Here is a 288,358-nt window from a genome sequence, read left to right on the forward strand (position 1 = left end):
TGGTAGTCATGTTGGAAGATAGTTTGGTATTTTAAATAAAATATGAATATTTGTATATTCTATGACCCAGAATTTCCACTTCTAGGTATAAGTTCCAAGAAAATGATGACTGCATACACTAAGAGACATGCATGAGAATATCAATAGCAGTATTATGGTTTCAACCCCAAATATCCACCAACAGTACAGCAGAGGAAGAACCGTATGTCCGTAAAGTAGAACAGCACTCAGCCGTGGAAGCGAGTGGACCACAGCTGTGGGCAACAGTCTGGATTAACTGCACAAAGAATGCTGGAGAAATTCATCACAAAAGAGTAGCAGTTAGATTATTTCATTAATCCAGAGTTTAAAATAGTCCCAATTGATCCCCAGTGTTGGCAATCAGGAGAGTGATTGCCTTTGGGGTGTTGTCACTTGGAGGTGTCTGGAGGGGCCCATAGGATGCTGGCAGTGTTTCATTTCGTGACCTAGGGGACGATTACGCAGGTGTGTTCATCTAGTGATCACTTTCTCTGAAAGTGCTTCCTGTCCACTTCTCTGCCCGTTTCAGTTATCTGCTGCTACGGAACAAACCTCCCCAAACTCAGTGACTGGAAACAAGTAACCATTTACTGTTTCCACAGACCCGTTACTGGGACAAGGCTCAGCATGCACAAGTTGTCCCTGTCCCCTGCTGTGCCCTGGCTTGGAGAGTTGGAGTGACTGGACTTACCCGAGGACTCCTTCACTCCAGGTGTGGCAGGTAATGCTGGCTGTTGCCTGGATGGACAGGGTGCATTTCCACATGGCTTGTGGACTCTGTTAGGGCCAGTGGCTGGGTTCCAAGGCTCTGCACACCCACAGGGCAGGGCAGGTGGGCATGACATTTTATGACCCGCTCACTTACGATGCTTCCACCGTATTGCAATGGTCAAGGCAATTACAGAAGTTCCTCCGGTTTCAAGAGGAGGGGCACAGACCCCGCCACTCAGCGGGAAGAATGTCAGTGTCACCATAGGAAGAGCATGTGAGATGGAAGGTACCACTGTGGCTTTCTGGGGAAAATACAATATGCAGCTCTGTGTTATCGTTTTAAAAAGCATCACAGCAGCCCTGGCCAGTGTGACTCTGTTGATTGGGTGTCATCTTTGCGTGGAAAGGTTGCCGGTTTGATTCCCGGTCAGGGCACATGCCCAGGTTGCAGGCTCAATCCCCAGTAGGGGTCGTGCAGGCGGCAGCTGATCGATGTTTCTCTCTCACATTGATGTTTCTCTCTCACCCTCTCCCTTCTTCTCTCTCTCTAAAAGTCAATAAAAATATATATTTTAAAAAGGATCACAGCAAAGAAATGGCAAGCTAAAAAGTATAAAATAGCAACCTCTTCTGGTTACTTGAAGTCGAGGGAGTCCATAGGACAAACAATCATCGCAGGTACAACATGGTGACCTGTGTAAGCCACGTTTTCCGAGCCCTGGGTGTAGATGAGTGGGCAGGGTCCTTGCTCTCAAGGAATGCACGGAGAAGACATGTCATGTCACCAAAACTTCACTGCTGTTGTTTAATTCTGGGGACTGCAGGGTCCTGGCACAGAAGCTCTTGGGAGAGTCAGTCCAATGGAGGCCACCTGACAACGGTCCCCGTCACACTGCTTCCAGTGGGTGTTGCCTACTTTCTTGTGGCCTAAATAGTTCCCGTGTGTTCCCTGTGTCTCTGAACCTGGTGTGTGAGTCGGCTCACCGCTTGCCCCTGGTGAGCCCCTTCTTGCTGTTCATTATCATTTAAATAACCATGTGTGGCCTCCCAAGGATGCTGCTCTGCAGGTGTGCAGATGGAGCAGGAGGAGAGCAATCGGGGGCAGTGTCCCTGGTTACAGATACAGCGTGTGTCCACTAAGGCCCGTCTCCATCAGGGGAAGGCGATATTTAACACGCTTGTTTTTAATTGCTCTGATGTAGTTCTGTGAGCATTGAAATTTAATCTCATAGAAACCCGATCCCAGGCCTTTCCCAGGTTTTAAAAAAATGCACTTACCTCATTTCAGCACAGAACAAATACTCCATCATGCAGAAGAAAATGAACAGGAAATAGATGATTTTAAAATCTATTCTGGCAACGTCTAAGGCTTGGGCTAGATAAGTGAATAAATACGGGCACAGTTAGTGTGTTGACAAGTTTACTCCGTCGGTTGTGAACACATGTGGAGGGGGGCAGAGGGCATGTGTGTGTGAACTTGGAGCAGTGACTACTTGCAGACTCTGAGCATGTGCTCCTTTCAGTGGTCATGTCCAGGACATGGACAGTGTGGTTGTGTCCACGACATGGACAGTGTGAGTGTGGTGGCCACGTGCAGGGGCACCTCCTGTTGGAAAATTGCGCAACAGGTGGTCACACCTCACAGCCAGCTTCCCACCCTCAGCTTTTTCCATTCTTGGGACATTTTGGTCTGAATTCAAATCTTCTTGCCAGTTATTTCTCTTTGGATAGATAAGTAAAAAAATTCACGTTCTGATGGATCCAGGAACAGCCAGCCTTTCAGGTTCTGGAAGACGGTTGGCTCTCTCCTCACCCAGAGGGGACGTTTCTGTTTTCTCTTCCCACTGCCCATCTGCATAGCGTCCTGAGGCCCTCCCCTGGCTTTGTCACCATTCAGTCATCAGTGCCAGGCGTTGTCATTCCCTGTGGTGCCACAGGGAGCTGCTGTGGGTGCTGGGCTGGGCACTCACCTGCTTTCACTCAGTCCGCTGAGGTAGATCCTGTGAACCAGGAATCTTTATGGCAAGGTCAGGACGACGGCAGGGCTGGTCTTCCCCATCAGTACCCTCATGTCACCTTGGGTGTCCCCCCGTCTCCCCACTTCTGGGAATGGGTGACCCTCATTGATACTGATGAAAGGGTTGGAATTGTCCACACCAGCTGTGCTCACATGTTCGTGCCACCATGATCCCCTGGCGGAGATATGAAAACACAAGTTTGTGAATCCTCCTGTTCCAGTGTAGCAAGCTTGGGGGAGGCCTGAGCTGCTTCCTTTCGGGCAGGTCCCCGCCCTGCAATGCTGCTGGTCTGAGGCCCTCAAGGAGAAGCACTGATTGGGGAGGTGTCCCTGGCGCTGGTCACGGGAATCCATCACCAGAGCAGCACCACAGTGATTAACAGGGAACCAGTAGAAAACCGCTTCCTCCAGGAAGCCTGTCCTGATGCATCAAGGCCCTGTGGCCCCTGCACCACCCCCAGGTCCTGCACAGGGACCAATTCTGATCGCATGACCCACTGTGCGACCTTATATTGGGGACCTGGGGAGGTGAGAGGCCACTTCACTTCTGCCTGTAGCCCCCACAGGGAGCCAAGTGCCTGACGTCCCCAGACACTCAGTCACTTCAGAGGGAGTGACAATAAATACAGTGTGGCAATTACTTCTGTGGGTACCAGAAAGCTATGGAAATAGCTAGTATGCCTCACAACATAGAATCCACAAAAGGCTAGAAAGGCGTGGGCTGAAATGAAAGAGATAATGCAGCGTTTCCAATTCAGGCTCAAAGGAAAAGGCGTTTGGAAGAGTCTGTGTTGAAGCTGATGTGGACATCTCGGGGTTTTAGTTAAATCTCAGGTGAGTACGAGCCAACAGTCTGAAGTAGCAGATGGAGCATCTGATAAACCAGGAGGGGAGAGTATTTATCCTTAGTAGAGTCATATTATTTGCTACTTTTTAGTTTAAGGACAATAGCAATGTCTGAAGGAGAAGAGCCCAGTAGGAGCAGGTGCCAGAGCCAGGTTACCTGGAAAGGGGGAGTCTTCTGTGTGCTCCTGTTGAAACTTACTTCTGGAAGGTATACTGATTTTTTTTTTTTTAATTGAAGGGCTGAAAACATTTAAATGCAGGTTCCCTTTCTTTTTCTAGCTGGGAGGAAGCTGTAGGCAGGTTCTCATTATCACGGCCACCATTGAACAGGGACCTCCGCTGTCCAGGCCTCCTTTCGCCGGCTCCTATTTTCAGACGGATCTCTCTTGCACTGAAGGTTCTTAAGCTGAGCCTCAGTCCAGGGGAGGGCGTTGTCCAGGGGAAGGGGGTTTAAATGAAAACCATTTACTTTTCCAGCCATTGGTATAGAGGTAACCGATGTCCTGTTAGAGAGAAGAAAACCCTGACAAATATTTCAGGAAATATTGGCGTTTAAATAACTAACATTTAAAATTGGAAAAAGGTGTTAGTTTCAGAAAAGAAATGAAGACTGGAATAAAGAGATGGGAAAATGCTGGCTGGTGGAGCCTCCCCTCTCTGAAGATGGGTTGGGGAGATGCCAGCAAAGCCCAGAGAGAAGCTGGTGCTCTTTTCTCTGTTATGATGTAATCTATTCCTATTTTTCTTGTTTCCCAACCACTCATCTTCTGTTTTCCTTGCTGGGCATTTATTTAGGGGCCACCGACCCTCCAATCCCAGGCTCCGTTCTTCTTGCCCGTGGTCCCCTTGGAAGGAATCTTTTCTCCCATCATTAACCGTCACCCTGATGCAGCTCATTGTAGTGCAGGGTCAGGCCCACGTTTCCCTCATCCCACACCTTCCGCGATGCTGTTCCGTCCACTCCACCCCGCGGGTCTTATCAGGCACAGACACCCGCCTGACTGCGCCCCCTCATTGCTCAAGGCTCAGCTTGTGCATTACCGGGTTCAGAAAGCTGACCCACGGTTTTGCAACAGTCCCCTCTTATTTACATCATTGCCCCAATATTGTATCAATATCCATATCTAAGCATCATTTTAGATATTTCCAGAGTTTGTCACACTGTAGATACATTTTCAGTCTATTCCAAACATTTCTGCTTTCCTTGTAACTTACTCTTGGACTGAGTGATTTAGCTTAGTTTCCAAATACTTCAAAAATTTTCAGATAGCTTTCTTGTTAATTTTCAATTTATTTCTAATATGGTCAGAAAACTTGCTTTGCATGATCTCAGTTCTTCTCAGTCTGCTGAGGTTTTCACAGCGCAGGATAAGGTCTCTCCTGGTCTGTGCTCTGTGTTCTTGTACATGCGTGTTCTGTGCATGTCGGGCGGCGGGTTCTAGAAAAGCTAAACCGGTAAATGGCTGTTCGGGTCCTCTGTGTCTTGGTGACTGTTTTGTCTCCTTGTTCTGTAAGTTGTTGAAGGAAGAATGTCAAAATACTCAACAGCAATCGTTTACTTCTGTTATTTCTCCTTTCAGTCTATCAGCTTTTGCTTCGGGTATTTTGAAGCTGTCTTGTAAATATATACAGATTTGAGATTTTTACTCATTTTGGGTGAATTGGCCCTTTTGTTCACTGAATTATCTCACTTCTTGGACAGGATCACAAAAATGAATTTGCAGTTTGTTTGGATTTTTCTTATTGTTACTGTGGGAGCAGCAGTCTCTCCAACTACATTCGATACAAAAGCCAACTTTATTTTTATTTCTTGTATAGTCAATTTTAGGCAAACATATCTTTAAAAAATCTGGTAACGAAAATTCTGTTTTTAAAATTTTCACTATCTGGCGTAGATGTTAGAAGCAAGACTGGAGATTATTGGCATTGTGTTTCCCTCAGTGACAGTGGCCAAACTCTGGGTAGGTTTCCTTTTCCTCCAGTGTAGCCCTGATTCCAAGTCCATTTCCCCCAACCAGTTATTGCAACACACAGGGCTCCTTTACCTAGAAATGTCACGACATGATTAACTTAGAAACCCAACTGCCCAGCACATAAAAACTATAATCTAGTGTACTAAAATTCAAACTATAAGAAATCAGTCAGGGTCAGTGCTATCAGGTGACGTCCGAGACAGAACTGGTCACTTCACAGACTTTCTGCCGCTGGGGATCCAGCAGCCAGACCCCACCCACAGTGCGATAGAGAGCACAGGACGCAGAAGGGCAGGAGCTGGCACTTCTCCGTTAAACGCACGGTTCCAACAACGACACAAGGAAGCGGATTGTCTCAGAGGAGCCTGGCTGAATTTTTTTATCACATAAAACAGGAACAATTAATTGGAAATAGGCTCCCTTTGGCTCCCCATTTCGAAACCTTGCGGGAGTTTTTAGATGCACTCCTGATAGAAGCCGGCTCGCCAGCACTCGGTTGCTACAGAGACGGTGTCCCTGCCAGGGCCCTCCATGGCGATGCCTGACGCCCTCTCCTTTAGGAAAGCCAGCCCTTTACAGTTACAAATGTGCAGTGTGGGAGAGAGACTATGAAGACAGTCCAACATTTCCCTACGTCTCATAGCAATGCTAACAATCTCAGTTGAATGAGGTTGGGTTACTCTCTCCCGAATGGGTGGTGTTTACCTGAAAATTTCTGTCAAATTGAGCTCCAACTGCACGCGGTAACTATGCTGGGGTGTTGATGGCGACTTCTAAAGTACCTCTGACCCCCTGGCCGGTGTGGCTCAGTGGTTGAGTGTCCACCCATGAACCAGGGCACATGCAGGAGATGCTGGGCTTGATCCCCAGTCGGGGGCATGCAGGAGACAGCCGATCCATGTTTCTGTCTCTCCCTGTCCCTGCCCAGGAAGCTTGGTGAGACCAACCTTCTATTTGTTTTGGTTTCCCATCAATGTGCTACTTTCCCCACATTTCCTGGGATTGGAAATAAAGGACATCGATGGTAACAGACCTGCCCTCCTTGCTTCAAGTCCCATCCACAGTGAACAGTTTCTGTTCAAATCAGAATTCTTGGGACAGAGCATGTCGGTTGCTTTCTAATTTAATTTTGTTTTATAAATGGGGCTCCCTCTCCTTGGTTTCCCCCTTTTGCCCTTCTGTTCCCTGGAATCTGTGGGAGGGAATCTCTCTCCCTCCCTTGTCTCATCTATACAGATGTTGCCCTAAAGTTTTAGACCTAGGCTGTAGAATAACTTAAAGCCCCACTGTTTCCTCTAAAAAAGTATTAACTACACACAAATAGTAGGATTTCAAGATGAAAGAAGGCTGGATGGACGTGGGGACAGAGAGTGACAAATCTTTCGCTTTTACTGCAAACACCTACATTTTCCTCGAGCATTGTCGTTTTCAATGTGGCTCTTAGCAAAGGTGTATTAGAGCTGGAAATCCCCACACATGGTGGGGAAAATTCAATTTTGCTGCTAAATCACAGCAACATTTTCCTCTACCTTTGAGCACAGATGGAGACCTCACCATACAATGGTCCATTTCATGACTTTCAAAAAGAAAATGTCAATTTTGTCACCATGAAATAAAATGGAACACCAAAGACACAGGTCCTGCATCTGCCAGGGAAGGTCAGCAAGGACAATAAAATTCACATTTTTATTAGCGAATGTTTAAAAAGCATCATGGACAAAATAGACACAGAAATGACAGTGATAGCCAGGGTCTAGAACAAAGGCTGCATAGTACATTTGAAAGAAAATGCATCACTCATTTTAAACCTGGAATTTTTAAAAATGGGCGAAAGCTTTGAACAGGCTCTTTACAGAAGAAGATTGATAGGTGACAAAAGACAAAAAACAAAAAAAAAACCTCTAAACAAAAACAAAAAACATGTGAGGCAGTTCCGTGTCCTTAGTCCTCAGGGAAATGCCAATTGTAACAACAGTGAGACATCACAGTCTGTCTGAGTGAAGTAGGTCTTCCTGACCACCAGAGGGAAATGCTGGGCGGTGTGAGTCCCCAACATCCTCCAGATCTTAGTAGGTCTGGACACTCACGTCCTGAAGGCAGGTGCAGGCAGGTGGGAAACAGAGTCTCTGAATTTCTTGGTTGGCCCTGACCCTGGAGAACCCAGGGCCCACCTGAGTCACTGTGACCCCAGCAGTGTCCCTGGTCCTGACCGGGCAGTGGGGTGGAGATCTCCACTCCTGTTTAAGATTTTGATTCTTCCAGGAGGTGCCTGGGGTAAGGCTAGGCCAAGCCATCTGAGCATTTGCTCAGTACCTGAGGGCCCTGGCCAGTTTTCACAGGAGGGTGACTGCCCAGCAGCCACTCACCTGGAGGCGTCCAGGGCCCCAACCTCACCAAGTACCCAGGTCACGTTCCCAGCCACGAGCTCATCCTGATTTGGAGGAGTTCCCCTTGCTGCACTGAAGGAAGATCTCAGGCTGTGGGAAGGTTTTCCAGACCCCGAGGTGGGGAAGTAACTCTGGCCTGATTCAGGGTGCAGCCAGTGGGTTGGCAGCGGTGCATGGGTCTTGGGACCCCCAGCCAGTGCACCTGCTTCAGAACCTGCCAGGGCAACTCTGCAGGGGCTCCAGCCTCTGAGGGGGATGGAGCCTTACTCTGCTGTAGCTCAGGCCTGCTTTTGCATTTCCAACTCTGCCCAGGTGAAGCAGGCTGGAGGAAATGCGTCTCCTGGCTGGTGACAGAGATGGCAGCTTGCAGCCAGTTCCTGGCCGGTGACCTCAGGGTATCAGGGAGCCTTTCCAGCAAATGAAGCACATTTGGAATCCAGGTGTACAACACTGTTAACTGAATGAAAATAAAATATGGAGAATAGATTAAAATTGCTGTGTTCATTTAAATCAATGCTTTGAAAATATATTCATATACAATAGAATTTTTAAAAACACACTTCTAATTTTGTATCATGTCTTAAACAGACAGGTGGTATCATTTTATTCTTGGGTTTGAAAGTTTGCTTCTGTATGTTTAAAATATTTATTCTAGAATCAGTGATGATTTAAACACTACTAAGCAATATAAGCTTATTTGTACTTAGTATATTTTGGCTTATAAAACGCATTTTGTATAACTTGCTTTAGTTTTTTTTCTCAACTCACACATTTAAATATTTTTCTTAAGCTCCTCTTCACACACAGAATTAAACAGAAAGTGTCTCACTGACCAGAGGCTGTCTCATCCCTGGAAATAAGAGCTTCTTGGTGCTTCACACAGATGAAGATTAACTGCTCCCTGACTGTGACCTTTCTCATAGCTCTAACTGGATTTATTGTAATAACTCTGCACATTCCTAGAGTTCTGCAGCATAGTCCTGAGAAAGGCTCAGTGTATGGTTTATGTTCACACAGTTATTTCCACCGTGTTCCTTGGAACATGCGCCAGGAGGAACTTACCTCTTCCGCCCACTTTACTGATGGAAAAACAGTTCCTGACAAGATCAGATAAGATGCCCAGCATTGGTTGGTGGGCCAGGGTTGCCCTGGTTAACACAACCGAGCAGGGACGGGCCCTCCTATGGGTGTCCTGTGCTGTCCTGTCCCCATGGCTCAGGACACCCTCATGCCCCCCAGCCGTGCCCCCCATAGAAGCACCTCTTCTCCCCGGCCCCACACTTTTTACCCATTACAGGGATTTTATTTTCAGCTCTACTCTCTGGAAATTGGAGAAATGTAAGTCAGTAAACACTTTAGATAGAAGTTCATGCCCAGTTGTGTCGCGATAGTTGGGGCCTATTGCTATACCTCCCAACTCTCCCGAGAGTGGCTGTGTCTCCCGATACTGCTCAACTCTCACAACAGTCCCGGCCTCTCCCCATAACACCCAACTCTGGGGATAGGGGCTGCCTCTCGTGATACTTCCTAACTCTCCTGAAAGCGGCTGCCTTTCTCCACACTGTTCAACTCTCGAGACAGTGGCTGCCACTCGCACTGCTGCTCAGTTCTGGCAATATCGGGAGGCTCTTGATACTTCCCAACTCTGGCGGTGGTGGTTGCCTCTTGCAAACTTCCCAATTCTGGCGAAAGCTGCTGCCTCTCGCGATATCGGTCATCTCTGGCGAACGCAGCTGCCTCTCGCGACACCGCCCAATTACGCGATAGCGGCTGTGGTCGCCATGCTGCACAACAATCTCAGCAGCGGCCTCCTCTCAGGATACCGCGCAGCTCTCGCAGTAGCAGCTGCCTTTCGCGATATGGCCCAACTCTCGGGAGAGCGGATGCATCTTGCAACACTTACAAATTCTCGGGAAAGGAGCTTTGTCTCATGACGTGACAAACTCTTAAGATAGCCGCTGCCTCTGTGAAGCCCACGAGCCTCACTGTAGCAGCTGCCTCCGCGGTGCCTCCCAGCCGGCGGCGTGGACGCTGTCCAGACGCTCCGCAGCTCTCGCCACCGCGGCCGTCTTTCGCGATGCTGCTCATTTCCGGCGGCAGCGGCTGCCTCTCGCCACACCGCCCATGTCTTGAGATAGCGGCTCCCTCACAAGATAATTTCAAATTTCCACAAAAGGGGCTTCCTCTCAGGACACTGACAAACTCATGACAGCGGCTGCCTTCGCAGACCTGCCCAGCTCCGGCAGTGCCGGCTGCCCCCACGATGCAGCCCGGTCAGCCACGGCTGCCTCCTGCGACGCGCCCAATCTAGCGGCAGCGGCTGCCCCTCGCAATACGCGCAGCTCTCGCGACAGGACTGAACTCTGGCAATAACCGCTGCCTCTCGCCGTCTTGCCCACTCTCTTGATAGTCTGGCGATAGCGGCTGCCTCTCGCAATGCTTCCAAATTATCGCGACGAGGGCTTCCTCTCCGGACACCGTCCCACTCTCTCGATATCGGCTGGCTCGCACGACACTGCGGAACTCTTGTTTTAGTGGCTGCCTCTCTCAGTACTGCCCAACTCGCGCCACAGAGGCTGCTCCTTGCGATACGACCTAACTCCCGCGCTAGTGGCGGCCTCTCCCGATCCTTCCTGACCCTCATGGTACCACCTGCCTCTCGTGATATTTTCCAACTCTCACAATAATACCTGCGTCTCGCGATGCTTCTCAAACCTCACGATACTGTCAGGGTATCGTGATACTCCCCAGCTCTCCTGACGGTCGGGGACTCTCGCGATACTCCCCAGCTCTCCTGACGGTCGGGGACTCTCGCGATACTCCCCAGCTCTCCTGACGGTCGGGGACTCTCGCGATACTCCCCAGCTCTCCTGACGGTCGGGGACTCTCGCGATACTCCCCAGCTCTCCTGACGGTCGGGGACTCTCGCGATACTGCCCGACTCTCGCGATCGTCGCTGCCTCTTGCGATGCTCCCCGGCACTCGCGATAGCCACGGCCTCTCGCGATGCACGACTCTCGTGAATGTGGCTGCCTTTCTCCACACTTGAAACTCTCAAGATACTGGCTGCCTCTCGCCATACTGGCAGCCTTTCCCAATGGTGCCTCCTTCTCCCAACATTTTCTTCTTTTCAGGATCCTGCCCAACCCTCACGATCATGGCTGCCTCTCCCAGCCGTGCCTGCCTTTTCTGGCACGTTCTGCTCTCATGATACGGCCAACTCTCCCAATACTGGGCACCTCGTTGAATAGTGCCCACCTCTCAAAATAGCTCCTGCCACTTGTGATGCTGGCGACTCCAGGGACCCTGGCAGAATCTCAGGGTAAGGAATGCCTCGCACAACAGTACCTGCCTTTCGAGATACTGGTTCCCTCTCGAGCTGATGGCTGCTTCTTGATGTCGCGCCTGATTCGGAAGCACTCTCTGGAATAGTAGCTGATGCTTTCCATAGTAGCTGCCTCTTGTGACATTGCACAGCCCTATGACCTTTGTCCTTGGACCCTTGAACTCTGACCTCTGACCTATGCATTTACATCTCTCCCCTATGACCCTGGAATCGTAGTGAGAGAGAAACGCACTTCACACTTAACACACACACAGCTGGGGAAGCACAAATATTTGGAGCTTGTGAAAGTTTGCCCTGGTACTTGTTGCCTCTCCAAGTACCTCCTGGGGAGGCCTGTACTGGATTAAGAATCAGAGTTTGCTGAGCACATTCATGTACACTGGGTATCACTCATTTAAACAAGAATTTCTAGCGTACTTGAGCATCTTTAATTTGAATACAATGATCTCTCTGCTAATTACAAAAGCATGACTTATTCATTAATATTAGGACTCTGCTTGGTCTGTGTGGTCTGAGAATGATTGTGCTGCAAAGGAGTAAAGCTGCTTCCGTGCACAGAAAAAATTCAAAATTTTTACCCATTCTGACTGGATTCTTCCGTCAGGGTAAACAAGCCAATCTCACCAAGTCTTTTTCGGGCTTTCCTTTGTGTCCTAGTGTCATTCTGTCTTCCTTTGGATACAGCTTTGAAAACCATGTGGTCCTGGGTACAAGAAAAACAAAAACATTTGGATGAGGAATGTAAGGGCAATTCGTTAATGTCATGTTCAATCCATCCTTCTTCTGGCCACAAGGTTCAGGTTCCAAGCTTCTGAGAGGCAGTGGCCCTCACTGGCCTGGGTGTCCTTTCACCATCCCTGCAGGGTATGCCTAGAGGTAGCAAAGTCCCAGAATAGGCCTCTGGGTACCATCGTATCAGTTACTTATCTCCTGTAAAATGCTTTGGGCAGGAAGATGGACCAAGAGAGGTCCATACAGGCCAGTTTCCCTGTGTGAATTGCAAGGAGCATCCAGCTGGTCAGGAGGAATCAACACCCACAACTGATAGTGTGTTCGCTTCAGATATCACCTAGGAACTGCATGTGGGTTAACTCTTTAGTAATCTCTGCATTATGCATTTCCTAGTGTGAGCACATGCATTCACTACAGTGGATTGTCTAGATTTCACATCCTCAGTTAGAGCACTATTTCTGGACTCCAGAGATCCCAGGGGTGAATCTTCAGGTTACCCATTCATCCTCAGTTATGTAGAAGCATTCCTCTTTACAAAATTGAACCTGAATCACACAGCTTTTAAAGCTCCAGTCACACGAATGTGATCTATCCTGTCAATCCAGGTGGACTGATGATGCCCTCTCTACCCAACCCGAGTCCCAGCAGGTGTGCTCTTATAACTCACCTGGAGTCTGTACTGGACCCCCACACCATGATTGCCTGTGATCTTTGTTCTATCTGCCTCACTTCTGTCTGCTCTGACACTCACAGATAGGGCTGCAACCCCTGAACCTCCACCTGATCTCTCTGTTTGGGAAACAGCCCTGCTGGGCTGGGCTTTGAGGACAGGAGCCCAGTGGCTCAGCATGATGTCATTATGAGGAGGCCTTTCCTTCATCCATTCATGTGAATTCATCCAGTAACTGGAGTGAGACCCTGGCAAGGTCCATTGTCCTACTCAACTGTGTGGATGAAATTCAGTATGTCCGAAAACACAGAGAATGTTTCCCATTCACAGGCTCAGCTCTGAAATGGGATACGTTCCTAGCAGCATGGGGCCTAAAAACAAGCCAGTGGTGAACAGATTCAAGTTCAACCTCAGAGAACCATTAAACACCCTGCCTTTCATTCAACTGGCACCCTTCACATCTGCTCTTCACCCTTGTGTACTCCACTCTATTGTAAAATAATCTCCCCAGACTCCACTGGCCTCTAGAGTCCAGCTAAGTTTGTCCAACCAGAAGTACTGGTAGGAGTCTGGGACAACATAGAATGTTTCTTTCCCGCTCTGCTTTAGAGGATTCTCTGGAAGCTTCTGGGCCCTCTTTGGTGTGCTTTGGTGGATTCTCTGGAGGGGGACCTGAAGCTTCCAGAGAATCCACCACACCTGCAGTGGCTCCTGCTTAGAGGAGAGGCTTCAGCTTCACCAGGTAGAACACATCCTGTGCCTCCTTCATCCCTCAGTCCCTCCAGTCCCAGGGTCACTAGCAATCCCTTCATTATGCAGATATCTGCCTTCAATGACACCCTTTGTCTACTTTTCAGCTTTTTCCTCTCATGTACCATTACCTGTGCTGAATTTACTGTTGAAACCCACATAAAACAGCTGATATTGAACTGAATCTGTTTGACAAAAATTACAATCATGGCTGGTTTGGGCAGACATCCAGGGAGGTGGGGAGGGCTCTCTGTAAAAGAGAAAACAGGAGGCACATCAAGTTCACTGTCATTTTGAGGTAGTTATTTTTTGAGAGATAGGAATGAAAGGTACACACTAGGTTTTGATAGCTGAAGTTTGGAAGCCCATGCAGAGCACGTCCCTGGAGATCTCCAGGAGACCCTGAGAACATGGGGTTTTGGCTTCAAGGCTACATTTCCTGGGATCAACTCCCATCTCATCTTCCACTGTGACTTAAGGTAAAGTACTTGGCTTTCTCAGCGGCAGGTTTCTGATCTGTAAGATGTGGCGGTTGGAAAGTTTCCATGGCTTGTTGGGGGATGAAAGATAGAAGCCATGTAAAACAGCTTCATTCCTGGTGCTAAAATTCTTTACTATCTGGTGTTTGTCATCATGGTTACTACAGCTGTCCTGAGCAAGTCACGTAAAACGTGAGGTGGGATTCTCCACTTTGCCCCCTAAATGTTCTCCTTATTCAGGTGTGCAGCAAAGAAATCCTCAGAAAAATGAGGGCAGGAAAACAATTCTCAGCAAAAGGATTTAAAAGGTATATAAAATTTAACTTCAAAATAAAAATCTAAGGCCCTGGGTGGGTGTTCGGTTGCTTAGAGCATCATCCCTCCACAGCAACGGTGCAAGTTGGATCCATGGTCAGGGCACATACAAGAATCAACCAGTGAGTGCGTAAATAAGTGGAACAACAAATGGATGTTTCGCTCTCTCTCCTTCTCTCCCTCTGTCTCTCTCCCTAGATCTGCCTTCCTCCCTAAAAATTATTGAAAACATATCCTCAGATGAGGATTAAAATAATAAATAAAAGTCTAAGAATAAAAGGGATTTTTGAGTAAAGAACTCGATGAAGAGTAAATGACAACTACTTTACGTTATTAACTTGTTGCTATACATTCAACTGATACATGAGCTAGAATGGTTTCTACTCCATCACAGTGGTCCAGTCCTGAGAGAGTGCTCTTAGACAGTTGTAAGTGATCATTGAGTTCAACAGTGTGCTCTTTGGGCCATCATGTTGAATTTTGAATAAATATTTTGAATACTGCAAGAAAGTCAAAAAATTTCTGTAATTTTTTGTATGGCTTTATTTATTTATGAATTTATTATGCATTCTTTCATGAAAGTATTATTGAGAAAGTCTAGCTACTATGTTCATTTGTATCATAACCTTTTTTCACTCATCGATGCTATTTTAATCCTCAGACCTTGGAGCATTTGTTCTTGTGCAAATACACACTTATTCTTAATAATTAATGTGCTCTTGCCTCAAAATGTATCTCCGTGTAATATGATAAATATTTGGCACCATGAAGTCCAAACCTCACAATTCTGTGCTTCCTCTCTACAAAAAAATGAATAGTGTGCTCTGACCTGCCATCTCCACTGAAAACAAATTATCTAATGGCGGTATAGGGAAAATAGCTATCTCAACAAGGGCCAAAATAGTACCCAGAGAGGCCTAGCCCACAGATGTGCACTCTCTCCATCATCAACAGCATCTTGCTACCCAACAGAGATTTGGTGATGTGTGCTCCCTTGTCCTGCCTTGAGCGTGTATATCAGTCAGCATATGGTCAACCCAACAGCTATGTCTGTCTTCTGTGGGGAGAGTGTGGGACACTGTCCATTGTGTCCCAAGAGGGGTTCATATAGGCCACTGGCCCTGTGTGAGCCAACAGATGCCTCCAGTTGGTCAGGAGAACCCTCTCCCCACAACTAATAGTGTGTTTGCTTCAGATAACACCTAGGAACTGCATGTGTGTTAACTCTTTAGTAATCTTTGTATTATACATTTCATAGTGTGAGCACATATAGTCACTACCGTGGATTGTCTAGATCTCACGTCCTTAGTTAAAGCACTATTTCTGGTTTCCTGAGATCCCAGTGGTGAATCCTCAGGTTACCCATTCATCCTCAGTTATGTAGAGGCATTTCTCTCTACAAAATTGAACCTGAATCACACAGCTTTTAAAGCACCAGTCACACAAATATGATCCATCTTGTTAATCCAGGTGGACTGATGATGCCTCTCTCTACCCAACCCGAGTCCCTGCAGGTGTGCTCTTGTACCTCATCTGGAGTCTGTCCTGGAATCCCACACCATGATTTCCTGCAGTCTTTGTTCAATCTGCCTGGCTTTTGTCTTCTCTGGTATCTACTGGTAGGTGTGCAACCCCCCCTTCCACCTGCCAGCTACGTTGAGTCAGTGTGGAGACTGAGTGAGATGGCTCATGGCATAGCTGAGCTGCACATCTGGCCTAGCCACTGCACAGATGTAGATGGTATTTTGCTTATGTCCAGGGCCCCAAGACCATGTCTTAGTCAATCTGGGCTGCCATAACAAAAATGCCACTGAATGAGTGGCTTGAAGAAGAGAAATTTATTTCTCACAGTCTGGAGGCTGGCAGTTCAAGATCCAAATGCCAGCCAATTTGATTCCTTGTGACAGCTGTCTTTCTGGTCTGCAGGGGCTACCTACTAGCTGTGCCCTCACAGGACAGAGGGGAGAGGTCGTTTCTCTCCTCTCTCTCCTTAGAAGGGCACTCAGCCCATTCCTGAGGGCTCCACCTTCATGACCCCTCCAGATAGATGCCAGCACCTGGGGGCTGGGCACTGACATGATGTGGAGGGCACAAGCATTCAGCTGTGACAGACTGTGCGGATGGCTGATAGAGGCTGTGTGCCACTCCTTAGAGACACACACCATGATGATGGAATACACTATACACTCCTAAACAGACACTACCTCAACAGACAGCCATTATCTTGAGAGGAAGCCAGTATCTGGAGAGGCAGCCAGTATCATGAGAGGTATTCATTATCCTGACATTCAGCCGCTATCACGAAAGTAGGCCAGTATCACAAGGGGCAGGCACTATTTTGAGAGGCAGGCACTATTGGGAGAGGTACCCAGTATTGGGAGAGTAGGCCAGTATCGCAAGAGCCGGGAACTATCTCGAGAGACAGGCACTATTATGTGAGGCAGCCAATATCTTGAGAGTCGGTAAGTATCAGGAGAGGCAGCCAGTATCACAACAGGCAGGCACTATTGTGAGAGGCACCCAGTATCCTGAGAGTAAGCCAGTATAGAGAAAGGCTGGCACTATGGGGAGAGGCCAGCATTATCGCAAGAGGCAGGCACTATCCCGAGAGTCACTCAGTACCATGAGAGTCAGCCAGTATCGAAAGGCTGGCACTATCATTAGAGATGGCCAGGATCAGGAAAGGCAGCCAGGATCTCGAGAGGTGCACACTATCGCTAGGGTTGGCTAGTGTTTGGAGAGGTAGCAAGTATCATGAAAGGCAGCCAGTATTGTGAGAAGCTGGCACTCTTGGGAGAGGCAGCCAGTATCCTGAGTGGCAGGCACTTTGGGGAGAGGCATGCATTATCACAAGAGGCATCAGTTTCACAAGAGGCAGCCAATATCTCAAGAAGCAGCCAGCGTCACAAGAGGCAGGCACAAAATATGGGCCTCCTTGAAATCTGGAGGAGTTGGAAACAGAGTCAGAGGCATCCAATCCAACTCGTAGAGGCCAAGGAGTCCCCTGCCTAGCCCACACCTAACACATGGGCACCAAGCCTGTATGGGAGCTGCCTCAGGGATGGGAGCCTCCTACCCACCAGTGACTCTCATGCGCCCAGCACACTCCGGGTATAGATAGCCCTGTTATTAGAAGGATCTTAATTCCATTGAGACTGAACATAAAAAAACATTCAAACCTGTGAAAAATTTTTGTGAGATTATTTGAGCCAAATTGTCCACAAATACCAGGAAACAGAATCTCAATAAATTGAATTTATGACCAAGAGGGAAATCGATGAATAAAACGGACCCAGTGATAACCTGAAAAGCTCAGGCAAGGACTGGTTGGCAGCCTCGTTACCACCAGAGATTCTGGCCCCGTCAATCCTAGCGCTGAAGCCACTCTGCCTTGCACTCAGCAGGAAGGGAGTGCAGAAATGGGTGAGGACCGCCCCCAAAAAACCAAACAAGCAGAGCCGATGGACTCCAAGCTTGCTGTAGCGAGGAGCCTGTGTTGAGGGGCTTCCTGTGTGCCCTGATGGGGGGCTGTGGGCCGGGGAAGCTCGAGGCAGGCTAACTGGAAGCAGGACACCCTGTGTGCTTGGTGTGTGGGCACATTTGACCTCCTGTGGTTGGTCCTGAGTTGAAAGCAGAGACATAAAAATAGGAGCACTGGCATCACTGACCAAGCCCTGCCCGTTCTGGGGCAGCTGCTGCGGAGGTTTCTGCTCAGAGCTCTGCTGTCGTGTTCGGCCTCGCTGCTGTCCACTCAAACTCTCCGTCTCTGGAGAGCAAGTGGGGCTGGGGCAGCACCGGCCTCCCCCTTGGGCTTGTATCTCCGTACGGTGAATGGTGCCTCCTAGGTTTATGCCAGTGGGGGGTTACCCTTGCTCACATTGCCCTTGAGTAGAACTCAGTTACTTGGCTGCATTCATTGCAAGGGAAGCCGGGATGCACGATGGTGTTAGTCTTGGTTCCTGCTCCTGGAACAATCAGGATGAGTGCCACACCTGCAGATTCTTACCCTACAAGGTAACAAACTGAAGTCATGTGATACGGGCACAGGGAGGAGAGCAGGGACTTTCCTGGTCTCAGAGGGTGAGGAGATCCCCTTTTGGAGAAGGGTGGTAGATGGCAGTCTGACATGCCCCTAGGGCACAATATTTATAGGTGGGGTCAACTGGAACCAAGGATTAGGGCACTGGGCTAAATTCTGGTCACTGGATTGGACCCTGGACCCATCTACACCACACTCAGTTTTTCACCAACTTCAGAGTGTACCTCACACCTGCCTACCTGGTCCGAAGGACAGAAATGCAGACTCACTCTTTTTCCAGGAAAAGATGAGCCACCAGCCCACTTAGACTCCTGGGACGGATGTAATTTCCTCACCCTCCCACACCCCTCGCAGCACCCAGCTCCCAGCACCCAGCTCTGAATACCTGAGTAAGGAACCTATTCAGTGGGCTCCTCACACCGTGACAATAAGGAGAACATGTTGCTTTTATCATTTAAAAAAAGAAAGCATATACAACTCAACCCCCAAAACAAACTTAGGAAAAATTTATTCCATTTTTCTAGTGAGAAGTGAAATATGAATGTACTACTTAGGAACTGTATTTCTAACTGCTTTTTACTAACAGTTGTGTCTTAAATGAATTAGGGATTTATTGTCTTGAATGGAAGAAGTCAGTTAAAAAGGCCTTGAGCTGAACAGCCCAGGCCCGGTACAGTGGCAGCTCCATTCTATAGCGCCAGCAGGGACTCAGGCTCCCTTTGTCTTCCTGGCACATCAACCTTAGTCCCTGGCTTTCATCCTCATGGTTCAAGACAGATGCTGGTGCTCCAGCCACCGCACCTAGGCTTCAGTCAGAAACAGGAGGGAAAGAAAGAAGTCAGGAAAATACTCCTCTTTAGCAAGTCAACCCACCTGAGGATACTTTCCAGAAATTCTGCCCAGTAATTTGTACCTCTATCTCACTTACCACTTCTGCCTGAAAGGGAGGCCAGAAAAATCCAGTCTCTTAGCTGAACACATAGTCTCCCTGACAACCCAGGATTCTGATGCTCAGGAAGGACAGAGTGGGTATTGAGAAGGCAATTACCCTTCTCTGTTACAACGAAGCTCCAGCAATTTGAAAAAGCTGTCTCAGATTATCAATATTTCCCAATCAATCTTCAAAATGCCTCCATTACTTCCCACGCGTGAGACCTCCAGCTCGTCTCCCTACACTTTCCACCAGACTTCTGAAGACAGATGCCCCAGGAGGAAGTTCTTCCTGCATATCTGAATGCGGGCCATGTCAAGCTACCCCAATGCTACTTCACTGAGTGCAGGCAGGACACCTGCAGAGCCCTGAATGCTCTCCCCTGCAGCTGCACCTCCAGCTCTCAGGAGTCAGCTGGAGCTGCTAGGCACACCCTGGGCCATCTCCCACCTCCCTACCCCCGAGCCCACACACATCCCAGAGCCTGCACACCTCCAAGGGCGTGAGTCAGAGGCCTGGGGCTTGGGATGCACTTGCGCCTGGTGCTGGGATTGAACCTATGATCTGGGCTCGGGACCAAGGGCTTTGCACACCTCTACGGTGAATCAGACTGTGAAGGGGTCCTGTCGCTGCATTTAATTCACCTAAACTCAATTATGTTGTTAGAGAGAAGAGAGAGGTGATGTAAATCATAGGAGTAGTTTTATCTGACATCTTGCCCTTGAATGTATACCCCAGGGACCAAGACAAGGCCCCACAAACCTTTTCTCCCCTCCACCCCTGCTGCTTGTCACAGGGTGAGCATTTTGCTTCAGTTGTGATTCTAATGTTGATTATCACTTATTTTAAAAACTCCATGGCCCCTAAGCAAAACCCAACTCCTTCCGCAGATGCCCAACTGGGTAAATAAATGAATCCTTAGCCATGGCCAGTGGAAGGGCAGTGCTGGATCCAGGGGATTTCTCAAGACCCTTCTGCCCTTGTCATGGAGCCTGCGGACTTTACAGCCCAGTGTCTAAGTGAGAGGCAAGTCCGCTTTATTTGCCCCATCCTGTGGTCTCTGCATCCTGTGTACACAAATACTCAGTATGCAGCAGAAAGGACCAGACACGATGGAAAGTGAAAGAGTAAAGCAGGAGTGGATAGAAGGGCTTCCAGTGGCTTCTTAGTTCCTGCCTCGCCCTTGCTCCTGTCTGCTCCTGTGGGCATGCAGCTGACGCATCCACACTCAGCCGTGCTTCCTGGAAACGCACGGGTGTCACGATGTTTACATACTTATCTGTGCACCCTGGGACTGGAGAGGGGGCTGTGTGACTGACATGTGTCCTCCTGGTCCACATCAGGCCAGAGATGATTGACTACGTGACTAGTTGGATTGCGGCTGCCTGATGCCTGCCTTGTGGGAATGGCAGACCCAGCACCTCGGCCTGGAGCTCCTCTGAGGAGCATCAGTCTGAGTGACACATGCCCAGTCTTGCAGTGGAGCTGGCATCTTGCCCCAGCCACAGGTGTGCAATCCTGCCCTCAAGCTTCTGGGAAGGGGCTCTTATCCTTTCTAGGCCTGGAGCAAAGGGTGGGTGCATTTGCAGTGTGGCTGCAGCTGCTCACCATCCCTGGGCCTTCCTTCCCTGCCGGGCATTTGACTGTCCTGGAGCCCAGAACAGGCCCTGCAGTTCTGCCTACCCAGGTGAGCATAGTTTCATGGATTCAGTTCTCAGTTCCTCAGAGGCTTTAAAGGCATCTCACGCCACCTTCAGAGCCCAGAACCCTCTCTCCAGAGGCTGCAACTCTGCAGAGCCCCTGGCAGAGGCCAAGCGACGGTACTCTTGGTGACACAGAGACACAGTGATAAACTGGCAGAGACTAGCTGTTCAGGAGACAAGGGTATTTATACAAGATTCTTGTCTCCCTTCTGATTTCATGGCTTTTAAACTGGCTTAAGGGGATAGTGGCTTTTCACACACAATTTTCTCTTGGTAATAACTAGGATTTTCATTCCCATTTTGCAGAGGAAAGAAATTGAAACCCAGAGGTTTTTTCTTAAATCCACTTGTGAAAATTAGCAATGCCAGTAATCAAATCTATAACTTCTATCCCCAAATTCTGTGTATTCATGAGGAAGAGACTAAAATTCAAACTGCCTTTTGGGAAGAATTTGACATCAACGAAGGTTGTTAGGCCTGGGAATGAAGAGCAGATGTGTGTTGTCTTTGAGGCCCACATGTTAATATCTGAGAAATGACAGAATAAGAGAAAGCTCGGCATAAATCCTGGTGTTTTGTTTGTGGCAAAAAAGGAGGCAGAGGGCAGTGGGGATATGACCCAACCAAGTCTCAGAAACTAAACTGACATTTGGAGAGCAGAGTGTACGCACAGTTCAACATAACTACGGTCTGACTGCACCATGGGGCTGAGATGGGGGGCGCTGGGAAGGGGACTGATGGGCTCTCGGATCTTTGTCTGCTCCTCCTCTGGGTCCACTGAGGGCTGGATTTGGGGTTAAGACACTCAGAATCTTAAGAGGCATCTCAGCCAGTGGTTCAGAGCTAAGACTATTGTGGAGATTGTAGAAATAGCCTTTAATTCTTCCCCTCCTGCAGTCCATGCCCTTGGGGGTCTCCTCCCATCCTGATTCTGGGCGGCTTTGACACTGGCAAACGTAACACAATCGGACACCCAAAAGTCCATTTCTCGTTGAGTCGTCCAGTCTCGTTCCTCTTGGTCCCTGTGACCACCTTCGTGAGACATCTGGGGGAGCTTCCAGCTGACTGTGGATACCAGCGGAGCAGCCCATACTGGGAGAGCCAGCCGCCAGCCCATGAAATCACGAGGAACATCAGTGTGTGCTGTTCAAAGCCGTTCTATTTCTGGATGGTTTGTTAGGTAGCAGGAGCTAATTGATGCCATTATGGTGCACATTTGTTTAAGGGTGAAATGTCAGCCTCACTATTTGACTGTTTAACCTAAGAGAAGTTGCTTAACCTCCTTGTACCTTAGTTTCCTCACCTGTAAAATGAAGATAAAAATAGATGATGTAATTGAAAGGGTTAAAGCACTCAATTATTTAATATTTTAATATTCTCAGAATGGGGCCTGGTAGGCAATAAGCCCTACACACAAGCATAGCAAGTATAAAAGATTATATTTTCACCACTTATCCCATATGTAATGAAAACAAAAAATTAATTATGTAAGGATGCCTACAAAGTGTGTTCTGGAGCTACTCAATGCTAGGTGCCATCAGCACTCCCCCTGCTCTCATTTTGTCTACACCCCCATGCTTTTGTCCTGTGGTTCAAGCCTGGGGGAGTCCCCGCTGAGACTCTCTGGGTGGAAAGCTTCTCCCTTGTCTCCTAGCTAACCTGACAAAGGCTTGAGCAGCCCTCCCGGCAGCACCACTGAGGCTCAGAGGCCTCATCTTTATTCAGGCAGGAGAGGAACAGGCCAGAGCAAGAAATGCCAAGGCTGATCTGAGACCCATCTTTCAGTATAGTGGCTGCGACTGGCGATACTGCTCACCTCTCGTGATACCGGCTGCTTCTCAACATACTGCTCAACCGTGGGGACAGTGGTTCCCTCCTGCGACACTGCCCAGCTGTCGCGATAGCGGCTGCCTCTCGGGATCCTGCCCACCTCTGGCGATGGCGGATGACTCTCGCAATACTGCCCAACTCTCGCTATAGTGGCGGCCTCTCAAGATACTGCCCAACTCTCACGGTAACGGCTGCCTCTCGCGGTACTTTCCTACTCTCACCGTAGCGGCTGCTTCTTGAAATGCTGCTCAACTCTCACGATAGTGGCTGCCATATGCAATACTTCTCAATTCTGGCGACAGCAGTTGTCTCTTGCCATACTGTCCAACTCGCGCAAAATCGGCTGCCTCCCATGATTCTGCTCTACTCTGGCGATAGCGGTTGGCTCTCATGATACCGCTGAACTCTCGTTTTAGTGGCTTCCTCTCTCAATACTGCCTAACTCTCGCGATAGCGGCTCCCTCTCGTGATACTGCTCATCTCTGGCGAAGGCCGCTGCCTCTCGTAATACTGCCCAACTCTGGCGATAGAGGCTGGCTGGTGCTATGCTGCACAACTCTCTCGATAGCGGCCTCCTCTCGTGATACCACACAACTCTCGCAACAGCAGCTCCCTTTCGCGATATGGCCCAACTCTCTCAATAGCGGATGCATCTCGCTATACTTACAAATTCTCGTGAAAGGAGCTTCATCTCATGAACTGACATACTCTCGAGATAGCAGGTGACTCTTCGGATACCTCACAACTCTCGCAATAACCGCTGCCTCTCGTGATGCCTCACAACTCTCATGATAACGGCTACCTCTCGCAATACTACCCAACTCGCGAGAGAGTGGCTGCCGCTCGAGATATTTCCCAACTCTGGCCATAGTTGCTTCCTCTCGCGATACTGCTCATCTCTGGAGATAGCAGCTGCCTTCCAGGATATTTTATAGCTCTTGGGATAGCGGTTGCCTCATGAGATACTTTCAAATTCTTGAGAAAGGGTCTTCCTCTTGCGATACTGACAAACTCGCGATAGCGGCTGCCTCTCGCAAATCTGCCCAACTTTCGCAACAGCGGCTGCCTCTCGTGACACTGCCAACTCTCACAATAATGGCTGCCTCCTGCGACACTGGCCAAACCTACCGATGGCGGCAGCTTCTCGCAATACTGCCCAACTCTGGCGATGTCAGGTGTCTCTCGCGATACTGTTGAAATCTCGTTTAGCAGCCGCCTCTCTCAATACTGCACAACACTTGCGACAGTGGCTCCCTCTGGCAATACTTATCTCTGGCGAAAGCGGCTGCCTCTCCAGACACTGCCCACCTATGTCGACAGTGGCTGGCTGTCGCTGTTCCGCCCAACTCCCGCGATACCGGCTTCCTCTCCCAATACCGCACAACTCTCCCGATGGCAGCTGCCTGTCGCGAAGCTGCCCAGCTCTCTCGATAGCGGCTGCCTCTCGCGATACTTCCCAACGCTCGCGATAGCAGGTGGCTCTCCCAATACTGCCCAATGCTCGCGATACGGGCTGTCTCTCGCGATACTGCTAAACTCTCGTTTCAGTAACTGCCTCTCTCGGTGCTGCCCAAGTCTCGAGAGGCAGCCGCAATGCTTCCCCACTCTGGCAGGGGCGGCTGCCTCTCCCAATGCTGTGCATCTCTGGGACAGCGGCTGGCTCCCGGGTACTGCCCCCCTATGGCGACAGCGGCCGGCTCCCGGGTACTGCCCCCCTATGGCGACGGCGGCCGGCTCCCGGGTACTGCCCCCCTATGGCGACGGCCGCCGGCTCCCGGGTACTGCCCCCCTATGGCGACGGCCGCCGGCTCCCGGGTACTGCCCCCCTATGGCGACGGCGGCCGGCTCCCGGGTACTGCCCCCCTATGGCGACGGCGGCCGGCTCCCGGGTACTGCCCCCCTATGGCGACGGCGGCTGGCTGTCGCTATGCCACACGACTCTCGCAATAGCAGCTGCCTGTTGAGATACTACCCAACTCTCTCGATAGCAAATGCCTCGTGATACTTTCAAATTTTCGTGAGAGGGGCTTCCTCTCAGGATATTGACCAACTCTTGTGATAACGGGTTCCTCTCGTGATACTGCCAAAATCTCGCGAGAGCGGTTGTCTCTCACGAAACTTACCACCTCTGGTGACAGCCGCTGCCTCTCGCAATGCTGCTCGTCTCTGGCTATAGCGGCTGCCATTCACGGTTCTTCCAAATTCTCAAGAAAGGGGCTTCTCTCTCGATGCTGCCCAACTCTCGCAGTAGCGGCTGCCTCTCACAATATCGCCCAACCACCCAGATAGCGGCTGCCTCTCACAATATCGCCCAACCACCCAGATAGCGGCTGCCTCTCGTGACACTTCCCACTTCTCGCGATAGTGGCTGCGTCTCGTGAAGCTGCTCAGCTATTGCGATACGGGCTGCCTCACGAGACACTGCTCAGCTGTGCAGATAGTTGTGGCCTGTACGACACAGCCCAGATGTCGCGATGGAGGCTGCCTCTTGCGACAGTGCCCTACTCTTGCGTGAATGGCTGCCTCTCAGGATACTGATGAACTTCGGCGATAGCGGCTCCTCTTGGTGTACCGACCAAGTCTGATGACAGCGGCTGCCTCTTGGTGTACCGACCAAGTCTGGCGATAGCGGCTGCCTCTTGGTGTACCGACCAAGTCTGGCGACAGCGGCTGCCTCTTGGTGTACCGACCAAGTCTGGCGATAGCGGCTGCCTCTTGGTGTACTGACCAAGTCTGATGACAGCGGCTGCCTCTTGGTGTACCGACCAAGTCTGATGACAGCGGCTGCCTCTTGGTGTACCGACCAAGTCTGATGACAGCGGCTGCCTCTTGGTGTACTGACCAAGTCTGATGATAGCGGCTGCCTCTTGGTGTACCGACCAAGTCTGATGATAGCGGCTGCCTCTTGGTGTACCGACCAAGTCTGATGACAGCGGCTGCCTCTTGGTGTACCGACCAAGTCTGATGATAGCGGCTGCCTCTTGGTGTACCGACCAAGTCTGATGACAGCGGCTGCCTCTTGGTGTACCGACCAAGTCTGATGACAGCGGCTGCCTCTTGGTGTACCGACCAAGTCTGATGATAGCGGCTGCCTCTTGGTGTACCGACCAAGTCTGATGATAGCGGCTGCCTCTTGGTGTACCGACCAAGTCTGGCGACAGCGGCTGCCTCTTGGTGTACCGACCAAGTCTGGCGATAGCGGCTGCCTCTTGGTGTACCGACCAAGTCTGGCGATAGCGGCTGCCTCTTGGTGTACCGACCAAGTCTGATGATAGCGGCTGCCTCTTGGTGTACCGACCAAGTCTGATGACAGCGGCTGCCTCTTGGTGTACCGACCAAGTCTGGCGACAGCGGCTGCCTCTTGGTGTACCGACCAAGTCTGGCGATAGCGGCTGCCTCTTGGTGTACCGACCAAGTCTGGCGATAGCGGCTGCCTCTTGGTGTACCGACCAAGTCTGATGACAGCGGCTGCCTCTTGGTGTACCGACCAAGTCTGATGACAGCGGCTGCCTCTTGGTGTACCGACCAAGTCTGATGATAGCGGCTGCCTCTTGGTGTACCGACCAAGTCTGATGACAGCGGCTGCCTCTTGGTGTACCGACCAAGTCTGATGACAGCGGCTGCCTCTTGGTGTACCGACCAAGTCTGATGATAGCGGCTGCCTCTTGGTGTACCGACCAAGTCTGATGATAGCGGCTGCCTCTTGGTGTACCGACCAAGTCTGGCGACAGCGGCTGCCTCTTGGTGTACCGACCAAGTCTGGCGATAGCGGCTGCCTCTTGGTGTACCGACCAAGTCTGGCGATAGCGGCTGCCTCTTGGTGTACCGACCAAGTCTGATGATAGCGGCTGCCTCTTGGTGTACCGACCAAGTCTGATGACAGCGGCTGCCTCTTGGTGTACCGACCAAGTCTGGCGACAGCGGCTGCCTCTTGGTGTACCGACCAAGTCTGGCGATAGCGGCTGCCTCTTGGTGTACCGACCAAGTCTGGCGATAGCGGCTGCCTCTTGGTGTACCGACCAAGTCTGATGATAGCGGCTGCCTCTTGGTGTACCGACCAAGTCTGATGACAGCGGCTGCCTCTTGGTGTACCGACCAAGTCTGGCGACAGCGGCTGCCTCTTGGTGTACCGACCAAGTCTGGCGATAGCGGCTGCCTCTTGGTGTACCGACCAAGTCTGGCGATAGCGGCTGCCTCTTGGTGTACCGACCAAGTCTGATGATAGCGGCTGCCTCTTGGTGTACCGACCAAGTCTGATGACAGCGGCTGCCTCTTGGTGTACCGACCAAGTCTGGCGACAGCGGCTGCCTCTTGGTGTACCGACCAAGTCTGGCGATAGCGGCTGCCTCTTGGTGTACCGACCAAGTCTGGCGATAGCGGCTGCCTCTTGGTGTACCGACCAAGTCTGGCGACAGCGGCTGCCTCTTGGTGTACTGACCAAGTCTGGCGATAGCGGCTGCCTCTTGGTGTACTGACCAAGTCTGGCGATAGCGGCTGCCTCTTGGTGTACCGACCAAGTCTGGCGATAGCGGCTGCCTCTTGGTGTACCGACCAAGTCTGATGACAGCGGCTGCCTCTTGGTGTACCGACCAAGTCTGGCGACAGCGGCTGCCTCTTGGTGTACCGACCAAGTCTGATGATAGCGGCTCCTCTTGGTGTACCGACCAAGTCTGGCGACAGCGGCTGCCTCTTGGTGTACCGACCAAGTCTGATGATAGCGGCTCCTCTTGGTGTACCGACCAAGTCTGGCGACAGCGGCTGCCTCTTGGTGTACCGACCAAGTCTGGCGATAGCGGCTCCTCTTGGTGTACCGACCAAGTCTGGCGATAGCGGCTGCCTCTTGGTGTACCGACCAAGTCTGGCGATAGCGGCTGCCTCTTGGTGTACTGACCAAGTCTGGCGACAGCGGCTGCCTCTTGGTGTACCGACCAAGTCTGGCGATAGCGGCTGCCTCTTGGTGTACTGACCAAGTCTGGCGACAGCGGCTGCCTCTTGGTGTACCGACCAAGTCTGGCGACAGCGGCTGCCTCTTGGTGTACTGACCAAGTCTGGCGACAGCGGCTGCCTCTTGGTGTACCGACCAAGTCTGGCGACAGCGGCTGCCTCTTGGTGTACCGACCAAGTCTGGCGACAGCGGCTGCCTCTTGGTGTACCGACCAAGTCTGGCGATAGCGGCTGCCTCTTGGTGTACTGACCAAGTCTGGCGATAGCGGCTGCCTCTTGGTGTACTGACCAAGTCTGGCGATAGCGGCTGCCTCTTGGTGTACCGACCAAGTCTGATGATAGCGGCTCCTCTTGGTGTACCGACCAAGTCTGGCGATAGCGGCTCCTCTTGGTGTACCGACCAAGTCTGGCGATAGCGGCTGCCTCTTGGTGTACTGACCAAGTCTGGCGATAGCGGCTGCCTCTTGGTGTACCGACCAAGTCTGGCGATAGCGGCTGCCTCTTGGTGTACCGACCAAGTCTGGCGACAGCGGCTGCCTCTTGGTGTACTGACCAAGTATGGCAACAGCAGCTGCCTCTTGGTGTACTGACCAAGTCTGGCGACAGCGGCTGCCTCTTGGTGTACCGACCAAGTCTGGCGACAGCGGCTGCCTCTTGGTGTACCGACCAAGTCTGATGACAGCGGCTGCCTCTCCTGATACTGCCCAACTCTCATGATAGCAGCTGCTTCTCAAGACACTGCTCAACTCTCTGGCTAGCGGCTGCCACTCGCGAAACTTCCCAACTCTCGCGAGCCCGCCCAACTCTGAGGATAATGGCTGACTATCTTGATACTGCCCAACTCTTGGGATAGAGGCTGCCTCTCATGATAGTGCCCAACTTTCACAATAGCCGCTGCCTCTCAAGATACTAATGAGCGCTGGGGAGCGGCTGCCTCTCGCTATTTTGCCCACATCCCACGATATCGGCGGCCTCTCGGGATACTGCTCAATCCTGGCGATAGCGCTTTGCTCTCACGACACTGCCCAGCTCTCGCAAAATCGCCTGCCTGTCACGATACTGCTCTACTAGGATGATAGCGGTTGGCTCTTGCAACACGGCTCATCCCTGGCGAAAGCGGCTGCCTCTCACGATATTGCACAATTCTCGCGAAAGTTGCTGCCTCTTGTGATACTTCCAAATTCTTGCGAAAGGGGCTTCTGCTCACTATACTGCCCAAGTCTCGGGATATTGGCTGCCTCTCACAATACAGCACAACTCTCACGATAGCGGCGGCCTCTCGTGATACTGCTCAACTCTGGCTATAGAGTCTGCTTCACACAATACTTCCAACTTCTCGTGAACGGGGCTTCATCTCACGATACTGACAAACTCTCGAGAAAGGGGCTGCCTCTCACGAATCTGCCCAACTCTCACAACATCGTGTCCCTCTTACTATACCGCCCAACTCTCACAATAGCGGCTGCCTCTTGGGATACTGCCCAAATCTAGCGATAGCGGCTGCCTCTCGCGAATCTGCCCAACTCTCGCTATATTGGCTCCCTCTTCCGATACTGCCCAAACTTGGCGATATTTATGCCTCTCCTGATACTGCCCAGTTCTCGCGATAGTGGCTGCCTCTCGTGATGCTGATGAACTCTGGTGATAGCGGCGGCCTCACGCGATAAAGCACAACTCTCACAGTAGCAGCTGCCTCCAGCGATACTGCGCGTCTCTCATAACAGCAGTGGCCTCTCTGGAAACTTCCCAGCTCTCGCGACGGGGGCTGCCTCTCTCATACTGCCCAGCTCTCGTGACGGCGGCTGCCTCTCTCATACTGCCCATCTCTCCCGACGGGGGCTGTCTCTCTCATACTGCCCATCTCTCGCGACGGGGGCTGTCTCTCTCATACTGCCCATCTCTCCCGACGGGGGCTGTCTCTCTCATACTGCCCATCTCTCGCGACGGGGGCTGTCTCTCTCATACTGCCCAGCTCTCCCGACGGCGGCTGCCTCTCTCATACTGCCCAGCTCTCCCGACGGGGGCTGCCTCTCTCATACTGCCCAGCTCTCCCGACGGGGGCTGCCTCTCTCATACTGCCCAGCTCTCCCGACGGCGGCTGTCTCTCTCATACTGCCCAGCTCTCCCGACGGGGGCTGTCTCTCTCATACTGCCCAGCTCTCCCGACGGGGGCTGTCTCTCTCATACTGCCCAGCTCTCCCGACGGCGGCTGTCTCTCTCATACTGCCCAGCTCTCCTGACGGGGGCTGCCTCTCTCATACTGCCCAGCTCTCCCGACGGGGGCTGCCTCTCTCATACTGCCCAGCTCTCCTGACGGGGGCTGCCTCTCTCATACTGCCCAGCTCTCCCGACGGGGGCTGTCTCTCTCATACTGCCCAGCTCTCGTGACGGGGGCTGCCTCTCTCATACTGCCCAGCTCTCCTGACGGGGGCTGCCTCTCTCATACTGCCCAGCTCTCCCGACGGGGGCTGTCTCTCTCATACTGCCCAGCTCTCCCGACGGCGGCTGCCTCTCTCATACTGCCCAGCTCTCCCGACGGCGGCTGCCTCTCTCATACTGCCCAGCTCTCCCGACGGCGGCTGCCTCTCTCATACTGCCCAGCTCTCCCGACGGCGGCTGCCTCTCTCATACTGCCCAGCTCTCGATAAGGCTGCCTATCTTGACACTCCACAACTCTTGGGTGCAGGTTGCTTCTCATGATACTCCCCAGCTCTCACGATAGCAGCTCCCTCTGCTGATACTGCCCAGCTCTCACGGTATCGGCTGCTTCTCGCAATGCTTCCAAACTCTGGCACTAGCTGCTGCCTCTCGTGACGCTGCTCTACTCTGGCGATAGCGGTTGGCTCTCGCCATACTGCTCAACCATGGCGAAAGCGGCATCCTCGTGCGATATTTCCCAACTTTGGCGAGAATCCCTGCCTCTTGCGATATGACCAATTATGGCGACAGTGGCTGCCTCTCGCTAACACTCCCAACTCTCCCAATAGCGGCTGCCTCTTGGGATAAAGCACAACTCTCGAGATAGCCGCTGCCTCTCCCAATGCTGCCCAACTCTCACGACAGGAGCTGCCTCTCGCGATCCTGCCCAATACTCACAATAGAGGCGACCTACCATGCCACCTTCCAGCCATGTCATCTGACAAGTTCCGAACAGGGAGAGGAAGCTTCACAGAAGGCGTCTTCTGGGGAGAGGACCTGGCATGTGGGTGGGAGGAATTGGCTTAATGGGAATCGCTCTTCTCCTCCTTAGAGAGGGATATTGGGTCGTAAAATCAATATCTAACCTGGGAATGGCAAATAATGATTTGCTCCTAAAAATCACATCTCAAGAAATCCCGATTTCCCCAAGTCCAGTCTTTACCACATTTGCTGGATACTTTCACAAATTGTTATTAGAAGCAGCTAAGAAAACTCCCCCTGGCACCCCCATAAGGAATCTATGGAGGAACTAGAGAAAGCTGAGCTCACACAGCCGCCGATCCTCCAGTGCCCCGCCTATGACTGCAGGATTAGTCGAGGACAAGAAAAGGCCATCGCCACTTGCCTGCTGTACAAGGACCACCCTGGGTAGCACACAGATTGTGGCATCCCCCTGAAGGGGCTAACAGTGTGGAAAGGCTACCAGACCCTCCTCTGCCTTACACAGGTGCTTACAATGAGAATGGAATCAGAATAGTTAATGTAAATGGAAGGCATGGTCAGTATGAGAACTTGCCCTTCATGAAACGCTTGGCAAGGAGGTGGCCACTCTCGTGCTTGCTCCCAAAGAAATGAAAGAAAAGCATTCTTAGCAGTCAATCAGTACCTATGGCAAAAGGCACTCTTTTCTTAGAAGAAAATGGCAAGAAGAATATAATAGCTTATGAATAGGTCCATAGTTAAAATATAACCACAAGAAAAGTCAGTAGTAACCCCAGGTAAATATTATATAAAATTTCTGTCTCACAAGCCAATATATTCCTGCTGCAAACAAAGCCACATCTATCACTTTATAGGTCACTGATTTTTCCTTTCTCCTCTATTCTAAAATATAAAAGTCAAAATTGTTCCATTCTGATGAAATTGAAACTTGTATTGTTTAACCTATGAGTAGTATTCTCTGCTTTACTAATCACAGAAAAGTAATGGTAGCCAAAAAGAAAGTATAAAAGATTATGTTGATTCTCAATAAAGTGGAACAGTGTCACACCACCTCCCAGTCGAGTAGTCTGATGTCTCCCAGCGCCGACGACTTGCCCACCTTCGGGAACCCTGACTCCTGCTGCAGCTGGACTGCGGCAAGTGGCGCCCAAACAGGGACCTGAAGGTAAGTCATTGAGTTACGGTAGGGATAGGCTCTCGCCCATTGGGTGCTGCAGACCCCTTAGCAGAGGAGGCTAAGTAGAAAGGGCAAGTAATCATGGGGCATATGGAGTCTAAAGAAAGAGGACTCTTTATTGATATAACTAAGCATATGTTAAGTAAAAGAGGAATTCATGTATTTCATAGGCAACTTAAAGAATTTCTTCATTTTGTACAAGAATGTTCCCCTTGGTTCCCAGAGGAAGGTACTTTGAATTTAGGGACTTGGAAGAAATTGGGGAAGGAAATGAAAGTATACTATACTATGCACAGGCCTGAAAGAGTCCCAGTAGATGCTTTCTTACTTTGGAATTTGCTGAAGGATAGTTTTGATCCTACTCATGAGGCTGTATGTTTTGCAAGACAAGTTACTGAGGAAGTGGTTAGACAAGTTACTGAGGAAGGTGAAATTAAAAAGGCTAAAAGTTACACGAGTATTAATAGTCATGACTCAGCCAGACCTCCTTGTAAGCCCGTAGTAAAATTAGACCAAGAGGGCCACCCCAGGCCCCTACTCAAAGCTGGGGAACTCAGACAGGAAGAAGCGATCCATCCATGACCTAGAAAGGGCCTCCCCTGGGAGTGCAGGGTTATATCTATCTGCCTCTAATTTTTCTATAAGTACGCCTGAAACACAAATGACTCTTATCTCCACAGGAATATTTGGCCCCTTACCTAAGGGATATGGGACTAATTATAGGAAGAAGTTCAAGTTCTAAGGCAGGGATACAGGTCCTCCCAGGAGTAACAGATTCAGACTATACAGGGGAATTAAAAATTATGATTCCACCTCCAAAAAAGACTACACAAATACACCCGGGACAAAGAATAGCACAATTATTATTGCTCCCTTACTTGGCCCTTCCAAATGTTACATTAAAAGAAGAGAGAGGAGATGAAGGATTTGGCTCTAGTGATTTAGTAGCTTGGATACAAAAAGTAGGAAGGCATAGACCCATGAAAAAAGTATTGATAGAAGGAAAGGAAATAGAGGGCTTAATTGACACAGGGGCAGATGTCTCCTGCATAGCTGGTAAGGACTGGCCTAATACTTGGCCCACAACACAGAGCTCCTCTACCTCAATAGGATTAGGATTGGCATCTAATATGGGAAAAAGTTCCAGTATTCGACACTGGGAAGATAGTAATGCATCAGGGACGTTCCAGCCTTATATAATTCCTTCCCTACCTTTTTCCCTATGGGGAAGAGATATATTATCTCAAATGGGTATGACTCTAGAAGTCGCAGAAAAACAGGAACCAAATCTTTTATGACTATGACCACTGTTCCCTCTTATGCAGACCCTATACAATGGAAAACAGATGAACCGCTTTGGGTGAAACAGTGGCCTTTAACAAAGGAAAAATTAGATGCTGCATCAAAGTTAGTAAAAGAGCAACTAAAACTAGGGCATATAGAACCCTCTAATAGCGCGTGGAATACACCTATTTTTGTTATTAAGAAAAAATCTGGAAAATTAAAATTGTTACAAGACGTAAGGGCAATAAATAAAACCATGGTTACTATGGGAGATTTACAACCCTTCTCCTGTTGCTATACCCAAAGATCATCAAGTCATAGTTATTGACTTGCAGGACTGTTTCTTTACCATACTTCTATCACCTAATGATTGCAAGAGATTCGCCTTTGGTCTGCTGTCAGTCAATTGACAGAGGCCTTATCAAAGATATCAGTGGAAAGTATTACCTTAAGGAATAAAAAAATAGACCTACACTATGTCAAAAGTTTGTTGATATAGCATTACAAAAGCTCAGAATACAATTTCCTGCTGCATACATTATTCACTATATAGATGATATCTTAATAGCACACAAAGACAAGGCAATTTTGCAGGAACTGTTACAGAATATGGTCCTAGAATTAAGTAAGTATGGATTGGTTGTAGCGCCAGATAAAATTCAAACAAGCTCTCCATTTAATTATCTAGGACAAATCATTAATTCTCCTCTAGTACATACTCAACAAGTGGCTATTAGACATGATCAGTTAAAGACTTTAAATGATTTCCAAAAATTATTAGGGGACATCAATTGGCTAAGGCTGTACTTAAAACTAACAACTCAGGACTTGAAACCCCTTTTTGATATACTAAAGGGGGATCCATCTCCGACCTCAGTTAGAGTACTGACAACGGAAGGAAAAAAGGTCTTACAACAAGTAGACAAGGCATTAACTGAGAATAAGTTACCCAGGTAGACTACACTGAGCCCTGGCTGTTAATTATTTAAAAAACCCAATACACTCCTACTGCCTGCTTGTGGCAGGGGCTACCCTTAGAATGGTTGCATCTACCTTCGACCCCTAGGAAAGTAATCTCATCATATCCTCAGCTAGTTGCACTACTAATTACTAAGGGAAGAATCCCTAGTAAGGAGCTCTTTGGGTTGGATGTGCAGGAAATTATTATTCCCTATACTAGAGAGCAATGTGATCAATATTTGTGGTAGAGGACCAATGGGCGATAGCATTTGCCGGATTTATGGGGAATATAGTATTTCACCTACCTCCACACCCATTATTACATTTCATGAAAAACACCTCTGTTATTTTTCCTACTCGATACTCTGCAAAGCCTTTGCCTCCCCCACTCAGTGTTAATATTTACAGATGAATCCTCAAATGGGATGGTGGTGACAATCATTGAAGACAAATCTATTAGTCAACAGACAGGGGAAACCTGTCTGTTGACTAATAGATTCAACCCAGAGAGCTGAATTAGCTGCTGTAATTGCTGCCTTTCAGCAGGTACAGGCTCCATTTAATCTAGATTCAGATTCAGCATATATTGCTCAATTATTTCCAGCAATCGAGACAGCATTAATTTCCTCCAATTCCACAGTAAGTAACCAGTTTCGGGAGTTACAAAATTTAATCCATCGAAGAGTTCATTCATTTTTATTCGACACATTCATGGGCACTCTAATTTAGAAGGCCCTTGAATGAAGGGGAATGAATTAGCTGATAAATTAACTAAATCTGTAATAATGACAGCAATAGAGGAGGCTTCGGCCTCTCATGCTTATCATCACCAAAATGCTTCAACCCTCAGGCAGCAATTCCACATTACAAGGGAACCAGCTCATCAAATATTTAAGCAGTGTCCGGTTTGTGTAACTTTTCTCCCCTCGCCTCAGATGGGAGTCAATCCTTGGGGGTTGAAGCCTAATGTATTATGGCAAATGAATGTGACTCATATACCCGAATTTGGAAAATTGTCATTTCTTCATGTTACTACAGACACATTCTCACATGTAATATTTGCTTCTGCCAGAAGCGTTCAAGGCGTTGGCACAACATATGATTCAAACCTTTGCATATATAGGGACACCAAAGAACTTAAAGACTGATAATGCTCTGGTATATACATCAAAGGCTTTCAAAGAGTTTTGCAATACATTTCAGATTAAGCATAATACAGGAATTCCTTATAATCCACAAGGACAAGCAATTGTAGAAAGGGCTCATCAGACATTAAAAAATCAGATCTCCAAATTACAGCAAGGGATAACGAAATATTTATCCCCTCATCATATTTTACAGCATGCTCTGTTTGTAATTAATCACCTGAATGTTAATGGTCAAGGCCTTACTCCTATGATGAGACATTGGGAACAAAGACAAAATCCTACTATTATGGTAAAATGGAAAGACTTACTAACAGGACAATGGAAAGGGCCCGATGTTCTTAACATCGGGGCGAGGATATGCTTGTGTGTTCCCACAGGATGCAGACTCCCCCATATGGATCCCGGGTCGGCTCATCCAGCCTGCACAGCAAGAGAAGGATGCCACGGCTGCCCTATCCTAAGACAAGATCTGATCTACAGGAAGATAATCCCGATTTATTAAGATTATTAGCAGCCACTAATATGGTTATAATCAAAAGACCTTATAAAAATAAGTCAGCGACTTTCTCAGTACTTGCAAGTGTCAACACCCCACGTGCTATTTTAATTGGAAACTCAGATATATGGCAAATATCATTAAAAGAGTCATCTTATCATATAAAATGTAATGTGTTCTTGTCAACAAATTGTATCCACTCAGCCCTTCCAACGAATTAGACTATATTTGTAATTGTACATCAACCCTCTTCTCTTCTTATACCTGCCACATTAACAGGAATGGTTTGATGATCCAGGATTACAAATTTTAAATAGATTGAATGAACTATGGAGACCAAAGTGCTTTGTTGCAGCCTTAATCTTAGGAATCACAGCTTTAATTAGTATAATTGCCTCCTTAGCTATATCTACCACTGCATTAGTCCAGGAGATTCATACTGTTAATCATGTCAATGATTTATCACAGAATGTATCTGTAGCTCTCTCTCTACAGGAAAGATTAGATAAAAAATTAGAAACAAGAATGAATGCATTAGAAGATAAAGTACTTTATACAGGAAATCAAATTCAGAACATTCAAACTCAAATGACTGCTCGTTGTCACTCGCAGTATAAGTGGATCTGTATAACTCCCCATCCTTATGATAATACTACTGAGCCTTGGCACAAGGTAAAATTACATCTACAAGGTATTTGGCATAACACTGAATTAATTCCGGATTTACATTCCCTGTAGGAAAAAATTAAGGATTTAAGTCAAGCAAAATTAGACCTACCCATGGGCAAGTCAGTGGCACAACGTTTATGGCAATCCTTAAGAAATACAGTTGACCTTACTATGTGGTGGTCTAATCTAGTTCACATAGGAATAACGGTGCTAATTATAATAATCTTAATTGTTATCTTCCCAGTCATCTTCAGAGTGATATTATCTTCAATCAAAAATCTCCATACCCAGCTTGAATTATTTAAATTAAAAAATAAAAAAGGGGGAGATGACAAGTCCTCTTCCAACCATGTCGTCTGACAAGGTCCAGACGTCAAGAGGAAGCTTCACAAAAGGCGTCTTCCGGGGAGAGGACGTGGCATGTGCGTGGGAGTAATTGGCTTAATGGGAATCGCTCTTCTCCTTGGAGGGAGATTTTGGGTCATAAAATCAATAACTAACCTGGGAATGGCAAATAATGATGCGTCCCTAAAAGTCACTTCTGATAAAATCCCGATTTCCCCAAGTCCAGTCTTTACCACATTTGCCGGATGCTTTAACAAATTGTTATTAGAAGAAGCTAGGGAAACTCCCCCTGGCGCCCCCATAAGGAATCTATGGAGGAACCAGAGAAAGCTGAGCTCACACAGCCGCCGATCCTCCAGTGCCCTGCCTATGACTGCAGGATTAGTCGAGGACAGGAAAAGGCCATCGCCCCTCACCTACTGCACAAGGACCACCCTGGGTAGCACACAGAATAAATGGCAGATTGTGGCATCTCCCTAAAAGGGGCTAACAGTGTGGAAAGGCCACCAGACCCTCCTCAGCCTTATAGAGGGGCTTACAATGAGAATGGAATCAGAATAGTTAATGTAAATGGAAGGCATGGTCAGTATGAGAACTTGCCCTTCATGAAACTCTTGGCAAGGAGGTGGCCACGCCGGTGCTTGCTCCCAAAGAAACCAAAAAAAAGCATTCTCAAGCAGTTAATCCATAGCTATGGCAAAAGGCACTCTGTTCTTAGAAGAAAATGGCAAGAAGAATATAATAGCTTAAGAATAGGTCCATAGTTAAAATATAACCACAAGAAAAGTCAGTAGTAACCCCAGGTAAATATTATATAAAATTCCTGTCTCACAAGCCGATATATTCCTGCTGCAAACAAAGCCACATCTATCACTCTATAGGTCTCTGATTTTTCCTTTCTCCTCTATTCTAAAAAATAAAAGTCAAAATTGTTCCATTCTGATGAAATCGAAACTTGTATTGTTTAACCTATGAGTAGTATTCCCTGCTTTGCTAATCAAAGAAATGTAATCTTAGCCAGAAAAGAAAGTATAAAAGATTATGTTGATTCTCAATAAAGTGGAACAGTGTCACACCACCTCCGAGTCGTGTAGGCTGCCGTTTGTGATACTACTCAGTTCTGGCGACACCTCACAACCCTCACGATAGCGTCTGCCTCTCGCAATACTTCCCAACTCTGGCGAAAGCTGGTGCCTCTCGCGATACAGCCCAACTCTGGTGATAGCAGCTAGCTTTTGCTGCACCATGCAACTCTCGCAATAGCGGCTGCCTCACGTAATATTTCCAAATTCTTGCAAAAGCGACTTCCTCTTGCAATACTGCCCAAATCTCGTGATAGTGGCTGCGACTCATAATAATTCCAAATTCTCAAGAACGGGGCTTCCACTCTCGATACTGACCTACTCTCGCAATAGCGGCTGCATCTCGCAATTCCTCACAACTCTGGCAATAACTGCTGCCTCTCGTGATACTGGTCATCTTGGTGATAGCTGCTGCCTCTCGCGATATTTACCAACTCTGGCAATAGAAGCTGTCTCTGGCTATACTGCCCAATTCTCGCGATAGTGGCTGCCACGCCCAATGCTACCCAACACTCTCGATATCGCATGCCTCTCGCGATACTAATGAATTCTGGCGATAGCGGCTGCCTCTCTCTATCTTGCCCAACTCTTGCGATAGCGGCGATGTCTTGTGATTCTGCTTAACACTGGCGATAGCAGCTGCCTCACACAATATTTCCAAATTCTAGCGAAAGGGGTTTCCTCTCGTAATACTTACAAACTCTCTCGATAGCGGATGCCTCTCGCAATACTGCCAAATTCTCACGAAAGGGGCTTCATCTCACGAACTGACAAACTTTCAAGATAGCGGCTGCCTCTCCCGATACTGCCCAACTCTCAAGATACCGTCTGCCTCTCTCGATACTAATGAACTCTGGTGATAGCAGATGCCTTTCGCTATCTTGCCCAACTGTTGAGATACCGGCAGCCTCTCATGATAAACCTCAACTCTGGCTATAGCAGCTGACGTACGTGAACTTCCAAATTATCCGGACTGGGACTTCCTATGGTGATACTGCCCAACTCTCACAATATCTCCTGTCTTTCGCAATATTGCTGAACTCTAACCCTAACCCTAACCCTACCCTAACTGTAACCGCAACCCCAGGTCTAAACATAACTCTAGGTCTAATCATAACCCTAAGCCTAATACTAACACTAACCTTAAACCTAATGCTAAAAGAAATATTAGGTCTAATCCTAACCCTAACCCTAAACCTAACCCTAGTTCAAATTCTAACAATAACCAGATCCCTAACCCTAAACCTATCCCTAACCCTAACCTTAAACCTAGGTTGAATCCTAACCATAACCCTAATCCTAACCCTAACACTAACCATATCCCTAACTCTAACCCCAACTCTAACCCTAATCCTAACACCAACCCTAGGTTTAATCCTAACCCTAAATATATCCCTAACCCTAACCCTAACCCTAATCCAAACCCTAACCCTAACCTTAACCCTAACCCTACATCTATTCCAAACCATAAACATATCCCTAACCCTAACCCTAACCATAGGCTAAATCCTAACTCTAACCCTAACGCTAACCCTAACCCTAACCCCAGGTCTAAAACGAACCCTAATGCTAAACCTAAACTTAACCATAAACAAAAACCTAACTGTAGGTCTAAAACTAACACTAACCCCTACCATAAACCTAACCCTAACCCTGGCTCTAATCCTAACCCAAACCATATCCCTAAGCCTACCCCTAAACCTGACCCTAACCCTAACCGTAACCATATCTCCAACCCTAACCCTAACCGTAACCTTAACCCTAACCCTAGGTCCAAACCTAACTCTAAACCTAACCCTAACCCTAAACCTAGGTCTAATCCTGACCCTAAGCATAAACCTAACCCTAACCATATCCCTAACACTAACCCTAACCCTAGGTCTAATCCTAACTCTAACCCTAACCCTAACCCTAACCCTAACCCTAACCCTAACCCTAACCCTACGTCTAACCCTAAATCTAACCCTAATGCTAAGCGTAACCCTAACCCTGAACCTAACGCTAACCCTAACCCAAGGTCTAATCCTAACTCTAAATATAACACTAACCCTAAGTCTAACCCTAACACAAGGTCTAATCCTAACTCGAACCCTAACCCTAACCCTATCCCAAGATCTAATCCTAACCCTAATGATATTTCTAACCTGAACCCTAAGGTGTAACCCTAGGTGTAATCCTAATCCTAACTCTAATCCTAAACCTAAACCTAACCCTAACCCTAGGTCAAATACCAAATCTTACTCTGACCCTAAGCCAAACCCTAACAGAACCCTAGGTATAATCCTAACTCTAAACCTAATCATAACCCTAAGCATAACGCTAGCCCTAACCCTAACCCTAACCCTAGGTCTAATTCTAACTCTAACCCTAAACCTAAAACCCTAGGTCTAATCCTAACCCTAAGCATTACCCTAACTCTAACCCTGACCCTAGGTCTAATCCTATGTCTAACCCTAACCCTGACTCTAACCCCAACTGTAGGTATAATCCTAAACCTAAGCATAACCCTAACCCTAACCATAACTCCACACCTAACCCAAGGTCTAATTCTAACACTAACCCTAACACTGACCCTTACCTTAGGTCTAATTCTAACCCTTTCTCTATCCCTAACCCTAACCCTAAATCTAACCATATCCCTAACGCTTACCCTGACCCAAACCTTAGGTCTAATTCTAACTCTAAACCTAAACCAAACCCAAACCCTAGGTCCAATCCTAACCATAACGCTAACCCTAACGCTAGATCTAATCCTGAATCTAAACCTAACCCTAATCCTAACACGAACCCTAGGTCTAATCCTAACACGAACCCTTATCATAACCCTAACCCTAACCCTAACCCTAACCCTAACCCTAACCCTAACCCTAACCCTAACCCTAGCCCTAGGTATAATCCTAAACCGCATCATATCCCTAACCCTAATCCTAACCCTAACCCTAAGTCTAATCCTAAATCTAACCTTAATCCTAGCCCTAACCCCAACCCTAACCCTAGGTCTAATCCTAACCCTCACCATATCCCTAACACAAACCCTAACCCTAGGTCAAATCCCAACAGTAAGCAAAACCCTAACACTAACACTAACCCTAAACCTAACCTTAACCCTAGGTGTAAACCTAACCCTAAGCATTACCCTAACCCTAATCCTAACCCTAACCCTAGGTCTATTCCTAACTCTAACCCTAACCCGAACCCGAACCCTAGGTATAATCCTAACTCTAACCCGAATCCTACGCCTAGGCATATCCCTAACCCTAACCCTACCCTTAAGCCTACCCTAAACCTAACCCTAACCCTACCTCTAACAATAACCCTAGGTCAAATCATAAATTTAACTCTTACCCTAAGCCGAAACCTAACAGAACCCTAGGTCTAATCCTAACTGTAAATCTAACCCTAAACCTAACATTAACCATAACCCTAACCCTAACAGTAACACAATGTCTAATCCTAATCCTCACCATATCCCTAAACCTGACACTACCTTAACCGTAACCATAGGTCTAATCCTAACCCTAAGCCTAACCCTAATCCTAGTTCTAACCTTACCCTAACCCTAACCCTAGATCTAATCCTAATACTTACCTTAACCCTAACCCTAAACCTAATGCTAACCCTAGGTATAATCCTAACTCTAACACTAACCCTAACACTAACCCCAATTCTAACCCTAACCCTAACCCTAACCCTAGGTATAATCCTAAATCTAACCCTAACACTGACCCAAACACTAACCCTAACCCTGTGTCTAATCCTAGCTCTAAGACTAAACCTAACCTAACCCTAAACCTAAACCTAGGTATAATACTACCCCTAAACATAAGCCTAACCCTAAACGTAACCCTAACCTTAGGTTGAATCCTAACACTAACCCTAAACCTAACCCTAAACCTAATCCTAGGTCTAATCCTAACAGTAACCCTAACCCTACACCAAAGCCTAACCGTAACTAAAACCTAGGTCTAATCCTAATTCTAAACCTAACCCTAATCCTAACTTAAACCCTAACCATATCACTAACAGTAACCCTAACCCTAACCCTAGGTCTTATGCTAACTCTAACCCAAACCCTAACACTAATCCTAACCCTAAACCTAACTCTAACCCTAACACTAAGCCTAAACCTACCGCTAACCCTAACCCTAGGTCTAATCGTAACTCTAACCCAAACCCTAACCCTAACCCTGACATTATCCCTAACCCTAACCCTAAACCGAACATTCGTGCTAAACCTAACTGTAACTCTAACCCTAACCCTATCCCATTCCCTAACCCTAATCCTAACCTTAACCCTCAACCTAAACCTAAACCTAACCCTAACGCTAACATTATACCTAACCCTAACCCTAGGCCTACTCCTAACCCTAAACTAACCCTAGGTCTAATCTTAACTCTAACCCTAACCCTCACCCTAACTCTAACGCTAACCCTAACCCTAAACATATCCCAAACCTCAACTCTAACCCTAGGTCTAATCCTAATCCTAACACTAAACCTAACCCTAACTCTAACCCTAACCATATCCCTAACCCTAACCCAAGCCTTAACCCTTACCCTAGGTCTAACACTAACAGTAACCATATCCCTAACTGTAAACCTAACCCTAGGTATAACACTACTATGTAACCCTAACCCTAACCGTAACCATAACCCCAGGTCTAATCCTAACTCTAACCATATCCCTAACCCCAACCCTAAAGCTAGGTCTAATCCTAACCCAAACAACATCCCAAACCCTAACCCTAACCCTAGGTCTAATTCTAACGCTAAGGATAACCCTAATCCTAACCCTAACACGAACCCTAACCCTAAGGCTAACCATATCCATAACTCTAACAGTAACCCTAACCCTAACCGTAACCCTAACCTTAGGTCTAATCCTAACACTAAGCATAACCCTAACCCGAACCCTAACCATAGGTCTAATCCTAACCCTAAGAATAACCCTAACCCTAGGTTTAACCATATCCCTAACCCTAACCCTAGGTCTATTCCTAACCCTAAGCATAACCCTGATCCTAACCCTAACCCTAACCCTTGGTCTAAACCTAACCCTATCCAAATCCCTAACCCTAACCTTAAAGCTAGTTCTAATCCTAACCCAAAGCATACCCCTACCCCTACCCCTAGGTCTAACCCTAACCCTAACCCTTACACTAACCCTAACCCTATGTCTAATCCTAACCCTAAGAATAACTCTAACCCTACGTCTAACCCTAAACTTAACCCTAACCAAATCCCTAACCCTAACCCTACGACTAATCCTATTTCTAAATCAGTCCTAATCCTAACCCTATCCCTAACTCTAACCCTAATTCTAGGTTGAATTCTAACACTAGGTCTAACCCTAACCCTACCCCTACCCCTACCCCTAGGTCTAATCCGAACCCTAACCATATCCCTAATCCTAACCCAAACCATATCACTAACCCTAACCCTAACCCAAGTCTAATCCTAATTCTAGCCCTAACGCTAAAGCTATCCCTAACCGTTAACACTAAGCCTAACCCTAAACCTAACCCTTAACACTAACCCTAACCCTATCCCTAACCCTACATCTAATCCTAATACTAACCCTAACCCTGAGCCATAACCCTAAATCTAATCCTAACCCTAACCATATCCCTAACCCTAACCCTAAGTCTAATCCTAACCCTAACCATATCCCTAACCCTAACCCTAGGTCTAATCCTAACTCAAACCGTAACCCTAACCCTATCCCTAACCCTAGGTCTAATCCTAACTCAAACCCTAACCCTAACCCTAGCAATAACCATAGGTCTAATCCTAACCCTAAGCATAACCCTAACCCTAACCTTAACCCTAAACTTAGGTCTAATCCTAACCCTAAACATATCCCTAACCCTTGCCCTAACCCTAACCGTAACCCTAGGTCTAATCCTAACTCAAACCATATCCCTAACCCTAAACCTAACTGTAACCCTAACCATATCCCTAACCATAACCCTAACCCGAACGCTAGGTCTAACCCTAACCCTAACCATATCCCTAACCATAACCCTAACCCGAACACTAGGTCTAACCCTAACCCTAACCATATCCCTAACCCTAACCCTAGGTCTAATCCTAACACTAACCCTAACTCTTATGCAGGTTATGCAAGTCCTAAGTAAGGGTTATGTAGGTTTTTTGCGATTTTTAGCTATGGTGATTGACCGCCTGTCTGACACCTAGCCTTAGTTTCTCCTTTTATATTCCCTGCAGCAGTCCATCCTCATTGTAATATTTTGTGTATGATAAGGGTTCAGGTGTAGATTGAAATAATCTTTTTCCTAGACTGCTCTTTCCTTGTGGGGATTCCCAGAGTTTTCCATTAATATAAACATCCCCCAGTAATACATTCCTTAGTGGGAACTCACTGGTGGACTCCCTGTGGATTACCCTGCCTCGTCGAATCAGGAGGGGACCCAACCCAGGCCTCTTCCCTCGTGGGAAGGCCCCCGGGGTAAGTGGGCCTAACAAGTCCTAACTCCTGCTGACAGTCTGAGTCTAAGTTCGTTATAGGCGCCACATGATTATTTTTGTAATACTTGGAGCTTTTACTGAATCATTCTTTTCCAATTCTATCCGACTGCCCTGCTAGGGAAAAGTTTCCAACTAGGGCAAAACGCTTTTCTGGTGAAGAGACTCAGGTAAGGACACAGCTTCAGGAAGGGGAACAAGCATAGAAAGAGGGATATGCCATACACCAAGTCCCATGGAGAATTTGCTGTGCAGATGTCTCCTCCTTGAAGGACTAAGCAGCAAGGATGGAATGGCTTCCAGCAGGATGATTTTTGTCCTTTGACCCTAGAGTGGGTTTTAACCAAGTGAATTTAATGTCAGTAAACACTAAACCTACACAGGCACTATTTCTGGTTGCCTGAGTAATAGGACTCTCACTTTAGGATAATTACATTATAACGGGAAAATGCTAATGAAATAAACAGTAATGAGAAGAAGAGCTGTGTGTCTCAGTTAGCACTGCCTTTGGGGCAAGGAAGACAGCATGTGAGGGCAGGAGTGTACAGGTTACCTTGAGTGAACTTGGCATGGCACGAACATATCTTGGGTTTCTCCCATGAACTTTGGTAAATGATATAATGGTGAATAAATCGTGCAGTTGCTTATCCACATTGACTTCCTTTTCTACCTTTGCAAGAGCTGCCTGGAGGAACGTTTTCCTGGGAAATGGTGGAAGAGCAGCTTCTTGATGACTCATGGCTTTGTACTTGGCTTTGAACCCTGGGGTGTCCCAGGTCATGGGTAATGTGGGATCTGGGATGGACAAAACAGTCAGCCCTTGCCTCTGTAGGGCCGGTATGCTCAGGGCCAACACCAGTGATTTCAACAATCTGCTGCTTAGATTTTTCTTCTTGTACTTACTACCAGAGGATTGGGCATGTCCCAACAGAGTCATGGGATCAGATCAAGGCATCAGAGGTCCTTACTATTGACATCACTGTATAGATGAGGGCCTTGAGGTCCACAGAGGCTAAGTCATACTGGAGCCGAATGTTTCTGACTCCAGTTCAAGCATATCATTCCTTCTAGCTTCTTAAGATACCTTCTCAAAACCAAGAGACTGAAGGACAGAGAAGGAATAATGAATTGATTACAGAAAATGTTCACAATCCTTCTCTTCTCTGAATCCTTTTCTCTCGCAAGGTGACTCTGAAATTCTTCCTCTAAAGTGGCCCTTCACCCTGGAACCTGAGCTGGCCTTGTCACTCTCTCACTGTGTCAAGTCTGAGCCCACACCTCACAGGCTCTTGTCAGCTTCCATTCATCCCTTGGGACCCTGTAACTGCCACGGGAAGCAGCCCAGGTTGGCCGGTTGGAGGATGAAAACCCCGCAGAGCAGAGGTGATGACCCCCGCTGACTACAAACGCAGATCAGCCAGCAATGGCCTAGATCAGAACAGCTCAGCCAATACAGGACCCATGAGCAACAGTCACTGTTTGTTGTTGTACACCCCTGAAGTTCTGAGACTGTTTGTTACAGTTCTATTGTGGCAATAGATATAGAATACAGAAACAGAATATAGAATCTTGGGCAGCAGGCTGGTGACAAGGACTCTAAGAATCTGAAACCCTCTGAGGATTCTGCACTCAGAGATGGATTAAAAAAAAAAAAAAGCTATCTAATACCATCCTCAGAGATGTTGCCCTTAGAGAAAGAAAAAGGAAACCGGTGTTCTCTGCCAGCAATTGGGTAGTTCCGTTTTCTCCTTGCAGCACCTGTGGACACCATTCCATAGCTAAGGGAAAGGAAGGGATGTGCTCAAGATCACACAGCTAAGAAGTGGCAGAGCAGCAATTCTCATCCCGGGCTGATGAACTCCTATGACCACCTTCTTAACCGACTGCATTTTCATCTAGTCATGGAGTGAGCATTTATTATGCTGGGCCCTGTGCCAACCTCGGGATCTCCTAGTTGAATGGAAGATAGTCTCTTTCCCCAGAGGATGGGAAGTCCACGTAAAATAAGGTGTTTGGGGTGCTGTGAGACACGTCTTTCATAGTTGTTTCCTTCCAGTAACAAATACTGGGCCAGAGGTTCTGGATTTAGATAATGAATAATTTTGGATAATGGTTCCCAATAGCTTGATGCCTTTGACTCCCCCCCAAATGCCTTATCCTCTCATGGGCTTGGGATTTGAGCCCTGGCTATGGACTTTAGGCAAGGCTGAATTCAGGGCTACTGTTCCACTGAGTTCTGGATTTGGCCATGTTCTAGAATGGGTTATGGAGAGGGCTCTAGGGTTATACTTAGATTAGACTTTGGCTTGTGTCTGAATTTCCTGGGAATTGCTGGGTCCATGCCTAGGTAAGTTTTAGGCTCCTTTAAATTCCATACTTGGCTTTGGACACTAGGATCTTGGCTGAGCTGGGATTTGAGATGGATAAGACAGGTGGGCTCAGGGCCACCACCTTTTCTTGTGCTCAGCCAGCCCCTAACATCTCATCTCCTAGGTCTCCCTCACTTTCATTAGAAGACCATGCTTTCTCTTTCACCCAGGAGTGGACATATAAAGCATGTTTAGTATGCTGCCTCAATCTATTTGCCACTTTCCCAAACAACTATACCACTCCTCTGACACTTGCTATTGGTGAATCCTGTATTAATTTGTCCTAGAATCTAGAGCAGAACTCTAAGGACAGATTCTGAGTGCAAAGTGCTAAGGTAGACCTTCCTAAGACCCTGTAGTCACTGTACTTCCTGTGGTCACCACCTCAATGGACTGTGTTTGTCAGGCCAAATGCCATGGGGTTCAGTTTGTGCAAAGTGAGCTGAGCAAACCTAGGGACCTGGGATGCTTTCTTGGCTGGGTTTTGGGGAGGGATTCCCAATCATTAAAATTGGCAGCTGCTCTATTTCTGCAGGGTCCAGGCCAGTGGGTGGTTAGACCCATGCTCAGTAAAAAGCTATAGGACCAGAAACAGGTTTACAGATGCTAATGCCTAGATTCTGGGCTGGAGAAGAACAGTACTGACAGAGATGGGGCCACAGCTGGAAGCCACACTGAGAGAAGATAGGGGAGCAAGGAGATGGGAAATTTAATAATCACATTAAAAAATTGAACACCAGGCCCCAGTGGTTGTTGCTTTCCACCTGCTGAGATGTACTCCACCAGACATGCAATTATGATTGTGGGTCTCTATAAAACAGCCCATTAACTGCAACTCTAAATGATCATTGCTCGTGTGGAGTAGCCTGCTGGTTTAGTAGCTGATCTGAGGATTACAGAAATTATAATCAAGCAGCAGTGTCCCTCTGAGTCCTCTTTGCTCTGAGGAAGATGTATGGACCTAGAAAAATGGGGCAGCTGCCAGAGAGTCTGGGACTACATGTTCCACCCACATACAGATGCCTTTGTATTTGATGGAGGGAGGGCTTCTTTCCCCAGTGTTTCTCAAGTGTCCATCTGGTCACCCTCCATAGACAGGAGCTACATGCTGTGCCTGAGGACACAGAACACAAACACACACACACACACACACACAATGTGTAACACCTACCAAGTGCTCCTACCCTCTTATGGAAAAACCAACACATACCACTGGACCCAAGGAAACATTTAAAAAATTCTTGAAGAGCTTACTCCATCCTTTATCAGTAGTCCCAGAGTCAGCTTCCTCTCTCTCTATTCTTCCTCTCAGCCCTCAGCCAGCACTTCTTCCTGGGAGGGAAGGCCAGTTGCTAAGGATTAGCCCCCCTCCCTAACCCCCCAACCCCTGCCTCCACAAAGCAAAGTGCTTAGCTTTTGGAGTTTTCTGTCTGTCTGCATCCATTTCATGTCTCCAAGGAAGTTCCCAGAGTTTTGCATCTATCAGTCATAGCGTCTCTCTCTTTCAGTCGCAAAGATTTTTGCTTTTTATCATTTCTGTGGTAATTGGAGAGAGAACAGAGGTAAACATGCAGAGAAGCTGTGCATTGCATTTTAAAATTTGTGGTTTTTTCCCCCTTTTAAACAATCCAAAAGTATAAGATCAGTGACTGCTTTGCCAGCCATTTGATATATATTATCATTGTCATCTTCTTGAGAATGTGTGACACAGGGCCAATCATTATCAGCCCTCTTTACAGTGGAAGAAACCAAGGGACAGAGACCTCAGCTCACACAGCTCACAAAAGGCAGAGTCAGGTTTGAACTGGGTTTTCTAAATCCGAAGCCGGTCCCTTTAACGCACCCCAGCCTTCTTTTGGCTAAAGACAGTAGTTCTTAATTCCTGTCTTTTTATAAAATGTAATGTGTTTTTACATCTCAAGAAAGCATGAAATAGGATTTACTATCAAATGCGTTCTCACTTTTCTTGGCTTAAGTCTAAGAAGAGGCCCCTTGCACACTCTTTAAGTTTCTGAATCAGTGCTTAGTTCTCACCCTCTCCTCCGGTCATTTCTCTCCTTGGGCATCTTTACAGAAGGGCATCTTCCTATCCATTCCTGGGTTTAACAAAATAGATCAGATATCCTGTGGGTCCTGGTTCAAGCGTTTTGCCTCCAACAAGGTAACGTGGAAAAATTGTATTGTTGTAGTTTTCTTTTGCTGGATCTGGGTGTTGGTTAGGAATGATGAGTAGGAAGTGTTTCCAGGGAGTCAGAACTGCAGGAGAGGAGCTCCTGCTGGGCAAAGCAGTTTTCTTCAGCAGTGTATTTTGGGAGCCAGAGCTCACAGGGCACTACCCTCTCCTCTAAGTGCCTGTTGTTGCGCAATAGCTCAGAAGCTCCTCTGCCTGACTTGGATGCTTCCTAGGGGACGTGCCAGGGCCAGCAGCTCCCTGTGTCCTGCCCTGTCCCCATTACAGAGAGCTTGGGATTCTTTGTGGAAATCCTGCATTTGGCTCATTGCTTGGCAAACTTCCTTGTTTCTCAATGCTGAGGAAGGTCTACCCCCACCTACCCATTTTCATTTATTTTCCTGTGAGAATTTCAATTGGAATTTATGACAGAGATAAATTAAAAGTATGTACTTTAATAATTTTAATACAAATTCAAAATATAAATTTCCTTCAAAACAAGAGAAGAGTGAAAGGATAAATACCCAAAGGTCTATCTACTGGGTAGGGAAATTATGGATCATTTGTATCCTTTTCTTTACAATTTTTCTCATCTCAATTGGGCAACTATTATTTTTACTTAATAAAATTTTTGTCTTTTAATTTTAAAATTTGCAACTTATAGGAAGCAATATGACAGACATCCACATACCCACCATGGAGGTTTAACTAGTGTTAAACTTTAAGGCATCTAATCCTTTTAAGATCAAAGGCTGCAATACTCATAGAAAGTTAACTCGGAGACTCTCTACAGTTCTCTGGGAAGAACTCATTTCCTGACGGTGGAGCAAGAAGTTGCCGCTGACAATGGGAGGCCAGACTTTGGGGCCCTGATGCTATTGCCACCACCCTCGAGGGAGGGTGCATGCCCAGCGTCGATGCCTGAAGCTGTATCTCAGTCCCAGATTCTAGTGATATCCATGCCTTTGCTACTCAAAGTGGGGTCTGTAGTATCTACTGGTAGGCTTTTTTGGGGGGTATCTTTGAGTACTGTCTTGTTTACAGCTTTATTGAGGTATAACTGTATACAAAAGCCCTGCGCATGTTCACTGTATAACCTCGATGTGTTTAGAATATGCATACAGCCACGACACCATCACCACAACCAGGGTAATAAATACACCCGCCAACCCAAAAGTTCCTGTCCTTCTGTGGTTTTAAAGAAAATCATTATTGTGGGGTATTTCAAAGATGGTAGAGCAGGTGGAAGGTGCACTCACCTCCTCCCATGACCACATCAAAATGACAACTAAATTATAGATCAACTTGGAGAACCATCTGAAGACTCGCTGGACAGAAGTCTTATAACCTATAAGGATATACAGAGGAAGCTACATGGAGACTGGAGCGGGGCAGAGATTTGAAAAGGGCTGGGCCTGAACTCCTGTGTGGTGGTGGGGAACCTGGAGGGATATCTCAGCACAAAGGTGCCTCCTGAGGAGCAAGGGGTCTCAACCCCACACTGGGCTCTCCAGAGCAGAGCACCAGTGCAGGGAAGAGAAGCCCACATAATGTCTAGCTGTGAAAATCAGCAGGGATTCTGCCCGCCAAGGTAAGATGAAAGGCTGCTGGAAACTCAGGTGTCCTCTTAAAGGGACAATACACAAAATCTTACTCAGGGGCACTCAGCCTGGGATCCAGCTGAGGGACAGTGGCTGAGTGGACTACAGTCACACAAGCAGCAGTCTCTTTGTGGCTTTGGGGAGAAGGCTAGAGGGAGAGTTGCTAATGTCCCTGTGCTTGGTGTCCCTCCCCCCCCCACACACACATTAACTTAGGAAGCTATACTAGCCCCACTAATCCTGATGACTCCCAGACCCTGCCCTACCCAACTCACATACTCAGCTGTAAGCTCTGTCTGGGGTAACCAGCCTGGGCTTATGTTGCAGTCTTTCTTAAAAAGCTGTTGAGGAATTCTGGGCAAGCTTGCGGGTGCCAGATACATACAGGGAGAGACTCAGTTGTGTGGCTTTAGAGCAAGGGCCATCTTCTTGTATGCCTGGCCTGTGCCACTGTTCCTGTGTTGGACCCTTCCCCACCACAGCATTAAACTAGGAAGCGGCACTGTCTCTACCCTGGCAACTCCTTGAGGCCCCGCCCTACCCAACTTGCATACAGCTCTGGGATGGGTTTGTGCAGCCAGCCTGGGTCCGCATTACAATCTTTCTGAAAAATCTTGAGGAATTCTGGGAAAGTGCGAGGAGGGTGGGTCCCAAAGCTACAGCTAGAGTTGTGCTATTTTACAGTGAGGGCCATCTTACCACATGCCGAAACAGCACCGTCATTCCTGCACTGGGCCCTCCTGCCACACAGAAAAGTCTTAATTGACTTTAATCTAATGACCTCTACTGGCTCCACCTTGAATCCCTGAGACTCTGCCCCAACACAAAGGTCCATGGGCCCCCAAAAGGTAGCGGCTGGCCCTGGTGTACCCTGGGACTTTCCCTGAGTGGCCTCAAACCCACTGGCACCAAGTTTTAATCTGTATCGACCTGGTGAACACTACTCACCCTTACTTGGTGACTCCCTGTGAACCTGCCTTATCCAACTTGTGTACCGCCTGAGGCTCTTTCAGTGTGGTTGAATCAAATGGGCAGCTGGCAGATGCAGACAGCAATGCTTCTCGGGGTGCCTTGGACCTTGTGCTGACCTGTTCCAGGCCCAGTCAGTACTGGTGGCAGCTGGGATTGCTATGCAGCTTGGCCCCTTCCATGTGTAACCAAGCCCAGCATAGGCAGCTACCAAGTAGACTGCTTTGGAGCTCCTAACATGTAGCCCAGGGCCAGTCACAGGCAGTGTCTGACATAAACCAGCACCAGAGTCCCTTCCAAGAGGCCCTAGACCCAACATACCCAGTGGCTGGCTTCAAACCACAAACAACCATGACTTAATTAGCTCCATAAGTGGCACACCCAGATAGAAGTCTCAGCAGGCACCCAAACCTACTGGGGAGAGTTCCACTTCATGGGGTCAGCTCACAAACAGCAGCTCAAACACTCTGGTCATGGCCAGTCCTACAGTGAGCCTGCCTTAGATTCAACCCCACCCACAGACAGGCCAATATCAATCAAGGCTCAAATCCAACAGGAAGGCACACAACCCACACAAGGGACACTCCTGGAGTACCCAGTGCAGGTGATCAGGAAGACTATGCCACTGGGCCCCACAGGACACCTGCTACAAAAGGCCACCCTACCAAGGCAGGAACTTAAAGCAGATCTACCTAATACACAGAAGGAAACACAGAGAGGCAGCCCAAATGGGAGACAAGGAAACATGCCTCAAATGCAAGAACCAGAGAAATCCCCAAAACTGAACTCAATGAAATGGAGGAATGCAATCTATTTGATAGAGTTCAAAACAATTTTGATTTTGATGCTCGAGAACTTCAACAGCATAAAAAAAGACACACAGACCATAAAACAGATCCAGTCAGAAATGAAGAAAACAATAACTGAAATGAAGACCACTCTGGAAGGAATCACCAGCAGAGTAGATGAAGCAGAGGGTCACATCAGCATGTGAAAGACAAGGTAGCAGAAATTGTCCAATTGGATCAGAAAAAAGAACTTTAAAAAATGAGAAAAGTTTAAGAGGCCTCTGGGACAACATCAAGCATAATAGTATCTGCCTCATAGGTGAACCAGAAGGAGAAGATAGAGAGCAAGGGACTGAGAGTCTATTTGAAGAAATAATGACTGAAAATCTCTCTACCCTGATGAAGGAAAAAGACATACAAGTCCAGGAAACGCAGAGAGTCCCAAACAAGATGAACCCAAAGAGGCCCACGCAAATACATATCATAATTCAAATGCAAAGGTTAAAGACAAAGAGAGAATCTTAGTAGCAGCAAGAGAAAAGCAGTTAGTTTCCTACAAGGAGCTCCCATAAGACTGTCAGCCAATTTCTCAACAGGCACTTTTCCGGCCAGAAGGGAGTGGCAAGAAATATTCAAAGTGATGAAAAGCAAGGACCTACACCCAAGACTACTACTCAACAAGGCTGTCATTTAAAATTGAAGGAGAAATAGAGCTTCCCACACAAGGAAGAGCTAAAGGAGTTCATCACCACCAAACCAGTATTATAAGAAATGGGTCTTCTCTAAGAAGAAAAAAAAAAGAGGGATATAAATATGAATAAAGTGACAGTAATGACATGCCTATCAATAATCACTTTACATGTAAGTGGATTAAATGTGCCACTTAATCAGATGAAAAAAACAATAAATCAAAAGACACAGGGCAGCTGAGTGGATAAGAAAACAAGACCCATATAGGATGTCGACAAGAGACTCTCTGCAGATGGAAAGTCACACACAGAATAAAGGTAACGGGATGGAAAATATATTACATGCAAATGGAAATTTAAAAAGCTGAGGTAGCAATACTTATATCAGACAAAAAAGACGTTAAAACAAAAGCTATAATAAGAAACAAAGATGGATATTACATAATGATTAAGGGATCAATCCAACAAGATGTAACCCTTGTAAACATTTACGCATCCAACACAGTTTTGCTCAGTGGTTAGAGCGTCAGCCCCCAGACTGAAGAGTCCCAGGTTCGATTCCAGCCAAGGGCACATACCTCAGTTGTAAGTTAGTCCCTGGCTCCAGTTGGGCTGTGTGCAGGAGGCAGCCAATCAATGTGTCTCTCTCATATAGATGTTTCTCTCCCTCCTCTCTCTCTCTCTTCCTCTCTCTATCTCTTCCCCCTTCCACTCTTTCTGAAAAGCAACGGAAAAAATATCCCCAGGTGAGGATTAAAAATAATAAATAAAATAATAAAATAAAATAAAAAAGATCATATGCCATGACCAAGTGGAATTTATTCCTGAAATGCAAGGTTGGTACAATACCTGCAAATCAATTAACATTATATACCACATAAGCAAAATGAAAGATAAAAATCATATGATCACATGAATACAGAAAAAATATTTGATAAAATCCAGCACCCGTTTATGATAAAAACTCTGAGCAAAGTGGGAATAGAGGGATCCTACCTCAACATAGTAAAGGCCACATATGACAAACCCACAGATCAACATCATACTCAATTGGGAATAAATAAAATTGTTTCCCTTAAGATCAGGAAGAAGACAGGGATGTCCACTTCCACCACTCTTATTCAACATAGTACTGGAAGTCTTAGCCACAGCCATCAGACAAGAAGAAGAGATAAAATGTATCCAAATTGGAAAGGAGGAAGTAAAACTGTCATTATTTGCAGATGACATGATACTGTATATAGAGAAACCTAAAGATTCCAACAAAAACTATTAAAACTGATAAAAGAATTCAGTCAAGTAGCAGGACACAAAATAAATCAGTTGTTTTATATACCAATAACGATCTATAAGAAAGAGAAACTAAGAAAACAATCCCATTTACAGTTGCATTAAAAAATCCTAAAAATAAATTTAACCAAGGAGGTTAAAAAACTTGACTTGGAAAATTATAAGACACTGAAGGAAGAAACGGAAGATACAAATAAATGGAAGCATGTACGTGTTCACAGACAGTACAAATTAACATTATTAGAAATCCATACTGCCCAATGCAATCTACGAAGACAGTGCAATTCCTTATCAAAATACCAATGCTGTGTTTCACAGAACTAGAAAAAATAATCTAAAAATTCACATGGAACCAAAAAAAAACCCCGATTAGCAACAGCAACCTTTAGAAAGAAGAATAAAGTTGGAGAATTACACTACCTGATATCAAACTATTCTACAAGGCCGTAGTAATCAAAACAGCATGGTACTGGCATAAAAAGACATATAGGTCAATGGGACAGACTAGACAGCCCAGAAACAAATCTACACATATATGGTCAATTAATATGACAAAAAGAGGCAAGAACTTACAGTGGGGTAATGACAGTCTATTCAATAAATTGTGCTGGGAAAATTGGACAAGTACATGCAAAAAAATGAAACTAGATCACCCTCATACACCATATACAATAATAAACTAAATAGATTAAAGACCTAAATGTAAAAGCAAAATCCACAAAACTCCTAGAAGAAAACAGGCGGTAAAATCTCAGATATTTGTCTAGCAATATTTTTTTCTGATATCTCCTTGGGCAAGGGAAACAAAAGAAATAAACAAATTGGACCACGAGCCTGCTGTATGGCAGCAAACGTGAGGCTGTCAAGTGGCAGTGATTGTAATGTTGCTCCGCAGCAACAACCCTGAGACTGCTGCACAGTAGTGACTGGGAGGATTCCGAGTGACAGCAGGATTCAGCGTGACAGCAAAAGTGAGGCGACAGCACAGCAGTGTCAGTGAGGATGCCACATGGTAGCGACCCTGATGCTGCTACACAGTGGCAACTGTGGGGATGCAGCAGGCACAATAGTGAGGACTGCTCAGCAATGACCGAGAGGATGCAACATGGTCACGACTTCGAGTCTCCCACAATGCAGTGACTTTCAGGCTTCTGTACGGCAGTGACTGTGAGCTGCCAGCATGACAGCGACTGAGAGGCTGCTGGAGAGCAGTGACTGTGAAGTGGCTGTTTGTCCAGGAATGTGAGACTGACAAGGGGCAGTGATTATGAGGCTGCTGCATGGCAGCTACTTTGAGTCTGCCACACTGCAGTGACTGAGTTTTCTACATGGCAGTGACTGTGAGGCTGCAGCCCAAGTGACTGTGAGGCCGCCGAACTGCAGCGACTGTGAGGACGCCACTCGGCAAGGACTGAGAGGATGCAGCACAGCTACTACTGTGAGGCTGTGGCACTGCAGTGACTATGAGGCTGCTGCACAGCAACAGTGAGGATGCAGCATGGCTGCTACAGTGAGACCACCACACAACAGCAACAGTGAGGATGCCACATGGCAGCCACTCTGAGACTGCAACAGGGCCACTACAGTGAGGCCGCTGCATGGCACTGACTGAAGCCCAGGCCCTGCACCAATGGTGAGGCCGCCACATGGAAGCAACGGTGAGGCTGCTGCACAGCAGTGACTGTGAGGCTGCAGATTTGCAGTGACCGTGAGGTTGCTGGGCAGCAACAAGAGTGAGGTTGCTGGGCAGAAGCAAATATGAGTCTGATGAACTGCAGTGAATGTGAGGATTCTGCACTGCAGCAACTGTAAGGCTGCCACACAGCAGCGAATACGTGGCTCCCGCACTGCAGCGATTATGAGGCTGCTGTCTGGCAGCAAGTCTGAGGTCACTGTGGGGCAGAGACAGTGAGGCTGCTGTATGGCCACAACTGTGAAGTTCTTGTGTGGTGGTGACAGTGAGGTTGCTGTGCAGCAGCCACAGTGATGTTGGGGGCAGCGGCGAATCTAAGTCTGATAAACTGCAGCTGCCGTGAGGCAACTGCATGACAGCAACCGTGAGGCCGCTGCACAGCAGCAAAAGTGAGGCTGCTACACAGCAGCAGCTGAGAAAATGCAGGACACAGGTGACTGAAGGGCTGCAGAATGGGAGCAACCGTGAGTCTACCACATGGCAGTGACTGTGAGGCTGATGCACGGGAATGACTGTGAGTCTGTTGCACAGCAGCGAATGTCAGAGGCCACCACACAGTTAGACAACCTGAGAGGAGAATTCCCCCAAGAACGGATCAAAAACAATCTAGGCCCAATCACAACAGAACCCACAAAGAGACACACCTAGAACATACAGCACAGAAGTTTAAGGAAAACACACCTCTGGGTCCCACTGGACTCATACTACTAAATCCCATCCCATAAGACTGGGAGACAGCAAATATACCTAATATACAAACACTAAGAGTCACTAAAATGGGGAGACAAAGAAACAACCCCCAAATTAAAGAAAATGAAAAATGGCCAGAAAAAGACCTTGATGAGATGGAGTTAAGCAAGTTATCAGAAATAGAGTTCAGGCCCGGCCGGGCGTGGCTCAGCGGTTGAACGTCAACCTGGGATCCACGTGATCGGGGTTCGATTCCCGGTCACGGCACATGCCCAGGTTGCAGGCTTGATCAATGACTCTCTCATCATTGATGTTTCTGTCTCTCTCTCTCCCTTCTCCTTTCCTTTCTCTGAAATCAATATAGATATATTTAAAAAAAAAAAAAAAAGAGTGGATAAACTCTACTTCTAAAGAAATAGAGTTCAGAGTAATGGTTATAAAGATGCTCAAAGAAATTAGTGAGAACGACAATACACTTAATGGGAAGGTCCAGGAACTTAGTGAAAGCTTCATCAGCATGAAAAAATATATAGATATGATAAATAAGAACCAGGTAGAAATGAAGAATACTATAACTGATATCAAGATTACACTGAAAGGAATTAAAAGCAGGCTCAATGAAGCAGAGGATAGAATAAGTGATTTAGAAAATAAGGTAGAAAAAAACCACTCAATCAGAGCATCAAAGAGAAAAAACACTTAAAAAGCATGAGGACAGTCTAAGGGAGCTTTGGGACAACATGAACTGAAACAACATTCACATCACTGAGGTACCAGAGGGGAGGAAAGTGACCAAAGGAGAGAGAATGTGGTGGAGGAAATGACGACACAAAACTTTCCTATGCTGGTGAGGGAGAAAGCCACACAAGTTCAGGAAGCACAGAGGGTTCCAAACAAGAGGAACCCAAAGAGACCCACTCCAAGATACATCATAATTAAAATGGCAAATGTCAAGGACTAAGAGTATTAAGGGTTGCAAGAGAGAAACAAGCAGCGACCTACAAGGGAACCCCCATAAGGCCGACAGCAGATTTCTCCACAGAAACTACTCAGGCCAGGAGGGAGTGGCATGAAGTTCTCAAAAGAATGAAAAACAAGAACCTGCAACCAAGACTGCTTCATGCAACAAGGCTATCATTTAAAATTGAAGGGGAAATAGTTTCCCAGACAAAAGAAGGCTAAAGAAGTTCAGTACCACGAAACCAGCATTGCAAAAAATGCTAAAATGACTGCTTTTAAAAAAGAAACAGTGACAGAAAAATACATCAGTATAAAGGGGGGAAATGGCATTAAATAAGTATATATCAATAGTAACCTTAAATGTAAATGAAATAAATGACCCAATCAAAAGACATAGGGTAGCTGGATAAGAAAACAGGACCCAAATATATACTGTCTACAAGAGACCACCTGAGAGCAAAACATTCACACAGGCTGAAAGTGAAGGGATGGAAAAAATACTTCATTAAATGGAAACAAAAAAAAAAAGCTGGATTAGCTATACTTATTTCTGACAAAACAGACTTCAAAATAAAGATCATAACAAGAGACAAAGATGGGCACTACATCAATGCAACAGGAGGAAATAACCCTTATAAACATTTACGCACCCAATATAGGAGCATCAAAATATATAAAAAATTTCTAGGTGGACTTTAAGGGGAAGATTGAGAGCAACACAATCATAGTGGGGGACTTTAACACCCCCCACTGTCATCATTGGACAGATCACCAAAACAAGAAATCAAAGGGGAAACACTGAGCTTAAATGACTAGATCTAATGGATTTAATTGACATTTACAAAGCATTTCATCCCAAAGCAGCAGAATACACATTCTTCTCAAGTGCACATGGAACATTCTCAAAAATAGACCACATATTAGGGCACAAGGCAAGTCTCTACAAATTCAAGAAGACTGCAATCACATCAAGTATCATCCCACATCACAATGCCATGAAACTAGAACTCAACCACTATAAAAAAACTCAAAAATATTCAAACACATGGAGGTTAAAAAATATGTTATTAAATAATGAATGGATTACCAATGAGATCAAGGAAGAAATCAAACACTTCCTGGAAATAAATGAAAATGAACAGACAAGAAGCAAAAATCTATGGGATGCAGCAAAAGCAGTCCTGAGAGGAAAGTGTATAGCAGTACAGGCCTATCTCAAGAAACAAGAAAAAGCTCCAATAAACCATCTAACACAACAACTAAATGAACTAGAATGAGAACAGCAAGAAAAGCCCCGAGGAAGTAGAAGGAAGAAAATAATAAAGATCAGAGCAGAAATTAATGACATAGAGACTAATACAAAAATCAATGAAACCAAGGGCTGGTTCTTTGAAAAGATAAATAAGATTGATGCACCTTTAGCCAGACTCACCAAGAAACAAAGAGAGGAGACCCAAATAAATAAGATCAGAAATGGAAGAGGTGCTATAACCACCAACCCAATATAAATACAAAGGATCGTAAGAAAATACTATGAGCAGCTATATGCCAACAACCTGGACAACATGGGTGAAAGGGACAAATTCCTAGAAGCATACAATCTTCCAAAGCTGAATCAGGAAGAGGCAGAAAACCTGAATAGGCCAATAACAACTAATGAAATTCAAGGAGTAATAAAAAAACTCCCAGCAAACAAAGTCCTGGACAAGATGGATTTAGATGCGAGGTTTACCAAACTTTCAAAGAAGAATTAACACCTATTCTACTCAAACTATTTTAGAAAATTCAAGAGAAGAGAAAACTCCCAAACTGTTTTTATGAGGCCAGCATCATCCTAATCCCAAAACCAGATAAGACACTACAAAGAAAGAAAATTACAGGCCAATATCCCTGATGAACAGAGATGCCAAAATCCTCACTAAAATACTAGCAAACCGGATCCAGCAATACATTAAAAAGATCATACACCATGACTATGTGGGATTTATTCCGGGGATGCAAGGCTGGTATAACATGTGCAAATCAATAAATATGATACATCACATAAACAAAACGAAGGACAAAAATCATATGATCGTATCAATAGATGCAGAAAAAGCATTCAACAAAATCCAGCACCCATTTCTGATAAAAACTCTCAGGAAAGTGGGAATAGAGGGAACGTACATCAACATTAAATAAAGGCCATATATGACAAACCTACAGCCAACATCATACTCTGGTAAAAAACTAAAACCATATCCCTTAAGAACAGGAACAAGACAGGGATGTCCACTTTCACCACTCTTATTCAACATAGTACTGGAAGTCTAGCCACAGCCATCAGACAGGAAGAAAACATAAAAGGCATCCAAATTGAAAGGAAGAAGTAAAACTGTCATTATTTGCAGATGACATTACACTGTACATAGAAAACACTAAAGATTCCACCAAAGTACTACTAGATTTGATAAATGAATTTTGCAAGGTAGCTGGATACAAAATTAACATCCGGAAATCGATGGCATTTTTATACACCAACAAAGAACTCTCAGAAAGAGAAACTAAAAAAAAAAAATCCTATTTACTATTGCAACTAAAAAACTAAGATACCTAGGAATAAACTTAACCAAGGATGTAAAAGGCCTATACTTGGAAAACTATAGGAAACTGAAAAAAGAAATAGAGGAAGATATAAACAAGTGGAAGAATATACCATGCTCATGGGTTGGAAAAATAAATATCATTAAAATGTCCATACTACCCAAAGCAATTTATATATTCAGTGCAGTTGCTATTAAAATACCAACAGCATATTTCACAGAGCTAGAACAAATTTCCAAAAATGTATATGGAACCAACAATGTCCCCGAATTGCCACGGCAACCTTGAGCAAGAACAGAGATTGAGGGATCACTTTACCAGATATCAAACTATACTACAAAGCCATTGTAATCAAAACAGCCTGGTATTGGTACAACAGACATACAGATCAATGGAACAGAACAGAGACCTCAGAAATAGACCCACACCATTATGGTCAGTTAATCTTTGACAAAGAAGGCAAGAGCATACAATGGAGTAAAGACAGTCTCTTCAATAAATGGTGCTGGGAAAATTGGGCAGGTATATGCAAACAAATAAGACTAGATCATCAACTCACTCCATACACAAGAATAAACTCAAAATGAATAAAAGACTTAAATGTAAGTTGCGAAACCATAAAAATCGTGGAAGAAAACATAGGCAGTAAAGTCACAGACATCGCACGTAGTGCAATTTTCACTGATACATCTCCTAGGGCAAGAGAAACAAAAGAAAAAATAAACATCAAACTAAAAAGCTTCTGCTCAGCAAAAGAAAACAGCCTCAAAATACAAAGGAACCCCATGGTCCTGGAAAACATATTTGCCAAGGATGTATCTGATAAGGGGCTAATTTCTAAAGTATACAAAGAACTCATATTACTCAGCAAGAGGAAGACAACCTAATTAAGAAATGGGCAAAGTACCTGAATAGACACTTCTTCAAAGAGGACATACAGATGGCCAAGAGACATATGACAAAATGCTCAAAGTTGTTAATCATCAGAGATGCAAATTAAAACCACAATAAGGTATCACTTCACACCTGTTAGAATGGCTCCATCAGTGAATCAACAAATAACAAGTGCTGGCGAGGATGTGGAGAAATGGGAACCTGGTGCACTGCTGGTGGGAATGCAGACTGAGTGCAGCCACTGTGGAAAACAGTATGGAGGTTCCTCAAAAAATTAAAAATGGAGCTGCCTTTTGACCCAGTGATCTCATTTCTAGGAATAAATTCTAAGAAATCCTAAACACCAATCAGAAAGAATATATGCACACCTATGTTCATAGAAGCATAATTTACAATACCTAAGAGATGGAAAAGGCCAAGTGCCCATCAGTAGGTGAGTGGATAAAAAGCTGTGGGACATTTACACCATGGAATACTATGGTGTAAAGAAGAAGGATCTCGTACCCTTAGGGACAGTATGGATGGACCTGGAGAGTATTATGGTAAGTGAAATGAGTCAGGCAGAGAAAGACAAATATCACATGATCTCACTTATATGTGGAATCTAAAGAATATAATAAACTGATGAACAAAATATTTAGTGACACAGAAGCATGGAACAGACTGACAAATCTCAGAGGGAAAGTGGAGGTGAGTGGGTGGGGAGAAATTAACCAAAGAATTTATACGCATATATTCATAACCCATGGACACAGACAATAGTGTGGTGAAGGTCTGGGGTAGGGAGTGGGTGCAGGGTGGAACAGGTCAATGGGGAAAAAAGGGGACGTCTGTAATACTTTCAACAATAAAGTTAAATTTTTTTAAAAAGTCAATGGAGGCCTGGCCGGGCATGGCTCAGCAGCTGAGTGTCGACCTGGGATCCAGGCGATCGGGGTTCGATTCCCAGTCAGGGCACATGCCTGGGTTTCAGGCTCGATCAACGACTCTCTCATCATTGATGTTTCTGTCTTTCTCTCTCCCTCTCCTTTCCTCTCTCTGAAATCAATAAAGATATATTAAAAAAAAAAGTCAATGGAAATAAGGACAAATATTTATAAAAACATTCTTGCTTGCAAAAAAAAAAAGTTAAGATGGCAAAATGTATGGTGTTTTACCACAACAACAAAAAAGGGAAAAAGCCAACTTGGTACGCAGGTCCCAATCTTCCTTCTCCACCACAGTGAAAAGAAACATCATAAATCCAAACACCCTGGGCTCCTGGGACCTTCCCAACTCCATCACCGAGGCGCCCGGACTGCATCCAGTGCCGGGCTAAGGGTACCCTCTGCGGGAGGTAGAGAAATAACTTTCCTCCACGGAGTGACAGCACTTCCCAAACTTTCAAGTGCGCATAAAATAGCGCGGGGTCTGGTGAAAGCGCGGACTCTGACTTAGCAGGTCGGGCGAGCCCAGCATCTGCACTTCCGTCCACCTCCAGCTGCCCACCGCCCTGGGGCGCACTGGCTCCCGCGCGCCCGCTTCCCCCCTCCGCCGGGCGCGGCCTCCTCCGCCCTCGGGCTCCACCTCCCACGCGGACGGCCGCGCGACTCCTGCTCGCGTCCGCGTGGGCTCGGGAAGCCCCGTTCTCCCCGCAGCCGCGGCCAGCGCGCCTCCACCGGGGGCCGAAGGCAGTTTCTGCTTCCGCGCTGCCCTCGCGCTCGACACGGGCACGCAACTGCCACGCGCCTCCGACGCGCTCTCCCGTCCATGGCCGGCGGGCGCCCGCCAGGCCCGCCGCCCACGCGCCCCGAGCCCGGGCGAGCAGCGTGACTGCCCCGCCTCGGGCCCTCCGCGCTCGGGCGGGGCTAAGCAGCACCCACCGCGGAGGGCCGCCGGGTGCGACCCCGGAGGAGGCGCGCGGAGGAGCCCGCCCTCCCGGCCGGCGCGCCGTCACCCACGGACCGCGCCTGCGGCCAGCGGCCAGACGCCAACACGCCCCCTGGGGGGGCAGCACCGCCTCCGGCCCCGCCCGCGTGCGCCGCGGCGCCCCGTCCTCGGACCGCAGCCCGGCTTCCCTCACGGCGCCGCGGGGCCGCTCGCGCTCCCGCCCACGGGTGGGGCTTCGGCGACCTCTGCGGACAGGTCCGCAACGCCCGAGAGGACGGTCGCGCGCCCGCAGGACTGAGCAGGGCACCTACTGGACTCGGGCCGCGTCGCCCCCGGGAGCCGGCAGCTCCTCGCACGCCCGCTTCAGGGCCGCGACCTCGGCTTCCAGGGCGCGCACCGCCGCCCGCTCGGCGGCCATAGCGCGGCGCCAGCAGAGGCGGCCTGACCGCCGCACGCCCGCCGGCGCTTCAAGCATCGCGCGCTCCGGGCGGGACCATCCCAGGAACTCAGCGGGGGGGGGGGGCGAGGGAGGGTGCGCGACGCCCGTGCGACGACCCGAGCCCGCAAACTGTCCCGGGCTCCCTGCCGCCCCGCAGGCGGCCACAGCCGTTCCCCCGGAGCCCCTGCGCTGAGAGAGAGTCGGCTCGCTCCGCCCGAAGCCCTAGGTCAGGGCGGCCCTCCCGGCTCTGGTGGAGTTTGGAGCAGCCCAACCGCGGGCGTGGCTGAAGAGTAGCTTCCGGGACCGTGGGACGGGGAGCGTCTCATTTTTTTCTTCCGCTCTCTCACTTCCGCCGACCCAGTCCCGGCGGATAAACAGGCGATAACCCTCTTAAGAAAGAACCATGGAGTTATATTGGAGTCTTCAGGACGTTGAGGGAAGGGTGGCGGAGGCATCGCGGCATCCCAGACGACGGGAAGCGAAATAAGCTCTAGGGAACTGAATATGGCACCGGAACCTTAGGAGGCTGAGTTGGAAATCGAGTAGGAAGGAATAGAGACTCCGCCTCGTGGGGCACGTGACCAGAAGTTAGGCGCCTGGGGGCTGCGCGTGGAAGAAGGCGTGCCAAGGGGTCGGCTTGGGCCCCGGAAAGTTCCCGGCCGCTTGGCCTCTCCTGTTCCTTCTCGCTTGGCGGTCCTCGGGGTCAAGGAGGCCGCAGTGGGTAGGTTGGGGGCAGGGGAGCCTTCTGTCTAGAACGCCAGCCGTACCTCGGCCTCTGGCGCTGTTTGGGGGTCTAGAGTGGGGGAGTCGGCCAGCTCTTCGGAAAAGGCAGGGTGTGGCCGCTGAGCGCCTGTGGGTGCTACGGCGGTTAGAGATCTCATAGGACCTCAAGTCTCCGAACCTCTCGAAGTTTTCCCGAGACCCTTCTAATCCAGCAGCCTTCCTAGTATAGTTATGCATTACAGGCTCTGAAAGCAGACCTGGTTTGTAATTCTGGCTTCACTAATTCTCTGAATGGCATTGGGAATGTGACTTAATCTCTCCTCATCTGAAAAATAAGGTGCACGCAAACTACGTCATACAGCGCTGGCACGGAGTTAAAAAAAAGTCGTATTAGCTGTGGTATTAGTTGCTCTCTCCGCCTGAAACCCCTCTTGTGATATAGTATTGTAATTGCATCCTTTGCTTCTCACTGACTGTGAGGGACACCAGGATTGAGCTCTGTCTCTTACCCTTTAGCATATTGACCTGCCACATCTCATTTCTTTCAACACTTGTTAAAGTGAATAAAGGAATTATAAATGAATATAAGAAAAATGCCTAACAACGTGGAGAAGTAAATGAGGGGTGGGGTATAATATTGAGCTCATTTGAGGGAAAGCATCTCCCTGTACCTGTGTGTCTGTGCAGAAGTGCTGTTCCAGAGTGGCTTCATGGGGAAAGTGGATGTAGGGTTTGACCAGAATCTCCAGGGATAAAATTTAGAAACAATATAATAGTGAAAGTTTAGGTAACCAATTTGGCATCAAAGGTTCAGGGTGAGTTGGGGTTTTTTCTTAATTAGGTTTGAAAGAACTAATGGAAAAAACTCTTCTCTGTAGATAGAAAATTGGTTTTCCTACCAGAACACACTGAGTGTATGCCCAGCCTTTATGAAAGCCAACAGAGAAACAAAGCGCCTTTTTGTGGGTGGCCTTGGCCAGAGCATTTCTGAGGTGGACCTACAAAATCAGTTTAGCAGATTTGGAGAAGTTTCTGATGTGGAGATCATCACTCGGAAAGATGACCAAGGTAAATTTACAGTCTTTCCTGGATAGTTAAAGGCAGACCTACCTCAAGTTAGTTATCACAAAATAAAGGAACCACCAAGATGAATGTTAGCCCTTGTGTATAATTGTAAGACACTGTCCTATATACCCCAGGCCATGCCCTGGAGGTATGATGTATGATGTGGAACTTGTCCAGAATTACATTCCTGAGATCAGAAATATTCTAAATTCTAAAGCATCAGATTTCTGAAACATGTAACTTTCAGTTTTCAGAGCTAACGTTCTAATACTCATTAAATGTCTTATTAAGTAGAATGTCACTAACATAATCATAGCATATTACATAATAACACAATCAACTGACCACTTGACATTTTTTCTTATTCATTTTTTTTAGGATATTTTGATAATCATACTTAGAAAACTGCAATTTTTGAGTCCAGTGAAAAATAAAGTTTTTCAACTTTAGAAACTTAATCATTTTTATATTGTTCTCTGGATAGGAGTTTAAATAAATTTTTCTGTTTTTTTAGGAAACCCACAGAAAGTCTTTGCATATATCAACATCAGAGTAGCAGAAACAGACCTGAAAAAATGTAAGATGTTTTCTATATGTTTATGTCACTGCGTAACATCGAATAACTTTGTTCTAAATCTGAACTTTAACAGCCACTTTTTAAGTCATCCGGAGGGACAACTATGACCAAGAAAATTCCAGTATCCTGTAACTCAGCAGGTTTAGTTTCATACCATTTGGCATCAGCAGACATGTGGTAGCACATTTTCATGGGTTTGCTAAACAATGGTATTCTAAAATATTTTGGACAAGAAACAAAACTTTCATAGAAATTGCCTGTTACACATATCCCACTGGATACCCCTCCTTCTCCAGTGTGTCCCTTTCTCAGGGAGGGTATCTTCTTGTCATTAAGGCCATATTCTTGGAATTAAAAAATGTCTATCAAGAAGTTTAGTAAAGCTGAGGGCAAACTGTGGTCTTCATTGAAGAAGAAGGGAAATAATCCATACTGCCACTGATGCAGAAATGTGTTCTAGTTATTTGGAAGCTGAAAAGTCAAGAGGTACTGCTAATAGAGAAAGAGGGCCGTCACCCTTGCATTTCATTTTATTTGAAAAAACTCTATTCTGTTGTTCAGTGAGGAAGTAGATATAACAAGTTGTGGTTAAGAACACAGCGGCTCTGATGTGTGACCTTTAGCAAGTTAATTAAACTTCTAAGCTCCAGTTTGCTTATCTGATGTATAACAAATATATGGCTTGCCTCAATATTACTGTGAAGATCAAATTGAATAGTACCTTTGTATTTAAAATAGTGCCTACCAATACAGTCTTCTCTCTGATGGTGGTTATTATTAATGAACCTGATAGAAAATATTGAGAAAAATCAACCACTGGGGCATAGCCGTTCAAGCACAGTTCAGTCACTTGCAGCTAATTTGTTTGGAAATTACACAGTAGTAACTAGTATGAGGTGATAAATAAAAGTGAGGTGCTACAGAATTCCAAAGTGTCTTCTGATTTCCCTTACGAAAATTACATTAACATTTTATAGTTTTAGTGTGGGGAAATGTTAAATAAATATCAGTCATTCACCAGAGGTTTCTGATTACTTTATAAACACATAACACTAATTTTGCTTTATAGTTTACACAGTTGACTCATTCATATCTCCCAGTCTCACTGGTAGGTATGGAATGTAAGTGCTCCACTCTTAAGTGGTCAAGGTGAGACCAGGATCTAGGCCTTTTCACTCCTTAGTCTGTTTTCTCTGCATCTCTTCATGATTGACAAGTCTGCTTTCCTTGGGATTAAATAATTAGAAAAAGCACATCCTGAAATGTATTTTTGCATTGCGATGTAATTGGGTAATAATTCTTTACTCTATAGGTATGTCTGTTTTAAATAATACAAAATGGAAAGGTGGAACACTACAAATCCAATTAGCAAAAGAAAGTTTTTTGCACAGGTAAGATTTGCTCTTTGTGAATTTAAACAGTATTTTTTATTTTGTAAATGATTTTGTATATTCACTTAATTGATTTGAAACTATCGAATAATGTATTCATTATGGTATTAGCAGATTCAGACATCTCAGCTGTGACTCCTCACAACCCCTGACTCCACCAATAAAGATAATGCAATGCATTTACATATGTATATTTTAAGCTATAAAAATATTTGCCTATGTTGTCTTTTTTAAAACAGCCTTTTGTGGTGATATAGATCGTCCCTATTTTTTGTAACGACTATTTAGTACTATTTTGGAAAATTGCTATACCACAGTGTAGTTGGCCACCCCTCACTGATGGACATTTAGATTTTCCACCTTTTCATGATAATAGATGACCCTTGAGCATGGCTCCTGCATAATTCAAGACTTCCTCTGGGGTGTGGGGCTGCCAGAAGAGTTGCTTTGTCATTTAGTTATATACGCTTGAAAATTTAATTGGCACCACTAAACTGCTTATGTCATTTTTGACTGTTAATGCTAGTGTCATACAAAGATAAAGGTAATAGGAAATCCATTTGTGAGAGGCATAAGATTAATTAGCTAAGTGATTAAGAACAAGGCATTGTAACAGCTGTTTGAGTGTTTTAAGATTCTGAAGGCATTCTTGGGGAGGAAAGATTGTGTAAGTTTGGGAACTTGCAAAAGAGGAAACGTTTTAGGAACATACAGCTGGAGCGACCAATGTTGATAAGATTGTTCTAGATCAAGAAAAAGGAGTTTAAGGCAAGTGGTAAGCAGGAGGCATGTTTTTAGGGAGTGGTCTGGTGCGACAGGTGAGAATTGGATATTATTCTTCAGCTGGGAACATCTGTGAACAGTATAGTGATGAGGCTTTTATTCAGCAGCACTTCAGTCCCTACTATGTATAGGAGCTGGTGCCCCAGTCCTGAGCAGGGTGGGAACACAGTGCCACTGCCTTGAAGTGCCTGCAGGTGTGCCTTAGGAGCATAAACCTAAGAGTTCTGGAAGGTGGAATGTTGGGAAACAGACCAGAGGCAGAGAGCGATAGTCGATCAGCTCAGTGGTTCAGGCCTAGATGAGGCGGGGAGTTTGAATCAGCATTCTCTTCATTGGTGAGGCTAGAAACAGGACGTGGCAGACGGGGCTCTGAGACACCTGTTCCCCGTGAAGAAGAGGGAAAGGTTGGGAGGGATAAAGTGCCAGGAGTGCTCAAGCTGAAGGAAAATTGAGAGTCCCTATAATGAACACTGTAAAGTTAAATAGCATTATATTGTTTTTAAAAGTTAAATAATAAAACAAGCACCGTTAACAGCATGGTTGGTTTATTTATTCTATCCTTGATTCAGATTGGCCCGAGAGAGAGAAGAAGCCAAAGCAAAGAAGGAAAGATCAACAGTAGGCAACAGCAGCTTGTCAGAGAGGATGGGGATGGTGGACTTCCCTGGGAAAGCTGTGCCAGGGACAGAAGTACCCGGGCACAAAGTGAGTCTCTCCTGGTAGCCAGACTAGCCCAGGAACCTAATCCTGGGACCACCTGACTGGGTATCATGTCTAAAGCAGTTATTTTTAACATAGGTAATACTTTTAACATAATGCTTTATGGTTTTGAAAGTGCTTTCACAACTCTTGGGTAAGCACATTTCTCCTTCATTTTACAGGAACAAAAATCAAAACAAGTGGAGGCAGGTCTCCAGTGTCCGTATTTGGCATTGTGTGCTACCACCTAACGTCTGGTCTCCCTCCATCACCATGTATCTCACCCCTGCACCCTTTAATCCTCCCCCCGACAGCCTTCGTACTGTTGTCCATGTCTGTGAGCTTGTTTGTTCTGTTTGTCGCTTCACTTTTATGTCCTGTATGTGAGTGAAGTCACACAGTTCCCCATCTGTCAGTGTGGTCCCACGTGGCAGTATTCATCCTTCCTTATGCTTGAGGAGTATTCCATTGCATGTATGTATCAGGTCTTTGTCGGTCATCCATCAAAGGACACTGTACTTAGGTTGTTTCCGTGTCTCAGCCACCTTGAATAATGCTGCAGTGAGCACAGGGGTACATACATCTTTACAGACACATTTTCAAACTTTCGGGTAGACATTCAGAAGAGGGATTGTAGGATCATAAGGTAGCTCTATTTCTAATGTTTTGAGGAACCTCCATGCTGTTTTCCATAGTGGCTGTACCAGTTTACATTCCTACCAGCAGTGTGCAAGGGTTCCCTTTTCTCTACAATACTTGTTATTACTTCTCTTGTTGATAATAGCCACTCTTACAGGTGTGGGGTTATACCTCGTTGTAGCTTTGATTTGCATTTCCCTAATAGCTAGTGAAGTTGAGCATCTTTTCATAAATCTGTTGGCCATTTGTATGTCTTGGGAAAAGTGCCTGCTCAGGTCCTCTGCCGATTTCTTAATTGTTTTGTTGTTGTTGAGTTGTATGAGTTCATTTATATTTTGGATATGAACCCCTTATCAGAGATATTGTTTTTAAATATGTTCTCTCCATCCATTGGTTGCCTTTTGTTAATTGTATTTTGCTGTGCAGAAACTTTTTAGTTTGATATAGTTCCATTCATTCATTTTTACTTTTACTTCCCTTGCCTTTCGGGTCACATTCTGAGACCAAGGTCCATAAGTTTAGTGCCTATTTTTTTTTCTATGTTATTTATTGTTTTGGATCTTACATTTAGGTCTTTGATTCTTTTGCATGTGACTTTCCCAATTTTCCCAGCGCCTTTTATTGAAGAGGCTTCCTTTTCTCCATTGTGTTTTTGGCTATTTTGTCAAAAGTTATTTGCCCATATGCATGTGGATTCATTTCTGGGTTCTCAGTTCTGTTCCGTTGGCCTGTGTGTCTGGGTTTTGCCAATGTTTGATTATTGCCGCTTTATAATGTAACTTGAAGTCAGTGAGTGTGGTACTGCCAGCTTTGTCCTGCTTTCTCAGGATTGCTTTGGCTATTCCCAGACTTTATGGTTTCATAAATATTTGATGATATTTTTTTTTGAGGGTACATTTATTAAAGCTGGGGTCAGTGAAACAAGAGAGGGCTTAGGATAGAAGAAGCAACAGGAGAGAGCCTAGCCGGGGCGACTTTGGCTCCCTAGAAATGTTATAGGAAAGAAACTGAGGCAGGGCTGCTTTAGCTGAGAAGTTCGAGAAGCAGAGGCTTTGGAAACTGGTTCCGGGGTTAGCCAGGAAACACCTGCCACTGCCCATTGTTCCCCTGGTTGCAAGTCTTCTGAGGTCCCTTAGAGTTTAGAGATGCCTGCCTGTGGGGGAAGAAGAGAGGGAAGGGAGAGTTTGCCTTGATGATTTTTTGGTTCTATTTCTTTGGAAAGTGCCACTGGGATTTTGATGGGGATTGCATTAAATCTGTATACTGCTTTAGGTAATGGGGCTGCTACAGATATTCCATATCTTCACATTCCTTTGTATCTTCTTTAATTTCTTTCACCAATGTTTTATAGTTTGCCATTCCTTCACTTCCTTTGTTGTTGTTTTTTTGTTTTTTAATTTTAAGTATGTCTTTATTGATTTCAGAGAGAGGAAGGGAAAGGGAGAGAGATAGAAACATCAATGATGAGAGTCACTGATTAGCTGCCTCCTGCACTCCCCCACTGGGGATCGAGCCAGCAACCTGGGCACGTACCCTGACTGGGAATCGAACCGCGATCTCCTGGATCCTAGATCAATGCTTAACTGCTGAGCCATGCCGGCCCGGCCTTCCTTTGTTAAGTTTATTCCTAGGTATTCTATTTTTTGTAAATTCAAGTGGATTTTTTTTTTCTTTTAATGATATTTCATTGTTAGTATACAGGAACACAGTTGAGTTTTCTACATTGATTTAATATCCTGCAACTTTACTGTACTGTTATTTTTTATTGTTTCTAATAGTCTTTTGGTGGAGTTTTTAGAGTTATCTTTATACAGAATCATGGCTTTCTCTTTCCTATTGCTCTGGCGAGGACTTCCAGTACTATGTTGAGTAAGAGTGGTGAGAGTGGACATACTCGTATTGTTCCTGATCTTAAAAAAAAAGCTTTTAGTTTCGCCATTGAGCATGATGTTAGCTGAGGGATTTGGCCTTTATTTTACCGAGGTACTTCCTTCTCTACCCATTTTATTGAGTGTATTACTCATAAGTGGATGCTGTATCTTGTCAGGTGCTTTTTTCCGCTTCTGTTGTATGATCGTGGGACTTTTTGTCCTTCATTTTATTACTGTGTATCACATTGGTCATTTGTGTATTGTGAACCATCCTTGTGGCCCTGCAGTGAATCCCACTTGATTATGATGTATTATTTTTGTAATGTATTGTATTCAATTTGCTAGTATCTTGTTTAGGATTTTTGCATCTGCAGTCATCAGAAATACTGGGTTGTAGCTTTCTTTTTTGTGGTGTCCGTGCAGGTGTTGGTATCAGGTTTTTGCCTCATAAAATGTGTTAGGAAATATTAGCTCTTTTTCAGTTTTTTGGAAGAGTTTGAGAAGGATAGGCATCAAGTCTCTGAATGTTTGGTAGAATTCACTAGTGAAGACATCTGGTCCTGGACTTTTATTTTTGAGGGGGTTTTTGATGACTTTCAATTTCCTTTCTGTTGATCTATTTAGTTTTTCCAATCCTTCTTGATCAGTCTGGGAAGGTTATATATGTTTCTAAGAACTTGTGCATTTCTTGTATGTTATTGAATTTGGTGACGTATAGCCTATAATCCATTGTACTTTGTGTCCATTGTAACTTTTCCACTTTCATTTCTGATTTTGTTTGTCTTCTCTGTTTTTATTTTAGTGTGCCTAGCCAGAGTTTTGTCAATTTTATATATTTTTTTTAACAACCAGCTCTTTCTTGCATTAATTTTTTCTGTTGTTTTTTTTATTCTCTTATTTTATTTAATTTTGCTCTAATTTTTATTATTTCCTTTCTTTTGCTGACTTTGGACTTTGTTCTTCTTTTCTACTTCTTTACAGAGAAATGTTAGGTCGTTTATTTGAGATTTTTCTTGTATATTTAGGTGGGCGTAATGTTATAAAGTTGCCTTTTATTACTGCTTTTGCTCCATCCCCAAAATTTTGATATGTCATGTTGTCATTATCATTTGTTTCTGTATATCTTTTGCTCTCTTATTTATTTACTCTTTGACTCCATGGTGGTTTCGTAGCATGCTGTTTAATCTTCACATATTTGTGGTTTTCCCAGCATTCTTTTTCCAGTTGATTTCCAGTTTCAAAGCATTATTGTTGGTGAATATGCTTGGTATGATTTCAATTTTATTAAATTTGTTTAGGCTAGTTTTGTGCCCCTACATATAGACTATCCTTGAGAATGTTCCGTGTGCACTAGAGAAGAGTGTGTAGTCTGGTATTTAATGTGAGAGCTCTGTAAGTATCAGTCATGTCCATTTGATCTAATGTGTCATTTAAGGCTGTATTTCTTTATTGATTTTCTGTTTGGATGGTCTATGCATTGCTTTTAGTGGATATTTATGTTCTATGCTATACTTGTATTTTTGTCAGTTTCTCCTTCTATTTCTGTTCATTGCTTTATATATTTTGATACTCCTAGGTTGGGTGCTTATATGTTGGTAAGTGTTCTGTCTTCTTGACGTATTGCCTCCTTTATCATTATAAAATGCCCATCATTGTCTCTTATTGCCTGTTTTATCTTGAAATTTACTCTGTCTGTTTTGACTGTGGCTACACCAGCTTTCCTTGAATACCACTTGCCTGGAGTTATCTTCCTCCACCCCTTCACTGTGATTGTCTTTGTAGCTGAGGTGTGTCTCCTGAAGGCAGCAAATAGTTGAGTTTTGTTTTTTAATCTATCTAGCAACTCTGTGTCATTTTATTGGTGAGTTCAGTCCATTTACATTTAGGATGATTACTGATGTATGAGAATGTCCTATAGCCATTTTATTTTTTGTTTTTGACAGCTCTGTGTCTTCACTGTTTCTTTTCCCTTATGTTTCTGTCTGTTATTTTAGTTAGTTGGTGTTCTATGATTTTTTTCCTCTGTTTTCTTTTTCTTATGTTATGTATCTCTGTTCTAGATTTTTGTTTGGTTACCATTAGGTTTATGCAAAAAATGTTTCATTTGTACATTTTTTTCCTTGTGATTGCACCTTATCTTCATTCACCTTGCAAGTTCAGTCCTTTTCTTCTCCCCTTTTATGTTTTTGTTGTCACAAATTATCCCGTTTTATGCTCTGTGTTCATTTCCAATTGTAGTAGCTGTTTGTCTTGTTAATTTTATTATTTTAATCCTTACCTGAGGATATGTTTTTATTGACTTTAGAGAGAGAGGAAGGGAAAGGGAGAGAGAGAGAAAAACATACATGTGAGAAACATCAGTTGGTTGCTTCCCGTACACACCCTGACCCAGGGATCAAACCCACAACTTGGGTATGTGCCCTGACTGACTGGGAATCGAACCCTGTGATTTTTCAGTGCGCAGGAATGCTCCAACCAGCTGATCCACATTAGCCAGGGCTTGTCTTGTTTATTTTTAAATGCTTTTATCTCCTTTAACCTTTATGTTATATTTAAATGTTTAATACCTTATTCTGAACAAGAGTTACAATTTCCCCGCTTCTGTTAATCTTTTTGTATCCTTTTGTCTTTGTTTCAAGTTGAAGACTACCTTTCAGCATTTCTTGTAATGCAGGTCTTGTTGTGGGTAATTCCCTCAGCTTTTGTTTGTCCAGAAAAGCCTTATTTCTCTTTTATATGTAAAGGATAACTTTGCTGGATATATTATGTCGTGATGTCTCTCTTTACATATTTTGAATATTTGATTCATTCCATTCTCTCCCAGCTCATAGAGTTGCTGCTGAAAAATCTGATGGTAATTTAATAGGATTTATTTCATAGGTTACTGTCGTCTTTACCCTGGCAGCCTTGAGGATTTTTTCTTTTCATTAATTTTTGACAGCTTTTTTTTTTTTAATTTTTAAAATTGATTTTAGAGAGAGTAAGGGAGAGAGAAAGAGAGAGAAACATTGATGTGAGAGAGAAACATCAATTGGTCGTCTCCTGTAGGCACCCTGATCGGGTATCGAACTGGCAACCTGGGTATGTGCCCTGACTGGTAATCAAACCCACGACCTTTTGGTGTATGGGACAACATTCCAACCAACTGAGCCACACCAGCCAGGGCAATTTTTGACAGCTTTAATATAATGTGCCTTCCAGAAGGCCTTTTGGGGTTGAGATAATTAGGTGTTCTGTATGCTTCTTAGGTCAAGTGTCCAGTGCTTTCCATAGGTATGAAAAGTTGTCATCAATTTTTTGTTTGAATAAGCTCTCTGTTCCTTTCTCTCTCTCTGGTATACCCATTGTTCTTTTTTGTTTTGTTCTTTTTACATATCTTTATTTATTTCAGAGAGAGGGAGGGAGAGAGAGAGAGAGAGGTAGAAACATCAATGATGAGAGTTATTGATTGGCTGCCTCCTGCACACCCCCTGCTGGGGATCAAGCCCACAACCAGGGCATGTGCCCTGACCAGGAATCGAACCCCGATCGCTTGGATCCTAGGCCTACGCTCAACTGCTGAGACACGCCCAGCTGGGCCCCAGTGTTCTTATATTGCCCTCTAATGGAGTCAGATAGTTTTTGTGGAGTTCTTTAATGTTTTTACTCTGAATTCTCTCTTCTTCCCTGAGTCATTTCTGGATTTCTGTCTACAGTGTCACTGCTACTTTCCACCGTCCAGCCTGCTCTCTCTTCTGTGTTTGCTGTTCTTGCCTCATCTCTTCCTGAGCACTGAGGATTTCTGTTTGGTTCTTGTTTAAAGTTTCAGTTTATTTGGTAAAGTACTCCTTTGTTTTTTTAATTTGCTTCTATCTTATTGAGTTTTTCTAGAACTGTGATCTTGAATTCTCTGTCATTTTAATCATTGTCTTCCATATCTTTTAACTTTATTTTCTGGATATCTTTTGTTTTCTTTCTGAACTCCTTTGCTACCTTGGTTATTTATTGTGCTTGATGCATTATTTGGGCATTTGCTGGAATTTAATCTCTCTCCTTTTTTTGGGTGTTTGACTCTTTATTGTTTAGCACAGTGATTTTCAACCTTTTTCATCTCGTGGCACATATAAATTATTAAACTTCTGTGGCACACCAAAATATATATTTTTTTGCCAATCTGACCCAAAAAAAGGTATAATTTTGATTGATTTAACAAAAAATAATAATAGTAATTACCTACACTTTTTGCTCCAAAGTGACTTTTTAAAAAATCAGGTGCCTATACTTGCGTATAAGGATTTCTCATACCAAGAATTAACCAATCAGACAGAAGATGACCGATTATGCGACATGACCAATAAGTTACAACTCTATTATATGACCTATATGTTAATGGTTTAAGACAGGGCATTCACACCAGATGGCTGTTGTTGTGTTGGCTGTTACCATTTTTTTTATTTGACAGTCTATGGGAAAAGAGGTCAGTGCCCCTGACTAAATGGTCAGGTACTGCATGTTTTAAATTCTTAGAGCTCACCAGTTGAAAATCACTGGCTTAGCATATTGATAAACTGAAGTCTTTCTTTTGTTTACCAGTAGTTGGCACTGAAGCACAAATTTTTGTTTTTTCTTACCTGCACTTCTGGGGCTTCCTTGATTTCTATGGGTTAGTGTCTCCTCATTCATGGAAATTGCCCCTTATCCTCCAAGGAGGTGGGATCCTTTTTATGACCCAGTCTCTTCAGCCTCAGGGCACCACTCCCGTGGTGGTGCATGGCAGGCTGTGGGTCTCCTGTTCCGTTCCTCCCAGCATCACTCTCCCTGTATTCAGAAGCTGCGAGCCACACTGCTGTCTCAGGTGTCTCAGCTGCCTCCACCAGGCTCCACTGTGATGGGCGGGCGAGGAGAAGGGGCTTCACAAGTCTGAGGCTCTGTTCTTTCTAGTGAGTTAAGTCGTAATGTGTACCGGCCGTTTAGATTTTGAATGTTGCTTTCGCCTGTTCATGATCTGCCCAGGGAAGGTTTTGATGCTGGGTGGGCCACAGGAGTTGGGGGGAAGGGTTTCTGTGACTGCTGCTTTCCTTTTCTGGTGTTGCAATCCTTTGTACTGCTTCTCTGACCATGACCCTGGGCTCAGCCTCAGTTTGTACCACCTGTCCAGGCCCATTGCTGCCTCTGTCCCTCAATTCTGTCCAGTAGTAGTGTCGCCCTGACTCTTCATTGCTGTCATGTCCATTTGTCTGCAGTAAGCCCCAGATTGTATCTGCTGCTCCTACCTGTCCTCCTCCCGTCTTTCCTTTTCCCCTGCTCACTCTGATATGCCTACCTTTAGATGTCTCAATGCATGGATCCCTCAGAGGTATTTGTGTGTTGAACAGGGAATCCTGTTTTGAATTACGCCTGTCTGATTTCTTATAACTTCATGGGAGGTTCCTCTCTTGCTGCCATGCTCCTGGTGTCACTAACAACTGATGTTTCTTGTGCAGCATCCCACACAGTTTATATGGGATCATTGCATCAATTTTCCTTCTTTTGTGTTTCTTTTTTTACATACTTTTTTTGAGAACTCGTGTTTTATTATTAGAAATCTAAACCCAACAGTAATCATAGCCGACTGTGAGTTTAATTATTTAAAAAGTTATATTTGTGGCCCTGGCTAGGTGGCTCAGTTGGTTAGAGTATCATCCCATACCCCAAAAGGTTGCAGGTTCGAGTCCTGGTCAGGGGAATATACTTAGGTTGCGGGTTTGGTCTCCAGTTGGGGTGGGTGTAGGAGGCAATTGATCCATGTTTCCCTTTCCCTCTCTCTTTCTTTTTCTCTCTCTCTCTGCCTCCCTCCCTCCCTCCCCTTCCCCATCTCTAAAACCAATAAACATATCCTTGGGTGAGGATTTAAGAAAGCTATATTTGTGAAATGTAGTTAATCTTTTTCATTTGTGACATAGTAAATTCATTTTTCTTTATCTTTTAGAATTGGGTTGTGAGTAAATTTGGAAGAGTCTTACCTGTTCTTCATCTGAAAAATCAACATAAACGTAAAATATCCTTTGTAATTGGGTTTGCAGAGAAATTGTTATTTAGCACAGTTTTGGTAATTGCAAAAGTTTACTTCCTACCTTTAGAATTTCACTGCCTCTGTCAGGAAGTCTTTAGATGTTTATTTAACAGTTTTATGTTCCCAAGTTCTAGGCTAGGAAAGACCTTACTGCCACATGCAAGGAACAGTTAAGAGAATAATTAGAGAACGTAGTGGGATTTTGTATAAATAAGTGATACAAATGATGACTCAAACAAGCCTTTTCACTTACTAATTTATATGCCCTTCCTATCATTCGACATGGGTTCAAAGCCATTGCTGAAAGATCTAATGTAGGGCAAAGGAACATGGGGCCATTGCTAAAGAAGGCTTTGGAGGAAGTAGAGTGGGTTTCACATTACTAGAAAAGTGAAAGGAAGGAGTCCAGGAAAGAGGAAAATAGTAGATTGGAATATGTAGAAAGCATGAGAATGATGGGTGGAAAAATAGTGTGGGACCCAGAATGAGCAAATTCAGATGCCTGTTCCTTTGAGGAAATGAGGTCAGATTGTTAAGATTGAATTCCTAGTGTCATGAACTTCTGGGCAGAGGGTGCAACTTGTGTATCTTTTGCTCTTATAGTGTGAGTCAGTTAGGGAAGCAGAAGCAGTTCCAAGTGTTTCAGATAGAGGGGATGTAGTACATCCAGTGTGTTTGAAAGGTGCTGAAGGAGCTGGAAGCTGATAGGTTGCTCAGAGATTACTAACTGCAGCAAACTGCTACCACCTTGGGGTTAGAGAAGCAGAAAGGTGTGTCCTCATTGCTTATGGCCCCTGTGCTACTGGGGCCACTGGAGCCCTCCCTGCCAGTGGCACTAAGATCAGAGAAATAGTGACTCCTTTCTTCCTCTTTCCCTTCTGGCTTCCTACCAATGGCAGCCACTAACAGCAAAGAGGAGGGTATTGAAGAGAAGTGTGGAGCTGAGAGCCCATGGACACTTTTTGGAAGACCTCACATATTTGGCATGTATTCAGTAGTTGCTAAATAAACAAAGAAACTTTCCAGGAGTGATAACTTAAAGCAACTTATTATTGCCTGTTTATTTATTAGGAAATCAACAAATGCCATGTGTCACCATAGCACATTGACATTAACTAGAATCCTTCTTGATAATGTTGGCACCAAAACATGCCCTGGTAAAGAGTTACTAGCTTTCTAATAAAGACCTACAAAATGCCCTGCAGTGTGTGAAGAGATGTAAACTGGAGGTTATTGAGCTAGGAGAGTTAGAGCTAGGATAGGCCAGTACTGAGAAAGCAGGAATGCCGAAAGAAAGACCCAAGGACATGGTGTAGCTGTGCCCCTTTGGGTATCCCTCTATGTTCTGCTTTACAGCATCAGCTCAGTGGGTGGATTTCTCAGGTTTACAGAACAGTCTTTGGGCCTCTGTGTCTAGAATATAATCTGAATTAGTTTGCTTTAATGTCTCCATACAAGTAGATATTTTGCCAATTAATAGTGATGGTGCTTCATTATAAGTCTGAATAGAATGCTCAATACCAGAGAACCTGAGGTTGCCTAGTGAAGTCCTCATTTTGTTGGATAGGAAACTGAGGGTTAGATTAAACAGTATTGTGTGGTGAAGGCCTGGGGTGAGACAGGAGCAGGGCAGAGGAGTTAAGGGGAGGATGGGGGAACATCCTTAATACCCTAAACAATAAAAATAAATTTTTTAAAAAAGGTTAAACAGTACTCTTTTTGCTTCAGTAGATTGACAAGTTTTCCTAAAACCTAGTGCCTTTGTTTTGTTCCTTGACTTTTGGAAACATAAAATATGATCCATCAAAATACTGCCACAACTTAAAAAAAATAGGGGAGGATTTCACAAATGCTATTCCTATATCCAATCTCACTTGGGAATTGGAAGGAAGGAATGATCTTATGACTAAGAAACGGCGAGGAAAGCTTTCTGACCTTTTCAGCCCTCCCAAGAAGATGATAAAAGTGCAGAGGGACGAGAGTTGCCCTGTGTCTCTGGCTATAAGATCAAGACCTAGTAGGGTAATAATGGAAAACCCACACTTAACACAGCAACAGACTGCACAAGAAATACCTAATGATCCCATTACTCTTAAATCACCCCATGTACCTGATTCGGATAGTCAGAAACTTAAAAGTATGTTTTTTCACACTTCTGATTTGCAAAATACTGGGAACAAAAATAGCACGTCTGATGATATCAATTCTGAAGATGAATTAAGACTAATGATCACAAGAGAGGGAAACTTAGAGAGAACTACATGGTCCTCAGTAAGTGAACCTGAATATGATCCCTCTGAAGTTGTAAGGGATGACTTCAAATCAGATGGCCACAAACTTTATTCTTCAACAGGTTTAGGCATCAAAAATAATGTCTCTTGTCTTGATAGTGAAGGTAATGTGGGAAGTGATTGCAGCTGTGATTCAGGAGATAGAGAGGATACCGCGATGAATAAAAACACTGGTGAGGTCAAAAAGAAGACAGAACTTTCACAAATGGAGAAGTCCATATACAGGAAAACTTTTTTGAAAAATAAAAAAACCTCTGAGCATTCTGATCATTGTATTAAAGTACAAAAGAGAAAAAACAATGTGGAGCTAGCCATCAGTCATAGAGTTAAGCATCTTAGTTGTAAGTCCCTGTCCAGCTCCAGCAGCAGTGAAGATGCTGATCCTGTGTCAGAGTCAGCGAAGCCTGAGGAAGATGAGTCTAAGGCCATGATGAAAAACTGTCTCCACATGACTCTTACTTTAGCTGACTTGGGACATTTGGCTGGCAGTGACCTGAAGGTTCCAAAAGAAGGTACTGAGAGTGATGGCTGGGAAACCACCTCCAGGTGTGACAGAGCCTCCAAGAGCCACAGGACTTCTGGTGTCCTCCACAGAGGTCGACAGTGTATTTATCCTGAAGAGATTGTGGCTTCCCTTTTAGAAGGAGAACAAAACACCCCTGGAAAACAGAAACCAAAGGAAAACAACTTGAAGTTAAAAATCCAGGCATTCAAGGGAGTAGGCTGTCTCTATGGAAAGGAATCAGTGAAAAAATCCTTGAAAGAGAATGCTGCCTCTAGCAATATTAACAAAAATCAGAATTCCTTGAAACTTGAGGATCCCACTAGCATGTCCATGGAAAAGGGCTTCCCACATGGAAATGGCTCATCAAGCAAACTGACTCCTTTTCAGTGTGCAAAGAAAGCAGATGACCCAAACCATACTCAGCCTCAGAAGAAGCACTTTACTTTTGAGACCCAGAATCACAAAGTGGGGTCCCCTAGAAGTTCAGAAAAGGGAAATAGAAATCCCATTTCTAGTCTGTTGACAATAAAAGATAAGAAATCTGTAAGTCCTGGTGCAGAGGCCCCTGTGAGAGGTCCTGGTGAAGACTGTTGCCACAGGAGCACAAAGACAAGAGAGGACTCTGAAGAGAGGCCTGATCTACCCAGCCGCGTGGCACCAGAGGTCTCCTCCAGGAGGAACCCTCAAGGGAGCAAAACTGACTTCCCACTTTCTCTTAATAGTTCCTCAGATGGTAATGCTAAGGATAAGCATGCTGAAGATAATCAGAAGCGTTTGTCAGCCTTAGAGGCAAGGCAGAAAGCAAAAGACACACAAAAGAAGCTGGTTCACAATGCCCTGGCTAATTTGGTGCGTATATTTTCAGTCTGGTTTAACAAGAACTCTAAAGTTGCACCCTTTTCTTCCCATGAAGGCAGGGTGCCTCTTTGAGTCAGTATCTCAGCACCCACCAGTTTCATAGTTTTTGTCCTTGAGTTAGAAGCTTTTATCGCCATGTATATTTAAACTATTTATGAAAACCATTTTTAATTTGTTTTTATCTAGTTCTTTTCATAGTTTCCTTTCCTTTAGAAACTAGAACTGGTATAGTTAAGTAATGTCTCCTTATATATCCAAATTTACATATAAATCACCTCCCAAGTGATTTATATCTTGCCAAGTTTTACTATAATGAGCCTTTATACATTCCTTCAACAGTTGTTAAGTACCTATGAAGTTCTGGGCCATCATTGTAAGTACTAGATTTATGGAATGAGGTTGAGAATCACAGTCCCTGCCTCAGGTGGTTGTTGGCTTACAGTGTGATGTGCAGAAGGTAGCATTTGAGTTCCATGGGTTGAGAGAGAAGTATGCCCATGTGCCCTGGCAGCACCTGGGAGGCACCAAGTTGGTCAGAAGGAAGAGGGTAGGGGGTTTTTCAGCCTGAACTGAGCCTAATGAGAAGATTAGTATAAAGTGGTTGGGCAGAGGTAGAAGGGTGGGAAGGGAGAAAAGACATTTCATGAAGAGGGAGCAATTTATACAAAAGAAAATGTGTGTGACTGAAATGCATAAAGTATGAGGTGGCAAGAAATAAGACGAGAGAGAGAAGTAGGGGTTACAAAGAGGCTATGGAGGTTGGACTTTATTAAGGCTGTGGAAAGAGTGAAGAACTTTAAGCAAAGGAATGAAGATTAGTTGTATATATATTGGAACAGGAGTTGGCACACTACAGCTCACAGGCCATGCAGCACACAGCCTCTGTTGGTAGAGCCTCCAAGCTAAGAATGGTTTTTACATTTTTAAAGCATTTAAAAGAAAAAAAGGACTGAAAGCACAAAGCCTAAAATAGTTACTCTCTAGCCCTTTACAGAAAAAGTTTGCCAAATTCAGTCTGGGAAATATTGTTCAGGCTGTGATGAACAGCAGATTGAATGAGGCAGATCTGGAACCAGGGACAGGCTCTGGGAGGTGCTGGGCCAGAATCAAGGCAGCAACAGTGGGGATGGATGTAAAAGATACCAAGAAGGTCCAATTGATGGTACTTGGTGATCAGCTGGATATGCAGAGAAAGGGATGTCGTAAGTTTCCGTCTTGGGAAAATAACTTGATGAAGGCTTCACTAGATAAGAAAAAGGGTGGGAAATAGACTTGGCAGAACATGGAGATGAGGGGTTATCTTAAGATACAACGCCTTTGATGACCACTCTAGGATGGCCCTCCAGAGGACAAGCCAACGCACATCATCTTTGGTTCTGACAGTGAAAGTGAGACAGAAGAGATGTCCACTCGGGAGCAAAGTCGTCTGGTAGAGAAACCAGTAAAAGTAAGATTCAGGGTGTGTGTGGGCACTCCTCTATTTCTGCAGACCTATTTGCATACCAAGACCTGCACGCAACTGCCAGGCTCAACATAAACTCCTCCAGCAGCCAGTGAAAGCCAGCTCCCCAGGCCACCACACACAGACAACAGGGACCTTGGAGATTCTCTCCCACAGGAGCCTCACCTCCACATTATCTGCACAGCCGCATCAGTATAAGTGAGCTCCCGTAGAGCTGTTCTCACATGTATAGCACCTGTCCTTTCCCCCGGGTGGCCTCATTCTGGCTGCATTGGGAGCCTCTGCTTGGTCTGTAATGCTAAGTAGATATCACTGAGTCAGAGTTTCCATTCTAACCACCACCCACCCTTCCCTGGGAGATGCATCTGGTTTGTTGGTTCTCAAATGTGAGGGGAGATAATGTAATGAAGAAAACACTGGTGGCCTCTGTTGTTAATGCACGTTTCTGTCTCCATCTGTGTAACAGGAGCTCTCGGGTAGAGCATCTGGGAAGCTGTTTGACAGCAGCAGTGATGAGGAATCTGATCCTGAAGATGACAGTAATAGGTTCAGAATTAAACCTCAGTTTGAGGGTAGAGCTGGAAAGAAGGTTAGTCACGGCTGAAAGGATAAATCTTACGTGTCCTTCCTTACTCTTCAACATAGTCCTCATGTCTCGGCAAAGGCAAGAGGACTTCGCCCCCACCCCAGGGCCTTTTTTGGGAGTAAGTCCTCCGCAGTCGTTCTGACTGGCTCGTGGGTAGGGGAGCTTATGCAAACATTAATGGGAATTTCAGGGTGTGGGAGGGCACTTGGAGGGTCTTCTTTTGAAGTGATTTCTTGGGAATATGGCTATCGATTGTATGTCTGTTTTGTCTTTGTAGCTCATGGATTTGCAGTCTCACTTTGGCACTGATGACAGATTTCGCATGGACTCCCGGTTTCTAGAAAGCGACAGTGAGGAGGAACAGGAAGGTAAATGCCTCGTTGTCCAAACAGTCCTAATGTCAGAGTTGGGACACCCTAGGAAGTCATCTAGTCTAGTTCTTGCTTAACACATGGAGAAACGCTACATCCTAAGACATTGAATTACAAAGCTTATAATCCAATGCTTAGCTTACTCAGTACTTCTTGAGTTCATTTGTACATACTAATTTATTTAGAAAATTTAAATTACTTGAAGCTGCCAGAAAAGAGGAATAGAAAGCATCCACGAGAGGCACCATCTTCCTCTGCTCTGACTCTGGCATGAGGGAAAGATGAGGTCCCTGTCTAGCAGTAGAATTGGAGGTCCAGGTGAGGCCATGGGAGTTAAGTCACACTTGACTTTCTGAAAGAGAATATTCATCTTCCCTGTTGTGTGTGCCGGGTGCAGGTTTTTAAAAACTAACAGACTATTGAATGCCATTCTACTTGAATTCATCCTTAGTTGGGCATATCTAGCAGTAATGATGCTATCAGAAGCATCCAAATTCTACTTGTTTTTACTTCTTTTAGCATTTTTCATAGCAGTGGTCCTAAACTTTCTCTAGAAGACCTGCTCTCGTCCTTGAGTGAGCTCTGCTTCCTCTGCAGGCTCAGAGCTTCGTTCCTTACACCTCCTCTTTTCCTTTCCTCCTTGAGTTAATCTTAATACTGCATCTTAATCCCCCATTCATGCATCCCGCTACCCCCTTTCTCAGACTTCATCCTTCCCTTTCTTGTAGCTCCTTTCCTCTTTCTTCAGAGAAAGGTTTCATAGGTCCAAGAAGCCATTCCTTCAACCCTGCCAATTTTCAAGTTACCACTCCCATCTCTTTTTAGTTCGAAACCTGAAAAAAATAAATTACATGTGATGCAGAACCAGTTGACTATTTATTGAAAATGCAGCCTGATTTGAGCATCTCAGTTCTTTGAGGTGATTGTTATGTGTGCTGTGCATTTGCAGGAACCAGAGTTCAAAGATTAAACACTCCAGGTTCCATACCACTTACGTTTCAGAGCTTCTCACTCAGAATCCTGTGTTGAACATAGGAATGGACAGAACCTTGGAAATAGCCTGCATTTAAAAGCTGCATATAAAGGTTACTTTCTTAGCTTCTGCCACTTTGGTCTGTCTCCTTACAGCTCTTCTGTTATGTGTTCCCTCAAAAGCTGTGAATTATCAATTCACCAAATGTAATGGCATGTTCTCCAGCCTTGCCCTCTTCCGCCTGCCTGTAGCATTTGTCACTGTTGACAATCCCTTTTTCAAGTGTGCTCCCCTCTTTGCTTTCTGTTATATTGTAAATTCCTGGTTTTCTTCTTTCCTTGCTTTCTGATTTTCCCTTTGCCTCCAGATGTAGGCTTTTCCCAAGATTCTGTTGCTTTAGCCTTCTCATATGGGTAATTTCCAGATGTGGATCATCTTTGATCCGGACTGTTGTGCTGAGTCCCATTCATTCTTTTCTTGGTGCCTGATGGATATTTCTCCCAGGTATTCCTGGGCTGTGTTAAAATTCAAGTCCCAACTTCAGTCTTTCTCTCAGCTCCTACAGACCCTTCTGTTTCTGTTGATGGCACTTCCATTCTTAAGGCACTCAGACACAGAACCTCTGTCCTTATTTCTCTGTTTTATTTCTTCCCTACTTTTGAGGTTTAATTTTTTGGGAATTGCAAAGACTGTCTTGCAAGGAAGCAGCACGATGAGCCTTCAGACCCTGGAGCCCTTCTGTGTTCTGCTGTTTAGCAGTCATTATTCGGTCAAAATGGAAATTGCCATTTTTGAAATCAAAAGTTGTGGAATATTAGTAATTTCATATGGTTCAATCTAATGCAGCATAAAACTTTTTTGTACTTTTTAAAATATATGTGTTCACTTTGTTTCCTGTACCTGCCATGCTCTCCTACCATCACTTTGTCTTTCCTTCTTACACTTCACCTGGTTTATAAAGCATTTCTTGGTTCATTTGAACCCTTAGAAACTTTTGAGACATCTCTGTAGAGAACTTTTTCAAATCAGTTTTTTGTTTTAGTTTCTGTTTCTTGGTTTATTATCCTGTGAAAAGTTGAAAGAGTCTTTAAGCTTAGACTTCTGTTGTGTTTCTACTTGTTATCCAAAGTAGCTGTTTAACTTTCTTCCCTAACATCTGTCTTTTTCTTGTAGTTGAGGATCACACCTTAGATCATTCCATGATGTCCTGTGCGTACAGGCCTGTGGCTCTCTTCCTGCAGTATTGCTTCCTGCGTCAAAGGCTGAAGCAGCCGTCTACTCACATATATTAGTCCATAAAATTGCCATCTTTCACTTCTAGATTTATATGTGATTTAGATTACGTTTTTAGAATGTTTTTTGGTTTTGTTTTTGGTTTTGTTTTGTTTTTAAATATATCTTTATTGATGTCAGAGAGAAGAAAGGAGAGGGAGAGATAGAAACATCAATGATGAGAGAGTCATTGATTGAGCCCACAACCTGGGCATGTGCCCTGACCGGGAATCGAACCCTGATCGCCTGGATCCTAGGTCAACGCTCAATCGCTGAGCCATGCCCGGCCGGGCACGTTTTTAGAATGTTAATAAACTCAGTCTGGAATAATTTTAGCTTTGTAATTAGTACCTTTCTCTATACATTTGTCAGTCTTTACCTTAAAAACTGTTAACACGTGCCAACGAACACCATTAGATCCAGATTCAGTTTTTATAAATACAAATAAAAGTGAGACTTTGTTTGCTGGCCGTGCAACTTCTGGATACACTTTGGTGTTGAGGCCCCTGGGGATGGGAGGTTAGCAAAACGAGGTTTCATGTTTCTTCTTCCTGCCCTGATGTGTTTAGGTGAGTGATAAGTATTCGGTGACTGAGACCCCAGTTAGGAGATTCTAATTATCCTTTTTCCCCAAAGAGGCAAGTGGAAAGAAAACCACTGAAAAAGAAGAGCTTGCTGCAGAAAAGTTGAAAGCCCTGGATATTGTTCAGAGTATTTTACATACCAACTTAAGCAATTCTACAAGCAAAGGATCAGTAGCTGCTAAGAAATTTAAGTATGGTCTATGTCCTATCCCATTCCACCTTTTTCTTTGCCATAAATGCCTTCTTGAACTCAGTTGAAAACTAGGCCATTTTAAACTTGCTGAGGCGGGCAATGGTGTATGTATCAGCCCCTTAAAAATATACCTACCTTTGCCCCAATGATTCAATTTCAAGGAACTAATCTAAAATTATGTCTATATTTATGCTGTTAGATATCATAGCATTGCTTCCATTTGTGAAACAATTGGACAGCGGTTTAATTGTTAATAAATATAACTCTCTATTATGGAAAATTTTAAATACGTAATTTAGAGAAATGAGTGTAATGAAACCCCTGTACACCAGCTTTGTGTTAACCAACATGTGACCAGTTTCTTTTCTGTACCTTTACTCACTTCCCCTGCTTTCCCCACTGAAATATTTTATGCAGATCCCAATAGTGTATCAGTTTATCTCTATATATTTTAGTATGTTTTTAATATTAACAAAAATATCCAGGAAACCTCAAAACTAGATAATTTAAAATATTTTTAATGAGACTTTTCTTTGCTATTGTGTAGCTTTTCTTACTCAAAAATTGGAATGACTCTAGTGCTGAATTATAATTTGCTATTAACTTTTTGCATTACTGTTCCGATTTATCTCTTCCAATGTATTATTCCTCTTTTTACATAGGGACATCATACACTATGATCCAACAAGGCATGAACATGCTACTTACGAAAAAAAGAGAGATGATAAACCAGAAGAAAGGTAAGTCAAGCTCCTTCTTTTAGTAGTAGGATCATATGAATTAGTCTCACTTCAGACAGTGAGAAAAGTAGATTGCAACCAATATCCCAGATATCCATTGGTCTCCATTGTGTTCAGTGTGAGAAGAGGGGGGAGAAGAGCAGAGCCTTGGATTGGTGTAGGGAGCCTCACCTCCAGCTGGAGCCCATGCTGGTAAAGGATAGTGCATTCTGCTGCTCTAGTATGGTACCTCCTACTGACATTTGCTTCTGGTAGCGGCTATAACAGGTTACCACAAACTTGGGAGCTTAAACCACAAAAATTAGTTTCTCATCGTTCTGAAGGCTAGGAGTCTAAAGTCAAGGTCATTGGAAGGGCTGCTTTCCTTCTGGAGATTCAGGTAAAAATGCCTTTCACATCTCTCTCAGCTTCAGGTGACTGCCAGCAGTCCATGGTATTCCTTGGCTTGTGGCTACAGGACTTCACCCTTTGCTTCCATCTTTGTGTGGCTTCCTCCTCTTTTCTGCATGTATGTCATCTTTATCTCTTATTATAAGGATGGTTCTGATTGCATGTAAAGCCTACCTAGATAATCCTGGGTAATCTCTTTGTTACAAGGCCCTTAACTACTCTACAAAGACGCTTTTTCCAACTAAGGTAATATTCACAGGTTCTAGGAATTAGGGCTTGGACATACCTTTTGGGGGCAACCATTCAATCCACTCCTCTAGTAGGAGCTTCTGTTTCCTATAAATATGCTGTCAGTTTGGTAAATATGGCAAATATATTAAACAGTAACTTTACCTGGCTTAATTCCTTCACTTTTCTACTGTTACAATCACTAAAGGCATGCGTTATCCTGAATTAGACCCTGGAACAAAAAAGACATTTGTAGGGAAACTAGTGAAATGAAAATAAAGTTTGAATTTCGTTAATAATAATACAACGATCTTAATCTTTTAGTTTTGGTAATTGTATAGTTATATAAGATGCTACCATGAGAGGAAACTAGGTGAGTGTTATTTTTAAAGGTTTCTTTTAAAAGAATCACATAGCTCAAAGTAGAACCAACATAAATATTCCCTACAATATAAAAATTTTGTATGTTATTTAAAGTAATCCACATTGGTACATAAGTGGGGGATATTTTGTATAATACATTTTTATTTACATCTAGGGTGTATTTGTTATCGGTGCATAACAAACTGTGCAAAACTTAGCGCCTTACAACCAGAAACATTTATTATCTCAAAGTTTCTGTGAGTCCAGAATTTAGGAGCAGCTTCGTTAGGTGGTTCTGGCCAGGGTTTCTCAAGAGGTTGCAGTCACGCCCTGGCCAGTGTGGCTCAGTTGGTTTAGCATCGTCCTCTGCACCAAAAGGTTGCCAGTCAGTTGCCCCTTCGACTCCTGGTGGGGTACATGCCCGGGTTGCGGACCTGATCCCTGGTCAGGGTGCCTGCAGGAGGCAGCTGATTGATGTTTCTCTCTCACATTGATGTTTCTCTCTCTCTTACTCCCTTCCTCTCTCTCTAGAAATCAGTAAAATAATATTTTTAAAAAGAAGTTGCAGTCAAAATATTGCCTGATTCTTTGGTCTTTGAAGGTCTGACTGAGCCTGTATGGTCTGCTTCCAAGAAGGCTCATTCACATGGCTGTTGGCCAATTCCTTACATTGTTGGCTTCTCTGTTAGACAGCTTAAGTGCCCTCGTAACATGACAGCTGGCTTCCCCCAGAGTAAGTAAACGAAAACAGAGCCAAGGAAGAAGCCATAGTGTATTTTATGACCTAGTTTTAGAAGTCACACACTGACACATCAGCTTATTTAATTTTCTTGAACCAAGTCACTAAGTCAATTTGTGAACATATTTAAAACCATGACAGTCCACCCTCTGGCAAAAAATTGTTTATATTCCTACCACATGCAGAATTTTTTCACCCCCTCTCTAGATTTCCCAGCAGTCTCAGCTTTTTATATTATTAGTTCAAAATCCAGGGTGTTGTCACCCAAATCAGGTCTGAATGCAGGTGATGCTTATCTGTTGTTCTTTGAGTACAGTCTTTTTGATTAGAAGGCCTGTGAACATGTGGTAGGACAAGCATAGACTAACCAGTCTAATGTAAGCATTACTACTCAACAGAGAAAACAGGAGGCAGGAAGGGTCCCTGGTCCATAGGAGCCCTGAAATCTAGACAGCCCAGTGTTGTGAGATCTTTTATTAGAATAATTCTCCATAGCTCTTGACTCTGCCTTTCAGGTCATTCTTCTTTAAAAATACATGTAGCCCAGCTGGGTGTGACTCAGCGGTTGAGCATCCACCTAGGATCCAGATCAAGGTTCGATTCCTAGTCAGAGCACATGCCCAGGTTGTGGGCTCTGATCCCCAGTTGGGGATGTGCAAGTGGCAGCCGATCAATGACTACTCTCTCATCATTGATGTTTCAACTCTCTCTCCCTTCCTCTCTCTGAAATCAATAATGATATATTTAAAAATAAACAAATAAATAAATAAACAAACATGTATATATTCACTTTAGAGAGAGAGAGAGACATCAATTTGTTGTTCCACTTATTTCTGGTTGATTATTGGTTGATTCTTGTATGTTCCCTGACTGGAGATTGAGCCTGCACCCTTGGCATACTGCGATGACACTCACCACTGAACTACCAGGCCAGGGCTGAGCCATCCTTTTTTCATGAATGGTGGCATGTGTTTGCAGCTGAGTAATCATCTCAGCCTGCATTGTGTGTGTAGAAACATGGGAGTCTGAGAGCCTCTCTTTGTGGACTGTCTTTGTACATACCAGTTCAAGCTAGGGGCGTTTTTGTTAATATAATTTTCTTAAAATACTTGTGAGTCTCCTGTGAATATTCTTGGGGTTCATTCCATTAGACAAAAGCCACACCAGAAGTCACTTTGAGATCTGTTGAAAGACATCAACTTCAAACTCCTTATAAGCCTTATTGTTTGAACAATTGAAGTTTCTGAGCTATGTGTAGTGTTTTAACAAAGTAATTTGTTTTATGTGTAGGATGGAGTATACAGACTTTTCTGCTAAGGTTCATGGTCTGCTGCAGTGACTCCACTCTGCCTTTGTAGCAAATGAAGGACAGTTTCAATAAAACTATGAGTAGGACATAGTCTGTGTTGCATATAATCTGTGAATACCACGAAATCATCTTTTACTATTTTTTCCAGCCATTTTAAACTATAAAAAATATTCTTAACTTGTGGTGCATACATAAATAGGCAGCAACCTGGATTTGGCCTGTGTACCATAGTTTGCCAACACCTGCTTTAGACCATGTTTTCCTGAGAGACTTAGATTTGACCTTTGCTTTGAAGCCATTTATTAAATTTTGTGTCATTTGTCTTCTGGAAATTATGAGTCTTCAAAACCATGAGATCCTGGCTCCTTATAAATTTTTTTCCCTCTGGTTTTACTGTCTCTGCTCACATTTTATGGTAAGCAACAAACAGAAACCAGCAAATGCCTTTATCACCTTCCTGGACATCTCCTTAGCTAGATCACCTATTCATTGGGTTACATTTTCTACTTCCCACATTAATAAAGGTAACAATGTTGCTAAGTTTTTTGTCACTACATAGCACTGGTCCCCTTTCCTCCGGTTTCTAATAGCATTCACCTCACTTTTCTGCACATCCTTGTTACAGCCTCTTCTGTGGCCATGTAGTTTCTACTGACAGTCTTTTTAAGGCTTTTGCTAACACCCTCACTGACCTACCATTTTCTGCCCTTTGCTTGGGCTCTGAAGTCACTCCTACATTTTAGGTGTATGTTAGAGCAGCACCCCACTTCTAGGTCCCCAAATCTGTATGTTATATATTTCTGTATAAAAAATTGCCCCAAAATTCAACAGCTTGAAATCTCAAACATTTATTAGGTTCCAATTTTTCTGGGTCAGGAATTTGGGAGTGCTTCACTAGGTAGTTCTTGCTCAGGGATTCTGAAGAGCTTGCAGTCAAGATGTCAGCTAGGGCTATAGTATCTGAAGGTTTGAGATCTGCTCACAGGATGGGTCAGGCACATGGCCATTTGCAGGAAGCCTCAGTTCCTTGCCTTGTTGGCCTCTCTACCTGACTATCTGAGTTCCCTCACAACATGGCAGCTGCTTCCCCCAAATCCAGTGATCCAGAAAAGGGAAAAGAGCAGGGAGAAAATCAAAGTGCGTTCTATGACCCTAGTGTCAGTAGTCCCACCATCATGTCTGCCTTATTCTGTTAGGTAAAGAGGTCGAGTCCAGCCACACTCAAGGAATGGGAAGTGCATCCCATCCTTTAGAGAAAGAACTATCAAAGGATCTCGGGAACACTTTAAAGCCACTGCATCATACCTCAATGGTAATCACTTGGAACTGTTAAAGGATGCCATTTTCTATGAGTTTGCTTTCATAGGAGGCATAACTGCCTTAAATCGTAGCTAGGTTGGAAGTATTAAAAATTCCTCACTGTGAGATAGTCTCCACCAATAATAGGATCATTTAGGACGTCTTGTTCACTTACTATTTTAGTAATACAGTTAGAACTTTGGCCTGATATTACTCCTGATATATGAAATTACTCTTGATAAATGAAATTAACCTCTTATTAGCCAAAAACTTGATAATGGAAACTGCCATGTAACTTTTTATCTAAGATCGAAGAGAAAAGCGTATTCCTAAATATAAAGGAGGTTTATGGTAATATACAAATTTCATCCCAAAACAAACTAGACTTAGCATATTTATAATTAATTTCTAAAACAGAATTATGACTAAATTCTTTTATGCCAGTTTTGTAGAATTAACAGAATTTTAGTAGTGGGAAAAGTCTTAGAAGTCACCTGGTTTAGCATGTTCATTTTGCAGATGAGGAAACTGAGGCGCATTGTGGTTAAGTGAATTTTCTTACTCAAAGCTAATATCTTAGGTGTGATTCCTGAATTGTAGTTCAGAGGATGAGAGAGAGAGTGTGAATCATTTCTAATATTTGGAGCTGTTAGTGATAGTTTCGTGTATAAAAAAGCTTATTGGTCAAGATTCTGCTTTTATGAGTAGAGTTATATATATGTGGTTCCTACTGGTTTTTGAAAGGATGGAATTAAAGTTGTGCATGTTATTTTACTTTCTTGATTTCTGGAAATTGTCCAAAAATTGACTGTTCCTTTGTGGTGCACACATCTGTGTCAATGCAGTAAAGCAAAGAGAAAGAAGAAAAGAGAGGAAGCTGAGCAGCTACCTGTGGTGTCTAAAGAAATGTATTATAACATTGCTGTGGATTTAAAAGAAATATTCCAAACTGCAAACGACACCAATGAAAAGAAGGACGTGCCCTACAGCATGAACTGTGATGAAGGGAGAGCCCAGGAAGCCCATGACCCTGTGGCTCCGAGGACGGGGGCCCCGCAGCCTGGCGGGTTCATCTTTTCCTTTTTTGATTCACACACTGAAGATGGAAAGGAAGGTAACGTGTGTGGTTTTGTTTTGTTTGTTTGTTTTTACTATTTCATTCTAGGCAGTTTAAACTTCACTGAGTCTACGCTAAGTGTGATGATTTAACAGTAGCTGAAGAAAGGATTCTTTCTTGCACCTAGATAACCAATATGAGGTTTAATGTCACAGCACCATAAATGCAGTGTTCCTGGAGCTTTGTTGAACACAGCAGAATATGGTTTCTGCTTTAGGGGGCTCACATCTAGCATGTGACGGAAGCTAGGGAACAATGTGCAGCATACCCTCTGCTGAAGTATAGGAAGTCATCATTTACGTAGTTCCGTACCTTAATGCATTTGGAGAAGCCATGACTTCGGAAAGCTAGTACTGTATGGCATGGAAAGGCAGAGATAGGTAACCTTGGCTTTATGCAAATAGGCTCTTTCGTCCGAATGCCAGTTTCAAACTTTATCCTTGAAGATTTGCCAGAACCTAGGGAAAAATACCGATACTAGTATTTGCATTCCATTTCGGGAGGTTTACCTCTGAAGGCCAACATGATACAAAAGTTTAAAAACACCTGTTTCTTAGGGGCTGCTTTTGACCTAGTGTTCACAATGGAAGGGCAGCTTTTCTGGAACTTCACTGTGAAAAGTAAGATACAGGAGAATACATGCACACCTAACTACAGTGGATTCTACTTTAAGATCAGCAGTTAAAATAGCATCCATGTGTTTAGCTGTTAAGTATTAAATGCCAGCTCTCTGTTACTCCAACAGGACATATAATAATCAAGTCGGTTTTCAAATGTTCTAAATAAGACACAAAATCCCTGCGTATCTCATTCTAATTTTGAGAGCCAAGTGTGAGAAATTGGTTTTGAAATGAGTACTAAGACACCTCAGCAACCTGGGAGATGTGCTTTAAGTACCTGGGAAGTTTTGGTGTCATGAGGCGACTGTCCACATCTTATAACAGGAACTTTTATGGCAGTTCTAGAAAGAGGTTTTGGAAATTGAAAGTGTAAACATGTATATTTTCTCATTTATGAATAAGCAGGAAGGAAAACTGGTTTCACTGCATTGGGTTCTATTTAAGGCTTCTCATGCTAGCACAGGTGCCACAATTATTTTGTTTTTAAAAACTATGTTGCCTATTTATAAATTTTGTTTTTATATCTTTTTATAATGTTACTGTATTCCCCTTATCAATTAACTCTAGCAATGCCAAAAAAAGAAAATGTGATAGTAGCTTCTCTCAGTATTTAAAAATCTTAAAAAATACTACCTATTTTAAATTAATGATTAAGATATTATAAATGTCTTAATTTACACTATGCTAACATGGTGAAAGTAATCAAATGAGTATGTTCAGAAATGCTTGATTATTCATTAACAGTCCTGTCATCTTTTATTGTCATGACAATATAGAGACCTATAGAGTTGAGACAGTGAAACGTGGTAAGGCTGCCTGGCAGGGAACCCCTCGTTTCCAAGATAGCAGTTCAGAAGAGGAAGATGTTAATGAAGAAACAGATGACAGAAAGCCCAGCCCTGGGTAAGCAAATTGTTTCTGTACAGGCATAATTCGTAGTTCGTAAAACCTGAGTTAGACATGCTTTAGAAATAATTCTGGAAGAATCTACGCTTATCTTTTCAAGACAACCTAATTTTCTTCTCTCAGCTTATTTAGAGAGCTCAGTAGCCTTTTTGGAATGGGGAGCATATTTCCTTTTCTTGAGATTTGGATAGCACTGCCTGTGAGGGATATGATGTGCACAGGGAAGGGAGCCTGACCTGAAGTCCCTGGTCTGGAAAGAGGATGCTGCAACTGGCTGGCTGCCACCCCGTGGGAAACATTGGAAAACAGGATGGCAGTGGTAGGGTGAAAGTATCAGCATCCAGCATGGAGAAGGTAGACAGGTCTTCATTACCAAAGCCTCCGAGAGAGGAGGAGAATGTTGAATAGAAAGAGCATGGGGGGCACTTTAACTCAGCACAATAAGCAAAACACAAAGCAGACATATTTAAGGAATAGTCCGCTTATGTTTTCAATGTAAATATTTCTTCTTAAATATAGAATTTAACCAACCAATATCCATCTTTACTCCCCCCTCCCAGAGAAGTATCATTACCTGAGAAAGAGACCACCAGATTTTTCTTTTTCTCTAAGAATGATGAAAGACTTCTTGGTAAGTCCATTTTTTTATTAAATGGCATAAAACTGGTAATAGTACAGCTCTTGCCACTGCACATTCTGATACAATAACATGCATCCAAGTAAGAACTGTTTTTGAAAAATCCTGACCCTTTGCAGTGTCGTGTGGGTTAGCCTCTCTATTAAAATGATGCATATTGACTTTAGAGCCCGGAGGACCAAGGGCTCCCATTCACCACCTCCCTCACCCATTTATTATCATCAACAAGAGCTTGTTTTGTTTCATGAACTTGCATAGATGCTAGACAAAACACTCCTACATTTTTAGTACCCTAAAAGTTCATGTGAAAACCCTGAGGCTGTTGATGACTCCTCATTTCTTAGAGCCTAGCACAAACATAAACCATAATAGTATATGTTATATAAACAATAAAATCCCTAGCAATTCAAAATATTTTTGAAAAATAGAATAAATCCTTCCAGCTGCAGTGGGGAAGTCTGTGCCCAGGGATTCCGGGCACCTCTGGGACTGTAGTCACTGCCCTGCTGGGAGCCCTGGATTACACCTATTCATTCTGGTAAAGATGGCAGCATAGGTAAATGTAGTACTCACATCCTCTTACAACCACATAAAAAAAAAAAAATATGACTGAACTCCAGAACAGCCATCATTCATAATCACCTGAAATTTAGCTGAATGGAAGTCCTACAGCTAAGGATATAAAGAAGCCACATTGGGACTGGTGGGAGGGGTGGACATGTGGAATGGGCTGGTCCCACACCCACTTGTGGTGGATAAAAGTCGAGAGGACTATCTAAGCTGCAGAGGTCCCCATGATGAACAAGAGGTCAGAGCCCCACAGAAGTCACCTCAGCCCAGGGTTCCAGTGCCAAGAAGAGAAGTCCCTGTAACTTTGGGATCTAAAAACCAGTGGCGATTGAGGCTAAGGTAGAGGGAGGCTGCTGGAGTCCCAGGTAGTGCCCACTCACACAGACTTATTCAGACTCACTCCCTCTGAGTTCTTCATTTGGGGCAGCAGCTTGAAAGGCACCACCAGGACACACAGGGAGGAACTGATCTGTCTGGCATCAGGGCAAGAGCTGGAGAGGCAGCTTTCTCCCAGACAGAAGTGCTGGCAGAGACCATTGTTTCTTTGATGAGCCCTCCCCTTCACAGAGCCTGCAGGCAGTCTCTATCAACCTGGCTTACACTGTTCACTCAGCCCTGGTGATTCCCTGAGGACCCACTCCACCCAACTTTTGGACCCACCCAAGCTATTTCCAGTGGCTTTTTAGTACCAATGGGGTGTCTTGGCTCATGCTTCTGACTTTCCTAAACTCTCAAATAAGCAGCATTTGGCCCAGCATGCCATGGACCTCTTACTTAGTGGCTCCAGGCCTGGGACTAGCAGCCCCCGGGGTTGGTTCACAGCTTGGCCTCTCCTGGGCACCTCCAAGCCCAGCACAAGTAGCAGCCATTTGCAGATCGCTTTGTAGCTCATGCCAGATGGCCCTGGGCAGAACACAGGCAGTAGTTAACCTTAGCCTGGACCTCCAGGGAGGTACCAGAGCCAGCATTCCCAGTGAGCAGCTTCAAACCTCATTGAAGCACCAGCCAACCACCTTCCACAAGGAACACACTCAAGGGGTGAATGCAGCAGGCACCAAAGCCCTGCTGAAGTTAAGCCCTGCTCCATGGGATGCGCCCTGAGCATTTTATCCTCCACAGTGGTTACTCACGGTCCTCAGACCTGATCAGCCTGATAGTAGATCCCTCCCACTGATGTGCCAACAGCAGTCACAGCTCAACTACAACAGGAGAGTGGACAAAGCCCACGTGGGGTGCACACACCTGGAGTGCCCAGCTCAGGTGAATGTGAAGGTTCTGCCACTGGACCCAATGGGACACCTAGTATGTTAGGCCATTCTACCAAACCCCGGAGACATAGAAACAAACACAGGGAGGCTGGCAAAATGAGGACACAAAAATGTCCCAAATGAAAGAACACAACAAAACACCAGAAAAAGAACTAAACAGAATAAAGACAAGCAATCGACCAGATGCAGAGTTCAAAACATTTGTTATAAGGATGCTCAGTGGACTTAGGGGAAGACTAGATGAACCCAGTAAGAACTTCAACAGCATAAAAAAGGACATACCAACGATAAAAAGGAACCAGCCAGAAATGAAGGATACACTAACTGAAATGAAGAATAATTTATAGGCAATCAACAGTAGAATAGATGAAGCCAAGAATCAAAACAGCAATTTGGAATATAAGGAAGCAAAAAACACCCAATCAGAACAGCAAAAACAAACAAAAAAACACCCAAATTTTTAAAATGAGTATAGTATAAGGAGCCTCTGGGACAACTTTAAGTGTAGCAACATTCACATCATGGAGGTGCCAGAAGGCGAAGAGACAGCAAGAAATTGAAAACCTATTTGAAAAAAGAATGACAGAAAACTTCCCTAACCTGGTGAAAGAAATACACATACAAGTCCAAGAAGTGCAGAGAGCCCCAAACAAGGTGAACCCCAAGAGACCCACTGCAAGACACATCATAATTAAAATGCAAAAGGTTAAAGACAAAGAGAGACCCTTAAAAGCAGCAAGAAAAAAAGCAGTTACCTACAAGGGAGCTCCCATAAGACTGGCAGCTGATTTCTCGAAAGAAATTGCAGGCCAGAAGAGATTCGCATGAAAACCTGGGCAAAATGGACAAATTCCTAGAAGCATACAGTCTTCTAAAAATCAAGAAGAGTCAGAAAACCTGAATAGACCAATAACAACTAATGAAACTGAAGCAGTAATGTAAAAACTATAAACAAAAGTCCGGGACTGGGTCACTTCACAGGAGAGATTTACCAAACAGTCAAAGAAGAATTAACACCTATCCTCAAACTATTCCAAAAAATCCAAGAGGAAAGGAGACTTCCAAGCTCTTTTTACAAGGCCAGCATTATCCTAATTCAAAAACCAGATAAAGACGCTTCAAAGAAGGAAAATTACATGTCAAAATCCCTGATGAACAAAGATGCTAAAATTGTCAACAAAATATTAGCAAATAGGATCCAGGAATACATTAAAATGATCATGCACCATGACCAAGTCAGATTTATTCTGTGGATGCAAGGTTGGTTCAGTATTCAAAAGTGAATAACATGATACAGCATTTAAACAAAATGAAGGACAAAAATCATATGATCATATCAATAGATACCGAAAAAGCATTCAACAAAATCCAGCACCCATTTATGATTAAAAACTCAGCAAAATGGGAATTAGAGGGACGATGCCTCAAGGTAATAAAGGCCATATATGACAGACCTACAGCCAACGTCACAGTCATTGAACAAAAACTAAAACAATTTCCCTTAAGAATAGGAACAAGACAGGGATGTCCACTTTCACCACTCGTATTCAACATAGTACTGGAAGTCCTACCCACAGCCATCAAAAAGGAAGAAAACATAAAAGGCATCCAAATTGGAAAGGAGAAAGTAACACTGTCATCATTTGCATATGACATGATATTGTACATAGAAAACCCTAAAGACTCTACCAAAAATCTGCTAGATTTAATAAATTTGTCAAAGTAGCAGGATACAAAATTAACAATCCCATTTACCATTGCCACAAAAACTAAGATACCTGGGAAAAAACTGTACTGGGAAAACTACAGGACATTGAAAACGGAAATAAGAGGAAGACACAAAATTGTAAGCATGTACCGTGGTCATGGATTAGAAGAATTATGTCATTAAAATGTCCATACTACCCAAAGCAATCTACAGATTCAATGCAATCCCTTTAAAATACCAATGGCATATTTCAGTTACATCAGATATTCCAAAAATTTATATGGAACCCAAAAAGACCCCAAATAGTGGCAGCAGCCTTGAGAAAGAAGAACAATGTTGGAGAGATCACAACACCAGATATCAAGTTACACTACAAAACCACTGTTATCAAAACAGCCTGGTACTGGCACAAGAACAGGCATATAGATCAATGGAACAGAACAGAGACCCCAGAAATAAAGCCATGTCTTTATGGTCTATTAATATTTTACAAAGAAGGCAAGAGCATACAGTGGATTAAAGACAGTATATTTAATAAACGGTGTTGGAAAATTGGACAGGTACATGCAAAAAAAAGTGAAACTACACCACCAACTTACACCGTACACAAGAAGAAACTCAAAATGGATGAAAGACTTAAATGTAAGATGCAAAACCACAAAAATCCTAAAAAAAAACATAGGCAGTAAAACCTCAGACATCTCACGTAGTGGAATTTTCGCTGATACGTCTCCTAGGGCAAGAGAAACAAAGGAAAAAATAAACAAATGGAACGATATCAAACTAAAATGCTCCTGCTGCACAGCAAAAGAAACCATCCTCAAAATGCAAGAGGAACCCACTGTATGGTAGAACATATTCGCCAATGATACATCTGATACGAGGTTAATTTCCAAAATATATAAAGAACTTGTACAACTCAATAAAAGGAAGACAGACAATCCAATTGAAAAATGGGCAAAGGGCCTGAATAGACACTTCTCCAAAGAGGACATGCAGATGGCCAAGAGATATATGAAAAAATGCTCAATGTCGCTAGTTATTAGAGATGCAAATTAAAACAACAATGCGGTATCACCTCACACCTGGAACAGGTTGCAACAGGCAGCTAGTGCTGGCAAGGGTGTGGAGAAAAGGGAACCCTGGTGCACCGCTGGTGGGCATGCAGACTGTTGCAGCCACTGTGGAAAACAGTATGGAGTCTCCTCCAAAAATTGATAGTTGAACTGCTATTTGACCCAGTGATTCCACTCCTGGGAATATATCCTAAGAAACCTGAAACACTAATAAGAAGGAATATATGCACCCCTATGTTCATAGCAGTGCAATTTACAATAGCTAAGATCTGGAAACAGCCCCAGTGCTCATCAGTAGATGAGTGGATAAAAAGTGTGGTACATTTACACAATGGAATACTAGGCAGCCATAAAAAAGATTTCTTTCCCTTTGCAACAACATGGATGAACCTGGAGATTATTATGCTAAGCAAAATAAGCCAGTCAGAGAAAGAAAAATATCACATGACCTCACTTATATGCAGAGTGTAATGAGCAAAATTAACTGACAAACAAAATAGGTCCAGAGATACGGAAGCATGGAACAGACTGACAGATGTAAAGGGGAGGGGGAGGTTTAAACCAAGAACTTATATGAATATGTGCATGGCCCATGGACACAGACAATAGTGTGGTTAGGCATGGGGTGGGGCTGGAGTTGGGTTGAGGGGGCCAAACATGGGAAAAATGGGGGACATCTATAATACTCTCAACAATAAAAATTTTAAAAAGGACCTACAACCAAGATTACTCTATCCAGCAAAACTATCATTTAGTATCAAAGGACAGATAAAGAGCATCCCTGACAAAACCAGTACTACATGAAATTTTAAAGGGTCTTCTTTAAGAAGAAGAAATAAAAAATATGAACAATAAAATGGCAATAAATACACATCTAAAAAACAAACAAGTAGAACAGAAACAGACTCATAGATAACAGAGAACATTTTGATGGTTGCCAGATGGGACAGAGGTTGGGCGATGGGTGAAAAAGGTGAAGGGATTAAGAAGTACAAATTGATTGTCACAGAATAGCCACTGGGAAGTAAAGTACAGCCTAGGGAATATAGTCAATAATATTCTAATAACTGGTATCAAATGGGTATGAGATTTATCAGGCTGATCGCTTAGTAAGTTACATAAATGTCTAATCACTGGAGTGTACACCTGAAACTAATATAATGTATGTCAACTGTAATTGAAAAATTTAAAGACTTAAAAATAATAACAAACTAAAATAAAATTAGCATAAATTGAGTGGTGTGGGTAAGTCGTAAGTAGAATTAAAGAACTTGATAATGCCAGCACTAGAATGGTATCCTTTTTGGTATTAATTTGTTGCCTCGTCTTTTTTTATTTTCCCCAAGTAGGTTCTGACTTATTCTGGAGAGGAATGGGAGATAATATTAGTAGGAATTCTTGGGAGGCCAGAACAAACAACCTGCGTATGGTAAGTAATTGTATCTTCATATTGTCCCCATCAATAAATACGATGTTATCTTTGCGTTAATATATATCTGTGTAAGAATAGGGGAATAGGTATGACACCTAAGACTAAAAGGATGACAACTGAGAACATGATTTAAACACTCAGAGTTATAATGTTAGGAGGGACCTTTGAGGTTGTTCAATCCAACACACATGGTACAGATGAAGAGACTGAAAACTGGCTGAATCTAGTAACTCGTCTGAGTTCCAGCCATGCTTCATTAAGTAACAGGAAATATGAGTCTTCTGAAAGACTGAGTTAGAGTTTCCATTATAAACACAACACCAAAAATTTAAATTGTCCTTGTTCATTCCAGGTAAGCACTTACACAATGGTTTGCACAACCCTGACACTGAATAACCCTACATTTTACTTTATAGTTACTGAACTCCTTGCAAATAATTTACATTTAGTTTTAACAAAGGCTTTTTTGCTTTTATGTTTTTCTAGGATTGTCGGAAGAAACATAAAGATGCCAAAAGGAGAGTGAAACCAAAATAAAAAGTGTGATTATTGGTTTTGATACTGATTTTGAACAAGATTCACTTATGGAAATTGGATGAACTAGAAAACAATTTTAGCTAACAAGAATTTGGAGTGAAGGAATATTCAAAATCTGGCTAATGGATGCAATGCTGGTTGCTATTGCTATGTTTTTCTGTGATTTTCCTCTATTTCTACTACCTAAGTACTTCAAAAAAATTAACCTAAACTTTTTTTTTTAATCCTCACCTGAGGATATTTTGAGAGAGAGAGAAACTATGTGAGAAACACATTGATTAGTTGCCTCCTGAATGCCCTTGGCCAGAGTCGAACCCAGGACCCTTTAGTCCACAGGCCGACACTCTAACCACTAAGCCAAACCGGCTAGGGCTGAACTTTACTTTTTTTAACGAAGCACAAGACAGTCCCTCAAAAAAAAAGAAAACTCTTTGTATATAATCCCTTTGCCCTCCATCCTCAATAACTAATGGGCATCTTCTGATGCAAGCTTTATATAAACCGTTTTAAAATATATGGGTCAGAGCACTTGTGTTTTCCAAGTTAGGTTTTGTATGAATTATAGGCTACTTGAAATATTTATTTCTGATTGTACCAAATACACTTGACCTCCATTTTGTGTTATTTATTTATTTAAGAGGCTAGACACAAGTCAAACTTGAGTTTTGTACTTGTGTCCTGGTGAACAGCTAACTAAAACGCAGGACATTTCAGACCATTGTTACAGGAGAGTTCTGGGAAGACCAGAAAAGGACACCAAATAGTTTTTCTGTCCTTCCCCTCCAGGAATTGATAGAGGCAAGTCCATCAATCCCAAAATTCTACTTAGAACAGAGGCTTATGAAAAATCCAAGTGTTTGAAAGGTAGGTAGTCACAGTTGGAGTCAGGACTCTAAGTCCCTATAGGGAAGCAGATTTAGTACCTTGTTATATCAACTGGGCTAGGATGACAGACAGACAGTCCTCCTATCAAACTGGGCTCTGTACAGAATTGTGTAGCTCTGGCAGGTCTGGCTCAGTTGGTTGTCATCCAGTACACCAAAAGGCCGTCGGCTCGATTCCCTTTCGGCACATACCCACATACAGGTTGCAGGCTCGATCCTGTCAGGGCCCATGCAGGAAGCAATGGGTCGATGTTTCTCCTTCACATCAATGTTTTCTCACTCCCTCTTCCTCTCTCTGTTTGCCCTGCATCCTCAACTAATGGGCAAAAATCAATAAAAAAAAGTAAAACATAAAAAAATTGTGTTGTATAAAAACAATCCCAAGGGATCATCATTGAACCATAACGTGTGTATTTGAAATTGACTTGCATCTTGATTGTGTATAAACTTTGTGAGGGTTGGAATGTCATCTGTGTATTCATTATGTCCCCACTGCCTAGAATCGTGTCTAAAACATAGCGGGTGCTCAGCACGTAATTTTTTAATAAACAGTGTCCAGTGAATTAAGTGGCTGAAGAGTCCTGTGTTTCCAAGACTGGACTTCATGGAGAATGCAAACAGCCACTCAGCAGGATAAATAACCCAAATGTACCACCTCCTTTTGATGTGTATTACATTTATGCCTTCTTATCTATTGCTACAGAACAAGTCATTTCATTAACAATCATTTATTTTGCTTACAAATAACCAGTTTGGTCAGGGCTCACTGGGGACTGTTTTGTCTCACTGCATGTGGTGGTATTGGCCTGGCCCCGCTGGAACTAGAACCCGTTTCTCAGATGGGCCACTCTGCCTCTCCATGTGTCCTCAGCAGGGCAGCTGGGTTTGGGGCTCAGGAAACCAGTGCCAGCGGTCTCGAGGCCTAGCTCAGAAACTGGCTGAGTCGTCTCCACTGTGTAGGTAGAAACAACACTGAACCCGCCTGTACTCAGTGGCTAGGGACGCGGACCCCACCTCGGCGGGAGGGGTTCCGTTTGGACCGTGTTTAAATCTGTCACACCTACGTCTCCAAAGCGGGTCACATCAGGTAGCCGTGCCCACCCCCAACTCCTGCTCCCCGGATACAGCCACCTTCTACGGTGTAATGTTTCCTCTGAGTTTCTCCGTGTTTCTAACAAGCTTATGCTGAGTCCTTGACTTTTCAGGTTTAGAATTACCTGTCGACTTACTCTGAAAAGGAGGATTTATCCCCGGCGGGGCTCGGTCAGCGTCGTCCGCGCGCCAAATGTCGCTGGTTGGATTCCTGGTGCGGGAACGTGCCCTCCCTCTCCTTCTCGGAAATCAAAACAACTACGGGAAAGAACAGTGAGGATTTAATTCTGACCCATGCAGTCTGTTTTGACCACGTTGAACCTTTCCCTAGACTCCTTCGCTTGCTCCGCTTCCCCTGGGCTGTCTTCCCCGCAGCACGAGGGCGGGCCTGCCGGGGGTCAGGGGGTCAGGGCGGGCCTGCCGAGGGGTCAGGAGGGGCCGAGGCGGCCGCAGCCGGAGGCTTCGGGCTCGAGACGTCGAGTTCTGGGCAACGCGCCGAAGCTCCCGCGCCCGGAACCTCCCCGCCCCCCGCACGAGCTGCGGGGCCGTCCCTGGAGGTTGAGTGAGCGCCGCTCGGGTTCTCGAGGTGCTCTTAAATGTACTGAGAGCTTTCTACATGTTCTCGGCCAGACCGACTTTTTGCCGCCGTTGATGGAGACGGCGAGCAGGTGCGGGCCGCGGATTCCCTCGTCTCGGGCCGAGGCCGGGGCTGCCGTCCGCGCGGCTCGGGGGCGCGTGTTCACCCGCAGGGGCGGGGCGCATGTAAGAAAGCAGGGAATTGATTTGTTTTCATAGCGGGAAACATTTTTAAGGCTGGTTACCAGGCCTTTCTCTCCTTGTTTCACCTGCATGTGGCCGTTTAATTGCTACAGTCAGGCCCAGAGCTCTGGAGAGGGCGCCCCAGCCCGCGGCCCCCGCCCCCGCCCCGGGGCAGCGCTGCCGCCCGGCGCGCGCGCGCGGGAGGGTCCCCGGAGCGGCAGGCCAGGAGTCTCGGTGTGCATCAGAATTCCCCAGCGCCTGCTAAAATGACTTTTTTAAAGTTTTAAAAAATTACTGACTTTAGAGAAACACCGATATGCGGTTCCACTTATTTATTCATTGGCTGATTCGTGTGTGTGCCCTGCCGGGGGCGGGAGGCCCGAGCCCGGCCTCGCAGTTCCGCCCGCGGCTGGGGCCTGGCGCAGGTGCCGCGGCCCCGACAACGCCCCCGAGCGGGCTGCCGGCCTGCGAGCGCCGCCGGGGCACCCGCCGGGGCGGGGCTCAGCCCCAGCACAGCTGCCGAGGCCGCCGCGGGCGGAGGACACCGACGGGCGCGCACGGCCGCGTGAAGCCCCGGGCCCGGAGGCACTGAAGGGTCCTCCCGGCACCGCCGCCCGAGCCGCGCGGAATCTCCCGGCGAGCACCGCGGGCGCGCCGGGATGGGCGGGGCCCGAGCCGCCTATCGGCGTTTGGTTTGTTGCCGGGTGTCCGACGGCGCGCGCTGATTAGCCGGTGCCGGCGCCGCGCTCGCCCGGGGCCCGGGCCTTGCATCAGCCTCGGTCGGCGCGTCTGAGGCCTGGGGCTGTCGGTGAGCGCGCGCTCGGCCCCCAGGAGGAGGGCGGGGGGACGGGGCACCGACCTCGCGAACCGCGCGAAGCCTGGCGCCCGGGCCGAGACTCGCGACCCTCGCCCGCGCTCTGCCGCCGGTGCCGCGGTAGCACGTGAGCCGTCGCGTGGCTGCGGGGTGCGGTGGGACCGCGCTCGCAGGGGAGCGCAGAGGCGGCGGCGCTAGAAGTGACTGGGAGTGGAGGTGTTCCTGAGAACCGGCCCCGCGCGGCGGGCGGGGGACGGCGGGGGACGGGGCACGGCGGCGGGCGGGGACGGGGGGAGACGGGGCACGGAGGCGGGCGGGAGCGGCGGGGGACGGGGCACGGCGGCGGGCGGGGGACGGCGGGGGGACGGGGCACGGCGGCGGGCGGGAGCGGCGGGGGACGGGGCACGGCGGCGGGCGGCCCGAGGGGTTGGGGTCTCCAGATGGTAAGTAGGAGCTGAGGTCTTTGTGTTTGGCTTAATGCAGTGATTCTTCACCTTTGGGGGAGTCGGAGCTCCCTAGAAAATTTTATAAAACTTAAGAGTCATCTTCACACCTTAAGTCCCTTTTTCTCAAACGTCAAGTGGGAGCTGAGGTAGATCTTCCTGAGTGCGGTCGGGACGGCCTCGAGGGCGTGGGCGTGGGCAAGGTCGCGGCTCTTCCGCGCGGTGCCTGAGGGCGAGGGCCTGGCGTGAGGTGCGAGCCGTGGGACCCCTCTTCCTGGGGAGGCGGAGGCGCCGCGGACCCGGGAGCCGTGGGCTTTCGACTGATACGTTTCGGGCGCACACGAGTGGCCCGCCTGTACTCTTCTTTTTTCCTGTATAAAGCTCAGAGGTACACTTGCATCTAAAAAATAATGGAAGGAAAACGAGGCACCGCTTGTAAGGACCTTTCCGTTTTGCTGACATGGGTCGTTACTGTGCTTCGCTTGATGCTTTCCTTTCAGAGTTTCCCAAGTCGGCGGCCCGGCCCCGGTAGCTTCCGAGCGCCCGAGGCCGCCCGTCCCCCCGCCGTCGCCTCGTCACCGGCCGTCCCGCCGCCGGCTGGGACCCCGCCCGCGCCCGCCCGGGGAGCGAGAGGGAGGCGCTGCCGCGCGGGCGCCCGCGGCGCCCCGGGCCTGGGCCGGAGCTGTAGGGCGTGTCCTTCCCGAAAGGAGTGAAAAAGCAGCCACTAGGATAAGTAGGAGATTGAGTGAGCAGGGAGTTGTTTGAATGTGAGGTTCTCACCTTACTAGCGTCACAAGTGTTTTAGGTCTTGTCATTCCTCAGTAGCAAGTGAGTGCGATTGAGATTTAACAAATGAGGTCAGAGGGCCGAAGTTATTTTAACAGAAGTGCTTTCTGTCCTGTGGGTGTAGGTACTAATTCTTAACCTATTTCGAGATTTTTTTTAGATTGTTACTGAACTTTTATTGTCATTGTTAGAGCGCACTCGCCAGCCTCGCCTCCAGATGAGGAGCCGGTGCCTGCGTTTTAGTAGGACCCTAGGGGATTAGCGTGAGAGTCGGCACTCTGCGACTGCTCTGACCAAGAATTCCCAGGATTTTCTTGTTTTCTCTTAGAAGCAATTTATCTACTAAATGTTATATTGTAGTTGAAAAATGGGTGAAGAGTGTGATTTTGAGACAAGTTTTGCAATAATTTAAAAATACCATGTATCCCTATTTTATACTATTACAAAAATAACTCAAAATTGATCAATGACCTAAATACAAGCTAAAAAATCGCAACCTTGTTTAAGGTAGTGGTTTCTTAGACATGACATTGAAAGCACAAGAAACAAAACAAAAAATAGGTACACTGGTCTTCACCAGAATTAGAAATATGTAATAACATGAAGAAAATAAAAGGACAGTCCACAAAATGGGAGAAATTTTTGCAAATTTTATAACAGGCGGAGCTTATATCTGGAATAAAGAATTCTTACAACTCAACAATAAAAAGATAACTATACATTGGGCAAAGGATAAATAGATAGCTCTCTAAGGAAATGTAAAAAATGCCCAGTACACACATGCTCAACATCACTGATCATTAGGGAAATGCAAATCAAAACCACCATGAGTTACCACTTCCTATCCACTAGGACTTCATCTAATACAGTAATGGTAATAAGGAGTGACTCCTCATTTGCTGCTGGAAGAATATAAAGTAATGTAGTAGCCATGAAAAAAAATCTTGGCAATTTTTTTAAAATATATATCTCCATTGATTTCAGAGAAAGGAAGGGAGAGAGAGAGAAACATCAGTGATGAGAGAGTTGTCATTGGCTGGCTGCCTCCTGCACGCCCCTGACTGGGGATCGAGCCTGCAACCTGGGCATATGCCCGGACTGGAATCGAACCACAGTCTCTTGGATCCTAGGTTGATTCTCAAGTACTGAGCCATGCCCAGGCGGGCTAGCAATCTTTTTAAAAGTTACACAGATACAACCTCCAATTCCTCTCCTCTGTGAGTGTGTGTGTGTGTATGCGCACGCACACACACGCAAGAGAACTAAAAACATAGTTCCAACAAAAACTTAAATACATATATATTCATAGCATTGTTCATAATAGCCAACAAGTGGAAAGAATCCTAATGTCCATGAACTAATGAATGGATAAACAAAATGTGGCATCTTTATACAATAAAATACTATTATTCAGTATAAAAAAGTGGTGGTGTATGAATACATATTACAACATGGATGAACCTTGAACACATAATTCTAAATAAAAGAAGCCAGACAAAATAGACTGTACGTACATGATTCTGTTTATATGAATGTCCAGAACAGGAAAATCATAGATGCAGAAAGCAGATGTATGGTTGTCAGGGCTGGGGAAAGGGAATGGAGAGTGACTGCTAATCTGTACAGTTTTTAGAGGACGAAAGGGAGCATTGATGAAAATATTCTGGAATTAGAGCGTGGTTATGGTTGCACAATCTTGTGAGTATACTAAAAATCACTGAATTGTACACTTTAAAAGGGTGAACTTTATAGTGCGTGAACTATGCCTAAAAAACCTGTAATTATTTTTAAAGTAACATGTAGTAATATGTATACTCATTTTAATGTATGGTAATCTGTTATTTCTAGACTTTTCTTGAGAATAATAAACTTGATTTCTCTTGCAGCAACAAAATGGTTCAACAAGTTCCAGAAAACATTGATTTTCCTGCTGAAGAAGAGAAAATCTTGCAGTTCTGGTCCAAGTTTAATTGTTTTCAAGAATGCTTAAAGCAGTCAAAACACAGGCCCAAGTATGTGAATTTCCTGGTAAAGGTAGAGTCCTTAAGCCTAGTCATTTCTTAGACTGTGTTCTGTTAAGGCACAAACTTTTTATTCACCTTTGCATTCCCAGTTTCCTGGCTCTATGTAGTGGGTACTCGTAGTTGTTGTAGGTATACATTGAATGGATGAGTTCTCAGTTATTAGGTTAAATTCAGTTTAAGAGTTCTTGTGAAAAGATTAACTTCAATGGTATCATGAAATTCAGATGTTAGAACCATTTAAGTTTAGACCTCTATTGAATAGAGTTTACGTATCACCCTCTTCCTTTCCACTTTTCTCATTATCACCACCTCACTTAAGTCCTTCAGCTAGTAGTCGCCTTCTGCTAGGATACGTCTGCCTGTGCTCTCCATTCACCTAGAGACCAGTGGTATTTTTCTAATCACGTGTCTCATGCTCAAAAACTTTATGAGACAGAGCATTTATTGCCCTATTTTACTGATGAATAACTTCATCATTCAGCATCAGGATGTATAACTTGGATTATATTGTGGACTAATCGGTGAAGAAAGAGTGGCCCAATGGAGGCCTCTCCAGCTCCCCCATAACTAGCTTTTTTGAAAGCAGGACCTCTGGTAAATACCTAATCAGTTAATCTGAATTTCCTGGTCTCACTGCTTTTCTTCTTCCTGAAGACTCCACTATAACAGTTGCTGTCTATAGAAAAGTGTTGTCCTAAATTTTTGCTGTCTATTTTAAAGTGACTTAACACATTTTTTTGTATCTGTTAGATTTACTTTCTATGATGGGCCTCCTTTTGCAACTGGGCTGCCTCACTATGGACATATACTTGCCGGGACAATTAAAGATATAGTTACAAGATATGCTCACCAAAATGGGTTTCATGTTGACAGAAGATTTGGATGGGATTGTCATGGCTTACCTGTGGTATGTTGGAGTCACCAGCCTTATGTTTTGATTTTTTTAGTAACCATTACATTTCATCATATAATATGTATAAGTATGATGAATTTTTACTATAATCAGACCTTTTCATTTCTGTAATACTATTTATAGTTGATTTTCTCTAGATTTTTTTTGAGAACTACTTTTTTAGAATATGTTTTATTTTCTAGAGTTGCTGAATTGCATTTGTTTGCATTTGTATTGTTAGATTTACTTTCTATGATGGGCTTCTTTTGCAACTGGACTGCCTCACTGTGGACATATATTTGCGGGCACTATTAAAGATAGTTACAAGATAAGCTCACCAGAGTGGCTTGACAGAAGATTTGGATGGGATTGTCATGGCTTACCTGTGGTGTGTTACATAGAGAAGGGTGGTTAACAATGTTACTGTAAATTTTCAGGAATATGAAATTGATAAGATACTGGGAATCAGAGGACCAGAAGATGTAGCCAAAATGGGGATTGTGGAATATAACAATCAGTGCCGAGCAATTGTGATGAGATATTCTGCTGAGTGGAAGGTATGTTTAGTTATTTTCAGTAAAATAAACAAAAACTTCTCACTTAAATTGGAGTTGAAATGGTTTATTGTCCTTTGTGCCTTTAATGTTGCTCCCAAAAGTATGGCTGCTCATGTGAGGTTATAAGAGGGGTCAGCCATCCTTTTTTAAAAATATATATATGTATCTTTGTTGATTTCAGAGAGAGTAAGGGAGAGGGAGAGAGAGATAGAAACATTAATGATGAGTCATTGATCAGCTGCCTCCTGCACGCCCCGACTGGGGATCAAGCCCACAACCCAGGCATGTTCCCTGACTGGAATCGAACTTCGATTTCCTGGATCCTAGGTTGATGGTCAGCTGCTGAGTCACACCCAGCCAGGCAGAGGGTCAACCATGCTTTTTAAAGGAATGTTTTGTTTCCACCTCCAACCCTAATATGTAGACTGTAGCTTAAACTGAAGCCTCTCTTATTTCTATGTGCTTCATTAGTCTTCCATATTTAATCTTTTACCTGCCCACAGCCTATGACAGGAATCAGGTTGTCCTAGCAAATAGGTTAACTTGAATATTGTAAAAAAGATAAAAAATTAAATGTTAAAATGAGTTCTAACTTGGACTCATTGTTACATGAATTTTACTCCCATCTTGCCTGCTTCTCTTAGTAATAATGCTCCCACAGCTGGTACTTCCAAGTAACTGTCAAGTGCTGTCAGAGCTCATCCCCTTGCTTGTTCTTAAGGACTTAGGAACAAAGATCCTCAACTCCCTATTTTTTCCCTGGACTTCTGATTAATTAGTTTGTGTAACTTAAAACCATGTCGAGGTTTTATTTTTTTCATCATCTCTGTCTTACCACTTTGACTTCTTAAACTTGATGTTGTTCAGAATTCCCTATTCTGCCAGTGGTCTCTAGCTTCAAACATTAATCCTTATTATGATCAAGTTGAATGTCAAATTATATCACGTCTTCTTAGTATCTCTTATATCTCTTATTTAGTCATTTATTTTCATTCCTGCAACCTTTCCCTAGGTTCTCACCTCTTCATTCCTATAACTATTTCCTAATAGGTCTCTTGTTCATGGGCTTCCCACTCAGCCTGTCAAGTTCTCTCTCCCACAAGGCTGTGCTCATCTTGCTATTCCCTGCTCAGAACATAGAGTGACTTCTCTTTGTTGGTGAATAAAATTTTGTTTCATCAATCTGAAAAATCAAAGCTTCTAAATTTTCTCCTTTCTTTACTCTAACTTTCCCTGCCTGTTCTCCAGTAGGGAAAAATCCTGATGATTATAATATTCATGTGGGTGGTTTTTTTCCCCTTATTTTTAAATTTTTCATTGTGAAATAATTCAGGCTTATTAGAAATTGCAACAGTTGTATGAAGACTTTCCTTATATCCTTTACTCACCAGCTAACACCTTCAATAACCGTAGTATAATTACCAAAAGCAGATTATTAAGAAATTAACATTGATATATTACATTAGACCTTATTCAGATTTGACCAGTTCCTCTGATATTTATTTCTGATCCAAGGACAAGTTTAGAAGCACACACTGCATTTAGTTGTCATACCTCCTTAGTCACCTTTAATCTGGAACATGACCTCAATCTTTCTTTGTCATTTATGACCTTGTCACTTGTGTTTAAACCTTTTAAAAAAAAAATTAGTTTATATTTTAGAGAGAAGGGGGAGAGAAACATCTGTGTGTGTTTATATATATGTATATATTTTGTTCCATTTATTCATGCATTCATTCATTGGTGGTGGTGTGTGCCCTCACCGAGGATTGACCCCGCAACCATCTGATGATGCTCTAACCAAACAGAGCTACCCGGCCAGGGATTGACATTGTCACTTTTAGTGACATTGTACAAACAGTACAAACCAGTTATTTTGTAGAAAGTCCTTCAGTAGCCCAGCCGGTGTGGCTCAACGGTTGAGCATCTACCCATGAACCAAGAAATCACAGGTTCTGTTCTGATCAGGGCACATGCCTAGGTTGTGGGCTTGATCCCCTGTAGGGGGCGTGCAGGAGGCAGTCAATCAATGTTTCTATCTCTCTATCCCTCTCACTTCCTCCCTATCTATAAAAAAATCAATAAAAACATTTTTTTAAAAAACAAAATTCCTGCATATCTAATATATATTTGTGATTCCGTTTATGGAAAGGATGTCTCAGAAGTGATGACATACCCTTTGTCATGTCAGGAGGTCTATGACACTGATATGTCTCATTGCTTATGTTGACTTTGGTTTCTAAGGTGATCTCTGTCAGGATTCTTCATTGTAAAGTTGGAGTTTTTCCTTTGTAATTAATAATAATTCTGTGGGGAGGTTCTTTGCAAATAGCCTCTTTCTCATACTTTAACTGCAGTAGTTTTACTATCCTTTTCTGATTCTTGCCAGCATCAGTTATACCTGTAGTGTTTCCCAAATGGTAATTCGGGTAGACTTTAAAGGCATATTTATACTTTTAAATAACATTCACATACAGGATGAATGCCACAGAAATCTGGTGCTTAATCTTACAAAGCGTGTTGATTGCAATATAGATTTACCTGAATCATTGATTGGCCTGTTTTTCCCAAAGTCATTGCATGTGGTGATAAACAAGTAAAACACATTTATGTACAATAACAAATATCATTCTCTAACAACTAACATTTACATTTTTAAGTCCACTGTTACCAGACTTGGCCGATGGATTGACTTTGACAATGACTACAAAACTCTCTATCCAGAATTCATGGAATCTGTCTGGTAGGTTTATTTGAAATTGTAAATATAATGAATATTCTGTTATACAGGGGTGGGCAGAAGTAGCCTTACAGTTTTTCATATGGAAAATACAGTAGGTATTAAGAAGTACAAATTGGTAATTACAGAATAGTCACAATATAGGGGATATAGTCAATAATATTATAATAACTGTGGTGTAGAGTAGGTACTAGACTTAGAGTAAGGGGGTCACTTCATAAGTTAAAGAAATGTCTGACCACTATGCTGTACATCTGAAACTGATAAAATAGTATTGAATGTCAACTGTAATTGAAAATAAGTGAGAAAGAAATAGAAATGGCTTTATATCAAAGATTTTTTGCCAAAATGATTGGTATAAAATTTAGGGAAACTGGTTTCCGAAGTTGGTTATTAAAGAAGTAAGTCTAGGAGATTGTGTACTTGAATTTTATACCAAGAGAAGAGTATAGTGCAGTTACTATTCAATAACCATTTCAAAATGGGTTTTATTTATTATAAGATAGTTGTTGCAATGCCAGTCTTGATAGGTGATTTAACTTGAGCCTGCTACTATAGTCTGAAAATCATTACATATTATCAATGGGTAAACAGGCATCATTATTAGGGTTGTAAAATGCCTTCTGTACATAACTCTGGTAAATTATACTTAATTTCAGGTGAGTTGCAGCACTGTTCTGTAGGATGCACTTCCATTGCACTGCATTGTAGGTGCTTGTGGCTCATATTGCCTTCCTGTCTACCTACTCACATTTCTGTTAGTTGGGATCTGTTGCACATGCTTCGCACATGTTGCCTTTGAGGAGCAAGACACCTTGGGGCAGTTCTCAGAGCCTTTGACTCTGATATACCCCTGTGGATGCATCTCCAGACCCATGTACCCAATGTAAAAGCTGATTAGATTTTCTGACATGCCAGGGACTTTGAGCAGGGGGCTTCCTATTCACTGAGCTGCTGGTGTCCTCATGATTACAGTATCTAAAAACCAGGGTTCATGTTAAACATCGGAAAAAGAAGGTACTATATGCTCTAGATTGGGGCTGTTAAGCACTTAAATGTGGAACTGAATTTCTAATTTTAATGAATTTAAATGAGCACCTATGGCTGTTACCTACATGTTGGAAAATACAGCTCTACATATTTAATTTACACAAAACATTCTTAATTCAGGAAAAACAGTTTTTGAAGCCTGTTGGTATTAAGGTGTTAGTGTTCCTGAGGAACGTCTTGGCATATAAATAAGGCACATGGACCTAGGGTGAATACAAAAAAATAGGAGATACCTTTAATGACAGCATTAATAATGGTGATAATTTAGATTAAGTTGGTTCTTTTGGCTATATAAAGTAGTTCCACATAAATTTTTCTAGGTGATTCAGAGTCCTATGGATTGGGTTAGGACCCTGTTTGAGGTAAAGGCAAGTGGTCATGACTTGCCTGCGATCACACAGCTAGTTTTATGACTCTTAGGCTTGAAAACTGTGTCTTAGGATAGCTAATCCAAGTCCTCCTGTAGTCTTCTATGAGTGCTCTACTTAAAAGTATGTAATTTAAGATTGAGTTTAACCTTGGGAAATTTATAAGACATCACTTTTTGTGCTCTGTCTAAATCAAAGAATACCATGAAAAATACACAGTTTTCATAAAAATGTATTTTAGCAAAGGGGAGAGGGTTATTTCATTTATTTGACAGGCACATAGGAGGAGTTGGACTATAAAGATGAATTTTAAAATGGCAGAATTAAATAAGAGTTCTCACCAGTGCATTCTAGCATCCAGTTGGGAGAGGTGAGTAGTCACAGGAGAACCTGGGATGACTGTTACTGACCTTTGCAGTGTCCTATTAGTTTTTTAGCTTAAATCAACATGATTAAGTATTCAATAAAAGTTTTTGGCTAGTTGTAGAGAGACACTGATTCTAATCCCAGTGGTATAAAACTGCCCATTATAGTGAAATTGAAGCAATACACCAGAAAACTATTTAGAAAAACAAAAACTGAAATGCCAGCCATAGTTAAGATATTAGTGGGAATCTATTTTTTCAGCACTCCTGAAAAATGTAAATGTGTATACTGATATGTACAGTTTTACATAATTAGCTCCTTACTGTATGGTATGATGTCAATTACTTTTCTCAGTCAACAGCAATCATGAACATGTTTCCATGTCAACAGATATTAGCACTTCTATATCTACATAATGTCTCATTATTCTGATCTCTTGTAATTTACTAGCAAATCTTCAGTTGAGAGACATTGTGTTTTCATGTCTTTGGTTGACACAAACTCTATAAACAGAACCCAGCATAAATGTTTGCTTTTGGGGAAACATACTTGGTTATATATTATTCTAAAACTTTGTCTCTTTGCTTGCTAGGTGGGTCTTCAAACAACTTTATGATAAAGGTCTTGTTTATAGAGGTATGAAAGTCATGCCCTTTTCCACTTCATGCAATACTCCACTTTCCAACTTCGAATCGCATCAGAATTATAAGGTTTGTAAGACAGAATTGAGCATTAAGTTATGTACATGGAAGTTAAATGGTTGTGGTGATAAGGGTAACTAGTCCCAATGTAGAGTGTCAACCTAGGGGGTCTTGTCAATTTGGTCATTTCTTGCTGAGTGCTGTTAATGTTTGTCAGTCACTGAACCAAGGCTCTGTTAAAAAAGAGGGATTTTTTCCCCCGCATGAGATCTGTGAATGATGTGTCTTAATGTGATAGGTTTGTCTTGTTTTGACCATGTGTATGCTTCCCTTTGGTTTACAAGTTCAGCTCTGCCCTGTTTCCCTCCAGTCACTGTTTCACAAGCATTGTTGGTTTCGGTGATTTTTATCCCTCATCTGAGATCTCATAGTTTATTTATTTGGTAATGGTATTGAGAGAGGAAATCTAATTGGGATTGGTGCACATTATTATGATCTTTTCTCTAATGAATGGAATATCCTGTTGTCGGTATGCTAGAAGAGTTTAGGCATGTCTTGTGTTTATAAAGTATACTTACGTACTTACCTTATCTAGTCAGATAGTAAAGGTAGTAAGTCTTCTGTTCTCATGTGTGTATGTTGAAGAGGCATTTTTCTGAAAATTTATCTAACCCTCTTTAAAGATATTGATTTTGAGGGGGAATTCTTACTTTATAGCTCAAATTTGGAAATATTATTAAAACTTGTATTCCAAAAGCACTTTGCATCTTTTATTTTTTTAATCCTCACCTGAGGATATTTTTTTCCATTGCATTTCAGGGAGAGTGGAAGGGGGGTGAGACAGAGAGACAGAGAGAGAGGGAGAGAGAGAGAGAGAGGGAGAGAGGGAGAGAGATGGAGAGATGGAGAGGGAGAGAGAGAGAGAGAGAGAGAGAGAGAGAGAGAGAGAGAGAGAGAGAGACAAAGAGAGAAACATCGATTGGTTGCCTCCCGACCATGACCCAACCAGGGCCAGGGATCGAGCCAGCAACCAAGATACGAGTCCTTGGCCAGAATCCAATCCGGGAGCCTTTAGTTTGAGGGTCAACACTAATTGCTAAGCCAAACCAGCCAGAGCACCACTTTGCATCTTATACAATGCTTTTCATACATTCAGTTTGGTCATTGCAAATTCTACTGAGGTGGACATCATGATTTCTGTTGTCTCCTAAATATGCTTCTATAGTAGTGCTCATTTGTGTTGTGTTTTTTTTTTAATATATCTTTATTGATTTCAGAGAGAGGAAAGGAGAGGGAGACAGAGAGAGAGAGAGAGAGAGAAACATCAATGATGAGAGAGTCATTGATTGGCTGTAGGCGGCAACCCGGGCATGTGCCCTGACTGGGAATCGAACCCCAATCTCCTGGATCCTAGGTTGATGCTCAACTGCTGAGCCACATCCGGCTAGGCATGTTGTATTTTTTTTTTAAATAAAATATTTTTAAGCACATACAAATCTAGAGAATTACATACTAAGCACATTACCATAGTACCATTATCCCTCCTAAAAAAGTCATCACCAGTCATCCTTAATCTTAAATACTTCCTAATTCTTTAATTCCTGGATATTATCAGTGTTCACATTTCTCTTTGCTTCATAAATATACATTTTTTCCCAGTTATACTTTATTTTGGGTTCTGTTTTTTAAGGTTTATACAGTTTGTATTAATCTGTAGGTCTCCTTTTCTCTTTATTTTTTTTCTTGCAAATTATTGTTTAGGAGACAGATTTTGTCTTGTAGAGTTTCCCACATTGAGTGCTTTGATTGCATACCATGGTCTCATATAACATTTGCTCTGCTTTCTATTTTATAAAAATTGGTACTCTATGCCCTGGCGGGTTTGGCTCAGTGGTTAGACTATCCACCTGTGCACCAAGGGTCTAGGGTTCAGTTCCCGGGCAATGGCAGGTACCTGGGTTGCAGGATCCCCAGCCCTAGCAGTCTTGTGCAATAGGCAGCTGCATTGATCTGTATGTTTTTAAATATTACCCACTGTACTTACTCTGCGTGTTGGCTTTTATACTAAACACTTTTTTAAAGATTTTTTATCTTGATATATGTAGCTTTAAGGTTTTGTTTTTATTTTTTTCAGGCCTCACTTCCCCGCCCCCCTTCCCCACCCACCACCCCTTTGCCCACTTGTACCACTCCTTCCCCCTTCCCTCTGGCCATCACCTCACTATTGTCTGTGTATGTGGGATATAGGTAAATGTTCTTTAGCTAATCTCTTCATCTTCTCTTATCCAGTAACCCCACCACACTCCCCTCTGCCAGCTGTCAGTCTGTTCCATGTATCCATGCCTGTTTCTATTTGGTTTGTCAGTTTATTTTTTTCATTACATTCTATCTGTAAGTGAGATCATGTGATATTTGTCTTTCTCTGCCTGGCTTATTTCGCTTAGCATAATACTCTCCAGTTCCATCAGTGCTGTCCCAAAGGGTAAGGGATCCTTCCTTTTTACAGCTGCATAGTGTTCCATGGTGTAAATGTCCCACAGCCTTTTTACCCACTTATCTACTGATGGGCACTTGGGCTGTTTCCAGATCTTGGCTATTGTAAATAATGCTGCTATGAACATAGGGGTACACACATTCTCTCTGATTGGTATTTCGGGATTCGTAGGATATATTCCCTGGAGTGGTGGGTCAAAAGGCAGTTCCATTTTTAATTTTTTTGAAGAAACTCTGTCCTGTTTTCCACAGAGGCTGCACCAGTCTGCATTCCCACCAGCAGTGCACTAGGGTTCCCCTTTCTCCACACCCTCGCCAGCACTTTTTTTTTCTTGATTTATTGATGGCAGCCATTCTGATATGTGTAAGGTGATACCTCATTTTGGTTTTAATTTTCATCTCTGGTGATTAGTAACATTGAGCATTTCTTCATTTTCTTTGGAGAAGTGTCTATTTTGGTATTTTGTCCATTTTTTAATTGGATTGTTTTCCTGGTGTTGAGATGTAGACGTTCTTTATGTATTTTGGAAATTAGCCCCTTATCAGATGTATCAACAGTGAATATGTTCTCCCATTCAGTGTGCTCCCTTTGCATTTTCTTGGTGGTTTCTTTTGCTGTCCAGAAGCTTTTTAGTTTGATGTGGTCCCATTTGTTTAATTTTTTCCTTTGTTTCCTTTGCCCTAGGAGATGTATCAGCAAAAATGTCTGATATTTTACTGCCTATGTTTTCTTCTAGGGTTTTTATGGTTTTGTGACTTACATTTAAGTCTTTTTTTTTTTTTTTTTTTTTTTAATTTAATTTTTTTATCACCATTTGCCATCTTCCACTTCCACTCATCTGGGCATTTAACTCTTTTGTCCATTTTGAGTCTGTTCTTGTGTATGGTGTTAGGGGGTGGTCTACTCTCATTTTTTGCATATACCTGTCCAATTTTCCAACATCATTTATTGGAAAGACTATCAGACTGTCTTTACTCCATTGCATGCTCTTGCCTCCTTTGTCAAATACTAATTGACCACAAAGACATGGATTTATTTCTGGGCTCTGTGTTCTGTTCCGTTAATCTATATGCCTGTTCTTATGCCATTACCAGGCTGTTTTGATTACAGTGGCTTTGTAGTATTACTTGATATCAGGTATTGTGATCCCTCCAACTTTGTTCTTTCTCTAGATTGCTGAGGCTCTTCGGGGTCTTTCTGGGCTTCTTATAAATTTTTGGAATGTTTGTTCTACATCTGTGAAATACACCATTGGTATTTTAATAGGAATTGCATTGAACCTATAGATTGCTTTGGATGGTATGTACATTTTAATGATGTTAGTTCATCCTCTCCATGAACACAGGATATCCTTCTGCTTATTTGTATCTTCCTCAGTTTCTTTCTTCAGTGTTCTATAGTTTTCCAAGTATAGGTCTTTTGACTCTTGGTTAAATTTCTTCCTAGGTATCTTATTTTTTTTGTTGCAATAGTAAATGGGATTGTTTTATTAGTTTCTCTGAATGATAGTTCGTTATTGGTGTATAAAAATGCCTTTGACTTTTGAATATTAATTTTGTATCCTGCTACTTTGACAAATCCATTTATTAGACCTAGTAGATTTTTGATGGAGTCTTTAGTGTTTTCTATGTACAACTTCATGTCATCTGCAAAAAGCAGTTTTACTTTCTCCTTTCTAATTTGGATGCCTTTTAACTTCTTTTGTCTGATCACTTTGCCTAGGACTTCCATTACTATGTTGAATAAGAGTTGTGAAAGCAAACATCCCTGTCTTGTTCCTGATCTTAAGGGAAACACTCTTAGCTTTTTGCCCATTGAGCGTGATGTTGGCTTTAGGTTTTTCATATATGGCCTTTATTATGTTGAGGTATGGTCCTTCTCTTCCCAGTTTGTTGAGATTGTTTATCATAAATGGGTGCTGGATTTTGTTGAATGTTTTTTTTGTGTCTATTGATATGATCCTGTGGTTTTTATCATTTTGTTGATGTGATGTATCACATTTATTGATTTATGAATATTGTACCAGCCTTACATCCCTGGAATAAATCCCACTTGATCACGGTGTATGACTTTGTTTTTAATGTATTGTTGAATCCAATTTGCTAATATTTTGTTGAAGAATTTTAGCGTCTGTGTTCATATATTGGCCTTTAATTTTCCTTCTCTGTAGTGTCTTTATCTGGTTTTTGATTTAGGATATTGCTGCCCTCTTAAGAAGAGCTTAAGAAGTCTTCCCTCCTTTTGAATTTTTTTGGAATAGTTTACAGAGGATAGGTGTTGGTTCTTTGAATGTTTAGTAAAATTTACCTGAGGAGCCATCTCGTCCAGGAGTTTTGTTTGCTGGGATTTTTTTTTTTTTTTTTTTTTTTTTTTTCTTCACTTTCATTAGTTGTAATTGGTCTATTCAGGTTCTCTGATTCTTCCTGATTCAGTTTTGGAAGATTGTAGGTTTCCAGTATTTGTCCATTTCACCCATGTTGTCCAATTTTTTGGTGTGTAATTGTTCATAGTATTGTTTTACACTCCTTTGTATTTCTGTGATGTTGGTTGTTATTTCATCTCTTTCATTTCCAATTTTATTTATTTGGGTCCTCTCTCTTTGTTTCTTGAGTAGGCTGGCTAAAGGTACATCAGTCTTGTTTATCTTTTCAGAGATAAACAAGTTCTTGGTTTCATTGATCTTGGTTTCATCGATCTTTTGTACTTATTTTTAGTCTCTGTCATTAATTTTGGCTCAGGTCTTTATTATTTCCTTCTACTTCTGGCTTTGTTTGTTATTCTTTTTCTAATTCTTTTAGGTGTAGGGTTAGATTGTTTATTTGAGGTTTTTCTTGTTTCCTGAGGTAGTAATGCTATGAATGTCCCTCTCAGGATTGCTTTCCCTGGGTCCCACAGATTGTGAGTTGTTGTGTGTACATTTTCTTTTTTTTCCTGGTAATTTTTTATTTCTTCCTTGGCCTCAGTGGTAACCCATTCATTGTTTAATAACATTCTGTTTAGCTTCCATATATTTCAGTGTTTTTGACTTTTTTATTATTAGTTATTTCTAGTTTTATGCCATTATGATCTGAGAAGATTTTTGGTATGATTTCACCTTAAATTTGTTAAGAGTTACTTTGTGCCCTAAATGTCTGTCTTTGAGAATGTTCCATTTGCACTTGAGAAGAAAGTATATTCTGCAGCTTTGGGATGAAATGTTCTGTTAAATCCGTCTGATCTAGTGTGTTATTTAAGGTCGCTCTTTCCTTGTTCAGTTTTTGTCTAGACTGCCTATCCAGTGATGACAGTGAGGTGTTACAGTCCCTTACTATGACTGTATTGCTGTCGATCACTTTTAAAATATGCCACGATTTTATTTGTATATTTAGGTGCTTCTGTATTGTATGCATATATGTTTACAAGGGTTATTTCTTCTTGTGGGATCAATTCCTTTAGTATTATGTAATGATTGTTTTCTCTCTTATTATGGTCTTTGTTTTGAAGTCTACTTTGTCAGATATAAGTATTGCTTCCCCTGCTTTTTTCATACTTATTTGCATGGAATATTTTTTTGCATCCCTTCTCTTTCAGCCTATGTAAATCTTTTGTTCTGAGTTTGGAATCTTGTAGATAGTATATATATATGGCTCATGTTCTTGATTTGATTCAAGCATTTAGTTGGTTTACATTTAAGGTTATTATTCAGAGGTACTTATAAGTTGCCTTTGGGTTTTTGTTCTGTTTTGTTTTTTCCTTTACATATGTTCCTCCCTCTGTTCTTTTTATTTTTTAATTTATCTTTATTGTTGAAAGTATTACAGGTGTCCCACTTTTTCCCCCCCAATTGACCCCCTCCACTTCGCTCCCACCCCCTCCCCAGGCCTTCACCCTGTTCATTGACTGTGTCCATGGGTTATGCATATAACTTCTTTGGTTAATCTCTTCCCACCCTCCCCCCCCTTTCCCTCTGAAATATGATCGTCTGTTACATGCCTCAGTGTCTCGGAATCTATTTAGTTCATCAGATTCTTTTGTTCATTAGCTTCTTAAAGAATACCCTTCAACATTTCCTGTAGTGCTGGTCTGGTGGTGATGAACTCCTTTAGCTTTTTCTTAATCTGTGGAGCTCTTTCTCTGACCTTCAATTCTAAACGATAGCTTTGCTGGGTAGAGCAATCTTGGTTGTAGTTCCATGTTTTTCATCACTTTGAATGCTTCTTGCCACTCCTTTCGGCCTGCAAAGTTTCTGTTGAGAAATCAGCTGACAGTGGTAGGTAACTAACTGCTTTTCTCTTGCTTTTTCAGTTCCCTGGTTGTAGGGCTTCTGTTCAGCTAGATTTCAGGAGGTTCTGAGTGATGATGGTTCTGTATTTTAGTTGTAATTTTGATGTGGTTGTGGGAGGCTGCTGGTACAGCTGTTACCTACGCCACCATCTTGTTTCTCCCCGCTCTGTTCTTCTTAAAGCAGTCCCTTTCACATTTCTTACAGTGCTGCTTTGGTGGTAATGAACTCTGTTAGCCCGTGTCAGAGGGAGCTGTTTATTTCCCCTTCAGTTTTAAATGATAGGTTTGGTGGGTAAAGTAGTTTGGGCTTTACAGGTGCATGCTTTTCATTACTTTGAATACTTCATGGGATTCACTTCTGGCAAGTAGTGTTTCTGTTGAGAAATCAACTGACAGACTTATGGGAACTCCCTTGTATGTAACTTTCTCTCTAACTGCCTTTATGATTCTCTCTGTCTTTATAACCTGTTCCATTTTAATTATTATGTGTCTTGGTGCCGGCCTCTTTGTGTTCATCTTGATTGGTACTCTCTGTGCTTCCTAAAGTTGTGTGAAATTTTTTTCATCACCAGGTTAAGGAAATTTTCTGTCTTTAGTTCTTCAAATAGGTTCTCTATCCCTTGCTCACTTTCTTCTTCATATGGGATCCCTATGATGCAGATGCCATTGTTTTCACATTTTCCCATAGTTGCTCTAAACTATCCTCATGCTTTTTAATTCTTTTTCCTTTTTGCTGCTCTAATTGGGTGTTCTTGTTTGCAAATTGCTGATTCAGTACCCTGCTTCATCCAACATACTGGTTTCTCTTCCATTGTATTCTTGATTTCCAGTATGGTATTCTTTGTTTCTCACTGGTTCTTTTTCATGGTTTTTAGGTCCTTTTTCATACTGTGGTCTTTCTCCCTACATTTCTTGGTCATCCTTATTACCAGTAATTTGAACTCTTATCTGATAAATTGCTTTCCTCCATTTAATGTAGGTTTTTTTCTGTAGATTTCTCCTGTTCTTTCATTTGGGGTCAGTTTCTTGGTCTCCCCATTTTAGCTGTCTCTTTGTGTTTCTTTGTATGTATTAGATAGATCTGCCATGACTCTCAGCATTGGTATGGTGATCCACCATACCAATGTAGAGGTGTCTTGTGGGACTCAGTGGTGTAATCTCCATGATCTTCAGAGCTGGGTGCCCTAGAAATGTCCCTTGTGTAGATCGTGTCCCGTTTTAATTTTGTCTTGATTGCTGTTGACCTGTTTGTGGGTTAGATCAACCCTTGGGCTGGTTGGCTGTGAGGCTTATACAAATCATGTCCCTTTTTAATTTTGTCTTGATTGCTGTTGGCCTGTTTGTGGGTTAGATCAACCCTTGGGCTGGCTGGCTGTGAAGATTATACAAGACCATGGTGTGTAAACTGCTGTGCATGCACAGCTGTGACATGTCTTGTTGGGCTCAGTGGCACAAAATTCAGATCACTTGAACTCTGTGCTCCAGGAATGTTTCTTGTGGATTATGTGCACCTCCTATTTTAGTTCAGGGTGAATGCTTTTGGCCTTTTCGTGGGTGGAATTAACCCTTCAGGCTGGGTAACTATACAGGTAAACCTCAGTCACCTTGTTTGAGATGCTGCTTCTGAGGTGGGGTTGTTCCCAGGAGGATCTGGTGCCTGCTGGGATCCCCTTTTGGGTGTGCTGCTTGTGTAGCTAGCAGCATCGAGCTCTGGTATGGTCTGAACCCTACCACTGGTGTGTTGTGTCTGGGTCACTTGGGTGGGGTTCAAGTACTGGTTGCTGTGAGACATTGTGTGTAACCAGCCTTGGGATACTTGTCTATAGTTACCACACTGATCACTTTTTGTGTCTGTGTCTGAGGGACCTCAGTGTGCACGGGAGGGTCCTATGTGTGTAAAAGGGTCAGTTTCTTCCAGCATGGGGACAGATCTGTAAAAGGACCGAGTTTTGCTGAGGCCTGCCTTCACCTGTCGGCTACTCTGCATCCCCCTGAGATTGCCTGGTCTTCCTCCATTGTTTTCCAAAGAGAGACTATAGGGTGAGCCCAGGGTAACCAAGATAGGGCTTATAGATCACCTACTTGGAGATCACCCAGTCACACAATGAGGGGAAAGTAGCCCCTGGTTCAAAGCCAAACCCCTGTCACTGCCAGAGTCCCCATTCTAGTTCCCCCTAGAGGGTCTGCTTGCAGATTCAGGTAGGGTACAACCAGCTGTGCCCACTGTAGGAGCAACCTCAGCCACCCTGGGCTCAGTGATAGAGGACAGATCAAAAGTTTCCATTGGGGATGATTCCGGCCCACCCACAGGAGGGGGCTAATCACTTCATCCAAGTCCAAGACAATAGCCTCCAAATGTCTCACACTTTGAATGTTCCTGCTCTGAGCTACTCGTCCCTTCACCCCCATGGAACTTTGCCCAGCAAGGGTTTCCTGGACTTGGCAAGCTGATCAAATCAGTCTCCTGTTGGGGTGGTGCCAGCAACCTAGAGAGGGAGTACTTCTTCCTAGACTAGCCTGGGGCTGAACTCCCAGGAAGCCTGGATTTGCCTCCCCTCACTGCAGCCATACAGCCCAGCATTCACCTGTCTGGCCCTGGGGAGATACAGTCAGGAAATCCACCGACCCACCCACCCACACTGATGCCAAGTCACTGCTAGGTATAGCCAGCAGACCCCTCTGTAGGACCTGAGTACACCAGTGTTGGCCTCTCCAGCAGTCAATGTCTGGAGCGAACTCCTGAGGCTCTTGCTGTAACTTTAGAAGTGCACTTTGCCCAGGATAGTGCTGTCCAAGTCTCCCAGGCAGACAGAATCCCCACTGACTCCCACTGCCAGACAACACGCGAGCTCCTCTTCTCAACTGTTTCTCTGGGTTGGGGATCCACATGGGGGTTGAGAACCCTCAGTCCTAGGAGGAGGGAGTTCCACAGCTACAGTATCCTTCTGGTTTATCAGCCGCTGCTCCACCTGCATGAGGGGACTCTCCCTTTCCACTTCTCCACCCTCCTTTCCAGTCTCTGGCTTCTGTACTCCTTGGTTATAATATTTCAGATTAGCTAGTCTTCAGTTAGTTTTTCAGGTTGATTGCTCTGTGATTTAGCTATAAATCCTGTTTGGGGCTAGGGATTTGTGGGCACAGCGTCCAGCTACTCTGCAGCCATCCTGGAATCTTCCAAGTTTATTTTTAACTGCTGTATAGTGTTTCATATAACAAATAGGTTACAATTTATTCATTCTTCTGATAGACATTTGAGTGGTTTTGAAAGATATAGTTCCTTTTTGATAGTAACAATGTTACTAAAACATTTTTTAATACAAATCTTTGTGTACTTATGCTGGGTTTCCTTTGGCAACTAAGTTTTTACATGTTAGATCTCCATAACAGCTTGTGAGCCCCTAGAATTTTCAAAGATTATCCTCTTCCTAAGTAAACAAATACTTTCTCTTATTGGGAAAGAGCAAACTGTGCAGAAGTAAATTGAGTTTCAGGAGAAAGTCTTTCCAGTTGTTCCAAAGGGTAATCCAGTTTTTGGTATAGTTATTGTGAAATATTTGGAAACCATTAGAAGATATATAGAAGGAGAAAAAAGTTATAATCCTAGTACTCAAAGGTAATCATTAATGTTTTATTTAGATTTTCATTTAGAGGGTTTGTGTGTTTTTTTTAAGTTTAATTTTTTATGTTCATTTCTTTACATAATAAAGTTAATGTTTTATATCTTATTGCCTATTGCCTGGTTTAATCATAAAATGTTTTTTTGTTCCTCCATTTTCTTGCTCTACTCCATGTAGTTGCACAAAGTGAATATGTCTGTGAAGCCAGCACCCGGATAAAATAAAGAAATCCTTATCAACCTATCAGTAGCCCTCCCTGCTCATGGTCCCTTCAGGTTAAACACACACACTTCACCCCTACTTTCAACCACATGGATTGGTTTACTGATTCTAAGCTATATATAAGTGGAATCGAACAGTGTCTTCTTTTTTGTGTCTGACTTCTCTTGCTCAAGATTGTTTAAAGTCATCTTTTTTGTCTGTTTGTAGGTCACTATTTTCATTACTGTGTAGTATTTAGTTTATCCTACTGTTGATGGGCATTTCAGTTTGTGGTTCTTATCAGTAGTACTACATAGTAAATATTTTAGGCTTTGTGGGACAAATGCTCTCTGTTTCAAGTACTCAACTCTATGAAAACCGTTCTTAGTTCTTAGGCTGTATGAAAACAGGGTGCAGCCAGATTTGGCTTGTGGGCTGTGGTTTGCTGCCTTCCACTCTAACAGATACTAGCATAAAGTGCTCCAAAGTGGTCATACTGATTTATACTCCCACTAGACAGTTCTTATTACTTGGCATCCTGCCAATACAGCATTTTTTTCACTTTCACCATTCAGTAAATGTGTATTTGTTGCCTCTAAGGTTTGTTTTGTTTTGTTTTGTTTTTCTTTAATGAGCTGAATTATTATTGTAACTGAGTCCAATTTCCTACCCCTTGCCACACAGGAGCAAGTGAGTTCAGTGATAAGGTGTTGGGGCAAGGAAAGTGACTTTATTCAGAACACCTGAATGCCAAGATGGCAGGCTAGCATCCTAAACAACCATCTTAAGAAAGTACAGCATTCAGCCTTTTATGTCAAGGGAAGAGGAAGACAGGAGGGTGAAGAGGTGATTCACATCTGCAGGCATTTGCATGCCAGCAGAGGTCCAGGGAAGATTGTAAAGCTTCTTTGTTCTTGGTGTGTTGACTCTCATTGATGTGAGTCCATTCTAATCTTTGATAATCATTTTTGTACATACTTTATCTCCTCCAGAGCCACAAGCAGAATTTTTCTAATGATTTGTACATCTATATGCAAAACTAAGCAGCAGCTATTAACCTTAAGGACGTGGGAACCCCAAGCTTGAACAAGGTGGAGTCAGAGACCATGCATTTCACTCTTAAAAATTTAGCATATTACAAGTTCAAGTATATGTTGTTTCAGAATGACTCACTGAACTCACTTTTAGATTTAGGAATAAAGTCACTTTCCTTGCCCCAACACCTTATCACTGAACTCACTTTTAGATTTTGGAATGAAGAATATTTTCCTGTTATTTTGTTGAGGTGCTACTTTGTGGACTTACTATAAAATAGATCATTGTAATAGTGAAACCTCCATTATATATTCACTTGATACACTTAAAATGTTTTATTTGTGACTACAGTCACGCTATGCTTAAGGATCTGTTAGATGAATTTGTCCTTGTGAAAATATCAGGAGTGCACATACAAAAACCTAGATGGTACAGCCTCTTACACACCTAGGCTATGTGGTATAGCGTATTGCTCTGTAGGGGGGAAAATAATTTCCCTCTATCCTCTGGGTTCTTGGATAACATACTCTGTAATAAAACACAGATTAAAAGGAGAAAAACAAAAATGTTTAATAGCATGTATACCTCCCATATACATGGGAGAGAGCCAGGAAAACTCAGTAACTTGCCAAAATCACAGAAGCCACCGCCTTACATACCATCTACAGCTGAAGGCAAGAGACATTGGGGGTGGGAGGAGTCAGTTATGGGAGGTTAGCAGGAAAATTATAGTAAATAAAGGAAGGTTGTTATGCAGATTTAGTCATCTTCTGCACTGATACGAGTTTCTAAAGTAAGTTCTTCCTCTTACGGACATATGGAGTAGAGACACCCTTAGAAATGGAGATTTCTCTTACAAATGTAAATGTTTTTTACAAAAGGTAACTTCTATATGGCTTTCAGAGCTTCTCCAATATCTGCTGTTTCTTAAAGTTAATTGACCTAAAATAATCCTTATTTGAAGTAGACGCATTTTGGGATGACAAATTCTGTTTCCCTACAGCTACTAGACTACAAACCTCTATTGCATGTTACTATACTGAACATTGTAGGGAATTAGAACACGGTGCTGCTACATACTTGTGTCACTTGTTAGTCTAGCCTATAGGAATTTTTCAGCTTCAGTGTAATCTTAAGGGACCACTGCATATCTTCAGTCCATTGACCAAAATGTCCTTATGCAACATGTAATTATTAAAACTTTTAAAATATATTAAAAATATATTTGGAATTTCTTGCTTGGTATTTTATTTTTATAAACATGGCAAATGGTGTTTTAAAATAGCTCAGTTTATTCTGAAAATCAATTTATTCTTCAGGATTATTATTTTTTTCTTCCATGTCTATTGTTATGGGTTTTGTAAAAAGGTACTTTGTCTCATTTTATTTCAGGATGTTCAAGACCCTTCAGTATTCGTTACCTTTCCTTTGGAGGAAGATGGAAATGTATCTTTGGTTGCCTGGACAACGACGCCCTGGACTCTCCCTAGTAACCTTGCTCTCTGTGTTAATCCAGATATGCAGTATGTAAAGATTAAAGGTAAACGTGAGGCTGAGGCTGCTTACTTATGATTAATATGGATAAAGTAATTGTTAACATTTTGGGAAAGAATAGCAGTTATATTTCTTTTTGCAGTAAAAATAGAAGTTTTTAAAAAAGTGTTAGACTTACTCAGAACAATAACCCTCTAATAAAAGAGTTTTACTGTTTTGCTTTGTTTTCATATCTAATCTGTTAACAAAGTTCAGCCAAATAAATTTGAAGGTCTAATTGGCCTTATTAAGTGGGAAGCATCCCATCTAGTAACTAGAAGGGTGCTGCTAGATGTTGTACGAAATTATTTTTATAGGAAGAATGGGTGGGGTGAGCTATTCAGGAAAGAAGAAAGGATTATTTTTAGACCAGGATATTCGTTTTGTCTATGTGGGGGGTTTTTTTGTTTTGTTTTGTTTTTTGTTTGAGGGAAAGCTATTAGCAAAGGTTTTTTTATTATGTAGATTACTTCTTTTTTCTTTGGGGTGGATATGGTGAGAGTCTGTGCCATACATTGCCTTATTATTGGTATTGAATGGAAAATTCCAGACTGCTTCTAGGAGAGGTTGAAATATCAGTTAGGTCAAGTAATTAACCTAGGTTTGATATCATGGGCTTTTAATGTGCGTGAGGCCATTTTGGCTCTGTGGTTAACAGATTGAAAATACAATACACCAAAGGGCAAAATGGTACACAGATATAAAAAGTAAAAATTCCTTTATAATTGTCTGGTTTTAGTATACTTTTGCACATCATGCTCCTATTATAGATGAAGAACTGGAGATTCAGAGAGGTGGCGTCTCATCATTACCAGGAATCTCTGATGTTTGTGGGGTTTTTGTTGTTTGTTTGTTTTTATCCTCACCAGGGGTACATTCAACCAAGATACATGCCCTTGACGGGGAACCGAACCCTCCAGCCTTTGTTCCGCAGGCCAACGCCCTAATCACTGAACCAAACTGGTTGGGACTGTTTGTTTTTCAGTCCTCACTGAGGATATGTTTAGAGAGTGGGAGGAGGGGAGTTCCTCCCATGCCAGCCCAACTGGGGATCAGACCTGTAACCTTTTGATGTACGGGGAGATGCTCCAACCAGCTGAGGCACTCAGCCAGGACTCTGGTGTATTTTTTTTAAACACCATCAAGCAATTTTCTCAATTCAGATACTAGCTGTCTAGATTTAGCATCAGATCCCAGAAGTTAAAGCCTCAGTCTTACAAGACTGTCCCACCACCAACTCCCACTTCAGACTCCCAGTTGCAAATCCAGGTTGTCACCTCTGTTTCTGACTGACCCAGGACCTTCTCCTCAGGGTAGATTAATTTGCTGAAGCAGCTCCCAGAACTCAGAGAAACACTGTACTTGAGCTACATTACCAGTTTGTTATTAAAGGATATTGTAAGGCTACACATAAACAGCCAGATAAAGAAGTTCATAGGGTGATTCTGGGAGGGTTCAATCACAGCTTCTCTCTATGGAACTGGGGTGGGCTACATAGCATTCATCAGTTAGGAAATTCTAAGATTGGGTTGTTTGTTCACTTCCATTTGTTTCCAGGAAGTTTTTGATTTCTTCTTTGATCTTGTTGGTAACCCATTCGTTGTTTAATAACATGCTGTTTAGTTTCCATGTATTTGAATAATTTTGAGGTTTTTTTATAGTGGTTGATTTCTAGTTTTATACCATTGTGATCTGAGAAGATGCTTCATATGATTTCAGTCTTCTTGAATTTGTAGGGACTTGCCTTGTGCCCCTAACATGTGGTCTGTTTTTGAGAATGTTCCATGTACACCTGAGAAGAACGTGTATTCTGCTTCTTTGGGATGAAATGTTCTGTAAATGTCAATTAAATCCATTAGATCTACTGTGTCGTTTTAGTTCTTTTTTCCATGTTGATTTTTTTGTCTTGATGATCTGTCCGGTGTTGATAGTGGAGTGTTAAAGACCTCCACTATGATTTTGTTGCTGTCTATCTCCCCTGTAAAGCCCACCAAGAAATTTTTTATGTAATATGTGGGTGTTCCCATATTGGGTGCATATATATTTATAAGGGTTATTTCCTCCTGTTTGATCAATACCTTTAGTAGTGACCTTCTTTGTCTCTTGTTATGGTCTTTATTTTGAAGTCTATTTTGTCAGAAATAAGAATTGCTACTCCAGCTTTTTTTTCCTTTCCATTTGCATGGAATATTTGTTTTCCATCCCTTCACTTTTAGCCTGTGTTACTCTTCTGCTCTCAGGACAGTCTCTTGTAGACAGCATATATTTGGGTCATGTTTTCTTGTCTATTCAGTTACCCCATGTCTTTTGATTGGCGCATTTATTCCATTTACATTTAAGGTTATTATTGATGCATACTCATTTAATGCCATTTTTTCCCTTTATGCTGATGTACCTTTCTCAACATTCTTCTTAAAGTAGTCATTTTAGCATTGGTTGCAATGCTGGTTTCGTGGTACTGAACTTCTTTAGCCTTCTTTTGTCTGGGAAACTCTATTTCACCTCTTTTTTTTTTTTCTTTTTTCAAATATATTTTTGTTGATTTCAGAGAGTGAAAGGAAGACAGAGAGATAGAAACATCAATGATGAGAGAGCCATTGACTGACTGCCTCCTACACACCCCTTGCTGTGATTGAGCCCTCAACCCGGCCGTGTGCCCCAACCAGGAATCTAACCACAATCTCCTGGAGCATGGGTCAACACTCAACCAATGAGCCATGCTGGCCGAGCTCACCTTCAATATTTTAATGATAGCCTTGCTGAATAAAGCAGTCTTGGTTGGAGAATCTTGCTTTTCATTACTTTGAGAATTTCACGCCACTCCCTTCTGGCCTTAAATGTTTCTGTTGAGAAATCTGCTGACAGCCTTTTGGAAGCTTCCTTGTAGGTCACTGCTTGTTTCTCTCTTGCAGCCCTTAATGATCTTTCATTTGTCCTTAACATTTGCCATTTTAATTATGATGTGTCTTTGTGTGGGTCTCTTTGGGTCCCTCTTGTTTGGAACCCTCTGTGCTTCTGCAGTTTTGTGGCTTTCTCCTTCACCAGCCTAGGGAAATTTTCTGTCTTTATTTCCCCTACCAGTTTCTCTATTTCTCTATCCCTTGCTGACTTTCCTCCCCCTCTGGCATCCCTATGATGTGAACGTTGATTTGCTTCATCTTGTCCCAAAGTTCCCTTAAATTGTCCTCATACTTTTTTTAAGTGGTTTTTCTTTTTTTGCTACTCTGATTGGGTGGGTTTTTTCTACCTTATTTTCTAAATCCTTTATTCTGTCCTCTGTTTCATTGAGCATGCTTTTAATTCCATCCAGTGTATTCTTGATATCAGAAAGTATTATTCATTTCTGCCTGGTTCTTCTTTAATCATACCTACATCTTTTTTTCACGCTTTCACTAAGCTCTTGGACCTTCCTATTAAGTGTTTTGTGGTTCTCAATAATTTCCTTGAGCACCTTTATAACCATTACTCTGAACTCTGTTTCTGATAACTTGCTTAACTCCATCTCATCAAGTTCTTTTTCTGGAGATTTTTCCTTTTCTTTAGTTTGGGGGTGGTTGTTTTTGTCTCCCCATTTTAGTGACTCTTAATGTTTGTATCTGCATATTAGATATATTTACTGTCTCCCAGTCTTGTGGGGTGGGAATTTGTAGTGAATGTCCAGTGATACCCAGAGGTGTGTTTTCCTTATACTTCTGAGCTGTATGCTCTAGATGTTTCCCTTTTGTGGCTTTTTTAGGCTGTCATATTGTGATTGGGTCTAGTCTGTTTTTGACCCAGGCCTGGGAGGGCCTTCCTCTCAGGTTGGCTAGCTGTGAGGCTCAGCCATAACCATGTCGTGTGAGCTGTTTTACAGGTGCTGACAGGGCAAAACAAAACACAACCAAACTCCCAGGAAACAAGGGGTATCTTACAAAATATCCTGACAATCACAATGAAAACCCAAGAGAAAGTCAAATTGTGAGAGCTAAACAATAACACAAATACTAAAGCCAAAAAGAAACAGAAGAAAGGGTATTATTGCTAATACTTTTAAATGAAAAATAAAAAGTAGAAAATAGAGAAGCTACTGGAAGATAAAAGGGGCAGAGAAAAGACTCTGAAAGAAGGGCGAGCAAAATATAAGTTGACAGTAGGAATAGGAAAATTATTTAAAAAAAAAAAAGATGGGCTCAGCTTGTGTGGTTCAGTGGTTGAGCATCAACCTAGGATCCAGTAGATCTCGGTTCTATTCCATCAGTGCACATGCCCGGATTGCAAGCTTGATCCCCACTGGAGCCTGTTCAGGAGGCAGCGATCAGCGACTCTTGTCAGCCGATCTATTTCTCTCTCCCTCTGTCTGAAATATATGATATATTTCTTTTTTTAAAAAAGACAAAGACAGGAAGACAGAAAATGACATGGGGAGAAAAAGAAAGTTATGCCAATGGAACAAGAAGAGAGAGAGAGAGGTAAAGCGTGGTAGGGAAGGAATCCAATAAGAGATATGTGAGAAAACAGAGAAAAGCAATAAAGTTCATGATTGTAATGTTAGTATCCTAGCTGTAAATCGGAGAATATCAAGAAAATCTTGATAATAGAACAAAACAAAAAAACACAATCAAAGGAGGATAAAACAAATCCTTTTAAAATTAATTTAAAAATTCAAAACAATTTTAAAAATACATAAAAGGCTTTTTCCTCTTTTTTATATAAAAAAGTCAATCAGGTGAGTTTCATCTGGGCAGCTTATATTATCTGAGGCTCGCTGTTTTGTATGCTGATTTGGGTTTCCTGGGTGATACTTGTGTGTCAGCCAATGTCAGGAGCTGTCTAGGTTTGGCTCTGGTGTCCTTAAGTAGTTGGCAGGTCTGAGGCACTCCGTGAACCACCTCCTCTTGTCAACTACTTTGCCTCCCCCTTGTGGTTGGCTGGTCTTATTCCAGAGTCTTCTGTAGAGTCTTTAGGATGCAGGCCAGCTAGTGTATCTCAGGGTATCACTCCCCTTACTTAGAGGTTTTGCTGTCAGGCACTCACTGTGGAGAAATTAGTCTCTGCTCCACAGCCAGCTCCTCATTCTCTACCCTGTCCTCTGATTCTAGTTCCCCATGCACTGGCCTGCTGCAGGTTCAGATTCACTTCAGTCTGTCGCCTGTTCTATATGGGCCGTTTCAGCAGCCTGGGTTTAGTGGGATTGATCAGAGAGACTCCTGTGAGCATGTTGCCTGCCCAGCCTCCATAAGGTGTTTTAAGCTTTTTCTCCAGTTCCCAAACAGTAGTCCCTGAGATTCTTACTCTTGTAAGATGAGTAAGCCCCTCCTGAGATGTTTTCCCTTCTTCCCCCATCAAACTATGCTAAGCAGGGGTGGGGGACATCTGGGGCTTCAGTGAGCTGAACCAGCCCCATTTATGTTTGAAGTGGTGCTCCTAGCCTGCAGGAGAGGTAGGCATGCTCTGCCCCTCCTTTTCCAGATCTAGTTGGCTGATCTCACAGGGCACTCAGTTTAAACTCTCCACAATGCAGGCACAAATCCCAATTTTCATTGGCCTGTTTCCCCAGTGTAAGCCAGGATTGTGGATGTCCGTTCAGTAATCAAAAACATATTAAGTAACAAACAGCCCAGCCAGGCATGGCTCAGTGGTTGAGCATTGACCTAAGATCCAGGAGATCAGGGTTCGATTTCCAGTCTGGGCATGTGTCCAAGTTGTAGGCTCGATCCCCAGTCAGAAGTGTGCAGAAGGCAGCCAATCATTGATGTTTCTTTCTCCCTCTCCCTTCCTCTCTCTGAAGTCAATAAAGATATTTAAAAAATAAAAAAGTATTAAACAGGCAGAGAACCTGCTTTTCAAGGAGCTCGCACCCTTGCCCTTCAGATCCAAGCAGGAGGGGGTGACAAAGTCAGCCCCAGGCCGTTCTCCTGCACAGCTGATCTCAGTAAAGCTGGGGCACCTCCTCATGCTTCCTATCCCAACTCACTTCAGAGTAGGTTAAAAATCCCCTGAATCTCCACACTGGCAGTTCACGTCCCTCTGGCGGCAGGAGAGCTCTCTTCCCTTTCCCCGAGCCACACAGGTCCAGTCCTTTCTGGGGCTCTGTACAATGCCTAACAGGAAAGTACAGGGTCCCTTTAGGGCACTGCTGGGTGCAGCCCACAGGCCCCTTTCTACTTGGAAGCCACAAACTGCAGGACAGCCTGTTTTGTGGTCTGCACCTGGGGTGAATCTCTCATGCTGGCGATACTGCCATTAGGTGCATTGTTTCACTGGGAAGGCACGGCCCTCTCCTTGTAGGCACATTGTTCCCCTGCTTTGCACAGGCTCTCCTTCCCTTCTCCATCGCACCAGGTTTGAGATCCCTGCTCTTGGATGCCAGTCCACACTCCCAAAGGGAGAGAGCTTTGCAGCCTCTAACCCTAGGGGCTTGCAGCCAAGCACTGGCTTCAGGGGGATTCCCCCTTTCTACAACCTCCCTCCCTTATACCAGTCTCTACGATGTTTCTTCAGAGCTCCTTAGTTGAAATATGTCCAATCAGGTATATTTCCCTTGTTTTTCCAAGCTAGCTACACAGTATTTTAGCTGTAAATCCAGTCCCTGGCTAAAAGCAAGGGCATTCTGCTTCTTGTCAGAGCCACCATTTTCTGGAACCCCTCATTTTCTTACAGTGAACTGTATCGTATACATGTTATATGCTCTGGCAAATTCTTGGGTATGTCATACTTCATAGGTGGGAATTTAAGTTAGCCTGAGTTTTTATAATGCAGTTTGTCAGTATCTATTAAATTTTAAGTGTTTATATAATTGTTAAGCTTTTCTATATCTCAGTTAATAGCCTTCATTTCCAATAAGGGTGCAAAGAAACAAACAAGGATTCTGTATTCATACAGTGTTCATAGTAGCAGTGATTTGAAAACAATGAGTGTCTTTAGTATTAGTTGGTGTGTACTAATTAAAAAAACTTGTACTGCATTAAAAAGCTCTCTAAAAGAATAAGAAAGATATTTATACTAATATATGAAAAGATGTTCACAATGTATTATGTGAAACCAGATTTAAAACTATATTGAGTTATATCCCACAATTGTTTTTTAAAAATTACCCATTCAGCTCTGGCTGGGTTGATCAGGTGGTTGGAGTGTCACCCTGTACATCAAAAGGTTTCGGGTTCCAGTCCCAGTTTGGGGCATGTATGGGAGACACCCAATCGATATTTCTCACATAGCTCTTTCTCTCCCTTCCTCTCTCCCTAAAATCAGTTGACATGTCCTTGGGCGAGGACATATAAATCCACCGGTTCACGCACTGTACGTTACTATGTACATGGGAAAGGAGGGGGAGGAATAGTCGCTCAGTTGCTAGTGCCTGAGAGTGTGGAGGACTAGTATTTGTGAGCTTCTTGGTTGGTTACTGTTATGACTTTGAATCATTCATATATGATAACTTTGTAGGACAAAGTAAAGTTTAATTTACTTAAAATGGGTAGAGGTGCAATTAACAACAGTTGGTGAGCTGCCTGCAAGCTTTTGATGTTTGTGTCTTTAGTATAGTATGCAGAATGCAGTGTGTCCTAGCGTTCTCTGCAGTGCTGCTGCGAGTGCTGCGCATACTGGATGCGGGTGATACAGGAGCCCCTGGTGGTAGAGCTGTGTGATGCATGTCTGTAGAGCAGGCCAAAGTCTGACTGTCACTGGATTCTACTTTTTCTGTTGCTCTTATAGATGTTGTCAGAGGAAAAGCACTCATTTTAATGGAAGCCAGATTACCAGCCCTCTATAAATTGGAGAGCGACTATGAGATCCTTGAAAGGTAAATACACAAATCATTGACTTTGTGTGTGTGTGTGTCTCTAGTTTTAAAACATAAGACATAAACCCAAAAGCTGTATTCAAGTTTAGTCTTAGGTACTAATACCATTTTAAACACTAAGTAGTTAAGTACTATTTTAGTACTAGCATGTTTTAGTAACATGTGCCAACCTTATTGCCTAAGGAACAACTAAACCAGAAGGGAGTGGTGACTTGATGTGGCTACAACCTAATTTCTTTGGTATTTGAATCTAATTGTGAGTTTGCCTTTCCCCTTTTTTCTAGATTTCCGGGTGCCTATCTCAAAGGCAAGAAATACAGGCCCCTGTTTGACTATTTTGTGAAGGTGAGCTTGGGGAGCTCCATCCACCACAGTGGGCCTCCACCTCCCATGTGCAGCATTGGTGCTGGGGCAGTGTGATGGTGGCGAGTGTGCTCACGTGGTCCGGTGGTGACATTGTTTGCATGAGTGTGCCTGAAGACTGCTTTAGTGTTAACAGAATTAAATTATTTTTGTATTGCCTTCTTGTCTTAATGATTTTAAAAATACTTTTTTCAAATTCCATAAGAAATCACATTCCATAAGATTCACATGTTTATATATTGGTTGTTTATAGTCTACGTATCATCTACATATCGTAGACGAGGGAGTATTTTGGGTGTTTTTGGTTTTTACAAATTTAGGATAGTGCTCAGAATAAAACTGTGAGTAAAAGTAAACAGAGTTCATTTCCAGGAAATTGATTAGGTTGGTGCTTTAAATCTATGCACCACAACAGAGCTTATACATTTAGTAACTTAGTTTTCTTAGGAGTCATAAAGCTGTTTTATGTCATTTTCATTTTCTGACAACAGAATTCTCAGCTATAGTTGCAAACAACCAACCAACAGAAGATGAAGGTCAGCAGGAATGGGTCCTTACTGATCCTAGAGTAGAATGAGGAGCCGCACCCTGGGCTTGGCTTTCATATTGTGTAATAAGTGTATCCAGCGGGGCATAGCCTTCGCCGCCAAAACCTTGCCTCACGGCCCAGGATAAAGCATTTGCTTACTTCTGTGTTCTGTTTCAGGGCAGGGATAGAGTGTGGTTAATATAGTTGACCTCTGCCATATGGACCCCACAGTATTGTTCACATCTGTCTCTCCTTGAGTGTTTCCTGTCTCCTAACTAGTGACCCTTTTCCTCCTTACATGTTGCTACTGATGGATATCCCTATGTGTTGCCTGGTTGGTCCCTCCCTGTGAGCTTATAGTCACTTCGTTGGCCGACACATTCCTCGCCAGTTGCTCTCCGCTAGGCATGAGGCAGACCTGCTTCGTAGGCACACCCCCTAATATATCTTTTACTTTAAACATTTCTTTTACTTCTTTCAGACTGTCCTTTCTTTTTCTCCCTCCCTGTCTTTGTTTTCATTACATTTTCCTTCTGTTTAAAAAGCCCTTCACCTTTCTGTAATGTCATGTCTGCTTGAACTTATTCCACTCCGCAGGGCTGAACTTAGATGCCATCTGAAAAGCAGCATTTTCTGAAATGCCTCTTTGGTTTCCTCCTCTGAATAATGTCATTACTGCATTCTTCTCTCATGTATCTTAACTTTTGATTTATATTGTATTTGTGTTTGTCTTAAAACTCTTCCATTAGGTCAGTGACTCCTAAACTTTCTGAATTTTCAAACCCTATTGAGAACCCTCTCAGAAAATGAGCATGGACACTCTAGATAGGAGCTTTGGATTAAGTCAGTGAAATATGCACTTAGTACATAGACAACGAATAATACCTACCCATTCAGTTAGCTTCCTGAAATTTTTGTGGGACCTTCTGTGAATTTTAGACAGATGCTATAAGTTATTAGACTTAGGACAAAGTCATCTGAGATATATCTAAAATACACGTGTTCTGAAATATTAAATGAGAGCTATGAGAGTATGTGGGGCAGCACTATAGCGCTCTGTGATGACTGCTGACCAGTCTCAGACTCAGCAGGATAGGGTCCAGAGCTGGACCTGGAGAGAGAGGAATGCAGTGTGGGGTTTCTTGGTATACTGTTATAAACAACAAGATACCTATGTGTTCCCTGTTCCTGCATCTAATTTTTAGGACACACATATTCTCTCTCCATGTTTTAAATCATTGAAGACACCTCTCAGTACCTGTCATACCACACCAAAAACAATTCCTGGTGATTTGGGTTACAGCAATTAAAAATGTATAGTTATTTTTCCTGTTTAGTTTTTAAGCAAGTGCCAAATAATTAAAGAGCTGTGATGTAGTTGAAAATGATACTGTATTTGGAACCAGATTACCTTGTTTCAGGTCCTGGCTTCATTGTTGCTGGTTGTGTGATTTAGGCAAAACATTTCATCTTTGTTCTGAGTTCACCAGTGAAATGCAAATGCAACCAGAATATTTTTAGAACATGGAAATACTAATACCTTTTTCACAAGATTATAGATTTAATTGTGAAAATCATTTCTGATAGTACTTTTTGCAAAGGCAGAGAGTAAGAAAGCAAAGGGGTTTTAGTTGGACTAAAACAAAGAGCATGTACTAACCTAACTTTATTGTTGTTACAAAGGAAATCAAATTGAAAACATTTCTCCTCTGAGGGTCAAATGCCTGTAAATAGAACTTGTAGCGCTTGGCACCCTCATCCTGTTTCTTTCAAGGCTTGCCTTTTACTGCTAACGAGTGGGACTATAAGGAAAAAAAGCAAAGTGTATGCAGTGTTTGAAAATACAGTTGACCCTTGAACAAGATGCCAGTTCACTTATTTCACGGATTTTATTTAATCAACCATGAATAGAAAACAGTTTTTCGCGTTCCGAACTGCAGGTTAAAGATAGGGTTTTCAGTTTGTGGTTGGTTGAATTCAAGGATGGCAAGGGCCAACTGTAGAGTCAAAAGTTACAGTCAGATTTCCACTGCATGGGGATTGGTGCACCTAACCCCTGCATTGTTCAAGGGTTAACTATGTACCAGGGAATAATTTAAGGGGTATATTTTCTGAGACTATGATAAGTGGCATGCTGGGGGTAGGGGATCCGTCCAGGAGAAATAATGAAAAGGCCCAGTTTTGCAATAAGTAAGTTGGAAATTTTTCTCTGTAGTCTTCAGATAATTATTTCTTTGTAAGTGATGACTTACTCATGGCATAATATATAGAATTAGCATGTTTGTTTCCAACATGAATTATTGCCATTTCTATTACTGAAAATAATTTCGCATGTTAAGTTTTTCAGGCTCTAAAAATTGGTATCAAATTAATATAATGATACGGTATTGTTTCATCTTTTAATCCAGCTAACATTTCTTTTCCAGTATAAAGAGAATGGTGCCTTTACGGTGCTTGTTGACAACTATGTGAGGGAGGAAGAAGGCACTGGGGTTGTACATCAAGCTCCTTACTTTGGTGCTGTGAGTAGTACAAATCTTACAAATGTTATAAGAAGTAAATGTCAGTGGCCATTGATTTGTTGTCATCGTGTGTGTGTGTGTGTGTGTGTGTGTTTGACTTTGTGCATGCATACATGAGTGCGTTTGTGTGTTGGTCACCACTCTTGTTTAAGCCATGAGGTCAGCCACTTTTCAGGCTTATAAAACTTGTATCTGCAATTTCTTTTCACCCTGCGCTGTTTTCTGAAAATGGTGGGGTAAGGATGTTTGGTCTTTCTAAAAGGCATGCTGTGTTTTAATTCATTCATAATTGATATGTATTACATTTTGCTCTTTATGGTATGTAGTTCTCTGAGTTTTGACAAGGGCATACAGTCACACAGTCACCACAGTTAATCAAGGTTCCCATCACATCACCCCTGCTGTGTTCTTGGCTAAATACTGTATGATCAGAAGGGAGAATCTTACCTCTCTTCTCAAAGTGGTAGGTAGGGTGTGCTTAATTTTAAATTTTTCCCAAAGTAATTTTTTTGAAAATGTAATCTTTTGAACATAATTTGTATATGAGTAAAATAGAAGAGTGTAGGGGTTAAGGGTACATATTTTAGAGCAAACCAGACCTCATGTTAAGTCAAACCCCTGCAATAGCAGGCCAGTGTGTGGGTAAATTAGTTGGCCTGTTTGGATTTTCTTTTCCTTTTCTGTAACAGGGTGTTAGTACCTGCCTGTCTGGAAATCTGGAAGAATTAAATGGAATATTATGTAGAGAGTGTTTAACACAGTTCGTGATGCTCTAAGAGTATGCACAGTCACTGCTGCCAACCGTGTACACTCTAGGTCCCGGGGACCAAGACTCCTCTCAGCTTCATCATTTTCTTAGTGATAGGGGTGGTAAGCTAGCCTGTTTCTGTTGATTATTTTGTTTTCATACTTAACCTCTGCAGGGATTTTTATTATGGGAATCTTTGATGTGGAAAAGTAAAGAATATTATAGTAAATCCTTATGTTTACATTATCCAGGTGTATTAATTATCAACATTTTGGGAATTCTGTTTTATGTCTCTTAATCCCTTCCCCCATGCTTTTATTTTGACTGGATAGTTTTGGAACAAAATCTGAATATTATACCTTTGTCTGCATATATTTCGTACACATCTCTGATAAGAAATTTTATTTCTTAAACTTCACGCAAGGACATGTTTTATTGATTTTTAGAGAAAGGGGAAGAGGGGGAGAGAAACATCAATGTGAGAGAGAAACATGGATCAGTTGCCTCCCATACATGCCCTGACCAGGAATTGAACCCACAACCTTTTGGTATACAGGATGACATTCTAACCAATTGAGCCCTCTGGCCAGGGTAAGAAATTTTGTTTTTAGTATAACCAACATGCTGACGTTGAACCCAGTGAAATTATTTTTCATATCACCTCGTACCTGTTCACTATTCACATTGGGTGGGAGCTCTACTCCCTCCCACAACCACATCAAAATTACAACTAAACTTCAAAACTGCCTGAAAGCTAGCTGAATGGGAGTCTTACAACCACAACAGAAGCCACATCTGGACTGGTAGGGGGGGCGGAGGTGCAGGATGGGCTGGTCCCACATACCGTGTGTGGCAGATAAAAATTGGGAGGGATGTCTTATCTAAGGAGGTCCCAACGCCACACCAGAACTCCCAGCTCCAAAGTCCCAGTGCTAACTTCTGGCTGTAAAAACCAGCTGGAATTAAGACTGAGAGAGATAGAGGACTGCTGGAGTCCCAGGTGTTCCTATTTATTTATTTATTTATTTCATTTAAAAATATATCTTTATTGATTTCAGAGAGAGGAAGGGAGAGGGAGAGACAGAGATGGAAACATCAATGATGAGAGAGTCATTGATCGCCTGGCCGGGCGTGACTCAGCGGTTGAGCATCGACCTAGGATCCAGGCAATCAGGGTTCGATTCCCGGTCAGGGCACATGACCGTGTTGCGGGCTCAATGATGACTCTCTCATCATTGATGTTCCTGTTTCTCTCCCTCTCCTTTCCTCTCTCTGAAATCAATAAAGATATATTTAAAAAAAGAGAGAGAGTCATTGATCGAGCCTGCAAGCCGGGCATGTGCCCTGACCGGGAATCGAACCCTGATCACCTGGATCCTAAGTGGATGCTCAAATGCTGAGCTATGCCCGGCCAGGCCCAGATGTTCCTTTTAAAGAACCCATACAGAGACTTACTCAGACTCACTCACTCTGAGCTCCAACACTGGGCCAGAAGCTTGAAAGACACCAAAGACATACACTCGGCATCAAGGTGAGAGCTATGGGGGCAGCTTTTTCAGAGACAGAACAGCTGGCAGAGGCCATTGTTCCTTTCCTGGGCTCTCCTCTGCACAGATCCTGCAGGTAGGCACCATATCTGAGACTCCCTCAACTTGGCTGTCACTGTTTGGCCCTGCCCCACTCAGTGTTTGGGCCTACCCAAACTGTTTCCACTGGCTTTTTCATACCAATGACCTGTCTTGGCTCATGCTTCAGATAGTCCTAAAATTTCTCAAACAAGCAGTCTGTGGCCTCAGGGTGCCCCATAACTCTCACAAGTGGACCCAGGCCTGGGACTAGCAGTAGTCTGCCTTGGTTCGCAGGTTGGCCTCGCCTGGGCACCTCCAAGCCCAGCACAAGTAGCAGCCATCTGCAGATTGCTTTATAGCTCATGCCAGGTGGCCTAGGGCAAAACACAGGCAGAGGCTGACCTTGGTTCGCACCTCCTTGGAGGCCCCAGAACCAGTGCATCCAGTGGACACCTTCAGACCACTGGAAGCATCACCACCCAACCACCTCAAGTGACACACTCAAGGGCGGACTCAGCAGGCAGCAGAGCCACATTGAAGTAAGTCCTGATCTGAGGGGTGGGCCCCAGCATAGCTGATGCTTCATGGTGGTTGGAGGTCGGTGCTCAGTGGTTACAGCCAGTCTTTGCAGTTAATTGTCCTGTGAGTAAATCCCTCCCATTGGCGTGCCAGCATCAATCAAGGCTCAAGTGCAAGAGGAGAATGTTCACAGCCCACCCTGGGAGCACACCTTGGCCTCGCGCCTGGCTTGGGGGATCAGAAGAGCTGCGCCACCGAACCCTGCAGGACATCTACTACATGAGGCCAGTCTGCCAAGCCTGAGAGACATAGCAGCTCTGCCTAATACATAGAAAAAACACGGAGGAAACCAAACTGAGGAGACAAACATGTCCCAAACAAAAGAACAGAACAAAACTCCAGAAAAAGAACTAAACAGAACAGCGGCGAGCAAACTACCAGATGCAGAGTCAAACACATCATCAGGAAGCTCCCTGACTTTAGTGCGAACCTCATCAGCATAAAAAAGGGCCAGTCAGAAGTGAAGGAGACACTAACTGAAATAAAGAGTAATTAACATGGAATCAACAGTAGAGTAGATGAAACCAAGAATCAAAACAGCAATTTGGGATATAAGGAAGCAAAAAACTCCCAACCAGAACAGCAAAAAGAAAAATTAATCCCCCCAAAAATGAGGACCGTGTAGGAACAGTCTGGAACAACTTCAAGTGTACTGATGTGTGCAGAAGGAGAAGAGGGGTAGCAAGAAATTGAAAACCTAGTTGAAAAAAGTATAAAAATGAACAGAAACAGACTCATAGATAGAACATTTTGGTAGTTGCCAGATGGGAGTGGGGTTGAGAGAGGTGTTTAAAAGGTGAAGGGATTAAGAAGTACAAATTGATAGCTACTGAATAGTCACGGGGGGTATAAAGTAGAGCATAGGGAATGTAGTCAGTAATATCCTAGTAACTATGTAAGGTGTCAGGTGGGTGCAGGATTTACCAGGATGATCAGTTGTGTAATGTCTAATCACTGGGTATACACTTGAAATGAATATAATAATGTACGTCAACTGTAATTATTTAAAATGGAAAAAGTAAATTGGTTGGAAGCAATCTTGATAATACTAACAGTTGTAGGAACTAGTCAAATTTCAGTTAATTCATGGCGGTTTTAGGGTTAACTGGTATGATTCCTCCACTAATACTAAATAATAAAAAGATAACTTCATGATTTTGAATTGTAGTTTAGGTTTTTCTTTCAGAACATGATTATTTGTTATTTATTACAGAAATACCTCATATATCTGTCCTGAATGGCAGGCATGTTAATGTTATAGAAAATCAGATCTTTGAACTGCAGCTTTTAAACACCATTTGGTAGAAATTTCCTGAGAACCCTCCCTTGTGGCATGTTGCCAACTGATAGGCTGTGTGATCTCTGCAGAGTCATACTTCTACATGACGGTGACCTGTCTTTCTGGCTCCGTACAGGAATGCAGCTCTTAGCCAGTTGAAGTGGGTGGGACTGTGTCTGCTCCTCTAAATACTTCAAATTGCTGGGCTTCAGGGCTTGTCCTGTCTGTTGTGCAGGTGCGTTTGGGGTCTTCCTTTATGGGCAGGTACCCACATGTTGTATCACACCAGGCAGCCCCTCAGAACAGAGAGAGTTAAACACAGGCCCAGGTGGGAACATACTGGCTTTCCATCTTGTCTTAGAGTCAAACCAGAGTGTGGTTTCTCTATCTAGCGTAAGATAATCCCTTCTAGATTTGGGCAACATAGCACAGCAGTAAAGACTTTGGACTCCAGAGACAGGACAGGCTGTTTGGTTTTGAACATGAGCATTGCCACTTTGCAGGTGAGTGATTTGTTTGTGCCACAGCTTCCTCATCTGTTAAAATGGGGATAGTTGCTGGTTTTTGCAAAAGAAGCGCATAGTTAAAACCTAGTGCGCCAGCAGCCTGCCTTCACAGTGGTGGAGATTAAATGAGCTAAGTAGCGGAATGTTCAGAGCGCTGTCTCACCTAGCATTATATAGGAGTTTGCTCTAATTAATGCTACTGCAAATGTATTCCTTAAGCACTGTGGGTAATCTAGGTAAGCTACGCTCAGTGTTGTGATTTCTTATGTGCCCCTTGACAGGATGCAAATCCATATGCATGTCAAGCATGCAGTACTAAATAGGTCATGCCAGGTACGTACCTGCTTTGGTGATACATGTATGTACGTACATGTTGGTGTTATAAGTCAAATTTGATTTTAATACACTCACATGTCATCTCACTGAGTGGAGAGATACTCTTGATATAAGTACGGATCTGTGAAATAATGGTTGGTTATACTGGGCTAGGTGATCTAATCCCCTGTCCAGCTGTAAGGCTCTGTTCTCTGTGTGGTTGTTGAATTAACTTCAGTCAAGAGGATAATTACAGTCAATTACGTTTATATATCAGAATACTGAAAAATTCTCCTGTAAACCTCCCTCCTCATACAATCCTCTCTTGCCTCCCACACGCAGTTAAAACTGTTTTATTCTTCCCTCCCTCTCCCCTTTCTCCTTTCCCCTTTCCCCCAGGATGATTATCGGGTCTGTATGGACTTCAACATCATTCAGAAAGATTCTGTCCCTGTGTGCCCTGTGGATGCTTCAGGCTGTTTCACAGCAGAAGTGACAGATTTCATGGGACAGTATGTGAAGGTCTGTGACTGTAGGGGCATAAGAGGGTATCATTTCATCATAGTGTTTTCATTAATTCGTTTTTACCAAATAGCTTCCACACCCAGGATTTTTTTTCTAGGAAGTTGATTCTGTTTTGTTTCAGCATAAAATCAGAAAAGATAGACGAGTATTATCAGCTGCATTCCAGGAGTCTAGTATCTTCAGGTAAAGTATGCTGTAGTTTCAAGCATAGGAATTAGAAAAGCTGGGCTCTGACGTGACTCATGAAGCAGCTTTGTGACCTTAGAGTAATCAGTGCTGATTGTAAACTACAGTACCTTAATGATACGGAATATACTTAAAAAGTGCATGAAGTTATATGGTGGCTAAAATATGGATGAAGTTTTATTTTTTTTAAACATTGCTTTTTTTTTTTTTTTTTTTTTTTTAATATGCCTTTTTTGATTTCAGAGAGAGGAAGGGAGAGGGAGAGAGGGAGACAGAAACATCAGTGATGAGTCATTGATTGGCTGCCTCCTGCATGCCCCCTACTGGGGATCGAGCCTGTGCCCTGACTAGGACTCAAACTCAGATCTCCTGGATCCTAGGTCGATGCTTAACCATTGAGCCATGCTGGCCGGGTGGATGAAGTATTTTTATAATACATTTGTTATTTGTGCCTTTTACTCACAGTAAAAGTATTAACACCAGGCGTTAGTAATAATATACTCAGTTATATTGTATTACTAAGTACTGAAGGATATTTCCGTGGCTAAAATTTAATTTTTTTTAACAGGATGCTGACAAAAATATCATCAGGACTCTGAAGGAACAAGGCCGACTTCTTGTTGCCAGCACCTTCACTCATAGCTATCCTTTCTGCTGGAGGTGAGGAGAAAATACTGTTTTAGCTAGAGCTTTAGATTTGTGTGTACACTTAATGTTTGTGCCCATTCCATCAATTTGTGGTTTCCATCTCATTTGTATTTCTTAGAGTCTGGGTTTGGAAACTGCCTTCTTGTTTAAAGGAGAATTTTATGAATGCATACAGTTATTTCTTTTCTCAGGAGTTGTGTGAGAAATATAGACATCAGCTATAAAGAAAACCCAGTTCTTCCCTAGTGTGTTTCTTTATCCTGTGGTCTTCTTTACATCTTACATAAAACACTTCAGTCACCAATAGTGTGGAGGGTTTTTTTCCCCCGCACCAAGCAATTCTCTGTGACGCCAGCTGGGTGTCCTACAATTTAATTCAGTTCTGACACTGTCTACCTGGAGGTAGCATCAGGTCCCACAGATTAACCCCAGAAGGCTGCCACACGCGCACACACACTTTAGATACCAGTCACAAACCCAGGTTGGCCCCTGATAGACTGGCTTTAGATCAGAGGTTCCAACTGTCCCCTCCATGGGTGGGTTCAATTAATTTGCTAGCTGGGCTCACAGAACTCCAGGAAACACATTTGTCAAAAGATACAGGTGAAAAGCCAGATGACTACATACAGAGGGAGAGGTCTGGGGTCCTCTACACAGGAGCATCTGTCCCGTAGAGTTGGGGTGCATCCTCCCATGGATGTGCTCACCAACCTGGAAACTCACACAGCCTGCACTTTTGGGGTTCTAGGCTTCACACAAGGTCGTGACCGTGATCAGCTGAGTGTAAGACCATCGCCCTCCTTGGGAGGACGGAGAGAAGTGGCTGAGAACCCCAAGCTGTTGGGTTGGTCTCCAGGGACCAGCCCTCCCAGGAGCCCATGGAGCACCGTGTTAGAGCAGAAGACACCCCTGTCACCCAGCAAGTTACACGGGTTTCAGAAGCTCTGTGCTGGGGACCAGGGGCAAAGGTGTATATAGATACAGATGTATATATACACACATACACACATGTATATCATCAGTAAGACATTGAAGGCTGTTACCCTGGGTGCCTGCACACCTCCGTCTCACCAGTCACCTCCATTCTGCTTCCCTAGGTCGGACACACCCCTCATTTACAAAGCGGTGCCTAGCTGGTTTGTGCGGGTCGAGCACATGGTAGACCAGCTGCTGAGGAACAATGACCTGTGTTACTGGTGAGCAGTAAGATGTGTGTCTTCATTATATCCTTTGTCATATAGTTAATAAGTATTGGTTTACACTTCCCCAAGTTAAAATAATTTTAATAGCCCCTTTTTATTATATATTGTAATACCTCTTTTTATTTCTTTTTAGAAACACAACACAATTTAAATAAAATGTAACAAAGTAGCATTTTTTTACTATGAGGCATATAGATTAGTCTGTTTTAAGCCCAGTGGAAGTGAGACTGCTGTTCATTCAGTTGACAGAATGGAGTGTCCGAAACACACCTGGCTGTCCTCTCAGAGCTTGTTAGCCTTAAATAATAGTCATTTTCAGGGTAAAGGTTTATTTTTGGATATACCTACAAAAGCCATTTATAATGACAGTTGACCCTTGAACAACACAGGGGTTAGAGGCACCAACCTCTGCGTAGTCAAAAATCCATGTGTTACTATAGTCGACTCTCCACATCTGTGGATTCCCAACTTTGGAGTTGACCCTTGAATATCCCAGGTTTGAACTGCACAGGTCACTTGAAAAAATTTGCATATAAGTGGACTCGTGCAGTTGAGGCACATGCCGTTCAGGATAAGCTGTGCAACATTTGATACTGGTTGATTCCTTGATGGTGATTATGTCTTGTTCATGCTGGCTTCGTGAATAAGCACTGTGCATGCGGACAGAAGCTTGGAGCTAGGATCTGATCGCAGAGAGGTGTTAACTTTAACCTGTCACAGAAATGAAATAAGACTGAATCTGTGTATTGCAGAAGAATATTTTTCAGTAAGAGTTTGGAGTGTAATCACTGTTCGTTTTTATTTCCCATAAGAACTTAAAAACTGCATTTGATTTTGGAAGAATGGGGAGCACCTCAGAGCAGTAAAAGGAAGTGGCCATAGCTTTCTACTTTTTCTAGCAAAGTGACTGATAACTCAAGTAAAAGCTCTTTTTTTGTTTTGTTTTTTCATTTTTATACCTAGGAAGCTCTTTAGTTCTAATGTGTGATATGCTGGGTATGGAATATTAGTACAGGGGTCTTGTGGGAGGTGCAGGCCTATTAACTGGCATTTATGATACAGGACGGGACCACAGGATGTTCGGGAGCCTAGGGTACCCTAACTCAGTCTGGGGAAGTTTTCCTGCAAAGCTTAACCTCGAAGGGTAGGGATCCATTTATCAATCTGAGGCAATAGAAACTTGGAGGAGGGGTGGCTGATACGAGTTCTGCTAGGTGAAGGTTATCACAGAGGAGGAGGAGTGGTACTAGCATAGCAAAGGCAGTGAGGTGAGAGGCCGAATTTAAGGAACTTGCCTCATTGCTGGATCCTCTCATACCATGTGCACATGAGCCTGGAAAGACAGCTACCAATAACCTACCTGTTCGGACCCTTATTTTCTAGGTGATTGGGAGCCTGCACCTAGTGAGTGACAGTTAAAGTGCTATTGTATGGATGAACCAGAAACTAAACAGTGGGACCAGGCTAGCTAGTATCATAGTGACTGTTTAGAGGACTATAGCAGTCCTCTAGTTGGGGAGCATATCCTCCAAGATAGGGAAGCATGGGTGCTGTGAGGTTTCCTGAATTAAAGACCGTCTTCACTGGGGCAAATTCACAGCAGATGTAGCCACTGGGAACCATCTTGCTGCCCATGCAGAAAACCACCTTCCGGGAGAAAGCTCCGCATTTCCAGAGTGTGTGGTCTACAAAGCCTTATGCAAAGGCCTATGCAGATGTCATTCACAAATTTACTCAGTAATGTTCTGAGGTGATTGGATGTCTGACCTGTTTATCCAGGGTCCCAGAGTTTGTACGAGAAAAGCGGTTTGGAAATTGGCTGAAAGATGCACGTGACTGGGCAGTTTCCAGAAACAGATACTGGGGCACCCCCATTCCACTGTGGGTCAGCGAGGACTTTGAGGAGGTAAGACTGGCGGTGTTTTTGTGTGTTGATTTTAGTTGAGGCCCTTTGTTTGTTCCATCTGAATTTGGGATAAAAGAATATGGTTTCTTTCTTTTGTCCTTTCCCCTTATTTCATCATTTTTTCCCTCATTCCTATAATCATGACATAAATGAGAATGTTTTTAGGGTTTTAAATTTATTTGTACTTTACTGCAGTTTTTAACCATTTTGCTCTGTGTAAAAGTGGAGAATGCAATTTGTATTTTTCTCAGGGAGCCCACACATTAAATTATTTGTGTAGCTCATATCTCGGTTTCTTCTTGTGAGTTACTGATAGACAGAACAGACTCCATATCCTGCACTAAGTCATAGCATGTTAAAGCCAATTTACAGCAATAAAAAAAGAAGACTGAAAAAAGTTACCGAAGCATTGCAGACCACCTTTAACCTACAAAACCAGTGATGGTGTGTGTGAGGGTATGTCTGTGTAAATACATAGTAGGACTTTAGATGTATTCCCTGGTGCTACTTTCTGTCCATCACTGAAAGCTGAGAGTATTAGAGCAGTCGTGAGCCACAGCAGCCCAGGGACCTCAGCAAATTTCCAGCGCAGCTGAATCAGAGGCTTTTCAGGACTGACCAGTGAGGACAGGGAAGGAGACCGTGGGTGCTTAGTAGGTAGCAGATAACCTCTGGGTGAGAAACCACAGCAGCTCCTGTTGTGAGTACCTCAGCTAGGCCCATCTCTCACCCCCTGTACCTGGACATAATTCTAACATCTTGCAATAGGACTATTTTGATTCAGCACAATAATTTAGTTCCAGATTTTACTTCATAAGATTCCAACTTAACCAAATTCAAGTGCCAGGAAGCAACTAAGATGCTTTAGACTAATAGTCTAGGCATTTCATTTCTGCTGGTTACTTTTGGAAGAGATTTTGACATAGTAAACCCTCTAGAAATACTTGTTGAGATGATGACTATGAATGTTTAAAATCTCTATGTAGGGCCTCCCTCTGATATTGGGGTAGGTAGCAAGAAAGTGAAGTCTGCTCACCTCTTCAGACAGTGACCTGTACAGTCTCTTGTGAGGGTAAGCCACGTTGATGACTGTCCTGAAGATCAAAGGTTTCTAAAATTGAATACCAATGTTACAGAAATAAACTCTGTGATCTTTGCCTCTGAGGCACTCCTGCTTTTTAACTTTGTTTTGACAGATAGTATGCATTGGGTCAATGGCAGAACTTGAAGAACTGTCAGGAGCAAAGATCTCAGATCTCCACAGAGAGAGGTCAGTATCTAAATGATTGATTCGTGTCAGTTCTATCATTCAGAGCATTGAGCTAGGTCTTAGCCTGTTAAGACACGGTCTCTGTAGCAGATCACAGAGCTGCATATAGAAATCAAACACTGTTTGCGTTGTTCTTGATGACACGTTTCATAATGTGGAAGGGTGGCTTCTGTCCTTGAGTTAGATGTTAGGAGACTCTGGTGTATAACCTAGGTTGAGCGCTCCTGGTGCTCTCTGAAATCCTGTGATAATTGCCGATGTTTCTCTTCATAGATGCCTATGAAGAGCTTGTCAGGAGATTGTGTTTCCTACTGGCAATTAAACTGCAAGTTCTTTTGTGCTTTGAAATTTATGGAAACGGCTAATTTTTTGTTTATTAGCATTGACAGTCTTACCATTCCTTCGCGCTGTGGGAAGGGGCTGCTGCGCCGCATCCCTGAAGTGTTTGACTGCTGGTTTGAGAGTGGTAGCATGCCCTACGCCCAGGTTCATTACCCGTTTGAAAATAAGAAGGGGTTTGAAGATGCATTTCCCGCAGACTTCATTGCCGAAGGCATTGACCAAACCAGAGGATGGTATGTTCCTTGTTCTTTCAAGTGTTATATTGATTTGATTTGATTTAGCTGTTTTACAGAACACTTGGTTTTGATCAGCTCTGTGCTGGAAAGATGTGTCAAGTGAGAGAGGCTCCTGCCCACCACCAAGCAAGCCTTAGTGTCTTTGGAGGAGGCACCTCTCATACAGGAGGGCTGTAGTTTTAGTTTCAGTGATTGCACTGACATCTTGGAGTGGACAGATTTGTTTCACTGGGAATTTAAGTGATAATTTGATATGTGGTCATAGCTTCTTTACTTCAAATCATTTGTTGCAGTGTGTAATCAGTATTTACGTATACGATAATGGGTGGGGCACTACAAATGCAAAGAGGGATGCTTAGAAATGTGCTTAGATGTTAGGCTAGCCTTACAAAATTAACATTCTAAAAAATCTAGATTTTTACAAAATGGGGAGAGGGTTTTGGCATTGATTTTATGTGGTACTTTATTTAAAGTAGTACCCTTCTCCTCTTAATTACAAGAAGGTTAGTTGCTTTCTTTTTGTGGATGAGATTGGTTGGCCCAGGTTCTAATTATACTTTTTTATATATATATATATGTACATATACATACATATATATATCTTTATTGATTTTAGAGAGAGGAAAGGAGAGGGAGAGAGAGCTAGAAACACCAATGATGAGAGAGTCATTGGAGATCGAGCCCTCAACCCCGGGCATGTGCCCTGACCAGGAACCGAACCTCGATCTCCCGGATCCTAGGTCGACGATCAACCACTGAGCCACACCTGGCTGGGCTCTAATTATACTTTCATTAGTATTTTTACAGAAGTGTTTAAGGAATGTTGATGTCCTTAGCTTTTACAAATTGCAGTAGTCATCACAATCAGATTAAATTCCAGCCTAATGTTTCAGAAAGTGCTGTTTTTAGTTTCCAGTCCATTTACCTATAGAAACAGCTACCAGGCAAAAACTGCTATTCCTAGGGAGTTTTTCTGAGGAATGATAGCATCTGGCAACTGTTAACAGTCTTTTCATGGGTTCCCGTGTGGCACACTGCCTCCCTCCCTTTTCCTCAAGTGTGGGCTGCCTCTTCTCCGTCCCAGGGTCCTTCTGGCATACCTTAGGGAAGGGATGTCTGGTCAGGTGTTCATGTTAGTCACGGGATCTGGTCCCCAACCTCATCAGTTCATGTCCTGTGATGGTCTTGGAGTGCAGAATCAGGTTGGAGGTGACAATAAGAGCCTCACTTGTTGGCACAGCTTACAGGGATGTGGTGCAGTTCTTCAGGGAGTAAGCTATAAAGCAAATAGAAGATGCCTGTGAGATCTGACAGAATAAAACCTTTTTCTGCTTCTGTAGTCTTTCTTTAGACTTTTGGATGAGAATGGTTTTTGCTTTTTTTTTTTTTTTTTTTTGATCATAAGACTGTTCCATATGACCCTGTACTAAAGGTAACATACATCTCTTGATATTCAGTTTTGTGTTTTTGTGAGGTCCTGAAAGACCACCTATCTCTGACCTGCTCTACCTTGCAGCTGTCCAACTGGCTTTCCTGGGAGGGCGATGGTACTGTCCTCAACTGGAGTCAGCACCTGGTTCTAGGCCTTTATTTGCTTTAAATAAAGCAGTTTGTTTTCTAATCAGAAGCTGTAGTATGATCAGTCTGCAGGGGTCCTGTGTGTAATTTTTCAGTGATCCTCACACGATTTAATATGTCCCCAAGAATTAAGAACCTTTGCTTAAAGTAATTACCAAGAAGTGTAACAGATCCAAAAGAAATTCAGTTCAACAAGTAAATATAGTTTTTTTCTGTGCTGGAGTTCTTTTCCAGTTCTTGTTTTGTTTTTTTACTATTTCTTTGTTTTTTGTTTTCAGGTTTTACACTCTGCTGGTGCTGGCCACAGCTCTCTTTGGACAACCACCTTTCAGGAATGTGATTGTGAATGGGCTCGTCCTTGCAAGGCAGGTGCACTCCTTTGTGTAATAACAAGTTTTTGTTCCCCTAACCATTCTTTGTGAATAGAGGAATTTAGGAACACCCCAGCTCTGTTCCTACTATTTTTTTCTTCTCTGCGTTTTGTACTTCTTGCTGCTCTTCCTTTCATCCAGTACCTGTCCTGCGCATGTTTCCATCCTTTGAGCGGGTCTCCCGTTCCTCTCTGTCCTAGGAAGAAGGGCTGGGTTTAGAGATAAGCCTCATGGAGCAGGTGGAAGGGGGTCTTTGCTGGGATACTTTGTGTGATAAAATATCATTTGTTGGTTTAGAATTTTATAAAGTTATTTTGCTTATAGCTCTTATTTAATCACTGGTCCATTAAAATAGATTTTTATTGTCTTTTTAACTAGAGGAAATTATGGGTTATAGAGGTTTTTAGTATTGTATGGGATTCCTAGTCTTCCTTTCCTTCTACTTCCTCAAGTTTTTAAAAGTAAAACATAAAAATAAGAAACTAAAAATGTTTACATAGATTATGTGCCATGAGGGAGGATGGCAGTAGGCCCAGTTGTGAGCATTTACACATCCTCACATACTTAATCCCCAGAACTATGTGAGATGGATTCTTTAATTACCCTGTTTTGACATTTGAGGAATTGAGGTATAGAAAAAGTAAGTAACTTTCCCAAAGTCACACAGTAAATAAGTGGTAAACTCAAGTACCCGGGCAGTCTGGCTGTGTAGGCTATGCTTTTTTATTTTATTTTATTTTTTAATATATCTTTATTGATTTCAGAGAGAGGAAAGGAGAGGGAGAGAGAGAGAGAGAAACATCAATGATGAGAGTCATTGATCGGCTGCCTCCTGCACACCCCCGACTGGGGATCGAGCCTGCAACCCGGGCATGTGCCCTGACCGGGAATCGAACCCCAATCGCCTGGATCCTAGGTTGATGCTCAACCGCTGAGCCATGCCCTGCCGGGGGCTATGCTTTTTTAAATTGAAATTTTTATTGAATTGTAGATTTGCATGCAGCTGTGAAAAATAACGGAGACCCCTTTTGACTTTGTCAAGTTTCCTTCCCCCAACTATAATATGTGATCACAACCAGGACGTTGATACAATCCACCAGTCTTACTCAGACATCCCCGGTTTTATGTGCACTGATTTGCTGTGTGTATTTAGTTGCATACAGCTTGATCACAGGTAGATTCCTGTATCCAGCAGCACAGTCAAGAACCTGGGCCCTCTGAACCACACAAGGTCCCTCTGCTGCCCTTGTATGGCCACGCCCTCACCCTCCAGCAGTTCCCCCCTAATCTGTCCATCTCTGAAATCATGCCATTTCAAGTATGTTATGTAAATAGAATCAAATCAAATGTAACTTTCTGAGATTGGCTTTTCTTGCTTGGTGTCACTCCCTGGAGGTTCCTTGGTGCCTGTGCTCCTGTGGTTCCTTCCTTCTCTTTGCCAAGCTATGGCCTGCGCTGTGGGAGACCCAGAGTTTGACTCTTCACCTGCTCAAGGACATTGGGTTGTTTCCAGTGTTTGCTGACAATGAATAAAACTGTGAAATTTGCCTGGCCGGGCGTAGCTCAGTGCTTGAGCATCAACCTAGAATCCAGGCGATCGGGCGTTCGATTCCCGGTCAGGGAACATTCCAGGGTTGTGGGCTCGATCCCCAGTCGGGGGCATGCAGGAGGCAGCCGATCAAAAACTCTCATCATTGATGTTTCTGTGTCTCTCTATCTCTCTCTCTGTCTCCCTCTCTCCTTTCCTCTCTCTGAAATCAATAAAGATATATTAAAAAAAAACAACTTGTGAACTTTGTTACAGGTTTTGTCACTGTTTCTCTGAGGTAAATGCCTAGCCTGAATTTTTAACTATTACACTATAATGTCTTCCTGCCTTCATCTCCTGAAGCTTTTCCATTGACTCAACACAGTATTTAAAAAAGAAGCTTACCGATACTGACAGACAACTTTATAGCTGTACCTTAATGTTGGCTGTATGCCGTTTGCATTTGTGTTCCAATTGAAAATAATCTGTAACTATAAAAATACCTGGGGCATTGACTTACTGGCATCTCCCTTTTGTTTTTCAAGTGATGGCCAGAAAATGAGCAAACGAAAAAAGAATTATCCAGATCCACTTTCAGTCATCCATAAATATGGTGCTGACGCCCTTAGGTAAAAACCCGTGCTTTGCCATGTTTGTGTTTGTCATTTTTATGTAAGCGTCTCTCATTCTGTTAATCATGTTCCTTAGATTTGTTTTGTAATTAACTTTTCACAAAATGTATCTCTGCTCTAGGGGGAGTTACATTGCATGCTGTTGACTCAGACCTCCCAAGGTGTTTTGTTTTGTTTTGTTTTTAATTAATAGTGACACTTCCAAATCTAGAGATCATTGAGTGTTCAGATTCAAAACCTTCCAGTGCCTCTGCCCTGGCAGAGCACACACAGTTGTTCCTTGTGAGTCTTTGGTGCCTGCATGTGTCCTGGGAGGAGGGCCTGGTGGCTTCCTTTTGGTTCTGCTGCAACCACCACCAGTGGCGTACGCTGAGACCAACACGGGGCATACTTGTAGGTTGGTCCAGCGCCACATTTGGGTGTAGAGTTATGTCTCCCGTTATAATATGCTGGGTCTTATACATGTAAAAGTAAGAGCTTTATCAGTTTTAAGAATACCATGAGAAGAGAATTTATAACTATCTCCTTTTGTAGAAGAAATGCTGACTTTGGTGTGGCCCTGTCAACGTGTCACGTAAGAGTTGGTTACTCTCTACGTCCCTTTCCTGTGTGATTTTTCTCTTTCAGGTTATATCTGATCAACTCCCCTGTGGTGAGAGCAGAAAACCTCCGCTTTAAGGAGGAAGGGGTGCGGGACGTCCTGAAGGATGTGCTACTCCCCTGGTACAATGCCTATCGCTTCTTCATCCAGAACGTCCTAAGGCTGCAGAAGGTATGGGCCGAGGTGCTGTGGGTTGAGTTCTGCCCTCCCAGCTATGTTGAGCTGGGTTTGCACTGGCCCTATGGATAGAGGCTCAGAGACACTTCGGAGGCCATAGATAAAGTTATCTGGGGTCGTTGTTGGGCCAGGAACATGGAACTGGTGGTAGGCCATCTGGCCAGGCTCACCTATGCAGACAGGATCCTCACCTGTAGAAGATCTGCATTCAAGCAGTCAGCCAGTTCCCCTCCCTTCATGGAACCAGTTGGGATGGGGCATGGCGGCACCAGTGAAAAGTCAGCCACTGAGAGTAAATGCCTGGTAAAGACTGCTGCAGATTGATGGTCAGGGAAGGCCCTCAGTGGGTGTCTTTAGGCTAAGACACTGAGAGAGAAATTCTCACTGGGTTGTTAGGGTTTAAAGTAATGATTATGATGTATGTGAAAGTGCCTTTTACCTGCTGCCCACAAGCATTCTCTGAGAAGCTATCTCCCCTCCCTCCCTGGCTGTTTTGGGCCTGTAGGCTCCATTGTGCATGTGCCTGTCTGCCTTTTCAGGACTCCACTCATCTTTTTACCTGCAGCACATTACAAGTAGAATTGCTAGTAAATTATGTTGACTAAACATGGGACATAATTCCTTCCTGAGAAACAGGTTGAAAAGCTGAGCTTTGAACATCACACTCCAGCAGTCCAGGCACTTCCTTCCTTCTGCCTCTGGCTTCTCTGGGTCTGCTAATGAACCTTCCCAGAGGGATTTTTCCCTGTGTTTTGAGAAAGGCAATCATTTTCCCCAGGCCCCTAGTTTTTCTGGCTTTTCATTCCTACCACTTCCTTGGGCCAACAATTCTTAGCCAGGCCCACTTTGCAGCCTCTGCTAGTCTGGAGTCTCTTCTGGGCATTGCAGCAAGAGACTGGCTCTACCATCAGGCACTTGGATCTGGGCAAGGATCAGCATGGCCCTGCCACTGGTGGTGATGCTGTGTGAATAGGGACAGGTGAGGTGGTCCTTCAGGAGTGAGGAAGATTTTGCAAAGGAAAAAGAAGGGGTTGAGTAAAGCATTCTAGGTGAAATGAGTAATATAAACTGAGGCATTAATTCCTAGTGCTCATTTTCAGTTTACGGACAGTCATCCAATGCTTGCCAATTTTACTGTCTTTCCTTCCTCAGACTTAAAGTAACTAAACCCTATACTTAGAAGATTTTGGAATATTTCTCAATTCATAATTTTTTTGTGCAGAGGAATAATTTTTTTCCTAAATTCTCCTTACTTCACTCAAAATTGTACTCACTAATTGAGGGCTTAATATCCCAAGTTTAGAGCTTATCTTGAAAATAATCCTGAAAATTAGAAATTTAGATTTCCAATGGGCCTGGATTGGGGAGGGGGTGTGCTGTTACTCTCAGTTTAAGTGCTTTAAACAGCTTATTTATTTACATTAATTTCCCCTAAGAATGCAGCATATTTCAATATTTGTCAATTCTTAGGAGGAAGAAATGGAATTCGTCTACAATGAGAACACTGTTAAAGAAAGTGCCAACATCACAGACCGGTGGGTCCTGTCCTTCATGCAGTCGCTCATTGCATTCTTTGAGACCGAGATGGCAGGTGTGTCTCTCTTTGGCCATCTTCCCAGGACTCTTCTCTTTATGATTGCCTTTTAGATATTTAACTTTTTATTTATAAGCATAGAGGAAATTTTATGGAAATCTTAAGAGATACAGAACAGTACATAAATAATTATTTTTTTCAACACTCAAATATAATTTTGTCAAGGCTTGTTAGTTGTAGAAAGGTGCTGGACCAAGGCCTAGGGAGTTGTCTCAGGATGTCCAGGGGCCTCATCCCTCCACAGGCGCCATGTCGACCGGTGGAGTCACAGGCTCAGTGCTGGGTGGCTCTTCCACCTGTTCCCTAGGCTAGGACCCTCAATTTCTTTCTGTGAATAATACCTGGTTAGAGTTATTATAAGGCTCAAATAGAGATCATATACGTAAAGTAGCTGGTAGATAGTAGGTACTCAGTAAGTAATACTTGTTAATAGTTCATTTTTAATTTATTTTTTAAATTTATCTTTATTTTCAGGTCTACTTTATTAAATAGCCCTTGTTCAATCTAGAAAAATTAGGAAATACAGAAAAGCAATGATGAAGTAGATATTTCTTCATATTGCTGTTACCTACAACAGTGAATTTGTTTTTTTAATATAAATTGGAAGTATTTTTAATTTTTTTTATTTTTTAATTTATCTTTATTGTTGAAAGTATTGCAGGTGTCCCATTTTTTACCCCCAATTGACCCCTTCCACCTCACTCCCACCCCCTCCCCAGGCCTTCACCCTGTTTATTGACTGTGTCCATGGGTTATGCATATAACTTCTTTGGTTAATCTCTTCCCACCCTCCACCCCCCTTCCCTCTGTCCTCTGAAATATGATCGTCTGTTGCATGCATCAATGTCTCTGGATCTATTTAGTTCATGAGATTCTTTTGTTCATTAGCTTCTTGTTAAAGAAGACCCTTCAACATTTCCTGTAGTGCTGGTCTGGTGGTGATGAACTCCTTTAGCTTTTTCTTATCTGTGAAGCTCTTTATCTGACCTTCAATTCTAAATGATAGCTTTGCTGGGTAGAGCAATATTGGTTGTAGGTTCTTGCTTTTCATCACTCTGAATATTTCTTGCCACTCCCTTCTGGCCTGCATAGTTTCTGTTGAGAAATCAGCTGACAGTCGTATGGGTGCTTCCTTGTAGGTAACTAACAGCTTTTCTCTTGCTGCTTAAGATTTTCTCTTGGTCTTTAACCTTTGGCATTTTAATTATGATGTATCTTGCTGTGGGCCTCTTTGGGTTCCTCTTATTTGGGACCCTCTGTGTGAATTTGGTTTTATACAGAGGTTGGGAAGTAGGTTATGATGGTTTCCTCGAGGTTGGACATAGAACAACTGTAAGTCAGGGTGGAAAATTCCAGGAAGCATTGACTAGGATATCTGAGATGGATCTGATAAATTCGGTGGGCTTCCCTGTGCTGCACACCCTAGCAAAGTTCACCTGCTTCCCTCAGCACCCCATGGTTGCTGGGTGCCACTATGCAGGTACAGTGCTGGTGGATTCGACGGGCCGAGCCACCCTTTGGTGCAGGCAGGAATCTGCTGTTCCTTGGCTGGTACATGGCTCTCACTAGAGTGGGTGTCTCTACACTTGACACAAATAGGACAGTTAGTCCAGGAGTTTCCACGTGTTTGTCAGTCATCCTGAAGGACTATATCCACCCCCTTATAAACATACATAATAAAGATCGTATGATTGTCAAGCTGTTGGACAAATTGACAGAAGTGAAAGTGGAAATGAGTGTGGGAGGCAGACTCCTTAGCTGGGATTTCACCAGGCTCCCAGGACACTTGCTCACAGCTCTGTTCACTTTTACCTCCTGAGTGATATGAATCAGTGGGAAATGGTGCCAGGGGTTATTGCTTGGGGCCCCTGCGTCATTAGGCAGCCGGACCTTTCTGAGAGTATACACCCTGGCCAGGACCCAGTCTGACTGGGGGCTTGGGGTTAGGCAGCTTGTGCACATCAGCTCACAGTGAGAGCCAGGTTTGAGAGGCCAGGCTGTGCTTATGGAGCTGATGAGATGAGCTCTGGACATAGAATTGGTGGAGTTCCTGCTCCACGGACCTGTGAGCCTGTGCTTTCCGCTCCCTCGTCAACATCAAGTCTGAGGTAGCGTCCTTGAAAGAGTCTGAAGCTCTTATATGTGATCTCAGCAATAGCTGCTATTGCTTCTGTTTATTGTGGGCTTGTATGTGGGCTTCGTCTCTCTCTAACAGTTGAAACCTGAAAATAGGAAACTGGCTTTCCTAGAAGATGAACAGTGTAATGAACCCTAGAATTAACTTATGCCTTTCTCTACAGATTAGGCCTGATCACAGAGATCAGTTGTCTGGGATTGTGCAGACTCTGAAAGACTGGCCTGGGCTGTGGTCTGCCAGCACCTCTTCTTGAACTTGTGAACCACAGCACAGAGCTGCTCTGCCTTTGGCTTGGCAACTTCTAACCGTGCTGGTTTAAACCAGCAGCTTTTTTAACTGAAGTCACTGAAGTCTCTTCATGTTGTTTAAACATATTTAAACATGTAAATTGTGTTGTTTGTGGGACAGAGTATCAAAGAGGAAGTGAATGGGGAAAATCCTTAAAATAAGCCTATGCCTCAAATAAGATGAGCTAGACACCCTTCCTTTCCTGCTTGCCCTCTGAATTCCTCAGAGGACCCTTCAAGTCTTTCTAAATCTTCCAAGTTTCTCGCCTTCACTCCGTCCATTAGCTTTCTTTCCTTGACTACAGGCATGCCTTGGAGATCTTGTGGGTTCATGGCAAACCACCACAGTAAAGCAAATACCCAATAAAGAGAATATCGCAATAAAGCAAGTCGCGTGAACTTTGGTTTCCCTGTGGATATAGAAGTTACGTTTATACTATTAAGTGTACAATAGCATTGTGTCTAAAACAATGTACGTACATTAATTTAAAAAATGTTAGCTGTCGTCGGAGCCTCAGTGGCCTTTGCTGGTGGAGTTCATCTTTTTTTTTTTTTTTTTAATTTTTTTATTTATTGATTTTGGAGAGAGAAAGAAGAAAAAAAAAAACATCCATTTGTTGTTCCACTTATTCATTTATTGGTTGATTCTTGTGTGTGCCCTGACCAGGGATCGAATTCTCAACCTTGGAGTATTGGTACGACCTCTATCCAGCTGAGCCACCAGGCCAGGGCTCCCTCCTTCATTGACGGCTGCTCACCAACAAGGGTGGTGGTGCTGAAGGCTGGGGTGGCTGTGGCAATTTTTAAAAATTAGACAACAATGAAGTTTGCTGCATCAGTTGACTCTTGCACAGTTTCTCTGTGCCGTGGGATGCAGTTTGATAGCATTTTAACCAAGTAGAACTTCTTTCAAAATTGGAGTCAGTCTCCCACAAACCCTGTTGCTGCTTTATCAGCTAAGTTTATGTAGTATTCTAAATCCTTTGTTATCATTTCAACAATCTTCACAGCATCTTCAGGAGTAACTGTGCAACTCTTCTTTCACTTGAACACTTAGAGGCCATTGTAGGTCTATGAATTGGCCTAATTTTAATGTTGTATTTCAGGGAATGGAGAGGCCTGAGGAGTAGGAGGGGGGAGGGGCAGTCAGATCAGTTGGAACACACAGCATTTATCGATTAAGTTTGCAGTGTTTTGTGGGAACGGTTCATGATACCCCAAAACAGTTGCAATATTAACATCAAAGACCACTGAGCACAGCTCACCATAGCAAGTATAATAATGAAATAGTTTGAAATATTGCAAGAATCCCCAAAATGTGACAGACACAAATTGAGCAAATGATGTTGGAAAAGTGGTACTGATAAACTTGCAGGGTTGCCAAAAACATACAATTTATATTTTAAAAAATTTGCAAAACAAAATAAAACCAAGTATGGTAAATGAGGTATTAGAAAGCCTATTCTGTTTTACTCACAGTTCTTGCTAAGTTTCTCAGTGGCATCATGATGGATAGCTTGCGCCTGGTTGTTCTCTGTTGTCGGGCTGTGCTGTGTGTTGTGATGTTGAGCAGTTGAGCAACAAGCATTGCGGGGTCCCTTTGCCAGATGCCAGGAGCACCTACCTGCTCAGTTATGACAGCCAGAATGTCTCCAGACAGTGTCCCCTGTGGTACAGAGTTGCTCTGGTTGAGAAACGCTGACCTATGCTATGCCCCGTAACATCTAATTAGAACTTGTTGTGTGTCAGACTTAGTTGAGGTACAGAGTAGTACAGTGGAAGGAAGTCGGTATTTTGTGGTGCTGCAGCATTGCACAGCTCCAGGTAAACCCTCCTGCTGGAATCATGTGATGGGCAGTGTTGGTCTCTCAGCCACACATAAGGGGTTTTCATTGTTCAAACTGGCAGTGGCTCACAGGGCGGTTTGTGTGCACCCCAAGACACTTGACAGTCAGGAAGTATGTGTCCTCAAGTGAATGAGCCATTGTGATTGCTTCACTTTGATTCTCTTTCCTAACGAGCATGGCGACCTTTGAGTGACAGGGTTGCTTGTTCTTTTCTTGTATCTACCCCTTTCCCCAAGCACCCCAAATGCTTTGTCTATTCTCACCGCCTGATTGATTGATCTTCCTTTTAGCTTATAGGCTCTATACTGTGGTGCCTCGCCTGGTTAAGTTTGTCGATGTTCTGACGAATTGGTACGTCAGAATGAACCGCCGAAGATTAAAGGTAAGTCCAGACTGTTGTTTGGAAGAACAAAAAGTGCAGGAAGTGTGAAAATGAGTCCAGCCACATGATCTCATGTTTTGAAGCAATTTTTTTCTTTTTACCTTACATATTAACTGTATTTATTGCCATTTGGTGGGTGGGGACCTATAAGTTCTAAAAGTCGTGGTGCATATTTTCAGAACACAGTTATGGACATGTCATATTGGAGGGAGTCTCAGAGCCATTTAGAATTAAGCTGAGCATACCTCTTAAAACCCAAAATAAAGTTATGCAAATATTTCCAAATGTCAAAAACTGATCTCCAGAGGGTCTCCTACCTCTAGTGGGTCAGTTATTTGTTGACAAAACTCTTTTTTGAGCCAATTGGGGATTTCAAATGAGTCAAGAACAGGTCCTGTCTCAAGACTTAAGCCGTGTGTAAACAGTAATTGTGGAAGACAGGAAGTGAGGGATGCCCATACCAAAGACCACTTTGAGCTGCCTACTGCCTATCAGTTTTGTCTTTAAACGTGTTAATGACAAAAACCCATAACAGAACAGTAATTCATTTTTGTTAAATATGCACATGTATACATGTATATCTATATATACACACAAGACCTACAAGGACATGCATTCAAATGTTTACAGTAATTGTTTCTGGGTAATATAATTATGGTTGAATTTTTTTTATCTTTTTTAAAAATAATGAATTAGTATAATTATTTTTATACACATAGTATATACTTTAAAAAAAAAAGTTACCTAAAGGTACTTTAAATTTTTTGTGTTACCAACTACTACTTTCTGTTGTGTGGGAGTCCCACCCTCCGACTTTGGGTTTTCTAACTTGTCTTTACCTCATAGTTACAGGGCCATTCTCCATCAGCTTGGCCCCATCCTTGCTTTCTACACTGACCCCAGACATTTGTGGTTGTGGTCACATCTTGCTCTCTCTTTCCTGTCTCTGTACTGTGCTCCCTGTGGATTGCCTCTTTTTAATAAACTTCTTACTTGGTGTTCATTGTGTGTTTCCTTTTATTCACTAGGGCGAGAACGGAGTGGAGGATTGTGTTTCGGCCCTGGAGACCTTGTTTAGTGTTCTGCTCTCTCTGTGCAAACTTATGGTAAGATTCATTGCCATTTTAAAACTCTGGCCCTGTGGGCTGCTCGCAGTGCCCCGTTGCTTCAGTGTCCTCTGTATCTATTCTGTATTTGGTCCACCAGAAATAGAAAATTTGAGTTTTAAACAACTTAAATCTCGAGTTCCTTTTCAGAAATCATACTAGAAATCTCATTACATTAGTTTCAAAAGCTAGATCTTTGTGGTGATTGCAGGAAAAGGGGGCCAGGGGGTAGAAGAGGGTATAGGGGGATAAATGGTGATAGAAATATATAAATGGGGGAGAAAGTTAATACTGTTTTTAAAAAGCTGGATTTTTTTCTTTTCACGACCGATAGCATATTTCAGGTCATGGTTCTTGCATCTAAATTGAATTGCCACAGTTCCTCGAACATCATACCTCATCCTCATGTGGAATCCCTCATTGTAACAGTGATGCTCGTGTACTATCTCTAACCAAACGTAATACAAACAGTATTTTACTTGAAACATGTTTCTACCGATTGAAATATTAAATAACTTACAAGTAAAATTTTTACTTGTTTTAATTCCTCGTATCCTATTTCTGCTACTCCATTGTAAATTATAAGCCTTCTGTACATTCCCTAAACATACACAGAATGAGAACCTGCTTTGTTTCAGGTCCTATGCCTGGTTCCTCACATCTGTCATTCATTTTTATCCTGTGAATCAGGTTGTGTTCCCTCAGTTTACAAATGAGGTTTCTGAGTTTTAGGGATATTGACTTTGCTGGCACATGGTCAGTGACTCCTGTTTTTGTTTGTTTTTTAAATTAAATTTACTGAGGTGACAATGGTTAATAAAATTATTGGTTAATAAAATTATATAGGTTTCAGACAGTGTACAATTCTAATGATGCATCATCTGTATATTACACTGTGCCCACCATCCAGTCAAATCTTCTGTCACCATGTATTTCATCCCCGTTAAGCTTTATCACCCCTTCCCTCTGGTAACAGCTGTACTATTGTCTGTGTCTATGAGTTTTTGTTTTTCTTGTTTGTTCTTTGTTGTTTTCAGTTTTATAGCCCACATATGAGTGAAATCATATGGTTTTTAGCTTTTTCTGCCTAACTTAATTTTGCTTCCACGATACTCTCAAGATCCATCCATGTTATTGCAAATGACAGTCTTTCATCCTATGGCTGAGTAGTATTCCATTGTGTACATGTCCCACATCATCTTTAGCCAGTCCTCTATTGAAGGACACTTAGGCTGTTTCCATGTCTTGTCCATTGTGAATAACGCTACAGTGAACATAGGGGCACATATATCTTTGCAAATAAATGTTTTTAAATTTTTCTGGTAGATACCCAGAAGAGGGGTTGCTGAATCATATGGTAGCTCTATTCTTAATACTTTGGGGAACTGCGAGACTGCTTTCCATAGTGGCTGTACCAGTCTACATTCACACCAGCAGTGAATGAGGGCTCCCTTTTCTCCACAACCTCTCCAACACTTGTTATTACCTGTCTTGTTGATAGTAGCCGTTCTTAACAGTATGAAGTGGTATCTCATTGTCATTTTGATTTGCATTTCCCTAATAGCTAGTGAAGTTGAGCATCTTTTCATATCTCTGTTGGCCATTTGTTTGCCTTTTTTTTTCTTCTTCTTTTTTTAATATATATTTATTGATTTTAGAGAGAGGAAAGGAGAGGGAGAGAGAGAGATAGAAACATCAATGATGAGAGAGTCATTGATGGGGCTGCCTAGACCGCAACCTGGGCATGTGCCCTGACCGGGAATCGAACCCTGATCGCCTGGATCCCAGGTCGACACTCAACCGCTGAGCCATGCCCGGCCATGCTGTATGCCTTCTTGGGAGAGGTGTCTGTTCAGGTCCTCTGCCCATTTTTTAATTGGATTATTTGTACAATGTATGAGTTCTTTATATATTTTGGATATTAACCCCTGTCAGAGCTGTCGTTTGCAAATATCTCCCATCTGGTTGGTTTCTCTTTTGTTTTGTTCATGGTGTCTTTTGCTGTGCAGAAGCTAGTTTTTAGTTTGATATAGTCCCATTCATTTATTTTTGCTATTACTTCCCTTGCTTTTGGGGTCAAATTTATAAAATTCTCTAAGACCAAGGTCCATAAAGTTTAGTGCCTGTGTTTTAGTATGTATGGTTAAACCCTAGTTTCATTCTTTTTTATATGACTTTCCAATGTCCCCCGCACCATTTATTGAAGAGTCTTTTCTCCATTGTATGTTTTTGTCTCCTTTGTCAAAAATTACTTGCCCATACTCATGTGGGTTTGTTCCTGGGCTTGGCTTTCAGTTCTGTTGGCTTGTGTGTCTGTTTTTCTGCCAGTACCATGCTGTTTTAATTATTGTTGCTTTGTAGTATATTTTGAAGTCAGGGAGTGTGATACCTTCAGTTTTGTTCTTTTTTCTCAGGATTGTTTTTAGTGTTTGGGGTCTTTTGTGGTTCAATACAAATATGATGATTTTGTGTTCTGTTTCATTTTAATATCTCATTGGTGTTTTGATGGGGTTACATTAAATCTGTATATTGCTTTTGGGTAGTATGTCCATTATAACTATGGTGATTCTTCCAAGCCATATGGAATACCTTTCCATTTTCTTGTGTCGTTTTCAGTCTCTTAATAATGTCTTGCAGTGCCCGGCCGGGCGTGGCTCAGCAGTTAAGTGTCGACCTAGGATCCAGGCGATCAGGGTTCAATTCCTGGTCAGGGCACATGCCCAGGTTGCGGGCTGCGGCCGATCAATGACTCTCTCATCATTGATGTTTCTAGCTCTCTCTCTCCCTCTCCTTTCCTCTCTCTGAAATCAATAAAGATATATTTTAAAAAAAAAAAACAGAAGGAACCCACTCAGGTTTATAGGTTCTTTAAAAAAAAAAAAAAAAAGCCCAGCCAGGCGTGGCTCAGCGGTTGAGCGTCGACCTAGGATCCAGGCGATCAGGGTTCGATTCCCGGTCAGGGCACATGCCCGGGTTGTGGGCTGCAGCCAATCAATGACTCTCTCATCATTGATGTTTCTGTCTCTCTCCCTCTCCCTCTCCCTTCCTTTCTCTGAAATCAATAAGGATATTAAAAAAAAAAAAAAGCCTCTCTTTAAAAAAAAAATAATAATAATAATAATAATAATGTCTTGCAGTTTTCAGTGTACAGGTAGGTCCTTCACATCCTTTGTTAAGTTTATTCCCAGATATTCTATTCTTTTTGTTGCAGTTGCAAAAGGAATTGGGGTTTTTTGTTGTTGTTCTTTTTATTTTATTAGGGGTTTTTTGAAATTTTATTGTTAACATATTAGGGTTTTTTCCTGTAACTTCACTGTATTTGTTTATTGTTTCTACTGATTTTTTGGTGGAGTCTTTAGGGTTTTCCATATGCAGAATCGGTCATCTGCAAAAGGTAACAGTTTTACTTCTTCCTTCCCCATTTGGATGCCTTTTATTTTTTTCTCTTGCCTATTGTTCTGGCTGGGACTTCCAGTACTATGTTGAGTAAGAGTGGTGAGAGTGGACATACTCGTATTGTTCCTGATCTTAAAGAAAAAGCTTTCAGTTTTCGCCTTTGAGCATGATGTTAGCTGAGGGATTTGGCCTTTATTTTACCAAGGTCCTTCCTTCTCTACCCATTTTATTGAGTGTATTACTCATAAGTGGATGCTGTATCTTGTCAGGTGCTTTTTCCGCATATGTTGTATGATCGTGGGACTTTTTGTCCTTCATTTTGTTACTGTGTATCACATTGGTCATTTGTGTATGTTGAACCATCCTTGTGGCCCTGCAGTGAATCCCACTTGATTATGATGTATTATTTTTGTAATGTATTGTATTCAGTTTGCTAGTATCTTGTTTAGGATTTTTGCATCTGCAGTCATCAGAAATACTGGGTTGTAGCTTTCTTTTTTGTGGTGTTCGTGCAGGTTTTGGTGTCAGGGTTTATGTTGGCCTCATAAAATGTGTTAGGAAATATTGGCTCTTTTTTCAGTTTTTTGGAAGAGTTTGAGAAGGATAGGCATCAAGTCTCTGAATGTTTGGTAGAATTCACTAGTGAAGACATCTGGTCCTGGACTTTTGCTTTTAGGAGTCTTCTTGTTTGGCGGGGGAGGGGTGCTTTGTTTTTTTGTTAATCTTCAACTGAGTATATTTTTTCATTGATTTTTAGAGAGAGTGGAAGGAAAGAAGGGAAGGAGTGGGATAGAGAGTAGAGTGAGAGAAACAGCGATGTGAGAGAGACACATCGATTGGCTGTCCCCTGCATGTATCCCAACCAGGGCCAGGGATCAAACCTGCAACTCAGGTTTGTGCCCTTGACCAGTAATCTAACCTGTGATCCTGTGATGCATGGACTGACACTCTAAACACTGAGCCATTCCAGCCAGGGCTAGAAAGATTATATATGTCTAGAAATCGATCCATTTCTTTCAGGTTATTGAATTTGGTGGTCAGTAGTCTTATAGTATTTCAGTGTGATCCTTTGTATGTATGTAGTAACTTCTCTTTAATTTCTTATCTTATTTGAGTCTTTTCACTCTTTTCCTTAGTGAGTATAGCCAGGTGTTTGTCAATGTTATTAATCTTTTCATAGAACCAGTTGTTTGTTTTATTACTTTCTTGCATAGTATTGTAGTTCTCTCCTCCATTCCATTCTGCTCTAAGTTTTATTTCCTGTCTTCTGCTGCTTTGGACGGCTGTTCTTCTGGTTCTTTAAGATTAATGTTAGGGTGTTTACTTGGAGTTTTTCTTGTTTCTTGAGATAGGCCAGTGACTCTTATTTTTATTACAGAAATCCTCCAGGATGCTTTGTGTCCTGGCTGTACCCCTCCTGTACTTCATAGGAAGTTCCTCTCGCCAAGGTCAAGATTAAGTATTCTCTCTTTCGTGGGACATGTTTAGTAACCTCATGTCCACTTCTGTGCATATATCTGTGTCTTTCTCTAAAATGTTTAATTGCCATCTTTTCTCTGAGATCAGATAATGGTGGTTGCATATGAATGACATGATGTCTTCTGTTCTTATATAGGCCCCGTATACACCTTTTCTTACTGAATTGATGTATCAGAACCTGAAGATGCTCATTGACCCTGTTTCTGTCCAGGACAAGGACACACTCAGCATCCACTACCTCATGCTGCCCCGTGTTCGGTAAGAATCAAATACAGCACTGGCCAGTTTTGCTCAGTGGTTAGAATGTGGGCCCGTGCACCAAAGGGTTGTGGGTGCAATTCCTGGTCAGAGGTATGTACTTGGGTTCCATGTTCAATCCCCAGGCCTGGTTAGGATGCATGCAGGAGGCAATCAATCGATGTGTATCTCACATCGATGTTTCTCTCCCTCTCCTTCTCCCTCCCTCCCACTCTCTAAAAAGCAAAGGAAAAAATATCCTCGCCTGAGGATTAACCAAAAAAAAAGAGGAAGAATCAAATACATGTAAGCCTCACCTGGGCATGGCAAGGGAAGTTGCTAGAGATGCCCTCGTGTGGGGGCCTAACCCCTTCGTGCCCTGCCTCTCACTTGAGCTGCTCTTCAGGGTACAGAGTGGTTAGGAGTGGGGATGCTCATTGTGGAACCCTCTGTAGCGCTGCAGCACCTGGGGGGTGAGCAGGTTTGTTGGAGTCGCCTTGGGGGCTGATGGGTACTGAGTAGGAGACTCCAGCTTGCCTCCTCCCCTTGCCATGTGCCCCCAGAGCCAGCGCATGCTGTCCTTCCCCAGGTGCTTCACTAGCAGGCCTTGCACACCGTATGTTCACCTGACCATCCTCCTGTAGGCATGCCTATTGTTGGGGATTTCTTTTTTCTTTTCAATCCAATGTCTCTTACATCCCTACCTCTTCTAATCAGAGAGGAATTGATTGACAAGAAAATCGAGAGTGCAGTATCTAGAATGCAGTCTGTGATTGAACTTGGGCGAGTGATTCGAGACCGCAAAACTATTCCATTAAAGGTTTGAGATTTTATTTATTTTACATTGCACATACCTAAATAATTATGTCTTTAAGTATTTTCTTAGTATAGAGGGCTTCCAGCAATGGCATAAATTTTTTTTTCATTTCTACAATATGGGTATGAATGACTTAGTAGTAGTGGAGTCTAGTTATTCTTGGAACTTGACTTGAGGATAAAACCTTTAACATTCCATTTTTCTGGCTGCTTAGTGAATTCTTTCTTGTCTTTTCCTCCTAGTATCCTTTGAAAGAAATTGTGGTTATCCATCAAGATCCAGAGGCTCTCAATGATATCAGGTCTTTGGAGAAGTATATCATTGAGGTAAAGTAAATGATTTGTCTCTAGATCCAAACAGACTTCTTTCCTTGCTTCTTCAGTGAACTACACTTTGAGTGTGTAACTTATCCTTTTTATTTTGTATATCTTCATATACATAAATTTATCCATAAAGTTTTACTTTCTGCTAAGAATCATCATGCATTTTCACAATGTTATAGTAATTCTTTGAAAATGATTTCAAGGTCAGTGAATTTCCTTACCCTAGTTGGATTATTTATACCTTTATCCACTTCTCTTCTGTAAAGTACTTTCTGATAATTAACAAAATAACTTTGTTCCTTCAAATTATATATGTAACAAGTGAACACATTGGTTGTAAACAGTTCAAGCACTAGCAATAGAGTGCAGGGTGAGTCCTTTCGCATCCCATTTGCTCCTTGGAATCTCCTCCCTCCTAGGGATGTTCACTAAGCTATCCTGCAAGGGTTGTTCCTAGCATTTTATACACCTGTACACGCATCAAAGGGCATCTCATGCGAACACACGAAGATCTACTTTATTCTGCATAATGTTCACTTTCTGGCTGTATCATAATTTATTTAATTTTCTCCTGTTGTTGGAAATATAGGTTTCTCATTACAAACAAAAGGCTGTGTGTGTCCTTGCCTGAGTCAGAGCATGGACATTGGACAGGTGGCTAGAAGTGAAGATTTGAGGTCAAGAGTCTAAATAAGTGTCAGTTATCCTGCAAAGAAGCTTTATTCCATGATGTTTTAAAGACAAATACAGCATATTTTAAATCTCATTGTTTTTACCAGTGATATTTAGATGTATTATTGTAGAAAATATTAATATCTATATTGGTTTTGATTGCTTGAGAATTCCAGATAAATATTAGAAAGTAAAGAGTTAAAAGTTTTATAATGAATGCTTGCAGATATTGATAAAAACAATATATTTCAATAGAATACTTTAATCACTGGTGTGTGTGATGGAAACTGACACTTCTCTACAATTTGCTTCCTTCGTATTTCCTGTGCTGTCATCAGTTCCTGCTGCGTTAGTGATGTTTAACTAGCATGATGGAGGCGTGAAATGTTATGATGAACTGGTTCTTCTTGGCTAACCTTGTGATGCTCTGAAATTGCTTGAGCAAAAGTTACCTTGAAGAGATGTAACCTCTTTTAAGAGTTGTTTTTAGTTGAGCTTATGCTCAACTGTTTTGGCTGATCTGGACAGGAAAGGTTTTTTCATACCATTCAATTCAGTGGTTTTAGTATCAATTTATATAGTTGTGCAGTTAATCACTACAATTTTATAACGTTTTCATCATTGCATAAAGATATCCTGTATCCTTTAACATTCATGTACCATTTCCCCCTCAAGATCCCACTGTTGCTCTCAACTGCACACCTGTTTTCTGTCACCAGGTGTGCCTACTCTGGACCCTTCATAGAAATAGAATCATGTAGTACGTGGTCTTCTGGATCTGGCATCTTCTACTCTATTTGTGTTATAGCATGAATTAGTGCTTCATTTCTACATATTGCTTACTAAGAGCCCATAGTAGGGATAGGCCACATTTTTACCTGTGCTCACAGTTGGGGGATGTCTGGGTGTCCGCTTTTTGTCACTGTGAATAATGTTGTTGTTAACATTTGCCAGCAATTTTTTTTGTGGACTTATGTTTTCATTTCCCTTGTGTGTTTTTTTCATCTTGTCTACCAACCATAGGAATTGAATGTTCAAAAAGTTACACTGTCTACAGATAAAAACAAGTATGGTATTCGCCTACGGGCAGAACCAGATCACATGATCCTGGGGAAGCGGCTGAAGGGCGCCTTCAGAGCAGTGATGGCATCCATCAAGCAGCTGAGCAGTGAGGAGCTGGAGCAGTTCCAGAAGAATGGTGTGTGTCAGCCTGGTGGGGGTCTCAGTCTGAGGAGGCTTCTGTCATAAACTTTTCTTAAGTAAAGATGTTTATTAGGAATAATTCTGATAGTTTAGAAAAACTTAAAGAAGACAATAAAGATGACCCCTAACTCATCACCCATTCATTTAACGTAGATTCAGTGCCTGGTCTCTGCTGTGTAATGTGTTAGGTGCTGCCCTGGCTGGTTCGGCATAGTAGTTAGAGCATTGGCCCACGGGCCAGAAGTTCACCAGGGTTTGATTCTGGAGGTCAAGGGCACATACCTCGGTTGCAGGCAAGAGGCAACCAATCCATGTCCCTCCCCTTCTTCCCCCCTTCCCTCCCTTCTACTCTTTCTAAACATTAATGGGAAAATACTCCCAGGTGAGGATGCTCTCTCTCTTTCTCTCCCTCCCCCTCTTCCCTTCCTTCCACTGTCTCTAAAAATTAGTGGGAAAATACCCTCAGGTGAGGATTAAAATATACACACACACACGTGTATATACGCACATTAGGTGCTGGGCACTGTTGTGAAGGAGATGATACTGTAATTTTAGATTTTGATTCTCATTCCTTTTTATATTTTTAATTTATATTTGAAACATTTCTACTTGTTTATATTAAGATGTTGTTTCAGTAATTGCCTAATTTGCCTTCATATGGATACCTGATAATGGTTTTAACCAGTCTTTTATTATTGGTTCCTTAGGTTATTTCCATTCTTTTTTTTTTTTTTTTTTTTTTTTAATTTCAGAGAGAGGAAGGGAGAAGGAGAGAGAGAGACAGAAACATCAATGATGAGAGAGTCAATGATCGGCTGCCTCCTGCACGCCCTAGACTGGGGATCGAGCCCGCAACCCGGGCATGAGCCCTGATCAGGAATCGAACCCCGATCACCTGACTCCTAGGTTGATGCTCCACCGCTGAGCCACGCCCTGCTGGACTATTTTCATTCTTTCAATACTCTGTTATATTTCAGTGAATATATTCATGTAAATATTTTTATGAAATTGATTTCTTTGGACTGACTTTCTAGATAGAAATTACAGAATCAGATGGGTGGCCCTTAGTTTACCATTGAATTCTACAAATGCTAATGTGGGCCCAGAAAATCTGCCTTCATGGAAGAGAAAGCAGAGCCCTTGGGGATGTTGCTACAGGAAAGATGATAACTTTTGGAGGTATCAGGATGAAGACTGGAAAATACTGAGGAAAAAGATTAAAGTATTTTTAGAGAAGGGTTTAGCACTGAGGTTTAGAACTTTTTGTGAAGAACTAGGTCAGAACCCATCACAGTTTCTCTAAAATTTCTAGAATTCTTGTATTGGTCTCTCAGTTGGGCTAGTTCAGCAAATATTTTGAAAGCCCTTCGGTTCAGGTGGCCGTGGGAACAGATGTCGTCCTTTCCCTTATTGTGCTGGCAGACATGAAAGATCTATGGAAGTAGTCATCGTCTTGATAAGTGCTCAGATGGAAAGCTATAGGACATTATGAGGAGGTTAGGGGAGTCAGCTCTCTCTTCCTTTCCTATCCATGTGTTCAGAAGTTATCAGCTCGACCATGATTAGAATCATGCCTGCAACTTGGTCGTCTTATGGCTGCTTGACGTTCTGCAGCTGTCCTGGAGCACAAAGTGTTAAGGGCTCCCTCTGAAGTTGAAAATCATAAGCACAGAGGTGACATGAATAGAGATTTAGATTGAGTTCAGATGAGTGATTATGGAAATTGCGGGAAATGTCTTTAAGATTCCTCAAACAGATAAAATTTATCTGGAGAGCTTACATGAGAGGCTAGCAACTAAAAGTTGTGTCATAACTAATTTACTATATTTAATTAATAAAATCTTTGATTAAACTTCCAGTCATGAATCTAAGTTGTTTCACCAGATAGCCAAAATATAAAAAAATTTTGAAATCCATCTTACTTAAAACCAAAAGACCACCGTTTCAAAACTGTAGTTTCTGAATAAACTGATCTGCATGATGGAAAGCAAAGTAGTTTTCAGAACACAGTGACTGACGTGATAATGGCAGCCCAGTACTCAGGGCACCAAGAACACCATGGTGGGTAATCTCAGCAGGCTTCATGAAGATGGGAGTTGCCATCTTTGACTGTTTAAATGCTCTGCCTGGGGTGGACAAGCATGACAGTCAAAATTTCACACTGTTCACCTCACTTTACCTACCTGACTGCACTTTGCCCAGCACGTAATGGAATCAAGGTCCTCTTGTCAGTAAGGGTGAGCCTAAGTTCTGTTGGCTCTGCAGACTGCATTCTTAGTCACGCCCTGAGGTCTGTGTTTATGGTGGGGAGTCATGGCTGCCTGGCATGTCCTTGGACCTGGGAGTTTATATACGACAGTAGACTTTGGTTCAGAAGGACAGGATATCTTGAAGCCTCTGTGGCTTAATGCTAGGAATTTTTTTTTTAATATATTTTTATTGATTTCAGAGAGAGTGAGGGAGAGGGAGAAACATCGATGAGAGAGTCATTGATCAGCTGCCTCCTGCACACCCTCTGCTGGGGATGGAGCCCGCAACCCGGGCATGTGCCCTGACAGGGAATAGAACCTCGATCTCCTGGATCATAGGTTGATGCTCAGCCGCTGAGCCATGCTGTCTGGGCTGCTAGGAATTTTATCAAAAAGTGGCACAATATGCTTGTAGCCGGGCAGGTTGAGGAGGAAGAGGAACAAATTAACAGTGGCAGTTGCTTCTCTAACAGGGACCATTGTTGTGGGAGGCCATGAATTACATGAAGACGACATTCGCCTCATGTACACCTTTGATCAGGCCACGTTTGGGTCGGCGCAGTTTGAAGCACACTCAGATGCTCAGGTAATTTTCTGTTCCCTAGAGCATTTCTTTACCAAAAAATAAGATTATAGAGGAGAAAGTAAGTCATGAAGACAGAAGTGAGCCAATTGTTATTCTGCCTGATAAATTATCTGGTAAAAATAAGTACAGAGAAGAGTGCCTGTCCAGTGTGGGGTAGAGGTAGGGATGGTTAGGGGGTGCTCCTTGAACAGGCTGTACAGGCAGTTTTGGATTCTGGGATCTACATTTTTTATTGTGATAGAGCACAGCATTTCTTTTTTACTCCTGGTCAGACTTCTTCGGACAGATAGGTTGTAAGATCTCCACTGTGGGAGTGGGGGCTTGCTGGAGTCCCTATGTCCCTAACATGCCAGATGCAAGGGGAGGTGGGGAGACCTTGTATGAAGAGACCAACCCCCTCAAGCCTTTGCACAGGGGCTTACATTACATGTAGACAACATGTAGGCAGACTGGTAAGGAGCCAAAGGTAAGGAAGCTAAAAAGGCAGGAAGGGGGTGCAGGGAGAATTGTAAACACAGAGGTTGCTGTCCTTCCTGGCTACAGCCAGTGTCAGGGAGGCCTGCAGAAGTGGTCTATACTCGAGGAAGTGTCATTGTGGGCCAGGGTGTGCTGCCCTGACTCATCCATTTTTAGTTCTGACTTCTGTCCCTTCATGAAGTTTAACTTCTCTGATTGAGTTTCCTTTGAGGTAAATGGTAACCATGTAATTTATAAGTATGTCCCCCTCTAAAAGAAGTGATACTTTTATTATTAGTACATCATCATTAACCTTGAGAACTGGTGAGAGAGAAAAGTAGGCAAAATTGACAAGAAAGTGGCAGTTTGAACTCATATAAAAAAGTAGTGTGGTCCGTTGTAGAAAGTCTCTCTGGAATCACTAACAAACCAAAGGGTAGAAGGGGTCAGGGTTAAGAAAACACGCTGCCTTTCATCCACTTGTTTGTGGTGAAAAGCTGCTCTACGGGCTTTATGACTATGGATGTTTTTATTGGAAGAGTTGATACTATTTATTAAACGAAATGGATTTGAGATGCTAATAGGTGCAGTCTCAAGATCTCCTTTGAGCAGCACCCTGCAGAAGAAAGGTAAAGCCGCACCTCTCTCCAGAGATGAAGGGATTGCTGGTTATAGACAAGAACCCAAACTATAAAGAAACTAAATTACCTATGTCCTTTGTTTAGTTTTGTGAATATATAGTGCTGCATATTAGACTTCTCAGAATTTAATTTTAAGTGGCATTTTGCTGAGTTTGAAAGAACCGTATCTCTCTATTTGATTGTCGTGGTGTGCTGTTTATTCCTACAGGCTTTGGTTCTCTTAGATGTCACCCCTGACCAGTCAATGGTGGATCAAGGAGTGGCTCGGGAAATCATCAATCGCATCCAAAAACTTCGCAAAAAGGTTTGTCATATTGAGAGCAAGCTACTGATTTGGAGTTTTGTTCATTTTGTTTTTGTTTTGTTTGTTGGGGAGGATGGGAGAGGTAGGTAATGTAAACCATGGTAACCGATTGATGAAAATTGGTCACTAAGGCATGGTCCAGGCAGTTTGAACTCTCTACAGGAGAGTCAGCCCGCCCTCCCTGCATGGTCTCTCTGCCTCGGCGCTGTCAGCCAGCCTATGTCCCTTGTCCTCCCATTTTCACTTCCCTGGGGCTTCCCCCACATCATCTTCTGGATCCATAGCCCTCCTGACTGGTGCAGAAGGTCATCAGAGATGACAATAGGTGTCTCTGAGGAAGGGTAGGGTGCCGTCAAGTGAGTGTCAAAGGGCTTCTCTTGTCTAGTGCAGAGCTGTGTGAGTGGGCTCCCGCTGTGTCACTCCTTTGTCTCGGAGGAGGGTTGGGCAGGACTATGTCCTCCCGTAGTGACTGCATGGGATTGTCAGCTCTTGCTCAACAACAGTACCTTACATTTCGATTAATACAGTGCTTCCCTTTTTACATTTTCTGTATGTACTTTCAGTGCAATCTGTTTCCGACTGATGAAATAACAGTTTATTACACAGCAAAGTCTGAAGGAAATTATCTGAGCACTATTATTGAAAGCCACATGGAGTTCATATTTGCCACCATAAAGGCTCCCTTGAAACAATATCCAGTCCCTTCATCAAATAAAGTCCTTATTCAAGAAAAAATGAAGGTGAGTTCTGATTTCTGTTGAACTATTAAGAGATTTAGTTTATGTGTTCACATCTTGATAATTCCATTTCCTCAGTAGCAGTTAGTTTAGTACTTAGTCTTATTGCTCTGGACAGTAGTCAGTAGGATCAGACAGATGATACCTGCAATAGGAAAGAGGGAAGGAAGGTAAACTTGGTCTCATAGCAGTTCTCTTGGGGAACGTAGCCAGGAAGTACATAAGAATTGCCAGGATCACATGGCTGTATGGGCCAGTTGTATCTAAAACTACATAAGTCAATATAATGGATTCTGGGAACTATTGTTTAACTGCAGTGGACTTTAAAAGCAGTTAACTTTTAAGGTAGTAGGCTATACATAAAACTAAAATTTCATTTCCTGTTGGTACATTTTAGTTGTAACTAAATTAGATGGAAATCTAATACCAAAACATGGCCAGAAGTTGGTCATTTATAACAGGAAGAAAATCTATGTCAGTCATTTATTCAATCATTTGCTTCTTATCTTGTGCCTACTTTTTATTTATTCTTTTTTTTTTTTTTTTAATATGTCTTTATTGATTTTAGAGAGAGGAAGGGAGAGGGAGAGAGTGGGACAGAAACATCAGTGATGAGTCATTGATAAGCTGCCTCCTGCATGCCTCCTACTTGGGATCGAGCCTGCAACCTGGGCATGTGCCCTGACCGGAAATCAAACCTCGATCTCCTGGATCATAGGTCGATGCTTAACCACTGAGCTGCGCCCACTGGGCATGTTCCTACTTTATATAGGACAAATAAGATAGTCAAGCAAGAGCTAAAAATGACAGTTTTTTCAGTGGGGCAATTTACAACATGATTTCATTTCCTATTTTGCATATTTAAAGGTAAAAGGGGGAGGGAATGTAGACCTTGACTATTTTGTTGACTGTACTGATTATGTTCTCAGAAGTGTAGAAAGTGCTTATTCTTAGAAGAAACAGTTGCTGTGTTATTTGTGACACTGTGTTCAGATGCTGCAGTTTCTCAATCACATATTCCTGTGTGCTCAGTTAAAGGGGTCTGACCTGGAAATTACACTCACCAGAGGATCATCCAAGCCTGGCCCTGCTTGTGCGTATGTCAATCTTAACATTTGTGCAAATGGCAGTGAGCAAGGTAAGAGTAAATGAATTCTATGGTTTGTATTTTATTTTTTATTTAAACCTATAAATATCTTTGAAACTGTTATAAGAGAATTGGCAAAATCGGATGACTTTTCTTTTTGTCATCAAAATGAACTCTCAAAAGCCCGGCCTGTGTGGCTCAGGTAGTTGAGCGACAACCCATGCACCAAGAGGTCACTGGTTTGATTCCTGGTCAGGACACATGCCCAGGTTGCAGCTCAATCCCCAGTAGGAGGTGTGTAGGAGGCAGCTTACTGATGTTTCTGTCTCTCTCCCTCTCCCCTTTCTTCTCTCTATAAAATATCAATGAAAACATACATTTTTAAAGAACGAACCCACAAAAGTAAATCATTAGACTTGCACTACTAGGATGATGGAGGAGACATAGTTTACCCTATTTCTCCCACAGAATACGGCTAAACACCCTGTGCATTATATATAAAAACCAACATGAGAAGGATGTTTTGTACTGGTCTCAGTCTGTTGGTAACCAAGGGTGTTGGTAGAACAGCCCTTTTTCTTCTTATGATTAAGACACCCTTTAGCAATAACCATCAGGAAACTTTGAAACGATACAGATTTATTACTTACAAAACCTGGAAATTATACAGCACATGTGGGGCCACACAGTAAGGTCATGAAGGGGGTTGCAAGTACATATGTGCAGGGGCCTGGGTTATTGGTGAACTTAAAACATAAGAGCAGGAATTTAAAGCATGGGTAGAGAAAACAGCCCAAATGCGAGTTACTGAAATCAATCAAGATCCTAAAACAAAGGATCCATGCTGAGCTTCAGTGCAGGAGCTCAGCATAGACAAAAACATCCCAACAAAATCCTGCTCTCTAAATGAAGGACCAGGAGAGCGGCAACCTAGTAAGTAAGAAGACTTAGACAATACTGTTCTTCAGCAAAACACAACAGAAAAAAATCTAACAAAGGCCAACTGGGGAGCCTAGACTTCTGCCTTTGTCAATCTGAGGAGCTTCAAGCTCCCACTGCTATGGTAGTGTCAAAGAAGACCAAGTAGTGAGCTCGGACTTTCATCCTACCAAATTGCTGGCCAGCCGCCTTGCCCGGTATTGTCAGTGTAGGTCATGAAGTGAGCCTGAACTTTCATCCCCACCAGGCATTAGTTACAAGGCATCTCTTCCTCTCTCCTTTGCCCGGTGGTATTGAGGCCACATAACACCCATCACCCTGACGACATATCATTGAAGGTCATGTGGGGAGCAGTGAGGAGGCACTTTAGCTCTTCATAGCCAGGAAGCCTTATCACTGGATGCCAGGAGAAAAGTGCGAACTCCCTCATCATCATCACTGTCCCCCATCCCCCAGCAATGACAAGGAGCGTCAGTGCTAGGAAACCTGGACTTATCCTGTTACCAAGCAACAATGAAGCAATGCCACCTTTTCCCTGACATTGTGATGTCAAACAAGGTCAGCTAAAATGGAGGGTTTAATTAAAAACCAGAGTCTCATGAAACCTAACATGTCCAGGTTTTAATTGAAAATTACTCATCATACCAAGAACCAGAAAGATCTTAAACTAAATTAATAAAGGCAATTGATACATGTGAACACCAAGATAACAGAAATGTTAAAGTTAATTGACAGTATAAAGCAACCATTAGAAAAATGCTTCCCAGAATAATTACAAACACGATAGAAAAAAAATGAAAACTAGGGTCTCGGCAAAGAAATAGAAGACATGAAGAATCAAATGAAAACACTCCAAGTGACTGAGCCACCTGTCCAGGGTGAAAATATTTTTAATAAAATGAACAGAGCCTCAAGGATCTGTAGGATAATAACAAAAGTTAGATATTCTTGTCCCTGAATTCTGGGAGAAAGAAGAAAGGATGGGATTAAAATAGTCAAAGACATACAGCTAAAAACTTTCTAAATTTGGTAAAACTCATAAACTACAAATTCAAGAAGTTGAGGGAACTGCATGTAGGAAAAACCCAAAAGAATCTGCATCAAGACAACATAGTCAGACTTAGGAGAACTTAAGGTAAAGAAGACATCTTGAAAGCAGAGAGATGTGCAACACTTAACTTGCGGGGCGGGGTTTGAATAATACTGGATTTTTCACCATGAAGGCCAGGAGGTAAAAGGACATTTCTCAAATGCTAAAAGAAGTGTATTATCTACCCAGAATGTTATATCGAGCAAAAATATCTTCAAGGATGAAGAGAAAATGAAGACATTCTCAAATGAAGGAAAAGGAAAATAATTTATTGCTAGTTATATGTGTGTACCACCTAGTGCAGCCACTAAGAAAAGCCTGCACCAAGAGAAACACACAAAACACTTGACAGCCCTTGCCAAGTGGCTCAGTTGCTTGGAGCATCTTCCTGTACATAAAAAAGATGGCAGTTTGGAATCCTGGTCAGGACTCTTACGCAGGTTGTGGGTTCAGTCCGCACCCAGGAAGCATGCCGGGGGCTATCAACCGATATTTCTCACTCACATCAATGGTTCTCTCTCTCCATCCCCTTCTCTCTGTTTCTGTCTCTCTATTCTTGTCTCTCTCTCCCCCCTTCCTCTCTAAAATCAATTTATTTTTAATCCTCACCAGAGAATATTCTTTCTATTGCTTTTCAGAGAGAGTGGAAGTGGGGGAGAGAGAGAAACCTCCATGTGAGAGAGACATCGATTTGTTGCCTACTGGACGCACCCTGACTGGGCAGGGGATCGAGCCTGTAACAGAGGTACATGCCCTTAGCCAGAATCGAGCCCGGGACCCTTCAGTCCTCGGGCCAATGCTCTAACCATTGAGCCAGGGTGACTAGGGGTAAAATCAGTTTTTTAAAAAAAAAAACACTGGACAAAAATGGAATTCTGAAATATGTTCCAATAACCAACTGGACTCTTGGGAAAACAGAACAAATAGGAAGCAGAAAATAAATTGGAATACTTAAGCTTGATGTCATTAAGTACACTATATTTGTGTGGTTTAAATTGGCAGAACGATAAAAATACATTACTAGCCTGTATGCTGTGTATGAGATTCTTCACATATAACAAGTATAAGTAGGTTGAAACTGAAAAGTAAAAGAAGGAGATACCATGTGAACATTAGTCAAAGCAAGCAGGAATGTCTATGTTCCTATCAATAAAGTAGACTATAACAGAAAATTTTTAGTGACATTAAATGAAACAAGTGTCAATCCACAAGGAAAATATATTGATCCCAAATGGTTATGTACCTAACAACAGCTTTGAATACATGAAAACCAAAACTGATAGACCTTAAAGAATTTGAAAATTCATAATTATAGTTTGAGAATTGAATATACCTCTTTGAACAATTCATAGAACAGCTAGACTGAAAGTTAGAGTCTAATCAACATTTGTGGAACACCCCACCCAACAGCAGCAGAGTACACATTCTATTCATACTCCTTCAGAACATTTACCAACATAGATCATAGCCTGGGCTGTAAACAGACCTCAACAAATTGAAGAGTTAAAATCAATATGTTCTCTGGCCACAGTGGAATGAAATCATAAATGTGTAACTGAAAGATAAAAGTAAAATCCCCTTACACTTGGAAACTAAACAACATACTTCTAAATAATCCATGATCAGGGAAAATGTATCCCAAAAAAATACAACCAAGTGAAAATGAAAATGCGGCATAACAAAATATTTAGAATGCAGCTAATTTATCTCTGAGGACTAACATTAGGAAAGAAGATTTCAAATCAGTAATCTAAGGTCCAGCCTCAAGAAACTAAAAAGAAAAGAAGGAAAATGAAAATGAGATGAATGAAGCAAAAATGTGGTTCCTTGAAAAAAAATTTTTTTTTTTTTTAAATATATCTTTATTGATTTCAGAGAAAGGAAAGGAGAGGGAGAGAGAGAGATAGAAACATCAATGATGAGTCATTGATCGAGCCCACAACTTGGGCATGTGCCCTGACCGGGAATCGAACCCCGATCGCCTGGATCCCAGGTCAATGCTCAACCGCTGAGCCACGCCCAGCCGGGCCTTGAAAATTTTTATAAAGTCAATAAACCTCTAATGAGACTGATACAGAATTAAAGAATACAGTAATTACCAATATCAGGAATGGTATCAATATAGATTATAGAAATAAAAAATGTAAACAAATATAAACAACTCTCAGTACATAAATTTGAGAACTTGGGTGACATGAACCAATTTTTCAAATAGCACAAACTACCTCAACTCAGTATGAAAGAGATAATTTCAGTAGCCCTGTGGCTATTAAGGATAATGCATTTGTAATTTAAAAAGTCTTCAAGACTAGTATCAGGAATGATGGCATGGGAGATCCCCCTGGTCTCTCCCCTTTAAGTTTCAACAATTTGAACAGCTATAATTCAACACAGGATTCCCTGCTCACCGCACAAATAGATCTGAGAGATCTGTGAATTAAAACGTGAAGGTGGATGAGTGGGAGAAAACCAGAGAAGAGTTCGGAAGGGAGAAAATCTGATAAAGTACCACGGACACATCCTAGAGCTTAATGTAGTTCTCAGGAGAGTAGAGGAATCAGATTGCTGCTGGCAGTCCCTTCACCCAGGAAGAGCAGAAAAATAGAGTGAGCATTCCTGTGGGAGTGGTCACAAGGAGCTACAGCTGAAGCCATTGACCTGAGCGGGGATGAAGCACAAAGATGAGTCCATGGTGGTCTGGCAATAGCCATCACCAGGCAGAAAAAGCCACAGAACCTGGCTGTCTCCCCTCACCCTCCCAGAACTCCCCTCCCTTCACCCTCCCAGAGCTATCAGCAGTCCCCAGAAGAACCTGTAGCAGTGAGTGTCATGTTGTAGAACACATCCACAAATCTACTAGCTGGAACCACAGAAACATTTTTTTCCTGAATGACAGGCACACTCCACCACTAATCCCAGGGATGGGTGGAGATACAGACGTGAAAGTCCTTCTGAGGTCTACCAGTTTCTATTACTGGGAGAACAAAACCATGAAGGCAACAGATAGCCTCTCGCAACTCACCCTACCCCCACCTATCACGAATGTACTGCTGGGCAGTATCCAGTTGCATGGGACAACTGCTGGGATTTCATGGACTGGAACCCCATCACCCACTGCATTCCCCCATGGGATTGGTGCTTGAAACCAGTGACTTCCTCACAGAGGAGATGCCCCCATCCCCAGGGAACACAGGACTTCTTCCACTGCACTGCAGAGATCTGCAAAGTCAGAACAGTGCAAGAGAACTAAAAAAGCTTGTGCTTCAGCACCACCTCCTGGAAAGCAATAGAAAGACTTCCTGTTAGTCTACTAGAGAACTGCCACTCATACATGGATTCCTACACAGAAAAGGAAGCCATGGTAGGAATAATCATGGTAGCAAGGCAGCCCAGAAAGCAATGAAAAAACCTACAGAAAGTGAACTTAATTAAATGCAAATATGTGATTTAAATAGCAGAATTCAGTATTGCTCTTCAGAAAAAACGAGATATAAACAAACAGGCAGTTTAATGAATGCAGAAATAAAATCATGGACAAAATGAGTACCTTACCTAAGAGATTGAATCTTTAAAAAAAAAATAAAAATACCCAAATAGATTCCCTAGTCAGTTGCTCAGTGGTTAGTGTCAACCCTTGCACCGAAGGGTTGTGGGTTCTATTCCCAGTGAAGGGCACATACCCCAGTTGCAGGCTCAATCCCCACCCTGGTCGGGGCACATGCAGGAGGCAACCAATCAGTGTCTCACATCAGTGTTTCTTCCACTCTCTCTGAAAAAGCAATGGAAAAGGTATCCTTGGGTGGGGCTTAAAAAAAAAATACCTAAATAGAAATTATGGTTAAGAACTTAATAAAAGAGAGAAAAAATGAATAGCAAGCTTAGGAAATAGAGCTGATCAGGTCGGGGAAATTAGTGATACTGAAGACAAAAATCTAGAAGTGACACAAGAGAAAAGAAGAGAAAGACTTGAGAGTTTTGTTTTTTTTTAGTGAATTATAAGACCTATCTGACTGTATCAGAAAAGGTAACATAAGAATAATAGGCATTCCAGAAGAAGAAGAGGGAGGGGAACAGAGAGTCTGTTCAAACAAATAGTTCCCATGAATGTTCAAAACCTATAGAAAGAGCTAGATCCTTGAATGCAAGACAAACGGAACACCTAATTATGTCAATCAAAAAAGAATTCTCGCCAGCCAGGCGTGGCTCAGCAGTTGCTAGGATCCAGGAGATCGTGGTTCGATTCCCAGTCAGGGCACATGTCTGGGTTTCGGGCTCGATCCCCAGTCGAGGGTGTGCAAGAGGCAGCCAGTGAATGAGTCTTATTGATGTTTCTGTCTCTCCCACTCCCTTTCTCTCCCTGAAATCAATAAAGATTAGATAGATAGATAGATGATAGATAGATAGATAGATAGATAGATAGATAGATAGATAGATAGATAGATAGATAGATAGATAGATAGATGATAGATAGATGATAGATAGATAGATAGATAGATGATAGATAGATAGATAGATAGATGATAGATAGATAGATAGATGATAGATAGATAGATAGATAGATAGATAGATAGATAGATAGATAGATAGATAGATAGATAGATAGATAGATGGATGATAGATACTTTTAAATTATGCAAAAAGAATTCTCAAGGCAACAGGGAAAAGAAGATAGTAACCTATAAAGGAAATCCCATTAATTATCAGATTTCTTAGCTGAAACTCCACAATCTAGGAGGCAGTAGAATCAAATATTCAAACTACTGAGAAAAATTACCGCTAAGAATAAGATATGCAGCAAAGTTATCCTTTAGATATGAAGGAGAGTAAAGACTTTTACAGACATACAAAGGCTGAGGGAATTATCGCCTGAAGACCTTTATTACAGGACATACTCAAGAGCATTACTGTACCTGAAACAGAACAAAAGGACACACAACTCTGAGTAAGCATCCACAGGCAGGCAGAAGCAGGGTACTACAACCCTTTTCCAGAATCAGGACTACACACTGAAACATCACATAATGGTTAAACGAGGTAAAAACATTTTTAAACAGAGGGAGAAGACAAACATACACAGACAAAAAACCCTGAGAACATGAAGATGCAAATTTTATCAAAAAACAATTCCCATCCATATGCTGCTTTCAAGAGACGCAAATGAGCGGCAAACACAAATACATATTCCATGGGAAATAGTGGAAAATGATTCTCCAAGCAAATGGCATCCAGAGAAAAGCGGGTATTGCCATACGTACATCAAGATAAAAGACAGATGGACACTTTATATTGATCAAGGGGACACTATATCAAGAAGACATATACTTTTCAACATATATGCACCCAATGAGGGATTAACAAAATATACCAATGAACTACTAACAGAACTAAAGAGGGAAACTGATGAAAACGCAATCAAGAGGAGACCTAAATATCTTATTGACAGCTAGAGATACATTGTCCAAATAGAAAATTATTAAAGAAATATCAGCTTTGAATGACACGTTAGATCAAATGGACATAATTGACATGTACTGAGCCTTTCGTCCCCAAAGACCATATTATCTATTCTCCAGTGCACATGGAGCATTTTCAGATAGACCATATGTTGGGGCACAGAAGTGGCCTTAACAAGTTTAAGAATACTAAAATCATATTAACAACTAAAAGATTACTTGATTATACCAATTGTTACCAAAAAGTCATTTTAGAAAATTAACACCCATTCATGATTTTAAAAATAGTGCCAGAAAAATATAGAGAGGAACTTCTCTTCATTACAAGTCAGCTTGATAATGAACAACTACAAAAAAAACCTGCAGCTAACATTATACTCAGGGGGAAGAGATTGAATGTCTTATACCTAAGATTGGAACCAAGGCAAGGATGCTTATTCTCACTTCTTGTTCAGCATTGTACTGAAAGTTCTGCCTGTGGAATACAACAAGGAAAGCAAAAAAGGCATATAGATCAGAAAGGAAGAAATAAAACTGTCCCTCTTTGGAGATGACATGATTGTCAATATAGAAAAGCCTAGGAATGTACAGATTGAAATATGTCCAGAGACACCTCCAGTGGTTGCCCACAGCACCATCACCAGCTGTTAACTGGGTAGTCATGTGTTCACTTGGACATGTGAGGATGCCTCAGGCAGTATGTGGTCCTCTAGACTGCTGCTCAAGTGTAGTGACATACGGCATGTGAGCTGGTCCATTAGAGCTGTCCTGGCAGTGTGGTAACCTGTGGAGCGAGTTCATTGACTGGGCACTGAATGTGCATCAGTGATGTCAGCAGGGCCAGGATTCTCTGTCAGCTTCAGTCACAGGGGCAGCAGAATGAGCAGTGTCAAGACACAGTGGCCCTACTTTTCCCCATATGCTGACTCCAGTTCCAAACAGCATTATCTTCCCAGGAGGAGTAGTTACAGATGCAAACACAGATTAACTATCTGCCTTAACATGAATTGAAATGGTTTTTAACTCACTGTCTGGCTGAAAGCACTCCTTTGCCCACCTCCACCCAGCCCCAGCTCCCCTTCCCTGTGGCCATCACCACACTGTTGTCTCTCTGTGGGTTGTGCCTATATGTTCTTTGGCTAATTTCTTCACCTTCTTTCATCCAGTCCCCCCCTCTCCCCTCTGATAGCTGTCAGTCTGTTCCGTGTATCTATGCCTCTATTTGTTGTTCCTCAGTTTATTTTCTTCACTAGATTCTACATATAAGTGAGATCATGTGGTATTTGTCTTTCTCTTACTGACTTATTTCACTTAGTATAATACTCTCCAAGTCCATCATGCTGTTGCAAAGAGGAAGGTTTCCATTTTTACAGCCTCATAGTATTCCATTGTGTAAATGTACCACAGCTTTTTTATTTTTTCAATCCTCACCCGAGAATATGTTTGTTGATTTGAGAGAGAAAGGAGGGAAGGGAGGAGAGAGAAAGGTTGCCTCTCATACATGCCCCAACTGAGGAATCCAACCCACAACCTAGATATGTGCCCTGACTGGAAATCCAACCCACAGACTTTCTGATGTAGCATAGGGTACATCACTCCTACCAAACTGGTTCCCACAGCTTTTTATCCACTCAGCTACTGATGGGCACTTGGACTGTTTCCAGATCTTAGCTAATGTAAATAATGCTGCTATGAACATAGGGGTACACATATTCTTTCTGATTGCTGTTTTGGGATTCTTAGGATGTGTTCCCAGAAGTGGGGACGCTGGGTCAAAAGGCAGCTCCATTTTTAATTTTTTGAGGAACCTCCATACTGTTTTCCATAGTGACTGCACCAGCAGTGTACCAGGTTTCCCTTTTCCCCACATCATTGCCAACATTTGTTTGTTGATTTATTGATCGCAGCCATTCTGACAAGTGTGAGGTAATATATCTCATTATCACTTTAATTTGCATCTCTTTGATGATTATTGACATTGAGCATTTTTTCATTTGTCAAACGGTTCAATTAAAAATTGGACAAAGGGCCTGAATAGATACTTCTCCAAAGAGGACATATGGATGGCCAAAGACTTCTTGAGAAAGGAGCAAAAGCAGTTCAATTGAGTCTTCTCATTATATGGTGCTAGATCAAATATATCTTCCTACACAAAAAAATATCCTTGACCTAAGCCTTGCATCATACAAAAATTAGCTCAAAATGGATCACAGACTTAAATGCAGAATGAAACTTTCTTTAGGATTTAGGACTAGGTGAAGAGTTTTTAAGATTTGACCCAAAAGTTCATTTCATAAAAGGAAAAATTGATAAATTGAACTTCACCAAAATTAAAAATCCTGTAAAGGATGAAAAAAAACAAGTTATAGACAAGATTTTTGCACAGCACACATTCATCAAAGGAAACATCTAGAATATATAAAGAACTCTTAAAACTCAACTGTTTTTTTAAAAATCCAGTTAGAAAGTGAGAAATGGCATGAATAGACATTTACCAAGGAGACTCTAGAGATGACAGATATGCATGTGGAGATATTCAGCATCATTAGAGAAACACAGAATAAAAGTACATGAGATGTCACTGCACGCCTATCAAATGGCCAAAATAAAAAATAGTTTCAATGCCGAAGGCTGATGAAGATGTAGAGAAACTGGACTTCTAATGTAGTGCTGTTACAAATGTAGAATAGTAAACATTTAGCAGCTTCTTTCAAAACTAAACATGTGCTTTGCACCGTGATCCAGCATTTGCACTCTTGGGTATTTAGTCCAAAGAAAGCAACGTTTTTGTTCCCCAGAAAACCTCTACTCACATATTTTATAATAGCTGCATTCATAATAGCCAAAAAGCTGGAAACAACCCAGATGTTCTTCATAGGTCATGGTTGAAGGAACTCTGGTGCATTCACACCATGGAATTGGACTCAGCAATAAGAAGGCGCAAACCATTGATTAGCGCAACAACCTGGTTAAATCTTTAGAGATTTATGGTGAGTGAAAAAAGTCAGTTGCAAAAGGGTACATATTGTATGATTCCACTTATATAACATTCTTGAAATGAGAAAATTACAGAAATGGAGAGTAGAAGGAGTAGAGGGATTTAGGTGTAGATTTTTTTATTTTTAGTTTTTGAGTGGACTTTAGAGAGGGGAAGGGGAGAAGAAACATGGATTGGTTGCCTCCTGTACACACCCTGACCAGGGATCACACTCGCAGCCTGGGTGTGTGCCCTGACCAGGAATGGAACCTGCCACATTTTGGTGCACAGGACGAAGCTCCAACCCACTGAGCTGCTCAGCCAGGGCAGATGTAGATTTTTAAAGGCAACACAAGGGATTCTCATGGTGATGGAACGTTTCTGTGTTTTAACTGTTGATGTCAGTAGCCTGACTCTGATACTGTACTATAGTTTTATGTTAATTGTGGTGAACTGGGCAAAGAGCCCCAGGCGTCTGCATTATTAAAACTATGTGTGACTCATCAGTAAAGTAAATGTCTGTGATATAGGATTAATCCATATCAAGGACCATTTGAAGATACTTTTTTAAAATTAGATAGTATTTTTGACCACTCTGAGCCCTAGGGATTCGTAAGTGCTGCAAAATAAAATAGGAAGGCTAAAGACCAAAGTTTGAATCTAGAAAAGGATTGCCTGATGGAGTTCCAGCCCTGGAACAAATCCACCTAGGACTGCCCAAGCACATGCTGAGAGCGCATGTTGTGTATGCTTAAAAAGAAAGAAAGGTGAGTTTGAGCACCCTGTTCCCTTCACTTTTCACTCAAGTTTACCTTTTACTTCAGGTTTACTTATATTTGTGGCTTTTCAGGTGGAGTACTGCTTCTGGAAAATCCAAAAGGCGATAACAGGTTAGACCTTCCAAAGCTGAAGACTGTTGTCACCAGCATTTTTGGTGTGAAAAGTACAGAGCTTGCTGTCTTCTGTGGTGAAGCAGGTATGTGGAAAGTTGTAAGGTTTCCATGGCCTTTGAACAAAGGTAGATTGTTAAAGGTGTTAATTTGGTATCATTTATGCTGTATAGCCTCTGCCTTTCTACTGACTCTGTGGGTCAGGCTGGGCTCTTCAGCTGGTCCCGCCTGTTCAATAGGCCAGAAAGGGCACCACACTTATTAGGAGATGAAAGCTCCCATCCTACCCTCTCACCTATGAGCCATGTGATGAATTCTGAGCTTCAAAGACTTCCCTGGTGAGTTTTAACATTCTTAAAAATAGTGTCTGCGTCTTGCTAAATCCATAGTCTCAATAAGATAGGCCTAAATAATTTTTTAATTGTAAGTACATTCTCTCCCACTGTTACGGGTTGAAATGTGAGACACACCCACCCCCAAAAAAGAAAAAAGATGTTGAAATAAAAAAAAGATACGTTGAAGTCTTTGCCCGTTGTACCACAAACCTTTGGAAATAGGGTCGTTACAGATGTAATTAAGATGAAGTGCAGTGTGCCCTACTACAATATGACTGATGTCCTTATAAGAAGACGGTGAAGACACTGACGCTATGTGATGACAGGCATAGATTGGAATTACGCAGGTGCAAGCTAAGAAACACCAGAGATTGCTTGGGACCTTCTGAAGCTAGGAAGAGGAAGGGGAGGGTTCCCCTACAGGCATCAGAGGAAGTGAGGTCCTACTGACACTTGATCTTAGGCTTCTTGCCTCCAAAACTGTGAGACAATAAATTTCTGTCATTTTAAGCCCCCTAGTTTATGATTCTTGGCAGCAGCTGTAGGAAACTAATAGACTCATTTTATCAATTGGAATGCCTATTTTCAGAAACTTTTAAATAACCTAAAAGAGAAAATCTAAATGGTCAGTAAATAAAGGAATACCTGCTCGACCTCAGTAGTAAAAACCACAATGAGATGCTATTACTTGACACCAGATTGGCAAAAACTAGAAAATTTTCACAGCATTAAATGTTGTCAAGTATATTGTGTAATAGGAACTCCCATTCACTGCTGGACTGTAAATGGGTAGAACTACCGTGGAAAACCATATGCCATCCTATCAGTTAAGAACTGATAAAAGGAAGCAAAAGTGATATGAGAGAAAGCCAAAAAGTAAAGGTCTGGGTGAGGGCAGTTAGTTAGGTCCTAACACTGGCAGTCAGGACCTGCAGAAGAAGCTTTACAAGAGAGTTGCTCATGCACCTAGCCAGAAATTGGAAGAGCACAGGAGTGTGAGCTACTTATTGTCCCCTCCGACCCTGTGAGTGGCAGCTCGTGAAAGCTGAGTTTTGCATGGGCCCCACATTGACCTTTTGAGCATAGTGGCTGTAAATAAATTGCCTTCCAAATCCTGTGCACCTTTCTCTGGTCAGCCCTAACCCATACCAGGGCAGTCAGAAAGTTCTGGGAAACTTTTAGCTTGGTAGAGTTAAACCTCTATAGTCCACCCCTTGAGATACCTAACTTCCAGGTAGGACCATCATAAATTAGAAATCATGTATTCAACTATCTCTGTACAACTGAAAACATGCTAACCCTGTTACCGGAAACTGACATAGAAAGTTGCTGATATTATGCTGTATAGTAAGAGAGTGGAAAAAAATAAGAATTGGTTAATATATACACAGAAATATTAACAAAATAAGAAAGAAGTCATAACTGTTACAGCCTCAGTTCCGTAGCTAATCACATGGTCAAAGCTTCCATCTGTCGTGCACCTTATGTGGGTCTCTGATTTAGAGCAGGGGTCGGCAAACTTTTTCAAAGCAAATATAGTGCCCTGGGTGGTATGGCTCAGTTGGTTGAGCATCATGTGATGCATCAAAAGGTTGCTGGTTCGGGTCCAGCAGGGCGCACATCAGTCCCCAGTAGGGGGCATGCAGCCCGAGGCAGCTGATCAATGCTTGTTTCACATTGATGTTTTTCTCCTTCCCTCTCTCTCCCTCCCTTTTTCTCTAAAATCAATAAATACATTATTTTTTTAAAGTAAATATTTTCGACTAAGAGCTCTTAATTGTCATTGAGGTGCAAAAGCAGCCGTAAGGATATGTTTGGGGTTTGTTTTGTTTTGTTTTTTGTTTGTTTTTATGTTTAAAAAATGGGCAAGGCAGTGTTTCATTAAAACTTTATTTACATAAACAGGCAACCAGCCAGGGGCCATGGTCTGCATATCCTGGTTTAAAGCATAAATGGTATCTGCAAATACAGTATCTCAGCCCTGCCAGCGGTGCCACCCAGGTGGCCTGAAACTGAGTCTTTGAAAGGGCATTCCACCGCTGTTCTAGACCTGCTGCTTCATGGTGATGGGAACATAGAATGGCCAGTGAATTCCCTGAACACTCACACACCTCCCATATCTCATTTGCTGAAAAATGAGTTCTTTGTTGAGAAGCAGTGCCAAGTGAGATGTCATACTGGTGAATAAGACATTCCTGAGTCCGTGGATGGCAGGTCTGACAGAAGCATTGCAGGCAACAAAGACTAACCCACACCCAAAATAAATGCCTCTTCTAGTAATAACAAAGCACTGCCTTTCCTATGATGGAAGTTGCCCAGTAACCAGTCTGCCATCAGGTACTTCCCTCACCCCCTGGCAATAATGCTATATTGGGAATTTCATTATGGCCCTGCTGCTGGTGGGTGAGCTACACTATCAACTAGCAAAGAGAGGAAATCGTGTTGCTGAGCCCATGTGTAATAGCCCACCCACCCTGGATGGCCCCTTTGTTCATCAGTCCATTGGTCATGGATAGGAGTGGCTTGGGAAAGGCTGGCTGACTTTTACAAAACGGGTAATATTGTCCACCTGATTTTTAGGCTCCCCATTCACAGTGCCCATTTGGAGCAGTCCACATAACCTTTGCCATGACTTCCTTGTCGCTATTTTTTCAGTTCTGTTCTTTCCAAGTCCCTGGTCATTCCTGATCAGCCAAACCATTAACTACTGCCCATGGGTAAGTGTAGGTCCATTCCTCTGGCCATCTCACCTGAGTGAAATAAACAACCAACTGCCCTGAATGAAGTTGTATTCATTGAGTGGATTCCTGTCCACACTGTTATTCAGGGCCTCCCAGTCAGTGGGGGTGTGGAACCCACACAGCAGACGTGAAATATTTTCTTTCTGTCAACTGGTAAATTCTTAGAAAGCCACAGGTATGGGTCAAGAGAAGAGACTATGTGGCCCCAGGCTGGTCTTGGGCATCTCGCCACTAGGTGGTACAGGTCTCTTAATCCTTGAGGGTCTCTCCCAGCCTGGTTTCGTTCCTACCACTCCATTCCCCTGTCCCAGTCACAGCCACTACCAGTCATTCACCTATGTTTACATCACTAAACAATGTCTAATTTCATGTAAATAAAATGATACTACATGTGTTTTGTGTATCTTGCTATTTTCCACATATGTTCATGAGTCAAATAACTTCTGTAATTATCATTTTTAAATATAAGGCTCTTTTCATGGTGAAGTTTGGGATTCTGTTATAGGAGGAAGTCTTAAGAGTGCTATAGTATACAGTTGACCCTTCAACAGTGTGGGTTTTATGGACACTGACCCCCCCTCCCCCACTTCCCCACCAGTCTGGTCAAAAATCTGGGTATTATTTGACTGTACAGTCAGTCCTTCACATTCACAGACTGAACCAACTATGGATGGAAAACAATATTTTCCATCTGTGGTTGGGAACTCAATACTGTTTTTGATCCTTGGTTACAAAACCTGTGAATACAAATGGCCAACTGTATTGAAAAAATCTGCATATAAGTTGACTCACACAGTTCAAGAGTCAACCCATGTTCAAGAGTCAACTATACAGAGAAAAAAACTGAAGGGAGACAAAACAGTTTGCGTATATTTTAGGTTGGAATATTATGCCATTTATTTTGCACTGATAACATTTTCTGTTTGCATGTGATTTTATAGAACAGGCAGTATCCTTTCATAAACAGTGGAAAGTATCACTAAAGGGGTGTGTGTGTGTGTGTGTGTGTGTGTGTGTGTGTGTGGTAGTGTAAGAGTTAAATAAGAAAAAGTGAATGACTTCTGCTCTAAACTGTGTACCCCTGAAAAAATGGTACCCTCTTACTATTTTTTTTGTTATTTTTAGAAATACAAAACCAAACGGACTTACTAAGCCTTAGTGGAAAAACACTGTGTGTGACTGCAGGATCAGCTCCCTCTCTGATAGACAGTCCCAGTACTCTTCTCTGTCAGTATATCAACCTACAGCTCCTGGACGCAAACCCACAAGGTACATCCCTCCCCTAGCTGTAAACACCCTCAGCAGGTGGGTTGTGGGGTGTTGGGCAGTGGGTTTCTTTAATGTTCAACCTCTGTGGCCTATGTGGATCTTTCACATTGGCTTTACTGTAGTAATTTGAGTGTAGATTCCCACCCTGCTTTAGGGAGCACACACAGGCTTGTTTTTTTGGTATATTTATGTAGATACACCCTCATCCATTTGACGTGGTAAGGACATGAGATAAATTGGTTAGGTAAAAGTTACAGCTAAATGAAGCTGAATTATTTAAATGCCAAAACATTTTAATTTAGCCTTTTTTTTTTTCTTGGAAAATGTTTTGAAAATCGTTACTTACTTTTCCTGTTATTTTGGCGCCCTCATTGTACACATTTGTTACTGAAGCCTTCAGGCTCTCATTAGACTGCTGACTGTCTCTTTTCCAAGCTGCAGGGTTTTTTATACTGAATGGTTTTCCTTTTTCTCCTTCCCCTTTTCCTCTGGGGTGTTTAAGGCTGTTTGTGCAAACTGAGCAGCTGTCCCACTCGCACTGACCTCACTGCTGACTTCCTTAGCCTTCAGCAGTCAGCGCCTCCACTGGGGATACAGCAGCTAGAGAGTGTGAGCTCTCAGGACTTAACCCAGTTTGTTCTTTCCTCTGTAGAGTGTTTAAGGGGAACAGTGGGCACTCTCCTGCTTGAAAACCCGTTCGGGCAGAATGGACTCACCTATGAAGGTCTTCTGTATGAAGCAGCCAAGGTGTTTGGCCTTCGCAGTAGGAAGCTAAAGCTGTTTCTGAATGAGACTCAAGTGGATGGTGAGGAGATTGTAGAACATGTTAAATCTTTGTTTTAATTTTCTTTTGTTGAAAGTAGATTTGATACCAGTCACCAATCCCAGATTATATGTGAGAGACAGTACTATTGTCTTTCTGGGTTTTTTTCTCTAACATTTTTTTAAGTGATATTTAAAAGGGTGATTGCTTTTTGCTTTTAAACTAATCTAAAAATTGTATCGATATGTTGTTAAAAACACAGGGAGGCAAAAGTAGTTCATAGTTGTGAGTACATGGAAGGGTTTATTTTCTTGTATTATATCATTCATTTTCCTTAGAAACAACTAAACCTGCTTTTGCCCCACCCTGTACATGCTTCGAGAAAAATTAGCATATTTGCTGATTCTACATTGTTCTCTTCCCCAAAAATCAAAATGACCACAGTATTGTAAAATAACAGTATGAAGGAAACTTATAACATCATACCACCACCTCTACAGCTTATAAAGCAGGCTTATATGCGTTTTCTCAATGAGCTGCATAAAAATGAAGATCTAGGTTGTGAGTCAACACATTCCCACCCAGTGATTCAGAGAACAGATTCCGGATGGAGGTTTGCACAGCGCATAGGCCAGTCTTCAGGGGCCTGTTTCCCTTCTCTCTTCATCCTTGCCTGCGGTTCCAGCTCCCGTGGCTATTCTGACGACTTCTCTGTTGACGTTTTAGCCTCCCCTCTAAGTTCTGGTTTGTAGCCCATTAAACATCAGACATCATTTCCCTAAACTGCTTCCAGTGGGATCTGGTTTGTTTTTATTTTGTTCTTTGGGGTTTTTTATAATCATCCTTGTCATCCCAACTCAAAACCTTTCACCACTCTATTCTTTAATTTATACAGCCTTGGAGCTGGAGATTTATTGGACTTTGTGAATTAGGATCTGTGTTGTGTGTTCTAGCACTGGTGGAAAACTGTCAGACATTATCTTTCTCTCTTACGTTTGATTTTTCTGCAGGTTGAATATTATATGCCTAGGTAAAGATTTTTTGGTATGAGGCATTTTCCATTTCTGTTACACTGTTTTGGTTTCTAAAATTTCCTTTTAATTCTTTCTTGGTTTCTCTCTCTCTCTCTGCTTATATTGCCCATCTATTCTTGCATGTTTTCCATTCTTCCCAATAGAGTTCTAGCCTGTTAATTCTATTTTTTTTTTAAGTTTTTTAGAGAAAGACAGGGAGGGAGGGAGGGAGGGAAGGAGGAACATTGATGTGAAAGAGACATCGATTGGTTGCCTCCCACACGTGCCTCTTTTTCGAGCCTGTGTCTCTGTGCTGTGGCCTTTACAGGTGTTCCTCAGCTTTTCTTTTTTTCTTTTTCTTTTTTTTTAGATGAGAAAGGAAGGCTATAAGGGGCTAGAGTTTGTTATTTTCCTTCCCCTGGTTCAGTTAGGCTATGTTTAGGAAAATAAAAGTTAAAAAATGATTACTGATATGGAAGGACTTCTGCCATTTTGCAGGGATTCTTTTCTGAAAGTCCTTATACCTTTTTCCCCCTCATTTCCTTCATTCACTGACACCTTTTTTGTTTCATTGCTTTTTTTATAACATACTGTTTTGATTCTCCCTGACTTACTTTTGTGTATTTTTTTTAGGTATTTTCTTAGTGTTAATGATGGAGATTACAGTTAACATTCTAATTTATCACCTAGTTTGAATTGATACCAATTTAACTTTAATAGCTTACCAAAATTCTGCTCCTATCTAACCCTGCCCCTATTTATATTCTTGTCAGAAAATACACTATACATAAATATAATTTTGTGTTTTATGTATTTGTCTTTTAAATCATGTAGAAAACTGAAAGCAGAGTTACAAACCAAAAATACGGTAACCATACAACTGAGTCACTGTCAGGCATTCTTGCATTTCAACTTGAAGAACTCCCTTTACCATATTTGGGGCACAGTTAGTAGTAATGAACCTCTGTCAGCTTTTCTTTATTTGGGAATGTTTTAATTACTCTTTAATTTTGAAGAATAGTTTTTCCAGATAGAGATTTCTGTGTTGATTGTTATTCAGTGCTTTAAATATGTTATCTCACTACCTTTTGGCTTCCATGGTTTCTGATAAGAAATTAGCTGTTAATCTTACTGAGTATCCTTGTCATGTTGCTTCTCTTTTGTTACTTTCAAGATTTGTTCATTCTTCAAATGTTCTTTCTACCTTTTCTCCTTTTTCTGAAACTCCTATAATGTGTATGTTAGTCCATTTGACTGGGTGATTTCAAATGTTTTATTTCAAGATCACTGATTTTTCTGCCTGCTTAAATATGCCATTGAGCCCCTCTTGTGAATTTATTTCAGCTGTTTTACTTTTCAGCGCTAGAATCTCTATTTGGCTTTTTATAATTTCTCGTTACTGATATTCTCAATTTGTTGATTCATTGTTTTCTTGGATTTCTTTAATTCTTTGTGGTTTCCATTGGCCTTTCCATTGGTTCATGGTTTTCCATTTAAGAGAGTTGTTTTAGAGTGTAAGTTCAAATATTTGCACTTCGTAAAGGACAGATTCTGTCAATTTAGTTTTTTTGTTGAAAATTGGACATTTGAATACTATTCTTTGGTAACTCTGGAAATTAGGTTCTCCCTCTCCCCAGGGCCTGCTGTTTCTTTTTTGAAAGCTGTAATTGTTCGTTTTATGACTTTGCCAAACCTTTTTTTTTTCTTTCTTTCCTGGTGAAGACTCTATTCCTTGTTGTGTTTAGTCACTGAAGCCTCTGTTCCTTTAGCTTGTATTCAGCTACTATTTGACAGATTTTCTGCACCTCCTGGAGCTAAAAGCTTAAAAACAAAATACCCACCTTTCTCAGTCTTTGTGGATTGGCTGTGCTGGGACACTCATTCAGTACAGCCAGGCTATTTACAACTCTACCTCAGCCTTCACCTTCTATTTGCACTGAGCCTGAAGAACAGCCAAGTTTAGCCAGAAAACCCTTTTGCCTTTTTCAGAATTGAAAGTTTTGGGTCTTCTCAGGTATTTTCTGTCTAATACACCCCTGCCTGGACATACACATAGCTTTCTAAAATTACTCAGGATACATGGGCAATTATTAATGCGCCAATTACCCAAAGAAATTCTCTTCTACTTTTTCTCAGAGGCTTTAAGCAGTCTGTGTATTCAATGATAATCTTTGTTCCACACAACTGTGGGCTTTTTGTTGGCTTTACACTGTTTTTATGCAATACCGACCACTTTCTGCCCTGAATTAGTTCCAACTTAGGCAAAACAGAGACAAGTACCTATGTAAGCCCTTCAGATAGCCCCCCAAGTAGGTTAGAACAAACACAGTATTTTCACTCTGTTCCTCCTAGAAATAGATGCCATGGTCCCACACTGGTAACAAGGGCTATTGTCTTCAAGCCCACCACCCACAAAGGAAACAGGGAACTTGACTCACAGGCTGGTATCTTTGGCCTCATTTTCACTGTATTTTTTCTCTGAAAATTGTCTTTCATAAAATATTAATATTTTGGTAAATTAGAAGGGTCATGTAATGCTTACAGTTTTAAAAACTCACTGATGCCTTCTTGCCTGTTCCACTAGATTCTAAATGTCATTTTTGGAATTCTTTATTAAGGAGGCAGCTTTGAGAGTGTTTTTACATTTAGGATTCCTGCTAGGAGAAGAGCCATTTTTAGAGAAAGTTGATCCTTTCCTTTGAATTCAGATCTGGCTAGAAGCAAAGTGCTCCAGAGTAGGCAAGGAACTTTTAAAATTTTTCTTTTGTCACTCCCTTTTTCTGAGTTTATATATATTCAGTGATAATTGCATCTGTGTTATACTTTGGATACTTGAAGTTTTTATCTTTGGCCATATCGGTTCCTGTATTCTTTGACATCAGCTCTTCAGTTTATCGGCCCTTCATTTTTGGAAAAGTTCTCGTTTTCTGGCATTGTAAGATGTCCTAGGCTTACTATGTACTCTTACTTCCCATACCTGGAAATAGCTGTTCTCCCTGTTATAGGAAGTTAATATTTAGAAACCACAAGTCTGGTTACTGGCTTGGTTTTGCTCCTAGGCCTTTCTGTATACATAGGCAATATCTGTGGTGTGGTATGGAGGGAGAGAGTATGAGGACATTTGGGGCAGTAACCCAGAGTTAGTTGGGTTGAGGGCACAGTCCTTCCTAAGTAAAACCAAGAATTAACCCCAAGCTCTAAGAGGTTAGAGTCCAACTACAAACTTGGAGGGAAGGGTTCACACAAGGCCACTGTCACTTCTGGCACCAACTGCAAGTTCAGAGGATTTCCCTAAACCACTTGCAGGTTTGATAATTTGCTAACAAGTTTCACAGAACTCACTGGAAACTTTTGCGTTCACGACTACATTTCTTACAGGGAAAGGGTAAAACCTAGAATCGGGCCAAGGAATAGATGCACAAAGCCAGATATGAAAGGGGTGCAAACACGGAGTTACAGCTGTCCTCTTCCCCAAGTGCTACCTCCCCCTGGCCCCAGTGCATGTCAGTATGTACAGACATGCACCCAGAGAGGCTCACCTTTGGTGTCCTTGAGTTTGTATTGAGGCTTTATATATAGGCATGATTGACCTTACTTTTACCTGGAATCTTATGGTTGGTCTTTCTGGTGTAGCCACCTCCACCCTGAGGCACCTCCTTTGCATAAATTATAAGGTGTGATCAAGGGCCTACCATGATAACAAAACACACTACTGTCACTGAGGAAATTCTCTGGGTTCCGCAGGAGCTGGGACAGGGGTCACACCTCTCTTTGGGTGAGGCCAAATTTATTGTTACTCAGGCTTTGACATTTTTATAATATGCAGAATAGGTAGAAAATTTATTTATTTATTTATTTAACTTTTTTCCATTAGAAATTACGGAAGAAATCCCCATGAAGACTTTGAACACGAAGACTGTATATGTTTCAGTATTTCCAACAACAGCTGACTGCTAACTTTCTCTTATCAACATGGTTCAGTCAACCTTTCCCTGGCATGTATCTGTCCCTACACACATGTATGTATGTACATATACATAAATTGAAGGTATTCCTTTCAAGTGCATGTATAATATGCTACTTTTGGTCTAAATGTGACGTAGGATTGATTCATCAAGTAGCTTGAGACCTCACAGCAATATTCACATTAAACCATAAAGACCTGTGCAGCCATGTTGGGAGAAGGTTACATTGTTACCTCAGCATTACAGAGTTTATTCCTGTACTTGAATTCTTAAGTATAGAGGGTAGAAGTTTATTAAAGTGGTATAATTTTGTCATTTTATCATCTTTTAAAACTTACTTGAAACCTTGAAGGAATGGGTAACTTGGACTTCCCTGGGTAATTTGATAGAATATTTTGTTCCATTAAAGCAAAAAAAAATAAACCGACTTTCTCTCAGATAATGTGTTAGAAGTAATTCATTCCTCCATAGTTTATTGAAACTTGAAATTTGTAATCTTCAACGGACATAAAAACTTAATAGTGGCTTCTATATTAAGACAGTGAACTAAACCCCAACCAGATAGCTCAGTTGGTTAGAGCATTGCTCCAGTAAGCCAAGGTTACAGGTTTAACTCCCCATCAGGGCACATACAAGACGAAACCAATTAATGCATAAATTAGTGGAACAACAAGTCTCCCTGCCCCCCGCCATCCATCTCTCTCTAAAATCAATTTTTTTAAAAGATTAAAAAAAAATAGGGGCATAGGCGATGGACACGAGGGTTCAGGAGCCTGGATCCCGGGGCTGAGCCAGGACGAGGTGTGTGCCACAGGCAGCAGCTCAAGGACTGTCCACGCCCTCGGTTCAGTGCATCCCTGGGGATTCTATGACAGATCAGACATTTTGTAACTGTGCCTGAAATCAACACCAAAAACCTTGATAAGCAACAGGTTCAGGTCCTGGCAGAGATGTGTATTCTTATTGATGAAAATGGCAATAAAATTGGGGCTGAGACCAAAAAGAATTGTCACCTGAATAAAAACATTGAGAAAGGGTTATTCCATCAAGCTTTTAGTGTCTTCTTATTCAACACCGAAAATAAGCTCCTGCTACAGCAGAGATCAGATGCCAAAATTACCTTTCCAGGTTGTTTTAGCAGTACTTGCTGTAGTCATCCCTTAAGTAACCCAAGAGAGATTGAAGAAAATGATGCAATTGGAGTAAGGCAAGCAGCACAGAGGCGTTTAAAGGCTGAATTGTGAATTCCTATGGAACAGGTTGCTCCAGAAGAAATTATCTGACCTGAATTCACTACAAGGCTCAGTCTGATACTACTATCTGGGGAGAACATGAAATTGATTACATTTTGTTCTAGAAAGAATGTGACTTTGAATCCTGACCCCAATGAGATTAAAAGCTATTACTATGTATCAAAGGAAGAGGTGGAAGAAATGCTGAAAAAGGCATCCAGCGGTGAAATTAAGCTAACTCCATGGTTTCAAAGTATTGCAAAAGCTTTTCTCTTTAAATGGTGGGATAACTTAAATAATTTGAATCAGTTTATTGACCATTAGAAAATACACAGAATATGAAAGACAAAGGGTAGCTGAATGTATAAGAAAACAGGACCCACCTGTTGTCTACAAGAGACCCACCTGAGAGCAAAAGACTCACACAGCCTAAAAGTGAAGGGATGGAGTAAAATATTCCATGCAAATGGAAAGGAAAAGAAAGCTGGAGTAGCGATTTTTATTTCTGACAAAACAGACTTCAAAATAAAGACCATAACTAGAGACAAAGATAGGAGGAAATAACCCTTATAAACATTTATGCACCCAATATATAGGAGCACCTAAATATATAAAAATTTCTTGGGGGACTTTAAAGGGGAGATTGACAGCAACATAATCATAGTGGGGGACTTGAACACCCCACTGTCAGCACAGGACAGATCATCAAGACAAAAAACAGGGAAACACAGACCTTAAGTGAATCACTAGACCTAATGGATTTAATTGACATTTACAGAACATTTCACCCCAAAGCAGCAGAATACACATTCTTCTCAAGTGCACATGGAACATTCTCAAAAATAGACCACATGTTAGGGCACAAGGCAAGTCTCTACAAATATAAGAAGACTGAAATCATATCAAGCACATTCTCGGATCACAATGCCATGAAACTAGAAATCAACCACTATAAAAAAACTCAAAAATATTCACACACATGGAGGCTAAATAGCATGTTATTAAACAATGAACGGATTACCAATGAGGTCAAGGAAGAAATCAAAAACTTCATGGAAAGTAACGAAAATGGACAACAACCCAAAACCTATGGGACACGGCCAAAGCAGTCCTGAGAAAAATTAATAGCATTGCAGGCCTATCTCAAGAAACAAGGAAAAGATCTAATGAACCATCTAACACAACTAAAACAACTAGAATGAGAACAGTAAGAAAAGCCCCGAGGAAGTAGAAGGAAGGAAATAATAAAGATCAGAGCAGAAATAATGACATGGAGACTAAAAAAACAATACAAAAAATCAATGAAACTAAGAACTGGTTCTTTGAAAAGGTAAATAAGATTGATGCACCTTTAGCCAGGCTCACTAAGAAACAAAGAGAGAGGACCCAAGTAAGTAAAATCAGAAATGAAAGAGGCAACAACTGACCCAACAGAAATACAAATGATTGTAAGAAAATATGAGCAACTATATGCCAACAAATTGGACAACATGGGGGAAATGGACAAATTCCTGGAAACATACAACCTTCCAAAGCTGAATCAAGAAGAGGCAGAAAACCTGAATAGGCCGATAACAACTAATGAAATTGAAGCAGTAATCAAAAAACTCCCAGCAAACAAAAGTCCTGGACCAGATGGGTTTACAGGCGAGTTTTACCAAACATTCAAAGAAGAATTAACACCTATTCTATTCAAACTATTCCAGAAAATTCAAGAGGAGGGAAAACTCCCAAACTCTTTTTATGAGGCCAGCATCATCCTAATCCCAAAACCAGATAAGACACTACAAAGAAAGAAAATTGCAGGCCAATATCCCTGATGAACATAGATGCTAAAATCCTCACTAAAATACTATCAAACCGGATCCAGCAATATGTTAAAAAGATCATACATCATGACCAAGTAGGATTTATTCTGGGGATGCAAGACTGGTACAACATCTGCAAATCAATAAATGTGATACATCACATAAAATGGACAAAAATCATATGATCGTATCAATAGATGCAGAAAAAGCATTCGACAAAATCCAGCACCCATTTCTGATAAAAACTCTCAGCAAAGTGGGAATAGAGGGATCATACCTCAACATAATAAAGGCCATATACGACAGACCTACAGCCAACATCATACTCAATGGGCAAAAACTAAAAACATTTTCATTAAAAACAGGAACAAGACAGGGATGTCCATTTTCACCACTCTTATTCAACATAGTGCTGGAAGTCCTCGCCATAGCCATCAGACAGGAGGAAAACATAAACGGTATCCAAATTAGAAAGGAGGAAGTGAAACTGTCCTCATTTGCAGATGACATGATATTGTACATAGAAAACCCTAAAGACTCCATCAAAGTACTACTAGATTTGATAAACGAATTTGGCAAGGTAGCTAGATACAAAATCAACATCTGGAAATCAATGGCATTCTTAAACACCAACAATGAACTATCAGAGAGAGAAACTAAAAAAGCAATACCATTTACCACTGCAATTAAAATAAGAAACCTAGGAGTAAACAACCAAGGATGTAAAAGACCTGTACTGGGAAAACTACATGACACTGAAAAAAGAAACAGAGGAAGATTTAAACAAGTGGAAGAATATACCATGCTCATGGATTGGAAGAATTAATATCATTAAAATGTCCATACTACCCAAAGCAATTTATAAATTCAATGCAATTCCTATTAACACATTGCGTACTGCTCACAAGTTTTCGCGTGTTTCGTGCGCCATCTGTTAAGGACCGCTCACGACTTTTCTCGTTTTTCACGCGCCATCTGTTATGGACCTTAGATGTCAACACACTGTCTTGTCCACGTTGAATGAAGCGATCTCATTGATGGAAAGCGTGTAGGTCAATCTAGGGAAAACTATATAATTGCACGAACCCATAAAGCATTGCAGTTACATTGTATTTTGGTCATTCGAATAGTCTTCGTTTTCAAGTTCCTAACACTTTTAGAAATGCCCTCTCTCAGAAAAAGGAAGGAAACCAATGAAACTGATACACTTCTGGAAGTATTTAATGATAATTTATGAGATATTCCTAGTGAGATCAAAGATGCAGATGACTGTTTTGACGATTCCGGTGACAATTCTACTGATTCTACTGACAGTGAAATAGACCTGTAAGGAAGCGCAAGGTGGCGGTGCTTTCAAGTGATTCTGACACTGACGAAGCTACTGATAGTTGGTCTGAAATTGACACACCGCCACGCTTACAGATGTTTGAAGGTCATGTTGGGGTCACTACATTTCTGTCTCAGTGTGACTCTACCCTCTGTGACCAATCTCTTTTTTGGTGATGAATTGTTGGAGATGTGCAAAGAGCTGTTGTGCAAAGAGCTGTCCAACGATCACGATCAAACCGCAATGAAACGCAAAACACCATCTAGAACACTAAAGTGGTCTCTGGTTACACAGAAGGACATCAAGAAATTCCTTGGCCTAATTATTCTGATGGGTGAAACAAGAAAAGATAGCTTGGAAGACTGTTAATCAACAGATGCTTTGATATGTACCCCTATATTTCCACAGACAATGAGTTACCATAGATTTGAGCAAATATGGACATTCTGGCATTTCAGTGATAGCGCCAAAATGGACAGTCGCTCGGAGAGACTTTTCAAGATCCAATCTGTGCTGGATTATTTCCTGCATAAATTTTGAACAATATACAAACCAAAGCAACAGTTGTCTTTGGACGAGGGAATGATTCCATGGAGAGGACGTTTAAAATTTCGCATGTACAACCCATTGAAAATAACAAAATACAGTCTACTTATTCAGATGGTGTGGGAGAGTGACACCGGCTATATCTGCAATACGGAGATATACACTGCTGAAGGAAAGAAATTGCAGGAAACTGTTCTTTAAGGCCTGGACCCTATCTTGGCGTATGGCACCATATTTACCAGGATAATTATTACAATGCTACGTTTACTGCTGAGTTGCTGCTACAGAACAAAACTAGGGTCTGTGGGACTATTAGGGAGAGTAGAAGTTTACCGCCAAATTTGAAAATGAAAACATCAAGAATGAAGAAAGGTGACATAATATTTTCCAGAAAAGGCGATATTCTTTTCCTAGCATGGAAAGACAAGCGGGTTGTCCGAATGAGATCAACGATCTATGACACTTCTGTCTCGACAACAGGAAAACAAAATAGAAAAACGAGAGAGAATATTGTAAAACCTACCTGCATCAAGGAATACAATGCCCACATCAAAGGCGTTGACCGTGCGGATCAATTCCTTTCGTGTTGTTCCATTCTAAGGAAAACGATGAAATGGACAAAAAAAGTAGTGCTGTACCCTATAAACTGTGGACTTTTCAGTTCATTTAGAGTGTACAACGTCCTCAATCCACAAGCAAAAATGAAGTATAAACAGTTTCTGCTATCGGTGGGAAGAGACTGGATAACGGATGACAATAATGAAGGCTCTCCAGAACCAGAGACAAATCTGTCCAGCCCTTCCCCTCGGGGTGCAAGGAGAGCACCCCGTAAAGATCCACCCAAAAGGTTGTCAGGTGATATGAAGCAGCATGAACCTACGTGTATTCCAGCGAGTGGAAAGAAAGAATTTCCTACGAGAGCCTGCAGAGTTTGTGCCACCCATGGAAAAAGGAGCAAATCTAGATACTTATGTAAATTTTGTTTGGTCCCTCTTCATAGAGGAAAATGTTTTTACATAGTACCATACATTAAAAAAGTGCTAGGAACTTTGTTTAATTCTTTTTGTAAATAAAAATGTTATAATTATTGAAAAACAACACCTAAAGTGCATTATGATCTGTAGTTATGATTATTTGAATAACGTGCAGTTTGCCCAAAAACGTGCGGTCCCTGGCGTATGTCTTAGAGATTTCTATGAGGTATGCAATGTGTTAAAATACCAACAGCACATTTCACAGACCTAGAACAAACATTTTGAAAATTTATATGGAACCAAAAAAGACCCCGAATAGCTGCAGCCATATTGAGAAAAAGAACAGAGTGGGAGGGATCACATTATCAGACTTCAAACTATATTACAAAGCCACTGTAATCAAAACGGCCTGGTATTGGTACAACAACAGGCATATAGATCAATGGAACAGAACAGATACCCTAGAAATAGACCCACGCCATTATGGTAAGTTAATATTTGACAAAGGAAGCAAGAGCATCCAATGGAGTAAAGACAGTCTCTTCAATAAGTAGTGCTGGGAAAATTGGACAGATACATGCAAAAAAATGAAACTAGACCACCAGCTTTCACCATACACAAAAATAAACTCAAAATGGATAAAAGACTTAAATGTAAGTCACAAAACCATAAAAATCCTGGAAGAAAACATAGGCAGTGTAAAGTCACAGACATCCCACGTAGTGGACTTTTCACTGATACATCTCCTAGGAGAAGAGAAACAAAAGAAAAAATAAACATATGGGACTACATCAAATTAAAAAGCTCTGCACAGCAAAAGAAAACAGCCTCAAAATACAAAGGAACCCCAAGGTCTGGGAAAACATATTTGCCAAGGATGCATCTGATAAGGGGCTAATTTCCAAAGTGTACAAAGAACTCATATTACTCAGCAAGAGGAAGACAAACAGCCCAATTAAGAAATGCGCAAAGGACCTGAATAGACACTTCTCCAAAGGGGACATACAGATGCCAAGAGACACAGGAGAAAATTCTCAATGTCACTAATCATCAGAGATGCAAATTAAAACCAAATGAGGTGTCACTTCACACCTGTTAGAATGGCTCCATCAACAAATCAAGTGACAAGTGCTGGCGATGGTGTGGAGAAAGGGGAACCCTAGTGCACTGCTGGTGGGAATGCAGACTGGTGCAGCCACTATGGAAAACAGTGTGGAGGTTCCTCAAAAAATTAGAAATGGAGCTGCCTTTTGACCCAGTGATTCCACTTCTAGGAATGTATCCTAAGAATCCTGAAACATTCATCAGAAAGAATATATGCACCCCTATGTTCATAGCAGCACAGTTTACAATAGCTAATATCTAGAAACAGCCCAAGTACCCATCAGTAGATGAGTGGATAAAAAGCTGTGGGACATTCACACCATGGAATACTATGTATCTGTAAAGAAGAATCTCGTACCCTTAGGGTCAGTATGGATGGACCTAGAGAATATTATGCTGAGTGAAATAAGCCAGGCAACAAAAGACAAACATCACATGATCTCGCTTATACGTGGAATCTAAAGAACTTAATAAACTGAGGAACAGAATAGATTCAATGACATGGAAGCATAGATGAAACTGACGAATGTCAGAGGGTTGGAGGAGGGCGTGTGGGTAGAGGGGGGGAGAGTAACCAAAGAATTTATATGCATATATGCACAACCCAAGAACACCGACAATGGTGGGGAGAGGGACGGGACGGGGTGGAAAGGGTCATTGGGGAGAAAAAGGGACATCTGTAATATTTTAATCAAAAATAAAATTTAAAGAAAAAAAAGATTAAAAAAAAATAAAGACAATGGACTTAAACCTTTCGTTTTACTTCTTCCCAAAATCCTATGTATCACAGATACCAAGACAAAATTAGATGTGCAAGATTTATTGGGGAATACTTACATGAAATTTAAAGGGGAGGGGGAACAAGCATAGATAGAAGGAATCTTCAGGCTACAATTTAGGTCTAGCGCCATTGAAAAGTTAAAAAAAAAAAAATAAAACAATTAAATAAATAATAATAAATAAATAAATAAATAATAAATAAAATAAAATAAAATAAAATAAAATGGACCTAAATGGAAGTAAGGCTTTACTGATTTCATTCAAAGTGGTAGAATATTCATACTAGTGGACTGTGATGTCACATAAGTATATTGTAACATAAAGAGCACACACTGTACAATCAGACTCAAAAGCACTGGAAATAAATCAAGATGGGTATTTTAAATATACAAGTGTACCACCAAGGGAAAAAAATAGTGAAAATGAGGAAACAAAAATAATGGCAGGCATAGGAAAGCACTAACCTATCAATTACCTTAAGTGTCACTTAAGTGGTCAAAATACACTAATTAAAAGAATGGCAGAGTGGATTAAAAAGCACAATGCAAGTGTATGCTGTTTACAAGACTCATTTCAAACTCACTTTAACATATAAGTAGATTGTTAAGAGAATGGGGGGAAATACCATGCAAACATTCTTCTAAAAAAAAGAAAAATGACTATATTAATACCCTATAGCATAGACTTCAGGAAATAAAAGTGCTAGAGAGGTTGATGAGATCAACCTACTAGGAAGACCTAATTCTAAATGTGTATGCACCAGGTTGCAGAACATCAAAATGTTTACAGCAAAAAGTGATAGAGCTTACCCTAACTGGGTGGCTCAGTGGGAGCATCATCACGTGCACCAAAAGTTTACGGGTTCAATTCCCCATCAGGGCACATGCCTAGGTCTTGATTTGACCTCTGGTTGGGAAAAGTGCAAAAAGCAACCAATCCATTTGTCTCTGCTCTCCCCTTTTCCTCTCTTAAAAAAATCAAAAACATCCTTGGGTGAAGATTTTAAAAATTAGTGATCAAGCTAAAGGGCAAAATAGATAAATCTACAATTAAAATGGGGTCTTCAAAGCCCAACCGGTGCAGCTTACTGGTTGAGGGTCAATCCATGAACCAAGAGATCACAGTTTGGGTTGTGGGTTTGATCCGATCAGTGATTCATCATTGATGTTTCTCTCTCCTCCCTCTATCTGAAATCAATAACTTTTTTTTTTCTTTTAATGGGGGCTCCAAAAACCCTCTCTTCAAGTTAGGGAGTTTGATACCTCCCCGGCTTTGTTCTTTTTTCTCAGGATTGCCTTGGCTATTGGGAATGTAAACTGGTGCAGCCACTATGGAAAACAGTATGGGGGTTCCTCAAAAACTTCAGAACATCCCTGGCCTGTGTGGTTCAGTTGGTTGGGCATCATCCCATGCACCAAAATGTTGCTGGTTTAATTCCCAGTCAGGACACATGCCTAGGTTGCAGGCTTGAGCCACAGTATGGGGTTTGCAGGAGGCAGCCAGTTGATGTTTCGCTCTCACATTGGTAATTCTCTCTCCTTTCCTCAATAAATAAATATAATAAATATTTAAAATCAATAAAAGTTATTTTTAAAATTAAGAATAGAGTTACTGGAGACCCAACAAGATGGCGTAGGTAACCATGGTACCTGCCACCTCCAACAACCACATCAAAATTACAACTAAAATACAGAACAACCATTATTCAAAATCTCTGAAATCTAGCTGAACAGAAGTCCTACAACTAGGAAACTGAAGGAACATCAAGACCATTTGGAGGGGCAGATATGGGGGGCAGAATCCAGGAAGAATCGTGGAACTGGGTGGTCCCACAGCCAGGTACAGCAATTTAAGTTTCCTGGAGGAGTGAGGGGTTGCAGACCCACATCAGGCCCCCCAGTCCAGGGTCCCAGTGCTGGGAAGATAAGTCCCCACAACTTTAGGCTGTAAAAGAGAAACTGTGGCTGAATGACTGGGAGGCTGCTGGAGTCCCATGCAGCTCCTCTTAAAGGGTGGCACACGGGCTTAGACACACTCCCTCTGAACTCCAGCTTTGGAGAGCAGCTTAAAAGGAACCTGGGACATTGAGGAATTAACTTGCCTGGAATCAAGAAAAGAGCTGGAGGAGCAGCTTTCTCACAGATCTGGCAGAGGCCATTGCTCCTTTGACTAGCACTCCCTCCACAGAGCAGCAGGCAGGTGCCTTTTCTGAATCTCCATCAATCTAGCTCACACTTATAGCCCCATCCTGGTGAATTCCTGAGAACCTCCCTATTTGCAAGCTTATCTTAGCCATTTCCAGTGGCTTTTTTATGCAAGTGGTCTCTAGCCTCACACTTAGGACTTTCCTAAAATCTCTTAAGCAGCAGCTGGCCTCAGAATGCCCCATACCTCTCAAATAAGTGGCCCCAGGCCTGGCACTAGAGGCAGCCTGCACTGGTTCTTAGTTTGGCCTTACCTGGACACATCTAAGCCCAGCACAAGTAGCAGCTTTCTGCAGATTGCCGTGTAACTCACGCTGGGGGGCCCTGGGCAGGGCACAGGGAGAGGCTGACTACACACCTGGGAAGCCCTAGACACTGCACCCAGTGGTCTGATTCAACCACACTGGATTACAACCTTACCACATCCACAAGTGACACACTCAAGGGGAAGACTCAGTGAACACCAAAGCCCCACTGAAGTAAATCCTCCATAGGGGTGCCTCCAGCACAGCAGCTCTTTGGCTGTAATTGCAGCTGGTCCTCACAGCCACTTGGCCTGGGAGTCAATTCCTCCCAATGACACCAATAGCAACAAAGGCTCAAATACAACAGGACAGTGCACACAGCCCACACAGGGGAGCACCTAGAAGGCCCAGCTCGTGTGACTGGGGAGACTGAGCCACTGGGCTCTACAGGACACCTAGTACACAAAGCCACTCTACCAATTCCAGGAGACATAGCAGCTCTACCTAATACATAGAAACAAACACTGGGAAGCATCCAAAATGCAGAGACAAAGAAACATGTCACAAATGAAAGAACAGAAGAAATCCCCAGAGATAGTGTAAGGAGTCTCTGGGACAACTTCAAGAGGCCCAACATTCGCATTATGGGGATACTAGGAGGAGAAGAAAGGGAGCCAGAAATTGAAAACCTATTTGAAAAAAATGACAGAAAACATCCCCTACCTGGGGAAAGAAATAGACTTACAAATCCAGGAAGCATAGAGAGTTCCAAACAAGAAGAACCCAAAGAGGCCCACAACAGGACACATCATAATTAAAATGCCAAAGGTTAAAAACAAAGAGAGAATCTTAAAAGCAGCAAGTGAAAAGCAGTTAGTTTCCTAAAAGGGAGCTCCCATAAGACTGTCAGCTGATTTTTCAACAGAAACTTTGCAGGCCAGAAGGATTGGTAAGAAATATTCAAAGTGATGAAAAGCAAGGACCTACAACCAAGATTACTCTATCTGGCAAAGCTATCATTTAGAACTGAAAGCCAGATAAAGAGCTTCTTAGACAAGGAAAAGCTAAAGGAGTTCATCACACCAAGCCATCTGAAATGTTGAAGGGTCTTCTTTAAGAAGAAGCTAATGAACAAAAGAATCTGACAAACAAAATAGACCCAAAGATATTGTAGCATGCAACAGATGATCATATCTCAGAGGGAAGGGGGTGTGGGGGTAGGGGAAGAGATTAACCAAAGAAGTTATAGGCATATATGCATAACAATGGACACAGACAATAATGGGGTGAGGCCTGGGGAGGGGGGGTGGGAGTGGGATGGAGGGGGTCAATAGGTGAAAAAAATGGGACACCTGTAATTTTTCCAACAATAAAGAAAAATAAAAAATAAAGGACAGGTTTACCATGTGTCTTAGCCACCCCTCTTCCAGTATCTACTCTAAAAATTTGAAAACATTTATGCACCCCTATGTTCTTTGCAGCATTATTCATGGTGGCCAAGACATGAAAACAATTGGAATGTCCAACAGATAAAATATGGATAAAAATATGGTGCATGCACACAATGGAATACTACTCAGCAGTAAGAAAAGATGAAATGCTGCCATTTGCAACAACATGAATGATCCTTGAGAATATGTTAAGTGAAATAAGTCAGACAAAAGTTAAGAACCATATGATTTCACTCATATATGGCATATAAAACTGAAAGCAACAAATAAGAAAAAACACACTCAAATAACAGTATCATTGTTATCAAAGGGAAGGGGGTAGAGGAAGTAAAAGATAAGGGGTCGGATACATGGTGACAGAAGATTTGACTGGGTGGTGGGAACACGATGCAACATACAGATTATGTATCATAGAAATGTACACTTGAAACCTAAATAATCTTATTAACCAAAGTCACCCAATATATGTAATTTTTAAAAGAAACAAAAAAGCAATACTAGGCAGAAAATCAGTATTAATATATAAGATCTGACCAATTCAATCAGTTGACAAAATGTAATCACCATACTGAGAACACTACCCTCAACAACAGTACATTCTCTTCAAATGCTCATAAAATATTCACCTAGTTATGTCATGTCCTGAGCTAAAAAATAATCCTTAACAAATTTAAAGCATTTGAAATCAATATAGAGTGTTCTCAGAATTCAGTGCAGTCAAAGTCAGTAACAGAAGGACAACAGAAAGATAAACATTTGAAAATTTAAAAAAAACACTTCTAAATAAGTTGTGAGTCATAATGAAGTCTCAAAGGAAATAAAAGTACATAGACTAAAATATAAATACATGTCAAAATATATGTGCAGGTAAAGGAGAGCTGGAAGAAATGTAGCACTAAATGTCTATTAGAAATGAGGACAAATTTAAAATCAATCTGAAGCTACTATCTTAAGAAACAAAACAAAACAAAAGATACCAAAGACAAATAAGGTTACTACAAGAAAACTACAGGCCAATATCCCCGATGACTATAGATGCAAAAATTCCCAATAAAGCACTAGGAAATCAAATTCAGCAGACATTAAAGGATTATTATTCAAGTGGAATTTATCCCTGGGATGCAAGGATGGTTAAACATTGACTTACAAGTCTATAAAGCTGACACATCATGTTAATAGAATGAAAGCAAAGAAATCACGTGATCATCTCAATAGATGCAGAAAAGGCATTTAAGAAAAGTCAACATACATTCACAATAAAAATTCAATAAAATAGGCATAAAGTAATGTACCTCAACATTAAAAAACACACACATATATGTCAAGCCCAAAGTTAATGTCATACTCAATAGTGAAAAACTGTAAGCTTTTCTTCAAAGATCAGGAACAAGAGGATGCCCACTCTTACTCAACACAGTACTGGAAGTCCTCACCAGAGCAATCAGGCATAAAAAATAAAAGGCATCAGAATGCAAAGGAAAAAGTAAAATAGTCTCTATTTGCAGATGACATTTTATATATAGAAAATCCTGATGACTCCGCCAAAGCATTGTTAGACCTAATCAATGAGTTCAGTAAAGTTGCAGGACATAAAATTAATATACAAAAATTAGTAGCATTTCTAGAAGGGAGTCAATGGGGATCTGTAATACTTTCAACAATAAAGATAAATTTCTAAAAAAATTAGTAACATTTCTATACACTAATGACTGTCTGAAAAAAAATGAAGAGAATTATCCCATTTACAATAGTGTCAAAAACAATAAAATATTTAGGAATAAATTTAACCAAAAAGCCAAAAGAAAGAAACCCATACTCCCTACTCAGACTTTTCTGACACCATTCCAGTGGGCAGGGTGCGAGGATGATGTGGAATACCTTATATAACCTTAAGAGGATAGAAGTCTGGACTTTGCTGGTGTGGTGGATTGCAGCCACAGTCATTTTTATAGTATGTAAATGGAGTAAAGAGATTATTGTCTAAAAGTTTTCTGTCTTGAGAGGCTTCCGCTTTTCTGGCTTTTTTACTATACCTTTTTTGGGGGGTGGGTAAGTGGGCAGGGACAGCTTTGTGTGTGTGTGTTCATCAGTTTATTTTGTTCATTAGATTCCACATGTGAATAAGGTCATGTGATATTTGTCTTTCCTGACTGGCTTATTTCGCTTAGTGTAATACTCTCCAGGTCCGACCATGTTGTCTCATAGGGTAAAGGATCCTTTGTTTTACAGCTGCATGGTAGTCCATGGTGTAAATGTCCGAGAGGATGCTTGATATGATTTCAATCTGCTTGAACTTGTAGAGACTTGTTTTGTGTACTAACATGTGATCTGTCTTTGAGAATGTTCCACGTGCGCTTCAGGAGAATGTATATTCTGCAGCTTTGGGGTGAAATGTCCTGTAAATATCAATTAAATCCATCTGATCTAGGGTGTCATTTAGAATCACTGTATCCTTGTTGATATTTTTGGCAGGAATATCTATCCAGTAAAGTCAATGGGTTGTTAAAGCCCCCTACTGTGACTGTATTGATGTCCATCTCTCCCTTAAAGTCCTCCAGAACTTTGTTGTTGTTTTCCACCTGTGTGAGCCTTTTGTTCCCTGCTGGGTCTCTTGTAGACAGCACATATTTGAGTCATGTATTCTAATTCATTCAGCTACCTGTATCTTTTAATTGGAGCATTTAATCCATTACATTTAAGGTTATTATTGATGGGTAATTATCTATTGCCATTTTATTTCTTTATGCCTATGTTTCTCTTTCTCTATATTTCTACTTCTAATTACAGCAGACCCTTTAATGTTTCTTACAACGCTGGTTTGATGGTGATAAACTCCTTTAGCCATTCTTTGCTTGGGAAGCTCTTTATTTCACTATCTGTCTTGAATGATAGCCTTGCTGGAGAGAGTAGTCTTTGTTTCAGATCCTTGCTTTTCCTCACCTTGAATACTTCATGCCATTCCCTTCTGGCCTGTAGTTTCTGATGAGAAATCAACTGACAGCCTTGTGAGAGCTCCTTTGTAGGTAATAGATTGCTTTCCTCTTGCTGCCTTTAAGATTCTTTGTCTTGAGTTTTTGGCATTTTAATAATGATGTGTCTGGACATGATCCTCTTTAGGTTCCTCTTGGGACTCTCTGTGCCTCCTGAACTTGTGTGACTTTTTCCTTCAGTAGGTTAGGGAAGTTTTCTTCCATTATTTCTTCAAACGGGTCCTCTAACCTTTGCTTACTTTCTCCATCTTCTGGCATTCCGGTGATGCAAATATGTTATGTTTCATGTTGGCCCACAGCTCCCTTAAACTGGCCTCCATCTTTTTAATTGCTTTTTCTTTTTAGCTTTCTGATTGAGTGATTTTTTTCTATCCTGCCTTCTAATTCACTGGTCAGGTACTGAACTTCCCCTAATCTGTTGTTTATTCTTTCCAATGTATTCTGCATTTCTGCTATGTCATTCTTAATTTCTTTCATAGTTTCCATATCTTTTTTCATGCTGTTGAGCATCCTTACAATCAGTATTCTGAACTCTATATCTGATAGATTGCTTATCTCCATTTTCTTTATTTTTTCTTTTGGTAAATTCTCTTTTTTTTTTTTTATTTGGGGCTTGTTTTTTGTCTCCCCATTTTGGCTGCTTGTTTGGGTTTGTTTCCATGTATTAGGTAGATCTTCTAGGGCTTCCAGTCTTTTGGATGTTCTCTGATGCAGGCCAATGTCTAACACTGTTTGTGACTGGCCTTGAGAACGCTGTTTGAAGTTTTCTGCAACCTACAGCTTGTGGCTCCCTCTACTGGTGCTGGATGTGTTTGAAAAAGACCAAGATGCACACCAAGGTCTGCTTTTCTAAGTTCTGGGTCCTGAAGCAGATCAGGCAAAGACTCAAAGCTCCCAGAGGCAGATTGTTAATCACCAGGATGACTTTTTTGTTGTTTTTGGATGCACCTGCTGGTTGTTAACTTCTTCAGCTTCACATCTGGAATATCTGAGGCACAAAAATGTGAGTGGCATCAGGGGAATGAGGTGTGAAAGATTTTGGTCTCACCCCTTGAAGTTTCAACAATTTGAACAGCTATAATTGAACAAAAGAGTGCCTGCTCAATGCACAAAAACATCTAAGAGATCACTCATTGAAACATATGAATGTAAAGGTGGGCAAGCGAAAGTGACCTGGGAATGTGGGAAGGGAGTAGAACTGAGACTAGCCAAAGACACAGCTCACAACCCAAAGTTCACAGCCAGGAGTTCACTCAGGGCTCACCCTGGAGAGGGGAGGAATCAGGCTGCCACTGTCACTCCCTTCAGCCAGAGGGAGCAAAGAGATTCAGTGAGCATTCCTACAGGAGAGGGCAAAATGAGCTGTAGCTCAGCCCAGGAACCTGCACAGGAATGAATCACAGAGTTGTAGTCACAGTTGTTTGGCAGTCAGCATTCCAGAGAGGGAAACATCAACATGGGGCCTGACCACTTCCCTTCACCCTCCCAGAGCTAGCAGCAGACCCCAGAAGAAGCCGTATCAGCGAGTGTTGGTTTGCCGAGCACATTATCTGAAAACGAGAAAACTGGTATGACAGAAACACTTTTACCCTGAGTGAGAGGTATACTCTGCATCTACTCTTAGGGTAGGGTTGAGTCAGGGAGGTGACACCACAGTTGTCTGCCAATCTACATTACTAGGAAAGTGAAGCAACAAAGGAAGCAACCAAATTCCCCCACCTCACCCCACACCAACGCATCACAGATGCTCTGCCAGCAGTGTCTGGCTGCAGTGGACAGCACTGGCATTTCACAGATTGGGAACCACAGACTACCACATTCCCCTGGGGAATTTGTTTTCTGAGACCAAGACAATCAGAGCACAGAGGAGACATCCACCTTCCCAGGGAACACAAGCCATTTTCCACCACCCCACAGATATCTGAAAAGCCAGAGAAGTGCTTGAGAGCTAAAAATTTTGTGATTCAGTGCCACTTATTGGAAAAAAATAGACTTCTGATCAATCTATTAGAGGAATGCCATTCATACATAGATACCTCAAGAGAGGGGGAATCCATTAAATATCATGAACAACAAAGGAAAAGAGGCAACCCAGAAAGAAAATAAAAATTACCCTGGAAATAAACTTAAAGACATGGAAATATGTGATTTAAATGGCAGAGAATTCAAGATTTCTGTTCTCAAAAACAAAAAGATGTAAGAAAACAGGCAGTTTAATGAACTCAGAGACAAAATCAACTAACTAAATGAATACTTTACCAAAGAAATGTACACTTTAAGAAAGAACCAAATAGAAATTTTGGAGATAAAGTACTCAATAAAAGAGATAAAAATGAACTAGTAAGGAAATAGAGCTGACTGATGGAAGGGAGAATTAGTCATTTCAGAGACTGAAATCTAGAAATGATGCAGAAGGAAGAAGAGAGAGACTTGAGCATAAAATAAATAAAAGGACTCTATAAGAACTCTCTGACTCCATCAGAAAGATCAATATTAGAATACTAGGCATACCAGAAGAAGACGAAGAGAGGGAGAAGGGAATGGAGAGCCTATGCAAACAAATAGATGATGAGAACCTCCCAAACCTATAAAAAGAACTAGATCCTTGAATCCAACAAGCAAGTAAACACCTAATTATCTCAATCCAAAAGGCCTTATCCAAGGCATATTGTATTAAAACTGTCAAAAATCAATGATGAGATCCTGGCCAGGTAGTTCAATTGGTTAGTGTCGTCCCAATAAGCCAAGGTTGCAGGTTGATCTCCAGTCAGGGGACATACAAGAAGCAACAATAAATGCATAAATAAGTGAAACAACAAATCCCCCTCCCCATTCTCTCTCTCCTCGTTCTTCACTCTCAAATCAATAAATAAACAAATTTTTTAAAATAACGATGAAGCAAAAAAATCTCAAGGCAGCCAGGAAAAAGAAGAAAGTAACCAGTAAAGGAAAGCCCATTAAATTATCATTGGCGTTCTCAGCAGAAACCCTACAAGCTAGATGAGAGTGGAACCAAAGATTCAAACTATTGAAAGAAATAACCAAGAATAATATATCCAGCAACGTTATCCTTTAGATATGAAGGAGAAATAAAGTCTTCTCCAGACATACAGGAGCCTAGGGAACTTACCATCAGAAGACCTCCACTGCAGCCAGTACTCAAGGAGGTTATTCTACCTGAAACAAGGAACAAAAGGTTACAAAACTACAAGCAAGATCACCAACAAACTTACAGCATAAATCAGGATAATTTGTGACAAAAAAACATAAAAGGGGGAAAGTAAATTTCTGAGTTTGCAGAGAAGAATGGAAATTACATGCATTCAAAAGAAAAAAGACTACAGTATATATCAAACTTTTTAACATAAACTTAATGGTAACCACACACAAAACCTCAAAACTGAGACACATAACTTAAAAGAAGAGGAAACAGAGGGAAAACGTATGGACTACCACTCAACATAACAACAGACAGAAACAAAAAGGAAAAAAGAGCCACAATGGAGACAGAGAGCCACCAGGAAAGAAAGAAAGGAAAAAAAAGATAAAATGGCTATGGGAGACCCTCATACATCAATAATCCCAATTGTAAATGGACTAAATTCACCAATGGAAAGACATAGATCAGCAGACTTGATCAAAAGCCAAAACCCATATGCTATCTTCAAGAAGCACACGTAAGCTGCAAAGACAAGTATAAACTCAAAGTGAAAGGGTGGAATATGATTCTCCAAGAAATAACAGCCACAGAAAAGCAGGTGTAGCCATAGTTATATCTGACATAATAGTCAAGAGAACAAAGGTAACAACAGACAAGGATGGACACTTTATAATGATAAAAGGAAAACTACATCAAGAAGACATAATACTTCTCAATATATGTGCACCCAACGAGGGAGAATCAAAATACATATAGCAATTGCTAACAGAACTAGAGAGAGAACACAATCATGGTAGGGGACCTAAATATTTCATTGACAGATTTCGATATATCATCAAAGCAGAAAATCAAGCCCTGCTGGCATGACTCAGCAGCTAAGCATCGACCTATGATCCAGGAGATCTCCATTCAATTCCGAGTCAGGGCACATGCCCAGGTTCCGAGCTCCATCCCCAGCAGGAGGCATGCAAGAGGCAGCCAGTCAATGACTCTCTCTCATCACTGATGTTTCTACCTCCCCCTTTCTTCCTCTCTCTGAAATCACCACTACCAACAACAAAAAACCTCCACAAAAATCAATAAATAAATATCAGCCTTAAATGAGACATTAGACCAAATGGATATAATTCACATTTACAGATCCTTTCATCCCAGGACATTAGATTATAAATACTTCTCCAGTGCACATGGAACATTCTCAAGGATAGACCATATGCTGGGACACAAAATTAACCTCAATAAATTTAAGAAGATTGAATTCATACCAAGCATATTCTCCAATCACAGTGCTTCGGAATTAGAAGTCAACTACAAAAAATAATAGTATATATATATGGAGATAGAGAGAGATAAACAGCATACTACTAAAAAAAATGACTGGGTCAAAGAAGAAACAAAAGATGAGATCCAAAGATATAGAGACAGCCCGGCCAGGCATGGTTCAGCAGTTGAACATTGACCTAGGATCCAGGAGATTGTGGTTCTATTCCTGGTCAAGGCACATGCCCGGGTTGCAGGTTTGATCCCCAGTTGGGGATGTGCAAGAGGCATCTGATCAATGATGACTCTGTCATCACTGATGTTTCTCTCTCTCTCTCTCTCTCTCTCTCTCTCTCTCTCTCTCTCTCCCTTCCTCTCTCTGAAATCAATAAAGAGATATTTAAAAAAAAAAAGATATAGAGAGACAAATGAGAATGACAATACAACATATCAAAACTTTTGGGTTGCAGCAAAAGCAGTAATAAGAAGGAAATTGATAGCCTTACAGGCCTATCTCAAGAAAAGAGAAAAATCTCAAGTAAATAATCTAACACCACATTTTAAAGAACTAGAAAAAGAAGAACAATAGCAGCCCCAAAGTCAGCAGAAGGAAAGAAATAATAGCTTTGGTCAGATTGGCTCAGTATTTAGAGCATCAGCCCAAGGACTGAAGGGGCCCAGGTTTGATTCCAGGACACATACCTTGGTTGCAGGCTCCATCCTCAGCTCTGGTCAGGGTGTGTCTCCCTCACATTGATGTTTCTCTTGCTACCTCTCCCCGCTCTCTTCCGCTCTCTCTGAAAAACAATGGAAAAAATATCCTCAGGTGAGGATTTAAAAAAAGGGGTGTGGGCAGGGAATAATAAAAATAGAGCAGAATTGAATTAAATAGAGAACAAAAGTATTATACAAAATCTTTATACAACAAAGAACTTTTTTAAAAAATTGTAATTAAATTGACAAACCCCTGGCTATACTCAACAAGGAAAGAAGGAAAAGACTCAAATAAACCAAATCAGAAACAAAAGAGGACAAATTAACACAGACATCACAAAAATACAAAAAATCCTTCTAGAATACCATGAAAAGCTATAAGCCATCAAGTTCAATGACCTAGAGGAAATGGATAAGTTCCTAGAAATATATAACTTGCCTAGACTGAATCATGAAAAACTGGAAAATCTAAATCAATCAACAATGAAGAAATTTAAAGATCCATCAAAAACCTCCCAAAAAGTAAAAGTCCAGAACCAGATGGCTTCACTAGTGAATTCTACTAAACATTCAAAAAAATTTGATACCTAGCCTTCTCAAACTCTTCCAAAAAAATCGAAGAATAGACAATACTTCCTAACACATTTTATGAGGCCAATATAACCTTGATACCAAAACCTGGTGAGGATAACACCCAAAAAAGAAAGCTACAGACCAATATATCTGATGAATACAGATTTAAAAATCCTAAACAAAATACTAGCAAATTGAATATAGCAGTGCACCAAAAATAATACATCACAATCAAATGGGGTTCATTCCAGGGGCACAAGGATGGTTAAACATGTGTAAATCAATCAGTGTAACACACCACATTAACAAAAGAAAGGATAAAAATCAGATGATTTTATCAGATGCAGAAAAACATTTGATAGGATACAACATCCATTTATCATTAAAACAATATAAAATTATAGAAGGAAAATACCTCAGCATAATAAAAGCCAAAATCCTCAGCTAATATCATACTCAATGGTGAAATACTGAAAGCTTTTCCTCTAAGATCAGGAACAAGACAAAGATGCCCACTCTCACCACTCTTATTCAACATAGTTCTGGAAGTCCTAGCCAGAGCAATAGGCAAGAAACAGAAAGAAAAGCCATCCAAGTTGGGAATGAAGAAGTAAAATTGTCACTTTTTGCATGACATGGGGTTTTTTTGTATAGAAAACCTTAAAGACTCCACCAAAAAAAACTATTAGAAATAATAAACAAATACAGTTAAGTTGCAGGCTACAGAATCAATGTGCAAAGATCTATTGCATTCCTATACACAAACAATAAAATTTCAGGAAAAGAAATTTGCATTTGCAACAAGAAGAATAAAATAGGAATAAACTTAACAAAGGATGTGAAAAACCTATACACTGAAACCCACAAAGCATTAATAAAAGAGATTGACATAGACACAAAGAAATGGAAAAATATCCCATGTTCATGGATTGGAAGAATCAACATAGTTAAAATGGCCATAGTACCCAAAGCAATATACAGATTTAATGCAATCCCCATCAAAATTCCAATGAAATTTTTAGAAGAAATAGAACAAAAATCATCAGATTTGTATGGATGGAACCATAAAAGGCCCCAAATAATTAAAGCAACCCTGAGAAAAAAGAAAGAACCCAGAGGTTTTACACCTCTTGACTTCAAAATGTACTACAGAGCTACGATATTCAAAACAGCATATTAGCAGAAAAACAGACACACAGACCAATGGAACAGAATTTAGAGACCAGAAATAAACCCACAGGTATATGGGCAAATAGTTTTTGACAAAGGAGACAAAAAAATAATGGAGAAAAGAAATCCTCTTCAATAAATAGTGCTCGTAAAATTGCAAACAAATGAAACTAGATTAATATTTGTCCCCATATAAAAAATTAACTCAAAATGGATCAAAGGCCTAAATATAGGATCTGAAACAATAAATTACAGAAAAGAAAATACAGGTACTAAACTTATGGACCTTGATTCTGAGAAGATTTTATGAATTTGACCCCAAAGGCAAAGGAAGTGAAAGCAAAAATAAATGAATGGAACTATATTAAACTAAAAGGCTTCTGCATGGCAAAAGAAACTGACAAAACAAACAAAACAGCAACAAAAACGTCAAAACTGAATGGGAAAACTATTTGCAAGTAACAACTCCAACAAGGTGTTAATATCCAAAACATATAAAGAACTCATACAACACAACACCAAACTACCAATCCAATTAAAAAATGGGCAGAGGACCTGAACAGACACCTCTCCCAGAAACACATAAAAATGGCCAACAAAGCTATGAAAGGATGTTCATATCCTTCACTTACAATTAGGGAAATGAAAATCAAAACTACAATGAGATACCACCTCACACCTGTTAGAGTGGCTGTGATCAACAAGAAAATAATAACAAGTGCTGGAGAGGCTGTGGAGAAAAGGGAACTGTCACTTACTACTGGTGGGAATGTCGACTGTTTCAATCACTATGGAAAGCCGTTTGGCGATGCCTCAAAAAATTAAAAATATAGTTAACATATGACTCAGAATCCCTCTCCTGGGTATCCACCCGAAAAACTCAAAAACATGTATTTGCAAAGATATGTGCACCCCTATGTTCAGTGGCCAAGTCATGGAGACAACCAAAGTGCTCTGTGATAGAGGACGGGATAAAGAAGAGGCTTGGATAAAGGCTCCCTCAAAATTAAAAGCTTTTGCTCATCAAAATAAGATGTTAATTAAGTAAAAATGTAAATCACAGACTGGAAGAAAATATTTTCAATGCATACACTTGACAACAGACTTGTATCCAGAATAGAATGGGTTGCTTTAAGTCAGAAATAATATAAATGACAATCCAAAAAAAAAAAAAAAAGTGTAAAAGACTTGAATGGGCCCACATATAAAAATGTATAAGGCCCAGCCGGGCGTGGCTCAGCGGTTGAGCATCGACCTAGGATCCAGGCGATCGGGGTTTGATTCCTGGTCAGGGCACATGCCCGGGTTTCAGGCTCGATCCCCAGCTGGAGGCAGCCAATCAATGACTCTCTCATCATTGATGTTTCTCTCTCTCTCTCTCCCTCTCCTTTCCTCTCTCTGAAATCAATAAAGACATATTTAAAAAAAAATAAAAATAAAAATATACAAGTGTCCAATAGGCTCACCAGGTGATGCTCAATTTCATCAGTAATCAGAAGAATGTTAAAAAGAGCAATATACCCTTTGCACTGGGCCTAAAGGAGCACTCTACCCCAAAGAACTGTTTAGAACGATAACGAGAGCAGATATTATGACTAGTGTACTGATGACTTCTTCAGACTGAAACTTACAAGCATTGTTTAAAATTAACAATCATTATGGTACCTTATCTGGACCTTAGTAATGTCTTCCATCTATTGGTGTGATTGTTCCGCTTCCCTTTATCTCCTATTGGGAACACTATTTTGGCTCTGACTGAATCAGTGCTTCCCAAATAGCTATTCTTTTCTTTTTTTTTTAATCTCAAATAAATGCTCATTGCCTCTCACTTTTGTCTAACCTCACAGATGAGAGGTTAACTCATCTGTGTCTTGACAGGGACAATGCAAGTATATAAAAGCATGTATGAATAGACTCCTCTCAGCGTGGTGGTTAGCACCATAGGCAGTTTCTCAGACTGTGAATGGAAATCCAGTTGTCTATATCCACCAACATGTTGAAAACACTTTAATCCAGTAATCCTACAGCCAGCACCAACTCTAACATCCAGTTGCTCCCTGACCACGATGTGTAATGAGGAGGTTTACTGCTTGAAAGTGCCAAAAATGTACACCATTGAATGTGCCTCTGCAGTCACTAGTTATCTAATTTTGTGGTAAAAAATGTTTCCAATAAAGAACAGCCATAAAAATTGATGGTGGTTAAAGCGGATGGTGATACCTGGAGGTTCCTACTATTGTTCCACATTGTGTGTGTTTCAAATGTTCTATAACAGTGTTCAAGGGCAGTCAGGTCTTCTACTCCTCACCCAAGGACATGCTTATTGATTTTAGAGAGAGGGGAGAGAGAGGGGGGGAAGAGAGGGGGGTGGAGAAACACTGATATGAGAGGGATCACTGATCCGCTGTCTCCCATATGAGCCCTGACTGGAGATCAAACCTGCAAACTTTTAGTGTACAGGACAATGCTCCAATGAACTGAATCACTGGCCAGGGAAATTTCCTAGATTTTGATCTTTCCTTTGAGTGAATGTTCTCTAAACACTCTTTTTGTACCACTTACTACCTGATCATAAAGCCTTCTGTTTTTTGTGTTTCATTGCATGGAATTGCAAAAAGTTTCTGAAATTCATTGACAAGCAATGTGTGGTAGTTTGGGATATGTAAACACAAAGCTTAACTCCCCTGGGCCTGGGTCATCCTCTGCAATCTCTCTCTCTCTCTCTCTCTCTCCCTTTCTTTCTAAAAATGAATAAAAACATATCCTCTGGCAAGTATTTTTTTAAAAAAAAAAAACCTCAACTACAACAGGAGGTTTCACTTAACCCACATAAGGAACATTCCTGGAGCATCTTCGTCGGATAAGGCAGACTGTACTACTGAGCCCCACAAGACACATACTACCTAAGGCCACCCTACCAAGGCTGGGAGACAGAGTAGATATACTTAACACAGAGAAAGAAATACAGAGAGGCAACCAACATGGGGAGACAAAGAAATATGCCCCAAATGAAAGCACAAGAGAAATCCCCAGAAAAAAACAAAAACCTAAATGAAATGGAGGCAAGTAGTCTAGCAGGTAGTTCAAAATAATGATTATAAGGATGTTCAAAGAATTTAGTGAGAACTTCAAAAGCACACACACACAAAAATAATAAACACAGAAATCATGAAAAGAATCAGTCAGAGATGAAATAAAGAATATCTAGGAGGGAAGACGGCGGCCCTGTGAGAAGCAGGAGAGGCCCCTGCTCCCAGCCACAGACTCAATTTACTCCTAAAATCCTACGGAGCCAGCTTCAAAGAAAACAGAGAAACATACCTGAGTGGATGGAGCGCGAGTGGGGAGCACGGAAGACACATCACGGAGTCCGGTAAGAGATGAGGGCGTAGGAAGGGGGAGCCCCCTGAAGCCTGTGCTGGGCTCCGAGCCCCGAGGCCTGGAGGCGGCAAAGCTCCCTCCCTTCGTGCATGCGGACGGCATCCAAAAGCGGGGATCCCACACCCGGAGCAACGAGAGGGGAAGGAGCGCCCCGCGGACAGGGCAGAGGGACCCAGGGGAGCAGAGAGTCCCAGATGGGATGGCGCCTTCCCAGGGAACAGAGCCTCTAATGGCGGATGTGATCGGAGTCTAATGCTCGGGGCACTGACCATAGGAAAGGCTGTCCCAAGGCCTGTGGCACCTGAGTAATAAGGAACCAGAGGACTGTGCTGAGCAGCCACACACAGGGACCCTCTGCCTCCCTGTGGGGCACTCTGTTGAGCCCCAGAAAGCACTGAATCTGCAGAGTGCAGAGGAAGGGAGGAGACCTCCCTCCCTGAGCTCCCTGTGCGGAGAGGCTGGGATCTGTGACCGGCCCTGAGGGGTGCCTTGATGACGCTGAGCTCCCAGCACGAAGACACTGGGATGTGTGACCAGCCTTGAGGGGCACTGTGGTGGTGCGTGGAGCCGCCCCAGCTTTGCTGAGACCAGTGGCGTGTGGAGCGGCGTGGAGCTGACTTTGGGTCCCCACCCACTTGGTGCTTTGGCGCACTGGTGGTGGAACCTGGCCGTGTGAACTCTCTGCCTGTGTGTTGCTTTGTGCATTTTTTGAGTTCTGATCATGGAACTGGCTCCCGCTTTCCCAGCATGCACTGGGGGACAGACCAGCGGAGGCTGGGATTGGGGTTTGCACAGAGGACTGTTTGAGGTGCGGGCCTGGTGAGACCAGCCAACTAGAGCTGGGAAGGGAGGGGCGGAGCCCGCCAGCCTCTCCCACAGCCAGGAGCACCGCCCCCAACAGGAAAGGGGCGGGTCCCACTCACTGAGGCCCCAGACACCCCTGCAGGACACAGTCCTGAGGGGGAAGGGAGAGCAGCTCACAGGAGGACATCACAAGAACAAGACTCTCAGGGACTGTTGTTTGGGAGCTGGAGGAAAAGCTGAAAATCTCTGGTGGGGGCTGGGCAGGCAAAAGGCCCACCAGAATGTGTTTTTAATTGAACCCACTGAGCCCAGGCTGCTGAAATGGCCCCTACAGAACAGGCAGCAGGTGGAAATCAATCTGAAGCTGCAGCAGGACAGAGCCTGGGGAACTAGAATCAGAGGACAGGGTAGGGACTGAGGAGCTGGCTGTGGAGCAGAGACTAACTTTCTCACAGTGAGCACCTGACAGGAAAACCTCTAAGTAAGGGGAGTGATACCCTGGGCTACACTAGCCACCCTGCACCCTAAAGACTCTACAGAAGACTCTGAAGTAAGACCAGGCAACTACAAGGCTGCAAAATAGTTACAAGAGGCGGTGGCGACTCAGATCAACCATCTACCTAAAGGCACCAGAGCCAAACTTACACAGCTCCTTACACTGGCTGATACACAAGCACCTCCCAGGAGAACGGAAATCAGCCCACAAAACAGTGAGCCTCAGACAACATAAGCTGCCCAGAAGAAACTCTCCTGATTAACTGGTTTTGTTTTTTTACTATTTTTGTTTTGTTTTGGTTTGGTTTTGGGTTTTTTTGTTTGTGTGTTTGTTTTTTTTCCTCTTTTTCCCTTAGGAAGAAGAGAAAGGGGAGGGGAACTTACTTGTTTTTTCTTCTTTTTAAATATTGTAATAATTAAAAAAAAATTTTTTTTAAACATTTTTTAACTAAATTTTTTTCCTTTTTTTATATAAATGAATTTTGTTTTGCTTAGCTTGTTTTCAGTTTTGTTTCTCTGTTTTGTTTTATTTGCTTTGTTTTGTTTTACCTTTGCTTCTATTATCAAGACTTTCTTGATATCCCTGCTTAAAGACTGGGACTTATCAGTATAACCAAGCTTACGGCTTTCCTCTATAGTTTCCCCAAAATCTCTTATTGTACTCCCCCCCTGCCCAGGCTTTATCTCTCTCTCTCCTCTCTATCTATTGGCATAACTTTTTTTTTCTTTTTGTTTTTCTTCTTCTTTTCTGTTACTCTTTTGTTATCCCTCCTTCTGTCTTCCTGTCTTTTTGCTCAATTGTTAGTTTCTCTTATTCTCTCTATTGTATTTTTATTTTCTCATTTTCAATTATTATCCGATTCTTATTCTCTCCCTTAATTTTTTGCTAGCCCTTCTTTCATAATCTTTTCTCTGCCTCTATGATCTCCCAGTAGCTTCTCTATGTTTTACATTTTAGTTTATTATTTTCTAAGTTTTCATCACTATTAACAACAATCTCTCTCTCTCTAAGCATTACTTTTCTTTCTTTTTTTTAAGCTTTTTTTTTTTTGGTGTGTGTGTTCTCCCTTCACTCTTCCATTCTATTTTCACTTGGGTTGTTTTCATTGTGACTGTCAAGATATTTTATAAGATACCCTTTGTTTCCTGGAAGTTTAGTTGTGTATTGTCCTGCCTTGCCAGGACCTGAACAACAGCTTACACAATGAGGTTGGGGTTGAGACACACAGTTAACCAAACTGAGAGGAGAGTCCTCCCAAGGACTGGTCAACAACAATCTAGACCCAAACATAACAGGAGAACATAAACCACAAAAGGGACACGCATAGAGCAAAGAGCTCAGAAGTATAAGGAAAACACAATTCTGGGCTCCAATGAACCCAGAAGACAAAATCCCATCCCACAAGACTGGGAGACAGCAAATATATCTAATATATAGATACAAACACTAAGTCCTACCAAAATGGGGAGACAAAGAAACAACCTCCAAATTAAAGAGAAGGAAACATCGCCAGAAGAAGTCTTTCATGAGAGGGAGTTGAGCAAGTTATCAGAAATGGAGTTCAGAGTATTGATGATGATGTTCAAGGAACTTAAAGAGAAAAACAAGGCAATAGAGTATAAGATGGAGGACTTTAGGGAAAACATGAAGAAAGAGATACATAACATAAACAAATCAGACAGAGATAAAGAATGCTGTATCTGATATCCAGAATGCACTGGAAGGAATTAAAAGCAGGCTCAATGAAGCAGAGGATAGAATAAGTGGCTCAGAAGACAAGGTAGAAAAAAATCAATCAGAGCAGCAAAAAGAAAAAACACTTAAAAAGAATGAGGACAGTCTAAAGAAGCTTTGGGACAACATGAAGCGAAAATACATTCGCATTATGGGAGTGCCGGGGGGGGAGGGGAAGAGAGCAAGGGATAGAGAACTTAGTGGAGGAAATAATGATAGAAAAATTCCCAAGGCTGGCGAAGGAGAAAGCCACACAAGTTCAGGAAGCACAGAGGGTTCCAAACAAGAGGGACCCAAAGAGACGCACTCCAAGACACATCATAATTAAAATGGCAAATGTCAAGGACAAAGAGAGAATATTAAGGGCTGCAAGAGAGAGACAAGCAATGACCTACAAGGGAACCCCCATAAGGCTGACAGCTGATTTCTCAACAGAGATTCTTCAGGCCAGAAGGGAGTGGTGTGAAGTCCTCAAAGTAATGAAAAGCAAGAACATGCAACCAAGATTGCTTTATCCTTTATCATTTAAAATTGAAAGTGAAATAAAGAGCTCCCCAGACAATAAAAGGCTAAAGGAGTTTAGTACCACTAAACCAGCATTGCAAGAAATGCTAAAAGGACTGCTTTAAGAAAAAGAAAGAATAATGAGAGAAAGGTACATCAGTATAAAGGGGGGAAATGGCATTAAATAAGTTGATATCAATACTAACCTTAAATGTAAACAGAATAAATGGTCCAATCAAGAGACATAGAGTAGCTGAATGGATAAGAAAACAGGACCCAAATATATGCTGTCTACAAGAGACCCACCTGAGAGCAAAAGATTCACACAGGCTAAAAGTGAAGAGATAGAATAAAATATTTCATACAAATGAAAGGAAACAAAAAGCTGGAGTAGCAATTCTTATTTATGACAAAAATGACTTCATAATAAAGACCATAACAACAGACAAAGATGGTCACTACATATTACTAAAGGGATTAATCCACTAGGAGGAAATAATTCTTATAAACATTTATGCACCCAATATAGGAGCAGCTAAATATTAAAAAATTTCTGGGTGGACTTTAAAGGGGAGATTGACAGCAGCACAATAATAGTGGGGGACTTTAACACCCCACTGTCAGCATTGGACAGATCATCAAAACAAAAAATCGACAGAGAAACCGAGACCTTAAATGACTTACCAGACCTAATGGATTTAATTGACATTTACAGAACATTTCATCCCAAAGCAGCAGATACACATTCTTCTCTAGTGCACATGGAACATTCTCAAAAATAGACCACAAGGCAAGTTAGGGCACAAGGCAAGTCTCTACAAAATACAAGAAGATTAAAATCATATCAAGCATCTTCTTGGATCACAATGCCATGAAACTAGAAATCAACCACGATAAAAAAAAAAAAAACTCAAAATATTCAAACACATGGAGGCTAAATAGCATGCTATTAAACAATGGATGAGTTATCAATGAGATCAAGGAAGAAATCAAGCACTTTCTGGAAAAAAATGAACAGACAACAACCCAAAATCTATGGGACACAGCAAAAGCAGTGCTGAGAGAAAAGTTCATAGCAGTATAGGCCTACCTCCAGAAACACGAAAGAGCTCTACTAAACCATTAACACAACAACTAAAAGAACTAGAATGAGAACAGCAAGAAAAGCCCCAAGGAAGTAGAAGGAAGGAAATAAAAAAGATCAGAGAGGAAATTAATGACATAAATACTAAAAGAAAGAAAGAAAGAAAGAAAGAGAGAGAGAGAGAGAGAGAGAGAGAGAGAGAGAGAGAGAGAGAGAGAGAGAGAGAGAGAAAGAAAGAAAGAAAGAAAGAAAGAAAGAAAGAAAGAAAGAAAGAAAGAAAGAAAGAAAGAAAGAAAGAAAGAAAGAAAGAAAGAAATGAAACCAGGAGCTGGTTCTTTGAAAAGATAAATAAGATTGATGAACTTTAGCCAGACTCACTAAGAAACAAAGAGAGAGGACCCATATAAGTAAAATCAGAAATGTAAGCCATGATATAACAACTGACATCACAGAAATACAAAGAACTGTAAGAAAATACTATGAGCAACTATATGCCAACAAACTGGACAACCTGGGTGAAAAGGTCAAATCCCTAGAAGCATACAACTTTCCAAAGCTGAATCAAGAAGAGGCAGAACCTGAATAGGACAATAACAACTAATGACATGGAAGCAGTAATAAAAAAATTTAAAAATTTAAAAAATCCCAGCAAACAAAAGTCCTGGACCAGATGGATTTACAGGTGAATTTTACCAAACATTCAAAGAAGAATTAACACCTATTCTATACAAACTATTCCAGAAAATTCAAGAGGAGGAAAAACTTCCACACTCTTTTTATGAGGGCAGCATCATCCTAATTCCAAAACCAGATAAAGACACTACGAAGAAAGAAAATTACAGGCCAATATCCCAGATGAACATAGATGCTAAAATTCTCAACAAAATACTAGCAAACTGAATCCAGCAATACATTAAAAAGATCATACGCCACGACCAAGAGGGATTTATTCCAAGGACACAATGCTGGTATAATATCCACAAATCAATAAATGTGATATATCACTTAAACAAAGTGAAAAACAAAAATCATATGATGATATCAATAGATGCAGCAAAGTGGGAATAGAGGGATCATACCTCAACATAATAAAGGCTATATACGACAATCCTACAGACAACATCATTCTCAACAGTCAAAAACTAAAACCATTTCCCTTAAATACAGGAACAAGACAGGGATGTCTGCTTTCACTACTCATTTAACATAGTATTGGAAGTCCTCGCCACAGCCATCAGACAGGGAGAAAATGTAAAAGGCATCCAAATTGGAAAGGAGGAAGTAAAACTGTCATTATTTGCAGGTGACATGATACTGTACATAGAAAACCCTAAAGACTCCATCAAAGTACTACTAAATTTGATCAATAAATTTGGCAATGTAGTTGGATACAAAATTTGATTGATTGTGTTTATTGGCATTGAGTTTTATATGTTCTTTATAAATTTGGGGTATTAACCCCTTATCAGATGTATCATTGGCAAATATATTCTCCCACTTGGTGGGTTGCCTTTTCATTTTGTTGATGTTTTTCTTTGCTATGCAAAACCTTTTTAGTTTGATATAGTCCCATTTGTTTGTTTCCTTTGCCCAAGGAGATATATCTGCAAAAATACTGCTATGAGAGATGTCTGTGATTTTACTTCTAGGATTTTTATGGTTTTATGACTTACATTTAAATCTTTTATCCATTTCCAATTTATTCTCGTGTGTGGTGTAAATTGGTGGTCTAGTTTTATTTTTATGCACATATCTGTTTAATTTTTTCCAACACCATTTATTGAATAGACTGTCTTTACCTCATTGTATGTTCTTGCCTCCTTTGTCAAATATTAATTGACCATAAAGGTTTGGGTTTATTTCAACTTTCTTCCATTGATCTATGTGTCTGTTTTTATGCCAGTGCCATGCTGTTTTGATTACTGTGGTATATTTTGATATTAGGTAGTATGATTCCTCCAACTTTGTTCTTCTTTCTCAAGATAGCTTTGGATCTTTGGGGTCTTTTATGGTTCCATATAAATTTTTGGAATATTTGTTCCAGTTCTGTGAAATATGCCATTAGGAATTACATTGAATCTATAGATTGCTTTGGGTAGCATGGACATTTTGATGATGTTAAATCTTCCAATCCATGAACATGGTATATCCTTCCATTTATTTGTATCATCCTCATTTTCTTTATTCAGTGTGTTATTTTCTAAGTACAGGTCTTTAACCTCCTTCGTTAATTTTATTCCTATGTATTTCATTTTATTTTTGATGCAATTGTAAATGGGATTTTATTTTAGTTTCCCTTTTTAATAGTTCATTATTATTATATAGAAATGCAGCTGTTTTCTGGATATTTATTTTATATCCTGCTACTTTAATGAATTTATCAGTTCTAGTGTTTTGGTGGAGTCCATAGGGTTTCCTATGTACAGTATCATGGCATCTGCAAATAATGATAGTTTTACTTCCTCCTTTCCATTTTGGATACCTTTTATTTTTTGTTCTTGTCTGATGGCTGTGACAAGAACTTCCAGCACTGTGTTGAATAAGAATGGTGAAAGCAGACATCCCTGTCTTATTCCCAATCTTAAGGGAAATGCTTGTAGTTTTTGTCAACTGAGTATAATGTTGGCAGTAGGTTTGTTGTATATGGCCTTTGTTATGTTGAGGTATGTTTCCTCTATTCCCACTCTGCTGAGAGTTTTTATCATAAATGGGTGCTGGATTTTATCAAATGCTTTCTCTGCATCTATTGATGTGATCATGTGATTTTTATCCTTCATTTTGTTTATGTGATGTATCACATTTATTGATTTGCAGGTATTGTACCAGCCTTACATCCCCAGAATAAATCCCACCTGCTCATGATGTATGATCTTTTTAATGTATTGCTAGATTCGGTTTGCTAATATTTGTTGAGGATTTTAGCATCTATGTTTATCAGGGATATTGGCCTGTAATTTTCTTTCTTTGTAGTATCTTTATCTGGTTTTGGAATTTGGATAATGCTGGCCTTGTAAAATGAGTTTGGAAGTCTTCCATTCTCTTGAATTTTGGGGAATAGTATGAGAAAGATAGGTGTTCTTCTTTGAGTGTTTGGAAAGTTCTCCTGTGAAGTCATCCAGTCTAGGATTTTTGGTTTTGGGGAGTTTATTACTGCTTCAATTTTATTAGTTGTAATCTGTCTATTCAGATTCTCTGATTCTTCCTGATTTAATTTTGGATGATTGTATGTTTCTAGACATTTATCCATTTCTTCCAGATGGTCCATTTGTTGGCATATAGTTGTTCATAATATTTTCTTACAATTCGTTGTATATCTGTGGAGTCAGTTGTTACTTCTCTTTCATTTCTAATGTTATTACTTGAGTCCCTCCTCCTCCCCTCTTTTGATGAGTCTGGTTAAAGGTTTTTAATCTTTTTTATCTTAATAAAGAACAAGCTCTTGGTTTCAATGATTTTTTTTGTATTGTTTTTTCAGACACTATTATTTTTGTCTGTTCAGATCTTTATTATTTCCTTACTTCTACTCATTGTGGGCTTTGTTAGTTGTTCTTTTTCTAGTTTCTTTGAATGTAAAGTGAGGTTGTTTATTTGAGATCTTTCTTGTTTCTTTTTTTTTTAATTTATCTTTATTGTTGAAAGTATTACAGGTTTCTCATTTTTCCCCCCAATTGGCCCCCTCCACCTTGCTCCCACCCCCTCCCCAGGCCTTCACCCTGTTATTGACTGTGTCCATGGGTTATGTATATATGCATATAACTTCTTTGGTTGATCTCTTCCCACCTTCCACCCCATTCCCTCTTTCCTCTGAAATCTGTTACATGTGTCAATGTCTCTGGATCTATTTAGTTCATCAGATTCTTTTGTTCAGTAACTTCTTCTTAAAGAACACCCTTCAACATTTCCTGTAGTGCTGGTCTGGTGGTGACGAACTTTAGCTTGTTTTTATCTGTGAAGCTCTTTACCTGACCTTCAGTTCTAAATGATAGCTTTGTTGGGTAGAGCAATCTTGGTTGTAGTTCCATGTTTTTCATCACTTTGAATATTTGTTGCCACTCCCTTTTGGCCTGCAAAGTTTCTGTTGAGAAATCAGCTGACAGTCTTATGGGTGCTCCCTTGTAGGTAACTAGCTGCTTTTCTCTTGCTGCTTTTAAGAGTCTCTCTTTGTCTTTTAACCTTTGGCGTTTTAATTATGATGTGTCTTGCTGTGGGCCTCTTTGGGTCCCTCTTGTTTGGGACCCTCTGTGCTTCCTGGACTTGTAAGTCTATTTCTTTCCCCAGGTAGGGGAAGTTTTCTGTCATTTTTTCAAATAGGTTTTCAATTTCTTGCTCTCTTTCTTCTCCTCCTGGCACCCCAATAATACAAATGTTGGGCCTCTTGAAGTTGTCCCAGAGGCTCCTTACACTGTCTTCATATTTTTGGATTCTTTTTTCTTTTTCCTCTTCTGGTTGGTGTTTTTTGTTTCCTCATGTTCCAAATTGCTGATTTGATTCTCAGCATCCTCTACTCTACTGTTGATTCCCTGTAAATTATTCTTCATTTCAAATTGGTACTTTATTATGTCATCGATTTTCTCAGTTGTTTCCGTAATACTCTTACTAATATGTTTGAGCATCCTTATAAACAAAATTTTGAACTCTGTGTCTGTTAGCTTGCTTGGATCTATTTTATTTCATTCCTCTTCTAGAGATTTCTTCTGTTCTTTCCTTTGTGACATGTTTCTTTGCCTCCACATTTTGGCTGCTTCCTGGTGTTTGTTTCTATGTATTAGGTAGATCTGCTATGTCTCCTGGAATTGGTAGAGTGGCTTTGTGCAGTAGGTGTCCTGTAGGGTCCAGTGGCTCAGCCTCCCCAGCCACCTGAGCTGGGCCTTCTAGGTGCTCCCCTGTGTGGGCTGTGTGCACTGTCCTGTTGTAGCGGAGCCTTGGTTGCTGTTGGCATCACTGGGAGGGATTGACCCCCAGGCCAATCAGATGTGAGGACCAGCTGCAACTAGAGCCAAAGAGCTGCTGTGCTGGAGGCACCCCTATGGAGCAGGATTTACTTCAGTGGAGCTTTCATGTTCACCAAATGCACCCCTTGAATGTGTCACTCATGGATGTGGTAGGGTTGTAATCCAACGTGGCCGAGTCTGACCACCAGGTGCACTGTCTCTGGGGTCTCTCGGGAGGTGCAAAGACAGCCTCTACCAGCTACCCTGTCTTTTGTTTGGAGTATTTAAGCCATTTACATTTAAAGTGACTATAGACAGGTACGTGTTTACTTCCATTTTATTCTTTTAACTACGTGCCTCTGTTTTTCTTCTTCTTTTCCTCCTCCTGTTACTCCCACTCCTCTTCCTTCTCTTCTTCCTCCTCCTTCTTAAATCAGGCCCTTTAACATTTCTTGTAATACTGGTTTGATGGTAAACTTCTTTAGCTTTTTCTTGTCTGGTAAGCTCTTTATCTCTCCTTCAATTTTAAATGATAGTGTTGCTGGGTAAAGTGGTTTTGGTTGTAGGTCCTCACTTTTCATCATTTTGCATATTTTATACCAATCCTTTTTGGCCTGAAATGTTTCTGTTGAGAAATCAGCTGACAGTCTAATTTGATCTTGCACAATTTTTTTTTTTTTTTTGTATAACTGCCATGCCATTACCCACATAACAAAGGTAACAGTAATTTCATTTTAAAAAATTTATTGATTTCAGAGAGAGGAAGGAAGAGCTCCGAAGAGAGAGAAACATCAATGATGAGTCATTGATCGGCTGCCTCCTACATGCTCCCTACTGTGGATCAAGCCCGAAACCCGGGTATGTTCCTTGACCAGGAATCAAACCATGATCTCCTGGATCATAGGTCATTGCTCAACCACTGAGCCACGCAAGTCCGGCAGTAATTTCCTGATATAATCTGATATTTAACCAATTATCAAATTTCGCTGATTTCTGAAAAATATTTTTAAACTTTTGACTATGAAAATTTTAAAAATACAAAAGTAGAGCAAGTAGTATATGAGACCCAATATGCCCATCAACAAACTTCCACAATTGTCACCTTTTGCTGTCCAATTTTTTGTCATATATACCTTCCCCCACACACACATTGTTTCTCTTCTGTTGGATTATTATTGTTATTTTTAATTTATCTTTATTGTTGAAAGAAATACAGATGTCCCCCTTTTTTCCTCATTGATTCCTTCGCCCCCCCCCCTCAGGACTTCAACTTCTTTTGAGTTATTTTAAGCACATCTCAAACACTGTGTCATTTTAGTCATAAATATTATATAAATGTAAAAATAATAAATATAGTCAGTGCCATTATCATGCTGAACCCCATTCCAACATATGTGTGTATATGTGTGTGAGTTGAGGGTGCTTAACACACACGCAATACCAAGTAATTCCAAGACAGCAGGGTTTTCAAGAATTCCACTCAGTTTTGATACTAGCTAGAGATAGCATTAGATTCCCACAGGTTAAGGGTTTAGTCTTATAAGACTGCCCCCTTCTCTTGGACTTCAGAGGCAGTCACAAGCCCAGGTTGTTACTGTGCTTCTGATCAACCAGTGGCTACAAATTGGAGGTTCCAAAAACCCCTCCTTGTTTTTTGTGTGGTTTTTTTTTTAATGTATTTCAGAGAGAGGGAGGGAGGGGGAGAGAGAGGGAGAAACATCAGTGATGAGAGAGAAACATTGATTAGCTGCCTCCTGCATGCTCCCTACTGGGGACCAAGCCCACAACCCGGACATGTGCCCTGACTGAGAATCAAACTGGGATCCCCTGGATCATAGGTCGGTGCTCAACCACTGGGCCACGTAGGATTGACCCCACTCCTTGGTTTTGATTCATTTGCTAGAATGGCTCATAGAACTCAAGAAAATCCATTTACTCACTATATTACAGATTTACTAGAAAAGATATTAAAGGATTCACGTCAATAGCCAGATGAAGAGATACATAGGGCGAGGTATGTAGGACGAGGCACAGAGTTTTCATGCTTTCTCTGGGCATGTCACTTTTCCAGCACTTCCTTGTGTTCACCAACCCCAAACTCTCAAATGTCTGTCTTCTTGGGTTTTTATGGAGACTTCATTACATAGGCATGACTGGTTAAATAATTGTCCACTGGCAATTGACTAAACTCCAGCCTTTCTCCCCTCCTGAGGTATGGGGATGAGACTGAAAGTTACAACTTTCTAATCATTTCGTTGGTTCTTTTGGCAATCAGTACCCATCCTTAAGTGCTTCCAAAAGTCACCTCATTCACATAACAAAAGACAACTTTATCACTCTCAACACTTTGGAAATTCCAAGGGTTTGACAGCTGTGAACCAGAAATAGGGACAAAGACCAAACATATATATATTTATATATATCAATATATATCACAATATTACAATTTCACCTCCTGGTCTTTGAATGTAATCTTTCATAGCAACACAATCATAAAATGCTTTCAGTCATTAATTCTTCTGTCCATCATCATATCATATGAAATGTCTGGTGTTTGATATTGTCATGCTCCAAAAGCAGGAATAGTCTCAGCAATACCTGCCTTTACTCTTTCATGCATCTAGTATAATTGAGTTAAGAGACAGTATCATCTTTTTCTCTGAACCTCTTTCGAGGTGTTAGTATTATCAAATTTCTTTTATTGTAACAGAGTAAGATAATTAGTCTTTCTGACTATCTGGCTCAAGCTTGCTTTGTTCTGTGGCTTGCAGCCTAATTGCTTCTTGCATATAGATATGTTAATCATTAGAGGAATTCTGGTCATGGCTTGAGTTTTACAAAAACAGCCCCTCCCATTGCCCCTTCCCTTGACATAAAAGAAGACTGAACTTTTTACTTTCTTAATATGGACTTGAGGTGCCACTATGATCCTTATTTTCTTGGTTGGCACTTTTGATCCATTAACTTTCCCTTGCTCCAAACTCTCACATTTTGAGTTCTTGCCTTATGAAGTATCATGCCCACTGACTAAACCAGCAACAATTTTGCAAGTTTTAGCCTGGATCTAGTGCCCATGGCAGACCAACTCTGGCTGGGCTTCCTCTTTGTCAGTCCTGAGCAGCTGCCAAGATAATTTTGCCTTGGGGGCTTGGGAAGGACTTTTCCCAGCAAGCACTGGCTGCCCTCAGCACACAGTTCATTTGGAATATGAAGATAAATTTGGACTTAGGTCTATTGTCTGGGGTGATTTGCTCTGGAGTGGGCAGTGGGAGTATTTCCTCTGTTTCTGAACTTTCTCTCTCTGGGATAAAAACATCTGCATTTTAGGGGCCTCTCTCTGAGAATAGGATAAGAATTGTTGGACTCATTTGTTTTTTGTGTCTCTGAGCTGATGGGCTCAGTTTGGAACTAGGGTAAGTTTCCCTGACATTTACAATCAAGAACTCCTTTCTTCTCCATTTGGGGCTTTCCCTTGGGATAAAACAATCTGTTTTCTGTTTCGAATATCCTGTTGGAGAGGGGAATAGTTGTAGAACTTGTACCTGATTTGTGAACCAGTTCATTTGTATTCGTTTAGCCATTTGAATTTGAAATTTGTAACATGCCTAGTGTATCTGAGGCTTGGTTAGGAGTTACTCAATTTATTGTCTTGTGTGTTACTTGTGTGTTGATCTAAGGCTGCTTCATCCACTACTGATTTGGAAGAAAGAAGTAAAATGGCATCTGAGGCTTCTTCTCCCCTACCTTTTCTGTCTGCAGACATGCAGCAGCCACCATCTTTCACTCAAGCTTCATCCCAGTGCCTTTTTGCTTTAGGAAAATCTGCCCCTTTAAATTCAGGTGAGCTGAAGTTTTGTGTGTTTTTTTTAACTCTTTGCGCTTTCCAACTTTATTGTGCACACTCATCTCTGTTGTTTGCGTTTGTCAGTAAGTCCACCTTAAGGGGCATCCTTGAAGGAGATCATCTCAGGCTTCTCCATGATAGTGGAACGCATGTTTTGATTCATTATAAATTAGTTTAAAAATAGTTTTAAAGAAACTCTTACAGAGTGCAAAACTTTGGTCATCTGAACAAAATCCCTCAGAGTTGCATTGTACTGGGGACACAAAAGCTAACATTTTAAAATGAAAGCTATGAGATTTCTATGTTTATTTGTATGTTTATATATGCCTGTGTACATATATAGTATATTTATTCCACTGAATGGTATTGGTAATTGGTAATATTAAATTGGTATAAACAAGCAAGCACTTACATGAGAATTATAAAAAATATAACAGAAACTCACCCAAATACTTTTTAGAATCATGTGATCTGGGAAAATATTTGATATTAAATATTTGATATTGAAAAGTCATATCTTTAGAATCATCAGCATTAAATAATACTTTTATTTTACCTGGGTTTATTAGTGAAATAAGTTCATATTATCTCTGTTACAAAATTTGTCAGCAAGAAAAATAACTTGGTATAATAAAATTTTCAAAATAATCTAAACTTAATTTTTAGGATGAAGTAAATGTAAGTAGGATAAAAAGTTTCTTTTGCTTTTAAAATGGTTTTCTAAATCTTTTTGGTGACTTAGAACTTTAAAGTTTGTTAGCTAAATTAAATGATGGATATTCATTAAATATCTAAGTCATTACCAAATAAGAATCCTGAGAAAGTTTTATGTGTGGTCAAACTCATTAAGATTAAAGCAAACTTAATCAACTAAGTGAATTTAAATATCAAAAGTAAGTTTGAGTGAAGGGCAGGCACTAGGTGTTACTGGCGGTAGGCCTTGGTCTTTAAGTTGGCTAAGAAAGAATTCAGAGCCAAGAACTCAGATAAAAGCAAAAGTTTATTGAGAAAGTCACAGAAGTAGAAGAAATGAGCCAGCTGGGCTGTGTGGGCTCAGGAAACCAATTACAGAGGCAGAAGAAGGGCCCTTGGAGCTTAGGAGAGAGAAAGCAAAAGTGTGTGCCTGAGGGAAGAAAGGGGGAGGAAAGTTTCGGGCCTGCTCTCTGGGGGGGGGGGGAAGAGGGCACATATGCTGGGTTCTTTATCTTAAGGGATTTTATCTGTTTTCCAAAGGCATGGAATTTAAGGGAGGTCTCAGGACAGGATCTCAATAGAATATTCTTCAGCTTTCCAGTGCATCTCTTAATTGGTTGGCAGGGAGGTCATCAGTCATTGCAGCCGGTCCTCGTGTCAGCCATAGTGTCATCTCATCTGGTTTTGCTGCTTTTCTGGGCCTAGAACGGAAACACAACTGAGGCCTAGGTGTTATCTTTACTGTGACCAAAACTCTCTGTGGTCTACAGACCTGAGACTTTGTTCTTAAGATTATTTGATGAGGGTCGGAACCTCATTCATTGTCCTGAGGGCTTAATGCTTAAGGGGGTGGTGGTGCAAAGACTTGTATGGAAGTCCTATGAGCCTATTCTCCGGCCCCCATTTTCTTTTATAAGGAGCCTACCACATGACTAGTGATATGCAGGGGAGGAAAAGTCAGGGGACCAGCGATTTGAAAAGGTTGGGAGGGTCTAAACCGTATGGCCAGCAATATGCTAGGGGAGGAAAGTTCATTCTGGGGGCGAGGTCTTACCCTACAATACTTATTTTCCAAGGTTTGCCCATTGCTCGGTCTTTCTGCACCAGGTTTGTCATTCCTACTCTGCTTATATCTTTCTAATTACCTACTGTATCAAGCTGATGCAAAATTAGTTAGATTTTCTCTCTTGGCTAAAAAATACAGTTTCTTGTACTATTGGTCTGCTGCTGATACTGTGAAACACTTTTCTGCCTAGGAAGCAAAGATTCTCTGTTTTATTAAAATAGTTTTCTGGCCCTTGCTGGTTTGCTCAGTGGTTAGAGTGTCAGACTGTTGACTGAAAAGTCTCAGGTTTGCATGTTTGATTCCTGGTCAAGGGCACATACCTGGGTTGCAGGTTTGATCCCCAGCCCTGGTCAGGGCACATGTGGGAGGCAACCAATCGATGTGTCTCTCTCACATCGCTGTTTCTCTTTCTCTGTCTCCCTCTCCCTTCTACTCTCTCTAAAAATCAGTGGAAAAAGTATCTCAGTTGAGGATTAACATAAAATAAATACATAAATAAACAAAATATGTGTTTTATGTTGTCTTAATCAGATCCTTGGTTACTTAAAAAAATCTGAATCTCCTTAATAGTAAGACCTAAGTTTTACTAATAATTATGGAACTTCTGTATTTGTGTTTGAAATTACCCATTGCACTTTGGTTAAGTAGATAATTAAGTGTTGCTTCATAATGATCCTATTCAATCAAATGTTTAAATTTTTAAATATATTTTGGCAAACTTTTCAAAATTTAAATCATAAATAGATTCTGGACCTAGGAATAACTGGGGTGTCTCAGAAAGGTGTCTGGAACACCTCTAAAGATTTGTTTTCTCTCCTTACAAAAGAAAACTATTAAGTTAACTAGACTTATTTTGGTGTGTTGAAATTACACGGGAAGTTTTGTCAAATAAAGAAATAATTATTATGTAGTATTTGTATGCATATATTCTTATTACTAAAATGAATGTTCTAGGGATTATATAAAATCTCTAAGGGTCTACAAAGTACTGATATAATTTCACTTATAATTCTAATTGTCTTAAAATGTTGTTACAGAAAACCAAATTTCTTTGTCAACTGCATATAATCAGATCTGTAATTGTATCATTTCAAAGTTTTTGCTGTCATTTACAAAGTCATTGATTTATTCTGATGCTTTTGCAAATACGTCTCATCTTAAAGATCCATGGAGAGGACTTTGACTTACTCGAAAATACAGATTCTGAAAACAAATAGTTAAATCATGCCTTCAAACCAGATGAAGGTTTATAGGACTCTAAGGAATAACTGGGTTCATAAAATGCTTGCAAATGGTCGGGATACACAAGAATTGATTATATGGGACTGAATGAACTAAAGATGATTATAATTTTTATAATACTTTGTTTGAAATATTGATAATTTGTAAATCCTTTTTGTTTCCAACATATAAGGAAACTTGTTTTTCTTAGAGCTATTTGGTAAATTATACCTTTGTAAGCAACATTGAAACATTATTTTTTTTCCCTACCCGATCCCTTCAGAAATGGAGGCTTTTTTTTAAATTCTCATGCAAGGATATTTTTTCCACTGCTTTTCAGAGAGAGGGGAGAGAGAAACATCGATGTGAGACACATCCATAGGTTGCCTCCCGCACTTGCCCCGACCAGGGCTGGGCATCAGCCTGCTCCCGAGGTACGTGCCTTTGACTGGAATCGAACCTGAGAGGGCTGAGGCTCTAAGTACTGAGCCAAACCAGCTAGGGCATGAGGATTTGGAGACTTTTAATGAGTATTATTATTTTCATGGTAATAAGGTTGTTTGCATAAATTTAATAAGAACCTTTTCTCTTTAAAACAAGACAATTGGAAACTGATTTTATTACCAAGACTTTGACTGGAATATTATGTTCTAAAGAGACATGCATAGACATGGATGTCACCAGAAAGCTGTAAGAGATTGAAACTGACTTTGGAAGCCAACAAAAGCCCCTTGGAAAAACACCCTTGTACCTGCTTACATGCTCCACAGCAGTTTTTCCAGGTAAGGAACAAGGATTACTTTCCTGGGATATGACAGAAGAACCTCAAGACATTTTTGGGGACCTCAACAACCTGAGAAATTCACCCAAATCCATAAGTGTTGCAGGTGAAGTCTGACGGCAAGTGTGTGAGAGGCTAATTAAAATTTAACCTGTGGGTTCCTTATGAAAATGCATCAAAGCAGTTTTAAAAGCCTATGTGATCAATTTTAATTCTTGTTAGATTTATACAAACAAGCAGGCCAAATTTATTAACACTGGACCTGTGGGTTAAATGAGCCCTACTGTGGCTTCTCTGATAGAGAGGGGGTGATTTTGGAGAGAAAATTATGTTGTATAGAAACTGTAACACACACTTGTGGATGTTAGATTCTGGCTCAATTAACTGTCTTTAAAGTTATTTTTGACCTAAATTTTTCTAGACTTCTTAAACATTTGGCTACAAGCCTTCAAAGTAACTTTCAGAATTTTCCCATCTTTTGACTTGAAATGATTAAGAACTGAAACTTTTTTTGTGAGTCTTACGGTTACTAACTGCAGACCAGAATCTGTGAGGGCCACAGGCTGCTTTCATTCCAGCGCAAGCGAAGCTGTGAGCCGACATCTGGAGCTCTTCTTAACAAACAGCCTCACGGACTTAGACACTGATTTATACTTTCCCCTAATCATTAACCATTTTTCTTTTGTTTTCATAAAATCTTATAAAATATGATGTTATGAATTTAACCTGTATAGTCAGCCATTTGGCCCTTTTTATCACTCAAGCTCCAAGACTACAACAGACCAACTTAGAGGCCTTGGCATGTGGATTTTTAGACAGTAGGATTGCTTTATATAACTTGTTAGCGGAATAAGAAAATGTACATAATAACAAAAGTTCCTTTTTCCTATTTTTCTCACATTAGGGTACAGGTATGCTGGCCTGCTACTACTTCTATCATTGCTGTGGTCTCTGTTTATAAATTAAATACCCAGAATGCCCTCTCTAAGGCTCAGGGACCATTGTAGCAGAAGTGACATGTTAGATTTCAAGATCTAGACAAGAGGGGCACCATGGGCAGACAAATCTGGCTTCATTTATAAGATAGTCCTCTCTCTTAATTAAACATGGACCCAGTCTCCTTTTCTCGACTGAGGAATGAACACAAATGGGAGAATTTTAACAGAGTGAAACGTGTGGTCTCTCTGACTCCATGTTGTTCAAGTCTGCTTAGTTCCCATGGCCTTAAGGTTAATACTTCTGCTTATGGATGTGTTAATCATTAGAGGAATTCTGCTACAGGCCCTCTCATTTCCCCTTCCCTTGACATAAAAGAAGCCTGAATGCTGTACTTTCTTTTTTTAAAATATGTTTTTTATTGATTCCAGAGAGAGGAAGGGAGAGGGAGAGAGAGATAGAAACATCATTGATGAGAGAGAAACATTGATTGGCTGCCGCCTGCACGCCACCTACTGGGGATCAAGCCCACAACCTGGGCATGTGCCCTGACCAGGAATCGAACCGTGATCTCCAGGTTCATGGGTTGATGCTCAACCACTGAGGCACGCAGGCTGGACTGTACCTTCTTAAGATGTATTTTAGGCACCACTGGGGCTCCCATCTTTTCACTTGGCACCTTTATTATTAATAAACTTTTTTTAACTCCAAACTCTAATGTTTTGAGTTTTGGTCTTTTGAAGCATCAGGCACATGGACTTTGGACTGCTAACATTATTACATAACTCATTTATTCATTAATTTATCCTTAGATAGTATTCTTCCTTCTCTCTATTTTACCCAAACTTCTCCACCTTTGGAAGGCATGTTAGGTCTGCCCACTGTGCTGGCCCAGACTGCAGGCACCAACACTAGTCTAGCAAGTGCCTTCTCCTCCGTCCGCTTCTGTTCCCACAGGGCACAGAGTTGCACAGGTGCAGAACTGTGGGCTCTCTTCACCGCCAGGCAATACAGCTGCACCCACTGTTGCCCCAGTTTTGCCAGATGAGGCGAAGATAGATTAAGCTCTATGACATAAAGTTTAAAAACACAGTTACAATTTTTGCTTTGGTATCATCTCTGCTTTCAGCTCTGTAGTTGCAGCCCTGGTTTTGTGGCCACTGCATTAAGTAGGAAGCAAGAATTGAGGGGATGTGGGGAAGAAGGAGCGCCAGCACCTGCCCTCACCCTCTTCCCAGATCCACGAGAAAAACAGAGAAATCTACTTAGTAGAAGCATTCCTTTAGCTCTACTCATGTTTACGTTGAGAGGGAGCACACACTTGTGAAGGCATATAAGCCAGCCCTTTATGCCTTTATGTCACCCTGTTTTTGACAGCAAATAATTTTAATTGCGTACTATTAAAACTCTGTTAAAACTATTACTCTGAGGAGGTTCTTTTGTCCATTGCTGGACATTATGGGCTGTAAAGTGCTTTCTTTGATTTGAAGAAATAACTGTCAACCATCCAAATTAGTGCAATTATCTTCTGTTCAGGTCCTTTCCTGACACTGAGTATTTGCATCCACCATGGGATGAGCAAAGCCCAGCCCAGAGTCAATGTCTGTTCCTCTCAGGACCCATTTGCAGCCCACCCCTCCCCCAGAGCTACTATCATCAGTATGACCTGCCAGCTATGCTCATGGCCTTCCCCCCAGGGGATATGTCATATAGCCATATGTCATATGCAGCCTCTGTCTCTTGTTGGCAGACAGCACAGCTTTTACAGGCATTTTGTGCCTCAGTGGGTACAAGAGGAATATGTCTAGATTCAGCCCACCTCTGCACTGCTGCAGTGCCCCATGTCCATTCCATGCACCCAAATGCTCACCTCAGTCACATACATGGGGGTATCTACTTGTGGATTCCAGTCACCTGCCAAACCTGGAAGGGAGTTTTAGTGGTGGGCATGACATGCTCTAGTTTAATGCACCCTGAAACTCTCATAGGACTGTGCCCATATGGGAACCCCTTTAGTAAGCCTCCTACCTGACCATGTGATCTGGCCATTGGCCACTGCCCCCAAGTCAGTAAAAAGCCAAACATAGGGGATTTGGCCACTGCTGTACCCAAGCGGCAGCCATCTGAATACGACAGCACTTCATCCTGGGACTGCTGTTCACATGCCAAGTGGCTCTTTGTTGACCCGTTGAGGGCTCTTTATAGGGCTCTGTCCACGTGACAGTAGAATCAGGCAGCTGCACCTGCAGTTCCAAAGTCAGGCCTAGTGGAAAAGAGGCCCCTGCCTATGAGGCTCTCCTTGCCTCCCCAGGCAGATGAGGCTCTTCTGGGCATGGTATCCCATTGGAGCATTTTTTGTCCTTTGACCTTAGAGACATATTCAACGAATAATGTCAGATAGCCATGGTAGTAAATGCCCCTCAAATGGAAAGTCAGGTTTCAGTACTCATCGCTGGGAGGTGCTCACACGCTCTTGCCGTAGCCCCAGTTTATGCCTCAGAGAGCTTGTGTACAGAGAACGTGTCCCTACCAGCACCCTAGCTTCTGGTCCACACTGTATGGGCTCCGGCAATTTAACTGGTTCCCATTTAGCATACCCAGTTACACTGTGCGATGGGCAGATTTACATGCCTTCTGTTTTACAGTACTAGGTAGGTGTGCTGTTTCCCAGGCAGATATAATGTCCATTCTCAAAATACAATCAGATAAAGATCCAACTCACTTTATATAAAACTTGTTCAAAGAAACCCTTCTCCTACAGATTTACTTTAATTCTATCAAGGATTAAAGTAAAGGGTTTAATTCTACAGTTTTATTCCTAACTGTAGCCTCCATTAGGATGTCATCAACTAGTTTGGTTTCACTAAATTAGATAGGGGAAGTGTTCCCTGGCCAGATACAATACTCATACCCATACAGCGCTTAGGTAAAGGAGACACAAATTCTTTACTTAATACCTGCTTGAATTATCCAGCTTTCACAATCTATCAACTCTCATATTTTTATTTTCTTTCAGTCAAATTATAGCACAGGCCAAAGCTTTGTCAAGGGTTATGGTACCACACTTTATGGGGCTCTGGTATCAAGGAGTTTTGGAAACTTTTCCATCCCCTGACCATGCTACTTGTTCCTGGGCAGGCTTTGGGTTCACAGTGGGGAGTCAAGCCAGAAGAGCCTGGCCCTTGTGTCAAATCTTTAACTTGATTAATTAGCCCGATTGCTACCCAACGCAATCGCCAGTCAGGATTTTAATTGCAGTGCCTGCCTCCTGGATTTTGTAAGTTATCCAAACTACAGTCAGTACGCTGTACTTGTATTCAGTCTCTTTAACGCTGGCGGCCCAGCAGAGCACCTTCGGCCCACCGCCTCGGGTGATGCTGCACGGAAACCTGGTTTAACCCATCAGGGTTCATGTTATGCATCCCATGTCTTACCACCTAAACCCCGTCCTTCTGGAACAAGTCCTGTAACCCTCGCTTCTTCCTCGTTTTGCCCATGTCAATATTAGCTTTATTAATCTTATTTATTAATAATTTTTAACAACCTGCCTTGTGGACAAGTCTTTTGACTCTCCCCTTGGGCTCTTCTCATTCTCTTGTCATTAACCTAGTGTTTTATTAGCACCTGTAAGACATGTCTGCCCCATGTAAATGATTCAGGACACTTTGGCTAGAAGTAAATGATAGTTATTCAGTGGTCTCAGATTTGCAAACCAGAGACACAACTAGACAATGCCCAAGTGTTAAAATAGCTGAAAGCCTGACGGTTTTGGCTCAGTGGTAAGAGCGTCGGCCTGTGGACTGAAGGGTCCTGAGTTCGATTACGGCCAAGGGCACCTACCTTGGTTGCAGGCTTGAGCCCACCAGAGCCCTCATGCGGGAGGCAGCCAATCAATGTGTCTCTCTCCCCGATGTTTCCCTCTCTCTCTCCCTTCCACTCTCTCTGAAAGCCATGGAAAAAATATCCTTGGGTGAGGGTAAAAAAAGAAAAAAGCTGAGAATTCTTATAATAAAAAGTACAGTTTTGCCTTCACTGGGTGGCTCAGTTGGAGCATCCTCCTGTGCACCAAAAGGCTGTGGGTTCAAATCCCAGTCAGGGCATGTGGGTTTGATCCCTGGTCAGAGGGCATTTGGGAGGCAACCAATCAGTGTTTCTCACGTTGATGTTTCTTTCTCACATCGATGTTTCTCTCTCTCCCCCCACTTTCTCCCTCTCTCCCTTTCCCTCTCCCCCTCCCTCTCCCTTCTTCTCTCTCTCTAAAAAAATATGTTTGAATTACTTATGAAAATTATATCAACCAAGTTATTTTTCTTGCTGATGAATTTTGCAGCAGAGATAACATAAACCCAGGTAGAATAAAAGTATTATACTTAATTCTGGTAACTCTAAAGACATGCCTATTTAACCAAACCAAACTCAAACCAGCTTCAATATCAAACATTTTTTTCAGATCATGTGTTCCTGAAAAGCATTTGTGTTAGTTTCTATTATATTTTTGAGAATTTTTGTATGAGTGATACCAGAGGGATGAGTTCCTAATAGGGGCTTGAGCCCTGAGCCATGAGGGTTTTTTGCTGCTTGCAAGAAAGAAATCAAGATTGAGTCTTGGAGTCAAGTAGAAAAGCAGGTTTTATTGAGCAGAGAGGACAAGCAAGAAAAGCCACTTCACAGGCAGAGCTGTGGCCTCTCCTCACAGAAGAAGGAAGAGATACCAGTCATACCTAGAGGTTGAACTTATATCTGGTTGTAATTTCTATGGAAAAGTACTGGTATTGGGAAATAGAGAGTAGAAAAAAATTGGATTTAACTTTATTTTTTACAAGGTATATTTGTGATCTGTTTCTCTTTTGTGGTATGAGTAAATGCTTGTGGTATTGTTACCGGAAAGGGGGCCTGGCCCTTGGCGGGTCTGCCCAGCAGCCGGTAGTGTGCGGTTCTTGACTTCGTGAGGAAAAATTTCACAGCACGAGTCCAGGTGACTGAGGGAACGTTTATTCAAGCTGAGGGCGTAAACAGCAAGGGCTCAGCGTAGGAGAAGTGACAGGAGAGCCTGGGCTGGCTGCCCCAGCTCTCTGGGAAGTCGGAGGGAAGGGGGCCTTGGGAACAGGGTCGGGGGACCAGCCTGCCACAAGCTGCTGCTGCCCATTGCTCCCCGGGTTGCAAGTCTTGTGGGGTCCCTTAGAGCTTAGGAGATGGTGTCTGTGGGGAAGAAGAGGGGAACGGGAAGGCACGGGCATGCTCCCTAGAGGGAGAGGACCGCGTTGGGTCCTTTGTCTTGAGGATTTTTATGTGTCTTGCAGGTAGAAATCTTATGGGAGGTCCCAGCAGAGGATCCCAGTAGAATATTCAGCAGCTTTCCACATGTGCTCTTTCAGGGTCCTGGTTTCCACTGATTGGTCAGCACCAGGGCAGGGTCATTATTCAAAGCAGCTGGTCCTGAGGTTAGCCTTGGTGTCACTTGTCTGGTTTTGCTGCTTTTCTGGGCCTGGAGCTGAAATACAGCTGAGGCCTAGATGTTATCTTTAGGAAGGAACACTGGGGGCAGGGGGGTGTCCAAACCACATGACCAGCGATAAGCTAGGGGAGGAGCGGTTATTCTGGAGGCAAGGTTCTTGTTTTCCCAGTTTCTCCCCTTGCTAGGCATCTGGGGCTTCCTGCCCTGGTGAGTTTCTGTACCTGGGCCACCAAACACAAACCATTTACTCTCAAGTGCCCTTGGTTTAGGGAAGATAGGATTTCCTAGGTGGCTGCAAACTGCTGTCTAACAATCTGTCTCAGTTTCCCTGTTCCACTTGTCCTGTCTCACTGGTAGGTAGGGGGTGCCTGGCAGAGCTACGGCTAAGTCCGCTCTGCCTCCCTGGCCTGGGCTCTGTCACAGGTCCCTGCTGGGACAGTCCCCGCTGTCTGGCCCGCTCCCCAGCCCTGCTGGTCTCTGGAGTCTGTGAGTGTCTCTCAGGCCCTTGAGCCTTTGTCCCTCCTTCAGGCCCTGCCCTGCCTTTTCTGCCACTGCCTCCTGTCCCCTGGGCAGGGGCAGGTGGTGAGGGTTCCATCCTGCTCTCTTCAGCCCACGCAGCCCTACTGCACTGGGACCCTGAGCCTGGGCCAGGCCTGTCTCACCTGTGGTGCATTGTATCTTTTTTTTAAAATGTGGTTTTTAAAATTTACTTAAATTTTAATGTTTCTATTGATTTCAGAGAGAAGAAGAGAGAGAGAGAGAGCTAGAAACATCAACGATGAGAGAGAATCATCGATCAGTCGCCTCTTGCACACCCCCTACTGGGGATTGAGCCTGCAACCTGGGCATGTACCCTGATCAGGAATCGAACCATAATCTCCAGGTTGATAGCTCAACACTCAACCACTGAGCAACACTGGCCGGGCCACACTGTGTCTTGATCTGCCTGACATGCAGATGGCTTCTTTGCCCTTCGTGAGTTGGCTTGGGTGGCTGAGGCCTGTTCAGCAGCCTTCAGGCCGGCCCTTGGTGGGAAGGGGTCAGGCAGGCATGCACCTCACATAGGCCTGGCTCCTTTCGGGCAAAAACTGAGGGGATAGGACCATGCAGGGCCTTATAAGACACAGCCACCACCATGGCAAAACCTTAGGGCATGGCATGGCTCCCCTGTGGGCCAGCAGATAGACCGGGTGGGGTGTTTTCTAACAAGACTAGAACAGGGATGGGGAACCTTTTTTCTACCAAGGGCCATTTGGATATTTATAACCTCCTTTGAGGGCCATACAAAATTATCAACTTAAAAATTAGCCTACTGCATTTGGTCAAACATTCAATCAACTCAACCCTAACGTGATGGCTGAAACTGCAGTTGCTTTGGCAGGGCCAGACCAAATGATTTCTCGGGCTGTATACAGCCCATGAGCCAAATGTTCCCCAGCCCTGGACTAGAAGGTCATCCCTTTGGTTTGCCCTGGAAAAGCTTTGTCCTGAAAACAGCAAGACTGTTGAGAAGGGAGCCTCAAAAGGTTCCCTTCAGGTTTGTCCCTTGCAATATGTGGAAGATTGCCTTCAGGTTGACCCCGTGTCCCTGGCCACACTTTGCTAGCACCATAGGCTCTTGTGTGACCATGTTGGTGCCCCTGGATGTCCCTGGAAATGATGGGCAGATGAAGCTGAAAATACTGCCCCTGACAAGAAGAAATAAAATGTCCTTGTCACCCAGTGGTGCCTGGGTATCTTACATAGTCTAACACCATTTTAAATACACTTTTATCCTGGTTTTAGAGGTGGTAGCAAAGCAGCATTCAGATAATCAATATCCTATTTAACTCTTTGCATATATCAGCATGGCTTTATTTTAGCTTATTTATTTAGTTCTCATGTCTCTTTCCTATATTGTAAGCACTTAATTCTTTTAAACCAGTGAAATGGAGCTTTTTATAAACCAGTTCTAGTAATATTTGCCAGAGTTAGACATACATATACATATGTAGGCTGACAGAACCAGAGACCTGGTAGTTTCATTTTAAAATTTCATCTGAGACCAGTACCATAAGGCAAAACCCCCACTAATTTAAATAAGTTTATTCAGTTGGCTAAGGTTTGTCTTACTAATATTTGTGGAGAAGACAATTAAGACTTGCATTTGTTTTTGGCAAGGAGCCTTGGAGCCATAATGGCAGTTGTGCTTAACCACCCCCTCCCATCTCCCAATTTTTTGGTTCAGTCTTAGGAATTGAGGATTGTAAAGATACGTAGGCTTTGAACTGCTTCTAGAGCTACACTTTTAGTTTTGCAAAGATTTGTAAGATAAGGACAATTGCTCTCAATTTTCAGAAAATTGGGTTATAATTTAAGTGACATCATTGGTTGATCTACCTGTCCAACTACAATCTCCTAATTTGCTTTTTTCCCAATGGATACATAGTAAGGGGAGAAGCACTTAAAAAAAAAATTCTATCAGGCCTTTGCTGGGGTGGCTCAGTTGGTTGGAGTGTTGTCCCACACATTGAAAGGTGGCAGGTTTGATTCCTAGTCAGGGCACATGCCCGGGTTGCCAGTTTGATGCCTGGTTGGGGTACATAAGGGGGGAGCCCAACAGATGTTTCTCTCTCACATCAATGTTTCTCTCTCTCTCTCTTTATCTAAAAAAATCAATAAAAACATATCCTTGGGTAAGGACTGAAAAAAAATTCTATGAGACTTTGAATCTTTACCTTCCAATTTTCCCAAATTTCTGAACATGGAGTTATTAAATTTTTTGAAATATTTTATCAGGCCCGGCTGGGCGTGGCTCAGCGGTTGAGCATCAACCTGGGATCCAGGCGATCGGGGTTCGATTCCTGGTCAGGGCACATGCCCGGGTTGTGGGCTTGATCAATGACTCTCTCATCATTGATGTTTCTATCTCTCTCTCTCCCTCTCCTTTCCTCTCTCTGAAATCAATGAACATATATTTTAAAAATATATATATTTTATCAGGTTTGAGGCAGGAAAAAAAGTAAGAAATTTTAAAGCACCTGCTCAGCTAGCCAAGTTTGCTTTATGATTTCTTTAGAGCTATTTTGAAAGCCAGTTTGTCTTTTTAAAAAAAAGAAGCTTCTGCATATCAATCAAAGAGCATTTCATTGCCTTCGAGAGATTTGGAATTATCTCTTTAAGAGTGGGTTCTTGATGTGGACTTAAAAAAGTTTTTCTCTAATGGCCATTAGAGTTTTAAATTAATTTGGCTATGTTGCTCCATTTTATTAAAAAGAAACAAGGAGTTCCTCAGGAAAAGACATCTGTGGAACTTTTCAGAAGATCCCATATTAAAGATAAGTTCCTCTGAAAAATGTCACAGCCAGACCAAAAGACAAAAGAGATGTAAAGACTATCTTTGAATCATTTAACTCCTTAGAGGCTTCTAAATACCAGTTGAAAAATTCTTCTCATTCAGCTTGTTTAATATATCTAAGATTTTCAAATTATGCATGCAAATTCATTAGTTTTGGAATTTCAAAAAGTTCCCCAAAGTTGCCACTGCAGCTTTAAGTTATCTTTTGTATCTGAGGTCCATTGGGATAAAAACTTAATAGAGAATGGACCGTAAGTTTTGAGCAGCTGGTGTTCAAGATGGGGGTTTTCTTTGTGTAGCAGATGTAGACAGAGGACTTCCCATTACAAAAACCAGTATCAGAGAACCCAAAAATAAAAACTCTGAATCTTAATCAAAGAAGGGAGGTTAGAAACCAAAAAACCTCACCACTGGAGAAGCAGAGCCATCAGGAAGGTGACAGATGACGCAGAGGGCTCAAGCAGCTGTCTTGCTCAAGTCCAGTGTCAGCACTGAATGGAAGTGGAGCATTCTTTGAATTCCACAAGGCTGACACTGTACATGTCAAATGAGCGTAAATGAATCAGAAGGCGTTTTCTAGAAATAAATGATAAAGATTTGTTCAAGGATCTTATGGTTTGCAAACCATAAAAACTAGGCAATACCCAAAGTGTTCAAAGAAGAAAGAAAAGCTTCTGGCCAACCAGCTACATATTGAAGTTTCCTATGACCCTTTATCTTCAGGTTTGATTAATTTGCTAGAATGGCTCACAGAACTCAGAAACAGTTTTCTAACTAGATCACCAGTTTATTATAAAAGGATATACCTCAGGAGCAGTCAGATGGAAGAGATGCACAGGGCAAGGTAAATGGGAAGGGGCAAGATGCTTCCATGTCCTTTCTGAGTGTTGGTGGAATGCCTTCTGCATTCCCACTTGTTACCAGAGGAAGTGCAGTTCTTGCGATGTCACAAGGAAAGAAATTTCCTGAGACTTGCAGAGGAAGATGAGGTGGTCTTTATCCATGGAATTAAAACCCTGGGTTTCCAATGTCCCATTTCCTTCCATCCCACCATGGAAAAAGTCCAATCTTGTCTTCAGCAGGGATACAGTTAAGGCCACTGTCCAGAATCTCCACTCCATGTTAAAGCACAGTCCAGTCTGGCATCCTGCCTGTGGATTTTAAGGGCACATGGCTATGGAGAGAGAACAGACAAGTGCATGGGGCAAGTGTGGGTCAAGGAGCACGGAAGCACAAGAAGGGGGAACCAAAGGTAAGAGAGAGGGAACTCTTTGTCTCGGGGATTTTTTTAAAATTGATTTTTAGAGAGAAGAAGGGGGAGAGAGGGCGAGAGAGAGAGAGACAGAGACAGAGAGAGGCACATTGATTGGTTGCCTCCCAAACATGCCTGACTCAGGATGGAACCTGCAACCTGGGACTGTGCCCTGAACTCAAATTGAACCAGCCACCCTTTGGTATATGAGATGATGCCCCAACTAACAGCCACACCAGACAGGGTTCAGGGATTTTTTTTTTTTAATTTATCTTTATTGAAAGTATTACAGGTGTCTCATTCTTGCCCCCCCCCCCATTAATCCCCTCCACCCTGCTCCCACCCCCTTCCCAGGCCTTCATCCCATTATTGATGTGTCCATGGGTTATACATATATGCATATAAGTTCTTTGGTTAATCTCTTCCCACTCCCCGCCCCCCATCCCCCACCTCCCGCCCCCCTTCTCTCTTCCCTCTGAGATACAACAGTCTGTGGCATGCTTCAATGTCTTTGGGTCTATTTCGTTTGTCAGATCCTTTTGTTCATTAGCTTCTTCTTAAAGAAGACCCTTCAACATTTCAGATAGTACTGGCTTGGTGGTGATGAGCTCCTTTAGCTTTTCCTTGTCTGAGAAGCTCTTCAACTGACCTTCAATTCTAAATGATAGCTTTGTTGGGTAGAGTAATCTTGGTTGTAGATCCTTGCTCTTCATCACTTTGAATATTTCTTGCCACTCCCTTCTGGCCTGCAAAGTTTCTGTTGAGAAATCAGCTGACAGTCTTATGGGTGCTCCCTTGTAGGTAACTAACTGCTTTTCTCTTGCTGCTTTTAAGATTCTCTCTTTGTCTTTACTCTTTGGCATTTTAATTATGATGTGTCTTGCTGTGGGCCTCTCTGGGTTCCTCTTGTTTTGGACTCTCTGTGCTTCCTGGACTTGTAAGTCCATTTCTTTCCCCAGGTAGGGGAAGTTTTCTGTCATTATTTTTTTGAAATAGGTTTTCAATTTCTTGCTCCATTTATTCTCCTTCTGGCATCCCCATGATGCGAATGTTGGGCCACTTGAAATTGTCCCAGAGACTCCTTACACTATCTTCGAATTTCTGGATTCTTTTTTCTTTTTGTTCTTTGATTGGGTGTCTTTTCCTTCTTCATATTCCAAATTGCAGAGTTGATTCTCAGCATCCTCTGTTGATTTTCTGTAAATTATTCTTCATTTCAGTTAGTGTAGCCTTCATTTCTGACAGGTCATTTTTATGTCATTGATGATCTCCCGATTTCCTCAAAATTTCACTAAGTTCGTTGAAATTCTCATTAAGTTTTTTGAGCATTCTTATAACCATTGTTTTGAACTCTGTATCTAGTGGTTTGCTTGCTTTCATTTCATTTAGTTCTTTTTCTGGAGATTTCTTCTGTTCTTTCTTTGCCTCCACATTTTGGCTGCTTCCTGGTGTTTGTTTCTGTATATTAGGTAGAGCTGCCCTGTCTCCTGGAATTGGTAGAGTGGCTTTGTGTAGTAGGTGTTCTGTGGCTCAGCCTCCCCATTCACCTGAGCTTGGCACTCTGTGTGCTCTTCTGTGTGGGCTGTGTGCTTTGTCCTGTTGTAGCTGAGCCTTGTTTGCTGTTGGCATCACTGGGAGTAATTGACCTCCAGGCCAACTGGCTGTGAGGACCAGCTATGACTATGGTGGAGGAGCTGCTATGCAGGAGACTTCCCTATGGAGTAGAACTTGCTCCTTTGGGGCTTTAGTGTTCACCAAGTCCACCCCTTAAGTGTGTCACTCATGGAGGTGGTAGGGTTGTAATCTGGCTTAGTTGAAGCTGACCACTGAGTGCACTGTCTCTGGGGCTTCCTGGGAGATGCAAAATCAGCTACTGTTTGTGCCCTGCTTGGGGCCACCCAGCATGAGCTACAAAGCCATCTGCAGATGGCTTCTACTTGTGCTGGGCTTGGAGGCACCCAGGAGAGGGAAAGCCATGAACCAATGCAGTTTGCCCCCAGTGCCAGGCCTGGGGCCACTTATCGAGAGGTATGGGGCACACTGAAGCCAGCTCCTGCTTGTTTGAGAGATTTTAGGAAACTTCTAAGCATGAGGCTATTTGTATGGAAAAGCCACTGGAAATGGCTTGGATGAGTCTCCAAGTAGGGAGGGACTGGGTCTCCAGGAATCACCATGGCGGGCAAACAGTGTGAGCCAGGTTGATGGAGATTTGGGTATGGTGCCTGCCTGCCGGCTCTGTGGTGGGGAGGGTTCAGCAAAGGAACAATGGCCTCTGCCAGCTCTTCTGTCTGGGAGGAAGCTGCTCCTCCAGCTCTTGCCATGATTCCAGGAAAGTTAGTTGCTCCCTGGATGTTCTAGGTTATTTTCAAGAGCCCCAGTGCTGGAGCTCAGAGGGGGTGAGTCCAAGTAAGTCTGCACACCAACCTTTTAAGAGGTACTGCCTGAGACTCCAGCAGCCTCCCTGTCACTCAGCCACAATCCCCTCCAGTTTTTACAGCCAGAAGTTGTAGGGACTTCTCTTTCTGGCACTGGAACCCTGGGCTGGGGACCCTGATGTGGGGCTGGGACCCCTCACTCCTCCAGGAAACCTCCACAGCCTGGGTATCCCTCCCAGCTTTAAACCACTGCACCTGGGTGTGGAACCAGCTGGTTTTGTGATTCTGCCTGATTCCGCCCTGTGTCTCCGCCCCTCCTATGGGTCTTGATGTGTTTCCTCTTTAATTCCCTAGCTACAGCCGTCTGTTCAGCTATATTTCAGGTGGTTCTGAATGATGGTAGTTCTGTATTTTAGTTGTGATTTTGATGTGGTTGTGGGAGGCAGTGGTATCACATTTACCTACGTAACTGTCTTGCCTCCAGGGCTCGGGGAATTTAACCTTCCAAGATTTCATGCACTTGCTTTGACTCCACCCTTCTAGCCAATCCATTGTTCCCAGGCAAGACTGATGGGCAAGCATCTTCCCTGTGTCACCTGGGCTTCTCTGCACATGTGCTTATCTCCCACTTTTTTTATTCCTTCCCCAGTGACCTGCAGGGAATGGACCAGTGGTTCCCTGGGGAGTGTGAAGCTGTAGCTTCCTGGTGAAGCTACCCAAATGTCCATACTTATAGTGTCTGACCTCCCTTTGCTCTCTTCTTATTGTTAATATTAACTGGTTAATTATGATAACATGAGCATGCCACTCTTCTCACATGAATCTTCATGTGTTCTTAACTTGGAGGCCCTTCAAACCCCTTCCTGAGCTTTATAGTGGCTTACTACATAGGCATGATTGATTGAATTATTTGCCATTGGTGATTGATTCAACTTCTAGCCCCTCTCCCCTCTCTGGAGGTCATGGAGTGCGACTGAAAGTTTTACCTTTTAATCACATTATTGGTTATCTTGGCAACCAGCCCCCATTCTGAGGTGCTTCTGAAAGTCACCTCACATAACAAAAGACACCTTTATCACTCTCAACACTTAGGGAATTCCAAGGGTTTGGAGAGCTGTGAGCCAGAAACAGGGGCAAAGTCCAAACATATGCTTCTCATTATAAATCCCCGTATCACACACACCTAAAAAATTACAATGCATTTAAAAATATTTTATGTATATTGGATTGGTAGGTTTATTTAGAGGCTTGATCAGATTAAAGTTTCTTTTTTCTTGGTGGGGTAAGACCACTTCCCAGGTAGTATTGTATACTTCCAACAGGAGGCACGTAATATCTGCTTACCTCTTTTTTTAAGGTGAGCAGCCATTGATGATATTTTTCTAGATCCACTATTTTATTAGGGGGCAAAATGGACATTTCCATTTTTGCCATTTCTTCATTTATTAGCTAGAATAATTCTATAAAGAGAAAAAGAAAAACTCCTTCATGACGTGTTTGGTTGCCCTGTAGTGTAACAGTAGGAAAGGCAGCAGGAGTGCTTGACTTTTCTGCTTTTTTACACAAGTTAAAAAAATGATTCGATTCCCTAATACTTTCCAAAGGCCCAAATGCTATACAGCTAATATGCACATGCTCTATATGCCATACTGATATCAGGAGAATTAAAGGGCCAGGCTCCCCAGGCACAAGTGGGAGTGAGGCTCTTGTGATATCTTCAGAAAATGAGCTTTCTAAGGTGCGCCTGGGAGGGTGGAACGTGGAAGGCTTTATTGGCTTAGAGTTATGTTTCTCGGGTTCCAAAGTCCCCTGCCCCTTAAGCCAGTCCTGGTAAGGGGGCAGCTGGTTCCAGCAGAGCCAGAAGCAGGGCCAGTGTCCACAGCTTCTGTTCCATGTTGCAGCTGGTGTGGTTCAGCATTCAGGCCAGGTTACAGTCCATTAGTCAGGGAGTGGAGCCCAACAGGGCTGTGCCCCTGGTGGGAACAGAGCAGCCCCCTCAGCAGGAGTCCCAAGGGGGCAGGCACAGGAGAGCCAAGGGCCAACTTCCAGTGGCCGCACCCATCCTGGCCACTGATTTGCTCCCAGGTGTGATGGACGGGGCATGTACCTCCCCCCCTCACGGACTTTACTGGGTGTGCATCTGTCTGGCCCTTGTCTAGTCCCTCCCCCATCCGTCAGCAGGAAGTAGACTTGGAGAGTGTTAAATGCAGTTTTTGGCAAAGCTGTGTAATTGGCATGCCTGTATTATTTGGCCTCCCCTCTTTCACTCCTTTCCTGTTAAATAATAACTAGATTATTATCTACACCACAGTAAAAAAATTTAATAAATAACCAAAATGTTGATATTAGAAAAGTGTATGTACTAGGACTACTTCTGATACGGAAATGCAAAATTTTAAAAGTCCAGCAAGAAAAAATATTGGAGAGGAGAGGTCTAGGGTTAAAGGGACACAGTGGTGAGTGTGTGAACCTTAATTGGAACCTGCTTCCAAACAAAACACCAAGAAAAAGGTGTCTCTGGGGTAACAGGGGAATACTGAATATGAGTCGAATGTTAAAATGATATCGAATTACTGTTAAATTTCTCAGGCATGAGAATGATCTTTTAGGAGATTTATGTGATGTATCATGACATCTGCAATTTTTAAATGGTTCAGCAGAAGAAATTTTTCTGTGTATAAAAATATTAAGCAAATATGGCAAAATACTAATGGTTAAAATTAGGTGGAGGTTATATCTCTGTTTCTTGTACTAACCATTCAACTCTTTATATTTGAAAAGTGTCATTTAAAAAATTGGAGCATGGCCTCAGTCAGTGAGTGACCTGGCTCAGGTCTTAAAATGAAATAGAACCAGATTATTTTACTACCTTGTAGCCAAGATAAAGATTCAGTTTAGCCCGGCCGGGTGTGGCTCAGCGGTTGAGCATCGACCTTGGATCCAGGCGATCAGGGCTCAATTCCCGGTCAGGGCACATGCCCAGGTTGCGGGCTGCAGCCGATCAGTGGTTCTCTCATCACTGATGTTTCTATCTCTCTCTCTCCCTCTCCCTTCCTCTCTCTGAAGTCAATAAAGATATATTAAAAAAAAAAAAAATTCAGTTTAAAGTTTCCTTTTAAGAGCTGTAAGCGCCCCCACCCCTCCTCTGTCTAAGCCTGTCTTTGGATGGGGGTTAAAAACCAACAAAACAAAACAACACAGAGAACTCGAGCAAAGAACAGCATAGAAAGCTTCCGTGTGGCCTTGAGGGGATGTTCTCGCTACTTGGAACTGGATGGTCACGGAAGCTAAAGGCAAAATTATATTCTTTCAAAACAGTTACTTATTTACTCGCAAATAAGAATACAGTATAAGCATCAATATTACCTAATATTTTACTATCACCTAGATATTATACCTGTTAGCTTTTAGTGTGCTGCTTTCAGGCGATTCTCTCGATGTGTGTGCATAAATGCACTCATGAGTGTGCACATGTATGTGTGCATGTTTATGTACACACCTTGTTCAGTGAAAATGGAATCATACAGTTTGGTACATCTTTTTATTTTTACTTGGCATTTTAACATATTTTTCTATAGTAGTTTAATTTTACTTAATAGTATGTTCTTTGGATATTCTTTAAAGTATTTAAGCAGTCCACAATTATTGGATATCAAGATGTTTCTAGCTTTTTTTATTATTGTTATTAGCCAACAATAGTAAATAGTAGTAAAGCCCTGTATTTACATTTTTGTGCAATACGAAATGATTTTTTATGATGTAGTTCTGGAAATAACTTTTTGAGTCAGGTGCATGAACACTAAATGATGTCATGTGTTTATGTATGACATCGGCATAATTTCTTCTCTCATCTGTCCCTCTATCCATCTGTGTTCTCAGACCTCTGTCCCTTGCCCAGAAGAGCCAGAAATGACCAAGTTTCTGGTAAGTTCTTATTCATATATTTTTTATTGCTTTCTTTATTTTCTAGTGGATTTTAGAAGGCATCTAATAACCCATATAGTAAGATGGACAAGTATAAATAAATAAAAACCAAGATCAGAGAAAATAAAAAGAGGCTCTAAGCACCAAGTCAAGCTTAGGTTATACATACATGTGAATTGTGTGATTCCACAATTATGAACTTTGAACTGTAAAATTGTGGCTGATCTTTCTAAAAGACATAGCAACAGTGGAAATGAGACACATTATTTACATTGTTGACAAGTAATTTATTTAAACTATAGTAAAGATTTCTGAGTTCTTTATGTTTCAGAAAATTTTTGACCATCGGATGGAGACAAAACAGTGTCTTCAACAACCCTGTCGGAAGTAGACTAACAGGTTTTTCTTTTCATTTTCTTGCACTTGACCTAGATTCTGATTTAGCAGGGAGGGGGCTCCTGTGTGAGGTCTGGCAGTGCTGCTTGTCCAATGACTAAGTTGGAAAGGAAGGTTGTGCGGTTTTATCGTGAACAGGTATTGAAATTTGTCAAGTGTTTATTCTGCGTCACTTGACAGAGCCATGTGATTTTATTTCTTTAGCCTATTGCTGTGGTAGATTATACTGACTGATTATCAAATACTGAGCCAGCCTTGCAACCTTTAAATAAATCTCAGTCATGACATATACTTCTTTTAATATATTGTATTGCTAATATTTTGTTAAAGATTTTTATAGTATATTTATGAGTGATATTAATCTGTTTTTCCTTTATTACCACTGCATTTGGATGAATGTCTCAACTCCCAATTTGTTTTTTTCCACACCTCCTGACTGGAGTGTGAAGGGGCACCTCTGTTTAGCCAGAAGGAGTGGGAGTCTAGCTGCCCATTGGGCCTTTGCTGATGCATGTAGCATGAGGCCCAAAGTATTTTGTTTGTTAGTTTTTCTTTTAAATATTTTTTATTTTTCAGTTACAGTTGACAAGCTTATGTTAGTCACAGGTGTCCAGCACAGTGATTAGACATTTATATAACTTACAAAGTGGTCATCCCGATAAATCTTGTACCCATCTGACACACCCTGTGTGGTTGTTCCAGTATCACTGACTCTGTTCCTTGTGCTGTACTTTACATGCCCATGACTATTCTGTAGCTATCAATTTGCACTTCCAGTCCCTTCACCTCTTTAACCGGTCCCCTTCAGCCCCTCCCGAATGGCTGGCCGACTTACTTCACTCAGCACAACACCTTCTAGGGCCATTCCTGTCGTTGGAGATGCAGGCTTTCATCCCTCTTTTTTTTTAATCCTCAGTGGAGGATACTTTTTTTTTATTTTAGAGAGAGAGGGAGGGAGAGAGAGAGAAACATCAGTGTGAGAGAGAAATGCGGATTGGTTGTCTCCCATATGCACCCCAACCGGGGATTGAACCCGCAGTCCTTTGGTGTACAAAACATCCATCGGTTGCCTCCTGCACGCACCCTGACCAGGTTTCGCAACCCGGGTATGTGTCCTGACTGGAATTGAACCAGTGACCCGTCAGTGGCCGGGATGATGCTCAGCCAACTGAGCTACACTGGCCAGGGGCACCACTTCTTTATTCATCTGTTGATGCACACTTACATTGCTTTCATATCTTGGCTACTGTAAATAATGCTGCAATGAACTTACGGCTGTATAATGTCCTTTTGATTTAGTGATTTGGGTTTCTTTGTATAAATACCAGAAGTCTGGGTCCTTCTTTGTCTCTTGTTATAGCCTTTGTTTTAAAGTCTATTTTGTCTGGTATAAGTATTGCTACTTATTTTTGGTTTCCATTTTCATGAAATATCTTTTTTCACACCTTTATTTATTTAGTTAGTTATTTTAATCTATTGTGTTTGGTTTGAGTATGTTTTGTCTCAAAGTTTTCTGTCTTTCTGGGGTTTCCTTTTTTTTCCAGGTCTTTCAGTTAAAATGAGAAGACTTTTCTTTAAGTTTTTTTGTGTATACCTGTTGGTGTTTCTGGTCACAGGTTTTCTAGCACCAGATTGGGGCTGGATGAGGCAGCAGACTTTTGGGGAACTCGTGCTGTGTAGTTACTTGGTTCCTGAGGTCCCTAAGCCAGTTTGCCTTTTTCTTTCTTTTTTTAAAAAAATATATTTTTATTGATTTCAGAGAGAGGAAAGGACAGAGAGAAAAAACATCAATGATGAGAGTCATTGATCAGCTGCCTCCTGCACGCCCCCCGCTGGGGATCGAGCCCAAAACCCAGACTTGTGCCCTGAGCGGTAATCGAATCTTGATCTCCTGGATCCTAGGTCGATGCTCAACGGCTGAGCCACGCCCGGCCAAGCCTCCATCATTTTTTACCCAGCCCCCTAACCCCACTCCCCTTTCACAGCTGTCAGTCTGTTCTGTATATCTATGCTTTAGTTTCTGTTTTGTTTGTTAAATTATTTTGTTTATTAGATTCTACGTATAAGTGAGACCATATAGTATTTGTCTTTCTCTGCCTGGCTTATTGCACTTATCATAACAACTTCCAGGTCCCTCCATACGGTGGCAAAAGGTAAGATTTGTTTCTTTTTTCATGGCCGAATGGTGCTCCATGGTGAGACTGTGCCACAGCTTTTCACCCGTCATCCACTGATGGGCACTGGGGCTGCCTCCAGATCTTAGCTCTTGTAAACTGCGCTGCTATGAACATCGGGGTGCATATATTCTTTCTGATTAGTGTTTCAGGATTCTTAGGATACATTCCGAGAAGTAGGATCACTGGGTCAAAAGGCAGCTCCATTTTTTATTTTTTGAGGACCCTCCACACTGTTTTCCACAGTGGCTGCCCCAGTCTGCATTCCCACCAGCAGTGCACCAGGGCTCCCCTTTCTCCACACCCTCACCAACACATGTCGTTTGTTGATATATTGATGGAGCCATTCTGACAGGTGTGAGGTGATACCTCATTGTGGTTTTAATTTGCATCTCTGAGGATTAGTGATGTTGAGCATTTTCTCATGTGTCTCTTGGCATCTGTATGTCCTCTTTGGAGAAGTGTCTATTCAGGTCCTTTGCCCACTTTTCATTGGGTTGTTTGTTTTCTTGGTGATGAGTTGTATGAGCTCCTTACATACTTTTGAGATTAACCCCTCATCAGCCGTGCTGTTAGAGAACACGCCTCCATTCTGTGGTTTGCCTTTTCATTCTTCCTTTTCTCCTCCCCTGGGAATATTTTCCCGTTGCCTTTTAGAGATAGAAGGGGGAGAGAAACAGAGAGAGACATTCACGTGAGGGAGACACCTTGATTGGTTGCCTCCCACAGGCCCCCTGACTGGGCCAGGGATCAAGCCTGCAGCCGAGGCACGTGCCCTTGACTGGAATTGAACCCAAGACCCTCAGTCTGCGGGCCGACGCTCTAACCTCTGAGCCAAACCGGACAGGGCACCTTTTCATTTTGTTGATGGTTTCCTTTCCTGTGCAAACGCTTTATAGTTTGGTGTTGTCCCATTTGTTTCTTTTTTTCTTTGTTTCTCTTGCCTGAGGCGATATGTCAGCAAAAATATTACTAAGAAAGATGTCTGAGAGATTACTGCCTATGTTTTCTTCTAGGATTTTTATGGTTTCATGACTTACGTTTAAGTCTTTTATCCATTGTGTGGTGTAAGTTGGTGGTCTAGTTTCTTTTTTTCTTTTTTGCATGTACCTGTCCAATTATCTCAACACCATTTATTGTAGAGACTGTTTTTACTCCATTGCATGTTCTTGCTCTCTTTGTAAAATATTAATTGACCGTGAAAGCATGGGTTTATTTCTGGGCTCTCTGTTCTGTTCCATTGATCTATATGACTCTTCTTCTGTCAGCACCATGCTGTTTTGATTACAGTGGCTTTGTAGTATACTTTGACATCAGGTACTGTGATTCCTCCAACTTTGTTCTTTCCCAAGATTGCTGAGGCTGTGCAAAATCTTCTTTATCCAATCATCTATTGGAAGACACTTAGGTTGTTTCCATGTCTTGGCTACCATGAATAATGCTGCAGTGAATATAGGGATGCATATATCTTTGCAAATAAATGTTTTCAATTTTTTTTTTGGTAGATAGCCAGAAGTGGGGTAGCTGGGTCATATGGTAACTATATTCTTAATGTTTTGAGCAGCCTCCATACTGTTTTCCATAGTGGCTGGACCAGTTTACCTTCCCACCAGCAGTGAATGAGGGTTCCCTTTTCTCCACACGCTCTACAACACTTGTTATTATATTGTTGATAACAGCCACTCTAACAGGTGTGAGCTGGTATCTCATTGTAGTTTTGATGTGCATTTCCCTGACAGTGAGGTTGAGCATCTTTTCATATATCTGTTGGCCATTTGTATGTGTTCTTGGGAGAAGTGTTTGTGCAGGTTTTCTGCCCATATATTAATTGTAGTTTTGTTTGTTTGGTGTTGAATGTGTGGGTTCTTTATATATATTTGGATATTAACCTCTTGTTGGAGCTGTCTGCAAATATCTTTTCCCATTTGGTTATTTTGTGGTTTTTTGTTTGGTTGGTTTTATTTGTTTGTTTGTTTGTTTTTGATACACAAAAGCTTTCTAGTTTGATGTATTTCCATTCATTTATTTTTGCCTTTCCTTCCCTTGCCTTTGGGGTCAAATTTTAAAATCTTCTTTAAGACCAGGGTCCGTATGTTTTCTTCTATGTAACTTATTGTTTCAGGTCTTATATTTAGGTCTTTGATCCATTTTGAGTTAATTTTTGTGTATGGGGACAAACAGTAGTCTAGTTTCGTTCTTTTGCATGTGGCTTTCCAATTTTTTCCAGCACCATTTATTGAAGAGGCTTTTATTTTTCCATTGTACATCTTTTCCTCCTTTGTTGAAAATCACTTTCCCATATACATGTGGGCTCATTTCTGGGCTTTCAGTTCTGTTCCACTGGTCTGTGTGTCTCTTTTCCTGCCAGTATTATGCTGTTCTGATTGTTATTGCTTTGTTGTATAAACTGAACTCAGATAGTGTGATACCTCGATTTTGTTCTTTTTTCTTGGGATTGTTTTAGCTTTTTGGAGTCTTTTGTGGTTCCATATAAATCTGATGATTTTTCGTTTTATTTCTTTAAAAAATGTCAGTGTCATTGGGATTTTGATGAGGATTGCATTAAATCTCTATATTGCTTTGGGCAGTATGGACAAATTATGTTGATTTTTTTTTTTCTTTTGCTTTCTTTTTGCAATTGATTTCCAATTTTAAAGCACTGTGGTCAGAAAACATGCTTGATATGATTTCAATGTTAAATTTGTTGAGGCTAGTTTTGTGTCCTAACATATGGTCTGTCCTTCAGAATGTTCCATGTGCACTAGAGAAGAACGTCTAATGTGGTGTTTTGAGATGAAATGCTCTGTAAATGTCCATAATGTTCATTTGGTCTAATGTGTCTTTTAAGACCGATATTTCCTTATTGATTATCTGTTTGGATGATCTATCCATAGATGTTAATGGGGTACTATGATTACGTTTTTGTCAGTTTCTTCCATTAGTTGGGTTAGTAGTTGCTTTGTGTATTTCGGTGTTCCCTGATTGGGTGCATATATGAGATGTGTTATGTCTTCTTGACTTTTCCTTTCATCATTATAAAATGTCCATCTTTGTCTCTTGTTACCTTTGTTCTCTTGAAATCTATTTTGTCACATATAAGTATGAATACACCTGTTTTTGTGTGGATATTTGTTTGGAGAATCATTTTCCACCTTTTCACTTTGAGTCTGTATTTGTCTTTGCAGCTTAGATATGTCTCTTGAAGGGAGTATATGGGTGGGTTTTGATTTTTGATCCAGTCTGCTACTCTGTGCCTTTCTATTGGTAAATTTAGTCCATTTACATTTATCATGATTATTGATGTATGAGGATTTCCTATAGCCATTTTATTTCTTGTTTGCTGGTAGCTCTGTGCCTCTACTGTTTCTTTGCTCTTGTGTTTCTGTCTACTATTTTAGTTTGGTGGTATTCCATATTTTCTCTATACTTTTTTTTAAAGTTATGTGTCTCAGGGTTTTTTTAAATTTATTTTTTATTTGTGTGTGTGTGTATGTAGTTACTGTTAGGTTTATGCAAAAGAAAATTTTTATATACAGCAGTCCTGTTTCTTCTAATGCACCGGATTTCCATTTCTTTTTGCAAATTCAGACCTTTATCTCACCCTTTTTACGTTTTTATTGTCACAAATTATTTCTATCTACCCTATTACCTTCTTTTGTTAAAAATGTTTTTACCTCCTTTAACCTTTATGTGATATTTAGGTGTGTAGTACCTTATTCTGAAAGAGGGTTATAATATTCTGCTTCTATCTACCTGTTGGTAATCTTTGTTATGTTTTGTGTTCTTTTGTTCTTTGTTTCAGGCAGAATAACTCCCTTGAGTATTTCCTGCAGTGGAGGTTTTCTGGTGATAAATTTTCTCAGCTGTATGCCTGGAGAAGTCTTTATCTCTCCTTCATATCTAAAGGATAACTTTGCTGGAAATATTATTCTTGGCTGGTAATTTTTCTCCTTTAGTAGTTTGAATATTTGATTCCACTTTCTCCTAGTTTATAGGGTTTCTGAGCTGCCTTGTTACCTTTGTTATTCATTACCTTAATGAATTCCTTCTCTGTCTAGGCATGTATTTATGAGTTGCACTTTTCTAGCAAATTGATAAGAAGAAGTCTTTATTGTTTTCTAGAAGGTGGTGCTAAAGCACAAGTTTTTTAGTTCTTTTGTACTGTTCTGCCATTTCAGATGGTGGTAGAAGATGGTAGAAGATGGTAGAAGATGGTAGAAGATGGTTCCCTGGGAAGGTGGGCATTTCCTCTGTGTTCTGTTCATCCCAGTCTCAGGGGACCAACCTTGCAGGGGAAATGTGTTGGGCAAAATTTATGAAATTCCAGTGTTGTCCACTGCAGCCGGATACTGCCAGCATTGCAGCCTTGGGGTAGGGGTAGGGGTAGCTGGGTGAGGCTGGATGCTTGCTGCCTTGTTGCTTTGTTCTCCCATTAATGGTGACTAACAGACCTCAGTGGCCTCCCCTCTGTATCTCCACTTGACTCTGTGATTAGTCATACAGTGTACCTGTAACTCAGGGGAAAAGTGTTTCTGTAGTACCAGTTCACAGGTTTGAAGATAATGTGCTCTGCAACCCAACACTCACTGCTACAGCTTCTCCTGGGGTTCACTGCCAGCTCTGAGAGGGTGAGGGGAGGCAATCAGGTTCTGTGGCTTTATTTTTCTGTCTGGAATAGCTATTGCCAGACAGCAATGTCTGCACCTCTATACCTTGTCCCTGCCCAGGTCACTGGGTTCAACCATGCATACTGCCCACTACTGAAGGAATGTTCACTGTAGATTTCTGCTCCTCTAAGCTAAAGGGAGTGGCAGTGACAACCTGATTCTTTTCCTCTCCCAAGGCCCTCAATCAGCTCAGTGTCACCATCTCAGTTCTTCTCCATCCCCTGCTCTTCAGTTTGCTCTCACTCATCCACCTTCACGTTTCAATGTGTGGATTTCTCAGATGTGTTTGTGTGTTGAGCGGGGAATCCTTTGTTGCATTATAGCTGTTCAAATTGTTGAAACTTCATGGGGAGAGACCAATGGGACCCCTCACATGGCATTTTTCTGATATCATTCTCATTGACTTTTTAAAAGAGTTCATTTTTATATTATGCATAGTTTATATGTTTCTTTCAAAATGATATGTACCTCTTTGTTCTTTGCATTGTAACTTTTATTTATTTATTTTTTATTAAATTTATTGGGATGACAGTGATTAATATGAACATATAGGTTTCAGGTGTGGGTTTCTATGTTACAAGATCTATATATTGCTCTGTGTGCCCACCACCCAAAGTCGTATCTTCTCCTCTCACCATATATTAAGACCCCCTTCACCCCACACCTCCTTCCCTCTGGCAACCACCACACTGCTGTTTGTGTCCACAAGTTTCAGTTTTATATCCCACATATGAGTGAAATCATATGGTTCTTAGCTTTTCCTATTTCACTTAGCATAGTATTCTCAAGGTCCATCCATGTTGTTGCAAATGGCAGTATTTCATCCTTTCTTATGGCTGAGTAGTATTCCATTGTGTACATGTCCCACATCTTCTTTAGCCAGTCCTCTATCACAGGACACTGGTTGTTTCCATGTCTTGGCCACTGTGAATAACGCTGCAATGAACGTAAGATGCATATATCTTTGGGAATACATGTTTTCTAGTTTTCTGGGTATATACCCAGGGATTGCTGTGGAATCACCAGAATGCTTTCTGTAGTGGTTGTACCAGTCTACATTCCTACCAACAGTGACTGAGGGTTCTATTTTTCCCACAACCTCCCCAACACTTGTTATTGCTTGTCTTGTTGATAACAGCCACTCTAACAGGTGTGAGGTGGTATCTCATTGTAGTTTCGATTTGCATTTCCCTAATTGATAATGAGGTTGAACATCTTTTCATATATTTATTGGCTGTTTATATGTCTTCTTGGGAGAGGTGCCTGTTCAGGTCCTCTGCCCACTTTTTGATTGGCTTGTTTGGTGTTGAGTTGTATGAGTTCTTTACATATTTTGGAAATTAAACCTTTGTCAGAGCTACTGTTGTTGTTTTTTAAACATATCTTTATTGATTTCAGAGAGAGGAAAGAAGGGGGAGAAAGAGAGAGAAACATCAATGATGAGAGAGTCATTGATCGGCTGCCTAGCCCGCAACCCGGGCATGTGCCCTCATCGGGAATCAAACCCCGATCACCTGGATCCTAGGTTGATGCTCAACTGCTGAGCCACGCCCAGCCGGGCCAGAGCTACTGTATGCAAATATCATCTTCCATCTCGTTCGCTGCCTCTTTGTTTTGCTGTCAGTTTCTTTTGCTGTGCAGAAGCTTTTTAGTTTGATGTAGTCCCGTTCATTTATTTTTGCCTCTACTTCCTTTGCCTTTGGGGTTAAGTTCACAAAATGTTCTCTGCAACCAGGGTCGATAAGTTTGATATCTATGTTTTCTTCTATGTAACTTATTATTTTGGGTCTCACATTTAGGTCTTTGATCCATTTTGAGTTAATTTTTGTACATGGGGACAAACTGTAATCCAGTTTCATTCTTTTGCATGTGGCTTTCCAGTTTTCCCAGCACCATTTATTGAAGAGACTATCTTTACTCCATTGTGTGTTTCTGGCTCCTTTGTTGAAAATTATCTGCCCATATACATGTGGCTTTATAGCTGGGCTCTCTATTCTGTTTTGTTTTTTTTAATTAAATTTTTTTGTTGTTGTTGAAAGTATTACAGATATCCCCCCATGTTTTCCCCATTGATCCCCTCCACCGAATCCACCACCCCTCCCCCAGGTCTTCACCACACTATTGTCTGTGTCCATGGGTTATGCATATATCCATATAAGTTTTTTGATTAATCTCTCCCCCACACTCCCCCCCCCCCACCTTCCCACTGAGATTCATCAGTCTGTTCCATGCTTCTATGTCTCTGGATCTATTTTGTTCCTCAGTCTATTTTGTTTATTAGATTCCATATATGAGTGAGATCATGTAAAACTGAATCAGGAAAAATCAGAAAACCTGAATAGGCTAATAACACCTGATGAAATCAAAGCAGAAATTAAAAAAAAAAAAAAAAACTCCCAGCAAACAAAAGCCCTGGTCCAGATGGCTTCACAGGGGAACTTTCTAATTATTTTATTTATTAATTTATTTTTTAAAATATATCTTTATTGATTTCAGAGAGAGGAAGGAAGAAGGAAAGAGAGAGAGAGAAACATCACTGATGAGAGAGTCATTGATTGGCTGCCTTCTGCATGGCCCCAACTGGGGATCGAGCCCACAACCCAGCATGTGCACTGACCAGGAATTGAACTCTGATCTCCTAGATCCTAAGCTGATGCTCAACCACTGAGCCACGCCTGGCCAGGCTCTAATTCTTTAAGTTGTAGGGTTAGATAGTGTTGATTCTGTCTGGAAGATCTATCCAGTGAAGTCAGTGGGGTGTTAAAGGCCACAACTATGACTGTATTGCTGTTGATCTCTCTCTTAAAGTCCTTAAAGTTATTATTGATAGGTCCTTATTTATTGTCATTTTAATTATTTATGCCTATGTTTCTCTTTCTATTTTCTTTATTTCACCATCTACTTTGAATGATAGCCTTGCTAGATAGAGTAGTCTTGGTTTGAGATCCTTGTTTTGCATTACCTTGAATACTTCATGCCATTCCCTTCTTGCATGTAGAGTTTCTGATGAGAAGTCAGCTGACAGCCTTATGGGAACTCCTTTGTAGGTAACAGATTGCTTTTCTCTTGCTGCCTTTAATATTCTCTTTCTTGAATTTTTGGCATTTTAATTATGATGTGTCTGGGTGTGGGCCTCTTTGGATTCTTCTTGCTTGGGACTCTCTGTGCCTCCTGAGCTTGTGTGAGTTTTTCCTTTACCAGATTAGGGAAGTTTTCTGCCCTTATTTCTTCAGAGGTTCTCTAACCCTTGCTTTTGACCTCCTCTGGCACTCCAGTGACGTGAATATTGGTTTGGGTTTTTTTACACTTATTGTGCTTTTCTTTTCTTTTTTTAAAATTTATCTTTATTGTTGAAAGTATTTTCTCCCCATTTGACCCCCTCCACCTCACTCCCACCCCCTCCCCAGGCCTTCACCCAGTCATTTTCTGTGTCCATGGGTTATGCATATAACTTCTTTGGTTAATCTTTTCCCACCCTCCACCCCCCTTCCCTCTTCCCTTTGAAATATGATCATCTGTTACATGCATCATTGTCTCTGGATCTATTTAGTTCATCAGATTCTTTTGTTCATTAGCTTCTTGTTAAAGAAAACCCTTCAACATTTCCTGTAGTGCTAGTTTGGTGGTGATGAACTCCTTTAGCTTTTCCTTGTCTGATAAGCTCTTTGTCTGACCTTCAATTCTAACTGATAGCTTTGCTGGGTAGAGTAATCTTGGTTGTAGATCCTTGCTCTTCATCACTTTGAATATTTCTTGCCACTCCCTTCTGGCCTGCAAATTTTCTGTTGAGAAATCAACTGACAGTCATATGGGCGCTCCCTTGTATGTAATTAACTGCTTTTCTCTTGCTGCTTTTAAGATTCTCTCTTTGTCTTTAACCTTTGGCATTTTAATTATAATGTGCCTTGCTGTGGGCCTCTTTGGGTTCCTCTTGTTTGGGACCCTCTGTACTTCCTGGACTTTCCCAGGTAGGGAAAGTTTTCTGTAACTATTTTTTCAAATAAGGTTTCAATTTCTTGCTCTTTCCTCTCCTTCTGGCACCCCAATAATATGAATGTTGGGCCTCTTGAAGTTGTCCCAGAGGCTCCTTACGCTGTCTTCATATTTCTGGATTCTTTTCTCTTTTTGCTCCTCTGGTTGGGTGTTTTTTGTTTCTTATGTTCCAAAATGCTGTTTTGATTCTCAGTGTCCTCTACTCTACTATTGATTCCCTGTAAATTATTCATCATTTCAGTTTGTGTAACCTTCATTTCAAATTGGTACTTTATTATGTCATTGATTTTCTCAATTATTTTCATCATACTCTTACTAATATCCTTAAGCATCCTTATAACCATTATTCTGAACTCTGTATCTGTTAGCTTGCTTGGATCTATTTCATTTAGTTCCTTTTCTAGAGATTTCTTCTGTTCTTTCCTTTGTGACATGTTTCTTTGCCTCCACATTTTGGCTGCTTCCTGGTGTTTGTTTCTATGTATTAGGTAGATCTGCTATGTCTCCTGGAATTGGTAGAGTGGCTTTGTGCAGTAGGTGTCCTGTAGGGTCCAATGGCTCAGCCTCCCCAGTCACCTGAGCTGGGCCTTCTAGGTGCTCCCCTGTGTGGGCTGTGTGCACTGTCGTGTTGTAGTTGAGCCTTGGTTGCTGTTGGCACCACTGGGAGGAACTGACCCCCAGACCAATCAGCTGTGAGGATCAGCTGCAACTACAGCCATATTGCTGCTGTGCTAGAGACACCCCTTTTGGAGCAAGATTTACTTCAGTGGAGCCCTGGTGTTCACCAAGTGCACCCCTTGAGTGTGTCACTCGTGGATGTGGCAGGGTTGTAACCCAGCGTGGTCAAGTCTGACCTCCATATGCGCTGTCTCTGAGGCCTCCCGGGAGGTGCAATGTCATTTTGTGCCAGTGCCTTGCCCAGGGCCACCCAGCATGAGCTACAAAGCAAATGTAGTTGGCTGCTACTTGTGCTGGGCTTGGAGGTGTCCAGGAGAGGCCCAGCTATGAGCCAATGCAGGCTGCCGCTAGTGCCAGGCCTGGGGCCACTTATCAAGCCATATGGGGCATGCTGCTGCTTGTTTGAGAGATTTTAGGAAAGTCCTAAGCATGAAGCTCAAGAGGCCACTTGCATAAAAAAGCCCCTGGAAATGGCTTGGATGAGCTGCAGGTGGGGAGGGGCAGGACCTCCAGGATCACTGGGTGGGGCCAAAGGTGTGAGTCAGGTGCTGGCGATTCAAATATGGTGCCTTCCTGCCAGCTGTGTTTAGGGAGGACTCACTAAAGGAGCAATGGCCTCTGCCAGCTCTTCTGCCTGGGAGGAAGCCACCCCTCCACCTCTTGCCCCAATTTCAGGCAGGTTAGTTCCTCCCCAAGTGTCCCAGGTCCTTTCAGGCTGCTGCCCAGTGCTGGGGATCGGAGGGAGCAGGTCGGAGTGAGTCCGTGCTCAGGTCCTTTAAGAGGATCTGCCTGGGACTCCCACAGCCTCCGGGACCCTCAGCAACATTCGCTGCTGGTTTCACAGCCTGGAGGTGTGGGGACATCTCTTCTCGGCCCTGGAGCCCTGGGCTGGGGGCCTGCTGTGGGGCTGGGACCCCCGCTCCTCCAGGAAACCCCCACAGCTGAGATTCCCTCCTGGGTTTCAGCCACAGCACTGGGTGTTGGCCCTCGGCCGCGTCTCTGTGATTCAGCCTTGATCCACCCGCGCGTATCCACCCCTCCTACCAGTCTCAGTGCTTCTTCAGTTCCCTGGTTTTAGGGCTTCTGTTCAGCCAGATTTCAGGAGGCTCTGAGTGATGGTAGTTCTGGATTTTAGTTGTAATTTTGATGTGGTTGCGGGAGGCGGCAGGTGCAGCTGTTACCTACGCCACCATCTTGTTTTCCTCTGTCTGGTGAATATTGTTGTTTCATGTTGTCTCACGTCTTCTCCTGTTTTTTAATTATTTTTTTTCTTTTTTGATCTCTGAGTGATTTTTTCTACCCTGTCTTCTAATTTACTGTTCTGATCCTCAGCTTCCTCTATTCTGCTATTTATTCCTTTCAACATATTCTTTATTTCTGCTATGTCATTCTTAATTTCCTTCAGAGTTTCCATATCTTTTTTCATGCTATTGAGCATCCTTACAATCAGTATTCTGAACTGTATATCTTATAGGTTGCTTAACTCCATTTCATTTAGCTCTTTTTCTGGAGACTTCTCTTGTTGTTTCATTTGGGGCTTGTTTTTTGTCTCCCCATTTTGGCTGCCTGTTTGGTTTGGTTTTCTACATATTAGGTAGGCCAACTTGGACTCTCAGTCTTTTTGGAAGGTCTATGAAGCAGGCCATTGTCAGACACTCTCTGTGACTGGCCTTGAGTACCCTGTTTGGAGCTATCAACAACCCACGGCATGAGGTCCCCTCTGTTGGGGCTGGGTGCATTTGGACAGGACCAAGATGCATACCAAAGTCTGCTTTTCCAAGGCCTGGGTCCAGAAGCCAATCAGGCAAAGACTCAAAACACTCTGAGATCAGCATCTGCCTGTAGGCTGATTAATCTGATTTGTTATTGAGCCTCAGGCAGTAGACTCTCCTCAGGGTAGGGCAAGAGGTTTTCCAGCAGGGTAGGGCAATTGCTTCCCTCAGGCAAAAGCTGCTTGGATCATAAATGTCTGCCTCTGCAGTATGGGGGAATGACTAGGCTCAGGAATCCAGAGGGGTACCCTCTCTGCTCTGTCTCAAGAGCCCACAACTCTAGATTCTCCTCACACAGCTCCAGTCCACTCTGCCCTCCCTCTGCTGGAGTCCAAGGTGAGTGGCTGGACAGGAAACTTTGTGTGTTGGCTCTTTAAGAGGATGCCTACATTTCCAGCCATCGCTCCCTGGTAGACAGAAACCCTGCTACTTTTCACTGCCAGATGTTATGTGGGCACCTTTCTCAGATCTGGTGCTCTGGGCTGGGAAGCCCAGCCTGGGGTTTAGGCCCCAGAGTCCTCAATGGGAACCCCCCACAGCTGAGATATCCCTCTGGACCTTCAGCTGCTGCCTGTGGGAGCCCGGCCAGCCCTCTTGTGCCTCTGCATTTCCTACCAGTCTCTATGTGGTCTCCACTTTTCATCCTTGGTTATGAGGGTGCTCTCCACCTTGTTCAGTTGCAGTTGATTATTCAGGATAGTTTTCCTATATTTTAGTTGTAATTCCAGTTTGGTCCCAGGAGAGTGGCAGTGTAGCTTCCACTCAGTCTCCCACCATATTTAATCTCCCTCTATTTTGTTCCTTTGATCTGTGTGTCTGTTTCTGTGCCAATACCATGCTGTTTTGAATATTGTATCTCTGTAGGATAATTTGAAGTCAGGTAGCCTGATACCTCAAGCTTTATATTTTCTCAGGATTACTTTGGCTATTTGTTGTCTTTTGTGGTTCCATACAAATCTGATGATTTCCTGTTCTATTTCTTTATAAAATGACAGTGGTATTTTGATGGGGATGCATTAAACCTGCATATTGCTTTGGGGAATATGGCCATTTTAACTGTGTTGATTCTTCCAATGATCACGGGATATTTTTCCATTTTGTTGTGTCTTTTTTATCTCTTTTAATAATGCTTTATAATTTTCAGTTGATAGGTCTTTCACATTCTTTGTTAAGTTTATTCCTAGGTACTTTATCGTTTTGGTTGCAGTTGCAAAAGGAATTTTTAAAATTTCTTTTTCTGAAGTTTTGTTGTTAGTATACAGGAAGACAATTGATTTTGTATCCTGTAACTTTACTGTATTTGTTTATTGTTTCTAATAGTTTTTTGGTGGAGTCTTTAGTGTTTTCTATATACAGAATCATGTCATCTGCAAAAAGTGACATGTCTACTTCTTTCCTCCCTATTTGGATGCCTTTTATTTCTTTCTCTTGCCTATTGCTCTGGCTAGGACTTCCAGAACTATGTTGAATAAGAGTGGTGAGAGTGGGCATCCTTGTATTATTCCTGGTCTTAGAGGAAAAGCTTTCAGTTTTTCACCATTGAGTATGATATTGGCTGAGGGTATGTCATACATGGCCTTTATTATGTTAAGATACTTTCTTTCTATTCCCATTTTATTGAGCGTTTTCATCATAAATGGATATTGTATCTTATCAAATGCTTTATCTGCATCTATTGATAAGATCATATGATTTTTATCCTTTCTTTTGTTAATGTGGTGTGTTACATTGATTGATTTGTGTATGTTGAACTATCCTTGTGCACCTGGGATGACCCCCACTTGATTGTGATGTATTATTTTTTATGTACTGCTGTATTCGATTTGCTAGTATTTTGTTGAGGATTTTTGCATGTATTTTCATCAGAGATATTGGTCTGATGGTAGTTTTCTTTTTTTGTGGTATCCTCGCCAGGTTTTGGTATCAGGGTCATATTGGCCTCATAAAATGTATTAGGAAATAGTGCCTCTTCTTCAATATTTTGGAAGAGTTTGAGATAAATAGGTATCAAATCTTCTTTGAACCTTTGATAGAATTCACTGGTGAAGCCATCTAGTCCTGGACTTTATTTTTTGGGAGGCTTTTGATGGTTGTTTCCATTTCCTCGCTGCTAGTTGGCCTATTTAGATTTCCCATTTCTTCATGATTTAGTCTAGGACGGTTATATATTTCTAGGAACTTATCCATTTCTTCTAGGTTATTGAATTTGATGATGTATAATATAATCTTTCATAATAATCTAGTATGATCCTTTGTCTATCTGTAATATCTGTGGTTACTTCTCCTCTCTCATTTCTGATTTTGTTTATATAGCTCTTTTCTCTTTTTCCCTTAATGAGTCTAGCCAAGAGTTTGTCAATTTTATTAATCTTTTCAAAGAATCAACTGTTTATTAATTTTTTGTATAGTCTTTTTGTTCTCTATTTCATTCAATTCTGCTCTTATTTCTATTATTTCCTTTCTTCTGCTGATTTTAGGTTGCTTTTGTTCTTTTTCTAGTTCTTTATGATATGTGTTAGGTTGTTTACTTGGGATTTCTCTTGTTTCTTGAGATAGGCCTGTAATGACATAATCTTCCCTTATTACTGCTTTTTCTGCATCCCAGAAGTTTTGATATGTTGTATTGTCATTCTCATTTGTCTCTATATATCTTTTGATCTCCTCTTTTATTTCTTCTTTGACCCAGTCATTTTTTAGGAGTATGTTGTTTAACTCCAAGTATTTATGTTTCTTTACTTCCTTTTTGCAGGTGATTTCTAATTTCAAGGCATCATGGTCAGAGAATATGCTTGGTATAATTTCAGTCTTCTTGAATTTGTTGATGCTAGTTCTGTGACCCAACATATGGTCTGTCCTTGAGAATGTTCCATGTGCCCTGGGGAAGAGTGTATAATCCGATGTTCTGGTATGAAAGGCTCTGTAGATGTCAACTATGTCTCTTTTGTCTAGAGTTTCATTTAAGGCCAATATTTATTTATTGATTTTCTATTGGTTGATCTGTCTGGAGCTGTCAATGGAGTAGTAAGGTCCCCAACTATGATTGTGTCTTGATCTGTTTCTCCCTTTTGTTCTGTGAGTAGTTGCTTTATATGTTTAAGTGCTCCCTGGTTGGGTGCATATATATTAAGAAGTGTTATGTTTTCTTGATGTGGTGTCCCCTTTATCATCATAAAGTGTCCCTCTTTGTCTCTTTTTATCTTTGTTGTCTTGAAATCTATTTTGTCAGATATAAATATGGCTACACCTGCTTTTTTGTGGATGTTATTTGCTTGGAGAATCATTTTCCACCCTTTTACTTTGAATCTGCCCTTGTCTTTGCACCTTAGATGTGTCCCTTGAAGGCAGCATATGGTTGGGTTTAGTTTTTTGATCCGCTCTGCTACTCTGTGCTTCTTTATTGGTGAACTCAGACTATTTACATTTAGGGTAATTATTGATGTATGAGGATTTCCTGTGGTCACTTTATCTTTTGTTTTCTAGTAGCTCTGTGCGTCCATTGGTTCTTTTCCTTTGTACTTCTGTCTGTTGTTTTTGTTTGGTGGTGTTTCATATTTCTTTCCTCTGTGTTCTCTTTTTTCAAGCTATGTGTCCTGGTTAGGGGAGTTTTAAGTGGTTACCATTAGGTTTATAAAAATAAAATTGCATATGTACCATAGGCTTTTTTCTTTCAAGTGCATATGATGTCCATCCATCTTTGCCAGTTCAGACATTTACCTCTCCCCCTTTATGTTTTTGTTGTCACAAATTATCCCTATTTATACTGTAAGTTTTTGGTGATCTTACTTTAGTGTTGTGACCTTATGTTCTTTGTAGAATAACTCCCTTGACTATTTCCTGCAGTGGAGGTTTTCTAGTGATAAAATCTCTCAGCTTCTGTATGTCTGGGAAAGTCCTTATTTCTCCTTCATATTTAAAGGATAATTTTGCTGGAATATTATTTGTGGCCAGTAATATCTCTCTTTCAGATGTTTGAATATTTGGTTCCACTCTCATCTGGCTTGTAGGGTTTCTGCTGAGAAGTCGGATGAAATTCTGATGGGTTTTCCTTTGTAAGTCACTTCCTTCTTTTCCCTGGCTGCTGTGAGAAATTTTTCTTTGTCATTAATTTTTGACAGTTTTAATACAATGTGCCTTGGAGAGGGCCTCTTTGGATTGAGGCAACTGGATGTTCTGTTTGCTTCTTGGATTTGAGGATCTAGTTCTTTCCATAGGTTTGGGAAGTTCTCATCCTCTATTGGTTTGAATAGACTCTCTGTTCCCTTCTCCCTCTCTTCTTCTTCTGGAATGTCTATTATTCCAATATTGCGTTTTCTAATGGGGTCAGAGTATTCTCATAGATCTCTTTCATTTTTCTTTATTCTCAGGTCTCTCTTCTTCCCTCTGTGTCATTTCCAGATTCCTATCTTCAGTATTACTAATTCTTTCCTCCATTTGGTTGACTATGATTTCTATGCTCAGTAGCTCGTTCCTGATGTTCTTAATTGCATGCTTCATTTCCAAGATTTCTGATTGGTTCTCTTTTAAAGTTTTAATCCCTTTGGTAAGGTACTCATTTTGTTCATTGATTTGTTTTCTGAGTGCACTGAATTGCCTGTCTATGTTTTCTCGCATCTCATTGGGTATTTTCAGAACTGCAACCTTGAAATCTGTCATTTATTTCACATATTTCCATGTGCTCCAGTTTGCTTTCTGGGGACTTTTTCGTTTCTTTATGTTCATCCTCATTACCATGGTTTTTCATGGTATTTGCCCCTATCATTTGTCTAAACATTCTCTGAAGAGGTCTTTCTACTATTTTCAGGTAGATGGCGTTGAATCACAAGATTTTTTTACCTCTGTGATCTCCCAGACTTGACCTTCACAGCTTCCCTAAGACAGTACAGCTGTGCTGCTTGGGGGCAGGGTTTGTTCTGCCCTTGCCATAATGGTGACCCCAGACTTTGGACCTCTGTGGGTTCCCACCCCAAGCACCAAATCCAGGGATCAGTCACAGAGGGAAACAGCAGTTCCACTGCAATAGCTCTTGTTTTACAGATAAAATATTTCTCAACCCAACACTGAGAGCAATGGGAGGCAAGTTTTGGGAGTCCAAGGGGCTGCAGGGGTCTCTGGTTCCACTTCTTTGTCAGAAACAACCCCGCCCAACAGTGGACAGCCATGCAGCAGAACCCTATGCTTTGTCAGGCATGTGCTGGCTCAATCACTGTTCACTCCACTCATACTGGTGGTCTGCCTCCTGCAGCTCTCTGTTCCTCCTGACTGGCTGAAGGAAGCACTTGCTCCCAACAACTTCCTCCCCTCTCCAGGCCAACCCAGGACTTCCCTGCTACAGGGCTGCATCTGAGGGCCATCTGAGCTTTCCTCCCTTCTCATCTTCCCACTTATTCCCAGTTGCTCACCTTTAGATGTTTTGATGTTCAGGTCTTTCAGGCATGCCTCTGTATTGATTAGGGAATTCTTTGTTGAATTATTGTTGCTTAATTTTTTGAAATTTCAGGGGGAGAGGCCAAGAGTATCTCTCACACCACCATTTCTCTGATGTCACTGCATTTTAACTTTTAAGAGTAAATATTTTGTCTTTAATATCATGAAAGTTATACATGTATTTACACAGTCAAATAAGTCTTTAATTCTCTTTCAGAAACAGGCTCATCCACTTGTACATTTCTTAGGTCCTTTCCTTCATGTAAGTACAGTGATATCTCGGTTTTCGAATATAATCCATTCCATAAGACTGTTCGAGTTCTGAACTGTTCGAAAACTGAGGGATCCACAGCCTCTAGCTAGGCCTCAGGATCTTGTACTCAGCAGAAGCTGTGTGGCATATTTGACTTCTGAGGTGTGTTCAAAAACCGAAGCATTTACTTTCAGGTTTAAGGGGTTTGTAAACTGAAATGTTCATCAGCAGAGACTTTTAAAAACCGAGGTACCACTGTATATCATAATTTTGGGTAAATTAACAGGTTGTATTTATTTTTATAGTTAATTGGTTAAGTTAATTACATTAAGAGCTGGGCCATTTACCTTTTGTGCACTACTTTTTGTTTTACCTGGAATTAATAATTGTTTGGTTTAATAATGTTTCATTTTGTGTATCTCAATAGCTATGTCTATATCATCTATATCTATATCACTAACTTAACTCCATAGTCTTCCCAGGTATATAAATATCTTCTCAATATGTTAAAATATATTAGATAATAATGGTGATGGTAATCACAAACACTAGCATAGTGCTTACTATATGCCAAGCATTGTAGTCACTCTCTATTAACTAGTATAATCACAACCCCAATGAGGTTCCTATAATCACAATCCTTATTTTACAGAGGAGGAACAGATTTCCATAGAGGTTAAGTAATTTGCCCAAGATCTCACTTCTAGTAAGTGGTGAAGTTCCGAGTAAAACCCAGGCAATTTGGCTCCAGAATATAGGCCATTCATTTCCGCTCTTTACTCTCTTGAAGTCTTTGACCTGCTCACAGTTGCTGTCTCATAGTCATGCACTGACTTGAGATCTCCTTCGACGTAATACTAGGAGGTTTTTTTCATGTCCCTAAGTGTTGGATTTCTTGTTTACTGACCGTTTCTTGATTTATGGTTTTATTATTTTTTTAAATTTTTTTAAATTGACTTCAGAGAGAGGAGGGGAGAGGGAGAGATAGAAACATCAATGATGAGAGAGTTATCATTGATTGGCTGCCTCCTGCATGCCCCTACCGGGGATCAAGCCCCCAACCTGGGCATGCATCCTGACTGGATATTGAACCACAATCTCCTGCTGAGCCACACCTGGCCCAGCTATGGTTTTATTTTTACACCATACTACCCAGTATCTCTCTAGGAAGTGTGTATGTGAAACAAATTTTTGAGACCTTGCATGTCTGGAAATGTCTTTATTTTTCACCCTTGGTAACTTCATAGGTTGGTAGGGTATAATTCTAGATTGTAAATTATTTTACTCAAAATTTTGAAGTCATTCCTTTCACTTTTACCATCTCACATTCTCTGACTGGGTATGGTAGGCAGAATAATAGCCCCCTAAATTGTCCGTGTCCTAATCCCTGGGGCCCGTTACTGTTTTCCCTCACATGGCAAAAGGGACTTTGCAGATGTAATTAAGTTAAGGATCTTGAGATGGATTAGCATGGATTATCTATGCTGAGTATAATCACCAGGCTCCTCAGAAAGAGGAAGGCAGGAGGGTCAGAGTCAGGGAGAGATTTGAAGGTGCTACTCTGGTGGCTTTAAAGATATAAGAAGGGGACAGAAGTTGCTAGAAGTTAAATAAGGCATACAAATGGATTTTTCCTTAGAACTTCCAAGAAAAATGCAGCCCTACCCTACCACACCTTGATTTTAAACTCCTAAAATCTATTTTGAACTTATGACCTCCAAAACTGTAAGAAAATTAATTTGTGTTGTTTGAAGTTTGCGGTAATTTGTTACAGCCGCAATAGAAAGCCATTACAGATATTTCTACCTGGAAGTGAAAAAAAAATTTGTTGATGAAGAACTTGAATTTTTCTCTAATATTTCCAAGCAAAAAGTTGAAGTTGTAGCCTGAGTTTTTCTTCCTGCTCACAGTAAAATTTGAGATTTAAGAGAGACAGTAAAATTTGAGATTTAAGAGAGAGACTGAAGGAAGAAGGCCTAGACTTGATGGCTTAGGAAATTTTCAGGCTATCAGATTCTAAAAGATGCTAAAATTAGCTTCACTGTCAGGAAAGTGTGTTCTTTTAGTGCCAAGGGAACTAAGATAGGTTTAATAGCAGACTACAAAATTACTGAAATGGAATATAGATTGTGGATGGGGTGCTTTATGTATTTTTCTAGGTTTTAGGATAATTCGGAAAAATAGGGTGGAATACACTAAAGCCTCTTTTTTTAACCATAGGCCTCAATTTTTGTTTTTAATTTGAATGTATAGTTAATTTACATTTAAAGTAATCATAGTATAGTTGAATTTATATATACCACCTTACTATTAGTTTTATATTTGAACCATCTGTTTAATATTATCATTTCTTTCTTGACTTCCTTTTAGATTACTCAAAACTTTATTTTTTCGTATTAAACTTTATTGTACATTCTTTTGTTTGTTACCCTGAATATTGCAATATTTATCTTTAATTCATTATTATTTTCTCACCTCAGTAATTCAAGAATACCAAAGAATTTTAATTCTAATAGCCTTTCACATTGACATTATAACTTTCACACATTTACATTCTACACATATTTTTTAAGCAATGGAGAGGAAGTCTTTTTTAAAAAAAGTTTTTATTGATTTTAGAGAAAGAGAGGAAGGGAAAGGTGGGGGAGGAAGGAGAGACAGACAGACAAACCAATTAGCTGCTTCCTGCACACACTCCAACCTGGGCATGTGCTCTGACCTGGAGTCAAACCAGCGACTCCTCGGTGTACAGGTTGGTGCTCAACTGCCTGAGCCACACCAGCCAGGGCTATTCTACACACATTTGAAACTTCACAAGATATTACTGTTATTGTCTGGCATGGTGAGCATTTGCAGTTTTCCAAAGTGGGCCCTGAGGAGTTTCTTGAACGTCCGGGTGGATGCCGTTCACGTTGCTCTACCAGGATTGCTTCTGCTCCCACATTGCCCCTTTCATCTTTTCCGACTCCAACATTTTATTCCTCTTCATGTATCGTGTTGTGACACATGTCGCATGCTCACGTGTTCATTTTTATTAAAATAAATCTCCGCTTCAGTTTGGATATTTTTTATTTGCTAGCCTTCCATGTCAGTAATTCTGCATTCCGTTGTTACCCCTCTGTCTGTTCTTAGTTTGATAGTGAATTTTTCAGTTTTGCATTTTCATTTGATTCTGTCTACTACATTTCAGGTCTCTAATGAAATCCTCCATCTTTTTATTTAACTCAATTCCCTATAGGAATGTTTCTGTTGAATATTTTTTCTTCTGGTTTTGGACACTGTCTTTGTTTTTTGAAGGCGTATTTATTTTTTTTTGCGTCAGCCAGTATGTAAAGCATTACTGAGGATCTGGGTGACAGGATTGTTTTACTTTGTTAGGAGGTGCAGTGCAGAATGGACACCTTCATCCAGCCAGGCATGTGTTGTTTAGTCAAGGCAGAGTTGAAGCCACTTAGGATTTGCTTCTGAGAGCCCCGTTGTTCTCTGTGGCCCCTCCTCCTCTGGTAGATGCCCATGTTATCAGACAACTAAAATTTTGGTTTGCTTTTCAGAGTATTTGCTTAAATTTTAGCCCATAGAGCCCTAGAATTTGGCAGATGTCCTGAGGAGAAAATTGGCCATGTGTTTGAGTTCTCCTGGCTTCTCACACAGATTACTGACTCAAAGCTGATTCTCTCTCACGTTTTGCTTACACTTACTCTTGATAAATACTCTCAGTTTAAACGTGGCTGCATATGTCAGCTTAAATATCCAAAGTCCACTCCAGAATTTGAGCCCTGACAGCTTTCTAGTGCTTTCAAGCAGACGATTTCAGTATGTGCATCTGGCAGTTCCAGTTACTCTTGGAGGAAACAGCCTGCACAAGCTGTTGCATCTGACCTGGAAACCGCAGCACCTTGAAAGAGCCCCTATGTGTACTATATTGTTTACCCATTGAAAATGTGTATTAAGTGTTTTTTAGTATATTCCCAGAGTTTTACAACGATCATCACTATTTTAAAACATTTTCTTTACCCCTCCACTTCAGACTTCTTCCTTCCTTCCTTCCTTCCTTCCTTCCTTCCTTCCTTCCTTCCTTCCTTCCTTCCTTCCTTCCTTCCTTCCTCCCTCCCTCCCTCCCTCCCTCCCTCCCTCCCTTCCTTCTACATTCAAAATTTTCAGGACAAAAATCGCCTTAAGTCATCAGGATTAATACAACCTTGAATCTTAACACTGCAATTTAAAATATACACCCCCTAAGAACACTTTTTAAAAACTTTTATTATAAATCTTCAAAATTTTAAAACTTAACACTTTTAATTCTAGAATTCTTAATGGCTTTCAGTTCACTTGGAATACTAAATGATCATGCAACCTGAGTGGCATATTTCTAGGACACTGACTGTGCCTTTCCATAGGCTACACTATTGAAAGAGTTTCTTCCATTTACAGAACTCACCTTGTGCTGTCTAAATAGTGTCAACATTCAATTAAACACAAACAGGCAGATTTTCCTGCCTCGTCTAAAACCATAGGAAGTGGGTAGAAAATATAATTTCTCTTTTTTATATCTATTTACAACAGGGGATTTTGTATTTATATTTTGTTTTTAAGTTTCATGCTTGTACTCAACAATAACATATTTGTGCCCCCAAGTTACACATTCAATACTCATTTTCCATCAGTTTCTCTCTCTTTTTTTAAGCGACAGTAATAAAATTTGGGGACTTTAAAAAAGTCAATTATAGGATAGCGAAAACCAGGACGTTTCCATTTACAATATCCTATCTTGTCTTATCACAGTTAAACTGTTTTTATTTAGTCACTTAAAGTACCTAAAGAAGAGGAAAAAGATGTGAATGTCTTGGCAAAAAATATCAAATGAGTAACTTGAAAGTGTTACAGTTTTCCCTTCCTATTCTAAGCCAGTAATACTTTTTGTTTAAAAACATCTATTATCTCAGTGACAATTTGTTTAGAAATTATAAAAGGTACTTACATTGAATTTAATTATGCTGTAAATCAAATATCTAGGAACAGCTTGTCCATTTACTCTGTCAATCATTTCCTTGAAAGAGAAAAAAAGATGTTTCGTCATTCTTTATTATTATTATTATTATTATTATTATTATTATTATTATTATTATTTTGTTATCCTCACCAGAGGATATTTTTTCTGTTGCTTTTCAGAGAAAGTGGAAGGGCGAGGGAGACATCAGTGTGAGAGAGACACACTGATTGGTTGCCTCCTTCACACACCCCAACTGGCGCCAGGGATAGAGCCCAAAACCGAGGTATGTGCCCTTGACTGGAATCGAACCCAGGACCCTTCAGTCCGAGGGCCGACACTTTAACCACTGAGCCAAATGTCTAGGGTCATTCTTTAATCTGATTGAAGTATAACAGACACAGAAAGCACATAAATCATAAATATGCAACCTGATGAAATTTTGAGGGAACACACTCATACTCAGATCAAATCGATATTGTTAGCACCCCAAAAATTCCCATCATGAATTTATTCTCTATGAAATAAAATGATATGACAATATTTCCTCATTATATTTTTATATTTGAATTACTATGCTATGTTTTATGTTTGAATTACTAAGCAACTATTAGGATAAAAAAAGACTACAAATTTTAAATGCCAAATATGAGGAACATTTAAAAAATAATTTTATTATGTCATTATTGTTTTATATTTTGTTATATACGAATTACTATAATCATAAAATCTATAAATATAAATGGTGCCCTTATAATAGATACAATACCCATGTGACCCACTTGGTGTTTCTTGGTTCCATGTCTCTCTACTGTGGTCAAAGGGAGCAGGAAAGGAGAAGATATCGCATATCACAGCCATTAAATGAAAAGTGTAAATTGCGTACTCACAGAAAAGAGAGAAAGGATACTAAGGAATGGTTAAAAGTATGTAATGTGGTACTTTATAAAATTTTAATTCTTAATAATAGGTTTGACCTAAAATTACTTCTCTCATATTCTTCCTAGGAAACTAAACAGGTTTTTAAAATCTAATTTCATGACAAAAAAATCCACATACAACCATCTAAAATTACAACAAACACACTGATTTAGGACAAATATATTTTGTTGTTTAAGAAACTATTACCAATTAATTTCTTTCTTAAATATATGTTCATTAAGCTACAGACATTTATGATTATTGTCTTGACACAACTCTTGACATAAATTATATTACTTTCATTATTTTAAACTGTTTACTGAAATATTTTGATTTAAATACTTGTATCTGAGAGTTTTATGAGCCAACAAGGTGGTACCAATAATAGGTTTCAATTAATCTTCAAAACTGGGTGGACAGAAATCAAGTGGCCTTCCAGGTTCAGATAGCAGACATCACAGAATTTCCCTCCCAAATTACCTGACGAAATGAGCAAAAACATACCTTTTTTAAAATATTAAAAAAAGCAAAAAATAAAATTATTAGCAAACAAAACAAGGAATAAACAAATGAGTAAGCTTTAATAATTGACAGCCCTGGAAACTACCAAAATTCTGGTAAAACAAAAAGGCGCGGCAGAGTTCAGCTCCAAGCCCTACTTGTAAAATGACAAAATCTTGATAATTATCATGATTACATTCAAATGTAGATACAAATACACACACTCACGCCTTCTAGCTGTCACTCCCAAGTCCCCCGTCTTCCCCAACCCTAGGCAACCTCTCTGTTTGAATAATCTTGCCTGTTCTAGACACCACGGAAATGCAGTCATGCAAAATGTGACTGAATGTGACTTAGTATAATGACTTCAAGATTTATACACATCATAGCATATATCAGTAATTCATTTCTTTTTATGGTTGAATAATGTTCTATTTTATGGGTATATCACATTTTTAAATTCATTATTAATTGGCAAGCATTTGGGGTTTTTCTATTTTGACTATTATGAATAATGCTACTATGTACATTTATGTGCAAGTGGTATGTGGATAAATGCTTTTATTTTTATTGGGTATATACCTGGAAGTGAAACTGTTGGGTTACATTGCAACTCTGTGTTTAACTTTTTGAAGAATTGTCAGACGTTTTACAAAGTGGCTGCACCATTTTACATTCCCAGCCTCAGGGCGTGAGGGTCCTGATTTCTCTGCTTCCTCACAAACGCGTTGTGGTCGGTATTGTGGGCGTCCCCCTGAGCACATTGCCCTGAGGACTAATGGTCTGAGCATCTTCTTATTACACTCATCTTAGGGAATTTGAAGGGGTATCTCTTTTCATTGGAATTTTTAAAAACTTTATTATTATTGCTGACACTATTACAGATGTCCCATCCCCGCGCCCTTGGCCCGCCCCCTCCCAGCCCCGGCCCCCTTCCCTGTGGCCATCACCACTCCCGGGTCTGTGTCTGTGGGATGCGCATCTATGCTCTTTGGCTAATTTCTTCACCTTCTTTCATCTGGTCCCTCCTCCCTCCCACCTGCCACAGCTGCTGTCAGTCTGTTTCATGTCTCCATGCCTGTGTTTCTTTTTTTCACCAGTTTATTTTGTTCATTACATTCCACATATAAGTGAGACCATATAGTATTTCTCTTTCTCTGGCTGCCTTATTTCACTTAGCATAATACTGTCCAGATCCATCCATGCTGTCCCACAGGGTAAGAGTTCCTTTTCTTTTTAATCTGTACCCGAGGATTGGTTTATTGATTTTAGAGAGAGAGGAAGGGAGAAAGAGAGAAATATCTATTGGTTGCCCCTCGTGCTTGCCCCAACTGGGGGCCAAACCAGCAACCTAGGTATGTGCCCTGACCGGGAATCAAACCCCTGATGGTTACGTGTACAGGACCAAGCTCCAACCAACTGAGCCACCAGCCACTGCAAGATTTCCTTTTTTATGGTGCAGCCGCTTAGTATCCCATGGTGTGAACGTCCCACAGCTTTTTATCCCCTCATCTACTGACGGGCACTTGGGCTGTTTCCAGATCGTAGCTCTTGTAAACTGTGCTGCTATGAACATAGGGGTGCATATATTCTTTCTGATTAGTGTTTCAGGATTCTTAGGATACAGTCCTAGGAGTGGGATCATGGGGTCAAACAGCAGCTCCATTTTTATTGTTTGAGGAACTTCCACACTTTTCCACAGTGGCTGCCCCAGTCTGCATTCCCACCAGCAGTGCACAGGGCTCCCCTTTCCCCACACCCTCGCCAGCATGTCATGTGTTGACTTGTTGATGGAGCCATTCTGACAGGTGTGAGGTGACACCTCATTGTGGTTTTAATCTGCATCTCTGATGGTTAGTGACTTTGAGCATTTTCTGATGTGTCTCTTGGCCATCTCTGTGTCCTCTTTGGAGAAGTGTCTATTCAGGTTTTCTGCCCATTCTGTAATTGGACTGTTTGTCTTCCTGGTGTTCAGTTGTATAATTCTTTATATATTTTGGAAATTAACCCCTTATCACATGTGTCATTGGCCAATATGTTCTCCCATACATTGGGTTCCCTTTTCATTTTGTTGGTGGTTTCTTTCCCTGTGCAGAAGCTTTTTATTTTGATTCAGTCTCATTTGTTTTTATTTCCCTTTATTTCCCTTGCCCTAGGATACATATCAAAAAAAATATTGCTACGAGATATCAGATTTTTACTGCCTATGTCTCTAGGATGTTTATGGTTTCGTGAATTACATTTAAATCTTACCCATTTTGAGTTTATTCTTGTGTATGGTATAAGTTGTGGTCTAGTTTCCTTTTTTGCATGTAGCTGTCCAGTTTTCCCAGCACCACTTATTGAAGACTGTCTTTACTCCATTGTATGCTCTTGTCTCCTTTGTCAAATATTAATTGATCATAAAGGTGGGGGTTGATTTCTGGGATCTCTGTTCTGTTCCATTGATCTTTATGCCTGTTCTTATACCAGTACCAGACTGTTTTGATTACAATGGCTTTGTACTATAGTTTGATTTCAGGTATTGTGATCCCAACTCTGTTCTTTCTCAAGATTGCTGAGGCTATTCAGGGTCTTTTTTGGTTTCATATAAGGTCTTGGAATATTTGTTCTAGATCTGTGCCATTGGTATTTTAACAGGAATTGCTTTGACTCTCTAGATTGCTTTGGTGGTATGGGCATTGTAATGATGTTAATTCCTCCAGTCCATTAGTATGGTATATGCTTCCATTTTTTATATCCTCCTCAATTTTTTTTTTCAATGTCCTGTAGTTTTCTAAGTGCAGGTCTTTTATCTCCTTGGTTTAATTTATTCCTAGGTACCTTATTTTTTGTTGCAATAGTAAATGGGATTGATTCCTTAATTTCTCTTTCTGATATTTCATTATTGGTGTATAAAAATGCAACCCATTTCTGAATATTAATATTGTATCCTACTTCTTTGCTGAAATAATTTATTGAGTCTAGTAGTTTTTGGTGGAGTCTTTAGGGTTTTCTATGTACAGTATCATGTCATCTGTGAAAAAGACAGTTTTACTTCCTCCTTTCAAATTTGGATGGCTTTTATTTCATCCTGTCTGATCACTGTGGCTAGACTTCCAGTACTATGTTGAATAAGAGTGGTGAAAGGGGACAACCCTGTCTTGTTCCTGTTTTGAAGGGAAATGGTTTTAGTTTCTGACCTTTGAGTATGATGTTGGCTGTGGGTTCATCATGTATGACTTTTACTGTGTAGAGATATGTTCCCTCTCTTCTTATTCTGCTGAGAGTTTTAATCATAAATGGGTGCTTGATTTTATCAAATGTTTTTTCTGCATCTATTGATATGATCATGTGATTTTTATACTTCATTTTGTTAATGTGTTTTATCACATTTACTTATTTGCGAATATTGTACCAGCCTTGCATCCCTGGAATAAATCCCACTTGGTCATAGTGTATGATATTTTTAATGTATTGCTGGATTCAGTTTGCTTGTATTTTGTTGAGGATTTTAGCATCTATGTTCATCAGGGATATTGACCTATAATTTTCTTTTTTTTAAGTGTCTTTATCTGGTTTTGGAATTAGGATAATACTGTCCTCATAAATGAGCTTGGGAGTTTTCCCTCCTATTGAATTTTTTGTAATAGTGTGAGGAAGATTGGTGTTAATTCTTCTTTGAAATGTTCAGTAAAATTTACCTTTGAATTTTATTTGTTGGGAGTTTTTTAAATTACTGCTTCAATTTTACTATTTGTAATCGTCTATTCATATTCTCTGATTTGATTTAAGTTTGGAAGATTGTATGTTTCTAGAAATGTTTCCATTATTTTCAGATTGTACAATTTGTTTGCATATAGTTGTTTATAATATTTTCTTATAATCCTTTGTATTTCTGTGATGTCAGTTGGTACTTCTCTTTCATGTCTCATTTTATTTATTTGTGTCCTTTTCTCTTTTTTATGTGATGATTCTCGTTAAAGGTTTGTCAGTCTCGTTTATCCTTTTAAAGAACCAGCTCTTGGTTTCATCATTTAGTAACATGTTATTTAGCCTCCATGGCTTTGTGTGTTTTTCTGTTTTCTTTTCTTGTGGTTAATATCTAATTTCATACTATTGTGGTCAGAGAAAGAAGATGCTTGATATAATTTCAAGGTTCTTAAATTTATGGAGACTTGTTTTGTGTCCTAACATGTGTTCTACCCTAGAAAATGTTCCATGTGCATTTGAAAAGAATGTATATTCTGCTGCCATGGGTGAAATGCTCTGAATATTTATTAATTAAATCAATCTGATCTAGTGTGTCATTTAAGGCCACTGTTTCCTTGTTGATCTGGAAAAGCTATCTGTTGATGTGAATGGGGTCTTAAAATCCCCTAATATGAATGTATTACTGTCAATATCTTCCTTTATGTCCATCAAGATTTGCTTTACATAGTTAGGTGCTCCTATGTTGGGTGCATAAATGTTTACTAGAATTATATCCTCTTGTTGGGTTGCTCCTTTTATCATTACATGGTGTCCTTTTTTGTCTCTTACTATGGCCATTATTTTAAAGTCTCTTTCAGATATAAGTATTGCTACTCCAAGTTTTTTTCATTTTTATTTGAATGAAATATTTTTCCATCCCTTTACTTTTAGTCTGTGTGTATCTTTTGTTCTGAGGTGAATGTCTTGTATTTAGCATTTATATGGGTCTTGCTTTCTTATTCAGCTGCCCTATGTCTTTTGATTGCCACATTTAAGCTGTTTACATTTAAAGCGATTCTTGATAGTTACGCATTTGTTGCAATTTTATTCTTTAACTTTGTTCCTCTTTTTTTTTTGTTTTTTGTTTTTTGTTTTTTCTTCTACTTCTTAAAGCAGGCCCTTTAACATTTCTTATAATACTACTTTAGTGGTAACAAACACCTTTAGCTTTTTCTTGTCTTCCAAGCTCTTTATCTCTTTTTCCATTTTACATGATAGCCTTGTTTGGTAAATAGTCTTTGTTGAAGGTACTTGCTTTTTATCACTTTGAATATTTCATG

At 42.0% G+C, this 288,358-nt stretch overlaps 2 protein-coding genes, 1 long non-coding RNA gene and 1 pseudogene across 9 annotated transcripts; 3 read left to right on the top strand and 1 right to left on the bottom strand.

Annotated features, from left to right (window-relative positions):
• Positions 1–7,235: 7,235 nt before the first annotated feature.
• LOC148091747 (uncharacterized) lies at positions 7,236–63,432 on the bottom strand. Of its 3 annotated transcripts, none has more exons than XR_015715432.1 (3): positions 63,359–63,432; positions 11,880–12,004; positions 7,236–8,412 (listed from the first exon to the last, which is right to left on the bottom strand). It is a non-coding gene; the product is annotated as an uncharacterized LOC148091747 (long non-coding RNA). The 3 variants fall into 3 exon arrangements; XR_015715431.1 differs by lacking the exon at positions 63,359–63,432 and adding an exon at positions 17,551–17,673; XR_015715430.1 differs by lacking the exon at positions 63,359–63,432 and having other exon boundaries at positions 11,880–12,206.
• Positions 63,433–64,049: 617 nt separating this feature from the next.
• On the top strand, positions 64,050–102,746 carry NOL8 (nucleolar protein 8). Of its 5 annotated transcripts, XM_087822503.1 has the most exons (17): positions 64,050–64,207; positions 65,088–65,277; positions 65,789–65,851; positions 67,164–67,242; positions 68,595–68,730; positions 77,182–77,252; positions 79,053–80,910; positions 82,253–82,366; positions 82,848–82,970; positions 83,245–83,335; positions 86,220–86,358; positions 87,023–87,100; positions 92,274–92,542; positions 93,942–94,068; positions 94,632–94,702; positions 100,680–100,759; positions 101,249–102,746. In XM_087822503.1, the coding sequence occupies exons 2-17, from the start codon at positions 65,139–65,141 to the stop codon at positions 101,297–101,299; spliced, it is 3,489 nt and encodes a 1,162-aa protein (XP_087678629.1). In that variant the 5' UTR covers positions 64,050–64,207; positions 65,088–65,138; the 3' UTR covers positions 101,300–102,746. The 5 variants fall into 5 exon arrangements, with proteins under 5 accessions (XP_087678629.1, XP_087678626.1, XP_087678628.1 ...); XM_087822500.1 differs by lacking the exons at positions 64,050–64,207; positions 65,088–65,277 and having other exon boundaries at positions 65,651–65,851; positions 77,182–77,250; positions 79,054–80,910; positions 100,677–100,759; XM_016208964.2 differs by lacking the exons at positions 64,050–64,207; positions 65,088–65,277 and having other exon boundaries at positions 65,652–65,851; positions 77,182–77,250; positions 79,054–80,910.
• A 2,029-nt stretch (positions 102,747–104,775) lies between these two features.
• IARS1 (isoleucyl-tRNA synthetase 1) lies at positions 104,776–198,666 on the top strand. The gene is made up of 34 exons (XM_087822504.1): positions 104,776–104,842; positions 107,964–108,089; positions 108,852–109,008; positions 109,431–109,550; positions 112,211–112,293; positions 114,667–114,784; positions 127,718–127,865; positions 135,551–135,638; positions 135,923–135,983; positions 138,957–139,052; positions 144,447–144,569; positions 145,327–145,418; positions 146,504–146,602; positions 148,388–148,514; positions 149,711–149,784; positions 150,165–150,359; positions 152,219–152,305; positions 154,385–154,468; positions 155,099–155,243; positions 156,720–156,840; positions 161,405–161,496; positions 162,525–162,602; positions 167,614–167,735; positions 168,432–168,534; positions 168,774–168,857; positions 170,550–170,724; positions 173,452–173,564; positions 174,870–174,965; positions 175,529–175,705; positions 176,735–176,840; positions 188,099–188,224; positions 192,340–192,483; positions 193,136–193,288; positions 198,134–198,666. The coding sequence occupies exons 2-34, from the start codon at positions 107,971–107,973 to the stop codon at positions 198,214–198,216; spliced, it is 3,789 nt and encodes a 1,262-aa protein (XP_087678630.1). The 5' UTR covers positions 104,776–104,842; positions 107,964–107,970; the 3' UTR covers positions 198,217–198,666.
• A 309-nt stretch (positions 198,667–198,975) lies between these two features.
• Positions 198,976–199,798, top strand: LOC107534011 (isopentenyl-diphosphate Delta-isomerase 1 pseudogene; annotated as a pseudogene).
• Positions 199,799–288,358: the final 88,560 nt, after the last annotated feature.

The sequence above is a fragment of the Miniopterus natalensis genome, chromosome 12, assembly GCF_054644295.1.
Source record: "Miniopterus natalensis isolate mMinNat1 chromosome 12, mMinNat1.hap1, whole genome shotgun sequence".
NCBI classification, from domain to species: domain Eukaryota; kingdom Metazoa; phylum Chordata; class Mammalia; order Chiroptera; family Miniopteridae; genus Miniopterus; species Miniopterus natalensis.

Excerpts from the sequence above, each read along its gene's own strand:
- IARS1 (XM_087822504.1), top strand. The coding sequence starts at position 107,971 with ATGGTTCAACAAGTTCCAGAAAACATTGATTTTCCTGCTGAAGAAGAG. Across the intron at positions 146,603-148,387 it reads AACAATGACCTGTGTTACTG|GGTCCCAGAGTTTGTACGAG; the intron begins GTGAGCAGTAAG and ends CTGTTTATCCAG. Across the intron at positions 168,858-170,549 it reads TGGAGAAGTATATCATTGAG|GAATTGAATGTTCAAAAAGT; the intron begins GTAAAGTAAATG and ends TACCAACCATAG.
- NOL8 (XM_087822503.1), top strand. The coding sequence starts at position 65,139 with ATGAAAGCCAACAGAGAAACAAAGCGCCTTTTTGTGGGTGGCCTTGGC. Across the intron at positions 77,253-79,052 it reads AATCAACATAAACGTAAAAT|CATAAAATATGATCCATCAA; the intron begins ATCCTTTGTAAT and ends GACTTTTGGAAA. Across the intron at positions 87,101-92,273 it reads GATGATAAACCAGAAGAAAG|TAAAGCAAAGAGAAAGAAGA; the intron begins GTAAGTCAAGCT and ends GTGTCAATGCAG.